At 42.8% G+C, this 232002-nt stretch overlaps 4 protein-coding genes across 14 annotated transcripts in view; 3 read left to right on the top strand and 1 right to left on the bottom strand.

The window, feature by feature from the left end:
- Positions 1–69573: 69573 nt before the first annotated feature.
- On the top strand, positions 69574–88609 carry FAM89A (family with sequence similarity 89 member A). Its single transcript, XM_010351527.3, has 2 exons — positions 69574–69906; positions 87440–88609. The coding sequence occupies exons 1-2, from the start codon at positions 69616–69618 to the stop codon at positions 87701–87703; spliced, it is 555 nt and encodes a 184-aa protein (XP_010349829.2). The 5' UTR covers positions 69574–69615; the 3' UTR covers positions 87704–88609.
- Positions 88610–105232: 16623 nt separating this feature from the next.
- ARV1 (ARV1 homolog, fatty acid homeostasis modulator) lies at positions 105233–123102 on the bottom strand. Of its 2 annotated transcripts, XM_003940773.4 has the most exons (6): positions 122889–123101; positions 114377–114496; positions 112294–112447; positions 109603–109827; positions 108345–108491; positions 105233–105686 (listed from the first exon to the last, which is right to left on the bottom strand). In XM_003940773.4, the coding sequence occupies exons 1-5, from the start codon at positions 123060–123062 to the stop codon at positions 108349–108351; spliced, it is 816 nt and encodes a 271-aa protein (XP_003940822.1). In that variant the 5' UTR covers positions 123063–123101; the 3' UTR covers positions 105233–105686; positions 108345–108348. The 2 variants fall into 2 exon arrangements, with proteins under 2 accessions (XP_003940822.1, XP_010349828.1); XM_010351526.3 differs by lacking the exon at positions 114377–114496 and having other exon boundaries at positions 122889–123102.
- Positions 123103–123250: 148 nt separating this feature from the next.
- On the top strand, positions 123251–197871 carry TTC13 (tetratricopeptide repeat domain 13). Of its 7 annotated transcripts, none has more exons than XM_039464231.2 (23): positions 123251–123612; positions 142351–142445; positions 144917–144992; positions 148484–148554; positions 156973–157038; positions 158516–158608; positions 161538–161654; positions 162678–162788; positions 167957–168039; positions 170027–170168; positions 170431–170605; positions 172198–172354; positions 176028–176158; positions 176704–176836; positions 177426–177518; positions 179882–179965; positions 180792–180876; positions 185574–185680; positions 190483–190618; positions 191452–191531; positions 194720–194798; positions 194949–195028; positions 197098–197871. In XM_039464231.2, the coding sequence occupies exons 1-23, from the start codon at positions 123339–123341 to the stop codon at positions 197210–197212; spliced, it is 2583 nt and encodes an 860-aa protein (XP_039320165.2). In that variant the 5' UTR covers positions 123251–123338; the 3' UTR covers positions 197213–197871. The 7 variants fall into 7 exon arrangements, with proteins under 7 accessions (XP_039320165.2, XP_039320167.2, XP_039320164.2 ...); XM_039464230.2 differs by having other exon boundaries at positions 123252–123612; positions 185571–185680; XM_039464233.2 differs by lacking the exons at positions 156973–157038; positions 158516–158608.
- A 21204-nt stretch (positions 197872–219075) lies between these two features.
- C14H1orf198 (chromosome 14 C1orf198 homolog) overlaps positions 219076–232002 on the top strand; it is a 29981-nt gene continuing 17054 nt past the window's right edge. For 3 of the 4 annotated variants that reach the window (XM_074385316.1, XM_010351518.3, XM_074385315.1), the window contains exons 1-2: positions 219076–219437; positions 231843–231893. In XM_074385316.1, the coding sequence (XP_074241417.1) occupies positions 219105–219437; positions 231843–231893 (384 nt within the window). In that variant the 5' untranslated portion in view covers positions 219076–219104. The remainder of the gene's footprint in view (positions 219438–231842; positions 231894–232002) is intronic. The other variant, XM_074385317.1, reaches the window with a different exon arrangement.

The following is a 232002-nucleotide window of genomic DNA, read 5'->3' as shown; positions in this document are numbered from 1 at the left end:
CGTTGCTGAAAGGAATTAAGACACCAGTAAATGGAAAATACCCCAGGTCCATGGATTGGAAGATAACATTGTTAGGATGGCAATATTTCTCAAAGTGATCTACAGATTAAATTGTAATTCTTATCATGATTCGAGTGGCATTAAAAACTTTTTTTTTTTTTTTTTTTAGAGACAGATTCTTACTTTGTCACCCTGCAGTCCTGAACTTCCGGGCTCAATCCATCCTGTGGCTTGGACTCTACCATACCTGTTTTTTTTGTTGTTTTGTTTTGTTTTTGTTTTTTTGTTTTTTTGTTTTTTTTTGGTAGAGATGGAGTTTTGCTATGTTGCCCAGGTTGGTTTTGAACTCCTGGCCTCAAGAAATTCTCCTGCCTTGGCCTCCCAAAGTGCTGGGATTACAGGTATAAGCCACCATGTCTGGCTACATTTTTTTTTTGTCATAGACATAGAAAAATTAATCCTAAATTCATATGGAATCTCAAGGGACTCCAAATCACCAAAACAATCTGGAAAAAGAATGAAGTTGAAGGTCTTAAATGTTCTAATTTCAAAATTTACTATACAGTAATCAAAATACTGTAGCAGTTGTATAAAGATAAACTTACAGAACTTATAGACAACTAAAATAGACCAAGGAGCTCAGAAACAAACCCTTGCATAGATGGTCAGATGATTTTCAACAAAGGTGCCAAGACTATTCAAAGGGGAAACGGACCATCTTTTCAGCAAATAGTGCGGAGAAAACTGAATGTCCACATGCAAAAGAATGAAGTCGGATCCCTACTTTACTTCATATACAAAAATTAACTCAAAATTGGATTAAAGACCTAAACATAAGACCTAAAACTATAAAACTCTTAGAAAAAAGCATAGGGGAAAAGCCTCATGACACTGAAGTTAGCAATGATTTCTTGACTATGACACCAAAAGTATAAACAACAAAAGAAAAAAATAGAAAAGTTGGATTATACTAAAATGTAAAACTTCCATGGATCAAAGGTCACAATCAACAGAATGAAAAGGCAATCAATGGCATGGGAGATGATATTTTCAAGTCATATATCTCATAAACGGTTAATATCTGGAGTATATAAAGAATTCCTACAACCCAACAAAAAATATCAAACCCACTTAAAAATGCACAATAGACTTGAATAGACATTTCTTCAAAGAAAATACACAAAAGACCAATACAGAAATTTTTAAGTGCTCAATATCAATAATCATTCAGGAAATACACGTCAAAATCACAATGAGACACTGCCTTATACCCATTAGGATGGCCACTATATATAAACAAAACCTCAGAAAATAACAAGCATTGGTGAGGATGTGGATTAGCTGGAACTCTGGAGCACTGTTGGTGGGAATTTTAAATAATGCAGCCACATGCAAACAGTACATACTTCTTCAAAAAATTAAACCATATGATCCAGCACTTCTAGGACCCCCCTGAGGACACCAAAATTCACAGATGCTCAAGTCCCAGAAATAAAATGGCACAGTATTTGCATATAACCTATGCACATCCTCCCATATACTCTAAGTCATCTCTAGACTGTTTATAATACTTAACACAATATAAATGCTATATAGTTGTTAGAATATATTAAGACATAGTAACAAAAAATTAAGTCTGTACATGTTCAGTACAGACACAACCATCCAGTTTTTAAAGAATATATATATGTATGTGTATGCGTGTGTGTGTGTGTATATATATATATATATATATATTTTTTTTTTTTTTTTTTTTTTTTTTTTTTGAGATGGAGTTTGCTCTTGTCATCCAGGCTGGAGTACAATGGTGCAGTCTCGGCTCACTGCAACCTCTACCTCCTGGATTCAAGCAATTCTCCTGCCTCAGCCTGCCGAGTAGCTGGGATTACAGCCACCCCCCGCCACGCCTGGCTAATTTTTAATTGTGGGGGGATTTCATCATATTTCCCTGGCTGATCTTGAACTCCTGGGCTCAAGCACCCCTCAGTTTCCCAAAGTGCTGGAATTACAGGCATAAGCCACAATGGTGGGCCGGGTATTATTTAATGGGTACAGAGTATCAGTTTTGCAAAATGAGGAGAGTTCTAAAGATGGATGGTGGTGATGGCGCAACAGTGGGAATGTACTTAATGCCACTGAACTGTACACTTAAAAATGGTTAAAATGATCAATTTTACCACAATTAAAAATTGTTTTTAAAATTTTCTTGCAGGATTGTTGAAAGGATTAAATATGCTTTGGGAACGGCCTGGCTCACTCCCTGGCACACGATAGGTGTTCAGTTCATGCCAAGTCTCATTCCTTTCTGTTAATAGTGAACTTGGAACTCACCTGGAGTCCATGCTTCTCAGTAACACGATGACTCAAGAAAAATAACTCCTCTTCACTGTTTTCATTGGCAGTTTTCCCATGTGGTCCACATCTGTGCTGCAAGGGAGTGCTCCACATGCAAGGGGTGCTGGAATGTGACAGTGACAGCCTAGGCAGGGCAGACTCTGCTCACACTGTGTGAGGGCTGAGTGGCACCCACTGAGGAAGAGAATCTGCTGCTAGCACGAGAGCCAAGCTGGCTGCAGCCCCAGCCAAGCAGCCCAGGGTTTCTCAGCCGTTCAGGTGAAGCGGATGTGGGAGGCCAAGCTGCCTGATCAGCCTCCAGGGCGTGTGATTGTCTTTCTGCAGAAGGAGGGGCTTTGAAGTTAAAACAGCTGACACCACTTGCGCTGGCACGGTGGCTCACGCCTGTAATCACAGCACTTTAGAAGGCCAAGGCGGGTGGATCAAGAGGTCAAGAAATCGAGACCATCCTGGTCAACATGGTGAAACCCCGTATCTACTAAAAATACAAAAAATTAGCTGGGCATGGTGGCGTGTGCCTGTAATCCCAGCTACTCAGGAGGCTGAAGCAGGAGAATTGCCTGAACCCAGGAGGTGGAGGTTGTGGTGAGCCGAGATCGTGCCATTGCACTCCAGCCTGGGTAACAAGAGCGAAACTCCGTCTCAAAACAAAAAACAAACCAGCTGACATCGATGTCTCAGCCAGCACCTGGAGCTCCCTTCCTGCAGCAGAGCTGGAGGTCGCCGGGAGGGCAACCACTAGGAACCTTTTTCCCACTTGATTTTCTTGGGCATGTTTTCTAGGAATATGGGAGAAACCAACACTGTTGATCCTATTGCTTTAATTGACTTGGTGTATTGCTTTCATTGACTTACTGGGTGTACTAGTCAGCTTGCACTGCTGTAACACAATAGCAGAGATGAGGCGGCCTAAAGAGCAGAAGTCAGTTTTCTCACAGTTCTGGAGGCCGGGAAGTCCAAGATCAGGGTGGGCTGGCACAGTAGGATCTTTCTGAAGCCTCTCCTTCCACTTGTATGTAGGTGGCTGGCATCCAGCTGTGACCTTGCAAGGCCTCTTAGTGAGAGAGCAAGTGAGCTCTCTGGTGTTGCCAATCTTATCAGATTAGGGATTCACCATTATGACCTCATTTAACCTTAATTATTTCCTTAGGGGCCTCCTCTCCACATAAAGCCACACTGGGGGCTAAGATTTCAACAGATGGATCTGGGGAGGACACAACATTCAGTAGGTAACACCTGGCATCCCGGGAATGCCGAGCAAAGCCGTTCCAGGGTGTGAGCACGCTGTTCTTGAGGACATTAGGGACTTTAGGAGGCCCATGTAGACTGCCGGCAGCCTTTCTGAAAGGATACGTGCTAGGCTCTGGCTTGTGGACTCCCTTTAAACTTACGAAAAAGTAATCAGTGCTGACAGAATTGGCAGAAAAAGCCCTGGATGGAGAGTAAGAAGCCTGCTTCACACTACACTAGCTTTGCACACAGCATACAGCCTTGAACCCCAGTATCCTCATCTTTAGAATGAGGTAGATTACATCCACATTCATCTGGTTGTTGTGGGGATCAGATGAGGTATAGGATTAAAAAGACTCTGCAAGTCTAAAATTCTATAAAAAATTTAGGCATTTCTTGTTGTGGTAAAATATACATATCATAAAATTTACCATTTTAACCATTTTTAAGTATGCGCTTCAGTAGCATGAAGTACATTCTCAGTGCTGTGCTACCACTGTCACCATCCATGTACAGAACTCTTCCATTTTCCCAAACTGAAACCCCACACCCATTAAGCACTGACTCCTCATCTCCCACCTCACCCCTGGAAGCTGCCATTCTGTTCTCCATCTCAATAAATCCGACTACTCTAGCCACCTCGCATAAATGGAATCACATGGCATTTCCCTTTTGTGACTGTCTTATTTCACTCGGCATAATGTCATCAAGTGCCATCTACATTGGAGCCTGTGTCAGAATTTTCTTCCTTTTTGAGGCTGAATAATATTCCATTATATAGATATGCCACATTTAGTTTATATTTATTTGTTGATGAACACTCGGGTTATTTCTACCTTTTGGCTACTTTTTTTTTTTTTTTTTTTTGAGACAGTCTCACTTTTGTCACCCAGGCTGGAATGTGATGACGCTATCTCAGCTCACTGCAATCTCTGCCTCCTGGGTTCGAGTAATTCTTTGCCTCAGCCTCCCCAGTAACTGGGATTACAAGTGTGGGCCACCACACCCAGCTAATTTTTTTATATTTTTGGTAGAAACAGTGTTTTACCATGTTGGCCAGGCTGGTCTTGAACTCCTGACCTCAAGTGATCTGCCTGTGTCGGCCTCCCAAAGTACTGGAATTATAGGTGGAGCCACTGCACCTGGCTCCTTTTGGCTACTTTGAATAATGCTGCTATGAACATGGTGTAGAAGCATCTGTTTGAGACACTGCTTTCCATTTTGAGGGTGTACGCCCTTAAGAGGAACTGATGGGTCAGATGGTAATTCTGTTTAACCTTTTGAGAAACTGCCATACTCTTTTTCCACAGCAGCTGCACCATTTTACATTTCCACCAAGAATGTGCCAGAGTTCCAGTTCCTCCACATCCTCACCAATACTTGTTTTCTGTATTTTTCTTTTGTGTTTTTAAATTTAATTTTAATTGTTGTGGGTACAGAGTAGGTGTATTTGCTATTTTCCGTATTTTGGAGAAGGGAGTGGGTGTTACTCTGTTGCACAGGCTGGAGTGCAGTGGCTTGATTATAACTCACTGCCACCTCCAACTCCTGAGCTGAAGCAATCCTCCCACCAGCCTCCCAAGTATCTGGGATTACAGGTGTATGCCACCATGTCAGCTAATTTTTATTTTTATTTATAGAGACTGGGTATCACTATGTTGCTTAGGCTGGTCTAGAATCAATCCTCCTGCCTCGGCCTCCCAAAGCACTGGGATTGCAGGCATGAACCACTATGCCCAGGATTTGTTTTCTGTATTTTTGATAGCAGCCATCCTAATGGATCTAAAGTGGTATTTCATTGTAGGTTTGATTTGCATTTCCCTAATGATGAATGATGTTGAGCATCTTTTCATGTGCTCATTGGCCATTTGTAGGTCTTATTTGAGGAAATGCTTATTCGAGTCCATTGCCTAAGTTGGAATTGGGTTGTCTGACTTTTTGTTGTTGATTTCAGGCATTTTCTTTTCTTTTCTTTTTTTTTCTCACTCTTGTTACCCAGGCTGGAGTGCAATGGCGTGATCTTGGCTCACCGCAACCTCCGCCTCCTGGTTCAGGCAATTCTCCTGCCTCAGCCTCCTGGGATTACAGGCACATGCCACCATGCCCAGCTAATTTTTTGTATTTTTAGTAGAGACAGGGTTTCACCATGTTGACCAGGATGGTCTCGATCTCTTGACCTTGTGATCCACCCACCTCGGCCTCCCTCCCAAAGTGCTGGGATTATAGGCGTGAGCCACCGCGCCCGGCTGATTTCAGGCATTTTCTAATTCAATAATGTTTACCTAGGAGCTACTATATGCAATAATCTAGTTAGGCCATCAGGAAACATAAAGACGCATGAGTGAGATCCTGCCTTCTGGCATGTTACACTGTTCACACTGTGTATTGAAATGTCTGGGGCTACTCATGCAGGACAGAAGGTGCAGAGGAAATAAGGTGCCCACAGCCGCCTGTCTCCTGGAAAGGTGAAGCTTGGCTCGGTCATAAGGGTGAGTGAGATTTCAACAGATAGAGATAGTGGTGGGCATGGTGGCTCATGCCTGTAATCCCAGCACTTTGGGAGACTAAGGCGGGCAGATCACCTGAGGTCAGGAGTTCAAGACCAGCCTGGCCAACATAGTGAAACCCCATCTCTACTAAAAAAAAAAAAATACAAAAATTAGCTGGTTGTGGAGGCACGTGCCTGTAGTCCCAGCTACTTGGGAGGCTGAGGGAGGAGAATCTCTTCAACCTGGGAGATGGAGGTTGCAGTGAGCCAAGATCCCACCACTGCACTCCAGCATGGGTGGCAGGGTGAGATTCTGCCTCAAAAAGAAGAGATGGGGTAGGGGAGCAGATCTAGAGAACACATGAGAAGAGGAACAATTTGAAACAGATTTGACTCTGTTTATGCAGTAGATGGAATGTTGAGGCATTCAACTCAAACTGACTGAAGCAAAATGGAGAACGTATTAACTCATATAATTTAAAAGCCCAGAAATAATGGCCTCAGATAGAGTTGAACTGAGGGACAAGAAAGAGGTCATCAGGACTCTGTTTCCCTCCATACCTTGGGAAGGCTCTCTGTGAATCCAGGCCTCACATTCGTGGAATTGTGCAACCCTCCACAGGCCCTCTCAGGGAGAACTCTGCGGCTGCACTCGGATCTAGGCATCACCCTATCAGTCGCTGAGCCCCCAGGCTGGGGCTGGGGTTTGGATGGAGAGTCCTGGCTCACGTGACTGTGGAAGGGGTAATCAAGTCATCCCCACCTGAGAAAATTCCTCACATTATTGTTAGAAGGAGAAGGAGGAAAGCTTGGGAGGAGAAAGCAACCAATGTTCACTGCAGACTAGCCCGCTTGGGTGGCTCAGACTGTACAGGGAAGAATAAGGAAGGAAGTCTGAGAAATCTGCCCTTTCCCAGTTGTCAGTAATGCCCAGACCATGCCCCAGTTTCTCCTCAAGACCTATCTGTCCTATACCTGTCTGTGCTCCTGATACACACACATATGTGCATGCACACACACGTGAATGCACACTCTTGTGGGCTCTGTAGCCAGGTTTGCACCGTGGTCCTGCATTTCGGGGGCTCCAGGCTAGTCCAATTGTTTGTTTTCAGTTCATCCCACTGGTGTGCTTGCCTATCATCTCCTCTACATCATACAAGAGAAACCCAGAACAATATTTGCCAGAATGCCCCTCCACATAGGATTCTGATTAGAATTTTCCATTAAGAGGTACTCATGAGTGGCCAGGTGCAGTGGCTCACGCCTTTAATCCTAGCACTCTGGGAGGCTAGGTGGATTGCTTGAGCTCAGGAGTTGGAGACCAGCCTGCCCAACATAACAAAATCCCATCTCTACAAAAAATAAAAAAAAATAGCTGGGTCTGGTGGCATGTGCTTGTAGTCCCAGAGACTTGCGGGGCGAGGTGGGAGGATTGCTTGAACCTGGGAGGTCGAGGCTGCAGTGAGCCAAGATCATGCCACTGAACTCCAACCTGGGTGACAAAGTGAGACCATGCCCCCCCCCCCCAAAAAAGAGGTAACTCACGAGACTTAGCAGACAGATGAGAGTCTTAGCAGACAGACAGATGCCTTATTGTCTGGAGGCATTTATAGGCAGATGTGAAGGTCGCAGCAATTTCTGGGCATGCTCCTGTGGACCACCCAGTCTGAGGGTACTGGCAGCTGAGAGAGCTGATGACCACTGCTGAGAGTCACTCATCTGTGCTGTAGGCTGTTACAGACTGGGAGCTGCCAGGCAGTTCTTGATCACCGCAGCAGCTCCTCAATGAACGTCCTGAGAATCACCCTGTTGCAAGCTGAGATAATTGGGGAGAGTAACGCTGAAGTTCTTGAGATTCACAATGGTTTTAGGGTGCGTTCTTGAAAGTCACTGGCTTGGCTGTGCAGGCTGGGATGATTGGCAGTTGTTTGCCTGATTATCCTGCCTTCACTCTTTGCAGTACTTGTGCGGCTCTCCTATTCCACATGATAAAACCTTCACCCTTGCATACATGGAACGGCTTCTGTTTCCCTGACCAAATCTCAATGGACAAGATGGCCTATTTCAAATGGACCAGGGGTGCACCGCTGACCCTAGGAGAGCCAATTCATTGACTGCTAGGCTGAGCCAAGTAGAATTTTCTTTCATGAAAATTTGCAATTGAAACAAAGAGATTTCTAGCGGTTGGCGGTAGCAGAGGCAAGAGAACATGTAGAAGACTGAAAGAGGTGTTTTCTTCTAAAAACAAAGAAAATGAGACTGTGGAGAGAAAAATCAAGCAGATGCTCAGAGAGAAGCAGAGAGATGGAACCAAAAACTTCCAAAAAGAAACAGGTGAACTTTCCCTGGCTTTCCAGGTCCTGGTTCCAGACCCATGGGAAGTCCAGCTTCTTGTACATGGTTCCATGCATATTCCTGCATCCTTCCACTGCATTTCTTTCTTTTTGTTTAAGCTAATTTGAGTGAGTTTCCATTACCTGCAACCAAGAGCTGTGACTAAACTAGAGGAGATCTGGGCTCCTGCCTTTTGTTCCTGAATGGACACAGTCCCTGTGAGCATGTTAAGAACACATCCATTCATTATTTAATTAAAATCCAACCTCACTCTATTCCAGGACTAAAAGCACAACTACAAGAATAATTGATTTCTGAGAATTAGCCTGTGAGATAAACACCTGTTGCCAAATCTTTAAATAATAATAAAAAAAGGACTTACTCTCATCAATAAAAAGTCCTCAGCCGCGTAACGCAGCCACACACTCATGGGAGCAAAGCAAGAGGCTGAGGCCAGAAATAACTTGGATTGGCACCTCAGCACTTGTAGTAAATAATGTCTGTGTCAGACATGGTACTAAACTACTAAAACTACCAGCACTAAGGTCGAAACAGGGGTCCATCCTTTTGTTCTCACGGCCTTGGGGTGGTTTGTGATTTTCTCTTTCAAGCAGAGACAAGCTGCTTGAAGAGGTTGCTAGTTTGTGGTCCACATAATTTCTCCTAAGGAAGAACCCACCCTCACTGCTGAGTTCCCACGGAGCTGCACCTTTTGTGTGGCGACTTCTTTGCAAGCTATGAACTGCCTCTCTGTGGAACACATGACTTAACTGAACTCAGCTGAAGATCAGGCTCAGCATTCCCCAGCACAGCCTTAGAAGGTTGTCTTTAAATAGTATACCTTATTTGAGTAGAAAGCGTTTTTGTTCTGGAGGGCTTTATTTTTTCAGTAGGCATGTCTTCATAGTCAGCAATTTCCATAATTGTTTTTATTAGTTACCCTTCATCTGCCAGTGACGTTGGGAGGGTCAGTCCTTCTTTTTTCCTATGGAGAGAAAAAAATAGAGACCCCACCTCCCTTCCTCACCAAAGAGGTTCAATTACTTAATCAGAGTATATAATGAGTTAATGGCAGTGCCACGTACTCTGGGGGAAAGCCACTGGGCTATTTATGTTTTATGTGTAACATAGTAACAAGTCCTGGAGTTGACCAGCTTTTTAATGAAAGCTAAGCCAATGAAACCTTTTATTTTGGGTGAATCATTAATGAAGTGCAGAGCTGAATCTATAGGTATTTATCAATTTTTGTAATAAATAATATTTGAGTGTCTACCATGTGCTGAGCACTGCAGATATTGCAATAACAACAAAATATTTCCTCCCCCGTGGAGCTTGGAGTCCAATGGGAGAAGTCGATTTTAAATAAATCATCATACCAACACATATATATGTCACAGGGTTGCAAATTTATCCACACTGTACTCAGCTATGGAAAGAAAAAGAGGACCCATGTTTTCCAAACCTCATCTAAGCTTCCTCAAAGCCACCTGCTGGCTTTCCTAGAGGAAATTTTAAAATTCATGTCAATCTGTTCAATGCAATCTAATCCAGCCCTTCAAATTCAGTTGCTTTTGGAAGAATCCATTTTTCAGGTTTCCTCATCTTCTATCGATTTCTTTCCAAAATGGCCTGTGGGTGTGTAGGAGGCTTATATGACCATGTAGTGTGGAAAAAAGGGGCCAAACGGGCACCAGTCCCCGAGTGCCGCTGGTTTGGGTGGGATTCGTGAGGTTAGTAGGATTAGCGAGGTTAATAGTGGTGTTGCTATCAGGAGCTGATGTCTGGGATGTGGTGATACAGATCGTGCGTCTCTTCGCCTGGGCATCTCTTGGCCTCCCCACTGGTCTGGCCTAACCTGACGCCTGCTCTGGCTGCAGAACTTCATTTCTGTCCCTGGCTTGATGGGCCTCAGTCTCCACATTGACCTTTTGTTCTGGCCAGCTCCCTGTACAATCTCAGAAACTGCCATCTCCCTGTCACAGGAGACAATGGGGACTTGTGAGCCCATTCCATGGCACAGAAGGCCCTGAATGGCACAGGAGGCCCCACGGAGGATCACTTTGTCAGACTCTGCAGTTGCCCCAAGTTCAGCAAAGAGGTCCCAGTTCATTCAGAGTCCCAGCCTGGAAACCAGGCAGATCTCCCCGTGCTGTCTGCTTCCTTCTGTGCAACCTTATTCTCGTCTCTCGGACTCAGCCGGGAACAGGAGGCCACAACGCAGGCATCTCTGCAAGCTTCTGTCGCCTCTGTCCTCCTCCTTCTCCCACAGACACTGGAGTATAAACACTGATTTATCACCTTTTCCTTTCTATTGGGTCAAGACGCCTCCATGTTATATTCTCCTTCTTTTATTTATTTCTAATTAATTAATTAATTTTGAGAATGGCCCAGGCTGGAGTGCAGTGGTGTTATCATGGCTGTCTGCAGCTCCAGGCTCAGGAGATCCTCCTACCTCAGCCTCCCAAGTAGCAGGGACCACAGACAGACACCATCACGACTAGCTATTTTTAAATTTTTTTTGTAGAGGCGAGGTCTGCTTCTGTTTGCCAGGCTGGTCTTGAACTTCTGGGCTCAAGTGATCCTCTCATTTTGGCCTTTCAAAATTCTGAGATTACAGGTTCGAGTCACCATTCCCAGCCCCTCCTCGTTTTCAAGTAGTACCTGCACTCTCACTTTCAATGGAAACAGAGTAGAAGGCAACGAGTATAGAAAAACTGCTTACCAGTGAGGAAACCTAAGTCAGGAGACATTTCAAGGGCATTAAACCCATTACTCCTAACTCAAACTTGTGATAAAAGACATAAAGAAGAAATTGGCGGCATTATCATCAGAGGAAAAGGTAGCCTAGATGATGAAGAAAAAATTTTTTAAGTAAATAATGTTTTAAGATCACTTTTTAGGTCGGGTACCGTGGCTCACATCTATAATCCCAGCACTTTGGGAGGCCGAGGAAGGCAGATCGTCTGAGGTCGGGAGTTCGAGACCAGCCTGACTAATAAAAAGAAACCCCGTCTCTACTAAAAAATACAAAATTAGCCAGGCGTGGTGGCACATGCCTGTAATCCCAGCTACTTGGGAGGCTGAGGCAGGAGAATCACTTGAACCTGGGAGGTGAAGGTTGCAGTGAGCCGAGATTGCACCACTGCACTCCAATCTGGACAACAAGAGCAAAACTCAGTCTCAATAATAATAATAATAATAAAAAGATAGGTTTTTAAAATGCTGGGGGAGGGTGTGGGGAGCTGCTGGTTGCTGTAATAAGGTAAACTAAGGGATGCTGGTGCTGGATTCCTGCCTTGTAGCTTGACCATGATGGTGGTCACATGAATCTATTCATATGATAAAATTATGTAAAACTAAATACACACACACACACACACACACACACACACACACCCAGTACGTGCAAAGTTGTTGGAACCTGAGTGTCGTGAATGGCATACATACCAATTTGCGGTTGTGACACTGCACTGTAGCTATGCACTGTGTTATCGCTGGGAGGAGCTGGGAAAGGGTGCACGAGAACTCTCCAAGTTTCTTCTTACGACCTCAGGTGAATCTAGAGTCACCTCAAAACTAAAAGTTTGTTTAAAAAGAAAACAGTAGACCTGGTGCAGTGGCTCACACCTGTAATCTCAGCACTTTGGGAGGCTGAGGCGGGTAGATCACTTGGGGTCAGGAGTTCGAGACCAGCCTGGCCAACATGGCGAAACCCCATCTCTACTAAAAACACAAACATAGCTGGGTGTGGTAGTGCATGCCTGTAATTCCAGCTATTCTGGAGGCTGAGGCAAGAGAATCACTTCAACCCGGGAGGCGGAGGTTGCAGTGAGCTGAGATTGAGCCACTATGCTCCAGTCTGGGAGACAGAGCAAGACTCTATCTTGAAAAAAAGAAAGAAAGAAAGAAAATAAGAAAACAATGATCAGTGTTAGCCATGTGAAGAACGTTCCCAGTGAAGGAATCCCATTGTGAAGGCCTGGAGGGGGAAGGGTTGGTCAAATTGAAGGAGGGAAAAGAGCGTGGCCAGAGCACAGGAGCAAGGGGGACGGTGCCAGTGAGGAGGCTTTGGTGGAAGGAAAGTCAAAGGCTTTAGGGCCCTCCCAGCTCTTTTAGATTTTGTCTTAAGTGCAAGGGAAGGGCTGGAAGTAGGACAGTGATGCGATCAGATCTATCTTTTAAAACCATCTCTGACTGTGTGGAGAATGGCTGGGAAGTGGGCAGGAGGGGAAGACGAGAGGCTTCTGCAGAGGCCCAGGTGAGCAGGGCGGCTGACCAGACTATGCTGGTTGCAAGTGATCTGGAAAGATACGGGCAATATTTAGAGGTATTTTGCAGGTAGAATTTGCACAATTTAGTAATGAAGTGTATAATAAAGGGTGAAGAAAAGGGGTGTGTCGCAGATGCCGTATGTTTCTGAAATGAACAATTGAGTGGATGGAGGTGTTTTATTTTCTCAAGTGGGGGAGAACGAAGGAGAAACATATTTGCATGGACATCAAGATGGGCTTACTCATGTCCCATTGCCACACTGTCCTAAATCCATAGTTTTAAAATATATTTGATATTTATTGGACAGATTCTCCCAACCTCATTTTTCTTTTTCATACTTTAGCTGGCTTTTCGTGCCTGTTTGTTTTTCCATATGCCCACACTCGGCCTTACCTAGTTCAAAAAAAAATTCATGTTGGTGTTTTTACTCAGATCACAGTAAATATGTAAATTAACTTAGAATAATTGACGTTTTTACGAAGTTAATTTCCTCTTCAAGAACCTATTTTACCTTTCCCTAAGTTCGAGTCTTCTTTGAGGGGCCTGCCATGGCATTTTTCCTTTGTCTAGAATTCTCATATGTTTCCTATTAAGCTCATCTCTGGTAAGTTCACCCTTCATTGCTGCTGTAAATGTGGTCTTTCCTTCCATTGTCTATTCTAAGGGGATAGTATGTGTACATTTGAAAACTGTTGGTTTATTTAATTTAAGTTAAATTTATTTAATTTAAGTAGACAGGGTTTTGATAAGTTGCCCAGGCTGACCTGGTACTCCTGGGCTTGAGGAATCCTCATGTCCCAGCTTCCCTAGAAAGAGGGACTATAGCTGTGTGCCACCAGGCCTGGTGATTTATTTTTGCAGTTTCGTATTGACCTTACTTGTTTATGTTATTAAATTAATTTTGAGATTTTTTTGAGGTTTCCTAGATGTACAATATTATTTGCAAGTAATGATGATTTTACCTTCTCCATTCTCATTTTTATCCCTCTTTCTTCCCCTGCTAGTCTCTCAGCCTTGCTTACGCCTTTAAATCATAGTGATGGTAATGGATATTTTTGTCTTGCTCCTGACTTAAATGGGACTTTCTTGGGAGGGAGGTTTCATAAACATTGTGGTAAACTGGGTGAGGTGGATATGCTTTTTAATCATGCTAATGAATTGCCTTGTAATTATTCATCTCTTCAGAATAGTTATCAAGAATGGATGCTTATCAAAATGGATTGTCTTTGAAGATAATCATACTATTTTTCTTTCTTGGGAATTGCTTTAATACGGAGTTGCTTTATTGACCTATTCTTGTATTCTCAAAGTAAACGCCACTTGGTTAAAAGATGACTGGATTTGGTTTGTTAATGTTTTATTTAGGATTTTGGCATCAATATTTATAAGTAAATTTGATCTGTAGTTTTCTTTTTTGGGCTTCTGTTGTTAGGATTGATTTGCTAGTTTGGTATAAAGAGTTTAAAAGATTTTTTTCCTTTTCTAAGCACTGGAACATTTGAGAGGGCATTGTAGCCATCTGTTCCTGAGAAGTTTGCTGCAATTCCCCTGTGAACACTTTGAGCCTTATTCTTCTGGAGGCTAGAATAAAAGGTCAGTGATAGTGAGGAAGCAGATCCTGGACAAATTCCTCTATTTCTTCTATAGGGATTGATTTGTGTAGATTTCCTTTCTATCCTAAAGTCAGTTTTGTAAATTTTTGTTTTCCTGAAAAATATTTTTCTCCATCTAGAAACTGATATTTATTTATATACGAATAAGAAATGCTGTCTCTAGTATAAGGTAATCCCACTATGTAGTACCTGTAATACACAAAGCAGTATAGTGCTTTTTGAAGGTGAATTTAGATTAGTTAAAAATGGATATTACAAACTGGAGAGACCCACCTTTGCTACAGAGTGTTTTTCATTGTCGTGAAGAACGTTCTGGGCAAATCTCTCAATGTTTGTTCTTCTTCTGGTCCTTGGACTCCTGACCTCAGGTGATCTGCCCACCTTGGCCTCCCAAAGTTCTGGGATTACAGGCGTGAGCCACCATGCCTGACCTCTTCTTCTACTCCTGCCAGAGACATGAGGGGATCTTTCTTGAATCCTCACCATGAGAACCTGGTGGGGTTTCTGGAGATGAAACCCATGAAAATTTAGGTCCCCACCTCAAGACCGCAGGCCCCGGGAGTTTGTCACATTCATGCTAGTTCACTGCAGCATTTGCTGAAATCGTCACGGACATGTTCCTAAGAGGTGATGGCTTCATTGCCTTCTGCTCCAGGTGAGCAGGTCTTCTTGTGACTCTCTGGGCTTGCCCGTCTCTCCAGATTTGGGGGTGGCAGTTTTGCTCTGCAAACTTAGTTCTCTGATGTGTACAAGCAAGGTCATGAAGTGATAGTTTGTTTAGGTTCTTCTTGTTCTAAGGATGGGAGTAATGACCTCCAAGCCCTTTACTTGTCAGAGCTGTAATTATAAGTTAATTATCTTGTATGTAATATCTCATTTTTCTCGCAGCTTTCAAGATTTTCTCTTTATCACTGGCATTCTGTAGTGTGAATTAGTGTTCTAAACCAGGCTGTAATTTTCTTTTCTTTTCTTTTTGACATTGTCGCCCGAGCTGGAGTACAGTGGCGCGATCTCGGCTCACTGCAGCCCCTGCCTCCCGGGTTCAAGCTATTCTCCTGCCTCAGCCTCCTGAGTAGCTGGGATTACAGGTGCCCACCATCACACCCAGCTAATTTTTGTATTTTTAGTAGAGATGGGGTTTTATCATGTTGGCCAGGCTGGTCTCGAACTCTTGACCTTGTGATTTGCCCTTCTCAGCCTCCCAAAGTGCTGGGATTACAGGCGTGAGCCACGGTGCCTGGCCCAGGGTGTGATTTTCTTTGAATGTCTCTAACGTGGGTTTTTTTTGAGCTTTACCAGATATATTTACCAGATATGGGGAGTTTTATATCTTTTTTCATAAAGAGTGAAATACGAAGACTTCTCTCTCTCTCTCTCTCTGTCTCTCTCTCTCTCTCCCTCCCTCCTTCCATTAAACCTTATGCTTGATATTGCTCTATAAGCCTCTGAGGGTCCGCTTATTTTCCTTCACTTGTTTTCCTTTCTGTTCTTCAGGTTGGGTAATTTCTATTTATCTTCTTCCAAGTTTACTGATTCTTTATTCTATCATCTTCTATCTGCGGTGGAGCCTATCTAGTAAACTTTTTTTTTGTTTCATTTGTACTTTTCAGATCTAGAGTTTTTATTTGGTTCTTATTTATAATTTTCCATTGAGATTGCTATTTGTTCACTCATCAGCATCATGCTTTTTAAATTCTCTAAGCATGATTATAATAGCTGCTTTAAAATCTTTATCAGCTAAACCTAACATCTGAGTTCATTTTCAGTAAGTTTCCATAAACTTCCTTTTATTCAGAATATGGACCACTCCTCCTTGTTTCTTTGCATGTCTGGCAATTTTTTGTTTGAAAACTTGATATTGTAGGTGACGTGTTGCCGTGACTCTGTAATGTGTTATATTCTTCTGGAGATTGTTGGGCTTTTTTCTATTAAGCCATTAACTTGCTTGCCTGCATTCTAATTGCAAACCCTGTCTCCCTTGTAGAGTGCAGCAGCTGACATCTCTGCCCAGTTTTCTTTTCTCTTCCAGCTGCTGCATTTATAGCCTTGTCTCTGAGCGTGTTTTCCATCTGTGCAGTTAAACGGTCAGTCAAAAGGATGAGAGGAGTTTACACTGAAATATTGGGACGTTCTCTCTGAGGTTTCCTTGCTTCCAGCTGATCTCCAGCCCCAGCTCGGTTTTCTGGCAGCACAGGCCATTATGGCTTCAGCTTTACGCCTCCTGAGCCGTGCATCTGTTGGGAATGCACAGTTAAAAGAGCAGCACATTTGCATATCTCACCTGTGTTAGGCGTTCAGGAACACGTTCCTTTCTCACATCTGCCTGCTAGTTCTTTGAGTCTCTTGGGCTCTCTCTTACATAGGCATAGTTTAGGAGTCAGCCAAAGGTTTGGGCAGAATTTATACTCATATTTTGGTGCTCATTCCTTCTGGAACTCTCCTGATTTCTAGATTCCACTCCTAAATCTCCTCCTGTTTTGCCAGCCCTAACCTCTGTTTTCTGACACCTTTAAGTAGAAAGGCTGTGATTTTCTGCAGCAGGATTTGGGGTTGGGGATGGAAAAAATTCGCAGGGGAAATATAGCATAAACTTGCAATTCTTACTCCTGTAATCATCTCTCAAGAGTAAATTACCCTGCAGTTTCTGTTTGAGTTATTTACCAATGCCTTCAGATGGTTTAAAATGTTTTTTTTTTTACAGTTTCATTTAAATTTTTTTGTTGGAGGTTTGCCGAGAAATGTCATCCCACTTGTATTAGACCATTCTTGTGCTACTATAAAGAAATGCTTGGCTTTGCAGATGCTGTTTCTACCAGGAGCCCCATACTACCAGCCACGGTCAACCCCACCATGTTCTTTGGCATCACTGCGACAGCAAACCCTTGGGCTGCATCTCCTTCAAGCTGTTTGCAGAGAAGTTTCCAAAGACAGCAGAAACCTTTCATGCTCTTAGCACTTGAGAGAAATGATATGGTTTTAAGGATCCCTGCTTTCACAGAATTATTCCAGGGCTTATGTGTCAGGGTGGTGACTTCACACATCATTAGGACACTGGTGGCAGGTCCATCTATGGGGAGAAATTTGATGATGAGAACATCATCCTAAAGCATATAGGTCCTGGCATCTTGTCCATGGCAAATGCCAGACACAACACAAACAGTTGCCAGTTTTTCATCTGCACTGCCAAGACTGAGTGGCTGGATGGCAAGCACATGGTCTTGAGAAAGGTGAAAGAAGGCATGAATATTGTGGAGGCCATGGAGTGCTTTGGGTCCAGGAATGGCAGGACCAGCAAGGAGATCACCAACTGCTACTGAGAACCAGCTCAGTCGGGAGCCTGCCACCCAGGACGGGCTGAAGGTATTACACAGCAGTGAGAGGCAGCGACCCATGTAGCCAACAGACTAGATCTATTCTGGGGAGCAACGGCCTGAGAGCCTGCGGGGCTTGCAGCTCTCCAGGACTGAGGGCCCTGAGCAGAGAGATTCGTCCACGCATTTATTTGCTCTTTGACAGGTGATTTTTATTAATACACAGATGTTCTACCTATACTCTTATTAATACACAGGTGTTTTACATATACACATAGCTCAGGAATCTACCAGGTAGGCAGCTGTAACCTGCCTACCACTAATTACAAACTACAAGATATCCTCCACAAAGGAGCCAGGGGGGCAGAGTAAACTTAATGTTTCTCAACAGACAACTCAGGTTGTATCCTGTGACCTTGCTGAATTCACTTATTAGTGATAGGAGATTTTTTGTAGATTCCTTCATATTCTTTATATAGGCAATCATGTCATCTGCAAGTAGAGATAATTTTATTTCTTCCTTCCCAGCCCTTATATTTTTATTTCTTTTTCTAGCCGTATTCCACCTGCTGGAACTTTCAGCATCACATTGAGTAGGAGTGGTGAGAGTGGATGCCACTGCTTCAGTCCTAGTCTTTTTGGGAAAACCTTCAGTCTTTTGCCATTAAGTATAATGTTAGTTATAGGTTATTTTGGCAGATGATTTTTATCAAGTTAAGTAAGTTACCTGTGAAGTACAGAAACTTTACCTAAATTTACATCCCTTTATTTGCAGTGTTTATCATTGTTTTAAATACTTGCTATACATACATTTAGAACCACATCAGAGAGTGTTATAATTTTTGCTTCAACTGCCAAATATAATATTGAAAAGCAAAAGAAGAAGGAAAGTCTATCATATTTACTGGCATTTTTGCTTACTCTATCCTGTCGTCCTTCTGGATGTCCCAAGATTCCTTTTTTTATTATTTCCGTTTAATTTCTTTTAGTCATTTTTTTGGGGGTATGTTTTTTAGGGTAGGTCTCCTGGTGACAAATTTTCTTAGTTCTCCATTGTCTAAGAATGTCTTGACTTTTTCCTTCATTCTTGAAAAATATGGCCACTGTTTACAGGATTCTAGCTTGACAGTTTTTTTCTTTCAGTACTTAAAAGATATGCCACTTCCTTTACTCCATGGTTTCTGACGAGAAATCCTCTGTCATTGGAGTTATTTTTCCCTTCACGTAAGGCATGTTTCTCATGCTGCTTTCAAGACTTTTGTCTTTAATTTTCAGCATTTTGACTACAATGAGCATAGATGTATATTACTTTGGGTTTATCCTGTTTGGTGTTAGATTAGCCTCTTGATTCTATAGATTGATGTATTTTACCAGCTTGGGGAGTTTTCAGCTATTATTTCTTCTAGTACTTTTCAGTCTCAACATTTCCCCCCTCTCCTTCTGGGGATTCCAATGTCATGAATGTTAGCTCTTTTGTTAGAGTCCTGCAGGTCCCTGAGACTCTGTTCACTATTTCCTGGGGTGTAGATTTCATAATTTCTGTGTTTCTATCTTCCTGTTCAATGATCCTTTCTGCTGTCCCCTCTGTTCTGCTAGTGAGCCCATCTACTGTGGTTTTTTTACATTGTATTTTGGTTACTGCATTTTTCACTTCTAATATGTCCATTTCTTCCTTCTTCGTATCTTCCATTCCTTTGACGAAACATTCTGTTCTTTGCGGAGTCTATTTTTTATTTGTTTCAAGCCTGTTTGTGATTCCTTGTTGAAGCATGTTTATGCTTCAGGGCATTGGAGCTCCTGAAAGGTGGCTCAGCATAAAGGAAAAGGGTGACCAAAAAAATCAGAATCAGGATCCAAACTGTAGGGGGCATCTTTGTAATAACCTTGCAACAAGCAAGGTCCTAGGTGGCTTGGGAGATGAAACAGAGGGACCTAACTAGTCAGAGGGTCAGGAAGGCGGGGCTCTAAGCACAAAACTAGAACTTAGTGCTAGAGCCCTTCCAAGCCATCCACACCTGGGCTGTGGGGTCACTTTGGGAAATGGTTCTTGAGTGAATCTGAAGAACCTTAATACCTTGAGAAGTAGATCAAGTTGCTGGGGATAGGGAACCCCAGTACAGAGTGTGGCAAAGAAAAGAAGCCACTTCTTATGTATGGGATGGTTGCTGCCTTGGCAAACTGACAGGAGTGTGTGCCAAGATCAGCAGGGTCTACACAGCAACACTGTGACAGTGGCAGATGTCCTTCTGAGCTCCCCAGACTGACCACAGACTTCAGGCCCCACCCAGTATGAAGCTGAGATTAGCAGACACTGGAGGCTCACTAGAGGCAGCTCTGATGGCCACTGGGCAGGTCTAAGCTGCCCTCTCCTGCATCAGGAGCAGCCGACCTCTCTTGGCATGCAGAGGACTCCTCACATATTATTCCAGGGAAGTCTATTCCCTGGGGAAAGAAATGCATTGCCTACTAGTGTGTAACTGGCCACTGAAACATCAAGATTTGTGATATGGATGTAAATGTGCCCTGACTTGTAGTTAGCAGGTACATTAAGAGCTGCACATTAGTCATTGTTACAGCCCTTGTCTGAGTCACTGGGCCACTGCCAAGAGGGGAAATGTAGATTTTAAAAATGAAAATATCATTTCTTATGCAGGAAGTACTCTAACACCACCTGTTTCCTCATAGTCCTTCAACGAAGCTGGTTGCTACCTTGTCATAATATTTGATTAGGGTGGTGTGACATGCCACAGGATGACGCAAATGGGAACCCTCTCTGGAGCAGAAGACCTCGGCGGGGGTTGGCAAAACATACCCTGATTCCCCCATCAATTTTTCTGGAACAACAAGAGTTGGACCTCTGAATGCTCTGCAGACACCCCCATCACTCGCTGGAACACGTCTGTCTCCTCTTCATGCTGTTCATGACCATTAGTCCTATAACCCCCGACTCCTCTTCTGGCACTGAATGGAGAGGAAGGGAATTTCTCATTTTCTAGTTGCCTCAGAAAGGCCATCCCCAGGAATTTGCAGGGAAGGGGACCACACTTCATGGACCCAAGGCCTGTAATGGAATAGAAGGAAGTAACATTGCTACCCTCCATCTTCGGGGGATTCCCTAGGAACAGGAAAGTGGTACCATTCTGGTGGAAGTAGATCAGAGCTGTGTGGAGTCATAGAGTAACATTTCCAAATGCAGTAAAACTCAGGTTATTTTCAGCTTTTACTTTCTCTCCTAAAGGCTGTCTCCTTCAGTCAATTGCCCATAGCTTGAAGCTAGGATCCCATGGAGAAGAGCCTCCATTTCATGTTAATTATGTTCAACCATTCCTATGTACAAGCAGTAATGTCTTTTGTGTTTAAAGTGATCTTTCTTTCTGTTGTTGTTGCAGAGATGAGGCTTCCTTATGTTGCCCAGACCGGTCTTGAACTTCTGGCCTCAAGCGATCCTCCCACCTCAGCCTTCCGAAGTGCTGGAATTACAGGCACGAGCCACTGCACCTAGCTTTACAGTGAATGCAGATCTGATCCTGTCACTCTCCAGCTTAATCACCTCTGTGGTGCTCTGGGACAGAGCCCAGCCTCCTTAGCAAGTAGGCAAAGTCCCCTTGCTTGGGCCTCGTTAACTGCTCTGTCTTGCTTCCTTCTGTATCTCTCCCATGACTAGAGCCTCGCTGAGCTGTTTGCACAAAACTTCATGTCTCCCACGTCTCCATGTTGATGTATGCACTGTTCTCTCTGCCTCAACGTCCCTTCTGGACAACGACTTTAGATGCCTGGCCTCGTGCTCTTGCGACGTAATCACCTTTGTCAGCACTCGTATCACACTGTACTAAAATCCTGCCTGATTATCTGTCTTCCCTACTTGGCTATGAACTAAACAAGGACAGGGATGGCCTATTACTCACTTTTACTTTTCTGAGACACAGCAGAAAGCCTGAAACCTAGACTTAGTTGGCCCTCGATACATGTGAATTGCATGAAGGATTGATTCCATGAATGAATGAGTGCCCCATTCTGAAGGATAGTTCCATGCGATATCACTTGCTTTTTTCCTAAGTGTTCAGATGAAGATCCCATTAAACTCAGCAAATATTTAAAGGGCACTGATGATGTGCCCCTCCTGTACTAGGCACTGGAGATACAAAGACAAAGAATCACAGTCCTAAGGATCCTCAAGTAGTTTCCAGCTGGAAAAGGGACACTGGTGGATGCGGCTGTCCATCAGCTGACAAGTCCAGATTGAAACATCTCACAGAAGACTCGGTCGGGTTTTCCTCCAGGAGGGCTCAGGTCAGGTCAGGTGCTCCTGCTAAATGAGTTGTGAAGACAACAGCCAGCCTATTTCCGGCCTCTAGGCTAGGAGGCAGGAATGCGCTCACTCGTACGGCTGTGCTGCTCAGACCCCAATAGGAGCCAAGTGACCCTGGGATGAAGGTAGAGGGTGGGCTTGCTGGAGGGCCTGGGAAAGCCACGGGGGAGGATGTGCCTTGTGAAGCTGTGCTTCCTCCGAGCTCTAACTCAGATCACATGGAGATTTGGAAGGACTGTTGGTGTGTCTTTCAGAGTGTTGCTAGAATCAGGGAACCATAATGCCTCCAGAGCCACCAAAGGTGTCACCACTGGGAACAGAGGCTTTTGTGCTCTGGGTAAGTGTAATCATGCACCGGTGACAGGGGTGGAAGGGCCCCTCCCAGCATCCGGAAAATCACATCGAGTGAAGGGGTATTGACAAGAGATCTTTTCTATTTCCATTATTCTTTTAGATGCTAGTAGGAGCTATCATAGAGTCAGGTTTAATAAGGAAGATGGGAAAACTCTCAGCTCACTCAGTTGCTTTTAATTTATTAGTCTTACATCTGTCTCCATTATTCCACATCCCTCACACCCCCACTCCCACCCCCACCCACCACCCCCCTACCTCGCCATCGATCATGAAGTTCAGGAAAGAAGATAAACAACCTTAGGAGAGCCAGCCATGAGCCAAGCTCCAGGTGGGCCATTTAGTGTCCGATGGGAGAGCAACCAGAGGTGAGACCCAATCGGTGGTCTAAACATATGATGGAAGCCTCTGGCTGCTGCCCCTTTGCAAGAGGCCTTGAAGAGCAAGTGTGCAAAGGAGGACAGAGAGGGAGAGGAAGGAGGAGGGGAAGAGGGCTCTCGGGCGGCAGAGGCAGCGCTCTGTAAGTCTGGTACGATTCTGTCACACTGCATCATTATCACGAAGGGGCCACATCTGAAGCAAAAAATGGCAAAGACTCAAAGAAAATAAATCAGGCAGACTCTGGAATGACCTCATTAAAAAGCTGCTCTATCTGCTGCCATGTTCTATTTATAGCTGAAATATGAGCATTCCTGACAGGAAATTTAAATGACAGCAAGCCTAGGGTTTTAAGGCAGTGAGTAGGGGTTTGCTTAATAAATCATCCGATATTTTTACTCAGATGATTTTTCTATTCTAATGAAACTGTTAGTTCAATTCTCTTTTCTACATGAGATGACATTCATGGGATGTGGTTTTTACTCAGGAATTGAGGATAAGTAAGTAAAAGGATTCTTTTATATAAAATATTTTTGCTAAATTCATATGAACTTCATAGTACACCATTACCCTCAACATACCTTAATGCTGATTCACAATGTTCTTTTTCAGGTCATATTGTAGCTGTTATTTCCAGAGATCATTGTAAATAACTTCATTATGTTTTGCTAAAATCAATTTCATAGAAATTAAATTTTATAGAAATCAAACTGATAAGGAAAACATCTTTTAAGGAGGAGGATATAGTGCCTTATTCCCAATATTAAGAGAAAAAAGCAGATTACATATTGTGTAAATAAGCAAAGCCACATTTCTAAAACCCTGAAGCCCAGGCCCTGCATGGAGCAGCCATCAAGTTCTCTCTCTGTGTTAGGGGAGAGGCAGAATTCATCTTTGAAGGAAGATTGCTTTTTAGTTTTCTGGCAGAAAAATCTTTAACAAGCTTTTCAGTTCTGGAAGACAGTCCTCTTCAGCCTGAGGACAGTTCAGATACTTTTAAAAGAAAAAAAGTATCGAACCTTCCAGACCCGGTGCTGTTAAAGTCTTTTTATTATAACACTTTCAATCAAGTGTTTTACTATAACACTTCAAAAATATGTATCTAAGGGAAGATTTGAGGTTCTGATCCTTGTGGCTTTTCTACAACCTTAAAACCAAAAGAAATTGTGATGTTTAATTTTATGTGTCAACTTAGCACCCAGATATTTGGGAAAACAGTATCTCAGTTGTTGTTAGGAAGGTTTTCTTTTAGGTGAAATTAATGCGTTTGAGTCAGTGGACTTTGAGTGAGGGAGATACCCTCCATAATGCAGGTGGGCCTCATCCAATCAGTTGAAGGCCTTAATAGAAAAAAACTGATCTCTCCCTAGCAAGAAGGAATTCTGTCAGCAGAGGGCCTTTGGATTTGAACTGCACAGCAGCTGTCTCCCAGGTCTCCAGCTTGTTAGCCTGCCCTGCAGATTTTGGACTTGCCAACCTCCATAATCATGTGAGCCAATTTCTTTTCTTTTCTTTTTTAAAAAAATACATAACAATTTTTAAAAAAATGGACACAAGGATCTCACTATATTGTCCATGCTAGTCTTGAACTCCTGGGCTCAAGCAATCCTTCCTCCAGCCTCAGCCTCCCAAAGTGCTGGGATTACAGGCGTGAGCCAAAGCGCCCAGCTAGTGTGAGCCAATTTCTTAAATCTTTTTCATTCTTTACACACACACACACACACACACACACACACACACACACACACGTTGCACACCCCATTGGTTCTGTTTCTCTAGACAGCCCTGACTAATACATAAATCTAAAAGTTAAATACTCCTGAACTACAAAACTAATAAAATTGATATGAACAACTCTAATGTAATGTGACAGGTATTATTAGTTGTGTGCAGTTACTGATGTCAGGTTTCATAGTGGAAAGATGTCTTCTTAGGACGGTTTTGGTATTTCATCTGTTTCTGCATTTGATTCTTAAAATTCTAATGCCAACAAATGTTGTTTATATAAATGCATTGTATAAAACAGTATTAAAAACTTTAAAGTTTTATTCTACAACTCCCAAAAAATCAGAACTGATAATTAATTAAAATTTTATCAAGAAGCAATCTTCAAATAATAATTCCATATAGCTGTTTTAGTCATTGGAGGATAACATTAGCATTGCAGCATTATTTAAATATACATTTAATATTATCTAATTCAATTATTGCTGGAAGTGGGAAGAAAAGCATTCTTCCCTGCTAATAGACTATTTTATTTGGTGCACACAGATATAGAACACTCCATACAACCACTTGCAAATATGAAAATGGTACAGCTTGCCAGAGAATAGGATCTTTAGAATTCTGCATATTTATATTATTATATGCTGTGGCTGACTCAATTCTTCTGCCACTTTATTCAAGATGTTATAAACTCTTCATGTATAGGGTGTACCATGATATCATCTAGGCTTTAGTTCACAAACTTCACAAATGCAAATGCAGGCAATAAAAATTCTTGCCATGGCTGGGCGTAGTGGCTCACGCCTGTAATCCAAGCACTTTGGAGGCCAAGGTGGGCGGATCACCTAAGGTCGGGAGTTCAAGACCAGCCTGACTAACATGGTGAAACCCCATCTTAAAACAAAACGGAAAAAGAATTCTTGCCAGTACTCTGGCCCACCAGAAAATTCAGAGCATGCTTTAAAAAAATCGTTGAAATGAAACCAATATATTTAAAATAATCATACCTTTATATGTACAGAGCTCCTAAATATTAGTAAAGAAAGAGGAATAATCTTATCAGTAGAGAAAGAACATAAATTGTTAAGTTACCAAAAAATGAAATAAAAAACAGCATAGAGGCTGGGAGCAGTGGTTCACACCTGTAATCTCAGCACTTTGGGAGGCTGAGGTGGGAGATCACTAGAGTCCAGGAGTTTGCAGCAACATGATGCGACCCCATCTCTACAAAACCACAAAAATTAGCGGAGGGTGGTGGTGCACACCTGTAGTCCCAGCTACTCGGGAGGCTGAGGTTGGGAGATCGTTTGAGCCCAGGAGGCAGAGGTTGCAGTGAGCCGTGATATGACACTGCACTCCAGCTAGGGTGACAGACTGCCCTGTCTCACAAACCACCACCACCACCACCACCACCACAACAACAACAATGGCATAGAAACCTATGAAAACACTTGTGGTTAAGCATGGTAAGTTGAACGTATGTATTTGTCTTTCTTCCCACCCATACTGCCGACTAAAATTGCAGAAAGAAACAAGCATAACTCCACAATATGAGAGAAAAGACCTCAGGTGAATGATAGGGACGCCATTGCGGAAGCTGGAGAGCAGAAAGACCAAGGGCACTTGACTCAGTAGTCAGAGCAGAACCTGAGACCACAAGAGCAGGGAGTGGGAAAGGGAAAGGGAGCCAAGAAGAAGCAAACCAATTCACACTACAACTCCAAAAAGGCACCGGGATTGGAAGTTCCAGGTACCTCTAAAATCAGGGCAGGAGGTGGGACAAAAATAGGAGGATCCATTGAAGCGATTACAAGGGGTAGTGATGTTTCAGGATCCCCTCTTCTCCACAGCTAAGCAATTGACTCTACCCTGCCCCAGCAGAAAACTGGAGGTTGAGTCGCCCTCTGAAGGTGGGACACCAGGTGCAACTGAGCATGAGTGTGTATGTAAATGCCCACAGACTGCATGGGGACACCCTATCTCCCGTTTCCTCCCTATCTTGTGCATGGACTGTTAATAGGCAGGAGGTTGGAGGATTTTTCTCTAGGGAAATGAATGAGCCCAAGAGAAAAGAACCCGAGTTAATGCCTTTGGGAGTTTTCCAACAAAGCATTTCCCGCCTGATCACCCTACAAAGAAACTAAAAAGTCAAAAATTCTCATCCATTCACATAAAGCTTCCAAACGAAGATTTTAGAATCTCACTTTTATATAGGAATAAACAATTGAGAATTATTAGACACCCGAGAAATGCCTATGGCACGAGAGACAGAGGTATTAGACTGCTCAATAGCAGTCCCGGAAGGTCAAAGACAGTGGAGCGATGCCTTCAGGATGCTGGGGAGTTATCTCAAAACTGGAATTCCATACTCTGTGGTTTAAATGTGGATAGTATAAAGACATCTTCAAAGATTGTAAGGTCTCAAAAGTTTATATTTCATATACCCTTTCACCAAAAGCTGCTGGATGATGTTCTTCACCAAAACAAGTTAATTAATAAAGGGGAAGAGAGGCATTCATAAAATAGAGCAGGCGTCCCCAGACTTTTTTTTTTTTTTTTTTTTTTTTTTTTTTTTTTTTTTTTTAGACGGAGTTTCGCTCTTGTTACCCAGGCTGGAGTGCAATGGCGCGATCTCGGCTCACTGCAACCTCCGCCTCCTGGGTTCAGGCAATTCTCCTGCCTCAGCCTCCTGAGTAGCTGAGATTACAGGCACGTGCCACCATGCCCAGCTAATTTTTTGTATTTTTAGTAGAGACGGGGTTTCACTATGTTGACCAGGATGGTCTCGATCTCTTGACCTCGTGATCCACCCGCCTCGGCCTCCCAAAGTGCTGGGATTACAGGCTTGAGCCACCGCGCCCGGCCCCCCAGACTTTTTACACAGGGGGCTAGTTCACTGTCCCCCAGACCATTGGAGGGCCGCCACATACTGTGCTCCTCTCACTGACCACCAATGAAAGAGGTGCCCCTTCCTGAAGTGCGGTGGGTGGGGGGAGGATAAATGGCATCAGGGGGCTGCATGTGGCCCACGGGCTGTAGTTTGGGGATGCCTGAAATAGAGAATCCAGCTAGAGGGAGGAAAAGTAATCCCTAGGATTTCCTGATGGGGAAATCTCAGGGCAACTGTGGTACAGCAGTCCTGCAGAGAACCAGACCAAATCTGTGCAAGAAGACGGAGGGCTTCAAAAAAAGATGTTTATTTGAGGGTGGATGGGGTGGGGGGTGGGGTTGAGGCTTGCTGCCAAGTCAGCCTTGCTAACCATGTGAGAGTAAACTAAAAATAAATGCTAGGCCCCTCAACCAACTGAACAATCCCCGTCTTGGCCAAGAGCACTCCAGAGAAACCTTAAAAAGTCAGTTTCCAGCCATGATGAGACAAGAGGTCAGACACACCTTGTGATAACCTCTCCCTTTCGTAGTTCAGACACAATAGTTAACCAGCATTAATGTTAAATAAGATCATAAGACTGACAGGATGGACCCTTGGTGGTGTAAGATACCAAATTAGAAACTGGACCAGGGCCGGGCGCGGTGGCTCAAGCCTGTAATCCCAGCACTTTGGGAGGCCGAGGCGGGTGGATCACGAGGTCAAGAGATCGAGACCATCCTGGTCAACATGGTGAAACCCCGTCTCTACTAAAAACACAAAAAATTAGCTGGGCATGGTGGCATGTGCCTGTAATCCCAGCTACTCAGGAGGCTGAGGCAGGAGAATTGCCTGAACCCAGGAGGCGGAGGTTGCGGTGAGCCGAGATCGCGAAACTCCGTCTCAAAAAAAAAAAAAAAAAAAAAAAAAAAAAAAAAAAAAAGAAAAGAAAAAAAAAAAGAAAGAAACTGGACCTAAGGTCATGCCAGGCAAGGGTTAAATCACACGCCCCTGTGCTTAAAGAATAAACTCTGTTCTAACTGCCTCAAGGGTTTTCTTTTCCTCTAGCACCTAAACAAGTACTGGCCTCAAGATAAGCAATATTAAAACAATGTAAAGATCTTCCACCCCTGAGGCTAACTGACCCCCATTCCGCAAACCAAAACTACAGCTTTGGACAAAAGACTTAACTTTCTCCTGAAAAGAAGACCGCTGACGATGGACCAATTCTGGCTGGTTTACAGTGGCTGTGCACAAGCAGGTGCTGTCCTGTCGCCTTGCAGTCCACGGAGGCGCGAGCCGCTGCCCAGGCAGAGGGAGCCAGAGATGCGCCCTAGTTCCTCCTCATTTTACTGACAAAAACCTTGGTATCCCCGTGCCCTCGGCCAACTCCGCATTAGTCTACAACTTCAGCGGATGGTCCCTGCAGGCTGATAGCTTCCATCATGGAATCTTGCTCAGCCTGCATGTGGGTACCCTGGACGATGCTGAGGACTTCATGATTCCATGGGCAAATGTCAGCCACATCAGGTGGCATTGATGGGTTTCTCCCCAGCCCTCATGTGGACAGCTGTGAAGTGTTTCTGTAAAAACAGGCCCTCCTGTGAGGGCCTCTGGTGCCCCGGGGGAACCCAGCACACCCTTTCCTGACTTTTCTCCCTCCTGGCCTCGTTTCCCGTGCCTCACTTGTGCTTCCTGGAATCACCACTTAAATAAGCCACTGGTTCCCAAGTTCTTGGCTTAGAGTTTGCCTTAGGGAACTCAACTAAGACACCCAGGGAACGACACTTAGCTAGGGTTGGAGCTGGTACTAGAGCCCAGGCCGCTGGACCTCACTTTAAGTCGTAAGTCAGAGCAAATGTGGATGTGCAACAGGCTGCTCACAATGTTACCTTGGCAACCAACCAACGGACCGCCGGACCAAACAAACGAACAACCAGCCAACCAACTAAACCAACAGGCAACCAAGCAAACTACCAACTAAAGAACCAACCAGACGACAGACTAAACATAAACCACAACAGTACAATTGGAACCCACCAAAATCTCTCTGTAAAAAACTGTAGAGACAAGCGTGACTTCCAGCTGGGTGAATATCAAATGGCAGTCAGCTGAACAGAAGTGCTTACGACAAGTAAGAGAGGAGCCCGAGTCGCAGGGTGCCTTTCTGTGTGCTTTCACGGCGCCCCGTGGGTGGGTGCCTTCAGCAGTCTCCATGCTTCAGAGTCAGGTTGAAACGACCAGAAACATCATTTTATCCTTCCCCTTAGAGTTGACGATGGTCTTGGGGAGAGGTTCACTGGCAAAATTCACTTGGCACCCACTGATAAGGCAAAGCTTTCCTTAGATGAGAAGCACTAGTAGTGGAGAGGGTGGGTGGCCACTTACGCAGGATGCTCCGTGGAGTAAATGATACAGGACACAGCTCTTAGTTCCAAAAGCTGTACTTTGAGCACAGAATTAGAGCAGGCAAAATAAATGGTTACAAGGTACAGTTCTGTCTACCCAAAGGAGATTGAAAAATGCCCTTCTTGCCCCTGGAGGCATTTCTGGGTAAAGAATAAGGGTGTTTCGGAATGAGGACGCTCCTTCTGCACAAGGCACAGACAGTGCACATTCTGACTGACACTCTATCTCCCTGCTCTTCAGCCTTTGAACGCAACTTACCCCATCCTAGTGTTAGTACATCTCATATTCATATATGGGGTTACCAAAATTGGTTCAAGCATGTGTTTTATTTTTATTTTTTATTTTTTGAGACAGAGTTTGACTCTTCTCGCTCAGGCTGAAGTGCAACGGTGCGATCTTGGCTTACTGCAACCTCCGCCTCCTGGGTTCAAGCAATTCTCCTGCCTCAGCCTCCCAAGTAGCTGATATTACAGGCACCCACCACCACACCCAGTGAATATTTTATATTTTTGGTAGAGATGAAGTTTTACCATTTTGGTCAGACTGGTCTGGAACTCCTGACCTCACATAATCCACCCACCTCGGCCTCCCAAACTTCTGGGATTACAGGCATGAGCCACCAGGCCTGGCCTGGGCATATGTTTTAAATTACACTCCAGTTCTATGGATATTAGCTATTCACCCTTTTGGGTTTAGTGTCCTCCAGGCCTTTTTGGTAACATACAGAAACTCTCTCCTGGGGCTCAGGCTGCGCCTACCATCATTGATGTGTTAGTTTTACACTTTTTTATCTCTCAAATGATGCCCCTTCCTCCAAATCCCAAGGGTTGGACTGTGAGGTCACCATGAATGCCTCTTGAAATCTTGCACTAAGAACTGTGTAGTAGAGAAGAACGTCCGCAATTGGGAAGAGTGTAATGAGAAAGACAACCATGTGCAAAAAACATAGCACCATGAAATGGATTTCTTCACTGAAGTTTAGCAGTGCCATGAACTGGATGAAAGCTTTGCATCTTCACGTTTTCCTTAGTCCAAAAGAAATGCCAAAGCTTGCTGTGAAATGAAATGAGACGATTCACAACCACCTGAACTAACTGACTTGCTTCCCAGTGGATGTGTGTCTGATGGCTGATTTGGTTATTAACTGGATTATATAAGTGCATTGTCTACAGAATCTTGTCACTCTGACTATTGTTTAGCCTGTGCAATCCAGAGTCACCAGGCCTTATTTTCCAGAATAGCTGGAACAACCGCAAGGCTGGAGTTTTTGGTCTAATGTCCTATGGGACAAAGCTACATTTTTGTACTTACCTGGAAGGGGGAGGCACAGCAGTGAGCTCCTGGAATGGGAAACACCCTGCGAGCATCATGAAAACTCGCTACAACTACCCATTTTGAAGTATTAGATGCAATGTAATTTCTTTTTTAAAATATAGAGATGGGATCTCCCTCTGCCATCTAAGGCTGGAGTACAATGGTGTGTGATCATAGCACATTACAGCCTCGAACTCCTGAGCTCAAATAATCATCCCATCTCAGCTTTTTGAGTAGCTGGGATTATAGGCACATGCCACTGCACCTGGCTCAAGGAAAAATTATGGGTAATCTTAGTGTGTCTTAGACATGGAAAGGCCTGGATCTCGTTTCTGTTAAGGGTCTGTGGATGGGAAATTTGTTTTACTACTTTGGAGATGCTTCAACTAAATTCAGTAGGAACAAATCGGGTATTCGAAGAGTCATTCAGAGTGTGCGGAGCACAAACATGAACACACACACATGAAAACATACACACAACCAGAGTTATTTTCCAAGCTGCCTTTTCAAAGGAAACTGTGTTTTAAAAGGTCGCATCTGGACTCAACATCAATCAAAATGCCACACAGCAGCTGCACCGATTCAGCACAGCACAATACCTGCCAACTGAGTCCTGTCTTCTGTGTGGAGCCTCTAATGGGAATTTCTGCCTGAATGGGAGCCCAGGGCAGAGGGCAGCAGGAGGGTCAGCCACCTCATGGAAAGAACAGCCTGGGAGTACGGGCAGCAGCTCCATCTGCAGGGAGCCACAGAGCCTGTGAAATAAGAAAAGCAGGAGGGAAGGGAGGGGATTGGTAAAGCTAGCAGGCCCTGGCTGAGTTGTGTGGATTTTTTTTTCTTCTTTAAAAATGAATTGCATCCTTTGTGCCCAACTTCAAGGTGTCCTTAGGAGGCTGGTGCTGATGTCTGCAGCTCCATTGTAAAATATCCGCCAACATTACCATCCTGAATGGCCTTTTTCCTAGACCTGTGAGTCAGATTACCCACTCAGGAGGTTTTAAGGCCAGAGAAATAAAGGAAATCATGTGATTCTTTCAGTGATTTTATATATGGAGCACTTCCCTTTGAGGACGAGGGAGCGGTGAGTGAGAACATGGCCCCTAGGTTATCTGGGGCAGAGCAGTATCCTTAATTAGACAGTGCCCAGAAATTCTTCTACAAGTGTGTGTGTGTGTGTGTGTGTGTGTGTGTGTGTGTGTTTAATTTTCATTTTTTGAGACACAGTCTCACTCTGTCACCCAGACTGGAGTACAATGGCACAATCTCAGCTCACTAAAACTTCTGCCTTCTGGGTTCAAGTGATTCTCATGTCAGCCTCCCGAGTAGCTGGAATTATAGGCGTGCGCCACCACACCTGGCTAATTTTTGCATTTTTAATGGAGACAGGGTTTCACCATGTTGGCCAGGCTGGTCTTGAACTCCTGACCTCGGGTGATCTGCCCAAAGTGCTAGGATTACAGGCATGAGCCACTGCACCTGGCCCAGAGTGTGTTTAACTGCCTTTATTTTAAAGTTGATCAGATAACTGGATGCTTAATTTTCAACCCTTTAGAAACACCCAGCTGTTAATCCCCACATTGTCACTTAAATTAGGCGCTTTTTCTTTTTAAAGAAACATATTCAAGAGAGAAAATGATTTCTTTCAGACCCTTAATTTTCTTCATTTTGGCAGCTACATTTGGAATTGTCAATGATACAGGTGTGTGGGTTTAAACCACAAGTGGATTTCAGAACCAGTTTAACTGAGGAGCTACCGAGCAACTTCGGCTGCATCTTCTTGAGTAATTTTCGGAACTGCCAATCAAACACAGCTAATCCCATTTTATAGATGGGGAAAACAAGGCAATGAATTAATAGGGAAAAATAACCAATTTACAAAGCTCATAAACGCACAAGCCAGGATTTGAGTCTGGCCCATCCTCCCCCACCTCCTACACTCCTTCCTTTTTGCCGGCTGCCTCTGCTAAATTTGCAAGGTCCCTTCGCCACGTGTAGCTCACTCTGTCTTAAATAAAATCCCTTCATGGTCCCCAATAAAGCGTGGGGAAATGTGTGAATTTCCCCACCCATGCCGGAGAATTTCCCCCACACGTGCAGGCCCAGCTCTCTAGCAACCCCACAACAGGGTGGTGTTTGTCGTTGAGAAAGCGGGATCTGCGTGGATGTTGATTACTGAGGCCACGCAGAGCTGGCTGCGGGGGTTCCCACACTTCCACCCTCTCTAGCATTCTGAGGCCAGCAGGGGGCGCTTACGAGCACCCTCTCCGCGTGCTTTGCAGAGGGCGGGTTTCACACGCAGCACAAAGACCAGTGGATGCAACGCTGGGAAAAGCAAGGATTTCCTCCACGTCGGTTAACCGCATCGCGACACCCAGCCAGGGCCGGGCTCTGGAGACCAGTGAGCCCCAGAGAGACCGCGTGCGGGGACCCAGAGCGTAGGCAACGTGGAGTTCATGAGGACAGTTGTTCAGAGCGCGCATTACGGTCAGATTCTCGCTTCATCTCCTCCTGGCTGGGTAAAAGTTGTGCACGTTATCCTGATAGTTCTCAGCCCGACCTTCCTCCCCTGTACGGCGTTTATATGAGGACCGCATGGAATAACGGAGTGCTCAGCACAGAGCCTGGAAATCAATGAGAACTGGGGAATGTGTGCTCGCGGAGCTCGTGAACATCATTCTCAAAAACAGGTATTTAAAAATCCTAGACTCTGAAAGAAATGAATAATCCCCACGACCCCGCTGTATCTGTAGGCAATATGGAGCAACAAGTAGTTTAGAAAGCAGTTCTGGCTGGGGATGGTGGCTCACGCCTATCATCCCAGCACTTTGGGAGGCTAAGGCAGGAGGATCACTTGAAGCCAGGAGTTTGAGACCAGCCTGGGCAAACACAAATAAGACCCCATCTCTACACAACAGTTTTAAAAAATTAGCCAGGTTTGGTGGCGTGCACTTGTAGTCCCACCTACTTGCGAGGCTGAGATGGGAGAATCTCTTGAACCCATGAGTTCAAGATTGCAATGAGCTGTGATTGCACTACTGCACTCTAGCCTAGGTGACAGAGCAAGACCCCATCTCAAAAAGAAAAAAAGCAAAAACAAAAAACCCAGTTCTTACACCTTCACCATTTCCTAAGCCCCATGTCACTGTCACAGTGACTAATATCAACTTCAGGGAGCTACGTTCATCTGAAAATAGACTAAGACACCATTCTTTTCTTTCTAAAGCCGTGGAAGTCATTGTGCAAGATGTAAATGTACAGGTAAATTACAGTCTCCCTCTAATTATAGACAGAGTCCCTTGGAAAAATCTTCCCCTAATGTAATAAATGTTTCAAATTAAGATGGGAATGACCTCCATATCATAATAGAGGGTTCTGGGAACTGACTGGATCTGAATTCTAGTCTAAGGACTTACCTATGTGACCTCGGGCAAGTTACTAACCTCTCTGTTCCTCAGTTTGTAATTTATTAAATGGATAATGAAAGTATGTATCTCACAGCTATAAAAGCTAGATGAATTGATGTGCATAAGCACCAAATACAGTGCCTGGTACATAATAATGTCTGATACTATTTATTCAACAAACAGTTGTTGAGGATATACGATTTATATATCCCAGGCACGAAAAGAAATCAATATCTTAAAAACTAATTGCAATACTGTGTCATAAATGATGCTTCTCACGTGGTATCAAAATTAGACAATAAAGATGATTATAAACAAAATGCTCCAAGATCACATAGAAGGAAACAAATCTGAGCATCTGAGAGACAAGTCATTGAAGCTGAAACTTCAGCTTTGTCTTAATGACAAGTAGGAATTCCTTCACAAATAAAGCGGTTATCTTAGGTGAATATTATTAGAGCAGAAATTGATTTAAATAGGCTCAAATAAAAATGCAAACTAAAATGGGAAGTATAAAGGAAATGCAGACGAACCCTCTTGGGGATAGTAGGAGGGGCCCAGGAAGCTGGGAAACTGTGTCTGCTTCTTGGTTCCTCTGTCTCCATCTGTTTGTTTGTTTGTTGTTGTTGCTGTTGTTCTGTTTTTTGTTTGTTTGTTTGTTTTTGTTTTTTTGAGATAGAGTCTCACTCTGTGGCCGAGGCTGGAGTGCAGTGGCACGATCCCAACTCACTGCAATCCCTGACTCCAGGTTTAAGCAATTCTCTGCCTCAGACTCCTGAGTAGCTGGAATTACAGGCACCTGCCACCATGCCTGGCTAATTTTTGTGTTTTTAGTAGAGATGGGCTTTCACCATCTTGGCCAGGCTAGTCTTGAACTCCTGACCTCGTGATCCACCTGCCTCAGCCTCCCAAAGTGTTGGGATTACAGGCATGAGCCACCGCGCATGGCCTTTGTCTCCAACTCTTAACAGCCTCACAAAGGGTCCTCACCTCCCGTTCGTCTTCAGTCCACTGTGATCTTATTTCCACCCCACCTCCCCACGTGGCATTGAAATTGTTCTCACTAATCTCCCTGGTATTTCCTCTATGCCAGCTCCAAGGAACACTTCTTGGCTGGTGTAGTGCAGCAAGCGAGAGCAGAAGGCATGTTTCTGATTTGTTTAAAAGTAATGTCAGAGCCGGGCGCGGTGGCTCACGCCTGTAATCCCAGCACTTTGGGAGGCTGAGGCGGGAGGATCACGAGGTCAGGGGTTCAAGACCAGCCTGAACAACATGGCAAAACCCTGACTCTACTTAAAAATACAAAAATTAGCCGGGTGTGGTGGTGCACACCGGTAATCCCAGCTACTTGGGAGGCTGAGGCAGGAGAGTGGCTTGAACCTGGGAGACAGAGGTTGAGGCGAGCCAAGAGCATGCCATTGCACTCCAGCCTGAGCGACAGAGCAAGACTCTGTCTCAAAAAAAAAAAAAAAAAAAAAAAAATAGCAATGTCAGATAATTATTACAGATGTAAGAAAAGGGCTTATGAATATAGTAAAATATTATAAATTCATCCATATTCTAATTTTAAAACTATCTTACATTCCTGAAAAAATAATATATTTTAAAACTCATTGCTGGATTTTATTTGCTAATATTTAAATGTTCCATCCTTTTCCGTGTAAGATCAAAATGATCTGTTCTTTAAATGTTTGATAGAATTTGACTGTAAAGCATCTGGGTCTATAATTGATTTTTAGCTATAGAGTTTATTTCTTAACCAATTACAGAATGACTAAGATATTCAATTCCTTTCTAAGTTACTTTTGATGAGCTGCATTATTTTGGCATTTATCCATGTCATCTAAGGTTTCAAATGTATTAGCATGAAATTATTCGTATTTTATTTTATTCTTTGAGACACAGTCACCCAGGTTGGAGTGCAGTGGCATAATCTTGGCTTACTGCAATCTCCACCTCCTGGGTTCAAGTGATTCTCCTGACAGCTTCCTAAGTAGCTGGGACTACAGGCGCCCACCATCATGCCCGGCTAATTTTTGTATTTTTAATAGAGACAGGTTTCACCCTATTGGCCAGGCTGACCTTATTCACCTTATTCCTGATCTCAGGTGATACCCCTGCTTTGGCCTCCCAAAGTGCTGGGATTACAGGCATGAGCCACCATACCTGGCCTTCATATCATATTTTAAATCTCTGCTGCATTTATTGTCATAACCCTCTTTAATTATTAACATTATTTATTTGTGCTTTCTTCCTTGTTTCCTTGATTAATCTTGCCAGAGTTTGGGCTATTTTAATAGTATTTTAAGGAACCAGTATTTAGCCTTATGATCCTTTCTATTGTATGATTGTTACACATTTTGCAAATTTTCCCCACCTTTACTCTTTCCTTTCTTCTTGCTTTACTCTACTTTTTTTAAACTTCTTAATTTAGACGTTTAGCTCATTTAATCTGAGCTTCTCTTCTTTACTTAGGTAAGCATTTAAGACAGTAAATGTCCTTAAAAGTTTTGTTTTTGCCATTCTAAAAGTTTTTATGTGTGCTACGTTTGTATGGCTCAGTGTTAAGTTTTAAGAATGTTCACTGTGGCAGCTTTCTTCGCCTCTGAGCTGTGTAGAAGTGTGGTTTTGATATCCTTTATGTGCTGGAGGTTTTTCTTGGTATGGTTTTTCATGGATTTAATTGTACTGTTGCCAGATGTGATCTGTATGACTCCAGTCATGGGAAATATGTTGACGTTTGCTCTCTGATCTAGCCCATGGCTAGTTTTAAAAAATATTACATGTGACTGAAAACAATACAGATTCTCTAATTTTTAGAGGGAATGTTCTTTATAAATTCATTAATTAAGCCAGTATATTCATATGCTTGTCAAATCTCCTATATCCTTAAAGATTTTTTTTTGCCTGCTTTTTCTATCAATTACTGAGAGGTATAGCATCATTTCCACTTTTGATGGCAGATCTGAAATTTTCTGCTCATTCCTCTGTTAATTATTGCTTTACATTTATACATACATATATATGAGATATATATATTAAGATAGTCAATTCCTTTTTGAGTTACTTTTGATGAACTTATTTTTTGGCATTTATCCATTTTATCTAAGGTTTCAAACTATTAGCATGAAGTTATTTCCATTTTATTTTATTTTTTGAGATGGAGTCTTGCTCTGTCACCCAGCCCGTAGTACAGTGGCGCAATCTTGGCTGACCTCTCTCTCTCTCTCTCTCTCTCTCTCTCTCTCTAGCGTTTTCCTGAAATTTATACAGATGAAAAAGGGTAAAAAATAGTCATGACACTCCTTAAAAGAGCAAGATAGAGAGACCTGCCTATGAAATATAACAAGTTAGTGGCCGGGCACAGTGATTATGCCTAAAATCCCAGCACTTTGAAAGGCCAAGGCAGGTGGATCACGCGGTCAGGAGTTCTAGACCAGCCTGACCAACATGGTGAAACCCTGTTTCTACTGAAATACAAAAAAATTAGCCAGGCATGGTGACATGTACCTGTAGTCCCAGCTACTCAGGAGGCTGAGGCAGGGGAATCACTTGAACCAGGGAGGTAGACATTGCAGTGAGCCAAGATCACGCCACTTCACTCTAGCCTGGCGACAGAGCGAGACTCTGTCTCAAAAAAAAAAAAAAGAAAGAAAGAAATATAATAAGTAAGCTATAGTTTTCCAAGCAATAGTAAAGACAGCGTAGTACTGGCACAAGATATACCCACTGAACAATAAACACAACGGGGGACCTAGAAATAGGCCCAGGCGTATGTGTATATTTCATTTAGGACAAATGAAATGTAGCATTTCAGATGAGTAGGAGAAAATGATGAAATAAAACCCCTACATTATATTGTATATAAATATCAATTCCAGATAGACTGAGGTCTTAAATGTGAAAGACAACTTTATAAAACTTCCACAAGACAATATTTAAAACAAACAAAAAAATGTTTTACATAAGACACAAAAAATACAAATCATAAAGGGAAGACCAATACATTCGACTATATTAAAAATAAGAACTTCTGTTCATCAAGGCCCATCATAATGAGAGTGGAAAGATAAGTCACGAACTGGTAGAAAAAATTCACAACACAAATTGACAAAGGGTTAGTGATTAGAATCTATCAAGAACTCGAAAACAGAGCCAAAGCTTCGTCTTCAGAATCGAGGAGGATGGATTATTGGCTTTAAAAAGGGAGATTAGAAGATATGTTTTTTCAACCCATAGCTGTGACTTCTATATTTAAAGATACCAAAATGGACATATCAGCAAGTGTAAAGGAGTGTACTCCAAAGAAACTGGGCAAAACTGCAAATAAGAACTGAAAAGAGAAGAAAAGAAATTACAAGGAAAGCTATCTTCTCAGCTCTACAGATGTTCATTATGTACCTTGTTGTGTCTTATGCAACAAACATTTTCATATAGTATTATGGTACCAGTAAGTTGGGGCATTCTTTCAAGATCATTTAGAATTGAAAGAAAGAGGAACTGAATATTTTATGTGTATGTACTATGAGCTCTTTAAAAGCCAAAATTTCTTCAGCTTTTCAAACTAGAAAGGAAGAAGTCACTGAAGCCTCTGCTTAACAGAGTGAGCTGCCACATTGCTTTGGCTGGAGAAGCAGACACAATAGCTGAGAGACCAAGAAAGTCTGGAACAGCTGACATTCCTGAATGCCCACTGGATGAGAAGCCAGTAAAAGTCAAGGCAGTGCCACGTCAAATGTTGCCGGGATTCATTGAATCAAAGATTTAGCTGCACAGATGAAGACTGAGTTAATATCTTATTTTCAGAAGTTTACATTTGCCTTATAATTGAGCAAATCTATAGCCGTGGCTTGACTTGCTGTATCAGGACCAACTATTCTTCAAAGAGTAACTTATTTTATATGAATGCTCAGCGACAGATACAAATGGTGATAAATAGTCAAAGGATTGAATAACTTTCTGAATCTCATGATTTATCTTGGAACAACTTTATTTCCATTTGTGCCCACTGGTGCAGAGGCAGTAGTGGAGAAAACTTCTAGACACAGATCAAGGCAGTGGCACTAAACTCTACCACTGGTCACTGTCACAGTCTTCTTTCTTGGCACACACTTGTGGTTGAAAATAAAAGCCATTCTTACTTAAGAATGTGTTGAATGAAGGACAGAAGACTATTAATTGTTTTTTTTTTTTTTTTTTTTTTTTTTAGAGATGGAGTCTAGCTCTGTTGCGTAGGCTACAGTGCAGTGGTGTGATCTCTGCTCACTGCAACTTCCGCCTCCCAAATTCAAGTGATTCTCCTGCCTCAGCTTCCCAAGTAGCTGGTACTATAGGCATGCACCACCATGCCTGGCTAATTTTTTTTTTTTTTTTTTTTTTTTTTTTTTTTTACTAGAGACAGGGTTTCACTATATGTTGGCCAGGTTGGTCTCAAACTCCTGACCTCAGGTGATCCGCCCACCTTGGCCTCCCAAAGTGCTGGGATTACAGGTGTGAGGCACTGACCCTGGCCCAAGATTATTAGTTTTTGTTGTGTCAACCCTTAAAAAAAAAAAAAAAAAAAGTTGGGGGGAAATGGGGGAGGGGGAGGGTCGGGGGGGTGGGGAGGTGGGAAGAGATAGCATGGGGAGAAATGACAGATACAGGTGAGGGGACAGAAGGCAGCAAACCACACTGCCAAGTGTGTACCTATGCAACAATCTTGCATGTTCATCACATGTACCCCAAAACCTAAAATGCAATAAAAAAAAAAAGAAATCACACCTGCAACGTATTATGCAACCATGCAAAAGAGACTCCTAATACAGCTTGCAATAAGAAAAGACCCTAGAGCAAAAAAAAACACACCTAAAAAAAAAAAAGATCTCTTTAGTATTCCAAATGGTGAAATGCAAAGTATCCATGAAGCACTGCTGCTGTAAACCGAACTTGCAGAAAGCATGTATGATGGAGCTGAGCCAGCTGTAGGGATCATCATTTTTGCTTGAAAGAGCAACTGAAAGACAAACTGGAGTTCTTTGTATGGACATTTTCATGAAGATGAATGAAGTGAGTCTGTCAATGTTGTCACTAATAAAATTCAAGTTTTCAAGTGAAAATTAGAATTTTGGAAAACTTTCATCAGCTAAAACTTTTCCAGTGAGATTTGTAGTAAAATTAATGAATGTGATTTTTTGATATTGTATGAAATGTTGTTATTTGGAAATTCTGCACAACTCAGTGAAGAAATATTTTCCAGATTGCTAGTGGGTAAAAGAGCCATTTAAAGTGCAGTGTGAGGCCAGGTGTAGTGGCTCATGCTTATAATGCCAATACTTTGGGAAGCTGAGGTGGGAGGATTACCTGAGGTCAGGATTTCAAGACCAGCCTGTGCAACATGGCAAGAACTTGTCTCTGCTAAAATTTTTAAAAATTAGCTGGACGTGATGGTATGCACAGGTAATCCAAGCTACTCAGGGGGCTGAGGCAAGAGGATCACTCAGAGCCAACAGATGGAGGCTGCAGTAAGACATGATTGCACCACTGTACTCTAGCATGGGCAACAGAGTGAGAACTTATCTAAAAAAAAAAAAAAAAACAGACTGCAGGATAACCAATAGATTTTAGTGTAAAAGTATATAAAAGGGCTGGGCGCAGTGGCTCATACCTGTAATCCCAGTACTTTCGGAGGCTGAGGGCAGTGGGTCACAAGGTCAGAAGTTTGAGACCAGTCTGGCCAATATAGTAAAACCCCATCTCTACCAAAAATACAAAAACTTAGCCAGATGTGGTAGTATGTGCCTGTAATCCCAGCTACTCAAGAGGCTGAGGCAGGAGAATTGTGTGAACCTGGAGGTGGAGATTGCAGTGAGCCGAGATTGCACCTTGGCATTCCAGCCCGGACAACAGTGTGAGATTCCATCTCAAAAAAAAAAAACAAAACAAAAACAAAGTATATAAAAGGTTCATTGATAAAATTTCAGATTCCACATTGCAGCTAGCCTTTAAAAACTACCTCTTGTTGAGTTTTGATGTAGAATCAAAGAAGAAAATCCTCAGTATCTGAAAGGCTGTTGAACTCCATTTTCTAACTACATGTCTGTGCAAAGTAAGATTTTCATTATATTCTTCAACCAAAACAACTTATCAAAGCACACTGAATGCAGAAGCAGATATGAGAGAGAAGTCTGCTGTTTTCCACTAAGCCAGGTATTAAAAATAAGAGCAAGAACAGAAAGCAGGGCAGTTCTTGTCATGAAATTACTTTTTGTCTTGGAAAATACAGTTTTTTCATTTAAAAAACTTGATTTGTGACCAGACACACTGGCTCACACCTGTAATCCCAGCAGTTTGGGAGGCTGACACCAGGCCTGGCAAATTTTTATTTTTAGTAGAGATGAGGTTTCTCCATGTTGGTCAGGCTGATCTCAAACTCCTGACCTCAGGTGATCTACCCGTCTTGGCCTCCCAAAGTGCTGGGAATATAGGTGTGAGCCACTGGACCCAGCCTACAGTGACACTTTCTACAGTGAGCAGTGGCTTAACATATTTGCCTTCTCCACTGTCTGTTTCATCTCCCCTCACCATCCTGTCATGCATTAGCAAGGATTCACAAGTGTTGACACATGGCATGGGGTGGAGTTAGGATACAGTCTGTGCAGACAGAATAGGAATGGCAGAAGTCACCCGTTCTTGGCATCCAGCACCAGTGGTTCCCTACAGTAAGGCCAAGAAGAGTGAGAGAGAACTGAGTTGTCTGTCTGTTGGATCCCGTGCTCCTAACCCACTGGGAAGGCAGCACACTTGGCAGCTGTCTTGTGACATCTGGAGGGGGTGGTGAAGGAGTGAACAGGTGGCTGATTTGTGACTGCTCTTTTCTACTCATGGTAATTTCCAGGATGTTTGTAACGGGCATTTGTTGATTTTGACACCCAGCTTCTCATCCCTTCGAGGCATGTGCACATTTCCTGTTTCTTGGCAGCCCCTCAGGTGTGCTGTCTAGATAAAAATCTAGAGGCAGGTGTCCTTCACCCCCATGGAGGCTGAGAGCCTAGGAGGCTGCCTCGAGGGCCCTCGTCTCCCCTCCACAGCCTAAATTCCTGAGAGGGGTGATGTGCTGATGGAGACAGTCTGAGTACTTCACGAGCAAGCCTTCCTGCCAAGACCTTCGAGGCTGCCTGATTCCACACCTGCTTCCTCAGCCTCTCCTTTGATCCATCAGATCTGCTGTTGTATAATAAGAAATATATTTAGTCTTTGTTCACATTTCCTGGAACAGAATGCCAAAAACCCTTGGAATTTCCTGAGTGATAAGAATGCCTTTTGTAATTCGTAAGGAGCTCCCCTTTTTAATTGATATATAATAATTGTACATATTTATGGGGTACAGGAGATATTTTCATACATGTATACAATGTGTAATGATCAAAGCAGAGTAATTGGCATATCCATCACCTCAGACATTTATCATTTATTTGTGTTGGGAACATCCCAAATGTTCTCTTCTGGCTATCTGAAGTATTTAATAAATTATTATTAACTATAGTCATACTACAGTGTGCTATTCAACACTAGAAGTATTCCTTCTATCAAACTGTAATTTTGTATCCATCTCCCTCCCACCTACCCTTCCCAGCCTCTGGCAACCATCATTCTACTCTCCACCTTCGTGGGATCAACTTTTTTAGGTCCCACATAGGAGTGAGAACTTGCAATATTTGTCTTTCTGTGTGTAGCTCATTTCACTTAACATGATGACCTCCAGTTTCTTCTAGGTTACTGCAAGTGACAGAGTTTCATTCATTTTTATTGCTAAATAATATTCCATTATGTACATACACCGTGTTTTCATCACTCATTTATCCACTGATGAACACTGAGGTTGCTTTCATATCCTGGCTGTTGTGAGTAGTGCTGCAATAGTCATGGTGTGCAGATATCCCTTGGATACACTGAGTTCTTTCTTTTGGGTATGTACCCAGCAGGGGGTTGCTAGATCACATGGTGAATCTATTTTTAGTTTTTCTGAGGAACCTCCACACTGTTTTTTATATCGGCTGTGCTGGTTTACAACAAAGAACGCCTTTTGACCATGCCTGAGTTTATGCGAATGAGGTGATTAGGGTGGGGCTTCTAGGTATCCTCAGAGTGGGCTGGTTTACCAGAAAATCAAGGATTAGGCCCTGCGGTGGCTCATGCCTGTAATCCCAGCACTTTGGGAGGTGGAGGTGGGTAGATCATGAGGTTGGGAGTCCGAGACCAGCCTGGCCAACATGGTGAAACCCATCTCTACTAAAAATACAAAAATCAGCTGGGTGTTGTGGCTGGCGCCTGTAATCGCAGTAACTCAGGAGGCTGAGGCAGGAGAATCACCTGAAAACCGGAAGGCAGGGCTTGCAGTGAGCCAAGATCACACCACTGGGTGATCCAGCTTGGTGAAAGAGGGAAACTCCAAACTCGGTTTCAAAAACAAACAAACAAACAAACAAACAAACAAACAAACAAAATCAAGTGGTTAGAGGGTGGGCACTTTTGGCCTCACTGACTGGCCTCCAGGAAGGGGAGGAGCTGGAGATTAAGCACTTTGGTAAACTCTTAAATAAGATTTGATGAGCTGCTGTGCTGATAAACACCTCAAGGTGCCGGGAACACGGTGCAGCTGAAGAGGCCCTGGAAGCTCAGCCTGCACCCCCACATCTTGCCTGATGCATCTCTCCCGACTGGCTGTTCCTGAGTTGTATGCTTTTTTTTTGTTTTGAGACAAAGTCTTGCTTTGTCACCCAGGCTGGAGTGCTGTGGCACAGTCTCGGCTCACTGCAACCTCTGCCTCCAGGATTCAATCCATTCTTCTGCCTCAGCCTCCTGAGTAGCTGGGATTACAGGTGCATGCCACCACACCCAGCTAATTTTTTAAAATTTTTTAATTTTTTTATTTTTAGTAGAGATGGGGTTTCACCATGTTGACCAGGCTGGTCATCAACTCCTGACTTCAGGTGATCCACCCACTTCAGCCTCTCAAAATCATAATGCTGGGATTACAGGTGTGAGCCACCGCACCTGGCCATATATATTTTTTAAAGCAGTAATACTAAGAATTCCTGAGTTACATGAGGTGTTCTAACAAATTATTGAACTGAAGGAGAGGATTATGGAAAGCCCTGATTTATAGCTCATGGGTGAGAAGCACAGGAGGCCTGGGACTTGCAGCTGGCCTTGTCTGAGGTGGGGAGTAGTCTTGTGCCACCGAGCCCCCAAGATGTGAGGTCTGTGCTAACTCTGGGTGTTTGTGTTAAAATGGAATTGAATTGTAGGACACCCAACTAGTGTCCAGGAAATCAGAAAATTGGATGTTGGCTTGGAAAAACATCCCAGCCCTACACGCTTCCAATGAGTCCTCTCTTTGCTTATTTGCCTGAGTTGTTTCTATAGTTTTCAACCAAAGAACCTTAACCAATAAGCCGTTATTGAAATAAAATCCTACCCAGAAGCCCAATAAATACAGAAAGTAGGATTATGTCTGCTCTGTCAAAGCAAAGGGAGAGTGTCAGCCAAGACCTCTGCTGTGTCACATCCCTGCTTCTTCTGCCTGGGTGGCCTGGAGGGGTTCCTTGGAGCGTCTGGGGCTTCTGTGAACAGTGTAAAAACAACTGCAGTAGGAAATGACACCTCCTTCATGGGGACTTGGGGGTCTCAACTAATCACTGTGCCAGCTCCTCTCTGGACTCTAATCCACAGGGAGCAGACGGAAGGGTACAAATGAGGGTTATGACATCAGGGTTTGCAAAGCAGAGGTCTTTCTGGGCCCTTCAAATCTTGTCCTGCCCCTCCCAGCCCACCCCAGTGATAAAGGATCACAACAGTCAACTTGCAAGCCCTGAACCTCCTCTGGTTTAGTTCAACAGTAAGTCAGATGAAAGCGTCAACTAAAAATAAGATTCTAAGCCTTGGCCCAGTGCAGTGGCTCACACCTGTAATCCGAGCACTTTGGGAGGCCGAGCTGGGCGGCTCACCTGAGCTCAGGAGTTTGACACCAGCCTGGGCAACATGAAAAAACCCTGTCTCTACAAAAAATACAAAAATTAGCTGGGCATGTAGTGTACGCTTATAGTCCCAGCTACTCAAGGGCTGGGGCGGGAGAATTGCTTGAACCCAGGAGATGGAGGTTGCAGTGAGCTGATATCTTGACACTGCACTCCAGCCTGGGTGATGGAGCCAGACCCTGCCTAAAAAAGAAAAAAAAAAAAAAAAAAAAAAGTTCTGAATGGACCTTTGCTTGGCCAAGGGAAGCCCACAGTAACCTTGAAAACTGAGTTCCTGGCTGTGATGGGATAGAGGATCAGACATACCTCGCTATACCCTCTCCCTCAATAACCAAGATGAGGCTTTCTTCCCTGAGGGCTGAACAGAAACCAGCCCTTTCAAAAGACTCCACCACTGAAATGAACAAGCAGCTGGACAGTGCCCTTCCTCTTTTGCCTGATAAGAGATTACCTACCAAGGAGCGGCTCTGGTCAGTTTACGGAGAATTCGCAGTTACGGGTATTCGTTCTCTCTGCTTCACCTTTTGATGTCAGAGAGCTGAAAAGTCCCCCCTCAGATCATGCTAATGCTGCCTTTTTGTGCACAGTACCCATAAAGAGGCATAGTGCTCAATTCTGCAGTGTACACTGTTCTCTTTATGAATATCTGTATCTCCTCCTATAGCTTATTAAATATGCATGTTACGTCACCCTGCTCAGCTTAGATTCCTGTTCCCTTTGCTCCTCCCTTGAAGTGTTTGTTTCTGGCTTCTGGCTGGATGGCCACCCCAAAATCTGTAGCCCTTTATGAGAAATGAAGCTCTTCTTTCCAGACATATGAAGCTAGTCATTCTTCAGGTGACATGAGACACACCCCAAAGACTACGTTCTCTCTCTCAGTGTAACCTCCATGGTTAGGGTGCTGCTGCCATCAAGAGTCCTAGCTTCAGGCCGGGCGTGGTGGCTCACGCCTGTAATCCCAACACTTTAGGAGGCCAAGGTGGGTGGATCACGAGGTCAGGAGTTCAAGACCAGCCTGGTCAACAGAGTGAAACCCTGTCTCTACTAAAAATACAAAAATTAGCCGGGCATGGTGGCGCATGCCTGTAGTCCCAGCTACTTGGGAGTCTGAGGCAGGAGAATGACTTGAACCCAGGAGATGGAGGTTGCACTGAGCCAGAATGACGCCACTGCACTCCAACCTGGGCAAAAGAGTGAGACTTTGTCTCAAAAACCAAAAACAACAACAACAACAACAACAACAACAACAACAACAACAAAGAGTCCTAGCTTCTGTGTCAGATGGAGGAATCGTATTTGACCTTAGACCCCTTCAAATTTACCTGAGCAAGTACCTACAAGATATTGGATACAATGAGTTCTAAATTTCTTGTCAAAGAACCAGTATGTCAGTATGTTCAGTTATTTGTCCTTCATTTTAAAGTTTAATTTCCTTATATTTTCAGTAAACAACCTTCTCCACTGGTTCTAATCAGTAGTTCACATCTGCTCCCCTGGTCCCCTGGCTCCGTCCTGACTCATCCCAGTCATCTGGTTTGGTCACCTGTTCCAGTCACCTCTGGTCACTGCTTCGACCTAGGTCATCCCTGGCTACCTGCTCTGACCTGCCCATAACCGTCTCATCCACCCTGCCACTCCAGCTCCTACCCCTGCTCTTTTTAAAATAGCCAATTGGGATTAGACCACTTGTGCGACCTAACCCTAGCTAATAGGGGAATAACACAGCAATAGGGGCGACCGCCATCAGGAATCAGTACCCTTTCCTGTCCTTGTGCAAATGTGCACTCACCATTGCTCCAGCCATGAGCCACACCCTTCTATAGAAGCAACTGCCTTGCCGAGAGGATTTATCTTCGAGTGCTATTTCTTTTTCAGCTTTGAAATTTTACTTATAACAAAGACATTCTGCAGTTCTTTCTCGGAAGCCCCCCTGCTGCTGCCCTCTAGCTCTAGGGCTGTATGTTTTGAGTGGACAAACAGTTGTGTGTGTCAGCTGTATGTGTCAGGTGGACTTGCAAAGCTCTGGTCTCTATAGTGATAGGGAAGGTGTAGGGGTCTCCCTGGGCCTTGTTCCCTGAGAGTGGCTGTGGCCTTTGATCCAGCCCTTTCAGGTCAGGCTCTCCAGGTCTTCACCAGCATTCTCAGTACTCACAACACCCACTTAGTTTCAGATGTATCCACGTATGTGGACGGTTGGGTTGTCATCAGTAAACTGAGTTCTTTGCCAATTTCATATCAGTTGCAAAGAAATCACATCTGATTGGAAAAGGCAATTGGGCTTTATTTATTGGCCAGAGAATGGAAAAGGGAAGCTTTCATTACAAGGGCATTGTTTCCTTGAGCAACAGGAGGCAGGATTTTTAAGGACTGGGTGGGGAGTGGGAGAGGTTTGTTAGCATGTGCAGCGTGGGATTCCAGATACATGGGCATACTTCATAAACATGCTTCTTCAGACATTGCATGTACACCAAATAGTGGTGAGCTTCTCCTAGGGAAGGGGATTTTAGCATTATAACGACATGTTAATCAACTAAAGGCAAGAGGGGTTGCCTGTTGGAATCTGCACTGGTTTCTCCAGATCTTATCTTCCTTTGGTATTTGGTCAGGCGTCAAGAAGCTCTGGCAGCATCCTAGGCCATCTGGTTTCCTTAAGCAGCTGTGCCTATAGATAAAGACATGAAAGAAAGAAAGTAGGGAAACGAAACTTTCCCAGTTATTTCATCAGAGCTACCCTGGCAGGATGGTGGCTGTGAAGGGTTAAATTTACCCCATTCAGTAGTGTGGCTTTCACTTTGGGATGAGATGTCTACAGTCTCACTGTCAGCCAGTGGTTGGAGGAGGATTCAAACCAAGATGGGTATGATTATAAGGAACTGCTTTTCAAACTGGTGCCTACATATCCACACCCCTCCCAGCACCTCCCGGAAAAAACAGTTCCTCTAGAAGAACTGATAACAATCACTTTCCCCTCAGCCCCCAGCTGTTTGCTTTGTCCTTAGGCACAACAGTTGACCCACACCCTTTCCTCTTGGGTCCCTCCCCATGGTTGTAGGATTTTCTTCAGTTTCACCTTCTCAGGCCCATTCTTCAGGGAGCTAGGGTCGGGCAATCCCTGGGGACTTTTTCTCCATAACTGGCTCTTTGCTGGGTGATAGGACAGATTATCAGAGGAAGAGGAAGTCCCCAATAATCCTTGAGGGTGGTTCAGGGGTGACTGAAAAAGGCTGTTAATACTTAGGCCCCAAACGGGAGAACAATTTGGCCTCAGAAATCAGTTAAGTGTGTTAGCCCTGATTAGAACAGAACACTGCTCTACATCATTAGCTGGTGAGAGGATGTGTAGAGAGGATGGTCAGAGGGATGCCCCATATTTTTGGCAGCCATCTCTCTGCCTCTCATGCTACTTAACAATCTGTGAATGAATGATTTTTGTGACTTTGGGTGGGCCAAGGGCAATGTGGTCGGACTCCTCCACATCACAGCGCAACCCTGCTTTAAGGGACTCCAGCTCTGGATAGAATTTATGGGCAATGTTAAGGTTAACAGACAACGTAGCAAGATGCTGAGCAGGAGAGTGGATCTTCTGTCTCTGGGTAGGGATGTTAAAGATAGCTCTGCTCCCAAAGAAAATAGGGAAGGAAGGGTGGGGTGAGGGAAGGAAGGGAGAGAGAAAGGGAAGGAAGGAAGGATAGAAGGAGGGAGGGAGGGAAACAGGAAGGGAGGGAGAGAGGAAGGAAGGAAGAGAAGGAGGGAGGGAGGTGAAAAGAAGAAAAAGAAAAAGAAGGCCAGCCTCATGCCTGTAATTAGAACATTTTGGGAGGCTGAGGCAGGCGGATCACCTGAGGTCAGCAGTTCGAGACCACCCTGGCCCAGAAACCCTGAGAAACCCCATCTCTACTATAAATACAAAAATTAGCTGGGCTTGGGTGCCTGTAGTCCCAGCTACTCAGAAGGCTGAGGCAGGATAATTGCTTGCACCCAAAGGGTGGAGGTTGCAGTGAGCCGAGATTGTGCCACTACACTCCAGCCTGAGCAGCAGAGTGAGAGAGTTCATTAAAAAAAAAAAAAAAAAAAGAAGGCTGGGTATGGTGGCTCACGCCTGTAATCCCAGCACTTTGGGAGGCTGAGGCATGCGGGTCACCTGAGGTCAGGAGTTCAAGACCAGTCTGGCCAACATGGTGAAACCCCATCTCTACTGAAAATATAAAAATTAGCCAGGTGTGGTGGCAGGTGCCTGTAATCCCAACTACTTGGGAAGCTGAGGCAAGAGAATTGCTTGAACCTGGGAAGCAGAGGTTGTAGTGAGCTGAAATCGTGCCACTGCACCCCAGCCTGGGTGGCAGAGTAAGACTCCATCTCAAAAAGAAAAAGAAAGAGAGTGAGAGAGAGAGGAAGAAAGAAAGAGAAATCCAAAGTTATAAACCCTATAGAGGAGAAAATATGTCAGAATCCAGGGAACCATAATTATGTAGGTCTTTTCAAAATCAACTCACTAGATTTTTCTGCAGGAAACAAATTCAAAGAGATGAGAGCAAGCAAATTAAATTTCCTTCCTGCTTTCTTCTGAAAGGACCTTAATCTCACCATGGCAGAAGATAAACAGAGTTTGTTTCAACAAACACTGATTAGAGAAATTCCATTTTTTTCAAACAAGGGCCTGTGGACTGGCTCGAACTGAGCTTCTTGGACATTTACCCCACATCCTGCCTCCCCTCTTCCCATCTCATCTGCCTTGGATGTCTGCCTTTCCCTGTTGCCAGCAATTACTTATAAATGGCCACTAATATTGAGGTGCCAGGTTACCCAGTTTTAACCAAAGAAAATTCGGGCAGAAGGCAAGGCCTACTGCAAACGCATTTGCCTTTATTTGTGGTCATTGCACAGATGAAGTTTCAGATTACCGTTTCCTGCCTTCCCTTGAAAGCAGCTTTGTCTTTTTCCTGGACTGAAGCATTGCATTTATTGTAATCACCAAGGGTTTAAGGCGACCCTTTGTAAGGTGGCATCCACTTTTATGGCCCACATCATGAAAACATTGCAGGCTAGAATTCTCCAGCCATATCCAGCCATTTGTTGTTGCATTATAGTCATATAGAGACATGAAATATTGCTTATTTGATGTATTGGTTTGCTTGGGCTGCCATAACAAAGCAGCACCGATGGGGTGGCTTTAACAACAGAAATTCATTATCTCACAGTTCTGGAGGCTGGAGAGTCCCAGATCCATGGGTCGGCAGAGGTGGTTCTTTTTGAGGGTTCTCTCTTGGACTTGCTGCTGGCTGTCTTCTCCTGCGTCCTCATGTGCTTATTCCTCTGTAACTGTCCAAATTTCCTCCCCTTAAGGATATCAGTCATATTGGATTATAACTCACCCTAGCGATCTCATTTTATCTTGATAACCTCTTTAAAGGTCCTGTCTCCAAATAAGGTCCCATGCTAAGATACAAGGGACTAGAATTTTAACATATGAGGTTTTAAGGGATATTGCTCAGTCCACACATTTGGGAAAAAAAATTTTACTATTCTTTTGACTTTAGCCCTTCCAAAGAACATCCGAGAGTGCTGGAAAAACCCCTCATGTGACCACTCCTGTATATGCCTGCTGAGGATTCTTTGGTCTGTTCAGTGGGAAAATGCTATCTTAAGTATTATATTATAGAATATTCTGTCTGTGGTAAACAACAGAATGCATTTTATCATCTAATGCTTATCGAATGATGTCACAGGGCTTCAGAAATGAATGCACGGAAGTGAGGAATAAAAAATAAAAGATCCCCTACACACTTAAGACTTACATTAATAGAAATGAGAGAAGACCATTTAATGGTTTTCTTAGGCTTAGAAGTTGCCACTTGTGAGTCTGAATCAAGTGTTTGCCTTTGAGCAGCACATTCTTCCATGTCAGGGATGTTTATTTCTTTTCTTTCTTCATGAGACTGTTCTATTTAGGTTTAGAAGAACTTAGAGACAAATGCTGTGAGTTAGAGTCATATAAGGTAGCATTATGATTATTCATTACGGCATGTGAATTTCATGTTTTACCAATTTTATGAAGTAAGAAATTCCTAATTTTATTGAAGAAGAGACATCTGATTCACCCCTGCACATACTAATAGAGGATCAATTCCTTAGTCCATGGTCTAGGAAATCAGTAACTCAAAATAGTTTTGCCTCTATGACTGAGCCAGTGTTCCCTGGCATATCATTATCAGCCTTCTCTTTTCACTCTGCCCGGCTTCACTTCTCCCAGCCAAGCTCATGACTCCCATATGTAATTCTCTAGCTGCTATCTCTCTTCCGAGCTTAGACCCTAGAGATTCCAGAATATAACACTTTTCTACTTAATTTTCTCACAGGTAACTTGAACTCAACATGACGCAAATGGAAACCATTGTCTTACTCCAACATTTCCACCTCCTCTGCCTGCATAGTCCCTATTTGATCACATCACCCCACCACGAATCTAGCTGCCCTGTCCAGAAATCTTGCAGTTATTTATTCTCCCCTTCCTCCTCTCCCTCCCATTCAATTTTCCAATTCCTGTGATTCTGCCTCTGTGTCCTCATTGCTGCTGTCTTAGACTCTGGCCTCAGCAGTTCTGCACTGGGGTACTAAAACACTAACCAGTGCAGGGCAGTATCAACGTTAGTAGTCCATTTTCTGTTGCCTGTAACAGAATTCCTGAAACTGGGTGATTTATTTAAAAGAAAAAGGAACTTATTTCTTCTTACAGTTTTGGAGGCTGAGCTGTCCCAGGTTAAAGGGTTGCATCTGATGAGGGTTTTCTTGCTGGTGGGGCTCCCGGCATTGTCTGGAGGTGGTGCAGGTCATCCCATGGGAAGTGGGCTAAGCATGCTAACTCACGTGTCTCTTCCTCCTCTTTCTGTATTTTTATTTATATATATGTATGTATATTTTGAGACGGAGCCTCACTCTGTCGTCCAGGCTGAAGTGCAGTGGCGTGATCTCAGCTTACTGCAACCTTACCTCCCTGGTTCAAGCAATTCCCCTGCCTCAGCCTCCCGAGTAGCTGGGATTGCAGGCTCCTGCCACCACACCCAGTTAATTGTTTTGCATTTTTAGTAGAGACACAGTTTTACCATGTTGGTCAGGCTGGTCTCTAACTCCTGATCTCATGACCTGCTCACCTCGGCCTCCCAAAGTGTTGAGATTACAGACATGAGCCACCGTACCTGGCCCTCCTCTTTTAAAAAAAAAAAAAATTTTTTTTTTTTTGGACCCGATCTCATCTTGTCACCCAGGCTGGAATGCAGTGGCACAAACATAGCTCACTGCAGCCTCCACCTCCCAGGCTCAAGCAATTCTCCTGCTTTAACCTCTGCAAGTGGTAGAATTACAGGCGTGAGCCACTGCACCTAGCCTAATGGGCTATATCTTAAGGCAGAAACAGGAAAATATCCTGTAACAAATGTACTTTATCTCTAGAACTTGATATCTTGGCAGCAGCAAAATCTGCCCAGACAGCAGAACTATGCAGTGCTCATCAGAGCTTGCTGGTTAAATTGCCCTAAGAGGGTTAATATATGCAGGAAGAGTAGATATGCAACTGGAGAAGTCCGTGATTTTGAGAATCTTTGGAAATGAGGAGGCCTCTTGTCTTCAGCAGAAACCGCAGTTAGGAATGGTAAGGATGATAGAAAAGAATGGAGTGAGGTGAGCAGGCCTGAAGTCAGAGCAGAGACCATCCCTGTTGTCCGAGTATTGGGGGTGCATCCCACAGCCCTCTTTACATGTAAACCTCAGACCCAATATAAAGCTGCTGGTCATGTGTTTCTTCGCTTGTGTTTAAGAAAATTTATTTTAAGAAAGGGATGGCAAAGGGGGTGAGTGAGGATGAGGCCAAGACAACCTTTTCACCTCCTTTGTGAATTTGCCTTACTCTGCTACTCATTCACTCTGGCTAAAAGGACAGTGTTGACTCTAAGAACGCAAATGGGTAATCCACAGTCTGAGAAGGAGCTAGGCTGTGGTGACTTCCCTAGGCTGCTTTCGAAGGACAGGAAGACTGAAATACAGCTGAAAGGATGACTTCAAGAAGGGTGGGCTCAGCTACTCAGGAGGCTGAGACAGGGAGATCACTTTAGCCCAGGAGTTTGAGGTTGCAGTGAGCCATGGTCACACCACTGCACTCCAGCCTAGGCAACAGAGCAAGACCCTGTCTCAAACAACAACAGCAAAAACAAGGGTGCACTCACAGATAAATCTGCTTTAAAAAAAAAATAGCAGATTTAGGAAATGGAAGAATCTTCTGTTATTCTGAGATTTCCAAGATTATCATTTACATTTTGGGACCCCTCCCCTGTCATTTACTTAGTTTCATCCTCAAATTATCCCAGTGTAATTATTATTATTTTTTTTTTTCTGGGATCTCTAGTTGCACAAGCGTGATTCTTGATGTGGGCTGCCTGCACGCTCACAGGTTGGAAATCAACTTCGTTAATGTGTGGTATATAAACAAGGGAGTCCTTCTTTTCCTCTTAAAATCTACTACCTAGAAGTGAAATGAAACCCAGTCTTTTTCTTTGATCCAGGGAAATAGGACTCATTCTGAAAGCATTTCTCTTTATTTTCCTGGAAGGTTTTTGTTAACTCTTTCAACCTAAAAAGTTTATTTGCTAGTTACAGTTGAAACGTTTCGTTGGCCTCTTTCATACCTTCCTGGAAAAAGGTATAAAGCACGTGTGAAAGTATACTGTCCTTGGGAACTGCAGCTCTCAAGGCCTAGAAGCATCTGCAATCAGAGTATCTGATTCCACATCTGGCTTCCTGGCTATTAAGCCATGTGTCCTTAGGCAAGCCATTTAATTTTATCTGTAAAATGTGCACAATAATATACACTCTGTCTGCTTAATCATATACACTCTGTCTGCTTAATCAGTTGCCGTGATGACCAGATGAGATATGTATGAGAAAGTGCTCTTTAAAAACGACACAGTGCATGGAATGGTTGTCTGGGTGAGTGATGGGATTATATGCCGTCTTTATTTTCATCCTTATCTTATCTATAATTGACATGCAAAAACCATTTATTTTTTATTAAAATATTATATGTTTTAAAAAGAAATCATGCAGTGCTGAACAAAAAGAAGTTACTAAAAGTCTTCTTTTGACATTAAGCTCTAATTTTATAAATTTTTCTTTGCTAACTGTATGTCTCAAACTGATGGTGTCAGGGTGTTTTTGAGGGATCTGAATGTGTAGAAGATAGGCTGTATATTTGTACATTAAGAAATATGCCAGATGCAGTGGCTCAACACCTGTAATCCCAGCACTTTGGGAGGCTGAGGCGGGCAGATCGTTTGAGGTCAGGAGTTCGAGACCAGCCTGGCCAACATGGGGAAACCCAATCTCTACTAAAAATACAAAAAATTAGCTGGGCGCACAGTGGTGCGTACCTGTAATCCCAGCTATTTGGGAGGCTGAGGCAGGAGAATCACTTAAACCTGGGAGACAGAGGTTGCGGTGAGCCAAGATCGGGCCACTGAACACTAGCTTGAGTGACACACACAAAAAGAAATGTAGAAATAGGACTTCCCATGAGTTGGTCAATTTAAATACAACAAACGTCTTTGCCCAGGGCTAGTAGAGTCCTGCTACTAAGAAGGGAAACTTCTGGTTTCTCCACTGAATGCACTGAGCATGCTGCCTCATCTCACCCCTCTGCCCTCTCAGAATTCAGCTTCCCCCAGTGCTGGGCCAGCTCTGGCAATCATTCACCTGACAGCTCATCAGTAGAAGCTGTAGGTGTTCAGCAAAGACTCAAGGGTATCTCCATGCAGATTTCCAGGACGCTTCCTTTGTACAGCTTTCTCCTCTCTGATGCCCTACCCAACATGCTCTCCAAATTTCAATCTCAGTCTCTTCAGCAGTGAGCCCCCCAGTACTCTGCCTGGGTTCCAGAAAGTGTCTCTAGGCAGAGTAGGACTCATCTTACTTATTAATGTTCTCTCAGATACCACAGTCCTTTATTGCCTGCTATCCAATGTCTGAAAGAGCCTGGAGGGGACAGTTTAAAGAATATAAAAAGCCCTGCTTGTCATCAAGGCATCCTCTTACCACTCCACTGCTATAAGATCACTTTCTCCCTTAAAATTTCCACTTTTGGGCTTAAGTTTACAAATCTTTTTCCAGTACCTGTTATGTGATATTTACTGTGCTGAATGCTGAGGATGATTTGATGATGAGTAAAGCACATCCCCTGCCACTAAGCAGCTTGAAACTGGTGGGGGAAATGAAGTATATATAAAAACAATGATTTGGCCGGGCATGGTGGCTCAGGCCTGTAATCCAAGCACTTTGGAGGCCAAGGCGGGCAGATCACCTGAGGTCGGGAGTTCAAGACCAGCCTGACCAACATAGTGAAACCCCGTCTTTAAAAAAACAAAACAAAACAAAAAAACCCACAATGATTTAACTCCCTATAACCACCTACGTTCCCAAGAGCACTGGTTTGAAAGATGAACCAACATTAGAAGCAGAGTGTCCGCAATTCTCTGGCAGGTGCAGGCACTTACCTGGCCGGTGGGTTCCACAGGCCAAACATTGAGCAGGGAGCTTCTTCCCTGAGGCAAGGAGGCCCTGCAAAAGTGGGGACATGAGTGGGGTGCTGATATGGTTTGGCTCTGTGTCCCCACCCAAATCTCATGTCAAATTGTAATCCCCATCCCCATGTGTCAGGGGAGGGAGCTAGTGGGAGGTGATTGGATCATGGGGATGGATTTCCCCCATGCTGTTCTTGTGATAGTGAGTTCTCACAGGAACCGATGGTTTAAAAGTGTGGCACGCCGGGCGCGGTGGCTCAAGCCTGTAATCCCAGCACTTTGGGAGGCCGAGGCGGGTGGATCACGAGGTCAAGAGATCGAGACCATCCTGGTCAACATGGTGAAACCCCGTCTCTACCAAAAATACAAAAAATTAGCTGGGCATGGTGGCGCGTGCCTGTAATCCCAGCTACTCAGGAGGCTGAGGCAGGAGAATTGCCTGAACCAAGGAGGCGGAGGTTGCGGTGAGCCGAGATCGTGCCATTGCACTCCAGCCTGGGTAACAAGAGCGAAACTCCCTCTCATAAAAATAAAAAAAAAAATAAAATAAAATAAAAAAAAGTGTGGCACTTCCCCCCTCACTCTCTCTCTCCTGCCACCATGGAAGACATGCCTTGCTTCCCCTTTGATTGGGACCTCCCCAACCATGTGGAACTGTGAGTCAATTAAGCCTCTTTTCTTTATAAATTCCCCTGTCTCATGTAGTTCTTCTTAGCAGTGGGAAAACAGACTAACACAGGTGCAAAGTAAGGACAGACAAGGAAGCCAGAAATGGCATGGAAGCTGGTATATGAACCAGCTAAAGAGATCGGTGTATGGGATGCAAAAAAAAAAAAAAAAAGGGGGGGGGGGAACAGACTGGGGACTCAGGCAATTGTCTAGAACTTCTGCTCCTCTTCTGGCCTGTTTTTATAACCTGGCTGGCTAGCTGGTGGGTGATGGCTGCACTATGGGAGCCAGAACCTGACTAGATACTGAAGGGATAAAGGAAGTTAGTTGAGGATGTAAAAGATGAGGAGGGAGCTGGCACCCAAAGGAACTGGAAATGAGGCCCCTTGCAAAAAGGCTGAGCATATGAGAGAGGCAAGTGGCCTGAGGACCATGATGAATGATAGGGAACTTTACCCAAAGGGCAGGCTCCAAGAATGAGGGAACTGCTGAGAGATGGTTCTTGACTTCATAATCTTGCCTGGAGCTCATCTGGGGAAGGGCGAGGGGTAGTAACTACTTTCTTGATTTCTGGGTTTACCTGGTTTCCTTGATTTCATAGATTTGCCTGCCACTGGACTTCTGATTGGCAATTCCCCCATTGCCTCTAAATTAACATGTATCCTGCTGACTTCTTCACTGTCTTCATTGAAGACTGTTTCTCCTGTTATGTTCCTTCTCTTTGGGAGAATTAGCACATTCACCTTGCTGCCTGACACAGAACCTGGGCTTACCTTTGACTTCTTCTCTCTTCCCCTGTAATCAGTCACTGTTGGTTCCCCATCCTTAATATCTGTCCATCTGACCTCTCCTCTTCATCCCACTCAATAAAAAACTCCACAATAAAGGGGCTTTATCTGTCTTGTGCTCTGAAATACCTCCCATATCTAGCGTGGTGCCCCACCATGTCATAGGTGTTCAAGCAATAGTTGCTACATGAATAAATGAATGAATTGATCCTCACTGCTACTACTTTGGTGTAGGCTCTCATCTTTTCAGATGAACTGCTAGGATAGTCTCACTGAATTCAGTGACAGCAAGCCACAAACTCTTCAACCCATTGACCACAACTCCATCAAAAGGATCTGCTGTGGCCTAAATCCTTGTCTCCCCAAAATTCAGGTAGAAATTTAATCCCCAATGTGATAGTGTTCGGTAGGGCCCTTAGGTTATGATTAGGTCATGAGGAATTTGCCCTCCTGCGTGGGATTAGTGCCCCTATAAAAGAACCTTGAGGGAGATCTTTTGCCCTTCTGCCATGTGAGGACAGTGAGAAGACACTATCTGTGAGGAAAAGGCCTTCACCAGACACCAGATCTTCTGGTCTTTTGATGTTAGACTTCCCAGACCCAGACTGTGAAAAATAGATTTCTGTTGTTTATAAAGTATACAGTCTAAGGTATCTCGTCACTGTAGCCTGAACAGACTAAGACAGAGTGTTTCTAAAATACACTCAATTCTCATTATTCACAGTGGTCTGTTCTATAAATTTGCTGTGAACACTGAATTAATGAATATGAAACCATTGCTCCTAAATGAAAATATAGGATAAGGTTCCTATGAGCCTCTGCTCACAGCATTTTTATCAGTCCATCAAGGCATAACCTTGTTTCATGTGTGTTTCTGTTTAAAGATGCCTTATTTAATGTGCACTGCTGATTCATTAACATTGAACTCACAGCTAACAGCACAATAACTCATGCCTGAATGAAGCTTCCCTAACACATGCATTTTCTCCATGAAGTGCATCCCAGACTTCTTGCACTTTGGGACATTAGATATCATTTCAGCACTATGCTTGGGGCCATTTTAAACAGAGAAGTCACCTACGAAAAGCACAATAATGGAGAAATATGGTATTAAATAGACTGCAAAAAGGACACTTGTTTACAATACAAGAGCTAAAACAAGAGGCAGAAGGTTGCCTTGTTCCACCTCAGCTGGGAATGTGTGCATCAGGTGACTCAAAATTTTCACTACTCACATATCCACAAGTGACCCCAAAACTATCACAGTATTGACCTTGAGGTTACAAATAAATGTTAAGCAAGAAGGTGAATTTGTTGACTGGGCCTGGTGGCTCACACCTGTAATCCCAGAAGTTTGGAAGGCTGAGGCAGGTGGATCATCTGAGGTCAAGAGTTCAAGACCAGCCTGGTCAACACGGTGAAACCCCATCTGTATTAAAAATACAAAATTAGCTGGGCATAGTGACACACACCTGTAATCCCAGCTACTTGGGAGGCTGACGCAGGAGAATCACTTGAACCTGGGAGGTAGAGGTTGCAGTGAGCCAAGATGGCGCCATTGCACTCCAGCCTGGGTAATAGAGCGAGACTCAGTCTCAAGAAAAATAAAAAGAAGAAGGCAATTTTGCAGTACAGCATCTGGATACTGTGGATGGACTGTGCAACTGGACCCTGAAATCCCCCTGCCTGAGCATTCAGTGCCTTGCCTTTGCACCCAGGAAGCTGGGCATCATCTGCACCACTTTGATCACTGGACCAATATGTATATTTAACTTGTGAGGTTATATGCTGGTCTCCTGTGCATCTTAAGGGAAGGAACTATCAGTTGGTTTGTGTCTCTACTGAGTAGCACAGTGGCTGGCACATAGATGTTTAATAAATAATAAAAATTAATAGTAAGTGAATGAACCACTTAAGTGAAAAAATAAATTAAGAATGGTAGATCTCAAGGTCTCTACAATACAAGACAGTAAGGCCATCACCTTAAAAGTTATTTTCAATTTATGACAAGTATATCTGGAGAAAGTATACAAATCAATTTCACTAGTTAATTAAACTTCGGTACCAAGCTTTCCATCGGAAGAATAAAAAAGGTAGGAAACTATTTGCTGGCCTCTATTGCTGTTCGCTGCATGGGATTTATTTTGAGTTCAGTTGGGTTCATCTGTAGAGTTGAATAAAGCCCCGTTCACTTTCACGCTGCTGCAGGAAACACTGATGACTTTGTGTAAATTAATTCTGTCTGGTGCTCTTGATTCTATTTACAGTCCAGTTCCCCTTTGCTCTTCATGCAGTTTCCTGGCCAGCGTGCACTGAGAGCTTTTGGTCTTCTTCCACTTTCTGTTCAGTGAATTTTAACCCCATTATTTGATGCTCATTTAAATAGTGAGCAATGCCAAGTGTGGAAACTCCCCGATTTTTAGTCTCAGTTAAGCTGTTATCTGAACAGGGCTTGCAAACAGTGTCCTAACCAAAGTATTCTTGGAAACGCTGGCTGTGGTTAAGAAGGAGCTTTTAAACGAATTGTTTCCTTTTGAATTTTGTCAACTGAATGAATTTTATTTTGTATGACAGTCTCAGTGACCTCTAGAGTCATTCTCTCAATTCATACTCATTCAGGATAAGAAAGGGAACATGAATAGATGGTCTCTGAGGATAATTCTCAAATCTCTATACACAACTACTCATTAAACATCATATATACCCTCTCCTCTCTGTCCTGATAACCAGGCCCTTGATCTGGGGGCCAGCTTTAACTCCAGCATGGACTAAACCACTGGGGGGTGGTGTGCACCCGTAACGCCAACTAACTGGGTGGCTGAGGTAGAATAATTGCTTGAATCTGGGAGGCAGAGTTTGCAGTGAACCGAGACTGCACCACTGCACTCCAGCCTGGGTGACAGAGCAAGACTTTGCCTCCAAAAAAAAAAAAAAAATAGTTTTTTTCATAAACTTAGTGTAGCCTAAGTGTCCAGTGTCTGTAAAGTCCACAGCAGTGTACAGTAATGTCCTCAGCCCTCACATTCAGTCACCACTCATTCACTGACTTGCCCAGAGTAACTTCCAGTTATGCAAACTCCACTCATAGTGCTTACGCGTGAACCATTTTTTATCTTTTACACTATGTTCTTACTCTACCTTTTCAATGGTTAGATATATTTAGATACACAAACACTTGCCATTGTGTTACAATTGTCTACAATATTCAGTACAGTAACTTGCTGTACAGGTTTGTAGCCTAGGAACCATAGTCTGTATGATGTAGCCTGGGTGTGTAGTAGGCTACACTGCCTAGGATTGTGTAAGTACACTCCATATTTGTACAATGATGCAATCACCTGACGATGCATTGCTCAGAACGTGTCCCTGTTCTTAAGTGACATATGACTGTAGTACCAAAGGGCATAGGGTAAAGGTTTAGAAATCCCCCTTCCCTACACTCTAGAAGTTAACAGCCACTGCTTCCCTACACTCTAGAAATTAACAGCCACTGTATCTAAACAAGGACATATTTGTTTATCCTTTTTCTATTTTAACACTTATGGGTATAAACTGTTATTCTCTTGTGCATCTTATGTGGAAAGGGGTTAAATAAAACTGAAGTCGGACTTAAGTTAAATAGCATGCAGAAGTGTGATGTGTCACTCCAAACTTTCAGTCAATTTTATGCTTCAAAAGAAGTAGGGTAACTGTCAAGTGGAAGAAGCAGGCCACTGCTATTGAGAATGTGTCAGCACATCTGGAATTTTTCACTTATGTATGGGCACAACCTTTTAAGACAAATACTGACAAACTGTATGTGTGTGGAGGAGAGTGATAAAGGAGGCAAGATATTGAAAACGATTTCTTGACAGAAGACCAGATGTTTGAGGACTTAAGGATGTTTCAGCTGTAGAGGGGACATCTTAGAGGAATTCTGTAGGGAAAAGTGGCCATTGGAATGAGCTCAGGGACAAGTGCTCACCCAGGGTTCTGTCAGTTATGTGAGATCTATATATACTGTATCTTTCTATATATTTATACATACATACATACATATATATATGTGTGTATAAATAGATACATGTATGTATAAATAGATAGACAGATAGATACAGTTTCGCTTTGTCGCCCAGGATGGAGTGCAGTGGCACAATCTCAGGTCACTGCAACCTCTGTCTCCTGAAGGCCGAGGTTCTTCTCCTAAAGAAGGCCTGACGTAGTAATGGCAGGCTTCACTCAGTGTGACCCTCCCAATCATTTCCGAGGTTTAAGCAGAGTGCCCCATTGACAAAAGTAATTACTCTGTTCCTAGAAGCATTTCATTTGTCGTCTCGGAGTCACCTATTTGTATCTTTAACCTGGCTTATTGCCTGGCACAAAGTAGATTAAAGTGGAAAGAAGGAGGCCGTTGCGATGTCTCTTGCCTGTAATCCCAGCACTTTGGGAGGCCAAGGCAGGAGGATCGCTTGAGCCCAGAAGTTCGAAGCTGTGGTGAGCTATGATTGCAATCCTGAACTCCAGTTTGGGCAACAGAGCAAGATTCTATCTCTAAAATATACAATAAAGATTAAAGAGGAAGGAAGGAGAAAGAAAGAAAAAGAAAGAAAGAGAGAGAGAAAGAAGGAAGAGAGAGAGAAAGGGAAGAAGGGAGGAAAGGGCAGAAAGAAAGGAGGGAAGGAGGGGCTGGAGGTAGGAAGGAAGGGAGAAGAGAAAGGAAATGGGGGGAGGGAGAAAGAAGGGAAGGAGGAGGATGGGGTAGGAGGAGGGGAAGGAGGAAGGGGAAGGAGGGAGTGGAAGAAAAGGATGGATTGAAGGGAGGAAAGAGGGAAAAGTAAGGGAAGGAAGGAAAAGGGAAGTGAGGCAGGAGGGGGATGTGGAGGGAGGATGGAGGGTGAAATGAACGGACGCTATTAGTCCAGGCATTTTTTTCCTTCTCAGTATGCCTTTTTATTCCCACCAGCTTGCCCATCTATTCCGTAGTCTCCTTTTGCCTTGATTTTTCACATAGGCCACTTTAATTCTCTACCCCATTTTCCCATCTCTCCATCCGCTAGATCTGGCTACTGTCAAAAACCCTGAAGTTGCTTGTTCTCTCCCAGGGGCATGGTATTGCCTGGCTAGGCCTCCACAGCTAAGTGCTTCACCTTGCACTTGAGAAAATCAGACTTCTGGCAGATCCTTCCCAAATGTTTTCTAGGTTTCTGTCTTCCTTTGACGGCATTTCTTTCTTTCCTTCCTTTCTTTTTCTTTCTTTCTCTTTCTTTCATTTCTCTCTCTCTCTTTCCTTCCTTCCTTCCTTCCTTCTTTCCCTTTCTCTCCCTTCCTTCCTTCCTTCCTCTCTCTCTCTCTTTCTTTCTTTCTGACAGAGTCTTGTATTGCCCAGGCAGGAGTGCAAAGGTGTCATCATAGTTCACTGCAGGCTTGACTGCCTGGGCTTGAGTGATCCTCCTGCCTCAATCTCCCAAATAGCTGGGACTATAGATGTGCACCCCATGTCCAGCTAATTTTTTATTTTTTTGTAGAGACAGGGTCTCACTATGTTGCCCAGGCTGGTCTCCAACTCCTGGGCTTAAGCGATCTTCCCACCTCAGCCTCCTAAAGTGGTGGGATTATAGGTGTGAACCACCATGCCTGGTTTTAGGCACATCGCTCACGTAAAGAAACCACCAGGCAGTCTCTGTGTGAGCAACAAGGCTGTTCATTCACCTGGGTGCAGGTGGGCTGTATATGGAAAGAGTGAGAGGAGGGTGGTGGGATAGGAGTTAGTTTTCTAGGTTGGGGCAAGAGGTCAGTTAAAGGTGGTAATCTATTTTAGGGAGGGGAAGGGTGTCACGGGATACATGGTCACAAGGGTAAGGGTCATGTATTACAAACAGGCATGATCTTAAGGGTGGGGGTTATTGGTTGCAAGCAGAGGGGAGGGTGGGGAAAATTACACAGTTACAGGGGTGGGGATCTTGAGAAACCCAAGGTCTGGGAGGAAATTTTCATAGGGCTAAACAGGAATAATGGTTGCAGGTTGAAGGTTGTAGGAGGAGAGCAATTAGTGGAGGCAGGACCAACAAGTTGTTTCATTTCTTTCTGTGGCCACCTGGTTACTTGTGGTTACTTCAGACTTTCTGGCTTCTGCGGACCATCCAGAGGTGTACGTGGGGCTCACAAAGGCTATAACGGCCAGGCTTGGACTTGAAGGCCTGACACCTGGCTCTTTTCTTTTCCTTTTCTTTCCTTTCCTTTCCCTTCCCGCCCCTCCTCTCCCCTCCCCTTCCCTCCCCTCCCTCCCTTTCTCCCTCCCCTTCTCTCCCCTCCTCTCCCCTCCTCTCCCTTCCCCTTCCCCTTCCCTTCCCCTCCCCTCCCCTCCCCTCCCTCCCCTCCCCTCCCCTCCCCTCCCCTCCCCTTCCCTTTCCTCCCTCCCTCCCTCCCTTCCTCCCTCCTTCCTTTGGCTAGTGAATGACAGTGTTTCTACATACTGCTTGAGGAACACTCTCCTGCGCTGTCTTCCATTTTAAGTGTTTTGACTATCCCCTCTAAGTGCAGACTTTGTTTCAGCCTTTACACAAACTGTTATGTGGATTCTGCCTTTGGCATCTTCCCAGTAAGAAGCCAAGGGCCTGTGGCAAGCCTCTATTGTTTATTAGCTGAGCAAACTTGGGCAGCACAACCACGCTTTATGAGCCCTTTATTCCTCATTGTCAGGTAGAACTCTGAGTCATACTCACCCTGCATTTGGATCAAATGAGAAAGCTCTTTATAAAGTATCAAGAACTGATGATTTCTATTTCCTATCCCTGAATTCAGGCCAGGTTGCCTCTCAATTCAAAGTTGTATTAGCCTCTTAACTATTCTCCCTCCCTCTAGTGTCCACGCCTATGCAGACTATTAGACATGCAAATGCCACAATGATCTTTCTTTCTTTCTTTCTTTCTTTTTTTTTGAGATGGAGTCTCCCACTGCCACCCGGGATGGAGTGCAATAGCGCCATCTTGGCTCACTGCAACCTCTGCCTCCCGAGTTCAAGTGATTCTCCTGCCTCAGCCTCCAGAGTAGTTGAGATTACAGGCACCTGCCACCACACCCAGCTAATTTTTTTGTACATATTTTTTTCAGTAGAGACGGGGTTTCACCATGTTGGCCAGGCTGGTCTCAAACTCCTGACCTTGTGATTCACCCGCCTTGGTCTCCAAAGTGCTGGGATTACAGGTGTGAGCCACTGCACCTGGCCCAGAATGATCTTTCTAATACTCTTGATTATTTTAAAATATAACCTCCTATTGCCTGCAAAATACAGTCCAAACTTCTTAGCATGAAATTGAAAACCCTCCACAGTCTGTGATTAAAGCCCCTGTTCCAGCCTAGCTTCCAACCAACTAGGGCTCTACCTACTATCCTTGTTCTTTCTTCACTTTCTGAAAGTCTACTTACCCTTCAAGTCTACTTTAAGTGCGCACTTTTCTGTTATTCATTTTCCGAACTCCTTAATGAATCCTGTCCTTCTGGGACTGCCAATGTTTGATCCGCACTTCTATCACAATGCCTCCTACGTGGTCTCCCCTGATAAACTGTGAGTCACTTGAAGCCATGGCTTGACCCTCATGCATGTTCATCATAGAACTTTGCACTGTGGCTTACACACAGTAGTGCTAAAAGACCAACTGAGGCACACTGAAATATGAAAGAGTTTATCTGAGCAAACAGTGTTTCATAAATCAGGCAGCTCCAGACTGCAAGCGGTTCTGGGCTCTGCCAAAGGGGCAAGAGGGAAAAGCTGTTACAGGGTGAATGAGAAAGCAAGGCAAAGAAAATATTTTATCGGGTAAAGTGGAGCAATGGCCTTATTTGGATCATTCTGGTGGAAAGCCCCTAGTAAGAAGTTAGTTGGAGGTTTCTGATTGGTTAAGCTTGTTTTGCTTACTGTTTACACTGAATTAGGTTTCAACTTGCTTAAGTAGGAACCCAGAGCACTGGAGCTGCTTTAGCCGAATGACCTCCCAATTAATCATTTTAACAGTAACTACTCAACAAATTACATCGAATAGTATGTCCCCTAAAATATATATATATATATATATATATATATATATTTGCTATCATAGCAGACAAAGAAAGCATTGTCTTTGTCTCTGACTAAATAAAAAATATTGTTGAGGCGACAAAGCAACAATTTAAGAACCATATAAAGGAGTCTATGATTAAACGCTGTTTCCCATTTATACGTACATGTAGTTGCATACAAAAATCTTTAAGAGGCATCATATAAGCTTTAAATTTACAATTGGTTTTAGAAATGATAGAAATATAACAAATTATGTCTTGAAATAAATACATTTGCTAAAATTTAGCCGAAATTCATTGTAGAGTTGCACTCAGAGTACTTTTAGATTCTGCAACAAATGAAAAATGGCAAGATAAACTTCTCTGTGTTAGTGGCATATAAAGTCATCAGCTCAAAAAAGCAAGCTCAATTGGACTTTCAGTGTCTTTTTCAGGTTCTTCCTAGTCAATTAACATCCTAAGTTATTAAACTTTTAGAATGATTTTTTAAAAAATGCATAAAAAGACTCTGTGGAGTTCCCAAAAACAAACAAGTGTGCAGAGATGAGAGGTGGGGAGGAACCTAGTGGCTGGATTAATGGAAAGTCAGGATGGAGGCAGATGAGAGTATCTCCAACTGAATGCCTGGAAGTTCATGGGCAAGTCGAGTACCAGCTAGAAAAGCTGAGAAACCCAGGTTTAGATCAATCCAGTGTCATTGGATACTGCTGACTCTGAGTCTTGCGCTCCAAGGCCCAGGTCCCTCATCTTGATTGACAAAGTCTAAGAAAAGATGTGGGTTAGTGAATAGACCACTGGATTAGAAGTTTGTGTTTTCTGATTTCCAAGAGCTTGTGAACAACAACAAAACAAAACAGAAAAGACTGATTTAGCTGCATGGGCGATGATGAAGCCTCACTCTGATTTGAACTCAGAATACAGGTGTTCTGCTATGGGCTGAATGTATGTACTCCCAAACCCCAAATTCACATGTTGAAACCTAACCCCCATGTGGTGGTATTGAAGTGAGGTCTTTGGAAGGTGAAGCCCTCATAAATGTAATCAGTGTCCTTGTAAAAGAGACTTGAGGGCGCTCCCTGGTCCTTTCTGTAATGTGAGGACACCCAGAAGGTGAAGTCTATGAGGAATGAGCTCTCACCAGACACCAAATCAGCTGGCGCCTTGATCTTGGACTTCCAGCCTCCAAAACTGTGACCAAGACATTTCTTTTCTTTTTTTTTTTTTGAGAGGAAGTCTCGCTCTGTTGCCCAAGCTGGAGTGCAGTGGTGGGATCTTGGTTCACTGCAACCTCTACCTCCCAGGTGCAAGTGATTCTCCTGCCTCAGCATCTTGAGTAGCTGAGACTGCAGGCACGTGCCACTATGTCCAGCTAATTTTTTTGTATTTTTTAGTAGAGACAGGGTTTCACTATGTTGGCCAGGCTGGTCTTGAACTCCCGACCTCATGATCCACCCACCTTGGCCTCCTAAAGTGCTGGAATCACAGGCATGAGCTGCTATGCCTGGACATTTCTGTTCTTTATAAATCATCCAGTCTCAGGTATTTTCTTATAGCAGCTTGAATGGACTAAGGTAATCTTTCAGTGGCTTAATGCAAAAAAAAAAAAAAATTTAAAAGTTATTTATCACTTCTTCCCCTTTATAAGCATGAACTTTAAAAGGTACTTTATATTGGCATTTGAATAAGCAGACACTAACACACCCCAAGGATGTCAAAATATTTGTTGCGTAATAGTTTCAGGTTTGTACAAATAATGTCTTCACCAGCACCACAGAAATTCTGTAAAAACTTATTCTCACCCTGGGATGTTATTTGTTGATACCGACTTCAATATGCTCACCTCATTGAGTGCAGGCCAGAACACAGAGCCTTCCTTTAAAATGGTAAGGTTGGCATTGTTTAAGTTGTACCTCTTTTCTCAAGTCCTGACACCGCCAACCTCATGCTGCTGTCTAGCTGACCCTAACCCTCTTTTCCTTCTGTGATTCATAATTCTCTGAAGTATGTGCTCTAAAATGATTTCGGTGCCCCGATGCTTCAAAGTGATTTCTTATTGCACCATCACATAGCCGAACCTCCTATCATCTAACTTGAGTGATTTCTGCTAGGTACTGCAGGCAAGACCACAACATGACCAATAAAATTAAAGAAATTGATGCAGGCCGGGCGTGGAGGCTCACACCTGTAATCTCAGCACTCTGGGAGGATGAGTCGGGTGGATCACCTGAGGTGAGGAGTTTGAGACCAGCCTGGCCAACATTGTGAAACCCCATCTCTACTAAAAATACAAAAATTAGCCAGATGTTAGTGGTGCATACCTGTAATTCCAGCTACTCAGGAGGTGGAGACAGGAGAATTGGTTGAACCCAGGAGGTGGAGGTTGCAGTGAGCCAAGATCACACCACTGCTTTCCAGCCTGGGCGAAAGAGTGAGGAAAAAAGAAATAAATAAATAAATTCATGCTAAGGTGTGAACCGAAGATCAAAATCCTTCCCATCCCTTCCTCTCCCGTACTCCCTTACACACAGGCAGACTGGCCACTCTCCTGAAGAGACCCACCATTTACGTAAGTTAATGAATAAATACCTGACATCCAGAAATGTGACTAGGTAATTAGTGGAAGGTGAGGCACAGTGAAGAGGTGGAAAATTCTGGGCAGTGGGTGGGGTGGGAAGCCTGGGTGCTGTCAATGACACCACCTGCACTAAAGCTTCTTCGTATCAGTATCACCCAGTTGCAACTGTAGAGGGAGAATATTGTGCCAATCTCAAAGACACTGCTTCTGGGGTGGGCTTTAGGAGGCAGTAGATTAAAAGGTCTAAGACAACCTAAAGTGCAGGGCTCTTTTATGTTAGGTGTCTGAAGTGCTCAGAACACTTTATAGTTCTGATTCCCTTGGATGTATTTAGTAAATTAAATCCCTTTATAATTAAAGCTAATAATGAATGGGCATTAAAGTTATCCAGTGCCTACACTGCATTAGTTTTTAATCTGCAGCTAGGCTATAGCAGTTGCTTCTTGATCTTTTCTATCTCTAATCTGTTTATAACTGCCTGTCATTTTTACTTTTCCTGGGAGGAGCAGAGTCTGTCTCTCTCTTCTCTTTTCCTCTGAGGTGTGAGTTGTGTTTATTTTTGTGTGAGTTGATGGATAGGTTCCGAGATTTAATCCCTTTCTCTGGTTTCCTGACATTTCCACTTACTCTTGTGTTCATGGCCAGACTGAAAGGCATGTTTACTCGTATTTTTAAGTTTCAAAAGTGGGCCTGGCGTTCTTGCTGACTGCTGCGGGTACTGCTGGGCATGGCCGTGCTGAGACGGCCAGCGCGTCTGTACTCAAAGAGCCACGTGCCCAGGTCTGGGGCCCCTAGCCCTCCTCGCAGCAGGAGTGGGGCTGGATTCCGCCCTCGGGGAGGGCTGGGGGTCCTGAGACCAGAACCAGGCCTCCTCCCCCGACGAGCCTGAGCCTCGGTACCCCCATGCCTTGCACCAGCCGCGCCTCGTGGGATCTGTGTCTGGGCTGCTCCCAGGGTACAGGGCTCCGTGAAGGCGAGGAGCGCTGGCAGGTCGGGGGGGGTGGTCTGGAGCCGAGCTGGAGGTGAGGGGTCGTTGAGGGGTGGCACAGAAATGGTGGGAGCGGGGCTAGGGGTGAGCCGGGAAGCTGGAGGTTGCACAGAGGGGGTGGGGGCGGGGCTGGGGTGAGCCGGGAAGCTGTGGGGTGACCCAGAAGGAGTTGGGGTGGAGCTGGCGGTGAGCCGGGGAGTTGAGGGGTGGCACCGAGGGAGTGGGGGCGGGGCTGGGGCGAGCCGGGAAGCTGAGGGTCAGGAGGCGGTGGGTGAGTTCAGAGCTAGGGTGGGCCGGGAAGCTGGGGAGTGGCACAGAAGGGTTGGCGACGGGGCTAGAGGTGAGTCGGGAGGTTACAGGGGAGGCACACGAAGTTAGAGATGAATTAGGGTGCTGGAAGGGCACAGAGGGAGGGGGAACCCAGGTGCAGGCGAGCCCGGCCGCCGCGCGCGCACGTCACCGGGACCCCGGGCCCTTGCGGGGCCTCGAGGAGAGGAGACGGGGCCTGGATGTGGGCGGGGCGCGGGAGGGGAAGTGGGCGGGGCGCCGCCGGGAACGGGGCGGGCCGGGGGAAGCCTTGGGCCGGGGCATTGGGGCTGGCGCGTGGCCCGGCAGCGGCGAGATGAGTGGGGCCCGCGCGGCGCCGGGGGCCGCGGGCGAGGCCGCGGCCCGGGGTCTTCGGGTAGACGGGCTGCCCCCGCTGCCCAAGAGCCTGAGCGGGCTGCTGCACTCGGCGTCGGGCGGCGGCGCGTCCGGGGGCTGGCGGCACCTGGAGCGGCTGTACGCGCAGAAGTCGCGCATCCAGGACGAGCTGAGCCGCGGGGGCGCGGGCGGCGGCGGGGCCCGGGCGGCAGCGCTGCCCGCCAAGCCTCCCAACCTGGACGCCGCGCTGGCGCTGCTCCGCAAGGAGATGGTGAGTGGGGCTCCGCGAGCTGGGGCTGCTCTCGGCCGGGCTCGCCGTCCCGGGAAAGTTCGCGGGGACCGCGCTCTGTCCGGAAGTCCCCGCGCCCACCCGCCCTTTCGGGCTCCTCGGCCCCAGGCGCCGTCTTCCCAATGACCCTCCTTATTCTCGCGCGCTTGGTGCCCACGATTGGACCCCCCGCGGGAAAGCCACGCGCAGACTGCGGCATTCATACACCCGGCGCCCCCAGTCCCGCCCCGATGGCTCGGAAACCTGGGCGTCCGGAGGCGCTGTGAGGGGTTCGCGCCTGGCCTGGGGGCGGGGCGGCCTGGTCACCCCTTCCCTAGTGAAACAGACCTCCCCGGTGCGGGAAAGGCTTTCACTGCGCCCATCGGGTTAACAGCTGTGCGCGATTGCGTTTTCCTACCCCGAAGAGGACAGCTTTTTTCCTTCGCGAGTGTATACAGCAGATTGGGACAGCCTGGCCCCCTCCCCGGCGCCCCAGGCCGCGCGTCCATGATCCGATTACTGCGTGATGGCCCCGGCGCGCAGATGGCTGTGAAAGCGGACGCTCACCCCAGGCGAGGGAGGCGGCCCAACCCCTCAGCCCTGCGAAGCCGATTGCCCAAACCCGCTTGAGAAAGGTGGGAGGTGGCTGTCCTCCCATTCTGGGCCGTCCTCGTGAGTTCTTTGCCTTGTGTCTGAGCTCCAAACCATGGGCTCCTGTACTTCCTTGGGAAGTACATGAGGTGTTTGTGGACCAGCACACACATGATTTAGGGTGACGCTAAAAGTAGGACAAGGGCAGGGATTTAGGCAACAGGGAGTCTTTCCCCAGCTTTCTCGGCCAGGCGTAGGCCAGGCCAGAGGAAAACCAAAACTTCCTCTTTTCTACCATCTTGCTGGCCCCCATTACCGCCTCCCAAGCCCCTCATTTTTTTTTTTTTTTTTTTTTTTTTTTTTTTTTTTTTGAGACGGAGTTTCGCTCTTGTTACCCAGACTGGAGTGCAATGGCGCGATCTCGGCTCACCGCAACCTCCGCCTCCTGGGTTCAGGCAATTCTCCTGCCTCAGCCTCCTGAGTAGCTGGGATTATAGGCACGCACCACCATGCCCAGCTAATTTTTTGTATTTTTTAGTAGAGACGGGGTTTCACCATGTTGACCAGGTTGGTCTCGATCACTCGACCTCGTGATCCACCCGCCTCGGCCTCCTAAAGTGCTGGGATTACAGGCTTGAGCCACCGCGCCCGGCCAAGCCCCTCATTTTAAAAGCCTCCTTTTCCATTCACTTTGTCCACGTTGTGCCCTTTCCCTATAGGTAAATTATTAAGGAAATCTAACATTAGGAAAGCTGCCTTTTCCCAAGATTAAATTTGCCAAAAAAAAAAAAAAAGTTATAGGAATCTTTTAAATATGCATCTAATGCATTTAAGATATTGTTTAGGAAAATTCAGTGTCTGCATACTTTTTTTTAGGAGCATATCTGTTCTGAAAACTAAAACTTAATTGAATTCAGAAACCAGCCTCAACACTTTTAATCAATGAGATATTGTCTTCATACTCTGTAGCTGGCATGGAAGTGATTTCCAATTCTCATTGAAAGGATTTTCTAAGCTTCTTACAGAACCACTTACATTCCAAGCCAATCTTTTTTAATTTATTAAAAAACGTTCACTGACACAAGCGTCGCACAACTGGTGAACTGCATTTTAATAGGATTAATCTACACATAGTGTGTTACAGTCTGAACCTGGACATAGCAGGAACACGGGGTGAAGTAGGAAGACCATCTTTGATTATTTAAGTTCTATACTTGAGCAAGAGACAGGAAAACCTCAGGGCCACTCCTGTTGTGAAGCTGTGCTTTATAAATATGCTCTGAGTCTCGCTATGGTGGCTTGGGAGTCAACGTGCCATTCCCAAAAGTATTTTTCCAGGTCCCTCCTGGTGTGACTGAGGTAAAACCACATCCTTGTAATTATGCCTTGGACCAGAGCTCTCTGTAAGCCTATTTGAAGCACAAGAAAAATAAACAGCCATCTTTGGTCTGCCTGGTATTTAGCTGAGATAAAGATAAGGTATGGCTACAGGCCTTGACAAGTGAGAAATGTCACAAGGCCTTTAAAGTTGTTCAGAGAGTCTTTTGGCTTTTTAATTGATTCACTGACTTAGGGCAATGGGGTCTGAGTGGGCAACTCAAGCTAAGATCCCCTCTGGGGATGCCTTGCAAAATAAGAACTGGGAGTTCATTCTTGAGATATCTGCAAAACAGTTTGTGTTGATCTGTTTAATTTGAAGTCCTCAGGTCAAATCTGTGGGCAGGGGACATAACTAGGTCATGGCAGAATGTGATGAATGCCTTAAAAAAAAATTTTTTTTTTTTAAAGCAAGCATAGAAAGAGGGACAACTTCCAGCAGGGACAGGGAGCAGGGTGGAGTGGAAGACTTCAGAAGGCAACAGAATTTCAACAAGGGGAAAAGGCACCAGGAAGGTAGCTGCAGAGCTGGAACTGGGAGCCCTCCAGTTTGAAACGTGAGCAAGAAGAGGCTGGGCAGGTGAACTGAGTGGATTTCCAGAAGCCCGAATAGGAAGGATGGGCTTTCAGCCGGAGAATGGTACAGCCCCAGTTGGACTTTGAAGAAATGAAGTCTACAGCAGGGTGTAAGAGGGAGAGCTGGACTTTGGAGGCTCATCCGGAGGATAAGATGTGTTCATGGGAGAGGTGAAGGAGGCCTCAGTAGGGCAAGGGCTTGCCAATGTGAAACAAAACTCCTGTGGAAGACACTTTTTTTTGAAGCAAACACTGCAGGAATTACTGAGTCAGGGAAGATGATGAAAAAGGGATCAAAGATAACTTAAGCCTTTTTTTTTTTTTGAGGAGAAATTTTGCTCTTGTTGCCGAAGCTGGTGAAATGGTGTGATCTTGGCTCACTGCAACCTCCTCCCGGGTTCAAGGCGATTCTCCTGTCTCAGCCTCGGTAGGAGGTTGGTATTACAGGCATGTGCCACCATGCCCAGCTAGTTTTTTATATTTTTAGTAGAGACAGGGTTTTACCATGTTGGCCAGGCTGGTCTTGAATTCCTGACCTTCAGGTGATCCACCCACCTCAGCCTCTCAAGTGCTGGTATTACAGGCATGAGTCACTACACCTGGCCAACGTAAGCTTTTTTATGAAAAACGTAGCCAAGCAAAAAAAAAAAAAAAAAAAAAAAAAAAAAAAAAATTAAAAATTACAGTGCTAGCACCTAGAAATGAGCCCCACTTTACCCTAAGTGGTTGATTATTAAGCTTCAAAATCTTACTGACAGATGGTGGTATACTACACAGTCACTGAAGTCATTTTGGGATATCTTCCTTGTGGGTACAATTTAAGAGCTTCCCATATAGTAGCTTATTTAATGTTTATAAATTCTCTATGAGATAGGTACTCAGAGTCTATTTTGTGTTAAAGAATGGGATGCTGAGAGTTGGCTGCCCTAAGGTCACAGACCCTACCAGATCTGTTTGGCTCCAAAGCCTTATTTAACCATTGCAGTCTGGTGTCTGTGCACATGTATGCACTCACACACACACACATGTATACACACAACACATGTCCACGTATATTTTGGTTTGCTTTTAGGACCACACATTGCAAACATTTTCCCAGTCAAGATATATTATAGTGACCTCAGTGACTGTGTAGTATACCCCTGTATGGCAGTAAGTAAGATTTTGAAGCTTAATGATCAATCACTGGTAAAGTGGGGTTCATGGTAACACGTGGGGAGTTAGGAGTGGCTGCTTTAGGGAGGAAGGTAATTTGTCATCACATCAGCTGAAGAGTATGTTAAACATTTCAGAATATGGAGCGGAGGCTGGAAGAGAGATTTGGGTCTGGAGAGAGCGGGTGGAAGAGATGGTTGGAGCTGAGGGAGAATGTAGTCTCAGTGGGAGGAGAGACCATTATCACGCTGGGGGTGGAGGCTGGGAAAGCTGGAGGCCCGGGCTGAGAGGGCTGTGTCCCAGGATTGCTAATGCGTCCCATGATTGCTAATGCGTTCCACTGCTTGGAGAGTTGTGGTTTCAGCTCCAAGTTTCAACGCCTCCCGTTCTAGTGACTCCTGTGAAATTCTGCAGGAAGTCCTCGTCCCCTCTCCTTTTTGGTCCTTTTTTTTTTTAAAAAAAAAAAAACCTTTAAAAAAAGTTGATGATTATTATTTTTATATCAGAGAGTATTTTTAGATCACGTTTAAGAGATGATTACTGGGTGTATGTCAGATAGAAGGTATTGTGGACGGTTTAAGGGTGAATAGGAAATATCTAGATGTTAAGGGGCTTATCACACCTGGTAGATGTGGGGATCTTTACAGAAAAAGAATTGCTTGAGTTTAGACTAGTTTTCATTTTTCATGACCAAAGACTCTATGTTAGTAATAGAAACAGTCTGAACTAGCTTTTGCAAAAGGAGAATCTTATAGGCTGGATGTATACAGAGATGGACCAGAACTAGGGCTTATGGGAGACCCAGGAAGTCCACTGAGGTCTTCACCTCCCGTCCTCCACTGTTTTGGTTTTTTTCCTCCGTTTTAGAACCTGGCTGCTAACAGTGGCCACACTCCATTTTGGCCATGCTGCTTCGTTGCAGTTTGCAAATACCATGGAAGGACGCCAGTTGGCCTAGCTTGGGTGGCCTGGCCAGCCTGGGCCAGCCAATGGTGACAAGGACAGGATTTTATTTTAATAAGGTGGTGTAAGCATGTGGATGGAGTCGGACACGATATTCTCTAAAGAAAGGACAGTTTGCAATAATGGAGCAGGGGGCTAAAGTACTAGATGTCTACTGCAGATCTCCTTCTATTTAAAAATGCTTTGCCCTCAACGGTCGCACAATTTGAAAGGTTTTTTTTATCTGCTAAGCTGATGGCTAGCTTTGCTAATTAGATCTTGGTTGGCCTTTAAACTCTTTGCATGTGGTTGAAGGATGTCCTTGATTGGGTGTCAGCAGGGACCCCTGGCACACACCAGTCCTTGCATAGATTTCTACATAGACCTCCCTTCCCATCACCTGTGCCAGGTTAGACCATGTACCTTATAGGTAACTACAAGTCACACTAGAGTGTGGAGACACAAAGACTCTCAGCCCTGGGGGCAGGAGATCTTTTGAGGGGCAGCATCCTTGGGGATTCTTGGGTTCAGCTGCTCCTGTGATCAGCAGCCAGGTCTAGTAGCTTCGATTTGGAATCTCTTTGCCTCATTTTTTTCCCCGACCTGTGCAGAGTGGGAAGTCATCCACACAGAACTTTTGAATTCCCAAATTGCAATGCTCTGTAAAGAATTGAACCTAAGGGAAAAAATAGTTGAATTTCTGAAACCAGTAACAATTAGCTTTCCCACTAAATGCCTAATGAGCTTGTCCAGTGAACTGGATTCCAGTTCATTAGCTTCAATAGCCGACACCCCAGTGGAGTACAGCCCTTGTCCTTTATGTGAAAGCAGTGTCTTACAGAGGAGGTTTTAGTCTTTGAAAGAGGCTGTGGGAAAGGTCCAATACTGAGTCAGGCTATGAAGTGCCATTTGGAATAAGAGGATTCACTCCCAGTGCAGCGTTCTTGATTGGTGTTGGTCAGAGGAGACTGGGGGTGTCCAGCGGCCTTTAATACTGGCTGTTTTCACCGGTCTTTCTACTAGCGTTGTCTAGCACAGTGATCACCGAAGGATGGACCACCAGCTCCAGAATCTCCTGGGCTGCTTGCCGTCATGCAGATTTCAGGGCCCCATTCTATACTTGTAGAATCAGAAGGTTGGAGAAGGAATTTGCATTTCTAGCAAGCCCTTTAAGGCTTGAGAAGTACATAAATCCGGCATCAAAAACTCGAATTTGGTGTTAATAAACTATGTGACATATAGTACTGACAACTCACTTCACTCTTTTTGGGCTACAAATCTTTTATTGGGAAAATGAGAATTAAATGCCATAAAGGGTCCTTCTGGCCATGGCAGTATTCTCTACCCTTCATGCCTCTGTGGGTCTTTCTGGTACCTACAGACATTTGCTCTGTCATAACCTTTGGGCACAGGTGTGGAGCCTGTCACCAAGCAATATGCTTGGTGTCCCCAGGGACACTTACCAGCTATACCTAGTTGCTGTAAATTCCTTGAATACAGAGTGGGAAGCAGAAAAGGAAGAAAGGTACAAGTTTGCTATTTTTGGGCTTAGTTCATCAAAAATTCGGCTGTCTACAACAGTTATACAGATTTTCAGGCCACTGCTACCCTGTACTTGTCCTGTCCTATCTTAATATCCACCCTATAAAAACAAAAACTAAAAAAGAATGTATAATAGTTTGTGTGTGTGAAAGCATGCCCATGTCCGTGGGGAGTGGTAGGGGACAGTAAGGGCAGTCTGCGGGTCACTGGTCTGACTTCATTCACTTGATGTTATCTCCAGGTGAGGTTGGAGTTCTTATCCCAAGATTTGAAGATACAAAGGATTGAAAGAGGTTTTTTAAATACCACTTTAAACTGCTCTATTACTGTACCCACCTGTAAAGTACTATAAATTGATATTTTTCCTGACTCATAAGTATTTACAACCCTTCTCCTTGTTTTCCCTGTTGTTTAAAGGTGTGCATCTGTTCAGTGTAAATGCAAAAGTGCCCCAATTGTTGGCAGTGTGGGCACCTCTTCATTTGCAGATAGCCTCAAGTGAGCAATAGCCCCGGCATTTCTGAACCTTGCAGACATCGGTGCAGCCCCTGCTCTGGATCCTGGTCTCATCCACATGGCTGTAGCCCCCTGAGGCCAGGTGGGCAAAGATGTTTAGGGAGGGCTCAAGAAGGGGACCATGCTCCCCTTGCAGTTCACTCCCACCAAGCTTCAGATGGAGGTTTTGCAGTTTTACTCTGGGAATGTCTGCATGAACTCCATGGAGACTTTAGATCCCACTTTGAAAAACCAAGCTTTTCGTAATCATGTGGAGGAAACGAGACAGACCACAGACGCCATGCTCAGGAAGCGAGCCCCGACGCTGGCCGCTCAGATACTTGTCCCCTTTGCCAGTGTCATTCTCCACATGGAGCCCTGGCCTCCTGGCCGCCTTGGCCTTTGCCCACGCGTTCCTGATGTTTGGAAGTGATGATTAGACAGGACTCATAAAGGCTGCTTGTTGCTTGCTGTGGCTCATTCCCCACAGACACTTAACACAGATGGTCACCCTCTCCCAGGAACTCTGGAGACAGAAAAACCTTTAGCCTGCTTCAGAAGTCTACAGAAATTCATTAAGACATGTGGCCTTTCCCATTTTTGTGGGCACTGTCTGTTCACTTCCTTGATTGGCCCTGACAGCCATGAGCTGGCCTGGTTTTGTAGGTGTGTGCTTTCTGAGTCTCAAGGATTCGGGAGGGAGGCACCATCTTTGACCAGAGGAGGGATCAGGGGAAAAGGGAGGGCCTTTGTCCTCTGCCTAGGGCTCCCGAGTCAGGGGGTGATTGTTGGGGAACCGCAGGCCTGTCCCAGCCAGGAGAGCCAATATATTCTTAGGTGGTCGAGTTGATTAACCTAAATGGATTCATAAAGTTTCTCAGCTTTAATTTATAATAAGGTAAATATTGGCAGGTATAACTCACATACACAAAAGCTCTTTGGGACTCTCAATCGCAATTAAAACTGGATAGAAAATATCCAAGTTAAACACTGTTAAAAGAGAAGTGGCAAGGTGTTTCACCTCCCTCTAACCACATGTGCAAATTAAGACAGAAAGGTGTGTTGTACCTCCAAGACCGACAAAGGTAGAGAAGCATGATCCTGTCACAGTGAGGGTTTGGAGAAGTAAACCTTCTATCCATTGCTGGGGAGAGTATAATGTGCTGCAGGGTTTTTTTGAGCTCAGTTTGGTAATACCTATGAAATTTGAATATGTTCCTGTCTTTTGACCCTGTAATCGCATTTTTAAAAAAACTCTGAAATAGCTTTTTATTACATAGCAAAGCAGAATTGCAATATAATTTTAAAATATGTGTAACTTAGGTCACAAACGGAATGTAAAATGTTTGCAATATGACTGTTAAATCTTCATACAGCTAAAGCCAATTATTGACTCTTTTTTATACCAATACAGACATAAAATCATCTCATGATGAAGAGTAATCCAAATGGAATCACTTTATTAGTAAATCTCTTTCTTCCCATTACATGTTCCATTGCTTTGGATTTGAGGCTTGGGGTTGGGAAGGATTGGACATGCACCCTGGGCACTCTTCTCCCCTTGTTCCCCTTGTCCCCCACAATTTCATATTCACAAGTTTATCTTACAGAAGCATCCACACAAGTGGATAACAGCACTTGCACATGGATGCGTATTGCAGGATTTGTTTGTTTGTTTGTTTGTTTGAGACGGAGTCTCACTGTGTCGCCCAGGCTGGAGTGCAGTGGTGTGATCCCAGCTCACTGCAACCTCTGCCTACTGGGTTCAAGCGATTCTCCTGCCTCAGCCTCCCCAGTAGCTGGGACTACAGGCATGTGCCACCACACCTGGCTGGTTTTTGTTGTTTGTATTTTTAGTAGAGATGGGGTTTCACTGTGTAAGCCAGGATGGTCTTGATCTCCTGACCTCATGATCCACCCACCTCAGCCTCCTAAAGTGCTGGGATTACAGCCGGGAGCCACCATGCCCGGCCAGGATTTTTTCTAATAGTGATAGCATACTGTACAATTGTTGAAAAGAATATAGTAACTATATTTGTATATAGAAAGATGTTTAGAGTGTAAAGTTACGAAACAATACTTACTTAACTTTGTGTATGCGGTACCAGTAGAGGAAAAGCAATATGAGTATGCATAGTGCCGAGGAATATATGCTAAACTAATACAAGTGGATATCTGAAGAACAACAGTTTCTGAAGTGTGGCCCGGGGATCCCTGGGGCCCCTGAGATCCTTTCAGAGGGTCCATAATTACGTGATGGTGATATTGACAAATGTGACTTTTTGGTTATCTAAGAAAATGTACCAACATTTGAAAGATCCTGCATGATTTACTGAATCAATTTTCCACCCTTTTCATATGACTAGTGCTTGATATTAAAAGATCCATTCAAAGTGCAAGACTGGTGGGTTTTAACGTAATAGAGTGTGAACATTTCATTGGTATAGTTCCAAATTCCAAACTAAACAGTAATCAACTAAAGGGTGGTAGCAAAGAAGAATAGCCACAATTGTCTGAAAAGGCTTTTGAAATACTCTTTCCTTTCCCGGTTACGTAGCTGTGTGAGGCCAGATTTTCTTTGTTTACTTCAACCAGAACAGCACGTCACAAAGGACCAAATGCAGAACCAGATAAGCCAGACATCTAAAAAGATTTATAAAAATGTTATATATGTTAACATGTAATGGGTTTATTGCTGTTATTATTATTGAGACAGAGTCTAACTCTGTTGTCCAAGCTGGAGTGCAGTGGCAAGATCTCAGCTCACTGCAGCCTCTGCCTCCCAGGCTCAGATGATTCTCTCACCTCAGCCTCCCGAGTAGCTGGGACCACAGGCAAACACCACCACACCCAGCTGATTTTTATATTTTTTGTGGAACTGGAGTTTGGCCATGTTGCCTAGGCTGGTCTTGAACTCCTGGGCTCAAATGCTTCACCTGTCTTGGCCTCCCAAAGTGCTGGAATTACAGGTGTAAGCCACCATGCTTGGCTGGGTTTATTATTTTTAATGGATTAATATATATTTTAATTTTTGTCAGTTTTAATTTCTAGTAATGTAAATATTGATAGGTATAATCCACATAAACCAAAGCTCTTTGGGACCTTCAGTAATTTTTGAGACAATCTCGGCTCACTTCAAGCTCCTCCTCCCGGATTCAAGCCACTCTTCTGCCTCAGCCTCCTGAGTAGCTGGGACTACAGGTGTGCACCACCATGCCCAGCTAATTTTTGTATTTTTTTTTTTTTTTAATTTTTGTATTTTTAGTAGAGACAGGCTTTCACCATGTTGGCCAGGTTGGTCTCAATCTCTTGACCTCGTGATCCACCCGCCTCGGCCTCCCAAAGTGCTGGGATTACAGGCTTGAGCCACCACGCCCGGCTTTATATATGGCAGTTTTTGTATGAATGTTAGTTTAGGTTAGAGATAAACAAGAATGTCCGTCTGAGAATTGTTAAATTCCAGAACAGGCTCTGTATCAGTGTGGATCCCCGACTTGTTAGTTAGCAGAAAATCCAACTCAAACCGCCTTCCCTGGTAGAGGAATTTCCTGGAAAGTGTAGAGGTGGGGTGAGCTTCGGGTTTAATGGGGCTTAATCTGGGGGCACAGTCATGCAGCCTGGTTTATCTTCTGTCCTCGAATCCTGATGGCTCTTCAGAGTCTAGTCCTTAGCTTGGCAGGTCTAAAATATTTACAGGAGATGAAGCTGACATCAGAAACAAGTGTGTTTCTGCCCCTGGGGGAAGAATTGTGTTTCTGCCCCTATGCTGCGTAGGAGACCACGTCATCAGAAGCTGTTGAGTGAGCACAGAGACAGAACCCACCAGGGAGCTTAGTTCTCCAAGGGTGTTTGCGTCAAACTTGGTAGCTGAGCTCATAGCCCGTCTCCAACTGCATCAACACCGATGAAGTCTCTCTTTGGCTTTTTCTAAACAGTATGCAGGGCAGCATCCTTCAGTCAGCACATCCTTTATCAGAAATCAGGTTATAATCGATTAGGTCTCTTTTTTCTTCAGTTACATTCCAGGCCTGCAGATACAAACTAGACACTGCGATTAGATTTGGAACATTTACCAAGTCTTTAAAATACATTTGTAAGCCATCTGTATATACTTATTCATTCCTTGTGTTTTTAAAAGATAACTGTGAAAGTTTTCTCATTGTTAATACATTTTCATCATAGAAAACTTGGAAATAAAAATTGCCTGTGATCCAAACAGGATGCTATACCACTGCTGAGACTAGGACCTCTCTCTTCATCTTCCCTTCATAGGCAATGCAGGCTGATGATGAAAGTACCCATTTCAGAGTCCTGCAGCCCTGGTGTCACCTCCCCTCTCTGCCACTGATTAGCTGGCCTTAGGCAAGGGCCTTTGTCTTTTTTTTTTTTTTTTTGAGACAGGATCTTGCTCTGTTGCCTAGATTGGAATGCAGTGGTGTGATCACGGCGCTCTGCAGCCTCAACCTCCTGAGCTCAAGTGATCCTCCCACCTCAGCCTCCCAAGTATGTGGGACCATAGGCCACCACACCCAGCTACTTTTAAAAATATTTTTGTAGAAATGAGCGTCTCGTCATCTTGCCGAGGCTGACTTGGAACTCCTGGGTTCAAGCAGATCCTCCTGCCTCGGCCTCCCAAGGTCTGGGATTAGAGGCATGAGCCGCTGCACCTGGCAGTTTTTTAATTTCTAAAAAATATCTTAATGTTGTTCATGATGTTTTCGCTTAAATCAACACAAATTTCCTTTTAAGGGTTCCTCTCATCTTTTAAGCCTTGTTTCCTAGGGTCGTGTTTCTATTGTCCTTTCTTTAAGTTAGGAAGAACTCTCTCCCCCTCCAGCCTCCAGAGATACTCAGAGACTTTAAGTGACACCCAACTGGGAGCCACTGCCCATCTGAAGTGTATTTGTGTGTGGAGCCTAATGTTAAGTTTTGAAAATCCCAAGTGAAAGGAAGCAGTTTCAAGGGTGGTTTGGACTTGTTTGGTCCCTTTGTTGGGAATGCTGTGGGCTGCGGGGCCACCTATGTGTGTTGTGGGAGGGTGGAGGGGAGCTCTGGGCACGGGAGAGGAGGAGTGAATGATCAGGAAGGAAGCAGGAAGCCTGCGCGGACAGCGGAAGGACCTGCACTCGGGCTTTACAGTCATGGAAGCTGCTGATTGTTCTTGAATTTAAAGTTGAGAATAAGGGACCACAAATTGCAGGGTTTGAGCATTCCATGTTTTTCTTAAATGAGCCTGTCTACATTTCTTGAAAGTGTGCTTTCCAAAGAAAGCTGTATTTTCTGAATCCAGCTGTGAATGTGGAGAGCAGCCGTCCTCCGAGGGCACGTGGGAGCACATCGTTGAGATGCAGGCTTCCTCTGCACAGAGTGGCTTGCTCAGTGGCTCCCCCACCACTCGTATTTTCTGGAAGGGTGAGAAGTTCTTGTTCATGGTGACTTAACCGTGTCCTGCAGTCAAGTCCTTTTGGATGTTCCCTCTGTCCCCTTCCTGCATCCAAGACCCACATACCTTCAGTGTAGAGAGACTGATCGCCACATCTGCTCTCTGAAGAGCACTCCTGCAGGAAACTTGGTTCAAGGGTGTCCTTGGCCCTCAATGTGGTGGTGGGAAGCATGCGGGGACTCAGTGTTGTGGTGCTTCCCACGGGGCACTGTGCGGTGTGCAGGGCACTCAGGGCTTCCCATTCAGCCTGCGCCTCTGTGACTGCCTGAGAAATGCAGCCAGAGGTCTGTGGGTGCCAGCACCACCCCACTGCCAGGCCACTTCTGCAGCTGCATGTTCTCTAGGAGGGTGTCTGCGATCTCTGCAGCCAGGCATTTTCACTGATTCACCAAATATCTGTTTCTTTGCTCTTCGAGTCTCTGGGCTGGGTACTGAGAGATCCAAAAGGAAAATGGTGTTTGCCTTCAAGGAGCTTGTCCTGTCAGGAGAGAGAAGACTCGTATGCATACTGATAATAGAGAGAGTAGTAAATGCTCTAAGACAGGCAGAGACGGTGAGGGGAGAAGATGAACATCGGCTGAACCAGTCACAGTCTGAAGAGTGGAGGGAATCAGGCGCAGGGTGGGGTGGTCGAGGAGCATTAATAGATGCAGTGGGGATAGGGGTGTGGTGGGGACAGTCTAGCCGTGCAGGTAGGGAGCTAAGGGCATCAGCCTGAAGAACAGTCACACCGGATGGTGGAGTGCTGCCTACCGATCTTCCACCTCCCTCTAGAAAATGTAAGTGTTACTGTTTAAACAGCCACAGCTGAGGAAGAGGGGCCGGGCTAGGAAGTCTGGGTTACTGTGCAGCCACTTAGCTCATGTCCTCCGAGCCGATTTAGAGGATTTCTGGTAAATCAGGAAGTTTAGTCTGGTGCCTGAAGACAGCATTGAGAGGCTGGGACGTGTGTAGGCGTGTGCGTGCATGTCCGTATGTATGTGTGTGCATCTAATCCTTGTTAAATCCGTCTGAAATCTTGCCATGTGTCGGGTTGTGTAATAGGTGTGTGCGGGGCTGCACTATTCTTAGGCGGGTCAGAATTTCTTTCTAGGCCAGCGTTCTACCTGATGACAAGGCAGCTTTGTGAGTCATCTGGGTGCTACGGTGCAGAAGGGAGAGATCCTCTTTGCTTTCGACTCCCTGCCGGGCATATCACCCGGGTGGGCCCGGGAATACCTTGGAAATGGCACTGTCATTGTCAGGAGAAAAGCCTAGAGCCACGTGTCTGGCTGGAATGGGGTCATGGGGAGTCAGAGCCTTTGAAACCTAGAAGGGTTCAGGCTCCTGCGTTTACCTGGGCCAACCTCAGACCGTCCCAGGAAGGAGAAAATCAGACCTGCTCCGATAGCAGGGTGCCCGCTGCTACTTAGGTGTTTTCCATCATTCATTCCTGGGGTGAGAAATTGAGTCTGGGGTTTACCCACACTACTGGTGTCAGAGGGACTCAGCAGGGAAGTAGATCTAGGATTCCAGATGAACCTTTTCCATGATTTTTGAGCACATACCGACGTGACTCCAAGAGGGCGTGACTTTCTTGATTAAAGTTAATATTCCCTTTATTAAATCCTAGAAAAGATAGGCATGTCAGAGCTGGCTGAGTCAAGACTCCTGGGGCATGTTGATGGTATCCAGATGCAGTTCTGCAGAGGAATCCTGGAAAACAGGAGCAAGTATAGAGGAAAGGCCGTGGGTGGTTAGTGGACCGGAGGTCAAAATGATAATAGTGGAAGGGCCTGAGAGAGGTGAAGACAGGTTTGGTTTTTGTTTTAGGGCTTAGGGGTGGTAGAAAGTAAATGACCTTCAGATATTTTTTTTTTTTTTTTGAGACCGAGTTTCGCGCTTGTTACCCAGGCTGGAGTGCAATGGCGTGATCTCGGCTCACCGCAACCTCCGCCTCCTGGGTTCAGGCAATTCTCCCGCCTCAGCCTCCTGAGTAGCTGGGATTACAGGCACGCGCCACCATGCCCAGCTAATTTTTTGTATTTTTAGTAGAGACGGGGTTTCACCATGTTGGCCAGGATGGTCTCGATCTCTTGACCTCGTGATCCACCCGCCTCGGCCTCCCAAAGTGCTGGGATTACAGGCTTGAGCCACCGCGCCCGGTCTGACCTTCAGATATTTAAAGGGTAGTTAGGAAAGAGTGAAATTCGATCTGTGTCGATGCTGAGCTGTCACACCCAGCACAAGGGCTCTGTGGGGCCTACAGGCTGGGAGGCTTTGGCTTTGTATAAAATAATCATATTGGTTTGAGAGGAGTGCACTGGTGTGGAAGGCCCTCTTTTTGGGGTTTGAGATAAGATATCCCAAGTTCTTTCCTGTTTGAGAGGCTCCCCTTCCTTCCTCATGAGGCAGTGTCACTGGCACACTGTTACCCTTCCTGACTATGCTGGCTGTCTTCTGAGCGAAGGTGACCAGCTGGCTCCTTCTGTACCACCTCAGTGCTGGATCGGGAGAGGAGCGGGAGGAATGGATGCGGTGAGACAGGGTGCTCCTGTCTCCAGCCTGGCTGCACCTGCCGCCCCTTCCTGAGGTGAGTCTTCCCGCTAGCAGAGTGAAAAAGGAACCACAGAAATAATAGCAACAATGACAACAGAGGCTGTTGACTTTTTTTTAGGAGCTGAGCATTTATCCATGGTTTCTCAGCTGGTAAGTGGCAGAGCCCAGATCTGAACCCAGGCAGGGAGGCAGGCAGGTTCCGGAGCCTGCACTTTTAATTCTGTGCTCTTCTGCTTGGCTGGCCTGAAATTCCAAGCTTACAAGAGAATAAATATAAGTAGTCTAGGAAAATCATAAAGATATTTGTGTCAAGATCACTGGTTCTTTGCTGGAACTGGCCATCAGCATCTTCTGGGTACTTTTTATTTATTTATTTTTTCAATAGAAAAATCCTAACCTGACTTACTTCTCCCTCCCTCCCTCCCTTCCTCCCTTCCTTCTTTCTCTATCTCTCTTTTTATTTTTAATAGAAAATTCCCAAACTATGAATAATTTTTAAATCCTAAATGCCAGATATGCTGTCTCTCTCCCTCTTGACAGACATACATTATCTTGAACTCTAATCAAGAAAAAGAGCGAGTGGTGGTGTCTGCCCTTGGGCGTGGTAGCCTGGGCATCTCTTGAGTTACCCATTGCTTACCTATTCAAGGTACACTTTTGAGATGTCATTGAACGAAGTTTGCCGTCTCAGTACAGCCCTGGACACTGTCTCTCTTTCGCGTGCAGTTCATTTGGGACAAAGAAGCAAGAGTTTACATGGGGTCACAAAGTGTTTACTCTAGCCATAGATGAGCCAGCCCAAATCTCTCATTTTATAGGTTTGCGGAGGGTGGGTACCTCAACCAAGCCACAGAGAATGGCCAAGCTGGGCCTGGAGACCATGCTCCTGACTTGTGGCTCAGGTCTCTTCCTAAGAAAGTCATCTTTTAGAAATTCTAGTGTCATGAGTAGTCGTGGTAACGACAGAACCACCTCTCTATCTGGAAGTCTTCTCACGTGACTTAGCAAAATATGCTATGCAGGCTGGGCACAGTGGCTCACTCCTGTAATATCAGCACTTTGGGAGGCCAAGGCAAAAAAAATCACTTGAACTCAGGAGTTTGAGACCAGCCTGGGCAAGATGACAAGACCCCATCTCTACAAAGAATTTCTTTAAAAAATTAGCCAGACATGGTGGTATGCACCTGTAGTCCCAGCAACTTGGGAGGTTGAGGCAGGAGGATCCCTTGAGCCCAGGAGTTAGAGGTAGCATCGAGCTATGATCATACCACCATACTCCAGCCTGGGTGACAACACAAGACTCCATCTCTGAATGTGTGTGTGTGTGTATGCTATGTAATAAGACATACTTCTGATTTTTATGGTCTATTCAGGCCATAGTAGAGAGGTAGCCAGTGTTCATTTGGCAGTTTAGAGCAGTTGGAGGGTGTGAAGTATAAGCGTGGAATTTAACACCCAGTCTGTTTACAAGATGAACACTTTTTACTAGGCCTCAGCCTCCTTTTGTGAAAGCCATACTGTCTTATGTGGAAAATCTCATTGCTACGTAAATGAGTCATTTCGGTAATTATAAAATCTGTAAATCCTCTGGCACTTTCTGTGTGCTTTTCTACATGCACGTACTCACACATCTTTAGTGCTTTAGCCCAGCAGGCACTGGAATCCTATTTATTGAAATGGATTGATATTGAATTTCCCTAATAGCTCCATAAGAGAAATGATTGTTCCATTTTGCCATCAAGCAAGGCACGGAGGTGATAAATACCTTGCTCAGGGGCCAATACCTTGCTCAAGAGGCGGTTGGCAGGTCCCCTAGTGACTTCTTGGGTTTCTTCCCATTGCAATTCAGAGCAGGGTCTGTGGAACAGCAGCATTGCGCAGAATCACTGAATCACCATAGGAGCTTGGTGGAAGCACAGCCACCCAGTGGCCCCCGACCTGCTGAATCAGTGTCTGCTTTGTTGAACAAGCTCCCCGAGTGGTTCTCATGCACTTTAAAGGTTAAGAGGTGCTGATGCTGGTCTACGCTGCATTTCCATGTGGCTTAACTCTTCTCTCTTTGGTATTGATGTAGACGATGCATATCCTGTTCTGACCGTGCTCTTTTCTCTGGGATGGGTGGTGGAGAAGGGAGGAACTGGAAGATAAACAAGTACATGACTTTTATCAGTGTTCTTTGTTCTGCTGTCGCGGTTTTGTGGGGCTAGTTTTCAGGAGGAACTGTAGAGCCCCTGCATTTTATGGGGCTTCCTCGTATTCAGTCAGTTGCTCTGAGGAGGATCCCAGAACCATCTGGGGTAAGACTGACCCTGCGTGGAGGAGAGGGAGGCAGTGTAACCTCTGACCACTGAGCTGCACAGAGCTGGGTGCTCCAGGGAGATGTCACATTGACTGGCTAGCTGCTGTCACCGGCAAGAGGCAATCTGTTGGCCCTGGGAGTTGAAAATGACTGCATCACTCACATCCTAACACAGTAGCAGGGAAGGCAAATGTGGATCTTCTCTGAGTCTGACTGGGAGAGGAAATGACACATTCGTTTTTTGGCATCCAAAGCGAAAGCAGCTAGGGCCACCAGGATGTGCAATGCAGATGCTTCATCAGGCGTACTCAGGAGCGCCGGGGTAAATTCTGCAGGCTGGGCTGGGTGCCCCACAGGTACGATCCTCCCAGGACTCATTGAGTAACGTCTGAGGCATGGGCATTACACAATTAAGGCATTCTTAGAGCTGGAAGTCCAAAGCATCCGAGTGATGCTCTGAATCATTCACCGTGTGGAAGGAATGTGCTGGCAGGCTCAGATTGCTGGCTGAGTGTTACACTGAAATGAAACGCAAGTGCTGACTTCTTGTTTTTTACCTCCCCACTCCTTCCCTCAAGGTTGGTCTCCGCCAGCTGGACATGTCCTTGCTCTGCCAACTGTACAGCCTTTATGAGTCGATTCAGGAGTACAAGGGGGCGTGCCAGGCAGCCTCCAGCCCAGACTGCACGTATGCTCTGGAGAATGGCTTCTTCGATGAAGAGGAGGAATATTTCCAGGAGCAGAACTCCCTGTGCGACAGGAGGGACCGAGGCCCTCCTCGGGACTTGTCACTGCCTGCCTCCTCCCTCTCCAGCAGTGACTGGATTCTCGAGTCCATCTAGAGGGTCTTGGCAGGGATGTGACTGTTGAGAAGCCCTTCCTATCGGACACGCTGTCAGCATTTGCTGCTTCTCTTGCAAGAAAGCACCTCCATTGTGGATGGTCCTCGGGCACAGAATGAGCACTACAAGTTTCATTCATATGCAGGGAGTTCTCTGCGGACACATGGTGGCAATCCAGTCTGATGGCTGCAGTTCCTGCTTAGGTGACCTAGAGGTCCTCAGCAGTATCCTCCACACCTTTATGTTGAGATGTATCTGCTGAGGATTCGTAGTGAGAATATAACAAGCAGATCTCGGTGGAAGGCCTTAGTGGGTGTTTTGTATGAGGTGGCTTATAGCTAGCCACTTCCTTACAGATGGCAGAGCATTCAAACCGCCTTTGTGTTAGGGTTCCTGCTTCCAGTTTGGGATGTATTAAAACCATCATTTCACTGCTTCCCTTCCTTTGTATGGTCTGCAGCTTTTCTTGCTGTTTAATGAGCATTTAAGCCTCCTGGTTCAGCTTTATTTACTTGTAAGCTGTGTTACTAACTGCCCAGTGATTCGGTGAAAGCTTTTTTACGGAAAAAGTTAATGTTTCTAGTCATCCCAATCAACTGGCTTTTCTCAACCAAAAATTTGTGTCATTATTTGTGTATCAGATACAGAAGGAAGGAAGATAATACACAGACATGTTGAAGAGTGAAAAAAAAAAAATAACTGGGGCAAGCCAGTGTTCTGTGTTGCTCACCGTAAGATGGCAAATATTTCCGTTTTTAAGATTCTGAATGTAAACCAGTGTGCTAGAAAGCAAACCACCCTCCACGCAAACCAGTAATTACCTTAAGCCTTAATATATTTATTAAAATACTTTATGAAAACATTACACTTTGTAGGTTAAAAATGAGGATAAAATGCAAAACTGTCTTTTAGTTGTCGTGTCTTATTTTGTTCTGAGTTTGGAATCATCACCTTTCATGACTTGAATGCGTTGAGTCTAGTCAAATAATGAAAGAAAATTACAGTTTGTAGGCTGGGCGCGGTGGCTCACGCCTGTAATCCCAGCATTTTGGGAGGCCGAGACGGGTGGATCATGAGGTCAAGAGATTGAGACCATCCTGGTCAACATGGTGAAACCCCATCTCTAGTAAAAATACAAAAATTAGCTGGGCATGGTGGTGCACGCCTGTAGTCCCAGCTACTCGGGAGGCTGAGGCAGGAGAATTGCTTGAACCCAGGAGGCGGAGGTTGCAGTGAGCTGAGATCGCGCCATTGCACTCCAGCCTGGGTAACAAGAGTGAAACTCTGTCTCAAAAAAAAAAAAAAGAAAATTACAGTTTGTTTTCCTGACACTAAGTGCATTTGGAAGAAAGTTTACTCCTCTACTGAGCTTGAGGAGTCGTTTTAGCAAGAGGTAGATCACCATTTACAGCTGGTTCTCAGTGCTCTTCTGTCTTTGAATGCTGCAGACTCCTTAGTCTTCTTTCTTTTGGTGTGATAATTGCTCACTAGAGCCTATTTCAGGCTGGGGAGAGGAGGACACCTCAACATCAGGCATCGCTAAGTGTTAAGCTGTTAAGCACACTGCCCTGGGTCAGGAACTGGGGTGAGATACAGAGAAGGAAGAATAGTCCTGCTAATTTCTTTTGTTGAAAGGAGTTAAAATGAGAGGTGGCAATTAAGTACCTTCAGCACATGATATAACTGGTCAGTGGAGACAGGAAAACTGAAAGCAGTTAAGACCAGCAGAGTTAAGTCTGGGCCACTTCCAGGAAGATGTTCTTTGAGGCTGTTCCCGGCTTACAGTGAGTTGAATCCTTAGATCAGCTGCTCTTGAACCTGACCATTTTAAGAATCACCTGGGGAAGGTTTAGAAAAAGACTGATGCCTGGGCACCAGTACCCTCCCACCCCCAATCTGGATTTAATTAGGAGTGAGGTGTAGGCATCTCTGTGGGTCTAGGAAGCCTCCCAGGTGATTCAGATGTGCAGAGCAATGTTGAGATAGTCCTTCAGCTGGGTAGTGTTCAAAGCGTGTTGCGTAGATCAGGCACGCAGAGTCTCATACCACCCCAGCCCTGCTGAATCAGGCCCTGTCTCTTAACTAGATGCCTCTGATGATTCCTTTGTTCAAGCTCAGGAGGCCGCTTTCTGTCAGCCCAGTGCCTAGCATGTGGAGGCCATGGTCAGGAGACCCCGGTCCTCTCAGAATGTGTCCACAGTCTCCAGGGAGTGAAGCTCGAAGGACCAGTTCAGGCTTGGGGGAACTCATGGCTCAGAATGGCTCCCTTCCCTGGGTTGCTGCCTCTGGGCTGTTCTGGAACTGCAGTGATTCTTTGTGCCTTTGAGTTTTGGGGCTTTCATCTCATTATTGCTGAATAGTCTGTCAGAGTTAGGAGTGGAATGAGTCGAGGCAGGCCAGGGGCCTCTCCCTTGCTGCTGGGAAGGGCCAGCACATTCCTTGCTCCTGTGGTGAAGTTGCATGTGTACAATAATCACCACACTTGATACTCCACTGAAAACATAATGCCAAACTGTTACTCCATATATAATGTAAATACAGCTTGGCAAGGAATTTAATATGGATAAAACTATAAAATGTTTTCAATAGTTCTTTATAAGAAGTGTCACGAGGGATTAGAAGATAAATCCAACTATTGTTCTTTATTTCCACCTGGTATAAATTGTAGCTTTAAGCCCAGAGTGGGACTTTGTCTGCCATTCTGGAAGTTAGACTCTGTTCCCAGCAGAGAGATGGTAAGGCAATCCCACATCAACTGATGAAAGCTGAAGAAACCATGATTTATTCTGTAAGGCAAAGCACATAGTTGTCAAAGAAAAGAGCCTGTAGCTTTCTACAGCTTATGTGCAGTGAACCCAGAATTCTTAATAATTCAAGCCCTGCAATCCACAGTTAAGGTACAGTTCCTCTGTGTCCCTAGTAGAATTCGCATTCAGCTAATCCACTTGACTTGTTGCTTTCAATTGCCCCAATCTAGGCCGATAACATTTTTTCAACTAATATTTATTTAGCACTTCTCCAGGTCACATTGGTCCAGCCACTGAGAGTGACGTAAAGAGCCTTGGGCAGATATGACAGTTACACAAACAGCCAACACATATGGTTAAGTATTGCCATCATAACATCTGCGTCGGCTTTGAAGGAGGAAGAAATTCATTACAGGGAAAAGAGTGAGAAGGCTGACGGAGTGGCATGATCAAACTCCCCCCAGACTTTTATGTCTAGTGTTGTATTTCATAAAACGTTTTCATTTCTGTAATGAAAACACAGGTTAAATGACTTGCTAAAGGTCATGGCTAAATGCAGGCAGAGCTGGAGAGCCTTCTCAGATGCACTTGGTGCTCCAGCTGCATTTAAGGCATAGGCCAGTGCTGCAGTATGACATGAAATCTAGAAAGATGGTGTAACCCTTTAATCTTACATGACAGTGCTTTACTATTTAATGATTTATTGAGTAATTTTTAAAAAATCGAATATTGGTCTGGCTTCTCTGTGGACAGGCCTAGTTTCTTTCAGAGCCTGTCATTAGGAAATATAGCGAAGTGTGTGGATGATGAGGAGGCTCCACAGCATCTTAAGTCACTTCACTGTAGCTGAGTTTTGGCCATTTCATGTCATCTTTCTGCCCAAAGAAAACTTAATGATTCTAAAACTCCAAGCGTGTACAGTCTTCTTGTCTTCATGAATGAGGACACTTTTAGCGCAAAAGTAGTCGAGGTTATGGTAACCTCTGGAAGATAATATCTGGAAGTTGTACCTGATGAACAGCTGACCCCTGCTGGGTGTTGATTTCATGGATGTGGACCTTCCCGCCACCTGGTGTGGGCCTTGGAAATAGCTTCGCCAAACAGCCTGGCCGATGCCTCTGTTCTAGCCAATTGTGATAGGAATGCATTACTTTTCTGCTGTACCTCAGCCCTCCAGACTTTACTGGCCACTGGTAAACTTAGGTCAAGTTCCTAAAACCCAGCTTAATTCTCCTGACGGATCCCCTGGCGAGCTAACACAAACAAGCTCGGTATCTACAGAACGTTGAGCAAAGCCAACAAAGCAATATTGGCAAAATAAAAGCATGAAGCCGTAGTAAGGAAGATGTGATAGCCTGGAAGGCAGCTGCCTGAGGAGAGGAGAGGACAGTTGTAAGTGCTAACTGGAAAATTATGCGTCCTCCATCTCAGGCAGCAGCTCCACGGCCCCATCTTCTTGTTTCCCATTCTATCTCCAAGATAGAGAAGCTCTAACAAGCTCAGTGAGGAATGGAGCCCCAGAAACCATTATATTAGGAAAGTAGATTTTGATGGGAGGAGCTCTTGCGTTAGAAATAGGCATGGTAAAATGAACAGTCACCATACAGCCAGAGAGCTCTTCACAGTTCTCTTCCCAGGGCACAGCCTAAGAGAAGGGAAATGAGAACTCAACGCCTTTGATCAGTTCTGTTCTAGTTAAAGAAAATGGGCACCTTACCTTTCATTTTCTTTCTTTTCCTGCCCTTAGGATGATGAAATGTTGGAGTGTGGGGCTCAGGGAGAAAGGGTGAAAGAGGAGACCATTTAAGATGGTATCTAAGCCTGGGCAACATGGCAAAACCCCTTCTCTACAAAATATACAAGATTTAGCCAGGCCTGGTGGTGCATGCCTGTAGTCCCAGCTACTCAGGAGGCTGGGGTGGGAGGATCTCTCAAGCCCGGGAGGTGGAGGTGGCAGTGAGCCAACATTGCTTCTGCACTTCAAACTGGGTGACAGAGTGAGACCCTGTCTTGAAACACAAAACAAACAATTTTTATTTTTATTTTTTGGAGACAAGTCGTGCTCTGCCATCCCGGCTGGATGCAGCGATGTGATCTTGGCTCACACAACCTCTACCTCCCGGGTTCAAGAGATCCTCCTGCCTCAGCTTCCCCAGTAACTGGGATTACAGGCACATACCACCATGCCTGGCTAAGTTTTTTTTTTTTGTATGTTTAGTAGAGATGGGGTTTTACCATGTTGGCCAGATTGGTCTCGAACTCCTGATCTGAAGTGATCTGCCCTTCTTGGCCTCCCAAAGTGCTGGAATTACAGGCGTGAGCCACTGCACTTGGCCTAAATTTTTTTTTAAGGCCAGGCACAGTGGTATCTAGAACATTGTGTTAAAGTGGCAAGATGGTATCTAGAACATTGTTTGGTATCTAGAACGTTGCGTTAAATGTATCTAGAACATTGTTTGTGTTAAAGTGCCAAGAAAGCTCATTCAAAATTCCTAAGTCCAGCACAAAGGTAGAAAGGCCTCGGGGATCTGAGGTTGCAGGGCAAGCCAGCAATCCCGCCCATTGGTTTGGTGAGTCCCTGTGCATACATGCTTCGGGAATCTAGATGGAGAGGTCTGGAGAATGAGGGTGGGTGCACACCCACCAGGCTCATCTCATAGTTACTGTCATTACAAGCATGTCACAACTAGCAACCTCTCAACTGGGCACTGGTCCTCTTTGGGACTGATCCCCAAAATTCTTGCTCTATTTGCCTTCTTTGGCAGAAATATGAGGAAAGGCAGGCTCAGCTCAGTCCCCCTCCAGTCATACACCATCACCATGTGACTTCTCTTGAGAAGCTTCTGTCAGACACACCCTGAATGACTGTCTCATTGGTCAGAAACCTGCACAGTCTCAGCTACCCTTACCAACTCATTTCCATGTGCAGGGAGCTCCAATTGGAAGGAGCTCCAACATAAGACCTGGAAGTTGAACTTGTCTCCACCTGGTGCTGGAGAGAGTCCAAAAACACCCCATAGGGTAGGAGACATGTTCTAGACCACAGCTATGTTTTGTCATGTATTTATTAAATGGATTGATACTATTTTTTTTTTAATTATTATACTTTAAGGTCTGGGGTACATGTGCAGATCTTGCAGGATTGTTACGTAGGTATGCACATGCCATGGTGGTTTGCTGCCTCCATCCCCCTGTCACCTACATGAGGTATTTCTCCCAATGTTATCCCTCCCCAATTTCCCTACCCCCTGCTATCCCTCCCCCAGTCCCCCACCCCGAAACGGACTCCAGTGTGTGATGTTCCCCTTCCTGTGTCCATGTGTTCTCATTGTTCAACATCCACTTATGAGAGAACATGCAGTGTTGGTTTTTTGTTCTTGTGTCAGTTTGCTGAGAATGACAGTTTCCAGGTTCATCCATGTCCCTGCAAAGGACATGAACTCATACTTTTTTTTATTGCTGCATAGTATTCCATGGTGTATATGTGCCACATTTTCCTTATCCAATCTATCATTGATGGGCATTTGGGATTGATATTATTTATATACCCTTTGTTCCTAAAATTATTCCTGGATGCTTCATAAAATTCACATAACATAAAATGTAATTTTAAGAACTGTGGGGTTAGAATGAGGACAAAGGGAACATAAGGGCAGGACAGATAAGATGAAACCAGGTATAAAATGAGCAGCACATGCTGTGAGAGGGACAAGTAGTCCTATTTGTTTGCAGAACATAAATGAGTTAGGTACTGATCTTGGATGCAAATTAAGGAGCATAGATAGATACTGAATGCTCAGCCCTGGAGCAGGTGTTTGCTTGGTTTCTCTGCCAGAGGCATCCAAATAAGGTGACTTCTGGAAAACAGGGAAGCATTAGATTGGCTTTCTTTAAATGTTGCAAGGGAATCTTTAGCATCGTATCAAATCCACCTCTTGACCAGTGTGGGGATCTCCATCACAGACATTTGGCCATAGCTCTGAGGGCAGCTGGCTCACTGCATTTTGAGGTGCCTTTCAAAAAGCTTCCTGCAGTGCCCTTAAATCTACCTTTCTATAACTTTGATAAAGCTGCAGATAAAGGGTCCTGCTCCCTTGCAGAATACTGCTTATTTTGGGAGGGTGTGGATGGGTAGGTTGGCAGGGATACTACTGGCCAGATGATTTTGTGAGAGGCTGAAAAATGGCCCCCCAAAGATCTCTGGGATTTGTAAATGTGATCTTACTTGAAAAGAGTTGCAGAGTTGTTTAAGGATCTTGGGATAGGGAGATTATTCTGAATTATCCAGGTGGGTCCTAATGCTATCACAAATGTCCTTATAAGAAAGAAGTAGAGGGAGGCTGGGTGTTGTGGCTTACACCTGTAATCTTAGCACTTTGGGAGGCTGAGGAGGGAGGATGCTTGAGCCCAGGAGTTCAAGAACAGCCTGGGAAACATGGTGAAACCCCATATCTTAAAAAAAAAAAAAATTAACTGGACATGGTGGGTGCATGCCTGTAGTCCCAGCTACTCAGGAGGCTGAGGTGGGAGGATCGCTTGAAACTAGGAGGTTGAGGCTGCTGCCATAAGCCATGATCACACCACTGCACTCCAATCTGGGTGAGGGAGCAAGACCCTGTCTCAAGAGAAAGAGAGAAAGAGAGATAGAGATTTGATACACACAGAGGAGTTGATGTGAAGATGGAGGAGAGATTAGATGGTGTGACCACAAGTCAAGCAATGGCAGCAGCCACTGAAAGCTGGAAGGGGTAAGGAATGGATTCTCCCCTAGAGCCTCTGGTGCAGAGCATGGCCACACTGACAACTTGATTTGGACCCAGTGAAACTGATTTTTGACTTCTTGCCTCCATAATTGGTGAGAATGAATGTGCTATTTCAAGCCAGCCAGCATGTGGGCATTTGCTTCAGCAGCTGCAGGAATCTCATGCAGATTTCTGGGCACCTGTATGTTCTCTCCCCTCAGTCCTTCATCTGCCATGATGGCCATGATCACTGAGTTTGCACCATTATCACTCAATCTACATCATCATCACTCAGTCTACTCAATCCATGCAATCATCACTCAGTCTACACACCATCATCACTCAGTCTATTCCATCATCACTCAGTCTACTCCATCATCCTCAGTCTGTACCACCATCACTCAGTCTACACCATCATCACTCAGTCTACTCAGTCCACACAATAATCACTCAGTCTACACCATCATCACTCAGTTACTCCATCATTACTCAGTCTACTCCATCATCCTCAGTCTGCACCCTCATCACTCAGTTTACTCAATCCATGCAATCATCACTCAGTCTACACACCATCATCACTCAGTCTACACCATCACCACTCTGTCTATTCTGTCATCACTCAGTCTACTCCATCATCCTCAGTCTGCACCATCATCACTCAGTCTACTCAATCCACGCAATAATCACTCAGTCTACACCATCATCATTCAATCTACTCCATCATCACTCAGTCTACACCATCATCACTCAGTCTACTCCATCATCACTCAGTCCATACCATCATCACTCAGTCTACTCCATCATCACTCAGTCTGCATCATCATCACTCAGTGTACACATCATCACTCAACCTACATGATCATCACTCAATCTGCACTATCTTCACTCAGTCTGTGCCATCATCACTCAATCTACATAATTATCACTCAATGTGCACCATCATCACTCAGTCTATGCCATCATCACTCAGTGTACACCCCCATCACCCAATCTACAGACCCAGCACATTATTCAAACTCCTCAATACTCTCAGAAAACTTCTTGATGGGTTCTTGGAGTCAACTTTAGCTGGTGAGCATCATCTAGGGATTCTGTGGGGATTAAACAAAGTTAGTACTTTAAAGTTCTTAAAATAGTGCCTGGCACAAAGTAGATAATATATATAAATATTTGTTAAATTGAATAAACAGAATCCTGTTTTGCCTACCGAGGTTCTTGCCTTTGTAATGCTCTTCCTCTGTCGGCTGTTCAGGAGTGAGGGAATATTTTACATTTAGTCTTGGCTTAAAAAGACTAAATACAAAACTCCCCCTTCAGAACGTTCCCAGTTTTATAACTAAGGTTGTGGTTAGAAGTGTTAGAGACATTAAGGCTCACAGGTGTTCCACTAAGGAAATAATATAGGCAAATGCTTGTTTCCTGCCACAGCTTCTTCCCTTGGATAAAAAAGACCAACATTTAAATCTGGTTCTGGTCATTTGAGTTCCTATTTGTTTAAAATTCTTTTGTTCTCTATTCCCTGTATTTGAAGAACAGCATATTATCCTCTTTCTCAATAAAGGAAGACAGACCCCCCCCAAGGGATCCACCATTAGAATACAAATAGGGACCCTCCATTAGACTAGAACTGGAGACCAAGACAGACCCAATTTTGTCACAACTTATGTGACCTTGAGCAAATCCCTTAGCCATTCTTTATTTTTATTTTAAGATCAAGTCTTACTCTGTCACCCAGGCTGGAGTGCAGTGGCATGAGCATGGCTCCTTTTAGCCTTGAACTCCCAGGCTCAAGCAACTTTCCCACCTCAGCCTCCCAAGTAGCTGGTACCACAGGCAAGGGCCACCACTCCTAATTTCTTTCTATTTTTTCAGACAGAGTCTTGCTCTGTCACCCAGCCTGGAGTCCAGTGCCACAGTCTCAGCCCACTACAACTTCTCTCTCCTGGGCTCAAGGAATTCTCCTGCCTCAGCCTCCTGAGTACCACCACCACACCTGGCTAATTTTTGTATTTTTAGTAGAGGTGAGTTTTCGCCATGTTGGCCAGGCTGGTCTCGAACTCCTGACCTCAGGTGATCTACCTGCCTCAGCCTGCCAAAGTTCTGGGATTACAGGCGTGAGCCACTGCGTCCGGCCTCCTAGCTAATTTTTTAATTCGTTTGTAGAGGTAGGGTCTTGACCTCCTGTGCTAAAGCAATCTTCTTGCCTCAGCCTCCCAGAGTGCAGAGATTATAGATGTGAGCTACTGTACACAGCCCTTAACCATTCTAAGATTGTGATTTAAAAAATGTCTTTAACTTTTCTGATTAATGCTTTTTGTCTTGTTGTAAACATCTAAAAATACCCTTTCTTTGGCTCACTATGATGTTTTCTTCCCAATTTGGTTCAAATGGCTTCAAACACTCTGGTAGAAAATCTTTTAACAAAAGAGCACTTGTCTGTTTTCTATGTGACTTATTAGTCTACATTGTGCTCTCATAAATTGAGTACTTTTTCTACTGTGGCTCTTTGCTGTGTTGAAAACTCAAGAGAGAGCATGGCTCTGTCAAAGTGTAACCATGGTGTGAGGAAAACTGATACATAATTGTGATTCCAAGATAGGTTTTCTAGGATGGCTGGAGTGCATGTGCTTTTCAATAAAGATAGGGCACCTAAAAATTGATTTAATTTTTATTACTTCAAGTGGATTTTCATATAAATACATTTGTTGTTGTTGTTAGACCACATCTCAGTTTAGCGGGGTGGTTTGGAAAATACAGACATCATTCTAAGGCACCAAGCATCCCCATCACCTTGTAACTTCCCAGCATAACCAGATGGGCAACTCTGCCTAATCTCAGGAATATTTAAAACAAGCTTTAAAACAAAGTCAGGGCAAAGTTAACAACTGTAAAATTTAGGTGGTAGACATGTGTTTTCATTGTACCATTCTTTTAACTTTTCTGTATCTTTGAAATTTTACATTAAAAATGTTGAAAAGATTTAGGGCCATGAGTTCACAGTGTAGAGTTGAGATGAACTTTCTAGGTTTGGGTGTGGGGAAAACTGTGGGGAGGGAACAATGAGTTACCTTCTGTTGCAGTCTACCTAGTTGGCCATCTGAAGGCAGGCTCACTGCCTTCTTCCTGGAGGCTTACTCATTCTTTCCCCACTCCAAGGAGTGATATAAGAAAGAATACACTGAATGGAGTCTAACATTATGATGGATCAGATGGGCTTCCTTTGCAACTAGTGTTTCTAGGCCAGTCCTCTACCACATTCCACAACCCTGAAACACTGCTCACAGACATCTTGCTGTTACCAAGGAAAGGGGTTCTAATACTTTAAAAAAATTTTTAATTTAATTTAACTTCAATACTTTTTGGGAAAACAGGTGGTTTTTAGTTAAACATGGAAAAGTTCTTTAGTGGTGACCCCTGAGATTTTGGTGCATTCATTACATCAGCAGTGTACACTGTACCCAAGTAATCTTTTATTCCTCACGTCCCTCCCATGCTTCCCCCCGAGTCCCCAAACTCCATTATATCACTCTTATGCCTTTGTGTCCTCATAGCTTATCTCCCACTTACAAATGAGAACATAGTATATTTGGTTTTCCATTCCTGAGTTACTTCACTTAGAATAATAGTCTCCAACTCCATCCAGGTTGCTGCAAATGCTGTTATTGCATTCCAATATATGGCTGAGTGGTATTGTAGCAGGAGTGGCTGCGGGAAAGGATCTCTCAGACACCGAATGCAGGAGGAAGGAATGTATTACAGCTGGGAGCTTTTGCGGCATATGTGCCTAACAGTAAAACTCGTCCAACAAAGGGAGGTTCAGCCTTTATATAGGCTTATATTTTAGATGCTACACATGGAAGAATCTTAAGTTCATAGTTTCAGGAATTACATATGAAAGGGTTTCAGTTCACAGTTTCAGGAATTACATATGAAAGGGTTCCGGTTTACAGTTTTAGGACTCACATGTGAAAAGGTGTCTGGTTTGATCTTGTTTTAGGTAAAAATAGTGCCTTCTGAAGTTTCCCCAAGGCCTAGCCTGTTGTTTTCAGGAAGAAGATTCGGGAGGCACCAGCTGGCCTGCTCTCTCTTCTATTGAGATGCACAGTGGATGTGACAGAGGAGGAGGGAATCCTAAATGCCTGGGTCTCCCTCCTCAGTATTCCATTGTGAAGTATCATTTTATATATATATATATATATATATATATATATATTCCATATATAATATTTTCTTGTAGATTTTATATATATAATCACATTTTTTTAATCCACTCGTTTGATGGGAATTTAGGCTGGTTCCATATTTTTTGCAATTGTGAATTGTGCCACTATAAACATACATATGCAAGTGTCATTTTAGTATAATGACTTCTTTCATATAATGTCTTCTTTTCCTCTGGGTAGAGACCTAGTATTGGGATTGCTGGATCAAATGGTTGTTCAACTTTTAGTTCTTTAAGGAATTTCCATACTGTTCTCCATATGGTTGTACTAGTTTACATTACCACCAGCAATGTAAAAGTGTTCTCTTTTCACCACATCCATGCCAACATTTATTATTATTATTTATTTATTTATTTTTGAGATGAAGTCTTGCTCTATTGTCAGACTAGAGTGCAGTGGCATGATCTTGGCTCACTGCAACCTCTGTCTCCCAGGTTCAAGTGATTTCCCTGCCTCAGCCTCCTGAGTAGCTGGGACTACAGGTGTGTGCCACCACACCTGACTAATTTTTTGTATTTTTTTAGTAGAGATGGGGTTTCACCATGGCCAGGATGGTCTTGATCTCCTGACCTCATGATCCGCCCACCTCAGCCTCCCAAAGTGCTGGGATTATAGGCATGAGCCACCACACCTGGCCTTAATGTCCTTTTTACTAATTTGGATGCTCTTTATTTTTTTCTCGTCTGATTGCTCTGGCTAGTACTTCCAGTAGTACTATGTTGTATAGAAGTGGTGAAAGTGGGCATCCTTGTCTTGTTTCAGTTCTCAGGAGGAATGCTTTCAACTTTTCCTTGTTCAGTATAATGTTGGCTGTGGGTTTGTCACAGATGGCTTTTATTAACTTGATGTCATCATGTCCCTTCTATGTCAACTTTGCTGAGGGTTTTAATCATAAATGGATGCTGGATTTTGTCAAATGCTTTTTCTGGGTCTATTGAAATGATCGTATGATTTTTGTTTTTAATTCTGATTATGTGATTTATTACATTTATTGACTTGCATACATTAAACCATCCCTGCATCCCTGAAACCCACTTGATCATGGTGGATCATCTTTCTGATAGGCCGCTGGATTTCATTAGCTAGTATTTTGTTGAGAATTTTTGCATCTGTGTTCATCAAGGATATTGATCTGTAGTTTTCTTTGTTTGTTTGTCCTTTCCTGATTTTGATATTAGGGTGATACTGGCTTCATAAAATGACTTAGGGAGGATTCCTTCTTTCTCTGTCTTTTGGAATCATTTCAGTAAGATTAGTACCAGTTCTTTGAATGCCTGAAAGAACTCAGCTGTGAATCCATCTGGCCCTGGACTTTTTTTGTTGGAATATATTTCTGTTTCAATGTCGCTGCTTTTTATTGGTCTGTTCAGAGTTTCTGTTTCTTCCTGATTTAATCTAGAAGGGTTGTGTTTCTAGGAATTTATCCATTTCCTCAAGGTTTTCTAGTTTGTGCATGTAAAGGTGTTCATAGTAACCTTGGATGTTCTTTTGTATTTCTGTAGTATCAGTTGTAATATCTCCTGTTTTGTTTCTAACTGAGCTTAATTGGATCTTTCCTCTTTTCTTGGTTAATCTCACTAATATTCTATTAATTTTGTTTCTCTTTTCAAAGACCACCTTTTTGTTTCATTTATCTTTTGTATATTTTTCTTTAAATTTCATTTAGTTCTGCTCTGATGTTTGTTCTTTTCTTCTGCTGGATTTGGTTTTGTTTTGTTCTTGTTTATCTAATTCCTTGATGTGTGACCTTAGATTGTCTATTTGTGCTTTTCAGACTTTTCAGACATTTAAAGTTATGAACTTTCTGCTTTGCACTGCTTTTGCTGTATCCCAGAAGCTATTATTGTTCAGTTCAAATAACTTTTTTAAAAAATTTTCCATCTTGATTTTATTGTAGACTTAAATATCATTCAAGAGCAGGTTATTTAATTTCCATGTATTTGTATAGTTTTGAGGGTTCCTTTTGGAGTTAATTTCCAGTTTTATTGCACTGAGAGGATATTAGATATAATTTTGATTTTCTTAAATTTATTGAGACTTGTTTTGTGATCTATCATATGGTCTATCTTGGACAGTGTTCCATGTGCCGATGAAAAGAATGTATATTCTGCAGTTGCTGGGTAGAATGTTCTGTAAATATCTGTTATGTCCATTTGTTCTAGGGGATAGTTTTAAGTCCATTGTTTCTGTGTTGACTTTCTGTCTTGATAACCCATCTACTGCTGTCAGTGGAGTATTGAATTCACCTACTATTATTGTGTTGCTATCTCATTTCTTAGGTCTAGTAGTAATTGTATTATGAATTTGGGAGCTCCAATGTTAGGTGCATATGTATTTAGGGTTGTGACAGTTTCCTGTTGGACTAATCCTTTTATCATTATATAAAGCCCTCTTTCTCTTTTTTTTTTTTTTTTTTTTTTTTTTTTTGTCGTTGTTGCTTTAAAGTCTCTTTTGTCTGATGTAAGAATAGCTACTCCTGCTTGCTTTTGGTTTCCATTTGCATGGAATATCTTTTTCACCTCTTTACCTTAAGTTTATGAGTCCTTTTGTGTTAGGTAAATTGCTTGAAGACAGCAGATACTTGGTTGGTGGATTTCTATCCATTTCTGCCATTCTGTATCTTTTAAGTGGAGAATTTAGGCCATTTACATTCAACATTCATATTGAGATGTGAGGTACTGTTCTATTCATTATGCTAGTTGTTGCCTAAATAACTTTTTATCCCATTGTGTGTGTGTGTGTGTGTGTGTGTGTGTGTGTGTGTGTGTAGGCCCTATGAGATTTATCCTTTAAGAAGGTTCTATTTTGGTGTGTTTCGAGGTTTTGTTTCAAAATTTAGAACTCCTTTCAGCATTTGTTGCAGCACTGCTTTGTGAATTCTCTCAGCATTTGTTTGTCTGAAAAAGATTTTTTCTCACCTTCATTTAGGAAGTTTAGTTTTTCTGGATGCAAAATTATTGACTGACAATCATTTTGTTTCAGTTAGGCTAAAATATAGGACCCTAATCCTTTCTTGCTTTTAAGGTTTCTGCTGAGAAATCGCTGGTAATCTCATGGATTTTCCTTTATAGGTTACCTGATGCTTTTGTCTCACTGCCCTTAAGATTAATCTTGACTGTAGATAACCTGATGACTGTGTGTGCCTAGGTGATTATCTTTTTGCAGTGCATTTTCCAGGTGTGTTATTTGAGCTTCTTGTATTTGGATATCTAGCTCTCTAGCAAAATCAGGGAAATTTTTCTCAATTATTTCCTCAAATAAGTTTTCCAAACTTTTAGATTTCTCTTCTTTCTTAGGAATACCAATTATTATTAGGTTTGGCCATTTATCATAATCCCACTTTTTTTTGGAGGCTTGTGCCTTTTATTTTTTTGTCTTTGTCAGATTCAGTTAATTTGAAAACCCTGTCTTCAAGCTCTTAAGTTCTTCCTTCTCATTCTGTTGTTGAAACTGTCCAGTGGATTCTGTATTTCTCTAAGTGTCTTTCATTTCCAGAAGTTGTGATTTTTTCCCCTTATTTCTCTGGAGAATTTTTCATTCACATCCTATATTGTTTTTTAAATTTAAGTTGTTTTTCAACTTTCTCTGGCATCTCCTTGAGTAACAGTCAACCTTCTGAATTATTATTCTGGCAATTCAGAGATTTCTTCTTGGTTTGGATCCATTGCTGGGGAGCTAGTGTGATCTTTTGGGGGTGTTAATACAACCCTATTTTGTCATGTTGCCGGAATTATTTTTCTGATTCCTTCTCATTTGGGTAGACTATTTCAGTGGTGGAAAGGTCTAGAACTCAAGAACTGCTGTTCAGATTCTTTTGTGCCATGGGGTCATTCCTTGATATGGGGCACTCCCCCTTCCCTTTGGATACAGCTTCCTGAGAGCTGAACTGCAGTGATTGTTATTGCTCGTCTCGGTCTAGCCACTCAGTGGGTCTACCAGGCTCTGGGCTGATGCCGGAGAATGTCTGCAAAGGGTCTCTTGAAGTGATCCATCTTCAGGTCTCCAAGCCATGGATACCAGCACCTGCTCTGGTGGAGGTGGCAGGGAGTGAAATAGCCTATGAGAGTCCTTGGTTACAGATATGCTTAGTGTGCTGGCTTTCTTGAATGCTGGTTATGCTAACAGTGAAGTTGTCACGGGGAGACTCAGGACCTCTGGTTAGCCAGGATGTTGCAGACAGTGGAATTCGCCATTAACAGATCAGACAAAGATTTGCAAAGCTACAATCATTGGTGTATTACATTTTCGGCTCTCTTCCTGACACTCTTCTTTTTTTTTGAGATGAGTCTGTCGCCCAGGCTGGAGTGCAAGTGGCGTGGTTTTGGCTTACCATAGCCTCTGCCTCCCAGGCTCAAGTGATCTTCCCACCTCAGCCTCCTGAGTAGCTTGGACTATAGGTGTGTGCCACCACTCTTGGTGTGTGTGCGTGTCTGTGTGTGTGTGTCTGTGTATGTGTGTGTGTGTGTAGAGACCAGATTTTTGTCATGTTTTCCAGGCGTATATGTGTGTATGTGTGTCTAGAGACAGGATTTTGTCATGTTTCCCAGGTGTGTGTGTGTATGTGTGTGTGTGTGTCTAGAGACAGGATTTTGTCATGTTTCCCAGGCTGGTCGCAAACTCCTGGGCTCAAGTGATCTGCCCATATCAGCCTCCCCAAGTGCTGGTATATAGGCATGAGCTACCATGTGCGGCCTCTGACAATTGTTTTTTGTGTTTTTTTTTTTTGAGACGGAGTTTCGCTTTTGTTACCCAGGCTGGAGTGCAATGGCACGATCTCGGCTCACCGCAACCTCCGCCTCCTGGGTTCAGGCAATTCTCCTGCCTCAGCCTCCTGAGTAGCTGGGATTACAGGCACGCGCCACCATGCCCAGCTAATTTTTTGTATTTTTAGTAGAGACGGGGTTTCACCATGTTGACCAGGATGGTCTCGATCTCTCGACCTCGTGATCCACCCGCCTTGGCCTCCCAAAGTGCTGGGATTACAGGCTTGAGCCACCGTGCCCAGCTGACAATTGTTTTTAACTGACTTTTTCCTTTTGGTTGTATGCTTTTGAATCCTGTTCTCTCTCCCCTTAACAATTACAGGCTCCACCTGGTGGTAAACAGTCCTCTCTGTCCTGTGGCTGTTTTGAGATGTTACCCCAGTGAATTTTTTCTAATCTTTGGATTCTTCCATTTAACTAGCTGTGCTGGTTTCACATTCCTTGGGAACAAATTACAAAAGGCTCTTCATAACCTACATTTACATGATTTCCTACTGTTACTGTAAAGCCCCTACTGCTGAGCCTTGCCCAGGTGTCTGGGTACTTTCAGGCCCTGCACACCCCCTTGACACACTTTCCACCCTCTAATTCAGCATATGTTCTTCTCTCCAGCAGGGATACTGGAAAGTTCCTTTCCTCTTCCCTTCCTCTCGAAAGCCCTCCCAACTTCAAATGCTGCAATAGGTGTTCCTACTGCCCGAGCACCCTATCCTCACTTCTTCATTGCACTGCAGTGTGATTCTCTACTCATACTTCTGAATCTAGCACTGCCTGTAAGCTTCAAGAGGACCATGTCTTATTCACTCCTGTAACCACAGGGTCTGCCACAGAGATGGCAGGTGCTCAGTAAATATCTGCGGCATGAATAATACTGAAAGAACAAATGAATGAAATGGAGAGTGGAAAGGAGAGAGGTGTTGTTTTTAATTACAGCTTTATTCAGATGTAATTTACCTCTGTAAAGTATATAACTCAGAGGTTTTCGTTATCATTTATTTTTGGATAATCCAATTTTAAAGAGTACTTTAATTACTGAATTGAAAATTTACAAAAATTCAGTTTATTCTGAAAGACTTTATTAAAAGCGTTTCTATTGTAAAGAACACAAAATACTTTAAGCCAGTAACAACATTTAAATACAAACATGTCAAAGGAATGAAACCTAGATGTTTTATTATGTGTGTAGGAATTATGAGCGCTTACCTGGGCTTGTGTATAACGTATAAATCTTCACCTGTTGCATGTCAGTCAGTCTCTGCAGTAACATTCCTTGTGCCTATGTGGGTGTTTCTATGTGTGACTGAATATCTCTTAAGTAAATGGCTTAGTTGTGTCTTGGGTCCATTTGTGGGGGTGGGTATCCACTGCTACTATCATTGCTTTCTTTTTCAGAAAGTGTTTCCGATCTTTGCTTCATTTTACTCAACAGAAATGAGGAGGTTGGTTTATATTTCATGTCTTTTCTCTTTCAGATACAGCTGGTCATGCCACAGATAGTAAAGATAAAACTGTGAAAAATAAAGGATGTATTTAGAATGGCACATTCTGCTGAAAATCAAACTGACAGACACTTACTAGGGCAGGCCCTGAGTTAAGGTAGATACAAAGGAACCCAAGGCATGCCTCTCCCAGCACCAGACTTCTGACCAGGCTGGGGGAGTGAGGCATAAACACATGAAATTTTAATACCAGACATAGATAAGTATAAAACATGAGATAATAAAAAACAGGGTAATGGCTTTCAAGTGATTAAAGATAAGTGACCTTATTTTCCTAACTATAAATTCTAATTGATTATTGGACAAGCAGATGTGTGTTTCTACTTATGAAAGTAGAAACAAAACGTCTGACCCTGGGACAATGTCAGAAGCTCTTGGGCACGTGACTGCTGTAGGTGTTCAGCTGAGCACTAGGAGGTCAACAGGAGGTATAAGCAGTGCCAACTGGAGTTTTTGGAGAGTCTTTACTTACTCCATGGAGAGGCAAAGCCGACTGTATCTGGTTAGGTGGAGAAGAAGGCCCTGCAGGACCTAGAGAGAGCATAAGGCAAGTTTGGAGAAGAGAAGATCTGTAGTGGATGTGCAACGTAGGTAGGAACATGCCTGGGGAGAAGAATTAGGATCAAATTATGGAAGGCCACACTAATGCTTAGAGGAAGCTAAAGACATTCTTCAGAGAGAGGCAAGAAACTCCTATGTTAGCAATCAGAAATGATGGAAAAATTCAGAAGGCCCCAGGAATGGTGCTTCATGAAGACTTCCATGGCAGCAGTATGGGTTGAAGGCTGGTTTGGACATGTTAGAACCTTTAGGCAGGAGAGGGTGAGGTCTGGGTGAAAAGAGATGAGGAGCATTTCAAGAGAAAGCTATCAGGAAAGGACTCTGCTTCATCAGGAGAATGTAGGTAACATGGAATTCCATATCAGAGCTGTGGATACTCCAGGTTATGTCAGCACCATCCTGGTAGGAGGCAGGGGACCTGGTAGAGGGGAAGTTGGAGGTATGAGGCCTGGAAGGAAAGTGCACAGTTATGTGCACAGTGAGTGGAGAAGGAAGAAGGCTGAGGACAGAATCCTGGCACAGGCAAGGAAGTCAGAGAAGAAAGATCTGACAGGAAGGGACTGGGAGCCAGGAGCCAGAGGCTTCTGGAGCAGAGCTTAGGGAGGAGGAAGAGTCATGCCCAGCTGTTTTTTTTTTTTTTTTTTTGGTAGAGATGGGGCCTCACTATGTTGCCCAGGCTGGTCTTGATCTCTTTGGGTTAAAGCTGTCTTCCTGACTCGGCCTCCCAAAGTACTGGGGTTACGGCCATGAGCCCCTGTGCCCTGCCCTGCCTTGCCTGTGAATTTTAGGAGCATAGGTTCAGGAGACTCTGGGAGAAAGTATGATTTACAAGGAGGAAAGGTAGTGAAGAAATGGGAAGCAGGCTTACATCAACTGTTCTGGAATGAAGAGCTGTGCATGTACAGAGGGGAGTCAGCTGCTATAGAGGAGAGAGGGCAAATGAAGCAGCAATATGTCTGAAGACTCAAAAAGGAGGATTAGCTGGGCATGAAGAGAGAAGACTGAGGCAACAGGAGTGGAGGACAGCATGTTAGGAGAGGCAGAGAAGCTTTACAGCAGCTACTCACAGGAGTATGTCACCGAGCGAGGAGGGAGAGACCAAAGCGCAGCCTCAACTGTCCCTGATGGAAGCCTGTGTTCCTTTGCTCCTGGGTTTTCCTCTCTCTGGTCCAGCCTTCCGGGGTCCTGCCTAAGATCCTGCTCCTAACACAGAGGCTGCTGTCCACAGTCTGGCTTGACTGGAGAAAGGGGAACACTCACAGGTCAGAAACAGCCCCAGAGAGGAAGCTGAGCACAACACGAGACAGGAAGGAGAGAAGGAGGGAAGAATGAGGAAGACCGAAGAGGACCTGAAGTGAAGAGGGAAGCTTAAGGAACTTGCGAAGGTCTCAATCCTCAGCAAAGTGAGAGCAGACACGGGACAACCAGAAGAAAACAATCGAGGTATGGCCCTCTGATGGGAGGGTCATTGGAGGTGATTATGAAGGCACAGAGCAGCACGACGTCTGCTGAGCTTCTGTGCACTGGCAGGGGTGGCTGCTCAGGAAACACTGCAAGGCTCTCTAGGAGACAGGTGGCAACTCACCCAAACAGCCTGAGCAAAGTGTGTGTGATGGAAGGCAAGAGGCTAATGGATGTCAAGGTACTAAGAGAATAGCTCAGCACAGCCTGCAGGTTCCAGGTGGCGTTAAAAAAGAGGCAAGGCAGGTCAGAAGTAGAGGAAAGTAAGAGGTTGAGAGACTAGAGGTGAGAAAGGCAGCAAAAAGCTGGCATGGGGGAAGGGAGGGTAGAGAATGGTTGGGAATGGTAGGACACAGTTTTAAAGTCTGCAATCCTAGCAGAATCAGTAGGAGTGGAGGTGTTAGAAAAATTGTGAGAATAGGGTCCTTGAGGCAACAAAAACATGGATGTTGATGTCCCAGAAGGTGACAGAAGGAACTAAAGTGAAGACCCCTGGGAGCTACATACTAAAGTCCTTGAGGAAGATGAGGCAATTAGATGCTAGAGGATGGGTTATGTAAAGGCACCGACTTCTTTTACAATGACATCTGTCTAATTTGAGAAGGCTGTATGTCTGAATGCATGAATACTACATGTTTGCAGTACCTCTTCAGAAGTCCTGAGATTTATAGATGGCATAATCACTTCCAACATCCCATTCCACCCTCTGGAAGAAGTAGACCACAATGCTTTCCAGCAGTAAGCCACTCAACACGGCCAAGAAGCAGAGCTTTCGGTTGATGTTTAGGGTCACTGGAAAAGAGAAGGCAGTTCAGAATTAATGAAATGATATTGACATGTAAATTTTGGAATAGTATGAATTGTTTTGTAAAGCTGTTTTTAGAGAATCTGTATTTGTTCTTATTAATCTATGCTGTTACCTTCTCCCACTTTTCCATGTACATGTTTTTAGGAACCAAAGCCTCTGCTTACAACAAAACACTGAGCTCCTCCTCCTCAATTTAAGTGGCAGATTCCCATGAATATCAAAGGAGAAAACAAAAAAATTCTAAGGCTATAACAGAATAACAACAACAACACAAAATGATACTCCCAGTGTCACAGTTTGCAAGATGACAAGCACTCAGATAAAAAGTGTCAGGTAGTAAGTTCATTTAAAATAGGACTTCGGCCAGGCACAGTGGCTCATGCCTGTTCCCACACTTTGGAAGGCCATGGTAGGCAGACTGCTTGAGCCCAGGAGTTCAAGACCAGGCTGGGCAACATGGCAAAACCCTGTTTCTACAAAAAATTAGCTGAGTGTAGTGGCATATACCTGTGGCCAGCTTTTCAGGAGGCTGAGGTGGGAGGATCACTTGAGCTCAGGAAGTCAAGGCTGGAGTGAACTGTGATAAATCACTGCACTCTAGCCTGGGTGACAGAATGACATCTTGTCTCAAATAAATAAATAAAATAGCACTTTGTACAATGTACAGGAAAAATGAAGACACACAGGGCTACTCTTCCTGATATAGTAGCAATTGTCCTGGATTGCAAGGCAGATATACTCAGCATTCTCTCCTGACTTGATAAATGCCCAGCCATGTACCTCTGGACAAGTCACTTAACCCTCAGAGCCCCAGAAGCTCATTCATAAAATCAAATAATGGCTGTTCTACTAACCTCACAGGACACAGATGATGCATATGAGAGCATTTTAAAAAACTACAAAGTACTATGTGGTTAAATATAAAAACACCGAGTACCTGCTATGTATAAGGCCCTATGGCAGTGTTAGGTATTGTTACTACACAATGAAAAACACCAGTGTTCAACAGATTATAGAAAAACTGCACACTAGAAACAAGGCTTTAAGCTTTTTATGGCTGAAAGCTGAGAAGGCAGAATAAACACATCAACATACCTCTAATTGCCTGAAAATTTGATGTAAGAACAAATACTTTGATGAGTTTGAGGCACAGAGGTGTGTAGTCATGTTCCCAAATGACAGCTGGAATCAGCAAGAGTTTTCCGTAGCTAGATAATAATAATGCTTTCAGCAGCAAAATGAAGCTGGGCTTTTCTTTCACCGTCATGAGCAGTTCTACCCACAGGAAGGTAAAAATGCCAATAAAATAGGCAGTTTGTTCTAAAGAGAAAATGGAAAATGAAAGTATGAATGTCCCCATCCAAAATATATCTCCCTAAAAACAAATAAATCACAATTCCAAAATACAGCTTATCAGCTGACTTCTTAACAAGTGCTTTCTCAAGATCACAATCTTTTTCTTCTTCTTTTTTTTTTTTTGAGACGTAGTCTCACACTGTCGCCCAGGCTGGAGTGCAATGGTGCGACCTTGGCTCACTGTAACCTCTGTCTCCCCGGTTCAAATGATTCTCCCGCCTCAGCCTCCCAAGTAGCTGGGATCACAGGCACCTGCCATCACGCCCAGCTAATTTTTGTATTTTTAGTACAGATGAGGTTTCACCATTTTGGCCAGGCTGGTCTTGAACTCCTGACTTCATGATCCAGCCACCTCAACCTCCCAGAGTGTAGGGATTACAGGTGTGAACCACTGCGCCCAGCCCTTGTTTTTGTTTTTTTTAAAATAAACCCCTGGCTTTTGTGTCAGATCCTGCTGATATAATTTCAGAAACATTATCTACTGAAGAAAAACTCCATTAGAATTGTAATCATCAACTTTCTGAAGATCCTTGAAGGAAATAAGATTCTGCTTCAACATTTTCAGTGTAAGAGATCTCCGAAGAATGAACAGGAGGATGGAGGCTTTTCAGTCTGACAGATGGGACCTCCCCTGAGAATGGGATAACACAGGAAGACATTTTTCTTCGTACATTCTTCCACTATTTAAGTGCCTATTATCTATACAACTTTTGAATGTTGTTAATTAAGATTTCTTTATTCATTTTAGTAACATCTTAAAATGCAATTCCTTATACTTCCAGAAAGTATTCATGGGGGGGGGGAGAAAAAAAAAGAAAGTATTCATAGGACAGAGTCCAGATTAGTAGCAACAGTTCCACTGTGTCCTACAGACAGAACACAGCACAATCTGTTCAGCTCTTATTAACTGGGAATTTAACATCTAACTGTGCTGTAGTTTTCAATAGGATTGTTATTCATCTGATTACCCAACTGCATCCATTCTGAGTGGTCAGTCCCTCATTTTATTTTTTTCCCATATAAGCTATGTTATTAGCAGTTTACGTTTCTGCAGAATCAGGTTTCTCTGGAACACACATATTACATTACAGCAGAAACAACTATCTTCTTTTTTAAACTTAATGTAGCCAAACCAAAGAGATTCCAAAGGTAGGTGATAAGGATCAATAAAAATAATTTAGGATGGTTAACCTCTAGGAAATACGATGCATTCTTCAAAGGAGACATGCCATCTCCCTTCGAAATAACTAAAAGTCTTGTCAGTTACAAGAATCTACTCAGGTAGATTGTAAAGCTTGGATTTTGGTGATGTTAAGGAGGCAGATGGATGCAGGGTCTGGAGGTCAGGAGAAAGGTCTAGATTGGAGATGGACATTTGAGAGTTCTCAGCAGATAGGTTACATGACCAAGAGAGTGAGAGCAGATAAAGAAAAAAGGAGGAGAAAAGAAGACACATAACCTAGAAATACGGTATTGGAGTGGACTGGAGACTTAGTATGACTAAAATAAGATTTCATTACAATCAAAGAGTTGAGAAGCAGAGAAACACAGAACTAGCAATAAAACTGTAACAGAAATTAGTTCGACATGATTCTTACAATAGGAAAACAGTAACTTAAGTCATAAATTCCAATTCTGAAAAGCACTTCCTGAACTTAAGGAATTTTAGGGACTAGCCAAATTCCCTACATGCTGTCAGGTAATAAAAAACACTGAACTCTATTAAATACACTGTATTAGTATAATGCAATTAGTATAATACATTGAGTAATGTCTGGCAATTATCTCTGTTGATAAAGATAGGACCTGGGTAGCGTTCGGACTGGATAATCAAAACGTAAACATTAAGAATGTTATAGGCCAGGCACAGTGGCTCACACCTGTAATCCCAGCACTTTGGGAGGCTGAGGTGGGAGGATTGCGTGAGCCCAGGAGTTCAAGACCAGCCTGGGCAACATGGAGAGACCCCCATCTCTACAAAAAATATAAAAATTAGCTGGAGGTAGTGGTCCCAGCTACCTGGGGAACTGAGGCAGGGGGATTGCTTGAGCCCAGGAGGTCAAGGCTGCAGTGAGCTGTGACTGTGCTACTGCACTCCAACCTGGGCAACAGAGTGAGGCCCTGTCTCAAAAAATAATAATAAAAACAAAGGAATTTTATCAACAATATTATGCTTCAAAATATTTTATGAAACTTTCTAATCTGGTAAGCCTAACTATTCCCATACTATATGTGTGGTAACAAATTTTTAAAAAGCAGGTGATTCAAACACACTCACCTCATAGGTTAGTAGTGGCAGAACTGAAAATTTCACCTCAAGTCCTGTATTAACTAGCTCTTCTTACCAATGATAAAGACCACATGTCTTAGATTTAACCAGAGTAAAGTAACAATAGTTAACTAAGAATGGAAAGCCTGAGATCTCCTTACCTAAAGCGGCAATCGCAAACATTCTATAGAAATCCCATTCCTTAGCATATCTGATCAAGTCGTCAGGGGCAGTATTCTGGTTGGAATCTTGAAGCCGCCACCACCTCAGGTATGCTTCACAAAGCAAACAAAATATGCAGAGTTTTCCATGGATCTGAGAGTCAAAGACATTGCCATTCAGTTAGGTAAGGAAACAGCTGCACTAGTATCAATGTAGCAAAGTATTTGTGGTGTCCCACCTAGTCACTTTTCAAATTCAGAACTCCCCAATTAAGCAGCTAATTGTAGTCGTTTTGTAATCAGTAAGTTTTAATTAGCAATGTCCATCAGCACATGGGGAGATTTTTTTCAAAATATAAATGCCTGAGCCCTAGTCCTGATTCAGAATCTTCATAATAAAACAGACATCTAAATTTTGAAACATTTCTGGGGGGATTCTAATGTGCACCCTAGTTAAGAATCACTGCTTTAAATAATAGTTCACCTTTCATTATATATTTTTGACTTCTGTCCTTTACACAGAATCAAGCAAAAAACTTACATGATTCATTTATATGTGGGATCAGCAATAAGAGAACAGATTTAATCTGAAGATTCCATGATACTGAATAAGAAACTATAAATCTGAACATTAATTTTAAAAAATATCTGGCTGGATGACTATAACACAATATATTAAAAAAGAACAATTAAAACCTGGAAGTTCTTAAGAGTCTGCAATTTTGGCTAAAATAAAAAACACTAGGCAACAAAAATTGGCTTTTTTCTAAGTATTCCTCCTCTGGGTTGAACTTTCTCCATCAAATTTCTCAGTCTTCCAAGTGAGGAAGAAGCTGGGTGTGTTGGCTCATGCTTGTAATCCTGATACTTTCAGAGGCTGAGGTGGGCGGATCACTTGAGGTCAGGAGTTCCAGATCAGCCTGGTCAACATGGTGAAACCCCCATCTCTACTAAAAATACAAAAATTAGCTGGGCATGGTGGTGCACACCTGTAATACCAGCTACTTGGGAGGCTGAGGTATGAGAATCACTTAAACCCGGGAGGTGGAGGCTGCAGTGAGCTAAGATCATGCCACTGCACTCCAGCCTGGGTGACAGAGTAAGACTCCATCTCAAAAAAAAATATATCTATACACACACACACACACACACACACACACATATATAAAATAAAAGGACATCCAGTTAAGTTTGAGTTTCACATACACCATGAATAAATTTTTTTGTATAAGTATGTTCCATGCAATATTTGGGACATACTTATACTAAAAAATTTATTCATGGTGTATATGAAACTCAAATTTAATTGACTGCCCTGTATGTTATCTGTCAACTCTACCCACACTATTAAAGAGTTCACGATTCAATACACTAAAAGTATATTTTGAAAAATCAACTTTATAAATCATAATTTTGATTAAACTGAATGTTATTTACCTTATACACTTCTTTAATAGCAAAGTATAAACTGCAATAAATTGTGTGTTTTTTTCTTTTTTTTTTTTGAGCCAAAGTCTTACTGTGTCACTCAGGCTGGAGCGCAATGGTGCTCACCACCATGCCCAACTAATTTTTATATTTTTAGTAGAGATGGGGTTTCACCATATTGGCCAGACTGGTCTTGAACTCCTGACCTCATGATCTGCCTGCCTCAGCCTCCCAAAGTGCTGGGGTTACAGGTATGAGCCACTGTGCCTGGCTAAATTTTTTTTTAAAACATTTTTATTTTAATGTTTGGTTACTTCATTTAGGTATAATCCTCTTCCTACCTGGATATGTCTAACTGTATTCTGTTCAAAACCAGTGATGTCCGTTTCAATTTACTAGCAGGTAATTCAGATTATGGCTTGTCTGTTTCCTGCCAGTGACCACATTCTTAAACACTCACTAAGCATTGTGCACCTTTTAAATCGACATCTGTTATTTCTAGAAACTTCCAGATATGTTGCAATAAAAGAATCACTCTGGTTAGAATTTCTTTTCTCCTTTTATAATATTCTTTACTTTGCTTTAAAATTCTTATTATTCTTTTAAAATGCAACAGCATCAAATAAAATTAAAAAATAAAATGATCACAACTTACATTTATTTGAGTATTGAAAAGAATATGTCTGTAGGCCTGAGCTTTGCATAATATAGCATTAATCAAGATGATAACAGGATCATACTCGATGTATTTGTCTACAGGTTTCTGGCAGGATTTCTGAAATAATGCAAGATAATATTAGAACAAGCAAATGTAACTTTCTGAAATCCTCAAGGATTTCAAAACAGCAGAGTCTATTTTGGACACATATAGCAATATGGCCATATTAACAATTATTTATATAAACGTCCATTCAGATACAAAATGTTCATCTATATAAGAAGTGGTTTCAGAAAGGACCAAATATAATCTTCTAGGGTAGGAATATTAATATTTTAACCTCAGGTTCAAGAAGCTAAAAATATATCTAATTTAAAGACTGAGTTTAGGCAGGAAAGTATTCCAGAAGATTTTACTTTCAATATGTAGAGACTATATATACAATTCTACTTTCAATTTGTAGAAATTATTATAAAATAAATACATTTATAATGCACTGTCATTGATAAATTGTTGCCTCTTGGCTAGATGGCCCCGACTTTATGGTTCTTGGCACATGATTTGGAGAAAACTGTTAGGCAAAGTCATGTTGTCCCCAGAACTACTGAGAGCTGCAAGTAGGTAAGGAATGGGGCAAATCCCAATAATCCTGAGGTGGCTGATAACAGGGGAAGCCTGGGTTTCTCTCCAGTAACATCAAGGATATGGAAAGAAAATAGTCTTTCTCTGCTAGAGTAGGGACAATGGAGAGTGCTGGGCGGTGTGTAAGGAACTGGGCTCTGCAGCCTGGCTCTAGGTTCCAAAATCAAGGCTCCCTTGGCTCTTAGCAGTTCATATTAAATGGCCTTTTTTCCCCCCGAAGGGTCACCTATTTAGAGTTCAGATTCTCTAGACACATGTGATTATCATGCTACCAAATCCTAGCACTACCAGAACATAAAAAATGCAGGTATACACAAACTAACTCATTAGAAATGTGATTTCTAAAGCAGTATTATTTAGAGTTGCATCAATGCTACTATTCACTTTATAAAACTACAGCAGTCCTCCCTTGGCCACAGTTTTGCTTTCTATAGTTTGTTACCCAAGGTCAACAACATTCTGAAAATATCAAATGGAAAAATCCAGAAATAATTGTAAGTTTTAAATTGCATACTGCCCTGCTCCCTTGCCTGGGATGTGAATTATCCCTCTGTCTAGTGTGCCCACACTGCAGGTGCTCCCCGCCTGTTAAGGCACTTAGTCACTGTCCAGGTTATCAGGATTGAGGATCGGGTATTGCAGTGCTTATGGTTAGAGTCACCTATATTTGACATTTTTTTTTTTTTTTTTTTTGAGATGGAGTCTTGCTCTGTCACCCCGGCTGGAGTGCAGTGACATGAACTCGGCTCACTGTGACCCCCACCTCCCAGGTTCAAGCAATTCTCCTGCCTCAGCCTCCTGAATAGCTGGGATTACAGGTGCATGCCACCATGCCTGGCTAATTTTTGTATTTTAGAAGAGACAGGGTTTCACCATGTTGGCCAGGCTGGTCAGGAACTCCTGACCTCAGGTGATCCACCTGCTTCAGCCTCCCAAAGTGCTGGGTTTACAGGTGTGAGCCACCATGCCCAGCAACCTTTATTTGACTTAATAATGGCCCCAAAGCACGATAGTACTGATGCTGGCAATTTGGATACGCTGAAGAGAAGCTGTAAAATGCCTGAAGTGAAAAGGTGTAAGTTCTTGACTAATAAGGAAAAAAAAAAAAATCTTATGCTGAGGTCATTAAGATCTAGAGTAAGATTGAATCTTCTATCTGCAACTGTAAAGAAAAAAAATTGTGCTAGTTTTGCTGCAGCATTTCAAACTAAAATTTAAGGCCACAGAATGTGAGAAGTGCTAAGATGGAAAAGGTAGGGCCAGGTGCCATGGTTCACATCTGTACCACCAGGCCTTTGGGAGTCACAGGTGGGAAGATGGCTTGAAGCCAGGAGTTTGAGGCCCTCCTGGGCAAGAAAGAAAGACACTGTCTCTGTCTCCAAAAAAAAAAAAAAAAAAAAAAAAAGGAAAAGGCATGAAATTTGTGGGTGGAAAGCATGAACAGAAACATTCTCCAACTGATGGTAACCGGGTTCTGTACTATGTATGGTTTCAGGCACTCACTGTGAGTCTGGAATGTATCCCCCAAAGATAAGGGGGACTACTGGAATGGCTCCAATTCAAATGCGCAACATTTGGAAACTTCGAGAAGATAAAATAGAAGAGTGATGAGTGTAAAAACATTCTAGGCAGGCCTTTAAAGTGCTGGAAGAAAAATGAAGTGCACTGAAGAATATTAACCCTGCAATTCAAATGTAATAAAACATTGGATGTGTTCCCAATTTAAATAGTTTCTCCATTTCATTACAGAAATAGAAATGTTTTCTAGTTATCGAGTGATCCAATGAAAGGAGGGAGATGTACTGTTACCTCAAACTTAAATCTGCTTAATCAAACTGAGACATGAAGAGTTAATATTTTTGGAGTTCTTTACCTGAGCAGGGAGTAAGCCAGAATCTAAACAGAAGCCCCAGAATCAGAAATGCCATGTCCATGACAAAGAGCTGTTTGATAGGTCTCCCTTGACTACTCACGTGGAACACATCTCCCTTTCTACATGCAAGATTGGGACACCAGAGAGGCTGCTTCATGTTAAAATGGAAACCCTAAGAAGGCAGTGGACCTCTCTCTGTCCTTTAAATGTTCTCTAAGACCCATTTTTGGATAGCATCACAAGTCTAAGGCTGGGGCTTTGGACAATACTTGGAAGGAGGTAGGCAGAAACCAGCACCAGGAGACACAGCAACTGTTATTCCTTTTGCATTCATTTGTTTGACAAGTGTCTTTGGAGTGGCTATTACATGCATGACAATTGCTCTCTTTTCTTGGCCATTTTATGGACCAAGAACTTACAAGATGCTAGATATTCACCTTCAGCCAGTTTCTATCCTCAAGGACCTAACAGTTTAGAAGCAGAAGACAAACATGTCTCTATGATATGGTCTGATGACCACAGTCATCAGACTATGTAGCATCCAAAGCTACAATGGGATAAGCATAGGGTGATATGAAATCAAACAAAGGAGGCAGCTTCTGGTAGTATGTGATAGGCTATGTGCTTTGCCCATTTCCCTTCTTAGCATTCGGAGTGTTTTATAAATGCTGAGAAGTCATTAAAGTCTGCTGGTTCCCTCTCAGTCAGTTTAGACCTAGATTTTCTTGTTCTCTATTACTTGCTTTTCCCTTGAGTGCTGCTCTCAACTTCCTTTCCCTCTACCTTCACCTTGAATGTAAAGAGGAAAACTACACACATACACACAAACACAAAACAAACCAATGTAGATATTCCAAAACAGACCATTAGGAGTTGTATTTATTAAATTTAGTATACATGTTTCTTTTCTTTTGTTTCCTTTTTGAGAAAAGGTCTTACTCTGTAGTCCAGGCTGGAGTGCAGTGGCAGGATCTTGGCCCGCTATAACCTCTGCTTCCTGGGCTCAAGCAATCCTCCCATCTCAGCCTCATGAGTAGCTGGAGCTACAGGTGTATGCCACCATGCCAGCTGATTTTTGTAGTTTGGTAGAGACAGGGTCTCACCATGTTGCCCAGGCTGGTCTTGAACTCCTGATCTCAATGAGGTCTGCCCATTCAGGCTCCCAAAGTGCTGGAATTACAGGTATGAGCCACCATGCCTGCTTAGATTTAGCAAACGTTTATTTTGGCAAATTGTTTCATTTACTACTTTATAGGCAAGTATCCTGGAAAGAGAAAAATCTTCCTTTAAAGAATCCCTACAACACAAGGACCATGCATACTCTGGGAATTCAGGCTGCTTCTACCACCTGTCTTTTTTTTTTTTTTTTTTTTTTTTTTTTTTTTTTTTTAAGATGGAGTCTCACTCTGTTGCCCAGGCTGGAGTTCAGTGGGGCAATCTCGGCTCAATGCAACCTCCACCTCCCGGTTCAAGCAATTCTCCTCCCTCAGCCTCCTGAGTAGCTGGGACTACAGGCATGCACCACCACATATGGCTAATTTTTGTATTTTTAGTAGAGATGGGGTTTCACCATGTTGGTCAGGCTGGTCTCAAACTCCTGACCTCATGATCCACCTGCCTCGGTCTCCCAAAGTGCTGGGATTACTGGCATGAGCCACTGCACCCAGCCTCCACCACCTGTCTTAATATGGATATGACTTCCTTTGTCCTGCTGTGTTCTCCAATGCCTAAATGAATCAGGTCTCTTTTAGAATATAAATTGGCCAAACCAATTTTTTCTTAAATATTCTGTTTCCTTCCTGGTCATCTCTAGGAGCACTCCCTTCCCTTCTTTAAGTCTTTAAGCTACTCAAGGGTAGGGCTGTGTCTTATTCATCTTTGAATCTCGCATCCTAAGGGTGGGAGCCAAATGCTGTAGTGCTGAAGGGAATGGAAACTTAGGAGAATCTTACAGGAGTTTTGTTTTGTTAATGTAATAATGAATTTATCAAATATTTGAGCACTTAAAATAAGCCAAGCCCTATAGCAAATCAAAAGTACTATATCTTTAAGCATAACTACAATAAATTGTGAAGAGCTGAAGCAGCAGGATTGGCTAAAATGAGGGCCACATGATATATTAGATAGAGGAAAGTCAGACAAACACAGAAATGCAAGCTGGGAGGAATGGCAGTGGAAAAACAAACAGAGCAAAAGGAAAGGAGATTGGGATGAAAAATACAAGTGGGCAATCAGCCCGAGTATCTTGCTGACTCCATGTTTAGTAGGGAAGAGACCAAAGTATGCATGAGTAACCACTCAGAAACTTGGGAGACTATGTCACAACAAATAGTCTAATGTCTAAAGACTTCTTGCTTTTTATATTTCAGAGGCTGGAGAGCCTTTAAAGGAATTAATCGCTTCATGGTTTAATTTTTTAGCCTGACATCAACGAAATGATTTTTCCTGAGTCACGCTATGATGGTTAAAGTTTAGTACGCATTAGCATGATTGAGACAAGGCCATTACACACTCCAACTCATTACAGAATGACTGTGGACAATAACGGATCCATAAAGTACTGTGTCACCATTCAACATGCCAAATATAACTCCAAAATCTGTCTGCTGGGAGAAAGAGCATGACGTTAAAAATCTGTCTCCTGGGAGAAAGTGTATGATGTTAGGGAAAAAAGGGGAGGGGGGAAGTGAATTTTGACCTAAACAGCTATCCAATAATTATTTTGCCTTTCCATAAATAAAAGAATAAACATCTGTGGTTTAGCAAAGGGATTTTGTTAGCTTAATGCCAATAAAAAGAGATTATTTTGTATTATTAAAGACTACTAATTAAAATGCATATACAAATACTGGCTTTTCTTCAGACAAGTTATGTGGTTATCATCTTCCAAATGGACCATTTAATTGGACCAGTCCAACAGTTATTAAATTTAGACCACAGATAAGATCTTGTTCTCTTCCTCCTACCTGGATGGCCGAGCATATGCTAATCTAAAAATCTGGAAGTGATACATTTATTCAACAGATATTTACTGAGTGGCTACTAAGTGTCAGTCACTGTTCTGGGTGATACAGCTACATTAATGAGTAAAAGAGAATGTCTGTCCTTGCAGCTGACTTTCCAGTAAAAGACACACAACAATAAGCCAATTATATATAAGATTACAAGAAGATCGCTGCAACGGACAAAGATAGAGCTGGGAAGCATATCATACTTTTCAAGAGGGTAGTCACAGTAGACCTCTCTGAGATGTTTGAAAAAGTGCTTGAAGGAGATAAGGGAAACAGTCATACAGATACTTGATAGAATAGTATCTATCTAGTACCTGCTCCAGGAATTGTGCAAAGGCCCTGAGGAAGGAACCTGTCTGGTTTCAGAAACACCAGGAGGCCAGTGGGACTGATGTAAAATAAGGAAGGGAAAGAGTAGCAGGAGACTACACGGGGCCTTATAAGCCAGTTCAAGGATTCTAGCCTTAACTCTGGGATGAAAAATCATCAGAAAGTTTTGGTCAAAGGGATGATATGATCTAACTTACATTTTTAAAAGATCAGTCCCTGGCTACTGTGTGGAGAGAAGACTGAAGAGGTGCAAGGATGATGCAGAGACACGAGACAGAAGTTACAACAATAGTTCAGGTAGACGTGATGGTGGCTTGGATGAGGACGTAGCAGCAGCAGTAGTGAAAGTAGTGGATTCTGAACATGATTTGAAGGTGGAACAGGATTTGCTGAGTAACTGAATATGGGATGTGAGAGGAGAAGCAGAAATAGGGATGACTCCAAGGTTTCTTGATTAAAATGGTAAAGTTGCCACTAAATGTGATGGGGTATTTGAGGTGTCTATTGAAATCCAAGTGGAGAAGTCAAGTGGGTAGTTGGACATTTGAATCTGGAGTTCAGGGAATAGGTTCAGGGTAGAGATATAAATTTGGAAATCATCAAAATAAAGCCATGAGACAGAACGAGCTCTTCAAGGGAAAGCATGCAGACAGGAGGCCCAATGACTACGCCTTGGAATACAGCACAATTAAAGAGAAGATGAAGCAAAAGAAAGGAGTTTGAGGGGTAATAGCCGGTGAAGTAAGAAGACAAGAAGAAGCGCAACGACTCCTGGGAAGCACATACAGCACTGAGGAGGGGGACGTAATAAGGTAAAATGCTGGGATTACAGGCATGAGCCACTGTACCCGGCTCTGTTGCATTTCCTTAGTTCACTCACATTCCCACTCTTCATGACAATCATCACATAACTTTTCTCTCTTCGAATTTCCCATGTGTCTTCCCATTACACTAAGAAAACAGAAGAGAACTTCTAACAGGTTTGCTGATCATTAACTGAGAATCAACTACTGGATTTAGCAAAATGGAAGTGGTGATCTTAACAAGAACAGTTTCTAATGAAATGTGGTTGGGAATCTGACTAAAGCAGGTTCAAAAGAAACTAGGAAAGGGATAGTACAAACAGATCTTAGAAGTTTTGCTATCTAATGAAGAAGAGCACAAGCTAAAGGGGGAAGTGGCATCAAGTGTATTTTGTTGGTGGTGTTGGTTTTACTTTTTTTAATGGAAGAAATAACAGTATGTATGCTGGTGAGAATGATCCAGCAGAAGGCAGAAAAAGACAGAGTACAGTAAAGAAATAACAAATGCTAGTATTGGGTTTATGTTGTTGCAAATTTGTTAGAAGTTCTCTTGTTTTCTTAGCATAACAGGAAGACACATGGGAAATTCAAAGGCAGAAAAGTTACGTGATGATTGTCATGAAGAGTGGGAACATGAGTGGACTAAGGAAATGTAACAGGGCCAGGTACAGTGGCTCATGCCTGTAATCCCAGCACTTTGGGAGGCCGAGGCGGGCAGATCATTTGAGGTCAAGTGTTCAAGACCAGCCTGGCCAACATGGTGAAACCCCATCTCTACTAAAAATACAAAAATTAGCTGGCCATGGTGGCTCATGCCTGTAATCCCAGCTAATTGGGAGGCTGAGGCAGGAGAATCGTTTGAATTCAGGTGGTGGAGGTTGCAGTAAGCTGAGATTGCCCCACTGCACTCCAGCCTAGGGGAGACTCAAAAAAAAAAAAAAAGAAAGAAAAACGATTGCCAGACAGCATGAAGGGCCTATGTGAGGTAAATGGTCACGAATATAAGTTGCTTTCCCCAGCAACTTACAGCTGCACAGGTTCAGGGACAGACCGGGCAATATGCTGGATTTACAAGAGTTGACATTTTCATAAAGGAGGGGAAGCATTTGAGAGAAGAACAGGAAATTGAGGGTGTATGCACCAGAACGTTAAGTGGTGACACTAGATTATATAGGTGTATACTCAGTATGTCTATTCTCTTGTATATTACTACAGACCATAATTTACTAAAGAGATTATCAGAAAATCACAAGATCTGAAATGGGACAAAAATGTACTGTCTACTCTGTGACAGGTTCTTTGTTAATACCCCCAAAGAACCTCCAACTTTGTAGACTCTTTAAACATAAGATTATTCTCTCTTAATAAACTACGAACACCTTGAAACAAAAATTTTTACTTCCTCACTTCTGGGTTTTGTACCACCAGCGTCTAGAATAGCGCTTTGTACTCAGTAGACATCCAATAACTACAATTGATGAAACCTTTAAAAAGCATCGTAGGTGAATTCAACATGGGTGTGGAGGGTAAGGATGGTAGTACCTCTCTGTCAAAGAGAGAAGAGCTAGAATGAAGTAGCTTTGGCATGAACCAAAATGTCAACCTAGTTCGATCTTTAAATTTCTCTGCAAATTGTCCACTTCTATCTGTCTGTCCGGTCCGTTCGCCGGCTTAGGTCATATCACCCAAATATGCCCCAGTATGAGAAAAGCGCTGTCGGATAGTTGAGTTCTCGGGCGGGAATGTCAACCACCGAACTAACGACAGTATCAGAGGACCCTGCTCCTCGCTGTCCCCAAGTCCCGCCGCGCCATTTTCTTCCCAAGGACACCCCACACCTGATAACTCACACAGATGGTTATCTTCAGCACACCGTGGTTATAGTCTCGGTACAACTCTTTGGCCTCCTGGTTGCATTCGATGCACCTGTACTGGCAGGAGGCCGAGGCAGCAGTAGGAGTCGCTGCCATCCCTTCCGCGTTCCCCTTTCCCTGCTGCAGCCCGCTCCGCCCGCCGTTGCCCATTGCCACTCAACAACAGCCCAGAACTTCCGAGTCTGTGGCGGGTAAGACGTCAGACGCCAGACCGGAAGACCTGCGCAGCGCGCGGCTTTTTGGGATTGGTAGTCCCAGCACCGGCAAGGCGGCCCGGGGCTGGCCGAGATGGGACTACCCTTCCCAGCATGCATTGCTTCTCCCCTTGCCCCGCCCCCTTGCCACGGTCCACCTGTCCGCCGTGGGTTAGAGGCAGGGCGGCCTGAGAGCCGAGCTAGGGCTGCCGCACATGCGCCTTGAGGGAAGATGGCACCTGCCGGCTGCTGCTGCTGCTGCTGCTTCTGGGGCGGCGCTGTGGCCGCCGCGGGCGCCGCCCGGCGTCTCCTGCTGTTGCTGCTGCTGGTGGTCCTATCCGCCGTGCCAGGGCCGGGCGCCCTGGCCACCGAGCACTACTCGCCGCTATCCCTGCTCAAGCAGGAGCTGCAGCACCGGCAGCAGCAGGAGGCCCCAGCCGGCGGCGGCGGCGGCTGCAGCCCGCAGTCCGGGGACTGGGGGGACCAGTACTCTGCCGAGTGCGGCGGTGAGTGCGCGGCGGCGCGGGGCGTCGGAGTCGGCCGGGTCCGCGGGGCTGCGGGGCTGGGGTCCAGGGCCGGGGTACGGGCCGCCCGGGCCTCACCCCTCCGGCTGCAGCGCGCGCTCCGCGGGATCCGTCTCCGCCAGGGGTCCGGTCGGGCGACTTCCCGCCGCTGCCACCCACGCCGCCTCGCGCCCTCCTGCAGCCGCCTTTGGGCAGGGCGGCGAGTCGAGAAAAGAGCTGACAGCGTGCTCCCGGGGCCAGGGCGGCCTCTCTTGAATCTGAAGCAACTGTTGGAGGGGTGGCGGGGGAGATGGCAGGTAGCCCGGGGCAGCGTTGTTGCCGCCGCCGGCCTCCCGAGGATGCCAAGGGGGCGAGGGAGGGGCGGGCGGAGGAGCACCCAGCCCGGCGGCTTGCGGAGCCCGCCCCTGGAGAGAGACGCCTGGACCACCTTAGGCCTGGAAATCAGGTTTCCTGACCTCCTGGGCTAATGTCTTGTATTAACCAGTTCCTAAAAATTCGATCCCTGGAATGGAAAAAAAAAAGAGCAAGCCCATTTTATCTGCTCGTGGACATCTTGCTTCCAGTTGTTTAAGACTGATCTGTGATCTGTCAGGTGTCTCCCGGAGGGAAAAACGGCCCCTGCAGGCCTTGAGCCTATGTCAGTGCCGTGTGTGTATTGGAGATGCGCCAGCTCATTCATTAAGAATGGGAGCTATTGGCCTTAGTTTAATAAATCGTAGCAGATGCCTTTGGGACAAAATACATGTGTACATTTTTTTGTTTTGAAGTTGTTTTGGGTGTTTTACCCATCAATCTCTCCCTTTCTCTTTCCCCTTTCTCTATGTGATTTCCCTTATGGCTTTGTTTGGAAAGGGCCTGGGTCTACCGAACTCACTTGGAGATGGTCGGTTGTTTTTAAAACTTAGCAGCAGTTTTCTTCAGCATTGTGTACCTGGGAAAACAATACCTTTTTTTTTTTTTTTTTTAAGTTGAGATGAGACGTCAAGATTAGCACAACCTGATTTCCTTTTAGCACAATCTGACTTCCTTGAGGAAGTGTCATTCACTGAGAGGTATGTGACTTTTTTATTTTGTAGTAGGCCTTAGCTGGTAACAGTGTAAATAACACGGCCAGCCTTGCACAGTGGAAAGAGAATGGCGTTTACTTACTTCTGTCACTTTCTGTATCTCTGAGCAGGTGAATTACCTGTCTTTGCAAAATGCCTCCTTTGTGAGTGGAAAACACTGTTGACCTAATTGTGGGGTTTTATTTTCCTCTCGAGGGTGCTGTGAGGGAAATGAGAAGTAGCTGACATATATTGAGTGCTTGCTGTATGCCAGGTGCTGTCATAAGTGCTTTAAGTCTATGAGCCTAGTATATTAGTCTATCAGAAAAACAAGAACCACCTCATTAGATGGTGGCTCATTTTCTCAGATGAACAAACTGAAACATAGTGTAACTGTCATCTTCTTGCGATCCCACAGCTGTCAAAGGAGGAACCCACGTAGGGGCTCCAGACAGCTTTTGTCTTAACCCTTAAGTGGTTGTAGGTAGGCAAACTGTAGTGTTTACTTGCATATGGTGCATGTTGTAAATTTCCCTTTCCCCTTTTCTCCTTTGGTTATGTGGTGCTCACTGGCTAAAGAAGCCCCAGCCTTTAGACAATAGAAGGTATATGTCGATTAATATTATGAAATCTATTGGCATTATTGATGCCGGTTGCTCATTTGATTCTTTGTCATCAGGCTAACACCAGTATTTAAGACCCCTTTTTCAAGCCAGCTTTGACTTGTATTATGATTTTTCCCCGGAGGATCAACACTGTATCAGGAAGCTTTAAACATGATTTATTTAGATGTTTCTACCTTCTTTTCACTCTCCCATGTAGTACTTATTTTTTCTAGCTTGGAATTTAAAATGTACTGTTGCAAATGAATGACCTGAGTCTTTCAGATCACCTGTTGGTAGCTGTGCAAATAGCCACCAACAGGTGCTAAGTGGGTTGGCTGCCACTGTGGTCACCCAAGAAGTCATTTCCAGAGTCAACTACTTGAAGCTCTGGCTGTTTCCCTTGGCTGTCTTTGCTGCCATATGTGACAGAAGCCAACTCTGTTGCTGTAGAGGCTGCTGAAATGCTTCTCATTGCTCTCTCTTCGCCCTGGATGACTATGTAGTAGCTGAACCCTATAAAACCTGCTTCATTTCTTCTCTGTCCTAGGATGTGGGGGTGAATTCAGGATTTACAGCTAACCATGCCATAGCTTGAGGGACAGCTGATGCTCTGTATTCGGAACCCCATTTGGGCAACATTAGGGTCTAGACAAATGTCAGGATCCAGAACTAGTCAGTTCTTCAGAATCATGCAGACTTGACTTCACCAAGCATTGATCATGCCATCGTTACTTGCTTGCCTGTCCAGCCAGAAACCTGTTTGTATCAATCCAGCCCATATCCTGAGGACAAACCCAGCAGCACAACCAATTTTCAGAATCTTTCTCCCAGCTTTCAGGTTCAAATGGCTGGGCTGATGCCTGCTTGGATCTAAATTTAAATCTGTATACCTTTTTATGAGCAGTATATGTATTCCCTTGAGGCAGAACTGCCAGTGATTGTACATACAAGGACGATGGCTGGAGGGAGCCCACCAGTCCAAAGACAGCACACTGGCAATGTCTGGCCCAGCTGTGCACACCGCCATCACATGGAATCCAGGTCCCAGTGGGCTGGGCCCTACCCAGATCCACTGCAGAGGTGACAGGCGTGGATGCCCCTCTGGTGCTGTATGTCTTAGCCGGAGCTTTGCATGTGTCCCGATCCCCCTTTTACATATTCTACTTCAGCACATTTTTACATTTTACCTTTTTGATTTTTTATTTTAATTATTTTTACTTGTTTACTTGAAAACCGTATATAGGCTGGGCGCGGTGGCTCAAGCCTGTAATCCCAGCACTTTGGGAGGCCGAGGCGGGTGGATCACGAGGTCAAGAGATCGAGACCATCCTGGTCAACATGGTGAAACCCCGTCTCTACTAAAAATACAAAAAATTAGCTGGGCATAGTGGTGCGTGCCTGTAATCCCAGCTACTCAGGAGGCTGAGACAGGAGAATTGCCTGAACCCAGGAGGCGGAGGTTGCGGTGAGCCGAGATCGCGCCATTGCACTCCAACCTGGGTAACAAGAGCGAAACTCCATCTCAAAAAAAAAAAAAAAAAAAAAAAAAAAAAAAAAAAACCGTATATAACCACAAACTTGTCTTCTCTCTTTGTTTACTTGTGGAGAAAATAATATTTTAAAAATGAGCATTGTATTGTACATATTTTAAAAAATAAAAGTAAATTTCCTGTTGCTAAAGCCCTATCTTTAATTTATAATTATAGGAGGAAATAATGACCAGAAGCATTTTTCCAGTTCTTTTCCCTACTTTTTTAGGTATATTGTCATAAACACTCTAAAATCTTTAAAAATCCTCTTGATACTGAAGTAGCTGCTGTTGTTTTTTTTCCATTTTTTTTAGAGCTAGGATCTTGCTCTGTTGCCCAGGAGGTAGTTCAGTGGTGCTGTCATAGCTCACTGCAGCCTAAAATTCCTGGTTTGAAGCCATCCTCCTGCCTCAGCTTTCCAAGTAGCTAGGACTACAAACATGTGCCACCACCCCCAGCTAATTTTTTTTCTTTTTTCTGTCGAGACAGGTTCTGGCTATGTTGCCTAGGTTGGTCAAACTCCTGGATTCAAGCAGTTCTTCCACCTCATCCTCCCAAAGTGTTGGGATTACAGGCATGAGCCATCATGCCTGGCCCATGCTATTTTTAATCACTGCTTTACAAACTGAGACAAAGAGAAGTTAAGGTTACACAGTAAAGAGTAGAGCTAGGATTTGAACCTGACCTGATCATTCGTATGTTATCTTCAGTAATAGTTGCATATTAATATGATTTAATATAATTTCTTACCAATATTCAAGTCCTGTACCCTTAAATTTTGTTGAAAATTATATTCTTAAATCACTGTTAAAATTTTTTTTTTTTTTTTTTTTTTTGAGATGGAGTTTCGCTCTTGTTACCCAGGCTGGAGTGCAATGACACAATCTCGGCACCGCAACCTCCGCCTCCTGGGTTCAGGCAATTCTCCTGCCTCAGCCTCCTGAGTAGCTGGGATTACAGGCACGCACCACCATGCCCAGCTAATTTTTTGTGTGTTTTTAGTACAGATGGGGTTTCACCGTGTTGACCAGGATGGTCTCGATCTCTTGACGTCGTGATCCACCGGCCTCAGCCTCCCAAAGTGCTGGGATTACAGGCTTGAGCCACCATGCCCGGCCACTGTTAGAATTTTGTATTTGGCTACAAATACAAGGTTGCTTCACTGAACCTAGTATTTTGAACTGCGGAGCTAGAATGGGTCTGTGCTTTCGTTGAAAAACTATTTGTATACCTACTAGATGCTACTTAGTGTTCTGGACCCTGGTGATGCAGCACAGCTGACCGAGTTCCTAGTGTGGATTCTGTGTCTTGGTGAGAGAAGAAATAAATACAGTTACGCACCATTTAAACAACAGGATATGTTTTGAGAAATGTGTCATTAGGCGATTTCATCGTCATGCAAGCATCAAAGAATGTACTTACACACACCTAGATGGAATAGCCCGTTACACACCTTGGCTATAGGTATAGCCTATTGCTCCTAGGCTACAGACCTGTGGCTTGTTCCTACACTGAATACTGTAGGCAGTTGTAATACAATGACAAGTGTTTGTGTATCTAAATACTGTATAGAAAAGGTACGGTAAAAATATATTACTGTCTTATAGGACCATGCTCATATAAGTGGTCCATCATTGGCTGAATCATTATTATCTGGCACATGACTATATATAGTAGGCCTAATAATATGTACCTTGAAAATAAAGCAGTGTGAGATGATTTTAAGAGCAGTGTGCAGGTGCCACTTTAAGAGGTGGCCAGAGATGGCCCCTGGTAAGGTGACATTTGAGCTGCGACTTGGATAGAATGAGATTTGGAGAGATCTTAGAAATATCTTAATTTAACCCTCGAATTTTGTAAATCTGGTAAATTAAGGTCTTGTGAAATTGTAACTTGTTGATTGATTTAAAAATTCAGGTTCTCTACTCTTCTTACCAAAGCTAAACTGCATCTCTTTCAAATGTAGTATTTGTTGTGTATTAAATTATATCTTTATACTCTTTACAGATGGTCTAAGGTATATTTTATGGTTCAAGCATATGCATTTCTAGAAATTGTTTTAAAAATACCTTTGTTTTCTCCTCTTGCTTTGAAAATGTCATAGTAATAAGAACAGTGAGTTTGTGTGACTCTTTTTTTCCAGTGCCTTCAGCCTTTTTTTCACTGCTCCTTGGGGATGCAACCCTGTACTTGATGTCTTAATTTTCTTAAGTTTGTTGAAATTAATGAACCCAGAATTGAGTTTATTCTATTTTTCAACAGTTCTTTATGGGAAAAGGTATTTAGAGTCTGTCTGTCCAATTTGGAAATCGTTAACTGCCAGAAAAACAAGGAAGCGTCTATGAACCTAGCTTTGTGTTTTTGACAAAATTGCTAACACTGAGATTGTTGATGTATATGGTAGCTTTCTTAATTAAGGAATTGGCCATTTAAATACATGAAGTCAGTCTTATTGCTCACAGCACATAGATCATTGCTATGCCTAGAGGTGGTAGAGAATCAGTAGAAGGAAACTCAGGAGAGCGATTTACTTTTTTGCTGATGAGGAAGTTAAGCACATATTGTGCTCAGTCATAGTGACCGTAGTAACCATTAGTGTGAGAGTATTTGCTCAATCCTTCCCCCTGCTCCCCCGGCCCTGATTTTCTGTTTGTTATCATATATCGTTTCATGGTAGAGCTCTTCATATCTTTTTTTCAAGGCATACCTGAGTAAATTTGCCAGTGCGAAGTCGCTGTGCTCAGAGACTAAGGCACAGAGTGATGAAGAGATTGCAGTCTTGCCACATCCTGGCCTCTGTGGCATTGCCAGAGGGTGTTTTCTTTTTGCTCACTGAACAACATCCTCCAGAATATCCTCTGGTTTAGAAGTAGCATTTTGTAGCATAAGCCCTATGGTGATAACAGCTTATGATTTGCTTTTCCATATATATCTGTTGTCATCAAGAGTTACATTTACCTTTTAAAAAAGATCTACACACTGCTAAACATGTTCAGCTTCAGGTGATAAGGATTCATTTTATTTTTCAATCTCTGGGTGAAGGCAAAAGTTATGTGGCTTGGGTTTTAGAACCTGCATGGAACATGACTATAGGAAAGGCAAGTCTCTTCAACTTGTACAGCTCAGTGTACAGACAGCTTGGCTTCACTGCACTCAATAAATACTTGACCGACTTTCAAAGCTTCTCCCTTTCACGATGGGTTGTTTTAAAGAGGTCCCTTTCTTTGGGCTCATCTTATCTTGCAGATAGAATAAATACACAATTTATCAAACTAGCAGAATTTTAATACTTTTAACTTTGGGTGAATGCTTTCCAACATTTTCCTTTTATTTTGGTTTTACTTTTTTATCGAAATACAACACATATACAGAAAAGTACGTATTTCCGAAGTGTAGATAGCTCAATACATTTTCATAAGCTGAAAAACTTACGTAATCAGAAAGAACTGAAATCAATGGCTGTCTGTTTTTAAGATTGCCGATAGTCTCATTCCATGCTAACCCTAGTTTCATTTGGGAAATATTTTATCTGTCTTTATATCTGATTTAGGATCCAGCACCATGTAATGGACTTACACTGCACATGTGCCAGCATTCTTTCCATAGACTCTCACTCAGGAATCAGTTGGTGCATCTCAGGACACGAAAAGACCAGTTGACTTCTCTTGCGACTTTTCCCTGCTGTTGTCTGCGAGGTTCTCAGTGACTCTGTTCCCTTGTCAGTGCTTAGATCTGCTCCGGCATTCCCTGTGGAGTCGATGTTGTCTGACAGTATGTGTGGGCTTATGGGAAAGCTTTTAGCTCTTAAAAGTATGTGTCACTTTGAGCATCTGATGCATCTTCAGTCTAGTTTATAACCTTGTGCTAAGCAACTGGCCTTTGTGGGGAAGGCCTGGCCACCCGGTTTGTTGGTTAAGGCAACCTTCTTCTGTCCTGTTCCACGTAATTCGCTACTGTGCCTTTTTTTTTCCATCCTGTGCAGTGAATTCCTTTTCTTTTGATTATTTGCATGTGTTAATACTTATATGTGGGTTAAGACACCTTTGATCTAGTTACATTCAAGCTTTGTTTAAAAAAAAAAAAAAACCTTGTCTCTTTAAGATGGCTTTTGTGGATTCTTGGTTCCAATGGATTAATTACATGTTTACTTTATAATTTAATACTCAGCAGGCAGTCACTATTTTCAATTTGCTTTACAATAACTTAACACATCTCAGGTTTCATTTCATTAAATGAAGCATATTAATTCTTCAGAGCACTTTTCTTGTTATTACATTCTAAAAGGAATTACCACTTGCGGCCATATTCCGGGACCATTGAGCAATGTAGTATATGATGTCAACTGTGGTTGGTTGTCTTATAAGTGCAGAAATTGATAAAAGCAAAAGACACTACAAGTTGACACCACATAGCCACCTGGCCTTCAGGTAGTTCCTCCAGCCGCACAAATTGTCTTCTCTTGCCGCATTACCCTATACCTAGGATTAGGATTGTCAATAAATATCTGGCACTCTACTTCCAAGTTGTAGCCCATCCAAGGGAAAAGCCCAGTCATTCTTATTTTCAAGTAGCTCAGTGTGCTGTCTGTTATAACTAGGTGGTCGAGTGATGAGAGCTACCCAGCAGCTGTTGATTTCCTTGTAAATTGGCCGTGGGTTTGCTGCTTCTAAGCTTTCAGTCAGTTTTCTCACAGAAATAGATGGGTGAGAAATATATGCTACTACCAGTGCCACCTTCTCTCCTTCCTTGGAGGTGATGACTGTCATCTTATTTGACTGAGAAAGAAGCAGTGAGAAGACATCCTTGCTCCCCACTATCCCAGCTATTGGCCTGCCGGCAGATGGACTGGCAGAGTTTGCCTTCTGTCTTGTGGTGGATGAGTGGCCGGTGCCTCTGCCTAGCTCAGCTCTGTATTGGCTGGCTCTCATGTCCTCTTGTCTTCTGTCAGCATACAGACTGTCTTAATAACTACCATCCTGAAAAGACAAGCAACCAAGATGATCACACTTCCCTCCAGCCGCTGCCCCATCCCTCTGCCTGCTTTTACAGCAGAATTCCTCGAAGGAGATGTTCGTATGCACTGTCTCCACTACTCCACTGTCCCTTGGACCTTCTACGGTTAGCATTTGTCCTCGTCACTGTGCCCAAACTGCTCTTCTTAAGGTCAGTTGTATGTGAGGTTTAGAAGGAGAGGGAAGTTTCAAGATACTGCTATACCTAAACTGTTCACTGCTAGCACCAGCACTGGCAGAATGAGTTGGCACAAATGTGCCATGTTCTTCATTGCTGTGGCAAGACCCAGCTATGCTGTGTCATTGTTTCGTGACCTTAAACATGTTCATTAACATTGAGCTTATTTCCCCATGTGTACAGTGGGCATAGTGTGCCTCGTACCTACCTTGGAGAATGGAAAACCAAAATAAATAAGGTTCATGAAAGTGTTTGGAGGCTGGGAAGTATTGTGAAGACCAAGATAAGCTTAAAGAAAGTAGACAGAAAATTTTAACAGAAAAACCCAGTGAGTTTAGCCTATAAGTATACGGTAACATTTAACAATCCTTTTCTGTGCACAGGGCTTTATACCCTTTATTCCTTACAGTAGCCCTGTGAAGGTATCTAGGGGTGGTTATTCCTATTTTACAGATGAAGGAGAGCTGAGGTTAAGATGTACCAAAGGACTTGCTCTAAGTCAAACAGCCAGGGAAGCATCCGATCTGGGTTAGTCTGACTCCACAGCCCTGCCCTGAACCACTGTTATGTTGCCTCTAAACTAATTAATTAAGTTTGAAATCAGGGAAGTACTAGAATTAAATATAAGACCTAATGCTTTGAAAATACTGCTTAAGATTAGACAGTTATCTAGCAAGCCTAATCAAGAAAAATGAGAAGAAAAAGATATTAGACTTTAGGAATAAACAAGTATAATAAATATGAAAATCATTGCAATAACTATGTCTAGCTTTATGGCCCAGATGTAGAATCTTTCAAAGAAATGGATAGTTATTTTAATAAAAGATAAATTACAAAGTTGATTCTTCTACTATCTCTTAAATACTCATCTCCACCAAGGTCAACTCTTCTCTTATTAAGCTTCCTAAGCTTTCTTAGAGATTATACTTACAGTCTCAGCTTATCATCCACCATAAGTTAATGATTATCAAATCATCACATCCATATCTGTAGCATTTATCTTTCTCTGGACTTTCTTAGTTTTTTGTTTTTCTTTTTGAGACAAAGTTTCACTCTTGTTGTCCAGGCTGGAGTGAAATGGCACGATCTCAGCTCACTGCAGCCTCTGCCTCCCGGGTTCAAGTGATTCTCCTTCCTCAGCCTCCCGAATAGCTGTGATTACAGATGCCCGCCACCATGCCCAGCTAATTTTTAAATTTTTACTAGAGACAGAGTTTCACTGTATTGGCCAGGCTAGTCTTGAACTCCTGACCTCAGGTGATCCACCCACCTCGGCCTCCCAAAGTGCTGGGATTACAGGTGGGAGCCACCGCACCTGGCCTTCTCTGGACTTTCTTAACTACATGTTAGACAGCTTCCAGTGTAATCACTTGACTCAAATCCAAAGTTAGCTCTTGACTTCCCTCTAAAACCTGTCTTCGTCTTAAACTCCCTGTTTCTGTTGATGGAAACTTCTTCCCTCATTGTACAAACCGGAAACTTGTGTCTTTTTCCTCTTTCTGTGCCTAATTTTTCTTCAAGGCCCTGTGTTTTTCACTTGCTGTATCTCTTGAGCTGTGACTCTCCATTTCAACCCCATGGCCCCTGCCTCTGTTCAGACTTTGCTCATTTTAACTGGCCATGGCCTCCCGCCTGTCCCCTTCCCTACTCGGCCCTTCTCTCCTCAGACACCTGTCAGTGATGTCGCCTCCTGCTTAAACCCACCCTGCCTTCTTAGTTTAATGCTAAGAAGAAAAGGAATAAACAAACTAGTTACTGAACTTGAGATGCGAGAAGAGGTAATAAGGGAAATCGGAAGGCCTGTATACAGCAAAGCCAGTATAAATGAATTAGAAATAGAACAGCCATTGAATTGAGAAGTAGACCTAAGAAATGTTTTTGTTTGTTTGTTTGTTTGTTTGTTTGTTGTTTTTTGTTTTTTGTTTTTAAGGGAATGGTTAAGAAGTTCTGGAGATCCATTTCACATCAGTGTGCATATACCTAATACTACTGAACCATACACCTAAAAATGGCTAAGGTGGTGGCTTTTATGTGATGTGTGTTTTTTTTAAACTACAATAAAAAAGACACACGGAACAAATTCTTAAGTGATTTAAAAAAAAAGAATAAAATAGATAAGCCTGATGAGGCTACCACAAAAAAGAGGGAGCAGGTGTGAATGTCAGTTGCAAATGAGAGGCATGTGTGGAGCTCTATAGGCCGTGAGAACTCAGAGACTATTTCTTAGTAGAAATCTCTGCTAAGAAGTTAAACTCTGGGCTGGGAGCGGTGGCTTACACCTGTAATCCCAGCACTTTAGGAAGCCAAGGTGGGTGGATCACCTGAGATCGGGAGTTTGAGACCAGCCTGACCAACATGGTAAAACCCCATCTCTACTAAAAATACACAATTGCCAGGTGTGGTGGCACATGCCTGTAATCCCAGCTACTCGGGAGGCTGAGGCAGGGGAATCGCTTGAACTTGGGAGGTGGAGGTTGTGGTGAGCCAAGATCATGCCATTGCACTCCAGCCTGGTAAACAAGAGAGAAACTCTGCCTAAAAAAAAAAAAAAAAAGAAGTTAAACTCTGAAGCAATGAAGAAATGTCCAGAAAGGTGATGTAGAACAAGAACAAGATAGAATTCTGTGATGCGTTTTCACACAGTTTCTGTAGTAATTAGCACTAACTTTACTTGTACAACCTTAAGCAAGGAAGAAAGCTTTTCCTATCCAAGGAAATCTATGTTATTTAGATGTAGCTGTTTAGGCTGTAAATATTTATTATATTAAGTAGCTATCCTTTAATATGATCATTTATGATAGTAAAGTAATTAAAGCCATAGTGAATTAAATATTTTAAGACTGAAGAACAAATTTAACCTCCTGTTCCAAACAACTGTAGTTTTAACTCTAGCAACTATTTCTCTGTTGCAGACCTTAGAAGATACATACCTAGTTATAAAAATTTTAAGTGAAATATTAGTAAATTGAAACCAGCAAGCAATTAAAAGAATAATATACCTCAATCACAGTTTGTTTTAGAAGTACACGGATGGTTCAACTTTAAAAAATTAAATTAAGTTCTTAGTAGGCCAAAGGAGAAAAATCATAGGCACGTCTTAAATAAACCTCAAAAGGTGCTTGATAAAAGTCAGCCAGCTCTTCCAATTTAAAGTTTCTGGTAAAAAATAAAAAATAGGAAAATACTTTTTTTATGTGGTTAAGTACATCAGTCTCACCTCGTAGCCAACACAGAGCAGCTTTCCACTGGATGTTGATAAATGTTAGATGAAAAAGTTTTATCATCAAAAGTTATTAAATGAAGTATTAATGTCAGGAATAAGCAGGGGTGCCTGTTATCACTGGCATTACTGAGCACTTTTGGAAGTTTCATCTAGTGTAATAAGATGCTAAGTGAATATAAATATTTTAAAAGACCTTGATAAAGTTATATGCAGATAATACAGTTATCAACTGAATAAATGGAAACATTAATAGGGCTGTAAAGAGTTCAATAATGTGCGCAGATAAAATATTCAGCACTAGGCAGTTAGATAAAGGATTAACCATGTGCTGGCACTTCTGCCTGGCTGCTCTCCCAGTGCGGTAGCCTCCCTCGGTGAAATCCTTAGTTTCCTTCAGGTCCCCATTCACTCATTCATGGGTAAAAGCACAGACTCCAGAACCAGACTGCGTAGGTGCAGATCCTCCCTCCACTGCTTTGTTAGAGGGCAGCCTCAGGAAGATTACTGCAAATTCCTCTGGCTCATTTTCCTCATCTTTGAAATGGGGATTTGAAGGTTGCCTGTACATAGTAACTGTGGTAGCTGATGGTATTCACGCCCTTGGGAAACTCCGATCAGGCCACGTCTTCTGACTGTGCTGTCGTTTGTAGCTCTCACACTGTTGCTGGTTTATGTTTCTTTGTGTACTCTGACTGCTGTCCGTTTTCCCACAGGAAACTATAATCTCTGTGCAGAAGAAGGGTCATTTCTGGTTTTGCTCGGTAGAGGATAACACAGTGACGGGAATGTAGTAGGTGCTCAACAAATATGTATTGAATCAATGGTTATCAACTCAGTTTTTAAAAAAAATCACATGTAAATTCTATATAAAACTTATGAAGTTTCACATAGTTTAATAAAATATTTAAATAAAAAGATCAAATTTTATAAAGAAGTATTTCTTCTCCTATTAAAATACTGAGTTTTTTTGTTTTGGAACCTTAAAAAAAGTCACTGAAGTTTTTCTGAAGAAAGAATGTTTATACAAATAGCCAAGAAAGTTTTGGAATAAAATGGATAATGGCTTTGCTTTATATTAAAATGTATATATGTGTATTAAAATATCACCCCCTACCCATATGTACAATTATTATGTATCAATTTAAAATAACAAAAAACAGAAAACATTTATTTTTTGTGAGGCTACAATAATTGAAACAATGTGATACTGAAATCAAAACAAACAGATCATTATAAGGGATGAGAAATGTAGAAACAAGAAAAATATAGAAAACTAAAAATTTGTTTTAAAAATATTAAATGAAAAATGATATATAATCCTACCAAGTTTAAATAATTAGGGAAATATTCAAGCCAGATGCAGTGATTCATGCCTGTAATCTCAGTACTTGGGGAGGCTGAGGCGAGAGGATTGCTTGAGTCCAGGGATTTGAGATCAGTCTGGGCAACACGGTGGATCCTGTCTCTATAAAAAATAGAAATGAAAAATTAGCCAGGTGTGGTGGCACATGCCTGTGTTCCCAGCTACTAGAGATGCTGAGGTCAAGGCTGCTGTGAGCCAAGCTTGTGCCACTGCACTTCAGCCTGGGTGTCAGAGTGAGACCGTGTCTCAAAAAAATAAATAAATAAATAAAATTTAAGCAAATGGGGAAACACTTACATTATATTACTAAGTTAAGAAGACAGGTTACTAAGCAATGTATCTCATTCCATTTTCACAACCTAATGATAATAGTGGTAGCTAACTTTTTTTTTTTTTTAGCTCTTTCTATGTGCCAGAAACTATACCACATGCTTCTTTTAGTGTTTCCTTATTTAAATATTATAATCACCCTGAGAAGTTGATACTATTATTGACCCTATTTTGCAAGTGAAACTGAAGATTACAGTGGCTGAGAGCTAGGAAGTAGTGGCAGAGAGTAGGAATTCAAATCCAGGTTGTCTCATTTCAGAATTACCACTTTTTATTACATATACCAAAATTTTTCTCAATGAATAATGTTATTCTAAATCATTTTTATGTTTCGTAATTTTCTGTATATATTTTCTACAATGAACATTAAATACTATAATTTTTTAAAATGTAAATATCCATGCAGTGATTGGACAAACATTTGTTAGAGCTGTTGCTGAAGTTGGACTTAAATGTTTAAAAAAGTTTATAAACTTATTTGAAAAAATTTTTGTTGGTACATAGATATTAGTTGTATATATTTATGGAATACATGAGATGTTTTGATACAGACATGCAATGTGAAATAAGCATATTATGAAGAATGGGGGGTATGCATCCCCTCAAGCATTTATCTTTTGAGTTACAAACCAATTACATTCTTTAAGTTATTTTAAAATATACAATTAAATTGTTATTGACAGTAGTCACCCTATTGTGCTATCAAATAGTCGGTCTTATTCTTTCTGGGGTTTTTTTACCCATTAACCATCCCCACCTCACCCCATTCTCCTACTATACTTCCCAGCTTCTGATAACTATCCTTCCACTCTGCATGTCCATGATTTCATTTGATTTGATTTTTAGATCCCACAAATAAGTGAGAACATTCAATTTGTCTTTCTGTGCCTGGGGTATTTCATTCAACATAATCATCTCCAGTTCCCTCCATGTTGTTGCAAATGACTGGATCTCATTGTTTTTTATGGCTGAATAGTACTCCACATTTTCTTTATCCATTCATCTATTGATGAACACTTAGTTTGCTAACAGATCTTAGCTATTATAAACGGTGCTGCAGTAAATATAGGATTGCAGATACCTCGTTGATACACTGATTTCCTGTCATTTGGGTATATACCCAGCAGTGGGATTGTTGGATCATATGGTAGCTCAATTTTTAGTTTTTTGAGGAACCTCCAAATTGTTCTCTATTGTGGTTGTGCTAATTTACATTTCCACCGCAGTGTACAAGGGTTCCCCTTTCTCCATACCCTCACCAGCATTTATTGTTGCCTGTCTTTTGCGTATATGCCATTTTAACAGGGTTGAGATGATATCTTATTATAGTTTTGATTTGCATTTTTGGATGCTCAGTGATGTTGAGCACCTTTTCATATGCCTGTTTGCCTTTTGTATGTCTTCTTTTGAGAAATGCGTATTCAAATCTTTCACCCATGTTTTGATTGCTTTGGTTGCCTGTGTTTGTGGGTATTGCTCGAGAGATCTTTGCCCAGACAAATATCCTGGAGAACTTCTCCAGTGTTTTCTTGTAGTAGTTTTGTAGTTTGAGATGAAACTCAACTTAGATTTAGATTTAAACTTAAACTTAGATTTAAGTCTTTAATCCATTTGGATTTCATTTTGTATATGGAGATAGTGGTCTAGTTTCATTCTTTTACATATGGATATCCAGTTTTCCCAGAACCGTTTATGGAACGGACTGTCTCAGTGTGTGTTCTTGGCACCTTTGTCAAAAATGAGTTCACTGTAGGCATGTGGATTTGTTTCCGGGTTCTCTATTTTGTTCCATTAGTCTGTGTGTCTCTTTTATGCCAGTACCATGCTGTTTTGCTTACTATTGCTGGATTTAAATAATCTTAAAGATTTCCTTTAAAAGAAAGTCTAGAAACAGATCCTAATGTCTATAATGTATTATAAAGGTGGCATTCAAATTGATAATTTAACAAATGGTGCTAGAACAACAGGCTAACCATTTGGAAAATAGATAAATAGGAATTTTTGTCAATATGGTATGTCAGGATAGGTTCAGATGACTTAAAAATGAGCACAGGGTTAGGTTCAGATGACTTAAGAATGAGCAAAGGATATAAGTGGTTTATAAAATGAGGAGATACAAATGGCCAGAAATTTAACTTTATTAGTTATGTGTTCAGATTGGGAAAGATGAAAAGAATGTCAGTTCTCTGGAGGGAAATGGACCTTCTCAAACTGCTAGTGGGAATGGAACTGTTTTTACACGCTGGGAAGGAAATGGGGCAATATATAGGAAAAATATTAAAATTGTGTACACTCCTTGACTTGGCAATTTTGTTGGCATTTCTCCTAAGTGGGTACATTTTTAAAAATATAGGTCAAGAATACTTACTGAAATACTATTTATATTAAGAAAAAAGTAGGGACCTCCCAAGTATCCAATGATAAAAGTCTGGTTAAGTTCCATACCATGGAATGCTGTGTAGCCTTTTAAAATTATGTAGGTGTGTAGTTATTGAAACTGAAATGTATTCCCCAGAGAAGAGGATTGTTAGAATAAGGCCATGTATACACATTGCTTAGCACAGTGCCTGGCATATAGTAAGTCCTCAAATCTTAGCTTAGAAAAGGTAGGAAAAACAGGTTATCAATGTGTATGTTTCCAAAATATCTTTCATGGAGTCTTTATTCTCCACCCATCTGCCAGGAACCATTATTGCCTTATTCTTGTGGGACTAGACCCTTTCTCTGGGATTCAGATCAGATTTTCTGCAGTCTGTCTCCTCACCTTCCAAACTCATGCTTTCTGTTTTCCAACACAGGCTCCCTGCTCTAGCCAGTCTCCTCGCTGCCTTTTGCCTTTCCTTGCCTTTGTACCTTCGCGTGTACCACTCATCATCCTATCTGGAATACCCCTTCCCTTTCTCTGCTCCAGTCTAAATATATCCATTCTTTTTTTTTTTTTTTTTTTTTTTTCCTTGACACAGGGTCTTAACTCTGTCACCCAGATTGGAGTGCAGTGGTGTAATTATGGTTTACTGCAGCTTTGACCTCCTGGGCTCAGGTGATCCTCCCACCTTAGCCTCTGGGTAGCTGGGACTACAGATGTGTACCACCACACACAGCTAATTTTTTCTTTTTTGGAGATGGTGTTTTGTCATGTTGCCCAGGTTGGTCTCAAACTCCTGGGCTCCAGGGATTGGCCTGCCTCAGCCTCCCAAAGTGCTAAAATTACAGACATGAGTCACTGTGCCCAGCCTACATCTATTCTTTTAAACCCTGTTTATGCCTTGTGAAATTTAACATTGCAGCTTCAGTAATTGTTCACCATCCCAGGGCTTCTTTGCCATATCATGTCTTATTTCTTATTGTTAAGACATACAACATGTGAGAATTTAGCCAAATTATATATTCTTTGAGGACGTAGATTGATTTTGATATTATACTTTATTCTCTCCCTCACATGGTTCCTTGAACATAATTTAATGCTCCTTAATGACTGCTGAATTAGAACATATCTTTTTTTTTTTTTGCAATAATCTATCAAGGTGAGATGTTTTAATAACATAAAATTAACCATTTTAAAGCAAACAGTTCAGTGGCATTCACCAAGTGCAACCACCCCAAGTTGTTTTCAACACTCCAAAGTAAAATCCCTTACCTATTAAGCAGTTGCTCCCTATTCCCTCCTTCCCGTCTCCCCTGGCAATCCCCAGTCTGCATTCTGTCTCTATGGATTCGCCTATTCTGGTCATTTCATATAGATGGAGTCATATGATAAGTGACCTTTTGTGTCTGGCTTCTTTCATTTAGCATAATGTCTTGAAAGTTCTTCCATGTTGCAGTATGTGTCAGTAGTTCCATTTTTTTATGGTTGAATAGTATTCTGCTCTATATTTACCACAATTTGTTTATCCATTCATCTGTTGATGGACACTTGGACGGTTTCTACCTTTTGGCTACTGTGATTAGGGCTACTGTGAACATGTATATGCAATATTTGTTTGAGTCCCTTTTCAGTTTAGGGGGTATATACCTAGGAGAAGAATTGCTGCATTGTGGAAATTCTGATTCACTTTTCAAGGAATTGTTTTCCATAACCAGTGTATCGTTTTACATTCCCACCAGGAATGAAGATGGTTCCAATTTTTCTACATTCTTGCCACCACTTGTTATTTTCTGCTTTTTGGTTATAGCCATTCTAGAGTGTATGTGAAGAGGTACCTCACTGCGGTGTGATTTACATTTTCATAATTAGTAATTAGTAATGATGTTGAACAACTTTTCATGTGTTCAGTGACCTATTTCAGGTCTTTTGCCTGTTTGTAAAATTGTGTTGTCTTAATTGGGTTGTACGAGTTCTTTATATATCTTGCATACTAGACTCATAATGTGTATCTTTTTTTTAAAAATTTTTATTTTACCTTAGGTTCTGGGGAACGTGTACAGGTCATGCAGGGTTGTTGCATAGGTACATACATAACCAGGTGGTTTGCTGCCTCTATTTTCCCGTCATCCATCCATCTATCTATCTATCTATCTATCTATGTATATTTTAAGTCAGAGTTCTGCTGTTGTTGCCCAGGCTAGAGTGCAATGGCACGGTCTTGGCTCATTGCAACTTCTGCCTCCTGGGTTCAAGTGATTCTCCTACCTCAGCCTCCCAAGTAGCTAGGATTACAGGCACCCACCACCACGTGTGGCTAATGTTTGTATTTTAGTAGAGACGGGGTTTCGCTATGTCGGCCAGGCTGGTCTCAAACTCCTGACTTTGTGATCCACTCGCCTTGGCTTCCCAAAGTGCTGAGATTACAGGCATAAGCCACGATGCCTGGCCTAGTGTGTATCTTTTAACGTTAAGTCTCCCTGGTTTGGCTTTATTCTCCCTTTTGTGATTTTTAAAATTTATGGTAAATGCTGCCCCATAGATGTTCAGTTGAAGGATCTTAACAATATTAGTTCCACATTTGTCCTGTGACAAAAATTGTACTAGTACTATTTCTGCCCTTTTGCCTTTAGATAAGTTACAACCTATTTAAACCTTATATCACCATCCGGGAAGCTCACTGGCTTTGCTCATTTGAGAATGGTGGTGAGGACCATCACTAATGGATGTGCAAGATACTTGCAAACCATAAAACATTACCCACTTATAAAGGTAACCTATAGGTTGCTACTTCTGTTTTTCATTTTTTAGAGCCAGGGTCTCACTGTTTGAGACCCAGGCTGGTTGCTTCGCTGTTGCCCAGGCTGATCTTGAATTCCTTACCTCGAGCTAGTTTCCTGAGTTGCTGGAATTACAGGTGTGAGGCACTGTGCCCAGCCAGTTGCCACTTTTAGTGTTGTTCACACCTGTTCTTATTTTGGTTTTATGGATTTTTAAGATTCCAGTTCAAAGTTAAGCACCTAAGAGCATACATTAAGGTGCAGAGAATAACCAAGAATGCTTGCCTTTCAGAGTCATCCTTTTTGAACTTCCATGACTCAGACTGCGAACCCAAGGGATCACCACCCTGTGACTCCTTGCTTTCCCTCAACACTGAAAAGATCCTGGTATGTGTCTTCTCTGTGTGTTCTGCTTTTGTGACCTGAAGCCCAGCAACACTAATTCCAAAAAGTGGAGGTCACCTCTGTTTGTCAACTAGAAGTTGGGCCTCATTGAGTCTACATGCATAGAATAAAGATAGGTCATCTGGTACTTTGTCACACTGAATCACACTGAATTATGATGACTTATGAATTGGATGGTTGATCATTCTGGAAATAGATTTTTAATTTGCAAGTGCCAAGAAATAAAGGGGACATCATGGTTGAACTTTATTTCTAGCAGACTTGCGTATTTGGAGGTATAGTAGACTCTATTTTTCCAACCTTTGCATATGTGGGTATCTTTTATATCTATGTTTTCTATCAGTACCCACTAAACTATACAGCAGGCCTCTCCATTTCAGGGGTGAATACTGGCGCTAACGTTTGTGTCTGTCTATCCGTGTTAGTGCGTCTCCTCCTCCAGCCTGGCTCTCTCAAGGGGGATGGGTCTTCTTTTTGTTCACACTTAACTCTATGAAGCTCAATGGTTATTTCCATGTCCAAGTTTGATATATTTTTTCTCCAGGCCTTTTCTTACAACTCTACATAGATACTCTTTACATCTTTGATGTAAAATTTCCTTTTAAGATACTTTTTTTTTTTTTTTCAAACAAAGCTTTGCCTTTTCTTGTCAGAACTACTGAAGATGGATTGAAACTGCAAACTAGAGACTGACTGGCTGCTTTTACCTAACTCACTGCATAGCAATCAACTTGATATATGGAAAACTCTTGAGTTAGACTTGCCAAAAGCCCGAGGGGCTATCTTGTAAAGCAGCGAGTTGGTCATCTCTGAAAGTGTTTAGGTAGAAGTTGGATAGGCAGTTAGTTTCTTAGAGTTATGAAAGTCTTCTTACTGAGAGTAGCTAAAATATTTTCTACTAGTTGCATTTCCAGTTTAAGATAGCACTAGCTAGTGACGTATGGGAGAAAGCTCATTAGTCTTGGCTTTTCATTTTCCTGAGGTTGAAATATGGGACTTAGACTATTCACTTATTGATCGATTATCCAGATACTTATTTTGTACCTATTATGTGCCAGGCATTTTGCTAGGTGAGTATTAGGAATAGAGCAGTAAGCCAGATAGTGTTGGTCTCTGCACCATGACTTCTAAAGTCACCAACCAAATAATTATGCAATTAAACATAAAAGTGTGATTGTACACATCATATGAAGGAGTAGCAAGAGTCAAAATAATCTCCCTTTAATTAGCAGTATCAGGCAGTACAGCTTTTAAGAACTAAAATGTAAGCAGGGATGAGAAAATTGGTTTGAAATTACTCTACTAGTGATGTTGAGCTGTATGTTCAAACTTAGATAGTATTAGAAATAAAGATTCTTTTCCTCAAGAATTTATTTGTTTGTACTATACTTCTCCTGCCCACTTTCTAATGAATACAAACAAAGTAAAATCAAATACATTCTTCAGTGTACTCTTGGGGTTGCTTAGTAATGATTTCTTCTCTTCATGGAATTTTATTTCTATCCTCTTCCCCATATCTTTTGCAGAAAGGCTTGGCAAATGGTAGACTCTCCTCAAATATTAAATAAAGCAATATTTGTATACCCTTTTTCTTGGCTCCAAGCAATTTACTTGTTTTTTCCCCAGCTTCACGGAGGTATAATTGACAAATAAAAATTATATATTTACAGTGTACGGTGTGATAATTTCATATACATATACATTGTGAAATGATTGCCACAGTCGAGCTATCTACATAATTTATTATTTGTTTATTCATTTTTGAGACAGGGTCTTGCTCTTTTGCCCAGGCTGGGGATACAGTGGTACAGTCAGGGCTCCCTGCAGCCTCGACCTCCTGGGCTCAAGCCATCTTCCTGCCTCAGTTCCCCCGAGTAGCTGGGGCTATTGCTGTGCACCACCATGCTGAGCTAATTTTTTTTTAACTTTAGTAGAGACAAGGTCTCACTGTGTTGCGCAGGCTGATGTCAAAACTCCAAAGCTCAAGCAGTCTTTCTGCCTTGGCCTCCCAAAGTGCTGGGATTATAGCCATGAGCCATCATGCCCTGCCTATCTAAGCAATTTATTAAAGGAGAAAAATCTTTTGCATCTGTGAACTTGTCTATAAACTTTGATAAAGAGGAAGGACTCATGTTCTAGTCACACCCAGCTATATACCATTAGTAACACCCTTACATATTGTTAAATCTGCCACGTCTTGAAGCTTTACCAGCTTCCCATATGTGGAAGGTCCCAGCTACATAGCAAAACTAGAAAGGGCTGATAAGAGTTTCTCTCTCATCATCAAGATTCTACTGAAAGACAAAGTATAAAACCTTCCCACAATAGTGGGATTTTCTTGTTTCCATTTAAATCAAGTGTAGCCTTAATTTTTAAAAATACAGCTTTTAATACAAGTTTTTTTTTTTTAAATTTGTGGTAAGCTAAAATATATATGTTTTTCCCCCCCTCAGAGCCAGGCCAAGTCTATTGCAGAACAAAAGAGATTCCCGTTTGCCACTGATAATGACAGCACAAATGAAGAGTTAGGTAAGACTTGAATCTGGGAATATTTCTGTAATATTTGCCTCAATTTTTTGGTTAGATGCATTAATAGGAAGGCAGGATGGTGAGGTATAAAGAACACTGAGACTGGCTCTGCCAATTTGAGCTGTTTGATCTTACATAAAACATTCAGCCTTGTGAAGTTCCATTTATTATATGTCCAAAAAAAAAAAAAAAAAGGTTTGGATGGAATAATCTGTTCCAGCTCTCCATTTCTATTGAAATTAATAATTATGGTAATGAGCTGTTCCTATTCAGTAATAGGTTATTTGTGTGCTGTCATCACATGACCGATGAAGTGAGCAATGAATAAGTGAAAGCAGAATAGAATCTCAAACTACCTACTTTTCTATGTAGTGAAATAGCTATGTTTAAGCTATTTTATTCATAATGCTAGTCAGTTATTTTTGGGTCTAAGAATGTGAGTGTAGAAAAATTGAATTCATTCATATCTGCACGAGTCACGTAGTTTGGTATGTTCATTGCATATTTTAAAACAGGCTGGTTTTCTCAGTGTCAGATGTACACTGGGTGTATTTCCCTCTGTCTAGTGAGCTTACATGTGAGGAAGTGGAGATAAATTGAATACAGGGCTGAGCAGTGCAACTGGACAAACTATTGAAGCACGTTCTCGCATGTGGCCCACTCACTCGCCCAAAGTACCTGCGGGAATTCTTTTCTGTCTAATTTATGCATAATTATTTTATCCTTACCATGGCCATACATGTTTGTTTGATATTAAGACTAAGTGCTCTTTATATTGGCTTCTTTCCTATTAGTGTGGAGTCTTGCTCTGTGGCCCAGGCTGGAGTGCAGTGATGCAATTATAGCTCACTGCAGCCTTGAACTGGGCTGGAATATCTTCTCACTTCAGACTCCTGAGTATGTGGATTATAGGTACATGCCACTATGCCTGGCTAATTTTTAAAATTTTTTTATAGAGACCACGACTCACCATATTGCCCAGCTGGTATCAGACTCGTGGGCTCCAGGGATCCTCCTACCTTGGCGTCCCAGAGTGCTGACTATTTTGGAAATGCAAATCACTTTATGGTGATGTTCTTTGAGAAGGCTTTGAGGATTGCCCTTCAAGGCATCAGATCTGGTCTTTTTTGAAGTCCTTGGATTCTACTTAGAGTAGTATTTATTTATTAAAATAATGAATTCAGGGCTTGATATGTGCTATGTCGGTTCTGTTCTCCAAGAATAATTCTAGTAGACCCTGGGGTAGTGTAGGCCCTGAGCTGGCCTGTGATCTTTTGTACTCAGTATTTTTTCTTGAAAAAATGACATCTGTGAACATATACATTGCTCGGAGATGTGGGATTGCTGGTAAGTAGAGATTTCTGAGAAAATCCAGTTATAGCAGCTTTTCCTTTATGTCTTTGGACTCCTATAACAAAATTTAGATCCTAATTGTTATTTGTATTTGTACAAGATTTGTATTATGATTATTCTTTTATTAATAAATATTTCTGGGTTTTGTTCACAAAATGTTGAGTTTTAGGTGGAGATATTTGAAAACTGCTTTTGATTTTGAGTGGAATTCGATCGCTTAGATGTGGACAGCCATTTAAATATGTTCTAAACTACAAAAGTTATTCCTGAAAATCATATTTGTTTTTATGGCTGGCTCATTGATTGATTTGTTCATTCAATAGATATTTACTCATTATGGGATGATAGATAGGAAATAAAAATTTAGATTTGAAAGGAATCTTTAAGAAAATCTTCTACAGGCTTATTAAGCAAGACCCAGACAGTTATGAGAAGTGAATGAAGTCCCGATGATCATGTGGCTGGTGAGTGGCAGAGCCAGAATCCGAGCCCAGATCTTGGTTTTCTGATCTATTGTCATCTTCTTGTATTCAAAAAAGTACAAGTTTTATGTTTTTATCCATGTTTATCTGACCATTAAGGAATTTCAACCACTTGGCCATCCCTTCAGCGCACAGTGGTTTGGGAACAGCCTTGATTTGTTTCAGCATACCGCGCTGGATGAGAGGTTAGGCTCTGGAGCCAAGCAGCTTGCTGCTTTCCTCTCGCTCACTGCTTGTGGTCCTTGGACAGCTTGTTTAACCACTTTATGGGTTAATAATTGTACCTTCCTCATTGCAGTGGAGGAGCAAATGAGTTAATACTGGTAAAGGATATTACTATGCCTGGCACATATTAAGAATGCAATGCCTGTAGCTACTATGATTCTTGCTACTGTTTTTACTACTATTAATACTGCCCGTCCTTCCACCCCCAAAACTAAAGGCATCCTCTGGTTACCTGGAGGTTAGCTATCTGAATGGTATCCATTGTCAGCATTCTGAACATGAATTTGGGCTTAACTGATCTTTTCAAAAAAAGTAGGGCAAAAGGGCCCTCTTTTTATTTTGAAGAATGCCCCCAGAAGTGCTTGTATTATTATGGGGCTCAATTTGAACTTCATTGTTACTCTACTGATTTATGAATATATTTTAAACTCTTTCTACATATCATTTCTGTTTCTGCTTTGTTTAATGTTTTTACTACTTTTAACTGTCAGGAAATAGAAGCTTTAATGACAGTGAAAGTTTTCATTGCCCATCTTCTTGAACACCTATTAGGTCCTAAAAGGTAAAAGTTTACCGGAAAGCTTTTTTTGCAAAGAAATGTCATCAAAATAGTTATATTGATTGAGGAATAAAATTTTTTTCAGGGATTTTTTTTAGGTGGGGGGCACTAAGGGTTAAGCGGTCAGGGCAAATATTATAGATGGTAATATAATCTAGAAGATTCAAATATTGTTTTTTGGATGGGTGGCAGAATTTAGTCAGAATATTGCTGTGTTTTCAGAGATTGTCCTGGCTCTGTTTTCTAAATACCACTTTCCTAAACAATGTGATAAAAAATGATTCTTTAGTATATATTTTGAGTAGTGTATTGACTATATTTTGAAGGGAAGAAACACTGTCATTGCATTATAATGGTGTGCATTATCCACAGTTAAGCATTATGTTACCAAATTTGAGTCCCTGTTTTTGTTCTTATTAGATAATTGGCAATAAATTCAGCACTCTCAGGAATTGATATTTGTGATGCTACTTGGGTATTTCTCATAACATTCACAGTAAAAATCACATTGCCATGTTAGATGGACATTATTTAGGTTTATTACTAGCTTTTTTGATAGCTGGAGACATCACAAAGGTTATTTGGGATTTGGAAATGAATGACGGGCTTAGAAAAAGATAAGTATCTCTTGTAGGCAGATATTTCATAGATGACTTTAACAATTTAAATCTAGATGGAACTGGAAGGCTGATTAGCAAGTGCGGAGTGATGAAAGTAGAAGAATTCAATGGCACCTTATTAACTTCTAGGTTTTCTTTAACTGCTTTCAGTGCTGGGAGCTGCCTTTGGAGATTTACCGAAGAATTTAGTTATTGATTCTAGTTTGAGCTACTTTATTTTTTCCTTTAATATTTTTGTATTTTGTTTCATAGCTATTGCTTATGTCTTGATTGGCAGTGGTCTCTATGATGAAGCAATACGGCATTTTTCAACAATGCTTCAGGTAATTTTTCTTCTTATTTATATAATTTCAAGTTTATAGTCATGACAAAAATATGGACTAATGCATAGCTGAAGTGCTGTAATGAAACATATTTTTAAATTATACAAAAAAACAAAAGAAATTGGTATGGACTGAGCACTTTCTTGGTGCTAGGCCTTGTGACATGCTTTCATTTAATCTTTTAAACGAAAGATTTGAAATAAAACCTCATTTTAAATGAGAAAAAGGGAATCTAATCAGCTCAAGCAATTTACTCATAGTCTCCTGACCATCAAGTTGCAGAGATGGGATTCACATGCAAGGTTTAAAAAAACATTAGCTTCAGTTCACTTTCCTCTCTACCACAGTATCTCCCATGAGATCCAGACACTGGAAATTCTTGAAATTCCAACTTATTTTCACACAGGAGTTGATCTTCATGATTAACTTAATTTCTACTCATAGGTATGTTTCTCACCTTAAGTATAATTATGAGACTCCTCAATGAAGTATTGGGTCTTTATTGATTGATGGCTGCGCTAAAGTCTGGTTAAGATAAAGCATGCAAGCACTGCATGTGTAAGAGTTTCTGCCCAGCAACATCGGCCTTATATCTTGTATCATTATTTAACTGTATGCACTGTTGGTGCCTAACCATTTATTGATTGTTGATGTGTCTTTCCAGTAAAGTACAGTGAAGAAGATAATGGATTTTAGAGCTAGAGATGCCTTAATTCTAATCCACTCTGCTTCTTGCTACAAAGTTGTTTAACCTCCTGAGTTATGGAGATAATAGTAACTACCTCCAAAAAAAATCCTTTTTTGGTTTCAATGAAATATCCTAAAGTAATTACTACCCAGGGCCTGGCACATAGTAAGTGCTTAGTAAATTTTGGCTAGTCAGAGTACCATTCTTGTGTATATTCATCTGTGTTAATCATAGCAAGTGCCAACAAATACCTTACAAGCTAGCAGGCAGACTTAATTTAAATGATTAATTTTGATTTAGTTTGCTTTTGTTTTCTCTTTAAAAATAAGGTTAATTACATTGATAATATGTTGATTCTCAAACAATTGATGAGATATTTTTAGTTATTACTTTGTGGTCTTTGGATCCAAGCAGCAGTATATTTGGGTGGTCATGTGGAATACTATTCTGCAGTGGAATTTAAAGTACAAAGGGTAGACTATAAATCGTTTTAAAAATCACCTTTCTTTTAAGGGTTGGGAATGTTATAAAAGGTAAGCAAGCACTTTTACACAGTTAACACTTGACTCTGATTTGAAAGCGAGGTTTTGATACATTTATAGGAGCAAATATCAGTTAATTTAAGGCAACCAGGGTGGAGCATAGAATCCAGAAGAAATAGGAGTTTGCAGATGTATTATGATTTTATTCAACTTTTTGGAAATATTATTACCATTGTGGTTGAAGACAATATAACACTGTTAAAATATTTTCAATAATAAAAAATTTTCCAATTCTGCCACTTTAACATTGTTTAAATTTTTTATTTGTACCTTTTCAAAGTATGCATTTATTTTATAATCTGAATATGTATACTATTTTGTATTACTTTTTCACTTAATTCTATACTGTAAATATTTTTTAGTGTTTTTCTATGGTCTTATGATTTTAATGGCTCTATGATATGCCTTTGTTTTGTCTGTTTATAGTTGTAGATACTTCTCTTGCAATTGTATTCAGAAAGTATATTAGCATTTTTCTTTTTGTGCAAAGAAGTTGATAATGTATTGAAATGTGATATTGCATTTTCATCGATCTGTGATACAGTGAGTTACTGTCAGCTGGGAAATCTCTCTTTGAGAATGTGTGGATTATATTAGCCTCTTTTGCTGGCAGTTCAGACAATTGATGGGGCAGGGATGAAGGCAGTGGAAAGTTCAGATGCAGACGAACTAACTGGGTGGTCATTTATAACATATTTTTCTATAGCAGCAAGAATGCCCTTGACTTTCCTGCTGGTGCTTTCCTCGGTGATTTCTCTCTCTTTACCCTCTATCTTGATGCTTTCCCGCTTTTTCCACGTCATGACCTATGTGGAAATTATATTTGCATGGCACGTGGGTAAGCAAGAATAGATTTGGAGCCATCCAGATAAAGCTATGTGAAAATCTGTTTCATTTTCCTTGTATTATATGACTGATAAGAAATAGAAAATCCAAAGATTCTACACTCCAGCCAGAGAGCAAGAACCTGTATCTGAAAAAAAAAGAAAGAAAATATGAAGATTTGATGTTAAATGATAAAATTACTTTCAAAAATTTTAATAAGAAACTTGGTCCTACTTTTCTGGACAAAACTTTTCTATATTAGAGTTTATGTTTGAAATTGACGCACACAGTCTCTGTCTGAGTTTTCTGTTGATTTTATCAAACTCTTGATAGACAGTATCATTAAGACACTGTAAAAGTAGGTGGAAACAAATGTCCAAAGAATAGTTACTGCTTCTTCTCTAATTGATTAAAATTCCTTTTTCATCATAAATCATAATTTGCATAAATCATTCCCTTTAAATTATATATTACATGTATGATTATTCTCTAAATCATTGCTCTTTTCTTTTTTTTTTGTTTTGTTTTTTATTCTGTTGGCAAGTGTAGTGATAATATTTCTTGCAGTAATGAAATACATTTTTATCTCAGTAATACTTTTTCATATCCAGTATTTCAGAATAGTGATGAAGCTTTTCTTCTAGCATACACGGATGTTGCTCTACTACTTTTCATTCTTCAGCTTATACTGGAACTAAATATCACTTGAGAACCATTTTTCTTTGTATATGCTAATATATGTTTACCTCTTCCTTGCAGGACCTTCCAGATATGTGAAATTGCAGTGTTTTTAAACCAGTAAATGTCCTTTAACAAATCTTTAAAGTAGTAGCTATTCATGCACAGACTTTTTAGTTTTCTTGAGTTCATTAACTCTTGGCAAAATGTTTTTTTTAAAGACAGCTCATGAGCTCCAGTATGAAGCAACAGAGCATGGAATCTGATTCTGTTCATAGAAGCAGACAACAAATGGGGACTCAAGGGCTTAGATTTTATTAGAATCACTATTTTGATAATATCATTTAATATGAATTTCAGATCTACATATAAGGGATACTTTAACTCCAGAATGACTTTTTGATGTAAAACTCTTATACCTTTCCTGTTGTCTTGGTTTCATCATCAGATTACATACCTGGGAAATAGTTCCATAATCCTTGGTGTTTGAAAGTGTTTATTGGAATGTTTATTCCCAGTGGTTTAATTTTCCTTTATGGAAGTATCAAAGTTTCTATCTGAGCACAATGACAGGGTTTAATAGATGTCAGTCTGCATTAGAAACTCTTGATTTTTAAAGCTTATGAGTTAGTGTTATCTCTGTGCCAGTGCCCTGAAGTCGCTTCTGCGTGTGTCAGTGCATCCATAATAGTGTTCTTGGGTTGAAAAGTAGAACTTTTCCTAATTTCTGTGCTTTTTTGGTCCCCATGCAGGGCTGGGTATAACATAAATGCTTCAGCAATTTTATGAGGCAATTTGGCCTTTGCTGTTCCTTATGTGACCTTGAGCTCATCTGATTTTGATCTGATTCCAGTGGAGCTAAACTTGTAAAAGAACATTATTTCCTATTTTACACTAGCACACAAAATTGAAAATATTCCTCTGCATAGAATTTTTAATAACATCTTTTATGCAAATACGTGTGTCTGTCACTCAGGTAAAATCTAATCTCATTACATTGCTTATGTACTGACTGTTTTGACTTGTTTGTTTTTAGATCCAGTGAGTTTCCAGTTTTAATTTAAAAAGCCAGCCTTGTAGTGGTAAATACAGTAAATACTGTAAAATTAAAAATCACTGTATAACTAATAAAATGAGGATGATATATTAGACCTTTTTTTTGAGAATTGAGACATCTAAGTAGGCACAACACCATCTAGGCAACTGTCTTATACCATGATTTTGCAGTTGCATAGAGTAAAATTGGAAGATTGAAATAATCATTTGTATTTCACTCTTTTAAATTTAAGAGTATGGAAACTTCTTAAAGAAACTTTAAAAAAAGTTTCTGAAAACTTTATAAAGTATAAATTCTATAAAAATATTTTGAAAAATTGCTCTTCAGAGCCCAATTTGTTTTTAGGAATAAACATTGATTTTTATTTGGGGAAAAAACCCAATAATTTATTATGGCATTCCATAAAGAAAAGTTTTTGGTTTTTTAGCTAATGATAGTTAAAATAATAATTAAATAAAGTTGCATCAACTTTTAAAAGTAATAAAATCTATTATTTAAATTTAGGAGTGCTTAATACTAGACTGTAGCTATAACAGCCACAATAATTACATGTCCTTCTTGACTGTTAGGAAAACATTCTGAAAAGAAAGAAAAATTGGATAGAGAAAACCTAAATGCTTTACAGATGAGCATAGTAACCAATTCAGTGCTGTAGTAATGATGAGACCATGGGGTGACTTGGAGGGAGGCCTGTGCAAGGGGCTCTGTGTGAGGCACACATCCAGTCCGACAGTCCAGATCATGATGGCTACCTTTAGGAAGTTGTCAGTGTTCAGATATTTCAGCTGTTGTAAACTTTTGAATGGCTGGGTTGTTTTTTTAAACTTAAAATTTTTATTGCTACCAAAATGTTCCAGCCACAAGAGCTGGAGGCCCACCATATGTCATTCACATCTGTCATAGAGCTTTGCCTTCCTGTTACCCTGGATCGGGCTCTTGTTTCCCATGGACTGTACCCTACTGCTATTAGCCATGTTGTCCTGCTTGCTTCCCCTTTGGGAAGAACAGGCTTAGCAGGGCTGACTTTGATCTGATGGATGAATCTCTTGTCTTCTGTGTTGGTTTTTGCTTGCGATTCCTAGTCCATGGCAGGAATAGCATGGCTTTGTATGGTATTCCTAGCATGTGGAACCTGATACAGCTAACAGTAGGCCCTGAGTAAATAATTGTGGAATGAACAGCCAACATCCATACAATATACAGTGGGAATAAAGGAGAAGGAACATATTTTAAATTGCTGGTAAACCCAGCACTTTGGAAGGTTGAAGCAGGAGGACCACTTGAGCCCAGGAGTTTGAGACCAGCCTGGGCAACAAAGTGAGACCCCCATCTCTACAAAAACAAAATTTAAATTGGCCTGGTGTGATGGTGCGCTCCTATAGCCCAGCTACCTGAAAGGCTGAGGTGGAAGCATCGCTTGAGCCCAGGAGTTTAAGGCTGTAGTGAGCTAGGCTTGCACCACTGCACTCCAGCCTGCGTGACAGAGTGAGACCCTGTCTTTACGAAAAGAAAAAAAAGAGGAAGGAGATCAGGCTGAACAATAAGGCAGGAAAATGACTAATGTTTTCTGTAAAACCATTTAGTTGTTACCCTTTTTTTTTTTTTTTTTTTGTATTGTGGGTTGCTACCCTTTAGTGGGTCCTGAAATTAATTGGCAAGTCAAGATTAGCATTATTTTTTTAAAAAGTGAAATATAACTCCAAAACCTAAAACATAATTTATATATATATATATATAGTGAAATATATTAGACTAGAAAATATCAGATTCTACTGTGTATAGTAAGTCCTAGGTATAACCTAGTGAAACTGTTTTGATACGTGTGTGTGTATGTTGTACACGTGTATGTATGTACCGGATTGTAATATAAAAAGTATTTCAGTGGTTTGGAGTTAAAAATTTTGAATGTCACTGTATTAGGTGATGGGGTAGTCACTGAATAATTTCAGTTAGGGAAGTGATGTGATGAGACTTTAGTGTTAGAAAGATAACTCTTGGTATGTGTCTGTGGAGAATAGATGGGAACAGGTAAGGTGATCACAGTATCCTAGGTGATAGAGTAAGGCTTAGAACAGGGCAGTGGCTGATGGACTGGGTGGGAGGACCCCGATCTGTTCAGAAGGTGAGAGGGCCAGGATTTGGTAAGGGGTGTGTGAGCTGGAGAGCAGGAAGATGTCAGAGCACCAGCCCCGGCCACGGGTGTGCAGGGATGCCATTCATGTTAGTAGAATAACTGTTTACTGACACCTTTTCGGATTCACCTCTTGGTCATCTGGAGTAAACTTTTTTTCTCAGGAGAAAAGCGGCTTGGATAATATATTTTGAACTGTAACAAATCTGAGCATAGGTTTGGTTCTTCCTGGAGACATATGTCACCCTAAAGCAAGCTTCTTTAACTCATGGGCTCCATGTAGCCCAAGATGGCTTCAGATGTGTCCCAACACAGATTTGTAAACTTTCTTAAAATATTATGAGATTTATTATTATTTTTAGCTCATTAGCTGTCATTAGTATTAAGATATTTTATATGTGGCCCAAGACAATTCTTCTTCCAATGTGGTCCAGGGAAGCCAAAAGACTGGACAGCCCTGCTCTAGAGGGTGAGCTCGCTGGGCTCACCGCCTACCACCCGAGCCTGGCCAGGGTTCTGGTCAACTGTTGACTGTTCTGTCTTCTGGCTTTTTATGCCATGGAAAAACATGAAGACAGTTACTTTTAATTCCTCAAGAGGTTCCCTTTTTTCCTGCTCCCCTTTTCCCCCTTATACCTTTGTTCTGTTTTCATCCAAACCACTTGCTCTGCCTTCCTTTAAGCTGGGAAGAATACTTAAATGTTTAAAGTGCTCGTCTCTGGGGGTCAGGATTATAGGGCACCCTTTACTTTCTGCTTGTTGCTTTTCTTCATTTTCTAAATTTTTGCAGTGAAACATGTATTGTTTAAACATTTTTTTTCCGATTATAAATGAACATGTCTGTTTTAAACAATTAACAGGAATATAACAATGTATTAAGTATAATAGGAATATATCTAGTAATCTCACTCCCCAGAGGAAATTCCTGGTAGCATTTCGGAGAGTTTCTTTCTGTGCACCTAATGGTTCACACAATCACACATGATTTATGAAATGTTAACTGCCATTCTTCTGTAGATCTATAATGTGTACTTTTTTACCCTCTCAGCAAATAGCATGAGCACCTCTATGCCAGTTATATATAAGTTATAAATCATAAATCCAGAAATTTGTAGGGGCCAGGGAGGTAACATGAGCAAAGAGAGTTGGTGTAGTGTGGTAGTGATGGGTAGGCCCTGTGGTGAACTGATGAGCATGGACCTCTCATCTAAAGAGACAGCTAGTGCTTAGCTCTGGTCACTTACTTATCGCTGTGTGAGAATGCCAACATGTGGGCCTGTATTTGTTGGATCTTTTGATGTTCTAAGAGAAGCTAGAAACCTCAAATTGTTTAGTTGAATGTTTGCAGTTTTTCATAATGCCATGTAGTCCAATCTGCTCTCTGGGTTGTGGCCAGTGATGTGCCAGTTTACCACTGGGTATAGAGGCATCTCATTCCATTTGAGTAGCCTTTAAGAAAATTTAAATACATGTTATCTTCTCCTTTATTTTTTTTTGCCATTTACTCATCATTGAAGTAGTTGTGTTCATTTTCTACAATACTGGCAGATACCCTAGCTCAGAACTGAAACTTAACAATGTCTGGCAGATACCGTAGCTCAGAATTGTAACTTTATCAAGTTTTTGCAGAGATTTTTTTCTGGAGAATCTAGTGCCATTCTGTTAAATATCTTAGTAGTGCAAGACTTCCACCCAGGACCTTATAGCCAGAGGCAGCTGTTTATTCTCTTTTAACCATATAGTGAACCATTCAAAGAAGTAAAAATTGTAGAGGCTAAATGTAGATGAGAGTCATTTCATTCACTTACCAACTAACCTGTGTGTAAGGACTCAATGGCCAGGGTCAACAGATGTTTTGTCGTTGGTCCCAATAGGTATTTCCTCCACCCCATTTGGATTGCAGAATAGCAGGAGAGAGCATGAGAACAGGTTGCAAAAAGGGTCTGGTTTTTTATTTCGACCCATTAGTATGTAGGGTTGTATTAATCTCCAACAGATTTCAGTGCAGACTCATTTCTAGTTCATTGTGTTGGCATTGAGTGGTTCTTTCCTTTTCAGGTTATTTCATGGATATGTGAGAGGAAACACACACGTTAAAGGCATTACCCAGTCCTTTGCTCACATCTCTTTAGCCCTCTGAGCCTCTGTCTTCTCCTCTGTAAGACATGATTGCTGTTGCTGCCAGAGTTGTTGAGAGGATTGCATTTTAAATAAGATGACTCTGTGAAAGAAACTAGCATGTTGCTTAGTAATGTTGGTTCCCTTCTCCTCTCTTTATTATTTTTTTTCAACATGAAACTTTTATCACATTTCATTCAAATGAGCTTTACGAACATAGACGTTTCAGGTTGGAGACTGCGTATTGACTTATGAGTGGTTGTAGCATAAAGAAGTAGAGCTGTCACTTGTGGCATTAACGTGCTTTAAGCAGAAACTGATTTTTTTTTGTTTTGTTTTGTTTATGGTTTTTGACGTGTTTCTGTTTTGGTCTGACTAGGAGGAGCCTGATCTGGTTAGTGCAATTTATGGCCGAGGGATAGCCTATGGAAAGAAGGGACTACATGTGAGTATGTAATAGTTATGATTGCCATAGTGCCTACATGACCTGACACAGACCAGGGTTTTGCTAGCACTGCTACTGTTCATTGACCCTTGATGGGACATGGAGTGGTATCTGTGGTTCCAGTTCACAGATGAGAAAATGGCAGCTGGAAAGTGGTGGACTGGGGATTTCCACCCAGATCTGGGGTCAACTTTGATGAACTGGATGTAGACCAAGAAAAGCATGAGACCCTGATTGTATTCCTAAGAGACATTCAATGGTCAAAGTGTAGACTGGGTATCAGTAGTGCAGTAGGACTTAGAATTTGAGTTCCTTTCACAATTATTAAAGGTTGATGAAAGAACAAAAGGTTTCCTTAGGCGTGTAACATTTATTTTTATTTGTTATATTTTATACTTTTTGCAGATAGGTGTAATATCTTTGTAGCTATAATCAAATTATTCCCTTATTTCTCTGAGAAAGGCTGGAGGAGGACTATAATAATCATGTTTTACACGAAAAAAGGTACCATGATATAAAATTGAAAACTCCTGAAATTATGTAGTAAATCACAAAATGGTGTAAGTTCAGCTTTCCTAGTCTAGGAGATTATATGCAAACTTTAAATATTGTCCTACTGTATACTAAAAATATTTGTGTAAAATTGTGCTTTGAGAAAGAAATACTTTTGTAACTTTTACATTAAAAATATTTAAAATGTTTAACCTTTTTATTATAATTTATAAAATATTAAAATTAATATTATACTAACCTTGTGCTGGCCTATTGGAGATCTTTGTCTGTTTATATACTTCTGAGACATAGAGGACTGAGAATGAATTCGGAATTGAGAATGATGGAAATGGGTAGGAAGGAAATGACATTGCACTCAGAGCATCAGTGAATGACCAGGTTGAAGCTGCACTAGTAAAGTTCAGAGCTGCCTCTTCCTAATTCTCAGCTTTTAAAATTATAGGTTTTGATATTAAATTTGCTTGTATATTTAATAAAAAGTTACACATGCATTTTTAATGTAAAAGTAACACGCAAATGTTAAAGAGAACTTACCTAAACTTCTTAAGGTATAGATTTATAGGCTTATGTTTTTATTAGACACTGACTTGATACATTTCTGTTCCCCCATGGCCACCAGTCAGCATCATTTCACGTGCTGGTATCCATGTACTCATCCACTGAGATTCGTTGATTCCGTGTTTAAGCAGATTAAGTGTAGATAATATCCTGCCATCTGTGGAACTTGTGATAGGTAGCTGGGTCTAACGTGTTATTGTTGAGTAAGTAGGTAGACTTGAGCGAGTCAAATAATTGTAATATCATGACTGATTTGACATGGCACATCTCTTTCATAGAAGTGAAGTTCATATTTATTTCTAAAAAATTGGTTATATCATTACTAAATTACTAGTTTTCTCAGAAAATCTTTTCAGCCTGGTTTTGAGTAACAGTATGTCTCATACTAAGCTAATGCCTTTTCAAGGACATTAAGAATGCTGAGCTTGCTCTGTTCGAACTGAGCCGAGTAATTACCTTGGAACCAGATCGTCCAGAGGTATTTGAGCAGCGAGCAGAAGTGAGTGTGGTTTTCTTTTTCCCTCTGTCGTTATTGGGTTAGTCAAATCTCAATTTTTTTTCCTATTATTTTATTACTTGTAAATTTTAATGCTCCCTTAAAACTCTTATGTTTTTCTATGTAGGTATTTAATGCCTTTAAACATGGTTGAAATCACTAGAAAACTATAGACTGAGTGATATTCCTGAACTAACATAGAAGAGTAGTATTTAGTATGAAAATATGTGGTTATGATGTGTAGTACTTCTACAGATATTGATTGAAAAATATAACACATAATATTTACTGTCTATGTGACATACTTTAGCAAGACTGAGTGTTTGGTGAAACTGGAATTCACAGCCTTTGGAAGCGTTCATTCTGCTGATGTGTATGTGTGCAAGCACTTAAATATAGTTCCTATGAGATAGACCTAGCTGCATAGACACATAGATCAAATAAATATGTGTGTAAGCACCTAAATGTAATTCCTGTGAGATAGACCTAGCTGCATAGTTACATAGATCAAGTGAGGATGATTGCAGCCACATCTTAAAGGAACTTGAAGTAGAGGCAGAGAGATAACGTGGTGTAATACTGGCTCCAGTAGACAGAGGAGGCACTTCTTTAGGAAGAGAAGGGGAATGTCGGGAGTGTTTGCTGAGGCCATAGGAGGAAGTGAGGCTAGGGCTGATCCAATCCCATGGTGTGGTGGGGACATGATGGAGGAGAGTGTACAGCGCAGGGACAAGACTCTGTACAAAGGCATTCTGTTTAATGTTTTTAAGTGAAATGTGTTTATTTTACTTTCTTAAAATAAGCGATCTAGGATTCATATGTGTTAATGTATTTAGTCTGAATAAAACAACTTTTAATTATCTGATATAATCTCATAGTTGAACTAAAGGAAAAATTACTTTTTATTTTATCTTTTGAAAGAGAAAACGAGTTAAGGAAGTGCTAAGGGTGTAGGAATTTAAAAATTATATTTACGATATATTTGTTCTCAGGATTATCATGTCTTACGGTTCAGTCTCTTAAAGTGAATTTTATATTTTGTTGGAGATTTGGCTTTTTGAATAAAATCTTTCTCAGTGAATGATTTAATTTCTTACCTCTTATCTCTTTTGAATTGTAACCCTAAGGGTTGACTATAGTTTATCCCTGAATGAGACTTGCTGGTATTTAGTTGGTGTTTAGTGGCTAATTTGGTGACAGATTTGGTAATCAGCTGCTTCTGGGAGAGGGGACTGATGCTTTTTCTCCTCTATTACTTTGGTTTATGTTAAAATCTGGTAAATCATGAATTAAATTAAGTATACTTAGGTAAGAATTATATAAAAGGACTTTAAAATTTGCATATCTAATAAAAAGCTAATTGTTTATCCAAAATGGCATTGGTAATTAGAAAAATAATTTTTAATTGTCTTTAAAATGTCTAATAATATTCTCATTTTCTGGCATTATTGGGCAATAATGTACTACATACTGAATTTTCCTGCTAAATTATAACATACCATTTATATATGTCAGAAGTCATTTTATGAGAACTCTTTCACTTTCATGCTTTCTGAAATACTGAATATTTGATGAACATAAGTTAACTTTTTAAAGTTACTAATTATTATGCATATTGATTGTTGTACTGGGGTATGATGATTCAATTATACACCTAGGGGTCGATAACCCAGGGAGGGATGATTTTCCTTCCAAAATACAACCCCAGCCTACTGTGCTTTTTGAATTCTCAGACATGTATTCAATTTCTTTCCTCTTTCCGGGCTGTCATGCTTACTATTAGTGATGGGCCTGCCTCAATCCTCTCTCTTGCTGGTTTTATAGTTCTGTAGAGTAGGAAATCAGTAAAATTTGGTAGAAATAACCTGTATAATAAGGACAGAATAGGTTGGGCATGATGGCTTATGCCTGTAATCCCAAAATTTGGGGAGGCTAACACAGGAGGATTGCTTGAGGCCAGGAGTTCAACACTAGCCTGGTCAATGTAGTAAGACCCCCTACCTCTGCAGAAAATTTTAAAAAATAAATTAGCAGTATGATGGCATAACCCTGTAGCCCAAACTACTCAAGAGGCTGAGGCAGGAGGATTGCATGAGCCCAGGAGTTCAAGGTTACAGTGAGCCATGATTGTGCTACCACATTCCAGCTTGGGTGACAGAGTGAGACCCTGTCTCTAAAACAACAACAAAGTAGTCCCTAATTTAAGGACGTTTATTCAGGATAAAGTGCTTGGGCTTGATTGCATGAATACTGATACCCATTTTGGATTTTCTTAGGTCTTTTTGGTTTACGTTTGCATTCTGAACTGTCTTCTGTATTTTCACGTTGCCTGAATACAACTGATTGCTGGCTCTAAAGAGCTTTTCCAAACAGGCTTGCAGATATTTTTCCTCCTTCTCTGTAGATCATGACTCATGAGTTAAAAGTTGTTACACAAAAGGGCTTAAAGAGCATCTGGAATCTTAGAAGTTGTCATTCAGCTCTTCTTACATAGAGAACAGAGCTAAAGACCATGGAGGACTTTAATCTGTATCCAATAATTTGTCTATTTTAATGGTTCAAAATTATCTTTCAGGTTAATTTTAACGTCTTTGTGTATATATGCCAAATTTTGATTTAACAGATGAAGTCAAGAAAAAAAAATCATATTACAAGAAAAGCAACATGTGGCATAACCCAGAATGTGAAATAGTGACACGGCAGTTGCTGCCGTCATAGTTCATCAGCCTCCTGCTTGACTGGACAAAGATTAGTGGCACCTCAGCTGGTTGACTTTGAACCCCATTGCATAGTATATGGGGTCAAGGATTGCAGCCTGCTGAGAGTAATTTTGTGAGTGGAGTATGGTGAAGTGGAATTGAAGAGTCAAAAACATTGGGATTTTAGGGTTGATCACTGGTATTTTTCCTGATTACATGTTTGGGATTTCTAGATTCTGTCCCCTCTGGGACGAATTAATGAAGCAGTGAATGACCTCACTAAAGCTATTCAACTGCAGCCCTCAGCACGGCTGTACAGACATCGGGGAACCCTGTACTTCATATCAGAGGTGACTTATTTTTGTCTTGAAGTATTTCTTTTCATGATGATGAAGATTTCATTTTTCCCTGGACCCCAGAAAGCGACTCTTTGATAGATTTGGGCTTTGGCCGTTTAGTAATATGTCTGTGTCCTAAGAGTTATACAAGCATTTTCTGTAGCTGAAATTAAACATTAAGTGGAGAACATTACGTGCTAAAAACACATTTTCTTGTTTGAGCTGTCAGCAATAACTAATTCTGGACTGGCATTTAAAAAAAGAAAGAGAAAGAGAAATTTAGCTTGTGGATTGTATGTCTGTCTTTCTTGTAAATGCCATCATAGGCAAGCAGGTGTACATGTTGTCAGTGTGATTATTAAACTTAGAGGTACAATTTGAATTTCTTTGGGTTTCACAACCCAAGAACCATACCCTGAACTAGCATGGCTTTCCAGACTGTTGCTTCTCTATGTAAGTGACCCAAGCCTCACAAGATTGTCTTTTATCATCAGAGTGGCTTTAGTATATGGGATCAAGGATTGCAGCCTGCTGTGAGTAATTTTGTGAATAGAGTATGGTTTATTTAAAGTACGATAAGCCACACAATTATTTCTGCAGCTTATCGTACTTTAAAAAACAATTTTCTGTGCAAAAGAAAATATATTAGAAGAGTCAGCATAACACATTTTAATGTTAATCTGCGGCATAATTATTTTGGAAATATCTAGTATGATAAAACGCTAGTCCCAGAAGTTTCTCTAACAGATTATTTCTTCAACAGTATTTGAGATAAATTTTTTTGCAGTTGAGATAGAGTGCTTAAATTTAAACCTTTGTGAGTTTTTCTCACAATCACTTTTCTCAGAAAACTCCAACTATTTGAATGAGTAGTATAAGCATTTAACTAATATATATTGTCATGAAATGTTTCCTTTAAAGCCCAAAAGGGCAGAGGATGAATTGAGATTTTTTTCTCTACCAGTCAAAAATTAGGAAATGTTCACGTATCTAATGAATACTATTTTATTTTTTCCTCCACTCTCCTTCTTGTAGGACTATGCAACAGCCCATGAAGACTTTCAGCAGTCCTTAGAACTGAACAAAAACCAGCCTATAGCTATGCTATACAAAGGTTTAACTTTCTTTCACAGAGGACTTCTGAAGGTGAAAGTGTTGTGCATATGTGTACCATATGATGACTCTGCTTCTCTTTTGTGGGTGGGAGGAGTTTCATTTGACTGATGGCTGGTCTGATGTAGAAGGTAGTCTGAATCAGCATGTTTATTATTTATTGAACTCCTACTATTTGCTGGGTTCCTGGAGACAGATACAGAAAGGGAAAGGCTCAAAGGTTAATAAGTGGGAGGAATGATACTTTACCTTTATAGAGGATACAGTTTGCAAACCTTTTTCTACGTATAATTTATCATATGCTAAACATACTCAGGAATCTAATATAAACAAAGTGTTTTGAAAATGGAGATTAGAAAGATTCGTTGGGACTGCAGAGTTAGAGAAAGTTCCAAAGAACAGGTGAACTTTGTCCTGGACCTGCAAGTCTGAGTAGGATTAGGTGTTAGAGGTGGGGGAAGAAAAGCCCTTCAGGCAGAGAGGAAAGCCTAGGTAGAGGGAAACAGGAAAGCTATCTGAACTGACTGAAAGTATGGGCAGAAATGTGGCCTCCAGCCCAGCCCTTCCTCCTGCCCGGGCACTCGATTCCATGTTCTGAGTCTGTGTGGGGAACCCACTGTGAGAAGGCTTGTGCCAGGAGCCGGGGGCCTGGAACCTGACGGGCAGCTGCCTCTCTCACCTGGGCCTGCTCTGTGCCTCCCAAGGCCAGGCACACAGTAGGTGCTCTCACACAGGACACATCCAAGCTATCTGATGGAAGACAGATGGGCCTGAGAACAAAATAGTCAGCCTGCACAGCCAAAAAGCAGTTCGTTTTGATAGGAGCCCCAGAAGGTGGTACTTAACAAGAACTTTGAAGGCTGTGAAGAAATTGAGTAGCATGTGGCAGGGATGTGTATTCTGACAGAAAGAACAGACATTTTATTACTGAAAGTGGTTTGAGGATCTGACATACATATATTTGGGTTGTGGGGAGACTGCTTACCTGTGAAAAGGCCGCACATTGCAAACCCTTAGTGTTAAGAACAGTGCCTGTCACATAGTAGGTGCTCAATATGTATTAGTGGAAAAATGAATTTCAAGGACAGGGCATTGAAGTTGGTGTTTAAAGCCCTTGGTTTGAGCTCTTGCTCCAAGCTCTATGAACAGTCAGTTTCTCCTTCCATGTCTATGAAGTGGAAATAATTCTACTTTTTGCCTCTTGGAGTGATCATGAGGATTCAATAAAATGCTTTATGTGAAAAGTACTTTGTAAACTGGAAACAGGAATCCAGTATTAATTATTATAGGTTCTTTTATCTGTGAAAATTTAAAATTTTAGTTTTCTAAAAGAAAAGTCCCCCATTCCACTAAAAACCAAACCAAAAGGAATTTTGCAGATTCTCTTTCATAAACCTCACATTCCTTTTGGAAGTATGTGGAGGGTACCCCTAATGAAGACCTCTCTCTCCCCTCAGGATTCAGACTGGTAGCTGTAGTCTTTGAGAGCAATTTATTGAAACATGCTTTGAGCAGCTGACAGATGGACTTCTCCAGTTTAGTTTGTATCTGCCCTCCGTTCTTCTCGTCATCTCTGACAGTCACCTTAAATTAAAAAAAATTCTGAACCTCAGTACTCTACTCGAATTATATCTCTAGGATATCTCATGGAGGAGGAAAAGATTAGAAATACAAAAAATACCAACCTATTTGTATTAAGAGGTTGAAAATATTTCTAAAAGTAAACAAATGCAAACAAATGATTTTGCTTTTAACATTGTTACTATAAAGCCAGATTTAGGAACATGGACAGGGCTCTTTGGGGTATTTGAAAATGAAAATTTTTCAGAAAAAAGAAAGTAGGAAGTGCACAAGAACTGCAATTCAGTTTGATTTCCTTTAGATCTGCATGATAAGAAGCCAGAAACAGTGCTTTCATTTTGAGCATTAGAAGCCCCTCAGCAAACTAGTCTTACCAAGTTATTTGGCCCTCTGTCCTTTTCACCATGCTCAAAATCACAGCCTCAGCATAATAGATGGAAACTCTTTCTTATAATAGATGGGAACTCTTTCTTACAGATCCTCTGTCTGAGGAGGTTAAAGTGGTTACTTACCTCATTCATCCAGCGGTGTCCCCATGAGGTATAGAAGTGGAGGGTATCCCTGTTACACAGATTGGAAAATTGAGTTGGTAGTGAAATGGCTGAATTAATAAATGAACTTTGTCCAGATTTTCCTGTTTCTCTTGTTAACCATAGAGACAAGTATTAAATGGACCAATGAGTTTGAGCTATCCTTGTATCCTGAAAGTGTTCTTTCTTGGCCAACAGCAGTTTAGAAATTAATTAAGTGGGTGATTGCTTATTTACTTTCTGATGTAATATGTTGGAAGTATATTAGGCAATGTTACATTACAAATTTCACAACTATCCAATTCAGGGGTTATAGCAGGCATTTTGTATCTTCCTAGGGAAACAACAACAAAAACTTTTCTGTTGAATCCCATCATTTTATCTATGTTGTAAGGGCTATTTCATAAACCATGTGTCCTGAGCACCTGTTTTTACCAGCCTTCACTTTGAGAGTTACCTGAGAGTGTTCTCTTAGTTATAAGGAACAGCCCTAGGGTGGTGGTTGTCCATCCACTAGTAAGAAAGATGGGGACTGAAAGTGGTGGGATGGCATTTGCCAAGCAAATTAATTCAGAGCCAGTTCATATGCTTAGAGATTGATTCATTCAAACGTAGTTTCTTTGTTCCCAACGCCTTAAAATCTTGATTCTACTATGTCCCCTCTTTGGCAGAATGAGGTAGAAAGCTGTGCAGTGATTAGACAGGAACCCTGAAACCAAAGACTCTTAAAAGCTGAAGAGAAATCAGACTTTGAAGAACTGTGGCGTCCAAGCATGCTGTAAGTGGAGTGGGCAGCCCCCTGGGCGTCTCCACCTAGCTGTCCACAAGCACTCCAGCCTTAACACGCCCGATGGGCTCGTTATCCCCTCCTGCCCCACCCCACCCCCACCTGCAGCTGCCCTTTCTCCTGTACCTCCTTACTTGGTTAATGCTCTTGCCACCCACCCAGGCTGTTCAGCTTAAAAGCTTCCTACCCTTTCTTTTCCCTCATCTCCCTCCCATACCCAGGCAGCCACCAAATTCTGTTGTAGTTTGCCATTCAAAATGTCTCCTGAGGTGCCCTTCTTGTCTCTCCTCAGAGACACTTTCTCAGTTTGAGCTTTCATTATCTCTTGCTCCAACTACTGCAGCAGCTCCCTAAGGGGGCTCCCTGTCTCCATTCTCTTCCCTCCCTGGTCTGTCTTTGTTACTGCTAGTAGTAACCATCTCTAAAAAGTATATTTCCTGAGGTCATGCACCTATGCGAAGCCCCTTAGTCCTCACTGCCTGCACAGTGTGGCCCGGAGGCCGTTCTTTTCCTGGTCCAGCTTCCCATATTAGCCTGGTCTCCTATCTTTTCCTTCTCCCTTGTACCAACCCATGCACCCTGCACTCCTGCCTCACTAAATTTCCCGTTTCTATGATCTGTGCCACTATACAGTACTATTTGCCCTCTGCAAAGTACCCTCTTTCTTTACTAAATTCCTTTTCATTCTCCAAGACCCAACTCAGTTGTCACCTCCTCCCTGAAGCCTGTTCTGTTACCCTAGGCTCAGTTAGTGGTTTCTTTCTCTTCATTCCCAGAGACTTACATCTCTATTGTAGCTCTTAATTTGTATTCCAGTAACCTGGTGACACAATTGGCTTTCTAACTAGACTCCATTCTTAGAGGACAGAGATAATGACTGGCTCATCCTTGCCTCCCTGTACCTCACACTGTCTGGCACATAGTAGGCACTCAATGCATGTTTACTGAATTTAAGAATGTAGTGGTAAAATCTTAAAAGATCGAGGTTACACCATGGCCAGAAGCCTAACTAAAAGTGATCTTTAACATTTCTTAAATGTTAAAGTTTATCCATTCTCATCTTTCTACCTAACAGTAGATATTCAGCAGGAGTCCTTAATTGGTAGATTGTTGTCCCGTTGTTACCTTTGAGGAGTCTGCACACCAGCCTCTCTTATCCTGCTGTCTCCCTTCCAGAGAAAATCAAGGTGCAGGGAATGAATGCCTTTTTGAAAAGAGTTAGGATTGTACTGCTTTTACAAAACAATTTTGTGTGACTTACCAAATCATTAAATATTTATTGAGTGCCTACCATGTGCAGGGTATGTGACATCTTCAGTAGTTTTCTTCTATGAATTATCTAATCAGGTGTAAAATTATCTAAAGTCAAGTCTTTTGCATTAAAGCTGTTAGAGATCATGAATGCTTTATAGCAGGTAGCTTTAGTAAGATAGGTATTTTCCTTAGGAAAAGCATTAGTAAGCTATGTCTTTATACTTTTTTTATTACATTGTATAAGTCACAGTGAAAAGTACATTTAATGCTGGTTTAAGCCTAGGTTGTTTCTACTTAAATATAATCATACATTTTATTAGTAGTTTTCCTAGATGTAGAGGGAGTTAGGCGGTAGCCAAGTACCCCATGCATTTCCAAGGATAGCTTCCCAAAGCATAGTGCCTGTGTAGCGCTTCTCACTTCCTTAGCTACGGACTTGGTGTTAGGCTTACGGAAGCCAACTCCAAACACCTCCAGCTTAAGGTTTTTGTTTTATTTTGTTTTACGTTTTCCTCTTTCTGTGTAGATCGTGGGAATCCTTCAGATGGCGAATCTAGGAGCCTTTTTGCTTGTTTTAGAAACAATTTCACACTGGGGTTTCTTTTTTGTCTCTCATTGGTTCAATTTTAAGTGTTGCTAGTTATGATCACTTTGAATTATTTCACATAGTGGTTAGGCTTACTTTTTGTCCTAGGGCCTTTATTAATTAAGGACATTTTATTAATAATATGAAGGTGAAATGATTAGTATTCAAAGTTTTAATGAAATAGCAGGTAATAAAGTAGATAAAATGGAAAGCTGATTTCTCATTGTAAAGGGGAGAAATTTAAGGCTCTCATTTTTCATAGTACTGCATTTGTTTACTGAAATTAAATCCTTCTGACTTATAGTTTATTGCATTTTCTGCCTCTCTTCTTTAAAAGCCCTCCTATTTAAAATAAAACTGTCAGAGACTATGTAGGATATATATTTAAATCCTTTTATGATTTGAGTGAAACTCAATTTTAACAGTTATGCAAATGAAATAATGTTCTGTACACTTTTTACAGGAAGCTATTGAATCCTTCAAAGAAGCTTTGAAGCAGAAAGTTGATTTTATTGATGCATATAAAAGTCTAGGACAGGCCTATAGGTGAGTAAAATAATGGTAGTTGGGGTAGGAGGGAGGGTGAAGAGTGGGGAGACAAAATAGCTTCACATAATATTTTAAAAGAAATAGTATTTCTTAACCAAAGGAGATGGGTATTTTGAGTTGCGCACGTGTGTATAGACTTGTTGATATTTTCTCTGAAATGTAGAAAAACCCGTATCACAGGATGTCATGATGCACAGTGTTCTCTCTTAACCTCAGTGTGTGTATCGGTCTAGAAAATGTTCATCCTTCAAGGGCTGTTGTTTTCAACAGTGGCATTATAAGCTATTGGGGTATAGATGCTGCTGCCGCTATTTTCTTGACAGTAACTAAGGTAAAGGTAAATTTCCTATGATCTCTTTGAAGAGTCCTAGAATGAAGGGATGGAAAAGTTGTGATTATAATGTGTGTCTGTTGAGAATGAGAAGCCGTAACTAGAATTTGGCTTCCTGACCGCATGCACTGACCTGAATAGAGCTATTGTGACTTTGGGGTTTAAAAAGAAAAAAAAAAAAAGTCAGTCAGGCCCGGTGGCTCATGCCTGTAATCCCAACAGTTTAGGAAGTTGAGACAGGCGGATCACTCGAGGTCAGGTGTTCGAGACTAGCTTGGCCAACATGGTGAAACCTCGTCTCTACTAAAAATACAAAAATTAGCCGAGCATGGTGGTGGGTGCCTGTAATCCCAGCTACTCGGGAGACTGAGGCAGGAGAATTGGTTAAACCTGGAAGGCAGAGGTTGTAGTGAGTCAAGATTGCACCACTACACTTCAGCTTGGGCGACAGAGTGAGACTCCATCTCAAAAAGAAAATTATACTGTGTTATGAAAAGGAGGTAAGATGGCATGAGTAAAGGAGCTCATGACTTAGTTCTGCCTTGGTCATTTTACAGGTGTGAGTGCTTAACTTCCCTGAGCTTCTGGCTTCTCACTTGTAACAGTGCTACAAAAGCTAGAAAAGAAAGATAGCGACAGAAAGTCCCTTTGTTAGGTACCTTATTCAGGAAGGATTAAATTCAAGAGCTTATTTGTCAGATAGTTTGAGAAGCTCTTATACTGAGTTGGAAAAAGTGTGTTTGGATTTGTTTGGGGTTTCAGGGATGATATTCATGCTTCCTGTCTCATCAAATTATTGAACAGAAATTTCAAACAGATTTGAAAGCACCTTGTAAAGTGCTGTATGAACATAAGCAGAAATTATATTTTTTAAAATATTCATCATTTACAGAGAATTGATGTATAGAACATTTTGAGGTTACTTCTATTCTTTGTAATATATAAAAGAATGATCAGCCAGGTGCTGTGGCATGTGCCTGTGGTCCCAGCTTCTCAGAAGGTGAAGTGGGAGCATTGCCTGAGCCCAGAAGGCTGATTTCAGTCTGAGCAATGCAGTGAGACCTGGTTTCTAAACAAATTTAAAAAGCAAATAAAAAGCAGGCTGATCCATAACAACCATTTCCATTCTGGAATGGTTCCAATTCTAAAATACACTTCTTTTTTTCAGAATTCTAAATTACATAATGATTTACTAGATTTTAAGTGAAGTACCTTCGATGACAAAAAAGGTGCGTTTTTAAGTCTGTGAATTTGATTGAGAATGTTGAAACCGTGTATGATAATAATTGACATACTTGTTTCCAAAAAGGAAAACTATGTTTTTATCCATATACTAAAATTTACACACGATTTTTTAAGGTTTGGAACTCATGATGAATAATCAGGGAGAGGGGTTTGAATAAGCATTTGCCTTTGGAAATCAGGAGATGAATTTTCCTCACAGAATTTCAAGAGCTCTGTGGTTATCCTATAAGCTGCTAAGATTTAGAAGTAAGTGGACTGTAATGTGTCAGAGGCTATAAAAAAGTAGCAAAAGGAACACCCCCATCAAGGTATCTTGTTTACCTATTGGTCCATAATTCCAAGGATAGCTTATTCTGTGTGTTTCCTGTAATGTTTATACTGTTTTCATAACTGTTACTAAATACCTAGAGAACTGGGCAATTTTGAAGCAGCCACAGAGAGCTTTCAAAAGGCATTGTTGCTCAACCAAAATCATGTGCAAACCCTCCAGCTCCGGGGAATGATGCTCTACCACCACGGCAGCTTACAGGAAGCCCTTAAGAACTTTAAGGTAAGCATCCATAAATAAGAACACTGTAATTGGAGTTCTTGAATTACTCTTCAGTGACGTTCAGTGAAATGAACAGAGAAGGGGGACTGAGAATAGTGTTTATACTCCAACAAAAAGAAAAAGAAGACATCATTGCCCTTGTCCTGTAGACTGGTTTACAGGTCTGATTTACCTGGAGGGAAAACTAATTCCAGAGTAAAGAATAAAGCATTTCAAAGTTTTTCTAAACGGTATGAATATTAATGCAGCATTTTGTCCTCAGCGATGTCTGCAGCTAGAGCCATATAATGAAGTGTGCCAGTACATGAAAGGCCTCAGCCATGTTGCCATGGGACAGTTTTATGAAGGGATAAAAGCACAAACGAAAGTTATGCTGAATGATCCTCTCCCAGGCCAGAAGGCCAGCCCTGAGTATCTTAAAGTGAAGTATCTCCGAGGTAAGTCAGAAAATCACAGAACTGTTGCATGTTCATGCTCAAAACTGTAGAAATCTTATTGCTTGACTCTTTTATGTTCCATATGAAACAGGGGAGTCTGAAAGAGGGTATATGACTTGTCCACAACCACACCTTGTCAGTGCTAGTGCAGAGACTAGATGTTTCTGTCTTCGAGAGACCAGCCAAATGCGTTTTCTACCACTTTTAAAATTTTTACTTTCTAAAGTTAAAACATTTTTTACTTAAGTCAGAAAACCATATTTTGAACTAAATGTGACAAAAGCATCTGGAGTATTTGTGTCTAATCACATCTCATCCAAGAATACCGAAAGGGCAGGAAGCTGACATTCTGTGAGGTTCTTACTGTTAAATGTGAACTTGGTGTCTTTGACTTGTCATTCCTTCATGTCAAAATTCTCATATATTTTGGAGAAATATGAGGTGAGGAAGAAAGCAAATCTTGCAGTTACCCTTTTATTAGCTGTAGTTTTACTTACCTATCTCCTGTCTCTGAAAGACTTTTTTTTTTTATTTATTAATGCCCACATTTTCCTTTGTTATTGTGAGCCCTTTATACTGTGACCGTCCAAAAGAAAAAAAAGTGAAAAGCTGTGTGTGTAATTTTAAATTTGTAGTAGCCACATTAAAAAAGTGAAAAACAAAGAAGTGGAATTTTAATAACATATAATTTTAAATTCAGTATAACCAAAATATCAGTTCAATATATAATATAATTAATATGAAAGTGCTATTCATTAGCTACTTTACATTTTTTTTTGTATTAAGTCTTTGAAATCTGGTGTATATTTTATGTTATAGTACATCTCAATTTGGATGTTAAGCTTTCATTAGAAATACTTGATCTGAATTTAGAAATTATAATATTTAGAGTTGAAAAAGTAGGTTCATGTGTGCAAGTTGTTCCAAACATACTGAAGTTTTCTAATGATTGAATCAAGTATCAGTTTGTAAGTTTAAATTAATTCAAATTAAATAAAATTTAAAATTCAGTTTTAATCACCCTAACCTCATTAAGTATCCAGGAGCCAGCTGGCTAAGGGCTACCTATTAGATAGCATCTTTCTTTACCCTAAATTACAATTTCCTTTTTTCCTGGTTCAGTAGAACTTGGACTTGTGAATTATAGACAGAAGGGGCAGGTACTCTGTACTTTGGGTTTTTTCCTGCACTGCTTCCATAGAGTCGGCAGCAGTCTATCAATCGGTTGGTGAAATCATATGCCCAATTAATCTATATACCAGTTGACAGAGTACCAGGCTCTATCTGATGCTGTTCTTGGATTCTCAAGCTCTGGAATTGAAAACAATGAGATTTTTGGTGATATTCCTGGAAAGGTGATTAAAAGTTAGCCAAAGTAGACCCAGACTGACTGATTTACATTTGACCTTGTTATCTCAAGTCAGTGGCAGGTTACCTGTATCATATACTAATCATGACTTAACAAATTTAGAAACTCCTTTTAGAATTATAATTAAATAACAGCTTGTTACAAAATATTTGTATGGCAGCTAGCCGTAAGAAAGTTTCTTTAGCAGTATTTAGATATATCAGATCTTATTTTCTTTCTGCAGAATATTCTCGATATCTTCATGCACACCTTGATACCCCACTTACGGAATATAACATTGATGTGGATCTGCCTGGAAGCTTTAAGGATCATTGGGCTAAAAATCTGCCTTTCCTCATAGAAGACTACGAAGAGCAGCCAGGATTGCAACCCCACATAAAGTAAGTGCTTTAATTGAATATGATTTTTTTTTCTCTCTCAAAACTGAGCTATAAGCTGGGCATGGTGGCACACTACTCCCTGCTACTTGCAAGGGTGAGATCAGAGAATTGCCTGAGCCTAGGAGTTCAATCAAGCATGCTAACCTTGTGCTTGTGAATAACCATCCATTCATTGCACCACAGCAACATAGCAAAGACCCCATCTCTAAAAACAAAACAAAACAAAACAAAAAACACCTATAGCAAACATCATTTTAACTAATGAAGTGTTAGCTACATTAACATTGCCATTTGGAGTCAAACAAAAAAACCCAGAATCATTGCTTCTCTGTAACAGTAAACTAGAAGTCCTAGACAGTGCACAGAGAGAAGAAAAAGAAATCAGTGATATGGATTAGAAAGGAAAATAGAAAGCTGTCACTGTTGGCAGATCACATAATTTTCTGCAAAGGAAATGATGAGAGTTTAGCAAGGTCATTGTTTTTAATCAATATACAAGAATCAGTTGCATTTCTATATATGAATAACAAAAATATCATTTATAATAGTAACAAATACTTAGAAATAAATCTTGCAAAATATGTATAAAACCTGCATGGAGATAACAAAACTTAATTATAAACTTATAAAGTTCCTGAGATAAAACAAATAAATGGTGAGAAATACTATGTTTAGGGATTGGAAGTTCGATGATAATAATAGGCCATTTCTCTGCAAATTAATTATAGATTTAATAAAATGCCATTCAAAATCCTAAGTTTTTTTGAGGAACTTGTTGAGCAAATTCTGTAAATTCTATGGAAGAACAAAGGACCAAGAATAATCAAGATACTCCCAAAGAAGAGGATGCCCAAGTTTGAGGGGAAGGTTCCCATCCTACCAAATAGCAAAACTTAATATAGTAATGAGCAGAATGGTGTTGGTGCAGGGATAGACAAGTGGACTAAAGGAAGAGAATAGGTGGCTTAGATAATTGTAAAGCTGTGTTATAGATCAGAGTGGGACTGGTCAAGATGTGGGGATGGGCCGATTAGCTTATTTTATGGATAAAATACATTTGATATTTGTGATGGCATAGTAATCCATTTCCAAATGGATGAAAATCTGAAATGTGAATGGCAAAGTATTTTAAACTTTGGGTGGAATTATAAATGAAAATGTTTATGACTTTGGGGTATAGAAGGATTTCATAAGAAGCACAAAGCTTAGATCTGAAACAAAAAGATTGATAAATTGGACTACATTGAACCTAAGAACTTCTGTTCAACAAATGACACCATAAGAAAAGAAAAATAAGCCCAAATTGGGGAAAGATACTTGCAAACTTACAAAATTGACCAAATTATGTAATTTGACCATTCAGAAGAATGGATAAATGAGATACAGTCACACAATGGGATATTATACAGCAGTATAAACAAATGACCCAGGCAACAATGTGGATTAGTGTCCAAATTTGTGAAGTATCACTACAAATTAAAAAGTAAGAGCCAACCAATAGAAAAGCGTGCAAAAGATAAGAACAGGTAATTTTACCATGGGGAAAACATGAATGACAACCATGAAGAGATACTTCAGTTCATAAATTAAAGCCTCATGAGATTTTTTTCAGCCACTAGATCAGCAAATATTACATTATAGTAATATTGGTCAGAAGGGAGATTATGGAGAACTCGTACACTCCTGGTGAGAGTATAAGTGGCTGTAACCACTTTGGAAAGCAGTTTGTCATTATCTAGTAAAGTTGGATATTCTAATACTTAATATGAGATTTTGTTCTGTGTCTATTCAGATAACTTTGTACTTGTGCACATCTATAAGGAGAGACTTGTACAAGTCTGCTAGCCGTATTTGTTCACAGCTAACACTGGAAATCAACCCAAATGTCCATCAACAGAAGAATGGATAAATGTGATACAGTCACACAGTGGAATATTATACAGCAGTATAAACAAATTACCCAGGCAACAATGTGAATTAATTTTAAAATGTAATGTTGAATAAAATCAGCAAGTCAGTAGGCTGTGCTGTCACGTCATTTTTTTCTCCCAAAACTCATAAACAAAACTGTAGAGTATATTGTTTAGGGATATTTATATGTCACAAACCTATTTTTTTAAAATGTAAGGGAATCAGGAGCACAAATTCCAAGATAAGTGATCACTGGCTGGGATACAGAAGGATGGGATAGGAAAGTAGCAGGCAAGTAGATATAACTGCACTTAATCGCTCTAGTTTTTTTTTTTTTTTTTTTTTTTTTTTTTTAAGACAGAGTCTTGCTCTGTTGTCCAGACTAGAGTGCAGTGGAGTAATCTCAGCTCACTGCAACCTCCGCCTCCCAGATTGAAGCAGTTCTCCTGCCTCAGCCTCCTGAGTAGCTGGGATTACAGGCACCCACCACCACACCTAACTAATTTTTATATTTTTAGTAGAGATGGGGTTTCACTGTGTTGGCCAGGCTGGTCTCAAACTCCTGACCTAGTGATCTGCCTGGTAATTTGACTTTGTGTTTTCTGTGTGTCTCAACTATTACATGATCAAAAATAATGAAAAGAAAATTGATTGTTCATAGAGGTTATGTATGTTCTCTAACCATTCCTTTTTTGAGAAATATTTCTATGCACAAAAGAGTTAACGTAGCAGATCTGTGACTGCTGTCCTTAGAAAGGACGACTTGCAAGAGTGACCCTTGGTTGGTATCTGGGAACTTGGATTTCAAGGGGATTCCTACCACTCCCAGAACTAATAGGAGTGGTTCCCTGTGCCTAAACTATTTGTTCAAACAGTGTGGTTTCTGTTGAACACTTGCTTTCCTTCTAGGTACCTGGAATTTGGGAACTTGCCTGGCAGAAGATGCCTAGAAAGAGCCCCCAGTAGAATCTTTGGGCACTGAGTCATGAGCTTTCATGGTTGGCAGCATTTTACATATGTGTTCACAACTAATTGCTGGGAGAATTGAATGTGTCATATACGACTTCCTTGGGAGAGGACCCTTGGAAGTTTGCGCCTCGTTTCCTCTAGACTTCTCCCAATGCGTCTCTTCCCTCTGCTGGTTTTGTTTTGTCTCCTTTTGCTGTAATAAATCACAAATGGAGACAAAACAAAAAACGATACTCACTGTTGTGAGTATCATTATGTGCTAAGTCCACTGAGCCCTCCCAGCCAATTTCTGAGCCTGAGTGAGGATAGTCTTGGAGATCCCCAGAACAACCTATAATTTAGAGTGTCATTCTTTGTTATAAAAACATCAAGCCAGTTGGCAGCTAAACAATAGTCTTTCCATGTACCATTCCATGTATACTTGTTCCAGTACAACTTGGGCAGGGGTGAGGAATGGAAAAAGGGCAGAGGTTTGGTTGCTTGTTGAAAAGGGCAGTCCATTCAGGTATGTATTCTGGAGAAGTTTAGAAAGCAAATAATGGAAAGTGGTGTCTTCAGAATGGCGCACTAGTTATTACAGTTACCACTGTTACTAACCAGCATGTGATAGCAATTACGCACATGCTGTCACAAAAATTCCCTTTTAAATTAGGGTATGGTTGAGCACAAAGCACTGTGGTTGTAGACTGCTTCATTAGTTTTCCAGTGGAGGAAGTGACTGCTTTGCAGGTAGAATTGGATTACCAAATGTCTGTTGTAAAAGTCCTTATCATGTATATGATGTTTCTTCCAGAGATGTGTTACATCAGAATTTTGAGAGTTATAAGCCTGAAGTACAGGAGCTGATTTGTGTGGCTGATCGTTTGGGATCCCTGATGCAATATGAAACACCTGGTTTCCTGCCAAATAAGAGAATACACAGAGGTATTCTGGAAGCTATCTGAAAATGAAAATATTCCTGGCATAAGAGCAAGGGTGGTTAAGCCATGTTGTGCTTTTTAAAAAATTAGTATTTATTGTGGTTATTCAAATCTCCATGTGATCAAAGCAGAAATGTGTAGCATCACTGAAACTGAATTCTGAGAGAAGACTGCTTCCATCCTTGGCTTCTTTGCTATTGCTGTAGTATAGACTAGAGTATAGGTCTTAAGTCCTTATTCGAAATCAGACAGCTGATCCAGGGAGCTATTATTTCCTTACCATAGGAATGAGGAAGAATGCAAACCTCCACTTGCTTCAGTAGGAGGCAGAGTTGGGAGCAGACAACTCGAGTTGTCTCTAGTTCCCTCTGACGGGTTTTAATTTTAGTCGGACCATCATGACTGAAACACGCCTTGGGTCTTGTTACAGCACCAACACGTCTGACCCTTTATATGTTAACTCGAGTTATCACTGAGACTCTGTAAAGTGGGTGGAACTCAGTCCCTCTAAAGTGTACTAACTGTCTTCTCGATATTCATTTCCCATAGCTATGGGTTTGGCCGCACTGGAGGTCATGCAAGCCGTGCAGCGTACATGGACTAACTCGAAAGTTCGAATGAATGGGAAGACACGGTTGATGCAGTGGAGAGACATGTTTGACATTGCAGTTAAGTGGAGAAGGTATCTAGCATTTCAGTGAAAATAAACTCTAAGTCTTATCATTGTCAAATAAGGTCAGTCTGTTTTAGCTAACAAGCTATAAACCCTGTTTTGTTTGCTAACACCAGGCCTTCTAAGTTAGGTTTTTCTCTCTAAAGTTTGTCTGAAATTGCTGGCATCTTTATTCTTTGACATACACTTAACTAATATTTTCTAAACAGGAGTTGATTGTTGTTATATTTCCAATCACCTGTTTAAATGAAGCATTTTAGAAACAGTCTCTTTGAAAGAACAGATCTATTACCTGTGGTACCTTTGAATGAACTTCACTGGACCAGTCCCTTTATAGTTAATGATGTGCCTGGCAACTAGCTAGTTTAGAGGAACATTGGATCTTCATTTGCATGAGAAAAAATATACTCTGCTCCTAAACCTTTACCTTTACCTGGCTTTTCACCTGGTCTAGCTGGAATTTATAGGTTTGGATATCTTATTTTTAGATATAATGGACTAGCTGTTGCTTTATCCCCACCTTTGCAAACACCTCTGCATGTTTTATTTGGAATGCTTCTGAACACTTCTAGGTTTCATAAAGGTCTCTGTGTTATAGGATTGCTGACCCAGACCAGCCTGTGCTGTGGTTAGATCAAATGCCAGCACGAAGTCTTAGCAGAGGTTTTAACAACCACATCAATTTAATCAGGTACAAATCTTTTGTTCATCTTTCTTGTTTTCCTAGGAGTTTATTCTCAAGACACAGGGCACGGAGACTAGGATTGACTCATTGCTTCTTTCCTGGTGACATTTTGACTGGGAAACATACCGATTGACTCTGCACCTGTGGAGTCCTGCCTGCGTTCCTTTCCTCTCTCCCAGCTGCAGAAAGAAACGTAGCACGTGCCATGCTCCTTCCCTAGGCCCTTCTGTCTGGTGTAGAGCACAGCCGAAGGGTAGAGTGCAGATGTTTTCCTCGGGCATCAGTCTTCAAGGAGTCCTCAAACATCATGGCAGATAATTAGATGGAGAACATTACATTTACCATGATATTATGTTAATAGTACATAGCTCAAGTAGATTATTTGACAAGTCTCTCATGGTGGAAGAAAGGCTCCCTGTCCCACCCCAACATACAAAGGGCTTGGATAAATAATACTACCTAGTAACTAAGCTGCCATCTGGGGAGGGCAAGTCAGGTTGGCTGTAAAAGCTATGTTTTGTCCAGAGGCTCTGCTAGCTGGGGACACGGGTGAAATGCTCACCTCTTTACCCTTTCTGTATGTGCCTAGCCGCCTTCTAAATAAGTGATGAACAAATATTAAAGAATATCAGTTTCAAGGGAACCTATATTATCAGCCCATCTTTTAATGAATTTAATTTTAGATAAAATTTATAAATACAGTAGTTGTGTCACTTCTAAAATGCTTCCAGTTCCAGGAAGCTGATTTAAGAAACTATCATTCTGTATTCCTTTGACATTTAAGTTTGGGTTTTAGTGGAAATATAATTTATATGTACATTTATTTTTTTTTAATTTCTAGAAAACAAATTTATTTTCACCTTATGACTAGTATATTCTTATTTCTCATGGAATAATTTGTGGCATAGATAGGTAGACTCTAGCAACTGAGTTTAATTGAAGGTTGCCGTGGATCAGCCTGTGTGCTGTGCTGTGTGATGGGGATACAGAATGGAGATGCAGCTCCACCTGCAGAAGGCTCACAGCACACAGACCAGCAGATAACGACCACGCAGTGTGTTAGGAGTGAGGTGATCACATGCACAGGATGCCATGAGAACCTGGAGAAGGGGTGCCTGAATCAGGCTTCTGGTACTACCAGAGCTATTTGGAAAAATGGAAATCAGAGAGAGGTGGGATGATTAACAAGGACCCATGGATGAGTTAGGCATGGTCAAGAAACTGTGACTAACTCATTATGCCTGGTGGTGAGTTTGTCATTAAGAGAGTATCAGGAATTGAGGCTAGAAAGATAGGCAGAAGTCAGAACATAAATGATTTTATAGTCTAAGCTAAGGACTTTTTTCCCCCTGAAGACAATGGTGAGCCATTCAGGGATTATAAGCAGAGAAGTAACAGGAAGAGATTTGCACATTGGGATGATCACCATGGCAGCAGATGGTAAAATAGATTGCAGAGGAGGTAGGAACCTTGAAGGCAAGGGAGGAGGTTGGAAAATTGAGTAGTTTTTCGGGTGAACATGTGCAGAGGTCTCGAAAGCTGTGTGGTAGTGAGTTGGAGAGGGAGAGCTAAACTTTCAGAAGGTAGAATCAGGAGCATTGGTGATGGGCTGCGGTGGGAGAGGGCATGGAGTTAGAGGAAGGCCACCTTCCCTCTCAGGTACAAGGTTGTCCCATTAGGCCAGAGAGCACCAGAACGAAAAGTAGGTGGATGCGTTTAGTGGGGAGGCTGGGAGAAGTGTTGGCTGCAGGAGAGAATTATTATTTGACAGTTACCTTTGAGGTTTGGCGTGCCTGGTGGGAACCCAGGGAATGATGTCCCAGGAGCAGTCGGCTGTGCCATGTTACTCAGCATGTTGGCTGAACATGGAATTCTGGGAGAGAGTTGAAAAGAAAAAGATCCAAAGGGACAGAAATATGAGGAAAATAATATTCAGAGTGGGTAGAGGAAAGGAGATAGTTAGTGAACTAGAGAGCAAGACAGGGTGTTAGATAATGCTGTTGGGAGAACTGAGGGCAGGGAGGCGGCATACTGCCCACAAGTGATGGGGTCCATCTGAGGATGTTGATATGGAAGTCTGAACCTCACTTCAGTGCTGGGTGCTGGGGATTTTTCTTCCCATTGTGCTTATCTGGCTCCGAGTTTGATAACCTCTCTGGCCAGGGTAGGCCCTGTGAGCTGGCAGGCAGTCAAGACGGTGCTTTACTTCTTCATTCATTGACTATGAACAGCCAAATTTCCTGGAATTTTTTTCTACATTATTCTCATAGCTTCTTATTTTTTTTTTTTAATTAACTTTGAAATTAGATGTTGGCTTGAGTGTATTCTTCCGTAAAAATACTCTTAATTTTATTATTTTTGCCTTATAGGGGTCAGGTGATCAACATGAGATACCTGGAATATTTTGAGAAAATACTTCATTTTATTAAAGATAGGATTCTTGTTTATCATGGGTAAGCCTTTAATTTTCTCCTTAGTAATGAGTTGATTTCATGTATTTTATATTTGTTATATTTTTGAAACTTGAGAACTAAGCCTGTTGACAGGCTAAACAAGGTCTGTGAAATTTTTCATAGTGTTAGAATCATATAGGCTTTCATATTCACTTTCTTTTTAATAACTTTACAAAATCCATAGACCTCAGCTGAAGTGTTTTTAACTTTACATGTACTGTTGTGACTTTTCTAGTTTCTTTCTTCTATAAAGTAGGATGTTTCTTTGGATTTATCTATTAGGGATTTCAGCTTTAATACTTATTCTCCCTCACTTTAAAGGCAGGATGGTATAGACAAAACAATGAGTGGAACACTAGCGGAAAAAAATTCCAAATGCTTAAATATCACCAAGTAAATATAAAATTGGTGGGAAAACCTAGCAGAATACTTTCACTTGAGCAGCTTTAGAAAGGAAACAAAACAAAACAAAATATCTACATCTAATTTCAGAGTTGGAATAGGAAAATCAACGTTTAAGGACCAAACTCATAACCAGACATGTTCGCATAAACACTGGCTGTCAGTCCATTCTGCTTTTTCCTGTTTTGCCTTCTAGATGTTTCCTAATTCTCATATGAGGCTGTTTCTTTAATTCTCATCTGCAGCCCAAAACTCATTAGAATTGAACCATCCCATTATTTAGAAACTTTATTTGTGATCTACCATTTTCAATACTGAGCTACTCAAAATTGAGGTCAATTTATTTAAATTAAAGATAATAGCATGATAATTATGACATTTTTGCATTAATCTCAGTTGCCGTCTCTCTCTGTCTCTCTTTAAGAGCTAATAATCCTAAAGGACTGCTGGAAGTTCGAGAAGCCCTGGAAAAGGTACACAAAGTAGAAGACCTTCTTCCGATTATGAAGGTAACTTTATCATCAAAATCGCAGTAGACGTTTTTAGAGGAAAAGAAAACCAACAGCACTGTTAAAAAAGAACTCAGAATTATTAAATGCTATTTGAAATCACTAGTATGAACATGTTCTGAATAATAACCAAAATAAAGGAAAATACAGGCATCAGACTCAAACAGAAAAGTCAACTTGCGAGGAAGCAGTTGCTATAGAAACAGGAAGGCTTAAAAATACATATAATTGAATTCTGCTTCTGGCCACAGCTGAGTGACTGGTACTCAGCTGCCCTTTTACACAATTGCAGTTATAAAACTGGACAAAATGGAAGTCAGTTATTTTCAGGCATTGGCTAATTACAAGACTGTGATCCCACTGTCACCCCAGCTTTCTACTGGGAGTATTTATTAGACCACTGTACAGTAATGTGGAGCCCAAGCAGAGTACAGTGGTCTTGCTAAGCTAAGCAGGTAGAGAGTGGAGTTTGGGTCTGCCAAAGTGGCTGGAATTTGCAGAGCAGAGTATAGAAGAGAAGGAGGCCATACAGGCTGGGGAGTGCCCAGGGGTCCTTTTCATCCTTGACTAAGGCCTTGGTCATGAACGCGCAATGAAAGACTGTGAGAGACTCAGCAGAGAGTCGCTGCTTTGGGGAAAAGAGCTGAGCAGAGGTATCAGAGGTTTATGTGCTGAGGAGACACTGAAGTTCCGGTCTTGCCAGTGAGGATGGATCCTGTGGACACCTTGGGCGTTTAGTTAAGACCTGAAGAAGGACACCGTGGAAAAGTAAGACCACACTCTACAGTGAGACCCACAACCTGGGACGAAGAACAATTTCTAAAGAGACTGCCCTAACAGAGTAAAACCAAGTCTAAAAGGATTAAATGGATCAGTTAGTGATTTGACTACCTGTGAAAACTCAGTACCTTTTAAAGGAAGGCAAAATAACCTATACTCTTTAATTATTCGAGAAGTAAATGCCACCGTTTGAATGTGTTCCCCCCAAAATTAATGTGTGGGAAATGGAATCCTCCATGCACACATGTTGGGAGGTAGAGCCTAATGGGAAGTGTTTAATGGCAGAGCCCTCATGAATGAATTAATGCCGTTATAAAAAGGGCTTCAGAGAGTGGGCTCTCTTGCCCTTCCACCTTCCATCATGGGAGGCAGCAGTAAGAAGGCTAACCTCAGACACTGGCCCTGATCTTGGACTTCCCAATCCCCAGAATAAATTTCTGTTCTTTTTTTTTTTGAGACAGGGCCTTGCTCTTGCCTACACTGAGTGACGGAGTGAGACCCTATCTCCTAAAAAAAAAAGCTGGATACAAAAGTATGATTGTGTGATCCAGGTATACCAGGCAAATGCTAATGAGAAGAAAAGTGTGTGAGGCAATGTCAGTATTGGAAACATTTGAAATCAGTGGGAAGAATGCTACAAGGGACAGAAATTATGTGACTAAAGCAGGCGTCCCCAAACTTTTTACACAGGGGGCCAGTTCACTGTCCCTCAGACCATTGGAGGGCCGTCACATACTGTGCTCCTCTCACTGACCACCAATGAAAGAGGTGCCCCTTCCTGAAGTGCGGGGGTGGGGGGGCCGGATAAATGGCCTCAGGGGGCTGCATGCGGCCCGCGGGCCGTAGTTTGGGGACGCCTGGACTGAAATATAATCCATTAAGAAATTATAACTGTGTGAACCTTTCCTCCACCTAGGAGTAAAACTACCCCAAAATCGTGCCAATGGCAGTTAGAATTGCTTTTCCAGGGCTGGGTGCGGTGGCTCACGCCTGTAATCCCAGTACTTTGGGAGGCCGAGGCGGGTGGACCACGAGGTCAAGAGATCGAGACCATCCTGGTCAACATGGTGAAACCCCGTCTCTATTAAAAATACAAAAAATTAGCTGGGCATGGTGGCGCGTGCCTGTAATCCCAGCTATTCAGGAGGCTGAGGCAGGAGAATTGCCTGAACCCAGGAGGCGGAGGTTGCGGTGAGCCGAGATCGCACCATTGCACTCCAGCCTGGGTAACAAGAGCGAAACTCCGTCTCAAAAAAAAAAAAAAAAGAATTGCTTTTCCAATTAGTGGTTTGAACACTAATGTGAAACTTGAGTAAATGTTTTTCTTGTAGCTATAGTAGATAAGATTGGATCATATAAAATTTAGGAAGTTTGTATAAATAAGCAAAGTGTATCCATTTCTAAGGAATAACGAGAAAGTAGCATATTGTGAACAGAGCTGAGCATCTGAACTTGGCCCCACATCTGCTTGGCTGGGTGTGTGAGCCTATTTTACAATTGTTCCAGGCTTTTACCTGCTCAAGAGCAATGATTCTGGCCTGACCTACCTCGAGGAGTTCATTGTGAGGGTCTGATGCACTAACACAGTGGCCCTCAACCTTCTCAAACCCACTGTATTGACCCAGTAAGCATGTTCAGATGCCCCTTTTAGAGTCCTTTATTGCGCTAGGATGAACTTCATAGAGAATATGTCTTACCCGCTCACAATATCTACACAAAGTCATCTCAGTATCTCAGTCCACATAATGTATCTCAGTCTGTGGAAATTTGGGCATGCCTTCTCAAGAAGCTGGAAAGCAGTAGCCGGTGTTTCATGCCTACACATAAAATCATGGTGAATGTGACGGTTACAAGTGCAGCTCCATATCTCTGTGTTATTTGGTGAGCTACATTGTCATTGGCGATGTGGTTTTCTGAAATGGTAAATCATGCTTAAGTTCCAAGCTATACACAGTACACTCCTTACTCAATGTATATGCTATTTGCATTCCTGGCAAATTCAGTGTGTATGAAAACTGTATAATAAATAGTTAGTGTTTAAGTGCAAAACAGAGTCTGGTTCCAGGCTCACATATTGATTAAATGATAAACGTGATCTTCATCTACATGAAAATCCGGTGGGATACTAGAAAATCATTTATAATGTGGGACAATCCCCTGTACTTTGAGGCATAGAGTAATCCTGGCTCCCAAATATCCAATCCCTATTATAATCAGTCTCCTATAAATTCCCCCAGTGCCCCCCAGAGGGCAGAATGGCTTCACCATGGGCCCTGAGATGTACATGTAGAAAGGAAACTTCAGTATCGTGTGAAGGCTCTTCAGCGCATTCCTGTGGGTATTCTAGTTAGGCATTTAGATGTCCTGTGGTCTTAGGCAGAATACAAAATCAGCTTAGGGTGATTTTAATGCCTTATGTGTCTTTAAGAAAAGCCAAGAGGGCTACAAGACTGTAGTCACTTAGCATGCAGCCTGAGAGACACGGCATCACCAACCTCAGTGCGAAGTCACCAACTGTTGTCTGGAAGACGTTTGTTCTCAGTGGTGGGATGACATTCCACTTCAGCATTATACATCAAGCTTTTACACAGGATTATGGATATATTGGTACTTTGCAAGGCACACACAGTGGAACATACAGCAAGATATTTGAGTGTTTAAAGTACTTGGTGAAATGTACCAGGTCTGCTTCCACTGAAAGGCACAACGGTGCTATTGATAAAAAACCAAGTTAACGTTCTATCGGCGCCCCCGTAGAGGTGGTTTATTAGCAAGTAACTCGGACTGGAATTCACCAAGGTCTTGGGCCCACGTTCTTACTTTGTGGCTTTCCCACTGGCTGGAACTCAGCCACACTTTGCCTCACCTAGTTCGTTTCTCATCTGTAAGATTGAGACCATACCTAGTGTTATCAGTATGTCGTGAGGATTAGATGAGAATCGTCACATAGTGTATTAGTGCATTTCTTCTGAAGGTGTTTTCTTTGTTTTGCGTAAAAGATGCTTGCCTGTTCAGTGCCTGCTGTGGCCCTGATGGCCTGTGCCACTCATCCTCTGCCTTCTGGGCTGCTGGTGACACCTGCTGCATCTTTCTGTTTCTAGACAAGTTCTTCCATCATGAACCATAGCTGTCTTTTATTTTACTGTTGGTTATCTTAACTTCCAGTCCATCAATCAAAAAAAAAGGCAATATTAAGTTAACTGAATTTGGGGGTCATTTTCCAAAACCTATATATTGCCATCGGAGGTTTGTCCTAAATCTTTTAAACAGAAAGCTAACATCTGAAACTGTGTTCGTGCATTTATTACCCCAAGAGCCATTCTTAGCTCCAAGTAATTCCTTTAACTTAACCAACTTCTCTGTGGTCTACAGAGTTGGGTGGGTGTGGGCGTGGGCATGGGCGTGGGCGTGGGTGTGGGTGTGGTTGTGGGTGTGAATGAAGTTCTCCAGTTAGTGAATATAATCTTGGGTACTTTTCAGAAAAATCAGACTCTGCTCTGAGCACTAGTATGAACATAAGTTGCATTTTTGAATTATGGGATGTTGGGTACAACTATTCTGCCAGTATTCAAAGTTGCTGCCTACTAAGATGGGCATGAGAAAACATTCCAAGGGAGCTCTTAGAAGTGAGTAGTGCCCCTTGCTGATGAAGAGAGCCTGTGAGCTTTCGGTGCTGAGGTTCCCCGCTCATCTCAGGTGGGAGCTGTGGGGAGCACAACCTGGGCTCTGTTGGGGCCTGAGGACAGGCAGAGAGATGTCCTTGGCCACTAATTGCCAGGACACCATCTCTTGTCTCAGATGACCTCCGTGGCCCTTCTTAAAAGCATGTAAGGTAGAGCCAGCGCTACAGAGTTGCAGTCGGGGTTTTCAGTGAATTAAACATTAGTAACTTGAATTTTCTTTTTCCCTGAAAGCAGTTTAATACTAAAACGAAGGATGGGTTCACTGTGAACACAAAAGTTCCCAGCCTTAAAGATCAAGGAAAGGAATACGATGGATTCACAATCACGATTACAGGAGACAAGTATGTATGCTTCTTATTGTGGGCGTAGACTAGAGACTGGAGGCAGGAAGGGTGCCTGTGCTTATCACTGTAGAGTTTTGTCGCATTGAACTTTTGCTGAAATGAAAAGTATTGGCCGGGTGTGGTGGCTCATGCCTGTAATCCCAGCACTTTGGGAGGCTGAGGTGGGCGGATCATGATCACGAGGTCGAGAGATTAAGACCATTCTGGCCAACATGGTGAAACCCCGTCTCTACTAAAAAATACAAACAATAGCTGGGCGTGGTGGTGGGCATCTGTAATCCCAGCTACTTGGGAGGCTGAAGCAGAGAATTGCTTGAACCCGGGAGATGGAGGCTGCAGTGAGCCAAGATCAAGCCACTGCACTCCAGCCTGGGTGACAGAGTGAGACTCCATCTCAAAAAAAAAAAAAAGAAAAAAAAAACGATCAAGGTCCAGTGAGCAGTTATAACCAGTTATTTTTTAAAATGTGACAGCTAAAGTATTATACCAGCAGATACATTTTCTGACTGTCTAAATCTAAGGACTTCAGAGGTACTAAGTATGATATAGTTTGTGGAAGACATTTCTAGGTTCTTAAAGTTCCTTGGGGGCTGAGGGAGCCTTTTACTAATAAAATGAAAAAAGATGAGGAATGAAGTCCATTGTAGATTTAAATATATATATTAAATTTAATTATTAATAAATAGTATAATCTTATAGAAAATTTAGAATATACACGAGCAAAATTAACAAAATAAAAATCAAGTTATTTTCTTTAAAAACTGAGGTTATACTGTACTTACTGTTTTTTAACCTGTTTATTTTCTACCCTTACCATTACATTATCATGATCATTTCCCCAATCTTAAAAGTATTTTTAGTAACTGTATAATATTCCATTGTATAGATGTAGAATTTCTCTGACTGATCTTTTTGTTATTGACCATTTAGGGTGTTTCTCATTGTTTTACTTTATAAATAACATGGCAATGAACATTTTTATTAACTCTAGTTGTATTTACATCTGAAATCCAAGCTTTGTCTGTCAGACTCCATATTCCTTGAATTGTGGGTGGAATTGCCTTGAGCTGTACCCGCGCGCACATACCCACACACCCACACACACCCACACCCATCTTCAGGTGCATAGCCTTGGGAAGTGCCATGCCCTCCCCCTGGTTTCCACCTGTTCAGCAGTGAGGCTGTGACTCACACTCTCCAGCCCCTCTGCCTCTTGAGCTCTGGCTTTCTCAGGTGCTTTTCCTCTAAACTACAGGGAGCCACCTCTTCAAGTTCCATGTCAAAGCTTAAACAGGCTTCATGAGTAAACAGCAGTTTAGCAACTTCCAGATTTTGGGGCTTTTCCATATCTTTGAAGTCTTGATCTCTACCCTAAGCTTCTTATCAAAGTATGTTCCCAATAAAGATCATTTTCCCCTGATTGCAGGGTGTGCTGTTTAATGTAAAAAGTAATCTCCTACCTTTTCACACATCCATGATGTGTATCCTCAGATCAGATTCTCAAGCAGAAATTTGATTACTAAATAAGTACAGTTGATCTTTGAATAACTCAGGGGTTAGGGGGTTTGAACTTCCCATTCCTACCAGGCAAAAATTTGCATATAACCTTTGACTCCCCCAAAGCTTAACTGGTAGCCTACTGTTGATCAGAAGCCTTACCAAAAACATAAACAGTCGATTAACACATATTTTGTATGTTATATGTATTATGTTTTGTATTCTTACAATAAAGTAGGCTAGGGAAAAGAAAGTATTATTAAGAAAACCAAAGAATGCCACACAGCTACAACCATCTCATCTTTGACAAACCTGACAAAAACAAGCAATGGGGAGAGGATTCCCTATGTAATAAATGGTGCTGGGAAAACTGGCTAGCCATATGCAGAAAACTGAACTGGACCCCTTCCTTATACCTTATACAAAAATTAACTCTAGATGGATTAAAGACTTAAACATGAGGCTTAACACCATAAAAACTCTAAGAAAACCTAGGCAATACAATTCAGGACATAGGCATGGGCAAGGACTTCATGACTAAAACACCAAAAGCAATGGCAGCAAAAGCCAAAACAGACAAATGGGATCTAATTAAACTTCAGAGCTTCTGCACAGCAAAGAAACTATCAATAGAGTGAACCAGCAGCCAACAGAATGGGAAAAAAATTTTGCAATCTACTCATCTGACAAAGGGCTAATATCCAGAATCTACGGAGAACTTAAAGAAATTTACCAAAAAAAAAAAAAAAAAAGAAAGAAAAAACCCATCAAAACGTGAGGCAAGTGACAAAACAGACTCTTTTCAAAAGAAAACATTTATGCAGCCAACAAACATATGAAAAAAGCTCATCATTACTGGTCATTAGAGAAATGCAAATCAAAACCACATTGTGATACCACCTCATACCAGTTAGAATAGTGATCATTAAAATCAGGAGACAACAGATGCTGGAGAGGATGTGGAGAAATAGGAACGCTTTTACTCTGTTGGTGGCGGTGCAAATTAATTCAACCATTGTGGAAGACAGTGTGGCAATTCCTCAAGGATCTAGAAATAGAAATACCATTTGACCCAGCAACCCCATTACTGGGTATATACCCAGAGGATTATAAATCATTCTATTATAAAGACACATGCACATGTATGTTTATTGTGGCACTGTTCGCAATAGCAAAGACTTGGAACCAATCCAAATGCCCATCAGTGATAGACTGGATAAAGAAAATGTGGCACATATACACCGTGGAATATTATACAGCCATAAAAAAGGATGAGTTCGTGTCCTTTGCAGGGACATGGATGAAACTGGAAACCATCATTCTCAGAAAACTGACAAAAGAACAGAAGACCAAACATCGCATGTTCTCACTCATAAGTGGGTGTTGAACAATGAGAACACAAGGACACAGGGAGGGGAACATCACACACCAGGGCCTGAGGGGTGGGGGCCTAGGGGAGGAATAGCAGGGTGTGGGAGGATTGGAGAGGGCTAGCATTAGGAGAAGTACCTAATGTAGATGACGGGGGGATGGATGCAGCAAACCCCACCATGGCACGTGTTTACCTATGTAACAAACCTGCACGATCTGCACAGGTACCCCAGAACTTAAAGTATAATAAATAAATCTTAAAATAAATTAATTTAATTTAATTAAACATTTTAAAAAGTCATAAGAAAAGTATACTTAACTATGTGTTAAGTAGAAATGCATCATCATAAAGCTCTTCTCATTATCTTCACATTGAGTAGGCTGAGGAGGAAAAGGAGGGGGTTGGTCTTGCTGTCTCAGGGGTGGCAGAGGCAGAAGAAAATCATATTAAGTGGATCCATGCAGCTGGAACCCATGTTATTCAAGGGTCAACTGTACATGAAGTTTCTCCCCCTGAAGTGTGACATCTTTCCTCACTTGCCTGTTTCACCCCACTTGCTTCCTCTCTTGCTTTGGGCCTCCTGACCCCTCAAGTAGACTCTGCCTGGCATCCCATTTCCTGCCTCCTGCTTCGCCAGCTTCAGCAGTGTTCCTAAAGCTCCACCTCGTTGGGTATTCCCCTAACTCCAAAAATCTCTCCCTTCTCCATACCTGGCCATTGCCTGTCGCTACAAAACCAGCTTCCCAGCCAGGCATTCACAGTCTCTCACAAAGTGGCCTCAGACATTTCCTGCTTGACCTGGACCATCTCCCTGTTGGAACCTGGCCCGCTAGTCTGACTGGACTGTTTGTTCCCCAGTTCACCTCTGCTTTCCGACATCTGGGTCTCTGTCACTCCCATCCCGACCCACATTCAGGCCACTTCTCCCATGAAACCGTTCCTGCTTTTCTCCATGTTGTCCAGATTAGATTCTTTTTTTGATTCCTGATGAGCTACATTATGACCTGAATCATGGTCTCATAATAATTTGTGACCCTTGGTCAGAAGTGGTGGCTCATGCCAGCACTTCGGGAGACCAAGATGGGAAGATTGCTTGAGGCCAGGAGTTCGATATCAGACTGGGCAACATGGCGAGACCCTGCTTCTGCAACAGATTTTTAAAAATAGCCACAGGTACATACCTGTAGTCCCAGCTACTCAAGAGGCTGAAGTGGGAAGATCACTTGAGCCCAGGAGTTTGAGGCTGCAGTGAGCTATGATCACCCTACTGCTCTTTAGCCTGGGTGATAAAGCAAGATCCCATTTCTAATAATAATAATAATTTGTGGCCCAGTTTCTCCCTTCCTTCCTCAATCAAGGCAGCAGCTGGGCTTTTCTTTGTAGGATCCAAGGACAAAGTGCAACACTTTGCTAGTGTCGTTATACCAAAAAAAAAAAAAAAAAAAAAAAAAGCCTGTTGTATCAAACTTAAGTCCTTCGTAGAACCTCAGTGGAGCTAAAGCATAACAAACAAAACAGTGGTGAAGTCCCTGAACTTTTTTCCTACATACAGTTCTTCCTTCTGGCCTTTAATCCTAATGGGGTGACTGAGAAAATATTTGCTGGTCATTTAAATGTATTCCTTACTATGTGTAATTGTTTTCCCATATAGTAACTTAAGCTCGTGTAATAAGTACATGTGGTTAGACTTAACTGTGAGCAAATCAATCACTTAAAGGTGAGGCAACTGTCATATTTTATGAAGAAATAATGCATTCTTATGAAACCTACCTTGCTTGTCTATAGTTAGAAAGGCAAGGTACATTCTTGTATGTGTTTAGTGCCACATCAGCATGCTATCTGCTTTTTAAAAAAAACTTTCTGCGTTTGGCTGCTTGAACTTATAATACATGCCTTTGATTCTTTTTTTTTTTTTTTTTTGTACTTTCAGAGTTGGCAATATATTATTTTCTGTGGAAACTCAAACCACAGAAGAAAGGACACAATTATATCATGCTGAAATAGATGCACTTTATAAAGATTTGACAGCAAAAGGAAAAGTATTGATTCTTTCATCAGAATTTGGGGTAGGTTTCTCTGTTTCCATTTTTCTGTTCGTCCTGTGATTCTTTTGTAAACTTTTTGAATCTGCCCTTTCGTCGAGATTGTACACCTTGTGCTTGAAATCAGATTGAATTTGACCTAAGAATATTTCTTTTGAAATGTTTTTGTAGCCCCAAAATTCTTGTTTTTAGTAACTATAGTAACGGGGAGGATAATAAATTAATAATTTAGTACTGTGCTACAACATTATCATAAGTTTGGGCTTTGACACCATATAAAAAAGTTGGTCCATAGTGAAAATGACTTGGCTGGGCTTCACCTTTTTCTTTTGTTTTCTTCCCTTCATTGTGGTTGTTGCTTATAACCATACATTTACAATGAGCTTTTGAATGTAGACTGGATGATGCATTCTGATGAGTTCATGGCAATGAAAGTACAGTTGAATTGTGTATACTTTGCACTTAGCAGCCCTTTGCTGGTCTGTGGCCTCTGCCCTTGGTGTCCGCCCGGACTAGAGGTGGTGGTGTTGCAGGCAGCAGGGTATGGTGGACATTCTTTCCCCACCACGCCCCCTCCCTGTGTTCTGCAGTGGACGGATACCCGTTACCCTTGAAAAGCCACCTTATTTTTCCAACTATTAATCATTTCATATATAATTAAGCATCTGAGTACATATACATAACTGAGCATCATCTAAATCTCATTGTGGAGTAGAGGAAGGGGCTTACCCAGATCTTTTGGGGTAAGCCCCTTCCAAATTTTTTTTGTTTCTGAGAAACAATTTTTTTTTAATTAAAATTGTAAAAGGCACTTATTAACACCAAATATGTTTTCTCAAAAATGTCTTTTTTTCTAGGAGGCTGATGCTGTCTGCAACTTAATCTTATCCCTAGTTTATTACTTTTATAATTTAATGCCACTCTCTCGAGGATCCAGGTAAGTAACAACCTGTCATTAATATTATTTTAAATTGAGAAATGTGTTCTTTTTTGTTTATCCTTCCTGTTATGGTTATAGGTAGAGTAAACCAAGAAATGGTAAGGGGCTCCCTATTTTTTTCCCAAATTCTGCACAAAAAAATATTTCCTTAGTCTACTGCATCATCAAAAGAATTATAGAAGGCAGTTCTAATATAGTGTGCTTAAGTTTAATAGGATAGGGATTCATCCATTCAACAGAAGTTCATGGAAAGTTTACTGTGTACCATGAGTCGTGCTCAGCATGTTTTTATTTTTGGTGTCTGCCAGCCTCTTACTGGACCTTCTCCTCTCTCTCCTCTATTTTGGGCTGTCAGGTGACCCATAATCCTCATGTTTTATACTTTTGGGGCACCAGTCCCTCGTTACTATTTTTATTATTTTTGATAAATTCTTGCTACTTGTATGAGTACATCAAGAGTTTCTTAGGTGCCATTAGAAACAAAGGCTGTGACTGTAGAGTTTTCATTTCATTCTCCTTCTCCCAGTACTACGTGCAGTAAATCACATAAATGGCCTTTTGCCATTACTGGCACATAGTTATTGAACTTAAGATGTGTAGGCTAAAAATTATACACTTCAATGTCTTTATCTTTGATTAATTATTTAGAAAGTAAAACTCCCCTAAACATGGTAGTAAGTTTGGTTATAGTATTTAAAACTCAATGAAACAAAATACAAACATAAATGTTATCTAATCAGCATAATATTGCTAGTTGTATCCACTGGGTAAGTGATGTGAGTGCGGCCTGTGCACATCACCGCCTGTGGGCCCCATGTTCAGGCACAGTGGGAAGTAGCCAGCATCCTCCTTTGTTCTCACAGCAACTCTGCTGGCTCATGTGTGACACCAAATGAAGTGCAGCTCTGATGGTCCTCCACTCTCCCTCATCCCTACATCTCTTCAGTGCTACACAGCCTGTTGATTCCACCTCCCACACTTCTGCATCTCTCTTCCCTAAGCCCGCTGCCTGCCATGGCTAGCTTTGCTTCTGCTCCTCTCTGTGCCCCGAGGCTCTCCAGCACCTTCTGAAAACCATGGGCTCAAGCTTGGCAGCATGCACAGTGCACCGTGCCAGCCCTGCTCTGCCCTACCCTGGTTTGCTTTGGCTGCGGCACCACTCTCTTCTGCTGCTTTTTCTCTTCCCTTTGGCCCTTGGTGCGAGTGGGCTCTCAGCCACACCTCCCTGCCATCTCTGCCCCTTTTGCCCCCAGCCCTGGGGCCCTTGAGGATGCAGGGCACATGTCTTCAGCCTCTGAAATCTTCCCTGCTGGAGAACCCCATGAATCAACTTGACTCACTTTTCTTGGTGTCTGCCCATGGCACTTGTTAGCTTTCTCTGAAGGTGCTTGTGCCATCTTGTCCCCTTGCTAGGGTGCATTATCTCATGGGTGAGAGCTGTCTTTATCTTGAGCCAATTTGTTTTGGGAATAGTACAACACTGTGGTTACAATACCAGGTCCCCCAGACTTTTGCAAGCCCCTTCCACCCAGAACCAGCCAGCCCCTTCTCTGCTCTCACCAAGAGCAGAAGCATAACGCCTTGTAAGCGCCTCCTGCCCCAGACCTGTATGCTTGCAGCCCTAAACTCATTCACAAGCCCCCAGGCCAGCAGGCAAAGGCACCCCACAATCTCCTGGGCCTCTAACAGCCACCTCAGAGCCCTGGCAGTTCATACACACTCCCAAAGCTCCAAACCATCTGTCCATCAGTACACTGGGAGAATGTGTTCAGCATTTCTAATGCTTAAAAAATAAGACGAATGTATGTATTTATATTTATGAGCTTTATTGTATATATGCATTTTAAAGCCAAGCCTCATGAAATTGTTAAAATATAAACAGGCACATTTTAAAATATACTATATTAGAATATATTTTTTAAAACCCCCAAATAGGTCTTTTAAATGTGGTTTAGTGTGGGGGAAAAAATTTTTTTTAAATAAAAACACAAGTAGGAAGAAACTCCTAGTAAAAAGAAACACTTTTGGCTAGGTGCGGTGGCTCACGCCTGTAATCCCGTCATTTTGGGAGGCCAAAGTGGGAGGATCACGAGGTCAAGAGATCAAGATTGCCCTGGCCAACATGGCGAAACCCTGTCTCTACTAAAAATACAAAAATTAGCCGGGCATGGTAGCATGTGCCTGTAGTCTCAGCTACTCAGAAAGCTGAGGCAAGAGAATTGCTTGAACCCGGGAGGTGAGGCTGCAGTGAGCTGAGATTACACTGCTGCACTCCAGCCTGGGTGACAGAGTGCGACTCCATCTCAAAAAAGAAAAATTAAAAAACACCTTTTTTCTCAGAAAATGAATGTTCTTGGTGACACTGTTAAATTAGTGAATATATTCTTTTTTTTGTTTATCTTTTTGAGACAGAGTTGTGCTCTGTCACTCAGGCTGAAGTGCAGTGGTGTGATCTCAGCTCACTTCAGCATCCACTTCGTAGATTCAAGTGATTCTTGTGCCTCAGCCTCCTGAGTTGCTGGGATTACAAGTGCCACCACCACATTGGGCTAATTTTTGTGTTTTTTTCTTATGAGACGGAGTCTTGCTCTGTTGCCTAGGCTGTAATGCAGTGGCATGATCTCGGCTCACTGCAGCCTCCACCCTCTGGGTTCAAGCGATTCTTCTGCCTCAGTCTCTCAAGTAGCTAGGATTACTGGGGCCCACCATCACACCCGGCTAATTTTTTGTATTTTTAGTAGAGATGAGGTTTTGCCATGTTGGCCAGGCTGGTCTCAAACTCCTAACCTTAAGTGATCCACCCGCCTCAGCCTCCCAAAGTGCTGGGATTACAGACGTGAGCCACCATGCCTGGCCTAATTTTTGTGTTTTCAGTGGAGACAGGGTTTCACCATGTTAGTCTCAAACTCCTGACCTCAAGCAATCTGCCCACCTTGACCTCCCAAAGTGCTGGGATTACAGGCGTGAGCCACCTCACCTGGCCAGTTAATACATTTTAATATCAAATTAGTAACTATTCTTAAACAAATAGACATATTTTCATGTTAAATGAAACATTCTGTGTTTTATTCGAAAGAATTTTTAAATAAAATTTATCTTTCATGATGGGGAATCCATGAGTGAAATTTAACGTGGTAACTGTAGACTGTCCAGAACGGATTGACCATTGTTTTTTATTTAAATAGTGTAATTGCTTACTCGGTCATCGTGGGAGCACTGATGGCAAGTGGAAAAGAAGTAGCAGGAAAAATTCCCAAAGGGAAGGTACGTTGGAGGGGGAAGGGAGAAATGCTTGTTTATGTGTTAAGTCCCAATCTACAGATTTTTATTTTAAGGTGCACGAGTTACACAGATCTCCAACCAAGCCTGTGTCTTCCATGTTTACGAACATTCCTAAATGTCATTCTTTTTCAGTTAGTCGACTTTGAAGCTATGACAGCCCCTGGTTCAGAGGCCTTTAGCAAAATCGCCAAAAGCTGGATGAACTTGAAAAGGTAACTGCTTGAGGGGGTATCATAACTGGAGCAGGAAAGGGGGTTTCCTATTACTTTGGAGCTCTGTGAAAACTGGAATTGTTATACTCATTTTTATAAGTTAATATTGTAATACAATGAATGTAATCCACTTTGTCAAGGTTAAAATGTTTTGCGATTGTATAAGATAACCTTTTTTTTTTTTTTTGAGATGGAGTCTCATTCTGTAGCCCAGGCTGGAGTGCAATGGCATAATTGAGGCTCACTGCAACCTCTGCCTCCCAAGTTCAAGCAATTCTCCTACCTCAGCCGCACAAGTAGCTGGGATTACAGGCATGTGCCACCACACCTGGCTGTGGTTATTTTTTTTTTTTTTTTGTATTTTTAGTAGAGAGGGTTTCACCATATTGGCCAGGCTGGTCTCAAACTCCTGACCTTGCGATCTGCCCATCTTGGCCTCCCAAAGTGCTGGGATTACAGGCATGAGCCACCACGCCCGGCCAAGATAACCTTTTAAGGGTGAGTGTATGGATAAAAATGGATGATGAAGGCCAGGCGCAGTGGCTCACTCCTGTAATCCCGGCACTTTGGGAGGCTAAGGTGAGAGGATCACTTGAGGCCAGGAGTTTGAGACCAGCCTGGGCAACATAGTGAAACTGCTCCTCTCTTAAAAAAAATTTTTTTTTAATTAGCTGGGCGTGGTGGTGTGTGCCTGTAGTCCCAACTACTTGGGAGGCTGAAGTGAGAGGATTGCTTGAGCCTAGGAGTTTGAGGCTGCAGTGGGCTATGGTTGCACCACTGCACTCAAGCCTGGGCGACAGAGTGAGACCCTGACTTAAACAAAACAAAACAAAAAAGCATGAACAAAAGATTGTTAAAGTAGTTGGTGAAGGAAAATTACTAAAGTCTTATCTGTATGATCAGGTATTCACTTCTTTTGGCCTGTTTTCTCTTAGGCTTAGCATTCAGGAGTGTTTGAACCTGTAGACAGAGCCCATTTTACATTACTCTGAGTGGTAGCACTTCGCCTACTTACTTAGTGCAATAAAATGCAACTAAGTAGGCTCCAGTTTTCTGAAGCTGGCACTTTATTGCCACTTAGGCAGACAGTATTGTGAGCTAGTATATAGCTGCCAGGAATCATCCCTGACAGTCACTGTGTGTGAGGAGTCTAGCAGTCCATGATTGTTCCTGGCTCTTGTTTCCAGAAGCACTAGAGAGGACTGTGTGAATCTGAAGTGTGTGAAATTAAACTCATAGATGCCTCAGTAGTTAATAAAGAATAAGCAAGCCTCACTGTTTGACCTTAGTTATTCCTGCCCGTTCTCCTGGTTTTTTACATCCCAACCACCTCAGTTTTGCCTTTCACATCTATTTGACATAGCAACCACTCTTTTTTGCTGGGTAATTTATATTTGTGCCTATAGTCCACCATTGCTCAGTTTGTAATTTAGCTTTGCAGTGAAAGCTTCTAGCAGTTACACCCTGTCCTGGTACATTCTTGTTTCAGGTTTATTAGTTTGCACATGTTTTAGTAATACAACCACCAGGCCAAAGGTCTTGCTTCTGTACTTACATAATTGTACAGTGTGAATCTTTTGACAATTCTTTAAGGAAAGAACAACACTACCTTACATCGTGTATTTAATGCTTTACAGTGTACCTTGATATACCTTGTCTCATTCAGAGCTCGTGGTAACTTCGAATTAAGAATACTTTCCCTGTGACAGATCAGGGAAGTGCAGCCTAGAGAAATAAGGAAAGCTAATAAGGAGTGAAGCTGGACCTGAAACCTGTGTCTTTTGATTTCAAGCCCAGCAGGCACCACCGCTGGACATGTAAATCAGAGTTTAATTTTCTTTTTCAAAGCTCTAGTTTAACTTCCAAGCAGCTCCTAACGTGTTGGCTGATACCCTAGGCCACTGTTGTGGGAGGAGCTGTTCTGTTCCCAGTTCCTCCCTGCCTTTCTAACATTGTCTAATATTACAAATATAATGAGTATAATCATAGGAATAACTGTAACATGAGCGCCACCTTGTTTGCCAATTTTCTTGGTTTTCATACCACTACTTTGTGTTTTTCTTTTTCAGTATTTCACCTTCTTATAAGACTCTTCCGTCAGTATCAGAAACATTTCCAACGCTAAGATCGATGATCGAGGTGCTAAACACGGACTCTTCTCCACGCTGTCTTAAGAAACTCTAGTTCTGCTGCGGTAATTTATACAAGTAAAGGGCCGGACCTCTTGCTTCTTAAGTTATTTTTTAAAACATGGAATTATAAAGAAATTAGGTCATCTATTACTTTTGATACCAATTTTTGATAGGAATTGAATACTTGAAATCATTTTCTTTACTTTTCTGAACCATAACAAAAATCCTGAAAGAGGCTTTCAGGGGAAAAAAGCTACTTGACTTGGAGGGAAAGTGTATGTGTTAGCCAGAGGCCTGTTGGTTTCCATTTACAAAGTCATATAACTCCTTCCTTACAGTAAAAAAAAACATTTTCTTCAACAACTAAAAAATAATGATGAAGTAAACAAGAACAAAACCAAATAGGCTTGTATTCCTTTAGAGATCTGGATATTTTTCAAAGAGTTTCTATGCACATTGTGATAGAGCATCTTTTGTTGACTCACGTAACCTCCATGTGTGAGTCCTTTGTTTTGTTTGAACCCTGGAAGAAGGTTCCTGGGCCATCAGTATGTGTTGCGGAGCTCACAGCCAGGAGCAGTTATTTTAAACAATGCAGACAGTATTTGCCAATGTCCCAAACACTGAATTATTGAACAATGTGTTTTTTTTCTTTGTTGAAAAAAAATAAACTGGGGTGATTTCTATAAATCACCAGTGTTTGGCACTGGATTATGTTTGTGTTTATTTTGTGAGCCAGTTTCCCTTTCAGGTATAAGAACATTCAGAAAATTTATCTCATTTTTTTTTTCCCAGACAGGGTAGATGACAGTGGGTAAAATGGGTTAATGAAAACTATTGCCGTTTCCAAATGGTACCACCCATTAGCAAGCCTGCTCTTCTAGCCCTTCGGCAGGACACACCCCCATCTCTTCACTTGGCCACTTCTCCCAGTCCGTTGTCATTTCTCTTGGACCACTTCCGTAGACTCCTGACTCATCTTCTTGCTGCTGCTCTGTTTAAATCCCACAGCCCCGCTTTGTCCTAAAATGGAACGCAGTCTCCTGCTGGAGCCCAGCTGACATGGCTCTGTTTCTCTGATCGCATCTCTTTCTCCCCACCCTCCTTTTTTAGTACCATCCACTCACCTAGCCTTTTCCTTCCTTGAGAACCTTACAGTTAGCTTGACACTGTCTGATAGAACATTCCATGATGATGTTCCAGAATGTTCTGTGTGCTGCCAGTATGGTAGTCAGTAACCTCATGTGGCTACTGAGCATTTGAAACAGGACCAGTGTGCCTGAGGAGCTGAGCTTCACGTTTAGTGTTAATTAATTTAAATTCAAATAGCTACATGTAGCTAGTGGTTATTATGTTGGCCCATGCAGCCTACCGAGTTCCTTGTGAAACTTTAAAGGTTTTTCCACAGAAACAATTCGGAATGGTGGTCTCCCATGGCAGTTTAATATCATTTTGAATTTGAGGTTGAAATATCATTTTGAATTACTCGGGCAAGTCTTGGCTACTTAGACTTGCCCAAATAGCTAAGCTCTTACTATGATTTGTTTTTATTCACAAGAGTTCTGACACCAGATACGTGGAGTTTTCCCCCATACCAACCCATTCTCCAGCTTTCCATATATCAGCTGGAGTGGGGAGGGATCCTGCAATTCACATCTGACACTAACTTCCTGGAGTTTACACAGACCCCAGATTGGGCTCAGTTAAGGGCTCAGTCTCACAAGACAGCACCCTTTTCAGATACCAGTTGCAAGTCAGGATCTTCTGTACTTCTCACTGATTGGCTGTAACTCAGGGGTCCCATCACCCCCTCCCTCCTCAGGTTTGACAATTTGCAAGAATGGCTTACACAATTCAGGGAAACCCTTTATTTGCTATTACTGATTTATTATATCGAATACACATGAACAGCCAAACGGAAGAGGTATACAGGGCAAGGGATGGGGGGGAGCATGGGTGCTTCCATGCCTTCTCCAGGCCCACCACCCTCCCTGCACCAACCAAAAACCCCAAACCTTTTCACTTTACATCATTGGCAGTTAGCTCAATCCTCAGCCCCTCTTTTCTCTCTGGAGGCTAGGGGTTGGGACTGAAAGTTACTCTAATCACATGGTTAGTTCCTCGGGCTCCCAACCCCCATCCTCCAAGAGTCACCTCATCAGCAGAAATTCAGGTATGGTTGGAAGGTGGTAATTAATAACAAAAAACACTTCTCAGCCTGATCGCTTAGAAAACCCGATAGTTTTACAAGCTCTGTGCCAGGAACTGGAGGGCAGAGATCAGCTATATCTTTCTTATTACCTCAGTATCACACTTCTGTTGATCAAATTGCTTCTGTCAATCAAGAAGTTCGAACTTTTAAAAAACTGACTTTAAAAAATCTAGAGCAAAATTTGTTAGTTCATTAAGAAATTTAGTGTGGAATTTCTTTGGTATAGAAACTATATGAGGGTCAAGAAACTGACATCCAACTCTGTGATCATTACTCTCTGATACTTTGGAAATAAGGAATAAAATTGATATACCTCAGAAGAGAGATGAGCAAAATCACCTAAAGAAACCCGGCGTGTCCTAGATGAGCAAAATGTGACTGTTCATGGGTACATCTTAAGATGTCTGTAATGGGGCTCATCATTCCTTCACCCAAAGTCTGTTCCTCCCCACTCTTCCCTGTGTCAGAAATGGCTCCCTCTTCACTCTGCAGCTTTAGCCAGACACCGAGGTAGCCTCCAGAGTCTGCACTGCCCTCCTGCAGTGTTCAGATCATCACCATGAGCCACTGCACCCGGCCACGTATGACTTCTTTCCGAATGAAGCCTGAGATCAAGCAATCCAGAGTAGGCAAGCAAAAAAAGCCAACAAGAAAGCAGACAGAAGAGAGCAGAAGCCAAGGGAAACATAGGTCCGAGGACAGAGGAGAAGGAGGGGTCAGATCAGAGGCTAAGGTAGAAGTGAGCAACGCTAGAGCATGGTACCACTACCAGGAGATGTGAGAGTGGGTAACAGTTTGGGCGACACTGATGGTAGCTGGTGGGAAAGGCTTCTAGAGGCTTCCAGAAGCTCTGCCCTGGTGTTGGCACACTAGTCTTCTCTCATGGGATTTGATAACATAATTGTCTGATTCACTTTGGCTTTTCTTCCTTTGACATTTCCAGATTTCGTCACATCTCCGAGACTACAAGTAAAACTTGTGTCTAAACGTCTCATGGGATGCTCCCAGGAACTGCTTGATCCTCGTTTTTGAAACTTCAAGTGCTGGCTAAGTAAGGGGATGTATTTATTAGTCCATTCCCGAAGGGTTATAAAGAAATGCCTGCGATTGGGTAGTTTATAAAGGAAAGAGGTTGAATTGGCTCATGGTTCTGCAGGCTGCCCAGCAAACATGGCTGTGGAGGCCTCAGGACAGTAACGGAAGGTGAAGCGGGAGCAGGCATTTGCTTTGTCCCTCAAGCTGGAGGGCAGTGGCACAATCATTGCTCACTTCAGCCTCCAACTCTTGGCCTTAAGTGATCCTCTTGCCTTGGCCTCCCAAAGTACTGGGATTACAGGTGTGAGCCACCGCACCTGGCAAATACTTTATAATTTCTGAAGCCAACATATAAACAAGTGCAATAAAAGTCACCTAAACAAGTGGCTCTTTTCAGAAATAGTTTGGAGGAAATAATTCAATACCTCTTATTTATAGTTTTGTAATGTTCTTTTTAAATGCTTATAATATCTTGAAAGTTAAGATCTTTCAGAGAAAAATTTTGAAAAGTGTCCTGGCCTGAAGTCATGTTTTAGAAATCAAGTTTTTAAAACATCTTAAAAAGCTGTGTCTTTAGGATGCAGTATTTAAACATTGCCTGCAATTCTGGAATAACAGTAACCCTAACGATAGATACAATTGGAAAAGGTGGCCAGGTCCAAAAGAGAAACGGTTTTTGGGGGAAAATGGCAATCCTATTGTTCTGCATAAGCTGATGGCTTTTCTTTAGCCTGAGTGAGAAGCTTGAGGACAGGGAAGTATTCAAAGGGAATTTCTCAGTTGATAATCCCCTGGCACAAAGGTTGAGTTAGGTGCGTCTCCCTTGATATGGTTTGGATCTGTGTCCCTGTCCAAATCTCATGCGGAGTTGTAACCCCCGGTATCGGAGGTGGGGTCTGGGTGGTGACTGGATCATCAGGGCAGTTTCCCATGGTTTGGCACCGTCCCCCCTTGTTACTGACATGCGGTGGTTTAAGGTGCGTGGCCCGCCCCCTTCTCTCGCTTGCTCCCGCTTCACCTTCCGTTACTGTCCTGAGGCCTCCACAGCCATGCTTGCTGGGCAGCCTGCAGAACCATGAGCCAATTCAACCTCTTTTCTTTATAAACTACCCAATCGCAGGCATTTCTTTATAACCCTTCGGGAATGGACTAATAAATACATCCCCTTACTTAGCCAGCACTTGAAGTTTCAAAAATGAGGATCAAGCAGTTCCTGGGAGCATCCCATGAGACGTTTAGACACAGGTTTTACTTGGAGTCTCAGAGATGTGACGAAATCTGGAAAAGTCAAAGGAAGAAAAGCCAAAGTGAATCAGACAATTATGTTATCAAATCCCAGGAGAGAAGACTAGTGTGCCAATACCAGGGCAGAGCTTCTTGAAGCCCCTAGAAGCCTTTCCCACCAGCTACCATCAGTGTCGCCCAAACTGTTACCCACTCTCATGTCTCCTGGTAGTGGTACCATGCTCCAGCGTTACTCACTTCTACCTTAGCCCCTGATCTGACCCCTCCGCCTCCTCTGTCCTTGGACCTATGTTTCCGTTGGCTTCTGCTCTTCTGCTCTCTTCTGTCTGCTTTCTTGTAGGCTTTTTTTTTTTTTTTTTTTTTTTTTTTTTGCTTGCCTATTCTGGATTGCTTGATCTCAGGCTTCATTTGGAAAGAAGTCATACGTGGCCGGGTTCAGTGGGTCATGCCTGTAAGCCCGGCACTCTGGGAGGCCAAGGCGGGCGGATCACAAGATCAAGAGATGGAGACTATCCTGGCCAACATAGTGAAACCCCATCTCTACTAAAAATACAAAAATTAGGTGGGCATGGTGGTGTGCACCTGTAGTCCCAGCTACTGGGAGGCTGAGGCAGGAGAATTGCTTGAACCCGGGAGGTGGAGGTTGCAGTGAGCCAAGATCGAGCCACTGCACTCTCGCCTGGCGACAGATTGAGACTCCATCTCAAAAAAAAAAAGAAGTTATATTTAAAAAGACAAAGTGATAATGATTTTAAAAGAACGACATCAGAGTAGCTGTGGGAAAGCTGAAGGACCCAATTATTTCCACCTGAGGTGGGTAGCTGTGACGGGCTATGCAGAGGAGGTGTGAAGAATGTGGGACAGCAGAGGCTGAGTAGAAATGTGCCAGGTAGCAAAGGCCCTTCCCAGCAGAGGCAAAGTTGGGGGAAAATGTTGAGAGAGGTGAAAGTGCCTAGTGTGCTTGGGGTGGCTTGCAGATGCAGCTGGAAATGGAATGTGGGGCAGAGTGGGGGAGGTCTTGCCATCATCACAAGGAATTTGGATTTCATTCTCTAGGTAGTTTGTAAAGCATGGGAATGACTTGACTAGAATTGGGAAGATCATTCACCGTCAACATCAAGGACAGCTTAAAAGAGGGCAGGTTTGCTCCTGCCCTGACACGGTTCTTCTCTGCGTCCTTGGCCCTCTCATGCTTCAGTCCCATCCTTAACTGGGACCACATTTCACGGTTCTGCCCTAGGTGTCTGTCTCTCTCTGTCTGTCTGTCTGTCTGTCTGTCTGTCTGTCTGTCTGTCTCTCTCTCTCTCTCTCTCTCTCTCTCTTTTGAGATGGAGTCTCGCTCTTGTCGACTAGGCTGGAATGCAATTGCGCGATTTTGGCTCACTGCAACCTCCACCTCCTGGGTTCAAGCCATTCTCCTGCCTCAGCCTCCTGAGTAGCTGGGACTACAGGCTCCTGCCATCATGCCCAGCTAATTTTTTGTATTAGCTGGGCTAATATAAAATAAATATTTTTAGTAGAGATGGGCTTTCATCTCGATCTCTTGACCTCGTGATCCACTCGCCTCGGTCTCTCAGAGTGCTGGGGTTACAGGTGTAAGCCATCGTGTATCCCAGCTGGATATCTCTTGTTTCTACTGTTCTTTCACAGACTGTATCTGTTCTCATGGTTTCAGCGGTCGTCTCTGCACCATTTCTAGTGCTGGCTTCCCTGCCAACTCTAGCCTTGCATTTCCAGTGGCTATGAATCCTCTGTACCTGCATGAATCACCAGCCCCTGAAACTCAAATTGTGTGCAGTTAGACTCCTCAGATCGTCCTCCCAGAAATCAGGTCTTCCTCCCGACTCATTTCTGTTCTTTGTTTCACCATTCCAAGTTATCCAAATTTAAAACTTGACGGCAGTGACCTCTTCCTTTTTTTTTTTTTTTTTTTTTTTTTTTTTTGACTCTCATCTAACTCATGTCCAAGCTCTGTTGAGTATTTCGTTGTGGTATCTGACACCTACACCTTCCCAACTCTATAACCACCATCCTACTAAAGACTTGTTATTTCCTGTTATAGTAACAACAGTCTCTTACCTGGTCTCCTGTTTCTGGTAGCTCTCCTGGGTCATCCTATTTTGGTATAGTTTCTAAAAAACTGTTCTGATTATATAGGGCCATGTATAAGATAATATTGAGCATAGTCAAAATTACCCTTAAAAATCTCTTAAGGAAACCTGGGTATGGTGGCTCATGTGTGTAATCCCAGCACTTGGGGAGGCCGGGGTGGGTGGATCACTTGAGGTCAGGATTTCAAGACCAGCCTGACCAACGTGGTGAAACCCTGTCTCTACTAAAAATACAAAAATTAGCCAGGTGGTGGCACATACCTGTAATCCCGGCTACTTGGAAGGCTGAGGCAGGAGAATCACTTGAACCCGGGAGGCAGAGGCTGCAGTGAGCTGAGATTGTGCCATTGCACTCCAGCCTGGGCAACAGAGTGAGACTCTGTCTCAAAAAAAGAAAAGAAAAGAAAAGAAAAGAAAATCTCTTAGGAAGATGTTACTGTTATATTAAAATCTAACAAACTGTGTTTCCGGAAATCCCACAACAAAACTTATTTCTTAGCTGAGCACAGTGACATGCACCTGTAGTCCCAGCAGCTCAGGAGGCTGGGGTGGGAGGATTGCTTGAGGCCAGGAGTTCCAGGCTGTAGTGCCCTGTGTTTGGATGTGTGAATAGCCACTGCACTCTAGCGTGGACAGCATAGCAAGGCCCCATCTCTAAGAAAAAACAAAAAGCCACATTTCTTGTCTTCAGCAGGGGAATAGATTGTGCTTTCTTCTGTTAAGTACTAGCTAATAAAACTGACTTGCATTTAGAAGGCATTTTTGGAAAAAAGATGTATTTTAAACACTCCCTCGATGCAAGGCACACAGGAGTGGAAACCGACTAAGAGACTAACAGCAGATTTCTATGTCTTTGCCTATGCTCATTTCAGGCATGAGTTTATGGAATGTTCTTCTGTCCCTCTCCTTTAAAAAACAATTATCAGGCTGGGAATGGTGGCTTATAGCTGTAATCCCAGCATTTTGGGAGGCTGAGGCGGGTGGATCACCTGTGGTCAGGAGTTTGAGACCAGCCTGGCCAACATAGTGAAACTCCGTCTGTACTAAAAATACAAAAATTAGCCAGATGTGGTGTCAGGCACCTGTAATCCCAGATACTCAGGAGGCTGAGGCAGGAGAATCGCTTGGATCAGGGAGATAGAGGTTGCAGTGAGCTGAGATTGGCCACTGCACTCTAGCCTGGGTGACAGAGCAAGACTTTGTCTCAAAAAACAAACAAAAAATAATCATTACTATTATGTTTGTTTTTGCTGAATGTATATAATCCAATGGGTGGAATTAAGCCAGATGTGACGGCATTTCTCTGGTGGGTCAGCTGTTTGGGCTGGAGTGTCCACACGTCCATATTGAGGGCCTTCCCAATGCCAGTCAGGGCTGGATGGGCAGAGAAGGAATCTGGGGCCTGTCCTCCTGAATCCTCAATTCAGCTGAAAGTCCAAGGATTCAGAACCTTCTTAGTTCAATCCAGGACATCCAGGTCTCTGTGAAGGTCTATTTTTCAAGTCAAGAGGATATAATATATAGCTTTTTAACCAAGTTGTTACCTTAGTTAGTAACTTCTAGATACTTAGACATATGGTATAGGACCCTCTGTTTGTAGTCTTGCTTTGGTCCTGCACTGAATACATGGCCTGTTTTCCTGAATTGGAGGGAGAAGCAGCTGTGGGGGCTTTCCCACACGCCTGCACAGTGCAAACAATTTCAAATTGCTGGGAAGCCCTGTAGCCATTCTGTCTCTCACCAAGTCTCCCAGGCTCCTGCTGTCTCCCTCTCCCAGGCAGTCTCATACTAAACTACAAGCAAATCCCAAATGCTTCTTGCTTTCTGCATAGAGAATTCAGATGTCTGCATGGCACCTGTTTTCTAGACCCTGCTACCTAAACTGTGGATCACAGGTGGAAATGCAGGCTCCCAACTGCCTGTGAAGCTGCATTTTCTATTCTTTTGATCCCTAAGGATAGTGGGGAAATGCTGTCAGAGAAGCAGTGGATGCTATAGGAAAATGTGAGACAGGGCAGGTGAAGAGAGGAGCAAAGACTGGGCCTTGAAGAAGAATAAGAAAATGGAAAAGAAATGGTGAGAAAAGCCAAAACAAATTCAGGATGGCAATGAACACCTAAAAGAAGAGACTTTTCCCCAGGGAACCAGAACCACCATAGCCTCCTGTCTCATTCAGCAGAGTGGCTGAGGAGGGTGAGAACCAGAGGAAGACCCTACCTAGGCTTGGCAACCAGGAGGCAGAGTGGAACATGGAGGTATAGGTATGTTGAGGGAAGGGCCTTGGCTTGTAGGGACGGGGTGGGGGCTGGAGGAAAGGACAAGAGTCTGGAGGTGGTGAGAAAATAGAATGGAGGGGAAGCTGTCCACTTCTGAGAGACAGAGGAAACAGGTAGGAAATGCCCCATGCACATTTGAATGACAAATGGACAATAGTGGTTTCTTTCCAGCCAAACAGCCCCAGAGAGGCAGAAGGAGAGAATACAGCCAAGCAGCCCTGGGCAGAGGGAGAGAACAAGCCTGGAGGTGGAGGGGTAGCTCTGGTCTCTTCCAAGGCACAAGGACCCGACCCTCCTAGAATAGCTGAATGCCACCCCACACCCCTCTGCATCAGGCTGCATTGTCCACTGCTGGCTTCTGTCCTGCTGGACCATGTCTCCAAACCTTCAGAGGTGCCCCCAGCTAAGCCACAGGAAGCCCCCAGAGGGCATTCCTCCCTTCTCAGCCTTCCTGTCTAAGTAAGGACATGATCACATTTGGAGGAAGATAGGACAAACGCCAGGGCAAGGGGTAGGTGCCACCTGAGGGCCTCTCTGGTGCCATCTCCATTGCCTGAGGTGCTGAGACCACAAGAATCCTGGGGCAGTAGCAGCTCTCAGGGCAAGCCTGGTCACTTCCAACCTAGCATTCTTGGAACCCAGCCTCTTTTACTGTAGTCACCTGATGGGTTTGTCTCGCAGGATGCACAGATAGAGCCAATTTACCAAGACAACAGTATTGTAATAGAGAAATAGTTGAATAAATGGAGCTAGCTAAGCAGATGACAGGGGTTTATTACTCAAATCAGTCTCCCCCGAAATTGAGAGACTGAGTTTTTTAAAGAGTGATTTAGTGGGCAGGGGACTAGGGAATGGGTGCTGCTACTTGATTGGGGATGAAATCACAGGGGTGGGGAAAGTGGTCTTCATGCCCCTCCAGGTGGAGGCCACAGGACCCAGTGGGGTCAGTCAGTTGTCAGAAATGCAAAAGTCAGAAAAACAGCTTTAAAAAAATCTTAGGTTCTACAGTAATGATGTTATCTACAGGAGTAACTGGGGACATTACTAATCTTTTGACCACCAGAACAGTGGCTGGTTCCATTCAACTCACTCATGATCCTAACCTTGTGGACTTTCATTAGTTTTACAAAGGCATTTTAGTTTTGGGGAGGGTTATTACTATCCTTGCTTGAAGGTGAAACCATGAACTAAAGTCCTTTCAAAGTTAGCTTAGTCTATACCCAAGAATAAACAAGAAAAGCTTGGAGCTTAGAAGCATGATAGAGTTCGCTATGTTAGGTTTCTCTTACTGTCACCATTTTGCAAAGCTGGATTCATTGCCTGCAGGCACTCAGCTCTGCTCTCCACTCCCTCCCTGTTGCTTGGGCTGCCGGGTTCTCACCCTCCCACTCTCAGCCTCCCTTCCAACTATTTCCCTGGATTGCTTGCTCCTCCTCCCCACAGAGCTTGCTTCAAATCTAAATAAAGAAACTTAACCTAAATAAAAAACTCCTGCAGTGGTTTATTTGGAATTACTGTCCCATTTGACATATGTAGAAACTGAGGCACAGAACAGTTTGTTGGCATCACACTCCAGGAACACTGGTGCTGGGGTTGGAATTCGGGTGATGGGTCTCCACAGCACCCCCGCCACCTCTGTGAAGAGACACTTTCCTCCTCAGCCTGAGATCTCCTCCACCACATTAAGGCACAAACCTTCACAGCTGGGAATCATTTGCCCAGGGAAGGGAAGGTACCCAGAAGAACAGAGGTCAGCTGCCCTTTCCTACACATTTCTAAACTCGGACACGGGAGTGAAGTGGCCAGCCAGGATACTTTGGACTTATACGTGTTTGGCTCTGTGTCTGTAGGAGAAAGAGAGGTGGTGTCGCTTTGGGGTTTTTGAGTTTTGCAAGCTTAGCTGTGACGATTATCAAGCAAACACAGGAGAGTCAGAAGATAGCGTGGTGAGATAAAGCCAGTTCTCCACCCCAAAAGGAGTGGAGCCAGGGAAGCAGACGAGGAAGCAACTGAGGCAGCATCTGATGCAACGTGGACCCTCCAGGTCCCCGCCACTCCACCTTCCCTGCCCACACTTCCTCTCCTGTGAGTGCCCTGTCCCAGTGGTCAGAATGACCCCTGGCCCCATGCTGTCTCTTCTCAGGGCTGGGAGACTGCTGCCTCTTTCTCATCACGCTTCTCCTACTTGTGCGCCAGGTGAACCTCCTTATCCTTCACCCTTTGTTCCTTTCCTCCTAGAAGAAAGTGATGCATTTCCTCTGTGGAGCCCACTGTGCCTTCTGCTTATTTCCAATGTAGCCTTTATCTGCCTTGTTCGGTTATCATGCTTCCCAGGACAGAGACAACGTCTTTCCATTCTTGTAGCCCCTGACACCTCATGGGCCCTCATGTTGAAGTGATGGAAGGGAAGTGCTGGGGAGAGAAGGGCGTGGTCCTTTTAAATGTTATGGAAGAGGGGAAGGGAAGTGCTGGATTGAGGGGGGCATGGTCTCTGGTTAGGGCTCCACCCCTGACCCATGCCCACAGACCTAGATGAAGAAAGGGATTTTTGTTCTCCTGCCCAAATGTTGCTTTTCCCAAGACCACCCTGGCCTGCCATGTCCCCATCCTGTGCCTATAAAAACCCCAAGACCCTAGCAGGCAAACACACAGGCGGCTGGACGTCAAGAGCACATTGATAGGCACCGCAGGCCTGCAGGGCACCCACCAGCAGAAAGACTCAGAGTTTAGCTGGGGTGGTCAGACAGGAGTTGGCTGCTCAGCAGCTCAACTCCAGGGGAAAATCTTCCCACTCCATCTCCTTCTGTCTTCTCTCATCTGCTGAGAGCTACTTCCACTCAGTAAAACCTTGAACTCATTCTCCAAGTGCAGGTGTGATCCGATTCTTCCGCAACACCAAGGCAAGAACTCCAGGATACAGAAAGCCCTCTGTCCTGGCGATGAGACAGGGTTTCCATTGAGCTGACTAACACAGGCTGCCTACTGACAGTGAAACTAAAAGAGCATCCTGTAACATATACCCACTGGGGTTTCAGCTATAAACATTCACCCCTGGATACTGCCGTGGGGTCAGAGCCCCCCAGCCTCCCCATCTGTGTGCTCCCCTTGAGATTTGAGCAGCGAGCCACATCCCATTGCATGCCTTGCGAGAGACAGGGGAACTTTTACTGTTTCAGAGACACCTGCCCCCTCCCTTTTGTTTTTGAATCTCACTCTGTCACCCAGGCTGGAGTGCAGTGGTGCTGTCTCAGCTCACTGCTACCTCTGCCTCCCGGTTCAAGCCATTCTCCTGCCTCAGGCTCCTGAGTAACTGGGATTACAGGTTCACACCACCTTGCCAGGCTAATTTTTGTATTCTTAGTAGAGACGGGGTTTCACCATGTTGGCTGGGCTGGTCTCGAGCTCCTGACCTAGTGATCTGCCCGCCTCAGCCTCCCAAGGTGCTGGGATTACAGGTGTGAACCACCGTGCTGGCCCCTACTACTTAACTCTGTTGTGTATATACTGTTTAGAATGAACATATTCTTTGGAGCAGGAGTTTGGGGGATGTCTCACAGCTTCCTAAGCCAGGAAGACAGACACCATTCCTTCCTTAGGCTATGCTATCCACCAGCCTCTTCTCCTTGATGAACAGGGAAGAAGAGATACAACGCTAGAAGAAAAAGGGAGTTCTGCCCAGACCTGCTGTTTGTCTATCCTTCCGAGATTGGCTCTGGGAGTGCGTGGATGCATTTTGGCTCCATGGTAAAGGGTGTTGGAGGGAGAGGGTAGTGTGTTCAGATTCCTGCTCTGCCACCTGTGAGTGGTAAGGCTTTGGGCAAGCACCTGACCTTGTAGAGATTCTGCTTTCTTACTTGTAAAATACTTTCTTCGTAGGGATGCTGTGAGAACAAATGACTGGTGCCATAAGGATTCAAGGGATGCTTGTTTCCTTCTTAGCACTTAGCACAGTCCAGTGCTTTTGTCTGTATGCTTACTTTTCATTCCCGGCCTCATCTATTAGACGATAAGCTGGAGAAGAGCTGGGTCTTATGCTCGTTGTTCCCTGGCACAGAATGAATGAATGAATGAATGAATGTGCATTGAGTAACATACCATGATAGTACATTAGTTTGAGATTCCAGCCTCTGAATTTTATCTCATCTGAGTTCTGTTCTCCCTGAGCTTGAGTAAATCACTTTTTCTCTGTCTCTAGACTAGTTTCCCCAACCTTTAGGTGAAGTAAATTTAACCTCTTTTTTCTTAATAGGAGTATTATTAGGACCTACTCGCTAACATGTCCAAAGTACTCAGGACTTCTCAGATGAAAGTTTCTATTGAGTAGATACGATTAACCTCAGGGAGTTCCTTGATTTTCCCCCAAATACAGGATATATGGCAAGTGTGGTTTTTGCTTTTTCTGAGGCCATCAGGAGACTTTGCAATAATGGATCCCATCTAGCAGTTGTTTATTGACATAGGAAACTAACTAATGTTTCTGAAATGTAACTTCCTTGATCTGGTCTCTATTTTATGATGTTTCAAAAGAGCTTAATCACAGCTCTCCATATTTCTGTTTGTTGGTAACAGGAGTGCCCTGTCTCTAGGAAGTTCACGTGGGCATTCACCCTTCACAACATAGGTGCCAGACCCAAAGGGAGAAAGGGATGGGGACAACATGTGGTAAGGAGGTTCTCTGGGGACCGCTTGCCCGAGGATGGGCACACAGCCACCGGTGCCATCACTGTGCCTTCTTGCAGCTGCTCAGGGGTTCCCAGAGCTGTGTGACCGTTGCCCTTATGTGGCAGTCAGTACCCATGGTCGGCTTCCTGCTGTGGCCATGGCAGCAACAGTAGCCACAGCATAGAGGAGAGGGGATGTGGTACCAGACCTTCAGACGTTGGTAGAATGTGGACAGGTGGGCCTGAGGAAGAGCAGCTGTCTAACCAAACGGCCTGGTGCAAACCAAAGCACAAAGTTGCAATGAGGATAGACGGCACCCTGGGCTTTGGTGATGTGCTGTCACGGTGATGGCTGATGAAGGCCAGAGAGAGCTGCTGTCTGAAGTGACAAGAAAAACAGAGACACCCAACCAGAGGGTCTGTGAAAGAGGAGGAGGCCGGCAGAAGGACACAGGGCGAATTGAGAGGGAGTAACCGGGAGTTGGGAAGGCCAGGTACACCAGACGGACAGTTAGACCTGGAATATGCTGGCGGCAGTGGAAGAGGAAAGAAAAGGGCAACATACTTTGAAGACCATTGCAAACATGACCTGAGTTGTTCCTTGAGGAGGCCTGCCGTGTGAAGCCATGAGCTGAATTGCTGATACAACGTGACATTTGGGAGCCAACTTGTAGGCGAGATGCCCTCTTTCATCCACCTCTCATTCACTTCAAAAGGATTAACTGAAGGCTTCCCTGAGGCTCTGGCCAGTGATGTTCATGGATCTGAGGGTGGGAGCCATCGAGACGGAAGGCCGTCCTCCCTTACAACTCATCTTGCAGAAACTTTGCAGGCAACTGTGTTCACTTTTCCATATTTGTTTTCATTCTTCATAGCGTCTTGGTATTTTGATATATTTCAGGTTAATGGAATTCAAGAACATAAATTCAAGCAGGGACAATATAGAGAAAACACTACGATCCCCTTAAGTCAGTCTTTTTAATTGCCTAAAGTTTTAAACAAGTCCCGGAGCTTTGGCTAATGATGAAAGAGGTTAACAGAACAAACTCATCTCTTGTGGAGCAGATGGAGCTGGTGATTCCAGGACACTCCCTGAGGGAGCCAGGGATGACCATCTATGGATCTCAAAGTGGCAACATTTGCGAACCAGGACCTGGGAGCCCATTTAACAAATGTCAGGGCAGCCCGAAGAGAGGAATAGAAGGAAGAAACATACATTCCACATCTGGGAGTGTTTAGAAGTTGGAAACGGATCATTTAGAAGAAGACAGAGAAGAATTCCCTTTACTTCTCAATCAATAAATCATCGACACATAATTTAATAGCCTCCTCTCCATTGGCCTTTTATTTTTAAATCTCCCTCATCCTCCCTCTCTCTCTAACTGCATTTATACACAGTTATTAAACCAAAGATTTATATGAGTTTGAAGCCATTTCTACATGTATAATGTGGAAATGTTGGCATTATTCTTCCCAGGACACCAAAGTTTATGTGAGGTCAAACTATAAAGGAAACAAACTGTCTCCTTTGTGCCTGCTCTCCCACTGTCTCCAGGGAAGACCTCTTTTGGGTGGAGGTGATCATGAGGACTTCTGGAGGAGGGGGCATTTGAGCAAGTTCTTAAGGATGGGATTACTGTAGTTGGAGATAACGAGGTAGCAATTCCAGATGAAGGGAAAAAAGAATAAATTACTGATTCTAGAGTTATTTACAGGCATACCTTGTTTTATTGTATTTCACTTTATTGTGCTTTGCAGATATTGTGTTTTTTACAAATTGGAGATTCATGGCAACCCTGCATTGAATGAGTCTGTCGGCACCATTTTCCACAACAGCATGTGCTCACTTTGTGTCTCTGTGTCAGCATTTTTTGGTCAATAAAGTCTTTTCAAAATAATGTATGTACTTTTTTAAAGACATAATGTCATTGCACACTTAATAGGCTACAGTCTAGTAGTGCAAACATAGCTTTGATATGCATTGGGGAACCACAACATTTATGTGACTCGCTTTATTGTGATGCCTGCTTTATTGCAGTGGTCTGGAACTGAACTTGAACTATCTCTGAGGTATGCCTGTGTATATTTTATAGAGGCTAATACTCTTAAAAGCCTGTCTAAGTGTAAAAATTCAGGTAGGTAGAAGATGTTTATTGTTTCTGAGAAGTTGTTTAGCATTTTTCTCAGAGCAGTTGAGCCTGATGTCTTTGCTGAGTATGGTATAGACAGAAAGAATGTCCAGCTTTGAGCCTCATGTGCGTCACATGGTTTTGCTCAGAGAAGACGATTCCAGGCTATAGACACAGAGAGTGCCCCAGACCCAGCATCACCTGACTTGATGACAAACCAGTGTCTCAGGGAAAATGCTCCCTACAATTGGAAAAATAGCCCAAAATATCCAAAGCACATTTTCTGCCGAGAGTAGTTTGGAACATCATCTTCTTGCCTTCCCTTTCTGGCCCTGTCCCCCTGTCTTTGTCGTGAACACTGTTCTTCAATTACTCAGTGACTCCCCTAAAGAAACCAAGGCTCACTCTCATGCACTCCCATGCTGTATTGGTGCCAGGGATGGGAAGAGCAGAGAGTAGTCCCGCTGCAGGGCAGCATCTGGAATAACCAGTTACAGATGCAGGCATGAGTCATCGTCCTCTGGGAACCTCACCTGCATCCGTGCTGAAAGCTCACACAGGGCAGGCCAGCGCAATCTACTGCCCACTGCCCTGCCAGGGCTCAGGGCTCCTGGACACCTCCCTCCCCAGGCTGCCATGTGTTTGCCACAGTGCATGGTATTTCATTAGCAGTTTGGCAATGGGCTCATGCAATGTTGGAGCTGGTCTCTCAGCTGTAAGAAGTCGGCTAGGACACTGCCCCATGGCTTCTCCCTGACCTTGCAGGGCAGCTCCAGAGGAGGACAGGCTCACAGATGACTGTTTTGAAAAAGCAAATTCACTCGACACCCATTTGTGCCAAGGGCCTACGTGGCATTCAGCTGTGTAGTAGGCACTCTGGGATGGGTGACAGAAAAAGACAGGAAGAACCCTGCCCTTATCTTCAGCTAAGATAAAAGACCTGGAATAGCCGCAGATAAACACTGAGGGCTGTACGTGCAGGTAGACCTGCCCAAGACAGCACCTGTGAGTGCTGAGTGGACACAGAGTCTGGGAGGCTGGGGTGGCTGGCATGTGCTGAGCCAGTGCCTTCACGTATGTCACCTCTGTCATTTGACATGCTACCCTAGAATGTGGATAGTTAACCCATCTTAAAAAGGAAGAAACTGAGGCACAGACAGGTATTCAGCAGAAGATTGTTGTGAGCCACACCTGACCCCTGAGCTCACCTTCGACGTGGGCAGGTGGGTGATGACAGCGCCCCACTTCCAGCACATCTCACTTCACTGTCTCAGGGCCTTTCTCCAAAGCCTTTGAGTCTTGTCAGCCCCCAGGCCTCCCAGGGGTTCCCCAAGGGCAACCTTCAACGCTGGGGGATAGGAGTTGAGTCAATAAAGACCCCAGCCTCCCATTCTTTGGGAGGCCAATGCTGAGGGGCTTTTAACATGGTTCACAAAGAGAACCCTGTGTGATGGATCTCCAGTAGCCCACAGTGGCAATGGGCTCAATGACACATAATTGTTGGATTTTTCCTACTTCCCACCCCTCATTCCGGCTTCCCTGGATCACTTCCCAAATTAACTACACATATCCAAGTCCACATGATAGTCTCTGCTTTTAGGGTAGCCCAAAGTAAGAAAACAGGCTAAGGAGCTTGTTTAACATCATCTGTGAGGCTGCAAAGTGTCTGAACCAGGACATAAACAAACCTAGGGCTTCTGCTGCCCACAAAGGTTCTCTGTGCCCTGTGTGACCCCATCTCCCTGGAGCAAAAATTTCCCAAGAGTGCTGAGTTTTGAGTCAGACCTTGAAGAAAGTAATGTATATCACCGGCATGGGTGAAAGAGACAGTGTTCTGGGCAGCATGAAAGATCTGATCAAACGCACAGAGGAGAGACCTAGACAGCTTTGAAAAGGACAGCGAGAGGCAGGCTCCCTGGACATCGGCTGCACAGAGGTGAGGGGAGGAGGTGACAGATGAGAGAGTGACTGCTCCACTCTCACTAGAGTGCCCCGCAGCTCCTGAGTCAGGGAGTGACATGACACTAACAATATCTGGGATGTGATGAGGCAGTGCCGTGCAGAACACGGACTTGAGCAGGTTGGGACTCAAAGGTGGTGATGCTGGCTCTTGTCCTTATCAACAGTTGTCCACCAGGTCATTCTGATTTCCTGTAAGGCAGCGAGAGGCACCCTGAATACAAGCTTTGTTCTAAGGCGCCCTTGTTTGTGCTCCTGGATTGCTGGAGGCTCCGGTCTGGCCACAAGTCCGGGAGTCATGACAGGGAGCAACGCTGTATTCAAGGGTGGGTGACACACTACCCTGGAACACTGGTATAGTTACCCTGTCTTGAAGAGGAAGAAATGGAGGCACAGATAGGTATTTGGCAAAAGACTTTTGTGAGCCACGCTTTACGTTTTGTTTTGTTTTGTTTTGTTTTGTTTTTGTTTTGTTTTGTTTTGTTTTGTTTTGTTTTGTTTTGTTTTTGAGACAGAGTCTTGCTCTTTCACCCAGGCTAGAGTGCAATGGTGCAATCTCGGCTCACTGCAACCTCTGTCTCCCATGTTCAAACAATTCTCCTGCCTCAGCTTTCCGAATAACTGGGATTATAGGCACGCCCTACCACGCCCAGCTAATTTTTTGTATTTTTAGTTGAGACAGGGTTTTCCCATGTTGGCCAGGCTGGTCTTGAACTCCTGACCTCATGATCCACCCAACTCGGCCTCCCAAAGTGCTGGGATTACAGGCATGAGCCACCACGCCTGGCCCACGCTTTACCTTTAAGCCCACCTCTGATGTGGGCAGGTGGGTGATGACAGTGTCCTACTTCAAGCACATCCCACTTCACTGTGTGGGGGCTTTTCTCTAAAACCTTTGAATCTTGTCAGCCCCCAGACCTCCCAGGGATGCCCAAGGGCAAACTTTCAACCATGGGGAATGGGAGTTGAGTCAATGGATAAAGATCCCAGCCTCCTATCCCACAAATCTTAAAATGTGGTCCTAGGACCGGTAGACCAGCATCATTTGGAAACTTGCTAAAAGCAAAAGTTCTTGGCCAGGCACAGTGGCTTATGCCTGGAATCCCAGTGCTTTGGGAAATCGAGGTAGGAGGATCGCTTGTGTTTAAGACCTGTTTGGGCAACATAGCAAGATCCTTACTCTATTAAAAAGAAAAAGAAAAAGGGGTTCTTGGTACCTACTGGGGACCTAATGAGAAACTGTCAGGGTGGCACCCTGTACTCTGATTTAACAAGGCTACTCTGCCATGCTTAACCTTGGAAAGCAAAGCTCAAGGAGCTGAACGTCTCCGCGGGTGTGTTCTATTGTAGCTGCTGTCTTCATCCTGTTCTTCATAGTCCTAAAGCACTCCTTCAAGCCAACCTGGGAAAGAAAACACAAGTTAGTTCTTTGAAAGCAGGTTCTCATTAAAACATAGACAAAGCATCTAACTAATAGAAACATTTCTAACTAATGGACAACATCTGACTAATGTGATTTCATAGTGCCTGTCGCAGAGAAGATGCTCAATAATGTCAATTTCACTTTTTCTAAGCAGGGAGATAAGATAAAATTTGAGAATATGGTAAATGCAAATGCCAAAGAAACATATAATTACTTCAAATGATAAAGTTAATTTTTACTGGAAGACACCAGTAAGACGTGAGTAGAACAAACTTTCCCTGCTGATGTGCTCTGTGAATAGCCAGGAGTGCAGACAGAAGGGGAAGACTGTCATTCTGTCTCTGAGGGTGAATAGGCTGGGCTCAGACAAAGTATGGCAGTTTTCTTGCAGAGGTTTATTTCTCTTCCTTGGGATCAGCCAGCCTTGCTATGTCTCTCAATAAAATTATTTGTTTTTTAGAGACAGGGTCTTGCTTTGTCACCCAGGCTAGAGTGCAATGACATGATCATAGCTCACTGTAGCCTCAAACTCATGGGCTCAGGCAATCTTCCTGCCTCAGTCTCCCAAGTAACTGGAATTACAGGTAGAGGGTTTTTTTTTTTTTTTTTTTTTTAGACAAAGTCTTGCTCTGTTACCTGGCTGGAGTACAGTGGCAGGATCTCGCCTCACTGCAACCTCCGACTTCCTGGTTCAAGCGATTCTCCTGCCTCAGCCTCCTGAGTAACTGGAATTACAGGTGCGTACCACCACATCTGGCTAATTTTTGTATTTTTAGTAGAGACAGGGTTTCACCATGTTGGTCAGGCTGGTCTCGATCTCCTGACTTCATGTTCCGCCTGGCTCAGCCTCCCAAAGTGCTGGGATTACAGGCATGAGCCACTGTGCCCAGCCTGGGTTTGGCTATTTTTATTCCCTCCACGAGTAGATAAAGATATATGTAAAAAAATGTTTCTAATTTCAGCCAAGTCATCTGTTAGAGCCATATTTTAATTCCCCTGAGTTTCTTCTCATACTCTGCAAGAATTTTTCTTTTAGTTACCCCGTTATCATCCAGATCATGAACTTTACATACTTTGGCCAATGTCCCTGCATTATGTCATGATTTTGTTATTTTGAAAACTTCTTTAGCAATCAATTATTGGAGTCACAAAACACCCTATGGGATTGTGGGTCTTTTTTTCGAAAGCAACAATTATTTTTACAACTGCTTTGAAAACAGCATGAGATCAAGTCTCTAAGGGTAGAGACAGCTTCTTATGTGAATATCAAAGCAAGCCTGGGGGTGTTAATTTCAAGAGTACATCTTTAAACATTACCTACATTATTAAACAAGGATTAGAGGAGAGAAATCAGTGGGATTCAGGTCAGTGTACTGAGCCTCTCTAGCATCAGCTGAAACAGAAGATCATACCCCAAAAAACTGTCCTTAAACTTCCGGTCTCATAAATAATCCTCCACTTACTGTGCAACCCAGGCTATATTTGGTGGTTCCTGCTTTTCCCTGCTTCAATATATTACGTGGTGAACATTGCTGATAATAATGTCTTTCACTGTAGAGCTTGCCACACTATGACATTCCAAAAATATGCTGAGGATTTCTGGGCCGGAAGATGAGACCATCTCATATTTAAAATAGGACTTTGCAAGTTATTTCTACTTTTGTATTCAGAATTATCCAAGCAAAGACCCTAAAAACTGAAATGCTGGCTTTTAGTTTACGAGTGGACACACCTGAGTCCTGTTAGTCTTGTTAAAATCAGTCCGACGAGGATTTATACACACCTGAGTCCTGTTAGTCTTGTTAAAATCAGTGAGATGGGGAGAGGGGGTCCGGGGAAGTAGGGGCTCTCTATAATTTTAATTTCGTGGTCTGGGACACACCTCAAAATTACAAACCCTGGCCCCCTGCTGTTGGGATGTCGTCTCTGAGTCTGAAAACTTTCTGCTTCTCTTCGGTTTGTTAGCAAATACAGAACTGCCAAGAGTTCCTGTAATTTCTGAGATTCCATAATATGTCTTGCCCTTTCATCTGTAGCACGAGAGGAAGCAAAGGCCGCGGGGCCGGTTTGGAGAAAACCTCTTCAGGGGCAGTGGCGCACCGGCCCCACACCGGTCAGTCCTGGCGTTCTGAGCTCTGGGGTGGGGGAAAAGGCACTTGGGCCACCGGGTACTTCAAGCACCCTCAGGGCCGGCGGGAGCTGACTTTGCTTGAGCACCTGACGCCCAGCACCGGTCCAGCCTGCCGGGTCGCCCTCCGGCCTCCGGGCTCCGGGCTGCCCTGCGCCCCTGGCAATCTGCAGCTCACCGCGCCAGGCCCCGGGCTCAGCGTCCCGAAGGGGCTCATAGAAAGCAGAGAAGGTGGCTCGGCGGGAAAGAGACCGGAGGAAAGGAGTAAAAACAGAAGCCAGGCAGCCAGCGGCTCGGCCCGAAATGCCGGGGCTTTCCTAGGCTCACTGGAGGTTGAAAAAAGTTTCCTTTGTCAAGCAGTGGCCACGTGGCGCTATGGCGGTCACTACCGGGAATGATCCACCGCCAGCCTCTCAGAGCGCCGGGCGTGGGCTCGGGGACGCGCCGGCCCCCACCTGAGCCGGCCAAGGGGAGCCCGAAACCTGCGGGCACCGCGGGAATCCACTATGGAGGCGTAAAGCGGGACCGGTCGGGGTCTGCGACGGAGTCGAAAGCGGTGGAGCGCGGAGAAAGGCGTTCCCGGGTAGGCGGCCGCGGAGGGCGGGGGTCTCGGGGCGTCGGGAGCCGGGGTGGCTGGGAGCCCCGCGTCCGCGGCGGTGCAGGGCGGGGTTCCCGGAGGGGGCGTGGCGCGGGGCGGGGCGGGGCGGGGCGGGGGCGGGCACAGCGCGGGGCGGGGCGGGGCGGGGAGTGGCGGGCAGGCCGGGCATGGCGTCCATGGCGGCGGCGATCGCGGCCTCGCGCTCGGCGGTCATGAGCGGGAACCGGCCTCTGGACGACCGGGAGCGAAAGCGCTTCACCTACTTCTCGTCGCTGAGTCCTATGGCCAGGAAGATCATGCAGGACAAGGAGAAGATCCGCGAGAAGTACGGGCCCGAGTGGGCGCGGCTGCCGCCCGCGCAGCAGGACGAGATCATCGACCGGTGCCTGGTGGGGCCGCGCGCCCTGGAGCCCCGAGACCCCGGGGACTCGGAGGAGCTCGCGCGCTTCCCCGGCCTGCGCGGCCCGACGGGCCAGAAGGTGGTGCGCTTCGGGGACGAGGTAGGTGCGGGCCTGGCTGCCGACCCTCTTCCCCGCCTCGCGCCCCTAGGCGCCCCTGCCTGGGGGGCACCTGCCGGCGTGTGCCCCCCTCCCCAGTTGGTAGGGGCTGGAAAGAAAAAAGGAATGGAAGGGGAGTCCCAGCCGAAGGTCGGGGGATAGGGGCTCCGCGGGGGGAGCTGGTTAAGAAACCTCCATCTAGATCTGCTCCGCCGGCTCGCACGGACTCAGAGACGTCTCCCCGAGCTGCTCTTAAGCAAGGCTGACCAAAGTGGAAACAACAAGCAATTTTAAACCAGACAAGCCCGGGTTTTAATCCAGCTCCGCCGCTTACCACCTGTATTGCCGTGAGTGAATTAACTTCTTAGAGCCTCAGTTTCCACTGTGTAAAACAGGGATAACGCCCACCCCGTGCCAGCCCATGAAGGCACTCAGCATATGATAGATATTAATATGAATAATTGTGATGAGATGTATGGGGAAAGTAAAATCGCCAAACCAGGTAACAAGAAAGAAGAGATGTCTTCCAAGATAAGGAGGGAAATCCATTCATCACCCTAAGATGCTTTCCGAGTGAGCACAACACCCAGGGTATGTTTTAGGGGTGAGCATGGTGACCCTGTTTTCCACCAAAACACTAAGGGATGATTAGTTTAAATGCACTCCAGCAAGTCTTGGCTGCATAACAGGGCATGTTTACCTCTCAGATCGAAACACTGTCCAGACTTCTAGAGGGGCAGTCATCGTGAAGGTAGCAATGCTGAATCTGTTCCAGAGAAAGCTCAGAGATGACCCACACTTAGTCACAAAGGCCTGACTGTTCTGTGGGGTTCAGAAACTTAGTCTTCTTTTTCTTAGAAATACGTTTAACCAAAGCCTGTTTGGTGCCATTAGAATTTGTGCTGTGGCTGTTTGGCCTTTAAAGTCAACTTTTGCCGTGAGGGGCAAAGTCAAGCAGAGCAAAAAGTATGAGAATGAAATCACTCGCTGTTGAGGCTGTTTCTTAGGCTAGAGGGAGGAGAAGCTGGGAGAATTTTTTTCCCCCTAGAAAGTTGTGGATTGTGGATAGAATTCAAGTTAAGGAGGTTTAGATCAGATTTTCAGGCTTAGGTGTGCTGAGACGTTTATTAATACAACATGTTCGTGGTCATAAACTCACTTTAATGCGAGGGAAAAGTGAAATGACTGAAGAGTGCTGCTAACGCTGCTTTGTTCTGATGGAAACGAAAGGAAATTCTCTACTGGACTTCAAATTCTGACGGCTTTGCCAGAAAAAACAAGGGTGTGGTAAACTGGGGAGGGGAAAGTACAGGTTTTAAAATGTATTCCTAGAGCTGAAACATTTTCAGTGGGAAAATATGCATATTTATAAAGGCGCGTGTAGTGTTGGCGCTCAAATTTGGGGGATGAAAAAGCAGGCAGCACTCCTTTGGAAGAGTCACGAATAAATATGAGAGGAAGTAAACTTCTAAGTACTTACAAATGTTGGAGAGTGACTGTCATTTTCCCTTAGCTTGGTGTCTAGCTAAGAATATCTACACGCCTACTCATGATCAAAAAGCCTGTGTCATAGAAGAGCCCAGTATTACTGACGAGGAAGAATGTGGCCAAGTTAATTTTTTATTCTCATTCCTTATCTGGTGCCAGACTGAGCTGTTTCGCAATTTGTAAACTCAATGTGATTTAAAAGCAAGTGGAACTGTGCTATGCTGTGGTGCCTGCATGTCCTTCCAGGAGCAACTCAGGAGAATTGAATCTCAGCTTTGCAAAACCACCTGAGAGCATGTTCCGAAATGCCTCCCACCAACCTCAGCTCAGATGGTGGAGGGACAGATAGACCCTGAATTTTAAGAGAGGTACATAGGAACGTGGCCGGGGTGCGTTTTTGCCTGCAGTGGCTGTGTAGGTTAATAGCAGTGGGGAATTTAAATTCCCCTGGACTGGGCCAGAGGTTGGCACCAAAGTGGAGTCAGTGGTCCCATTGTTGTCCCCAGGAGATCATTCATGGAGGTGCGCCAGCTCCTGGGCACAGGGATGATGGATAAGGACAGGGTAGACTGCTGAACAGAGGTTGTCCCTGAATGGGTGGCCCCAAATTTGTCCTAAAGGACTGTAAACAAGATAGAGTGGGGCCCTCTGTCCCTTGCCACTTGATCAGTCTTCTGGTGTGGTCCTGGGGCCTCCACAGCCCTTTTTGCTGCCCTGAAGGACTCTGCCTATTTCTTTGAACAGTACCCTCTGCCCCATTGCCAATAATGTTTTTCTATCTCACATAGCAACATTTTAAGTCAGAGCATGCAAATATAGCCTCCAAATGTGGTGACCATCTTCCAGACATTTTTATGTATTTCAGGAACAAATAGAAATTGATTATATGTGCTGATCACAGATCTTGGTGGTTCTGAATGTGGTCTGGGGCTCGGTTCACTCACTGAAGTTGTCTGTGCATCTGATAGGTGTGGCATCTGTGTGTGTTTTCATCCTCATCCTCTGGCTAAGGCACAGATGGCCCCTTGCCTTGAGGACTTAACATGGTTCTCCTCAGGGAAGGAGGTTGCTGCCTTTGAGTTTTGAAGCCGTGAAGGCTTCAAATTATCAGTCTTCAAATCTATCAGTCTTTAGATTCTTGCTTCCTTGGGAATCAACTGAGCAGATAATTCTCAAGGCCTGTTATATTAGAGACAAGGCATTCTAGCTTGGGGTATGTAGTCATCCCGTAATCTTTACCAACTCCTTTAAAAATCCCCCTGGTGAATAGATGATCTTAGTAAACAGCACAGAAGTATAGCTTCAACCTAGGCCCCAGTCCCTTCCACAGCCACCCAACCCCCTTTTGTGGCGAATCTGGAGCTGCTGCTGGCAGAACATTTCTCAACCAGCAAAATGAGAGGAGCCCGCGGAGCCCCAAGACCTGGATTCTCCTCCTGGCCATGCGGGCAGCCAGGTGCCGCCCCTCTGAAGGGGTAGTTTGCACCTCTGTGAAGTCTGGTGACAGAACCAATGGCTCACAAAGTTTCTTTCAAGCTTGCTGGAGCAGGCCCGGACACTGGGGACATGCACTTTTGGTCCAGTATTTTGGTGAGAACATTCAGGCATGCTTGCAAATGGTTGCTTTGACAGTCTTTCACGTGTGCTGCTTGATTGCCTCGTTCTTCCTCCAGCAGTAGGGTTTCGGGAATGATTTTCTTTGGGAGGGGAAAGGTTTTCATTTTAGAAGGTCTGCTTCTGCTGTTTCCTGTTATCCAAAAGGAGTAAACCCCACGGACCTCTGAGTTGTTAGGAATGTGTTGCTCTCTGCTCCAGTCCCTAATCTACTTGTCACTGATCTAGCAAGATCTGAATACGTGGTGAGAGTTACAGGGTTCCAGGTTCCGTGTGACATTCTTGGCTCCGGATGGGCCCTAAGCAGATGACTGGGGAATTTGGGGCAGCTGGGGCATCTTGTTCGCGTGGCCCTATGTGCCTCATCCTCCTCTCTATAAGGTGGAGCTGGGCAGGAAGAGTGGTTCCATATCTCTGATCGAGGTTTCACATGTCGTAGAATGTGGATTTTTAGAGACCCTGGAGCCAGACAGCTCTGTTACCTCTTCAACAGCTTGGCATGATCCACTGCCGTGTGCCGCCAGCGCCTTCATCTCTGCCCCTCCTGCAAAAACCTGGGGACTTGCTGTATGCTCTCTACTCCTCTTGGCCACAGCTTCCTTTTCTGAAGCTGTTTTTGCCTCCCTATGTCTGCTGCATTGCCTGTGGCCTCTTAGTCTTAGGCTAAAGGACTCCACAGGTGCTGCAGGCATGGGTACCTATGTTCAGCAAACCGCTGAGCTGCTGCGCCCACTCTGTGTCTTCAGGGCTATCTGCAAAAAGGCCTGTCTGCAAACCTAGGGGCCTCTGTGCTGGCCAGCCTAGATGTTTGCCTTCTGAAATAAACTAATTTATTATAAAAGTTTTTACCTGTACATTATTTTTAAAAGTTTCAAACCATACAGCATTATAGAACAGCTGGTGGAATCAGACTATACAGAACTTTCCTTGAGCACGACATCTTTGTTAGATTTGAGTTTGGCTGGCTGTGTGGCCTCTCAGTGCAGAACCAGTGACACGTGAGGGCTTCTCATCCCCTTTCCCTTTAGCAGATTGGTTTTTTCTTTTTGTAATCTGACATAAAATATAAAAGAAAAAAAGAAAATTAGTGAGTTGCTTTCTCAACATTTTGGACTCATTTTTTAAGTAAGATGGAATGTTTGAATTCTGATTTCCACTTTCTGCCTGGCGTATCCATGGATGTTTTAGAAAGGATGGCAGGGTTGTCTGAGTCCCTTTACCTGGGGCCCTGGGTAGGAGTTGAGATGACCCTGCTTTAAATCCAGTTCCACGGGCTGAGAGGAGAGGGTGGCCGGGCCTGTTCTGTGAGCTTCCCTTTCACGTTGTGGGTTCTCTGCCCTCAGTAGCTCCTGGCCTGGTGCCCTGGGAGCTAAGGCAGCAGCTTAGGCCTCTCCTCCCTAGGCGTCTCTGCCTACTGGCTCCTGTGGGACGGTGGCCCAGTCACAGCCAGGGAACAGGTTTAGCAAAGAAATGAAGTGACTTGGTCACTGTCATGCAGGGAGGGAGATCAAGAAGCATGGCAACAGGTGTGGAGTCATCTTTTAATTGATAGGAGTCACTTTTACACTCTAAGCAAGGGATTCCTGTCCTGGAGAAAATGTCTATTTCTTCTGAAGGAAGGAAGGAAGGAAGGAAGGAAGGAAGGAAGGAAGGAAGGAAGGAAGGAAGGTGAGACCTATCTGTTTAGACTTTGTGTTGTATTTTGCTCATTTCTTTGGAATTTCCTCCACCTACTCTGTATCCTGTTCCCATTACCACACTCGTGCTGACTTTTTGTTTGGCTGTGATCTGTGGAGGCCTGAGTTTCTGAATTTGTATTCATGGTGAAAAACATGCCCAGTGGTTAAATCCAGACTGTTTTTCTGTCTTTGGAACTGCAGTATTGTATTTCCAGTTATGGAAACCCCCTTACCTCAGCAGAGTTAAAAATATTACAAGTCAAAGGGAAAAGCATCCATTCCATAAATATGTAAACAATACTTTCTAAAATAAGCAGTTGGTAAAAAAAGAACATATTTTAATCATTCTTCCTTACTCTCCTCTTTTTAAATAGACTTAATTTTTTAGAGCAGTTTTAGATTCACAGCAAAATTGGGCAGAAAGTAAAAGTCCTCCTTACCTCTCTGGCTCCCCCACCGTCAGCATTTATGCCACAGTGGTGCTTTTGTGACAACTGATGAACATACACTGGCACATCGTTATCACCCAAAGTCCATAGTGTAGGGTTCCCTCTTGGGTTGTGCACTGTATGGCTCTTGACAGATGTGTCATGACACGAACCCAGCACTGTCACATATCACAGAGGAGTTTCACTGGCCTCAACATCCTCTGTGTTCCAGTTATTCAATCCTTCCCTCCCTCCAACCCCTGGCAACCAACGATATTTTAACTCTCTCCATGGCTTTGCCTTTTCCAGAATGTAATATGGTTGGATTCATACTGTATGCAGCCTTTTGAGATTGGCCTCTTTCACTTAGTGATACTCATTTAAGGTACTTCCATGTCTTTGTATGGCTTGGTAGCTCATTTCTTTTTCTTGCTAAATAATGTTTCATTGTCTGGATATATCACAGTTTACTTATCCAATAACTGAAACAAATCTTGGTTGCTTCAGGTTTTGACAATTATGAGTAAAGCTGCTATAAACATCTGTGTGTAGGTTTTTAGTGTGGACCTAAGTTTTCAGTTCATCTGGGTAAATAACAAGGAATGTGATTACCTCCTATATTACCTGTAATATATTTATTTATGGAGAAATAAATATAGAAATAACTGTAGTAGAAGCACTGTTGAATTTGCGCATGGAGCTGTAGATGGCAGGCTCTCAGTTGGCCAACATGTCCAGGGTGCTGTCATTACAATGACAACAACCAGTGCTGTCACTCAGTAATTAAGCTTGATAGTTGATCCACAGGACAGGCTCTGGCATCTCTGAGGTAGTGACGGGCACCACAGAGTTCACCAGGAACAATGTGCTCCACTCTGGATGAGCCAAGATGCCCAGGTCACCTGGCATCACTACAGGGTGACACACTCTGCAACCTATGGGGCTTTCTGTCCTGCTCACATGCTCTGTTGTCTAAGCCTTATTTCTCTAGTTTATAACATTTCTCAGTTTACATTTCTTACCTTCAAGCCAAGATGCCACAGTTATCAACTAGAAACTCTCCTCATTTATGGTCTTCTGGAAGACGATGACAATTTCCGACGTCAGTAGGCACTTTGCCAGGTTCCAGACTCCTGACACTATTTTAGAATCACCCCAGAGAGTCCCTCACTCCCTGTGCAGCAGCTGTTTTTTCTGGAGCAGTTGTGGAGGCCCTAGTGGAGCCCCATGCCAGACAGCGCCCTCTGCAGGCGCTATCCATCCACATACCAGAAACACTTGTAGAATGTGATAAATATCAGGTGGTTTGTTATGGTTGTAGCCTGTGGTGTGCTGGTAAATGTTTAACAGCCAGCTCTAGGGGAATGAGGCGAACTAGCCCTGACTTCTAGCATTTGCCTATTGCTGTGACCAGATACTCCACCGTGGCCAGCTGCACGCCCTCTGCATGACTCATGGAATGCACAGCTGGGCACCGCGCTATGTGGTATTTCCACCTTGCACGTACAATGGATGCAAATAGCCTCAAGAGCATGGATAATAGTAACTACACTGAAATGATGAGTTTTGAGTGTTTCTTATCTCTTTGTTTTGGGGGGCACACTTTAAAAACAATTTTCAGGTTTTAGAGTAGCTTTAGGTTCCAGCAAAATTGAACAGGAAGTACAGGGAGTTCCCACACAGACCTTTCCCAAAATGTACACACAGACGTGCTTATGCACACGGCCTTCTCCACCATCAACATCCTAAACCGGAGGGGTGCACTGATTACAATCAATGAACCTGCATTGTTTTTACCCTTGCCACCCAAAGTCTCTGGTTTACACTGGGGGTCGCTCTTTGAGGTGTACACCTTGATGGTATCATACAGAGGGAGCCCCGGGCTTGACAAACATCCTCTGCGCACCACCTCCTCATGCCTCCCGCCCCCAGGCTCCAGCAGCCACTGATCTTTTTACTGTCTATGTAGTTTTGCCTACAGAATATCCTATAGCTGGAATCATACAAAATGTAGCCTTTTTAGATTGGCTTCTCCCACTTAATGATATTCATTTGAGGTTTCTCCATGTCTTTCCATGACTTTTTATTGTGGTAAAATACATACAACATAAAGTTTACCATTTTAATCACTTTTCTGTGTATAGTCTGTGGCATTTAGTACAGTCACAATGTTTGCCATCATCATCATCATCCATTTCCAGAACTTATTATTGAAGTGAAACTGTATCCTTTAAACAGTTAAACTCTGTATATGTTAAACAATAACTCCCCATTTCCCGGCCTCTGTCCCTGGTAACCTCTATTCTACTTTCTGTCTCTGATTTTGCCTACTCTAGGTACCTTATATAAGTGGAATTGTATGATTTTTATCCTTGTGTCTGGCTTATTTCACTAAGCATAATGTCTTCAAGGTTCATCCATGTTGAAGCATGTATCAGAATTTCCTTCCTTTTTAAGACTGAATAATATTCCATTGTATGGCTAGACCACATTTTGTTTATGCATTCATCTGTCATGGATACCTGGTTGCTGTCATCTTTTGGCTATTGTGAATAGCACAGCTATAAACACTGGGGGATAAGGATCTCTGAGCCTCTGCTTCCAGTTCTGTTGGATATATACCTACGAACGAAATTGCTGGAATTGCATGTGTAATTGTATGTGTAATTTTTTGAGGAACTGCCGACCTGTTTTGTATAATGGCTGCATCTTAACATTCCCAGCAATAGTGCGCAAGCGTTCCAGTGCCTCCACATCCTCACCAACAGTTTCTATTTTCTGTTTTTTGTCAGTAGTCAGACTTGTGGATGTGAAGTGTGTTACCTTTATTTTTACTACAATGGATTTAATCACATTTCTGTAATTTACCTTCTTAATCATGGCAGTTAAACAAAATGTTTAACAACAGCTTCAAGAAAGTACTCAAAATTTTATAATCAACTCTCGTTAGTTGGTGCAAGCCTGGTCCAACACACCTCTGGTTGCAGCCTCCAAAAATAAAAGTGCCTAGGAACCACAGAGTTCTTAAGCCCCCTACTATCCATTTTTTATCAAGAAGTAGAGAAGTCAACGCTGGAGATATCATGCAAACATGTATTCCAGTACTATGGGCAAAAAATATATGTTCTTTTTTTTTTTTTTAAGATTCTGTTTCATTTAGGATTTAGGAGGTACACACTGAATTGGATGAAAGTTTCCCAGAGAAGAGCAAGTACTCAAGGTCCCTGGAATGTTAGAGGAAAAGGTTGTTTGTGTGTATATCTATCCCAGAGTACTTGGAGCCGTGTGAGGACTGGCCTCTGATAATTGCCAAGTGCTCTGTGTTTCTGGTGGCTTTCTGTAGCTTCCCCTCTGCTTCTTGGCTTTCTCCTCTGGGATTTGGTGACCTGAGGCATCTTTCTGTGCTGTACTACAAAGAAGTCATTGTTTCTGGAGGGATTCAGTGCTGCCTTTGGTATGGTTACCTCTTACGGAATTTGAGGATAACTCCTGGCCAACATGAAGCCTACTGTCTGTCAGGTGGCCTAAGTAACAGATGTGTTTTGGCACTTAGATGATTTCAGATCCTAGGTGCTGGAGAGCGGGGTGGGAGAGCTTCTCAAGCAATCCTAGAAAAAGCACATGGGTTTGGTCGGAAAGCGTGTGCCTGGCCTCATTGTGGTTGCCTGCTGGTCACCATGGGAGTAGAAGAAAGGGCAGCACTGTATGCGTGTGAGTGGTGCCCCCACTTCACAATTCTGATGCCGTTTGCATCCAAGAGCCTAGGGAGCCTGTTACTGCCGACAGAGCTTTTTGTGGCTAGAGCGTGCAGCCGACAGCTGACATCAGAGCTTCCATCACATTTTTGTTTGGCATGTTTATTTTTGTAAAGCGCTTTAGTGTTTTTTATGAGCTCAGAATTACAGAAACCCAAGGAATCTGCCCCTTGACTTCGTTTCTTGCTGGAGCAAACAAAAGACTATTGACTCGACACTAAGTTGGGGAGAAATCACAGTGTGACCCTTTCTCCTCCTGTGACCCCCTTGGAATTTCAGCTGATACGGGTTTCAGCCACTGGAGAGTTGGCTGTCACCAAGCTCCAGGCTAAGCCTTTGTTCCTCAGAGTCTTGTACAGAGCCACCTTCCAAACAAAGCCAAAAGCCTTATCATTTTAATCTTTGCAGATTTCAAAGGGGCTCAAGTTACCTAATTAATATTTTGAATCATAAGGAGGAAAAGGGGAGTCCAGCTCCATCATGCCCCTCCCTGTCCAGTGGGCCTGCCCCCTGCCTGCCCCACAGGTATTCACACACTTCTTCTTTCCATTTGGGGGCCAGTGGCCTGCTGGATTCTGGATGGAAGGGGCACCTTTGCCAGTTGATTTCCATTTACGTTTTTCCAAAGATCCAAAGCCGGATCTCTCCTCTACCCTGTGCATGGCCAGCTCTTCCTCCTGGGGCTAAGAGCTGAGCTGGTGAATTCTTAGGGAGAGTGTGAGTGTGGAGTGTGGAGGCTGGGGAGGAAACTCAACCAGTAAAACTATCCAGGCTTGTGCAGAGTTCATTTATTCACGAAGAGTTAGTGAATGATTGACTAGAATAAATGGTGTCTATATTCCATCAGCCTCTTTTATTTTTCCCATGTGAAAACAAAGCCCTTCTTGTTTGATTACCTCTAGAGGGACCTCAGAGGGTTCTGAGATCATAGGATTTTAGGGTCTTTGGCTATTTAGCTTAACTGTACCCCTCGCATGTACAGAGAGCCCCTATAGCTGAAGGCTGGCCCTCTGCCTCTGCTGGGAGACATCTAATCGCAAAACTTTGGTAACTCACATTCCTCCAGGCATCCATTTCCATTTTTGGAGAAACAAAGTTTGTACATTGGGAAGTAACTTGAGTTTAACTGAAATTCCAAACAAAAAGGCAGTGGTCCCTCTCATTTGTAAAGGTTTTTGCCTGACAGCCATGAGGTAATGCATACCAACCAGTTCAGAAGTCAGGATCATAAGCAAATGGCATTACAGGAGAATGTCTGTAACACTTTGAGGATGGGGGTCATCTTACTGTGCACGCGTTGACTCGTTGCACACACTGTGGTTCTCAGAACGGACTGAAACACTTTAATGCAGCTTAACCCAGTTTGCAGGGCTCTCCCCCACTTTTGTAATTCTTAATATTTATAACTAGTATCTTCGTTACTGGTGTTTTTTTCCTGATACAAATGTAGTTAGTTCTTTTATATACATTCCTGGGAAAATAAAGACCTGGGTTCTGGCCTTTCGACAGTCTCCTCTCTGGGTTTTCCATGCTCTTTATCCCCAGTATTTGTGAAGTATTTGTGCCACAAATGTACCAGTCCCCACTGCACAGCCGCCAAGGCACACAGCACAGCCATGGGGACACAGACCGGGATCTCTACCTTGTCGGTGGCTGGCTCTTCCTCCTGGGGCCAGGAGCTGTGAAGAGCCTGTGCCCTCACATTGGGAAGTCTTGGGGGAGTGTGAGTGTTGGGAGGGGGAGGTTGTGGGGGAGAATCACCTGTGAAAGGGTCGGGCTTGTACAGAGTTTGTTTATTCACATACTCTCAAAGAGTGAGTGAGCGTCCTCTACGGGCAGTCAAGAGTCTTCCGGGCTCTGGGGATAGAGGAGTGGACAAAGGCCCTGCTCTGTTGCCCTTGTCATCTAGAGTTGGCTGTGCTTGGGCTGTGCTGAGGAGTCATCACACACTTCCTTCCCTGTCCCAGCTTCTTGGGAATAGGCCTTCAGCTGCTCAGACCCTGGCATGCCTTCGTTGTTGGAGTTCAAAGACTGATCTCCCACTGGCCATTCATGTTAGGAGGTGTCTGCACAGAGAACACAAGCTCTGGGTCTGGAAGGCTGAGTGCACACGTATGTGTTGGTGAGGCACTCCCACTGCGGGGCCCTGGCATCTGCCCCTTGTATCTGAGGCTAAGCTGGGGTGGCCTAGACTCTGTCAACACTGAAAGAAGAGGGTCTGTGAGCAGAACTGGTTTGCCCTGTAGAGGAGAGGGAAGCCAGACCACCTGACTTGGGGGGGCAGTCAGTGTACCTGTGGGTAGGAAGAAGACATTTATCCAGGGATACTTTAGGAAGGACGTATATCACCTGGAGTTTGGGGGAGATATGGATATAATCTCACTTTAAAATATTTTATCCCACTTTAGCCTGTATCACCCAATGTGTCCTGATTTTTGATTCTGAAAATATGATCCCCGTAGAAGCAGTCAGACATGGTGCCCACCTATAGTCCCAGCTGCTCCGGACACCAAGGCAGGAGCTTTGCTTGAGCCCAGGAGTTTGAGTCCAGCCTGGGCAGCATACCTAGACCCCATCTCTTAAAACAAACAAACAAACAAACAAACAAACAAACGTTACCCAGTTAAAGCTGGACACAGATGAGACATTTGCTGGCACAGGAATAACTGCAGGTAGCGGGGTGGGATCTAAGGAAAGGTGGCTTCCCCAAGTCATTTGTGCAGGCCAGTGAACAAAACATACTGGATCCAAGGTCAAATTTGTGGTGATGGTTCTACAGGGCTCTTTCTATCCTGTTCTGTTTGGTGGGGGTGGGGAGTGATTTCAGAGTTCTTGTTAGAATTAGTCACATGCATTACACCGGCATTTTTCTTCATTGATTCTGCTGATCCATGCCCTTGAGCAGTCCAGTAGGCCTGTTGGGGAGAGGAGCTCCTCCTGTATTGGCACTGACTGGCAGATTAGGGCCTGGCATTCTTTTCCCAGATTACCTCATTTAATCCTTACAACAACCCTGCAAGGGAAGTATCATTCTGCTTTTACAAATGAGAAAACTGAGGCTCAGAAAGTCTAAGTCATCTTCCCAGGGCCACACAGCTAATCATTGTTCAGGGCTGAGTCTGTGCCTGATTCTACTAAAACCATCAAGCTCTCTTCCATTCCTACTTCAGCTCATCTGAGTCCATTGCGGGGCCTCACTGGCATTCCCTATTGTCTGTTTGGCTGGGGAGAGGGGAGTGTCTGGCAGCCTCAGCTGGAAAGCTGAGGAAGAAATCTGACCGAGGCGGTCAGCTCATTATATTCAGAGTGTCAAAGCATCAGGCTTGTTTAGAGTCAGGAGCTGGGATTATTCCTGAGCTTTGGTTCCCCTATGGTCCTGGGTGGATGTTTGCATGGGTATATCTGTGTTTGGATTTCAGGTTTACTCTTGAATTTTTATTTCAGGATATAACTTGGCAAGATGAGCACTCTGCCCCTTTCTCCTGGGAAACAAGGGTAAGTTGGATTAAATTTAGATCTATTTATTCTTTTAAAAAGAATTGAGTAGTTGGATATTTTTCTTTCAGCATTTGATGGACTCCGAAGACAGCTCCCTGACTGCCAG

The sequence above is a fragment of the Saimiri boliviensis genome, chromosome 14 (assembly GCF_048565385.1).
Source record: "Saimiri boliviensis isolate mSaiBol1 chromosome 14, mSaiBol1.pri, whole genome shotgun sequence".
Classification (NCBI taxonomy): domain Eukaryota; kingdom Metazoa; phylum Chordata; class Mammalia; order Primates; family Cebidae; genus Saimiri; species Saimiri boliviensis.
Note: the sequence above shows the minus strand (reverse complement) of the source record. Positions and strands in the feature narration are given on the sequence as shown.

Bases quoted from the DNA above. Each gene is read 5' to 3' on its own strand.
- FAM89A (XM_010351527.3), top strand. From the start codon at position 69,616: ATGAGTGGGGCCCGCGCGGCGCCGGGGGCCGCGGGCGAGGCCGCGGCC. The intron at 69,907-87,439 runs GTGAGTGGGGCT...CCTTCCCTCAAG, and splicing joins CGCTGCTCCGCAAGGAGATG to GTTGGTCTCCGCCAGCTGGA.
- ARV1 (XM_003940773.4), bottom strand. From the start codon at position 123,062: ATGGGCAACGGCGGGCGGAGCGGGCTGCAGCAGGGAAAGGGGAACGCG. The intron at 112,448-114,376 runs GTAAGTTGTGAT...TTTGACTCTCAG, and splicing joins TTTTCAATACTCAAATAAAT to ATCCATGGAAAACTCTGCAT. The intron at 108,492-109,602 runs GTATGTTGATGT...TCTCTTTTCCAG, and splicing joins AAATTTTCAGGCAATTAGAG to TGACCCTAAACATCAACCGA.
- TTC13 (XM_039464230.2), top strand. From the start codon at position 123,339: ATGGCACCTGCCGGCTGCTGCTGCTGCTGCTGCTTCTGGGGCGGCGCT. The intron at 162,789-167,956 runs GTGAAAGTGTTG...CACTTTTTACAG, and splicing joins TTCACAGAGGACTTCTGAAG to GAAGCTATTGAATCCTTCAA. The intron at 172,355-176,027 runs GTAAGTGCTTTA...TGTTTCTTCCAG, and splicing joins GGATTGCAACCCCACATAAA to AGATGTGTTACATCAGAATT.